Here is a 239,438-nt window from a genome sequence, read left to right as displayed (position 1 = left end):
AAAACAGCCCAATCCTGTGACAGCAACGAAGATAACAACAATGACAGCAATTTCAGGTGCTTAGATCGCTGGAGTGTCAGAAGGAAGTGAATTTGACGCTTCTGGTCATTCCTTCATCCCCTGCCCGCCCTCCTTGGTCGGTTGAAGGTGAAGTCAGGTCTGGAACTCAGAGTTTCAGGACTCTAAAAGGGCTCATTTTAAGCCACCACAGTTGAAAGCAGACTAGGGGAGAGAAGCGTACAGAAAGGGCCTTGCAAATTCAGGAAAGAAAGAGTGAGGCTGGTACTAGGTCAGCAGGGCTAACCATAAGTTATATACACTGTGTGCTCTATAGTGTTTCCCTTTATGCCCTGGGAAGGGCCATGGGGGAGAATCCATCACCCCCATTCAATCTTCATATATCTCAAATGCACAAACTCTACTGTAGAAGGTTGGAGATGCATTCCAACAGCCCACTCCATGCTGAGGAAGGCCCGTTCTCTGCCGTCTAAGAGCCCTGGGTCTAGATGGGGAGACAGCATGTCTGGTTAAACTTAACTCTGTAAACAACTAACAGGCTTTCTGGACTTTATAGCCAAAGGGGGGAAAATGAAGAAGGGGGTTAAAATCACCCTAGAGGCCTCTCGAGGTCAAGCCTCCCTGCTTCCCCAAGACTCCTAGGCACTTAACAAGGTTTTTAATCAAACAGACAGTGTTAGAGATGGAAGAAACTAAGAAATCATCTCCCCTCCTGAAAAGCTGGCGGTAGCTGCCCACTGACAACAAAATCAACTCCATAAGCCTTCACCTAGCTTCCACGGCCCTCCCTGATCTTGTTCCAGCCTCCTTCCCATCCACGTCCCTCACAAAGCCTCTGTTCTTACCAAACCAGCCCTCTCACCATTCCTTGGACAAGACAAGCGCTTTCTTGACTGCTCCTTCAGCATTTTCTATGCCCTTCTGGGCTTGTTGAAATCCCACTCAACCATTACTCAAGCAGGTTCTTACATGCCACTTTCCCTGACCCCCACTCCCTCCCCATGGAAGTTGCTCCTCAGGGGTTTTCCCCACCATACTGAGCTTAGCCCTTTATTAAGCACTTCTATACTCTGCCTATCTGTCTCTCCAACTAGATTTCCACTTCCTTGGATGAAGGGACCCAGTATTTCTCAATTGTGTACCACAGCCTCCTTTCTCTCCCCCAACATCCCCTACCATGGCATGGAGTAGACCTTCTACAAGTATTTGTTAAGTGAATGAATGAATGGATGATTTAATCTAATCCTCTTATTTCATAGAGGGGAAACTGAGGTCCAGACCTGGCTTCCCTTCTTGCCCATTGAAGACTCAATTTTAAGTTTTAGCCTCCTTTAGTCTTTCTCTTTCCATTTAGTGCTTACACACAGTCTCTAAAGTTAGACAGACATGGTTTGAATCCTAGCTCTGCCACTTCCTAACGATATCACCTTAGACCCTTAATTTCTGTCTGAGCCTCAGTTTTCTCTTATGAAATGAGTGCTAATAAATACTTCCTGCAAATGTTATAAAGATGAGTTCTTGGATGTTAAGCACTTAGAACAGTGCTTAGCACCTAATAGATACCCCATAGTGGTTGTTCTTTTTTAAGCATGAGGACTTTTTGTATTTATTTATTTATTTATTTATTTATTTATTTATTTATTATTTTTTTGAAAGATTTTATTTATTTATTTGACAGAGATAGAGACAGCCAGTGAGAGAGGGAACACAAGCAGGGGGAGTGGGAGAGGAAGAAGCAGGCTCATAGCGGAGGAGCCTGATGTGGGGCTCGATCCCATAACGCCAGGATCACGCCCTGAGCCGAAGGCAGACGCTTAACGACTGTGCCACCCAGGCACCCCGTGTTTTTTATTTATTTTTTAATTTTTATTTTAAGTAGGCTCCACACCCAACGTGGGGCTCGAACTCACCACCCTGAGATAAAAGTCGCATGTTCTACCAACTCAGCCAGCCAGGTGCCCCAAGCATGAGGAGTTTTTAGAGTTCAGAACTTGGGAGCACCTGCTTAATTCAAGCCTGGGGATAAAAGCACAACCCAAACATAAAGAAAAAGAAAGTGGATTTTTGGCAAGGGGAGTGGAATAAAATTTAGCAAGACCTTTCAACAAAACTATTCTCTCTTCCCCCAAAGAGGCTAAAGAATATTGAGAATAGCACCCACTGAAGGGGGCCACATTCAGTGGGTGCTCACCCAATTCCACTTCCTCTGCCTGTGGTGGTGATTCTGTGTAGGCTCAGAAATGTTGGCATGGGACCGAGATACCCTCCTGAACTTACACATCTCTATGCTCACTCCTATCCACATGCCTACACTTGAGTTCCTTTCCACCTGGCCAAATCCTTCAAGCCCCACTTCCACGGAGCTGTATCTGAATGCTTTTGCCTCTGAATTCTTGGCCCCGTAAGTAAGTACTTCTTAGCACTTAGTGATTTTCTGTGCTCTGTGACTTCGTTCTACCTCTCCATCTGAGGGCAGGCACTTTGCCGTAGAAAGCAGCATCCCCCACAGTGCCTGGCAGTGTCCGAGCAGACAGCACTCCATGATTAGTTGGGGATTGATTGATAGTAGGCATTCAATGGGGGCATGGGTCCCCTCAAGTACTGCTCAGCATGCAGTTCCCCAAACTCCCATTCCCCACATGCACACCACTTCTCAAATCCACCACTCACATGATGCCCAGCCTTTTCAGGAACCATCTTGTCTCGTAGAACTTGTCAGCATCTGGAAGGCAAGGGCTACGTTTTACTGTGTCCTCCACACAGCCCAGCACAGCACTTCCAACATTCACTGAATGGAGGAAGCACATAGTTTCGCCGCTATAGATAACTTGGTAAATATACCATTCTTATTTCGGGTGTGTGTGTTTATATGTATTCTTGTGTGTCTGTTCTTGTTCATTAAATTGCAAGGGGCTCTAGAGGAAGAATTGGGAAGAAAGTCACAAGATGATCAAACAATAAGTTGAGACCTGGGATTTCAATTTTTTTTTTAAATCCAAAGAACAACGTTCTGCCTTCCACATACATTCAGCCTAAACTCTCACAGAAAATTCTCTCAAACTTTAATATACATAAGAATCACTGGAGGGAGCTTGTTAAAATTCAAATTCCAAGGCACCCTCCCAACCAGGGTCTTCCTGAATAGGTCTGGGGTGGTGCCTCATACTCTGAATTTCCAACAATGTCTACTGGGAATTAGAAACCGGAGGTCTCTTGGACTACACACTGAAATACATGGAGTACTTTTCCACTTTCATCTTCACCAGAGATTCCCAAACTTGTTACTACCAAGGGTCTGATTATGTCTTTCCCCTTGTGGATCCCATTAAACACAGTTATACATTGCTTGGTATGTACCAGACACTGTTCTGAGGATTTTACAAACAGTAATGCATTTAATACTCATAACAATCTTATAAGCTAAGTACTATTATTTCCCTCTTTTATGGATGAAGAAATCGAGGTACACAGAGGTTCAGTGACTTGCCCAAAGCTGTCCAGTGACTACGTTTTCTTTTTTTTAATTGAGGTCAGATTCACTCACGTAATATAAATTAAAAACTACCATTTTAAAGTGTAAGATTCACTGTCATTTAGTACATTCACAACTCGGTGCAACTACCACCTCTACCTAGTCCCAAAATGTTTTCATCACCCCAAAATAAAACTTCATACCTGTTAAGCAGTTACTCCTCTTTCCTCCCTACCCCCAGCCTCTGGCAACCTCCTATCTGCTTTCTATTTCTATGGATTTATCTATTCCAGATATTTCATTTGGGTGAAATCGTATGATCTGTGGCTTTTTGTTTTTGGCTTCTTTCATTTAGCATATTTTTTTTTCAGTAGGCTCCACACTCAACACAGAACTTGAGTTCATGACCCTGAGATCAAGTGTCACATGCTTTACCCACTGAGTCAGCCAGGCGCTCCAGCATAATGTTTTTGAGGTTTAGCCACAGTGTAACATGTATCAGCACTTCATTCTTTTTTATGGCTGAATAATATTCCATTGTATGGATATACCACAGTTTGTTTAGCCATTCCTAGCTAATAAGTTTTGAAGTTGGGATGTGAATCCGGGAAGTCTGGTTCCAGAGCCTGGGCTCTTAACCCTGTGTGTTCAAAATATGTATCTACTTAAACAGGATGTATTTTTTTTTAAGATTTTATTTATTTATTTGACACAGAGAGACAGCCAGCGAGAGAGGGAACACAAGCAGGGGGAGTGGGAGAGGAAGAAGCAGGCTCCCAGAGGAAGAGCCTGATGTGGGGCTCGATCCTAGAACTCCAGGATCACGCCCTGAGCTGAAGGCAGACGCTTAACCGCTGTGCCACCCAGGCGCCCCAAAACAGGATGCATTTTCAAGTAATAATTTGCCATTTAAAAATGTATCAGATATGGAGTGCCTGGCTGGCTCAGTCAGAAAAGCGTGGGGCTCTTGATCTCGGGGTCATGAGTTCAAGCCCCACATTGGGTATAGAGATTACTTAAAGAAATGAAAAACTTCTAAAAAATAAAAAAACAAAAATGTATCAGATACAAATAAAGCTATGTCAGAACTTCTGATCATCCCAAAATAGTCACACCGAGGTCATTGAATTCCAGCTAAAGCCAACAACACTTGATGCTGTAGTTAACCTCTGCAGCATTGCGCAGGTATGTTTCACTGGACGGTATGAAATACAGACATACATCAGGGACTCTCTCCCAGGCTTTTATGGGTTTGGAGACCCTGAGTTGGGATCCACTGATGACAAATCCCTGCAAGGTGCCCAGTCAGCAAAGAGAGGTTGCATCACGTTGCTCGGAGGACTCCCCGGACAACTTAGAAAGTGGGCTCGTGCATGTTAGAAAGATTTTCCACACCAAGCAGCTAAACAAGAAAGGAGCTGGAGGTTAACCTTCACTAAACTAGAAAATCCCAAAATCCAGGAAGTCATTCTGCCTGAATGTTCTAGCTAACTAACCAGAGTTCTTCCACCAAGGATCCACATGGCCATATACTGAGGACCAATAAGACAGCCCTTTAACTGTGCCCTGAAAGGTGACAGCCTAAGTTGGACTTACCAGAGAGGACTTCCAGATACAAAACATCTGCTCTGACAGAACCTGAGGTGAGAATGCTGTTCCAACACAACACTGATCGCATGATTTTTCTCCTGACTTTTCAAGTGTGTGGACAAAAAAATAAAAAAAAAATAGGCTGCCTCTTCTGCAGTTTGTAACACCTGTGCTCCATGTCTGAGAGCCCCATTTGATGTTCTGAGCACTTCTCTCTCCAAAGGGATCCTTCATCGCCCCATCAGAGATTGAACAACCAGACTAGATTCAAAACTGTTAGCCCTGGCTTCACTCTAGCAGAATAAAATGAACATCGAGGTGAGTCTTGAAGGGGAAAAGATACCACAAAACATGTTGCTTGAGAGGTGAGAGAGGAATGGTGAGCAATGAAGGCTTCTTCATTTTTATAGCCCCAGGGCCTAGCAGAAGTCCTGGCACAGATGAGAAAGCACTCAAAACATGTTTGTTGATTGAATGACTGAAAGAGAACCTTCTTCTTGGTCTGGAGGTCATTATAGAGGCATTGTAGAGCTGCTCTGTGGGGACAGAGAATGGAGTAAAGTTGGCATGTGCCTGGAGTGCCCTGCCAGGACCTACACAGACCATGTTTTTCTCTGCCTGAAAATTTCTCCCAGGCAAAGTTCTCAGAGCTGCAAGTCTCAAAAGTAGATTCCTCTGAGCTCACTGTGTGCTTTATTCTACTGAACTCAAGTCAGAGGGACTTAACAGTGACATAGTGTTGTAGGGAGAATCTGATGAAAGCACCTATATTAAAAGCATGCCGAAAAAGATAGAGAGCCAGGGATTTCTTGCTAACTTAGCCATACTGGCTTTGCGTGGTCTAAATGACTCTTTGTGCCATTTGGCCAGGTAGCTTTGTATCTATGGGTCTTATCACTGAACACAAACATGTGTAGACATCCCCCCCCACAACACACACATTTTATAATGCAGTAAACTCCTGTTTGCCAAAATCCAAATAACCACAACTCTCAGAGAATCAGAATGTTCCTTTTGCAATACAGTGCGATAATCCCTTACATTTGCATGGGGTTTTGCTTGTCATAAAGTGCTTCCCCAACCATGGCCCCGTTTTTTTGTTGATTGATATTCAGAATGGTCCCGAGGCTTTGCGAGAGTCTGGAAGGCCTTGTGAAGAATCAAATAGTAATGAGACGTGTGGTGTGAGTGGCCTCGGCCGTGTGCTGGGCCTCTGAACACCAGCCTTCTTGTGACAGAGACATCAGGGGTACAATGACTTGCTGCTACAGACTCGCAAGGATGTACCTGCACTTGGGGGACTGGGTTGGGGGGACAGGACTCCTGCAACTAAAAGGAGCTGAGATGCAGTGATCAGAACTGTAGTGGCAGCAAAGAAGGCAGAAGGCTTGGAGCACCCCTCCCTCAGTTCCTTCCATCAGTCATTAAATGAGCAGTCTGGATGCTTGAGCTCCTTTCCCCAGCTAGTTCTGGCTATTGAGGGTACAGAGACAAACAAGCCTTGTCTCCTAGACCTCTCTGGCCACATGATTCATGAGGTCTCCCCTTCAAGTCTCTTCTTGTTCATTATAGCCCTTTTTGCCAGGGGACAAATGTTGAGGGAGAGGTTCCATCTAACCACTCCCTCCCATTTCCTTTTCTCTCTGTCTCTCTGTCTCTCTGTCTCCGTCTCTGTGTTTCTCTCTCACACAAGCTGCGTACACTTGTGATGCTTCACTCAGGGCCTCAAACGTCCCAAGGCTAACCTGTCTGTGTCATGTACCTCTATTAAGGAGAGTATTGAACAAACCAGATCCATGGGAGCAAAATGAAAATTTGTAATGCAGAGTAATAATAATGGTAATTCCTCACTCACATCTGTATAGAACTTAATCATTTACAAAACACTTCCATTCCTATTCCTTTATTTGATCCTGTGTCCTGTCATCATCTCATACTCAAAGAGTCTTCCAGGGGCGTCTGGGTGGCTCAGTCGGTTGAGTGTCTGCCTTTGGCTCAGGTCATGATCCTGGGGTCCTAGGATCTGATCGAGCCCCATGGGGGGCCAGGGCTCTCTACTCAGTGGGGGGCCTGCTTCTCCCTCTCCCTCTGCCGGCCACTCCCCATGCTTGTGCGCTCTCTCTCTGTCAAATAAATAAACAGAATCTTTAAAACAGCAACAACAAAACCAAAGACAATCTTCTGATTGTGATCTCCATCCGTGAATGAAGCAAGACAAAGGCAGGGCTAAGAGTCCTGACCCTGGTTCATTTTTTGCACTTTTTTCTTTCTCTCATCCCTCTTTCTCTTGATGTGCTGTCTGTGGAAGTTGCCTATGACTTCCCAGACTCCTGGGAAGCTGGAACCCCAGGGAAAAGTGCTGCCGATCAGTAGCCCCCCAAGCTGGCCTACAAAGCCCTTGGCTTCCGCCAGAATCAGTACCATGGGGAGAAGACTTTCCTCTTTCGACAGCCCCAAAGTGAGCACCAACCCACCTCAGCAGATTAGGCAGGCCCCGGAGAAGGGGAGAGTTTCAATAGAACAAGGAAAGGAGTGTGCCATGAAGCTTTTAGTAGGTTTTGAAACAGGGCTTTGAAGCTGTGGAGGCAGCCACTAAGTGCAGGCTTTGCAGGGTGCAGACATACCAAAAGAACCTGGGCTTGCAAGAGAAGATCCTAGTGAAGGGCAAAGAGGAGCCCCTAGTGTATCCACTGGGTTTGTAGACCCTTTTTTAAAAAAACCTATTTCATTCATCCCCATTACCTCCTCTACTTCCCCATCTTCTTCATTCCTCCAGTCTCTTCACTGAGCCCTCTTCTACCTCATTCCTCTAATGTAGCCACAATTTTCTGAGCTAAAGATGCTTTCAATGAAAGGGCACTCCAGAGAGTTCTCAAGCCATCCCAGCTAAACGTTCTCAAACTCCCCTAGCCCTCTCTCTACAAGGTTCTTAGCCCATAGCGATGGCCACACCAGTCACACCCTCCACCTAGCCCAGAGCTGGCCCCACATGGGAATGCCTGAGAAACTAGGGAGTAATAGGGGGTATAAAGCCACTGTTCTCTGGTAAGGTTTGCAGCAGAAGATCAAAGCCTGTCCTCCTTGGTAGGAGGGGTCAGGGCTGTCCTGGCACAGGGGCCAAACAGCAGGGGAAAGCTGCTTTTAGCCAGTGGCCAGGTTAAAAAGAGATGGTGGTGCAGAGTGGCTGCCACCCTGGGTTGGGGATGAAGACCCACGACCCCCTCCCTTTATCCCTGGTTGTGACCGGCAGACAGCTGAGGCTTTCAGCCTCCCCCAGGCTTGGAAACTCCCTTCCATCAGGGAAGGAGCTTCATTCCAGCCCAGGAGCCCCTGGCTGAGCCCTCTTCCAACCCCTACCCTGACGTCTGGTGCCAGCCGAGTTAGTATTGTCGCTCAGGCAGTGGCAGCCAGTGCGGGGTCGGGAGTGTGTAATTGCAACCACTTCCTGCCCCAGCTCGCCCTAGGGCTGGCCCCGCCCCTGAGGACAGTCGGGGCGGGGCCCAGGTACCATGAGGGAGTCCGATTGGTGGTGGGGGGGCTGCGGAGCAGAGCGGCTCTCAAGGGAAATCAGCTGAGACTCATAAAGGGAGGGGGTGCCCTCGGTTCGAGCCAGCCTGCACGAAAGGGCCGGGGCCTCGGGGCATTCTATTGGCACAATACGTCCCTGCAAAGAAGGATCCAGAGAACAGTCCCTCTTCGACCGGTATACGACCAGTTCCAATATTAGCTTTATTCATGAGATCTGAACACTCCAAAGCCCCAAAGGAGAGGGGGAGGGGAGAGCTGGGGTCCACACCCATAGGGATGATCTCCACTCTGGCTTTGGCACTGCTTTCTCTGAGCAAGTGAGGAGAGAGAGAAGACATTAGGGGTGGGGGCTGCTGAAAAGACCCTGGTGGTACACAACACCAGAGTGTGCAAATGCCTCTCTCTTCCTGGAGATCCCAGGATTTGCTGTTTGTATCATCGGTCTGTCTACCCAGGCCTTGGAATGCCCATTGTGTACAGAGCCAGTCCTACAGCGGGTGGCCTGGAGGTACAAAAGAAGTAGAAAGGCGGCTCTCTCCCTTTGGCGAGCCAGACATCAACTGGGCACTAGAGTGGCGAGTGGGTAAAGTGTGCACTCTGTAGTCAAAGATGGAGATTGTGGTATTAGCTGTGTGACCTTGGGCGGCTTGCTTATCTTCTCTGAGCTTCAGTCTCCTGGTGTGTAAAATGAAGGTACTAATACTTGACTTACAAGATTGTGGTAGCAGTAAAGTCAGACACATAGGGGAAAGCGCTTTGAAAGCTATAAAGCACTCTACAAAGGCAAAGAAGGGATGCTCATGTTAAGTGGGGTGGAGGTGGGAGGGAGGACCCTGATGGGGGAAAATGAGTGGGCACCAACAACTAGGGTGCAAACTATCCACAAGAGTGTTAAAGGAGCACTCTGTAATGGGCCGGCCAGAGGCAGGTGGGGGTTTAAGTCTGCATAGGCTTCCAGTTAGAGGTGGGTCTGAGAGAGGAGATCCCCCCAGGGAAAGGCGGGCAGGCGAGGTGGAGAAAAAGCCGTAACTTCTCTCCTTTTGAGAAGGACTTGAACGGTCCTGGTTGCCTTAATCATGCCCATGTGAAGAGAGACCAGCAGTGGGTAATGCGTTTTGTTTGGGGGGAGGGGGTTGACTGTCAGCCCTCTGAAGTGTAAGGCAGCAGCTGGAAGCGCGCCGCTTACTTACATACCACGCCTGCAGCGTGCACACGGCTCCCTGGAATGAGCCCGGAATGTCTCCTCTCCTCGCCCTCTGCAGACGGAGAAGAGACGAGGGGAGCTGGGCGAGCCGAGCACATTAAATGACAGCTGCAAACCTGTAGGCTTCTCTGTCCCTTTCTGGCTCTGGGAAAGGCTGTCCAGGCCCAGGGTGACCCCTGCCCTCCCTTCCCAGATCAGCAGCCACATGGGGGGGGGCATCCTCATTTGCTAGGTGGATGTTGGGGGAGGGTGTGCCCGGGTGTAGTGGTGGCACGTGTTTCAAGGATGCACCCACGTCTATGCATGTTAGCAGCCACTTGTGCAGATCCAGGCAGTTGTCTGCATACACACATGTGTCATACATGTGCATGCTCCAAGCGGTGAGAAGGCGGAACTGACATTTCTGCTGCTGCGTGACTTTGGACCTTCTCATCTGTAAAATGAAGAGCATTTGTTGTACCAGAGCATCTCAGAGGGCCCTCTCAGCCCGAATGTTCACTATTTCTACATGTAGGGCTATGGCTGCTTAAAAAGTCAGGGCAGTGGGAAAAAAAAATCAGCCGAACCAGTTGTGATGTTGGCTGTCGACACTTTAGATGTTTAGGTTTGGAGATTCAGTTTTCAAAAGGCCAGTACTTGGCATCATGTAACATCTGTTCATTTTCCAAGGAGTGGTCTCACACTGACACCAGGACTGCGACATGATTGTGTTTGTCTCTTTGCTCTGTTTGTGTGTTTACACATGTGTGAGTGCATCTCTGGGTGCATGTTTAAATTGCATCGCAGAATATTAGAGCTGAACGAGATCCTGGAGGTCATCAAAGTGAATCTCTTCCATTTTTAGTTCATTTATTCAACACCCCTTTTGTGAGCTAGGATCTGTGCAGGGAGCTGCAGAGATAAATAAGGTATAGTGTTTTCCCTCCAGGAGCTCTCCATCTAGCAAGGGGGAGAAACATGTAAACAAATAATTACAATACAATGTGATAATAGAGGTATAAATCCTACTATGCTATGGGAGCATAGAAGAAAGACTAATTCTGCCTGGGGGTGAAACTGTCTGGGACAGTCTCTCAAGCACTCCACAGCTAGTGAGTTTTTACCTTCACCTTCCTACTTCCAAACTATTCGTCCTTTTCTCCTCACACCCTTTCTCTCAGGAAGTCTAGGGAGATGTCTTCAGCACCTGAAAAGGATTGGCCAAGTGGCATACTAAGATCCACATGGCCCACTGGGATCCACCCTGACCTATACCCCTCTCAGCTACGGCCAAGAGAGGCTCAAAAGTGTGGCTAGCCGAGGTTGCCTGTGGCACCTCTCAGCTACGGCCAAGAGAGGCTCAAAAGTGTGGCTAGCCGAGGTTGCCTGTGGCACTGATGTAGCTCATTCTGGCGTGGAGATGGAAACAGAGAGGGAGGCCAAGAGAACTGAGAACCCAGTCCTTCCTGCCTGGCCAAAGGGGTGTGCAGAGAGGAACAAGATCACCTCCAACAGGGCATGCCCTTTGCGTTTTCTGCTGCCGGACTGGAGCGCATTAGGCATCCCCTCTCCCTTGCCCCGTGCCCCTGGTGAACAGCAGTGCCCGTTAATGAGATGGTTGCTGAGGATAATGGGGCAGCCTTAGTGTGGAGGGCAGATTAGAGCGAAGCTATCCAGCAGAGGGAGGGGAGACAATAATTCTAGACTCAGCACCAGGTTCCACCCTCTGCCCTACCTGCCCAAGAGATGGCTGTGGGAGGCTAAGCTCCCGCCTCCACCTCCACCCCATCTAGCGTCTTTCTCCCTCTCCGCGGGCACAAGGCAAACCACCCTCGGGGCCTACCACCCCACCAGGGCGGGAGCACTCCCTCCCCCCTCCCACCCCTCGATCCATAAAGCTCGGAGATGCTACGGCGAAGGGAACCCTGGGAGTGTGCCTTGAATGACCCCCAAACACATCTGGATTTTTGGAGTTAAGGCCAGCCCCCGAAACGGACCCCAGGGAAGGGCGCCAGAAAGAGGGGGCGGGGGAAGGGGGAGGCAGCTCGGAGTTAAGGGCCTGCCTTTTAGGACTCCCGGCCCCACGACTAGGACCGTCCCAAACTTCCTGTTTCTTCCGGCCGCCCTGACCCCGGGGCTGCAGCTCCGAGATAGCTCGGGGCCTGGAAGTGCATGCTGGGTAAGCGCAGACGGACGGAGTAGGCGAGCAGCTCGCTGTCGCCGCGGCGCAGGGCCGGTGTGGGCGCGCGCTCGGCTTCCTTCCCCGGCGGTCACGCTTTGCATGTGGGATGGGCAGCGGGCAGGTGGCAGGGAGGCCCCCACGCCGAGGGCTCGGGGCGGAGTCTTCGCCGGGGCGGGGGCGGAGGGGGAAGGGGGAGGAGGCGGCCCGAGGGGCGGGGGTGTGGGCCGGGAGTTTCTGCATTTTCAAGGGAAGCCGAGTTGCCTTGGTCGGAGGCCGAAGTTCGAGCAGACCTCGCCGCGCGGAGTGCAGGAAATCCTGGAGGGGCAGCGCAGCCGGCTCGGCCCAGGCCGGCCCTGAGCTCTCGCGCCCCCATGAAAGCCCTAAGGGGGTCGTTTAGGCTGAGTAGAAGGAAGCCCTTCTTTGCTCAGCGGGGAGAAAACTTAACGGAACTGGTGACCCACATCCCAAAGGCGGGCCACATTGAAGATTAAAAAAAAAAAAAGTGCGGGCAAATGCTTGGCTCCAGAGAGAAACTAAGGCGATCTCATCATTGAAGGGTGGAGGTCGGGACGGACAACCGATCCCTCAATGCCTCCGTCCTCAAGATGGACTGCGTGGGGCGGGAGGGGCTGAAGCAGGCGACACCTGACTGCTATTCCTGAGGGGCCTTCCCCCCAGCAAGCCGCTTTCTTCCCCCAGTGCTGCTCCCGCTTCACGACGGTGAGGAAGAAGAGGGGCTGTGGAAAGACAGATACATAAAGATGGTTACCTCAGAACAGAGGGTTAACCCCCACCTCTACCCATACCTTCCTTTCGGCCCGCACCCCTTGTGCGCAACGTGCATCTCCCACTCCCACCACCTCTCTCGATATTCCCCACTCTCCCCAGCTCTGCCAGATGTCTGCATGCAGGTGAGGAAGCAGTTATGAGCTCACTCTGGGGTCGATGTTTGATATAGGACCAGGCAAGGTGGGAAGTAGGGCACACAGGACACACAGGGGCCCACTTCACAAATTATGGCTCCCATTTTGAAGATGAAGAAACCGAGGCAGCTCAGAGAGCTTCAACATTTGCTGAGCTCACACAGGGAGTTAGTAATAGAGGTTAAAACATAGCTTGGAGATGGTGGTGGTGGTGGGGTTGAAGCTTAAGACTCATTAAGCAATCACACCCCCCCCCAAGTCTCTCCAGACTTCCTTCCCACTCTTCCTTCACCACCTAAGGGAGGTGAGTGCCACCTTAGCAGTCTTCTCTTATCCTCCCTCTGATGGCACACCAATCCAGAGTTGTTTGATTATGCTTCTGTCACCCATGCTCAATTATGAGTACCTTAATGATGGAGACAGGGTCTTAATACTCACTATGTTATCTCAGTGCCTGGTAAGGTGCCTGGCACATAGAAGACACTCAGTAAGCATTTCTTTACTGAACAATAGAAAGCAGGAGTCCAGACTCAGGCCCTTTTCAAGTCAAAATGCTCCTTACCCACTGATCCGCTTACACACCTGGCATAGAAGTACCCCTTTAGGGACAAGATCTTTCTATTGCTACATGTGGCTGGTGCTTCATTCTGCACGTAGAGGAGCTTTCAAAAGTATGCACAGAAGGTGAAGGGCCATCTTGGGCTGGCTGGTTAGTTCACCTAGCCAGGGACAGGCTCAAGCTGCACAGTTACAAATCTGTTATGTATGTTATATTCTGTGCCCTGGTGCCCTTCTCCCAAACCAAAATATAGCAGGCAGTGCAAACATTTATGCAAATGAGCCAAGAGCCCTGCTGCTTTAAAAAATAAATGATGGAGCCCGTATCAGTAGTTGCAGTGTGTCTTGGCAGGGTTTGGAACGGGCCCTGCCCGCCCCTTGCTAGTTCTCTCTCAGGATGCCTGGCACAGTGAGAAGCAGTGTCCCCTACCCTTGTCATTCCCCCCTCCCTTCCAAAACTACAAACAGCCACAAACCACATGGCCCACAAGCAACAGAGATTTGTGGCCTTTGGAACCTCCCAGGGCAGGGGTCAGTCAGGAGGTCAACGGGGGTGTAGGCATCACACAGTCCAGAGTCATTACTCTAATGCCCTCTGGGAGAGTTTCGAATCAATGGGCCTATTTGTCCTCCCTCCAGGGAGGACTGGGGGTAGGGCAGTGGGGGTCCATTATCAAGCCCACCCCCACCCCCCATAAGACTGCCTCTAAGAAGCTCACTCTCAGCCTGGCATCCTGCAAATCTCACCATTACCCAAGAAAGACAGAAACCGGAAGTGGGATGATTTCTGTGGGGATGGACAGATAGGACAGGTCCTTTGGATTCTGTTAGAAATCTAGGATCTAGACTTTTATTTGGGAGGCTGTGGCACTTATGAAGCAAGCAGGATGACTTTGGGCTCCCGTTGACCCACATTTTGGTAAGTAGCCAGTTTCAGCAAGGTTGTACCCTGGCCCGTGATTGTCCTTGTTCCTTCTGGGAGAGTTTTAGAATCACTCCCTGTGGGAAAGAGGTGGGATAGCCTAGCAGTTAAGGGCCTGGACTTGTGCGTTGTCCAGATCTGGATTCCAAACCCAGCTCTGCCACTAACCAGGTGTGTGATCTCTTCAAGTTACCTTCTCTGAGCCTTAGTTTCCTTATCTGTTAAAATGAGATAATTATAGTGACTACCACATGAGACTGTTATTGGGATTAAATATGATGCATACTATGTACTTGGCACTTTGTAGGTACTCAATAAATTGTAGCTGTGGTGACCATTCTTACTAGGTTTTATTGCAAGCAAGTACTGTTCTTGGTACCAGTCAAGCCTGGGGCATTTCTCAGCTCAAGTCCCTCCCTAAAATCCTGGAAAGATGAGATTCCATCTGGCACCCATCCTCTCCCAGCATTTGGATAATTTGTTATTGGGGTTGGCCTGGGATATGCCTAAGGTACAGCAGGTGTGGCTCTGGCCATAGGCAATATGCCCCGAGAGGATTTAGTTTTACTGACTAAAATGGTTTTAGGTGGTCAGCTGGGGGGCTCAGGGCAACTGTCCCTCCATAGGGTCTAAAATGCACACTCAGGGTATCTAGGGCCTGGCTAGTACCCTGGCTCTTGCCACTAGCTAAGTGTGCATTTACAACGAGGCAGCTTTGAAAATATCTTGTCTGATTTACTCGAAAACTTCCATCTTAAATGGCCTTTGTTTAAAATTTTAGCCTGGTGTGGGATGAGAGAGAGAGTTCACGTTTAATTCCAAATTTTGGCTGTGGGAGCTGGTAGGATGGGGAGCAGCAGTGCTGGGCTAAGTACTAAGTGCTGAGCAAGGTGGGCAGGGAAGCACAATCTAGTTCTGCCAGAAGTTCAGGAAGATGTAGGTCCAGCTCTGCTTTTGCATAGCACTTTCATCACACTTTTAGATTCGTCCTTTTTATTGAGTTTGTACTGCAAAGAGTTTGTCTCTCCCACGAAACTCAAGCTCCCTTAGGTTGCAGTTCTCATCACCCCCACAGACCAGGAACCTTCCGACGGCGGGGCCCGAGTCCCGTCCCCCACCCCCGCCCCCGCTTAGTCTGTCCGTTCCCCAGCCTGGGAACTGAGAGAGCTGCCTCCGTCCTCTGAGCGTCTCCCCCACCCGCGACCGGTGCATTCCTTGGTATTCGAGACGCCCGGAGGCTCAGCACCCGCGGCGGAGCGATTGGCGCGAACAAGGCTGGGAAAGGATGGTGCGGGTGTGGGGGGGTGAGGGGGGCGAACTCCCCCGGACCTCTGGCTGGAGAAAGGAAGGGGGAGCTGCACCCGCGCCCGGAGGAAGGGGGCCACGTGGTGGGGAGCGGCAGTAGGGTGCCCCCGAGTCTGTCCGGGCCCTTTTGTCTGTCCCCCGCGCCGAAGCCCCCTCCCCAAAGAGGGCTGGCAGCGGGGGAGGAGGGAGGCCGGGCGCGGGGGGGGGGGGGAGAGGGAGCGAGCACTATGGGGGCTGGGAGAGGCTGGAGGGGTGGAGGGCCAGAGGCCGAGTCGAAAGGAGCGGCCGAGCTGCCCGAGTAGGCCAGGAGGAAAAAGCGGAGGAAGGAAACCCATCCTGCCCCCAACACCCGAGTGTCTCCTGTTACCAACCGAAAGGTGCAGCCTCAGGAAGAGGTGATCGGAGCCGTTGAGAGCAGGCAGTCACGTGAACCGAGGAGGGAGCGAGCGAGCGAGAGAGAGAAAGAGAGCTCCAGAGAGCCAGCGAGAGAGAAAGCCGACAGACAGACCGACCGACAGACAAAGAGCCCGAGAGGGAGGCCGGCGGGGACCACAAGAGAAAAGAGGAGCGGGAGGGAGGAGGACGGCGCGCCTAGTCCTCCCCCTTCCTTTCCCTCTCCTCCCCAGCCTCAACTCTCTGGTCACACACTTGGGGGGCCCAGTGACTGAATGGGGACCGGAGAACCTGTCCTCCTGCCAAAGGGGCCCCCTGTTGCTCCGCTGTCTTACTGCCCATGCAGATAGGTTTGAGGCTTCCTCACTCCAGGAAAGACAAAATCAGCTATCATTAGGCCTGGTAAATACTCCTTTCTAGCTTGCAAAAGGACAACTCCCTGTTATCCGCAGGGGCTCCCTCAGGGTCCTGGGAATCCTGGGAATCCGGAATCTCCCAGAAGGTAGAGATCCCCCAACCTCCAAGTCCCGTGAGTCCATTCCACTGGGCAAGAACAAATGAGGCAAAGGCTAGGAGCCCACTGTGTCCGGCACTGTGCTAGGTCCAGGGGGCTGCTGAGATGGACAACACAGCGGAAAGGCTGTGGCCTCCCTTCAGGTGCTTCAGCTTTCCAGGGAGAGGAGGTCACAGATAGAAATGGCCAACTGTGATGGGGCGCCTGGGTGGCGCAGTCGTTAAGCGTCTGCCTTCGGCTCAGGGCGTGATCTTGGCGTTCCGGCGTTCCGGGATCGAGTCCCACATCGGGCTCCTCCGCTGGGAGCCTGCTTCTTCCTCTCCCACTCCCCCCTGCTGTGTTCCCTCTCTCGCTGGCTGTCTCTCTGTCAAATAAATAAATAAAATCTTTAATTGAAAAAATGGCCAACTGTGAAAGGGGCTCTACCCACCCAATGCTAAGAAAGTGCTAGAGGGAGTATGGAAGAAAGAGAAAGGACTGAAGAACTCCAAGGCCTCTTGGAGGAAGTAGGATTTGAAGGAAGCCTTGAGGGCTGAGGAGAGCTCTGGATTTGGGGGGATATGAGTGCAGATGGAGGTCTTTTTCTGAGCAGAAGGACTGGAGCACCGGCCAGTTCCTTCTAGCAGGAACCTGCACTGGCTCATAATTATAAAGGTAAATCTGTTGTTTTAAAACAAATTGAATTGTAAACATCACTATTTTCCTTTATCTAATTACAGACCCTACTACTGGCCCCTTGTTGGTGCTGATTACTGGGAATTGGCTATAATTTTCCAAAGTGTTACCAGTTCAATGAAAACTTTCCTCGGTCCACTTTTTCCATTGGGGAAGCTCAGGCCAGGAGGAAATGAAATCATTATCCTGTCCCCTGTCCTCCTGCCCCACAGGGATAGGAGGTGACCACCCACTTGGTAAGTAGAGAACAGGGACACCCAGAGGTTTGCCTTAGCCCTGCCCTTCCCTCTCATCACACACTTGGCCTCACCAGTGGAGTCACTGAGCAGGGATTCTAAATCCAGATTCCAAGTCCCTGTAAGCAGGTCAGGTGTTCTTTGGCCATCCTGGTCCTTTCTTCTTGACATATTAATCATGTGAATTCCTTTATCTGTTATCCTTTTTAGCTTACAAAACACAGTCAACTTCCTGTTATCTACAGGGGTTTCCAGGGTGCTCTAAGATTTCCAGCATCTCCCTGACCTTAAACCTCTTTCCCCTCCAGCGTGCTAGGAGCTGGGGCCTGAAAAACAAAGGGGTATTTCAGTGTGGGGAGGGACCTGGTAGCAATAAGTCTTGGATGGCAGGCCCAGTACGTGGAGTTCCCAAGGCTAGGAATATCCCTTGACATACGGCTGGCTGGCCACCGAGTTGCCCAAGGCAAGGGACCCAAACCTCATAGGAAACCTTTAGACCTAATGGTACCCTTCTCAACATTCTAGTGAAAAGGCTGAACCCCCCCCCCAAGCACCCTGTATATACAAGGCATTAACATCATCACAGTTAACTTGGTCATGACCGTTACTCATGTATTCCTTCAGTCCGTCTTTTATTCTACAGACATCTGTTCAGCACCACTGTGTACTCCTCTATATTCGGGACTGGGGACTTGGTGCCTCCTACCAGGAGCCCCTGCTCTGCTGAGAAAGAGATCACAGATTCTCTGGAGCAGGATAGAATGCTACCCTTTGTTCCTAACCCAGGAAGGATTAATTAGATGAAGAAAGAGACAGTTCGGAAAAGGTAGAGGGCACGTGTTCATTGGCAAAATTTTGGAAAATAGAGAATAGCAGAAGCATAATTTTTAATCAATAATTTTTAATGATGCCACTTCTGAGCCATGTGGATTTTAGCAAGTTGGCCTCTTGGAGCTTCAGTTTTCCCTCCTGTAAATTGCCACCTGGGGTTGTTGTGCAAAGGCATGTGATAATTCAAGTATATTAAATGCCAAGATAGAACGTGTTACATAAGAGGTTCTTCATATTTTGTAGGTATCTAGTAGCGTTACACAGCTAACACTCCCTAACAATCAAATGCTGCTAACATTTGGGGTGCATTTCCCTCCAGTTTTTTTTAAATGCGTATTTTTTTATGCAGTTTGTGATTCAACTCAGTATACCATTTTACAGCTTGCCTCTTTAGTTTTACTTAAAGTTATAACAAGAATTTCTTCATGTTATCAAAGAAGGTCCCTGAAAACATCATCTTAGTTGTCACGTAATAGTCCATTGTGTAGATTCCTGTCCCTTTCTAAAAGCTCCCAGGTTATATGTCAGTTATATGTCAATAAAGCTGGAAAACAAAGAATGAGAGCTTTCCAGCCTACTGTCTCCTTTATCCTTTACTCATCACCTCCGTAGCCATACCAGGTCTTTACTGACAACAGTCATGGAACCATCTGTTTCCCACCCCCACCCCCATTCAGATCCAAGTATATCTTGAGACACTGATTGGGATTGGTCCTTTCATTTGGGCATTTTTGTCCTAGCATACACTTCTTGGCAGCCAAGACATTCTCAGACCTTGTGGTCCCCTGTTGTAACTCGATACAACCACTACCTCTGAGGACTCCTCCTCTCTCCCTTCAGCATCGTTGCCTCTCCCCACTCCCTAGCCTGCCCCCTAAGCCTGGGCTGGAGGTTCCTCAAAGACTCTCTGGATTCCAGTCCTGTTTCAACCTTTGCAGCCAGAGATGGCACATCCACTGCCCTACAAATTCAGTTTTGATGTCACCAAGAAAGTAGGCCAGAAGGCAAATACTGAAGCCACTGGCAGGCCTCTGGAGGGCCAGATCAAGCTCCTGTGTCAGGAGAAAGGTTAATAAGTCCCCTTTTCGCCTCAGTCTTGCCCCAGGTGAGAATGAGAGTTACAGAATAGGGAGCCAGGGAGGGGGTGGGCTGAAAATGGGTGTTTGTCTTGGGCCATTTCTTTTTCTCATTAGGTAAATCCCTGTAACCCTTTTGAGTTTCTCCAAAGTGGAACAGAACTTGTCAAATAGATGGCATGGCTTGCTGCAGGGCAACCCAAAGCCAGCAGACATGTCTCCCAATACAGTCCTCCAGCTTTTAAGACAGGGAAATCCTTACATGTACAGAGGGTTCAGTATCAAGCAGGCAACCTGGGGTCCTAGAACATGACACTTTTCTTGGAGAGAAGAGAATAGAAAACCCTCTGGGGTTCTAGGAGAGGTGTGGGATTCTAGTCAATAGGACAGTCCCAAGGGCGAGAGCTCATTCAATAGAAAATGTCACCCATTTCAAATCAGTGGGGAAAGAATGGATTATTTAATGAATGATCTGTGGATATCTGATTATTTGGGGTGTGGTGGGGGAAGTTAGCACCTCATGCCACCCACCAAAGTAAATTCCAGAGTTAAATCATGGTAACCTGATCAGTCAGGTTCTTGGTTGCAAACCACAGAATCCAATTGTAATGAAGCAGGAAAGGAGTTTGTTGGAAGGCTATTGGGGATTTCACTGTGAGTGCAGACACAAAGAACCAGCCTCAGGAAAAGGGTAGGAACTAAGGGAAGCAGCCTTGCTCAGGATGCCGTAAGTGTGTGGTCCCCTCCAGAGACTTGCTTCTGCCCTCCCGGTGGCCTGGCTGCTGAGACCTTCAGGAATAATTGCTGCTCTCCCCTGCAGTGCTGTATGCTGAAGTACCAAAGTCCAAAGGGAGAGATAGCATCTGACTGGCAGACCCTGAGCCACATCCCCACTACCTTAGCTGCCAGTGGAGTGGGAGGAGGAATATCTATCTACCTTCCTTGTCTCTCAAGATTTGCTTCAAATCATCAGGGTGTTTGGATACTGAGCAACCAAAACCAAAAATGTCCAATTACAGTTGCTAGTGTTTCTTGAACACTAGCTATGTTAGGTGTTGGGCCGATTGCCTTACATATATTATTTCATTTAATCCTGAAAACAGCCCTGCAGGTTGGAAACTATTATTTATCTCCACCTTATAGAGGAGGAATCTGAAGATGCCCTTGGTCACACAGCTAGTAAGTAAGGGATGGAGCTGAAGTATGGTCTCAGGGTAGGAACTTCTGTTTATCCACTATGCTCCAGATTGGTCAAGAATGACACACACACACACACACACACACACACACACACAAAAGAAAGAAAAAGAAAAAGAAAAAAAAAAAGACAAACAAGACCATAAGCAACCTAGAACCAAATAGGTGAATGAGGGGTGCCTGGGTGGCTCAGTCGTTAAGCATCTGCCTTCGGCTCAGGGCGTGATCCTGGCGTTCTGGGATTGAGCCCCACATCAGGCTTCTCCGCTGGGAGCACTTCTTCCTCTCCCACTTCCCCTGCTTGTGTTCCCTCTCTCGCTGGCTTTCTCTCTCTCTGTCAAATAAATAAATAAAATCTTTAAAAAAAATAGGTGAATGAATATTCCTTTGATCTTGAGAGTTGGGAAAGTCTTTCTAGGCATGGAGATAAACCAAGAAACAATAAAGGATACAAAAATATAGTTTTGGCTATGTAAAAATGTAACACTTCTACATTTTAATCCCCTTCACCCATTTCTTCTACCCCTCACCCCCCACACCTCTGGCAATCACCTATCTGTTCTCCATATCTATGAGCTTGTTTTGTTTTGTTTTTAGATTCAAAGTGTAAGAGAGATCATTTGACATTTGTCTTTCTCTGTTTGACTTAAGAAAAACAAAACTTCTGTATTTTAAAATGATAATGCCACAAGGAAAATTAGAAAGCTTAAAGGCAAGGAGTACTTACAATATAGGACAAAGTTGTAGTAGCTTTGAGATAAAAAGAAGACTTACAAATCCACAAGAAAAAGACCAACATCTCATTGGAAAACCAGGCAAAGCACAGGAATTGGCAATTCACAAAACAAGAAATACTAATGGTCACTGAACTAGGAAAAATATTCAATATTACTAAAGAAGCACAAATCACATATTGAGATCATATTGAGATGCATTTTTTAAAAAAATAATCTCTACACCCCACGTGGAGCTCAAACTCAGGACCCTGAGATTAAGAGTGGCGTGCCCTACTGGCTGAGCCAGCCAGGTGCCCCTCAACATACAGCAAGGTGGCAAATACATATGTATACATTTATTAATTTTAATACTATTTATTTATTTAAATAATATTCTGTCAGTTTTGGGAATCAGCTTTATTGAGGGGATATTTAGCTACATCCATTTAAATGATACAATTTAATGAGTTTTTAAAAAAGATTTTATTTATTTGACAGAGAGAGAGAGAGCACAAACAGGGGGAGAGACAGGCAGAGGGAAAATCAGGCTCCCCACTGAGCAGGGAGCCCAATGCGGGGGGGGGGGGGGGGCGCGGGGAGGAGCTCCATCCCAGGACCCTGGGATCATGATCTGAGCCAAAGGCAGACACTCAACCGACTGAGCCACCCAGGCGACCCCAATTTAATGAGTTTTGACATATGTATATCCCCCCATGAAAGCACTACCACAATCAAGATACAGAACATTTTCATCACCCCAAAACTAGGCTCATTCCCCTGTACAGTCCGTGTCTTCTTCCACCTCTGTCCCCAGGTAACCATTGATCTGCTTTCTGTTATTACAGTTTCATTTGTAATTCCTGGGAGTTTATATCCTAGTGTTATGCGCTGCATAATACTTTGGTCTGTTTTCTCTCACTAAGCATCATGTTGTTGAGTTGCATGTATCAGTAGTTTGCTCCTTTCTATAACCGAGCGGTTTTCTGTTGTAATAAATATACCATGTTTAAAAATTCACTCACCTGGTGATAGTCATTTGGGTAGTTTTCCACTTCGTGGTGACTGGTATATTGTGAATAAAGCTGGTGTGAATATTCTGGTGGGAGTGTAAACTAGCGAGATTTTTGATAGGTCAGTTCAGTACCGTGTGTCAAAATATTTAAAATACATATATTAAAATTACATGATGTTCAGGGTTTGCTTCAAAAATAATCCATTGGTAGGAAGAAATGGGTAAGGGTGTAGGTGAGACAAGATTAACCATTATTTGATAATTATTGAAACTAGGAGATGAGTATATGGGAGTTTGTTATACTAATTTATTTTTGTATATGTTTGAAAGATTTCATCATAAAATTTTAATATGTATACGTCTTGATCCAGTTGTTCCTAAAATCAGATATGTACAAAGAATGTTTACAAGGAATTGTATTTATAATAATGGAAAAAGGGTAAACAATCTAAACACCCAACAAAAGATAGGGTAAATAAATTATGACACATTTGTTGGATGGAATAATAGTACGGAGTCTCTAAAAATCATGTTTTCAAAAAATAGTTACTGACATTAAAAAATGCAATGTACATTTTATATGAAAAATGCAGGTTGTGGATGAGTTATACACAGCATGCTTCCATTTTTATTTAAAATATATAATAAATATAAATAAAATACTGGAACGTTAATGATGGTAAATTATGTGGTGGAATTACAAATGATTTTTATGATCTTTATAATTTCCTGTATTTTCCAAATTTCTACAACGAGCATGGGATACTTTGATAATATTTTTAATGGAGGAAAAGCATTATTTCATTTCTTTTTGTTACTTTGCATGTTTTCAGATTCTTTTCCCTTACATTGTCTTATTTTTAACACTACAAGATCAATAGAACAGCTTTTTAAAAATTCCCACAGACCCAAAGTATTACATTCTCAGAACTAGATGGAACCTTGGAGATTAAAACTGATTCCTCGATGGTTTAGATGAAGCAGTTGAGGATCAAAGAGGGGAAGTGACTTGCTTGACACCAGGCCCACTCTAGGGACCTTTCACTGCCTCTCAGAACAAGGGATCCCAGTTAAACCCAGTTCCTGACAGGGACTGGACATTCTTGAATAGGATGCCTCAAAGATGAGACAACTGCCCTGACTTCTAATATTGGTTTTAACCCTGACCACAGGCTGAACCCTCTCCTGGTTAATCCAGGCCCCCACTGATGCCCTAACTCCACACACAGACCAATCTCCTCAACCCTGGCCAAAGCCGGAATTCTGATCTGTGTTGTACAATGAGCCTTTTCTCCACCCCATCCCCCCACCCACCATCATACAAATCTGTGTGTTCCAAAGGGGGACGGGCGAAATATGTGTGAATCAGTACAACCTCCTCGTCTGAAGGGTCAAGGGAGGCACTTTCTTATAGGCAGGCATGTGCAGGCACCTTTTAACTAGAAAGGCAAGGGCAAGTCCATGACTCCAAAGGAGGTTGCTCAGAGCTAGTGTTCTGACTTGGGAAGAGTCTGGCTTCTCTTGAGAACAGCTCTCTCACTAGTCCATGAGGCTATCTGGGGCTCTCAACCAGTTGGATCAAAAGGGCAAGGCCCAGAGCCTTTCCCTGGGTACCCAAGTTAGCCCAGGGGTGGTAGTGGCCCGGCATTGGGCGGTTCTTGAAAGGCCTTTGGGAAACAGGGGCGGGGCGCAGGGGCGGGGAGTGTTGAGAGCTGCTGGAGGAGCGCCAGAAAAGATTGAGGGAAAAGAAGATGCGACCCGTGACGCCTGGTTAAAGGAACTGGAGTGACAGAAAGGAATGGACTATCGCCTCTTCACCTCCATTTCCAGAAGCTCTGTCAAAACTCTTCAAAGCTGGGAACCCTAGCAGAGGTGACAGGTACTCCCCCAGGGATAAAGAGGTCGCCAAAGCTAGAAAGAAATTTCCCTTCCTGCGAGATAATTGGACCAGTCATGTCTCCCTCAGTGCCTCAATCCCCCACCCCCAGCCATCTGTACAATGGGGCAGCATAACCTTGGGATATATGAGAATGCACAGGACAGAATTGGGTACAACGTTCTTGCAGCATCTCTAGTTCCAGGCTCAGCAGGGAGGGAAGTAGAGGTAACTATAAGAGAGTTACAGGGGCGCCTGGGTGGCACAGCGGTTAAGCGTCTGCCTTCGGCTCAGGGCGTGATCCCGGCTCAGGGCGTGATCCCGGCGTTATGGGATCGAGCCCCACATCGGGCTCCTCTACTATGAGCCTGCTTCTTCCTCTCCCACTCCCCCTGCTTGTGTTCCCTCTCTCGCTGGCTGTCTCTCTCTGTCAAATGAATAAATAAAATCTTTAAAAAAAAGAGAGAGAGAGAGTTACAATCATTTTTGGTGCCTTTACTGACAGGCACTGGAAGGCTGGGCATTTAGCCTAGACATTTTCAAGGGCCAGGGCACTGCTCACCACCACCCCAACTTAAATTGGGGGGAAGGGAGCTCAACCTTTGCCTCTCTATCCTCCCTGGCCTGGCAGGGGAGACCTATCCCAACTGTTACTGCTCAAAGATTAAGGTGAGCCCTCATGTCCGGCAATTTGCTAAGAGGACAGAATTCCTTGGGTGGCATGAGGTGGCCCCATCTCAGGGTCTGTAGGACATTGTCCTCCAACACTTCCCTTCTCAGAGCTCCTGATATGTGGAAAGCGGGCTGTGTCTTTCTAGCCGTAGTTGTGTGTGTGGCAGAGGTTGTTTTTGTTTTGTTTGTGGGTTGTTTTTTTTTTTTTCAGGAACGAGGTAAGGAAATGGAGCTGGGGGAGGTGAAGTAGATATAGGGGAGGGAAGTGGGAGGTAGTGTTGCAGGCATTAACATGCCCAATAGATTTTGCTTTCCTTCCCACAATTGCTTAGGAAAAAAGACCTGCGAAGCTAGAGAGTGGCTTCAGGGTGAATTTTCTGTGGTTTAAGGATTTCAGACCCCAGTTAGCCTTCTACCCAACTGAGCAAATGAAAAACAAGAAGGAAAAAAAAGAGAGAGAGATCAAGGTAAACACGTGAATCTCCTTTTTACCTCGTGATCTTTGTAGAGAAGATGCCAGTGGCAGCAAAGTTGGAAATCCAAGCGACAACATGGAGGAAGCAAGAGGACCATAGGAAGAAAAAGGAAGCCGACCACATGTCTTTCTTGAAAGACTTTCCTTTATTTTTCTGTAGCTGAAACTGCGAGCTCAGAGGGCTTAAATTGTGGTCAAGGAAACAGCTTACAAGAAACAACTGGAGAACAAGGCTGGAGAGCAGAACATCGAGATTCAGGTAAAAAAAAAAAAAATCAGACCAGATGAAAAAGTTGATGAGAGGTGTTCAGAATCAGGGAAGGCTTCTGGGAGGAGGTGAGTATTGAACCTTGACTTGGAGAATTTCGGTTTGGAGAATGGTGGGGCGGGGGTGATCCAGGCTGGAGGAACACCATGAAGCCATCTCTGTGGGGTGGGGGGTTGTGCAAAAGAACAAAGGCTGCAAAGAGCAATGTTTGTTGAGGGAGGCAGCCTGGCTGTAGAGGAGGGTGCTGGTTACAAGGTCATTGTGGAGATCTAAAGAGAATGTACTGTACTGGTGGGAGCGAGGAAAGAGACTTTGTTTCCCTTTTGAGAAGGACCACCCCGGGAGACCGAAACTGTGGGGGAGGCTTCCCCAATTCCCTCAACCCCTGGGCGACAAACACACACACACACACACACACACACACACACACACACACACACAGAGCTCAGCCCTCTGCCCCCTTGCACTTCCCCCTCCATGCTTTCAGGGCTAAACGGTGACTTCTAAAATGAGCTGACTGATCCCACAGATAAAACTCAGTGTATTATTTTACAATCCTACCGCGAACATGCGGCTCGCTGCGTGGGTGTGCGTGCGTGTGTGCACGCACACTACTCTGTAAGGGCACACACAAAGCATGTCTTGTACTCTGTAAAACTGAAGCAGAGCAGGTGCCAGCCCGTTTGGCACCCTTTGAGGGAGGCTGCATGGCCCAGGGAGAATGGCATAGGACTTGGATTCAAATCCCAGCTCTGCCCTGCCCATCTGGGGGACCCTTCACCTCGCTGAGCCTCATTCCTCATCTGTACCATGGGCATCACAGTACCAACCCGATAAGGTTGTGGTGAGGGTGAAACGAGATACACTGTAAAGCGCCCAGCTCATAATAGGGACATACTTCTTGTAGGAGTTGCCCACTTCCCCAGCCCATGTCATCCCCAGGAGCCTGCCCTGTGAGCCTGAATTACCCACGTTTGCCTCCTTTGTTGAAAGTACTGTTCAAGGCAGTGGGAGGCACTGTGGTTGTGGGAGGGGGACACAAACATGAAGCAGAAACAAATGTGGCAAAACCTTGACAGTTGTGGAATCCAGGTGCGGGAGTTCATTGCATGATCCATTTCTTTGTGTAGCTTGGAAATCGAAACAAACTATAAAAGAAAGCGAAGCACTTCTTGTCCAGGAGAAGGTTACATTTATTTCATAGAAGAGAAACAAGCCAGCAACTAATTTTTATGTCAGGCAGAACAGGCAAGGATGCCCTCAAAGAGGACTAGGAGATGCTGCGCACCCTTGCTGGAGGGAAAGGTGACCTCACCTGCAGCAGGGGTAGGCCACTTCCTGGAGGCAGGGGCACGGTTCAGCCCATCCTTTGAGAAAGATAATTTGATTTGCAGAGAATGGGGGGGGGGGTTGGTTATAGTGGTCCAGGCTCAGAGAACAAACAGGTGCCAGCCGCACAGACTTTGGAACAGAATGTGACTGGTGTGCTTTGAGAACTGCAGTCCAGTTGGGCGTGGCAGGAGGGAGAATATATTTTAACCCTTTAGCACTCAGTTAGCAGGTGTGGAGAGGGCTTCATCAATCAAGTTAACCGGCTCTCTGCTGCTTAAGTGCAGAGCCACGAAGGGGCCTGTTTCAGGGCTCAGCTGGGAGATGTGGATGGTGGAGAATGGAGCTTGAGAACTAACCTCGTTGCCGGGGGGGGGGGGGGCACTCCAGGTGCAGAACTGCAGAGGGGAGGGCCTGGTGGGGTCTGGTTAGTCTGCTCAGGGGCCTGAGTTCAAGGCAGAGCATACAAGCAGGCAAAGCAGCACGATGGACAATGAAGGGTGGAAGTTTTCCCCACCCGAGCCACCTCAGGCCTGTGGAAGGCCCAGAAAGCCCCGTGGTGTGGTCTGTTTTCATAATTTTCTAGCCACCTTGAGGATTTTTTTTTTAAGTTAAAGAGTCCACTATGCAGCTACAAGACCAGGGAAGGAGGTGGCATGTTAAGTCACTGTTAACTTAACTCTTTACCTGTGCAGAAAGGTTTATCTAAACTAGGACTTGCCAGTCTTCCAGGTGGAGAGCAAGACTCTCTGAACTGGAAGGGATGAGGGGAGAGTGGAGCGTCAGTGAGGGAGAACAGGGCTGGCAAGCAAAGAGGGAGACTCCATTTGGCTGAGGACCGACCTTGGTAGGTGATGGGGAAGACAATGGGCTTCAAAAAGAGAGGATGGGGCAAGGAAGCGAAGACCAACCACTTTGTCCAGGTCACAGTTCTCTCTCTTGGGGGTCCTGTGTACCCCTCTCTGCCCTCCCTCCTCCTCACTCTGGCCCCTCTCAATACTGTGATTCCCACCTGTCTCTACACACAACAGGAAAGAGGCAGTCAAGAAAAGCCCAGAATACTCTTTATAGGACAGGTCTGGCAGGCTGGGGAAGGATGCCCAGGATGCTGCCAGGCTGCCCTTCCCCTGCCAGGGCCAGCTTAACACAAGCTTCTTAGGAGGGAAGGCCCCAGAACCCAGCAACCCTGGCACAGGACAGTGATCCTTAAGGGGTGGGGCTAATCTCTGGTTAAAGTGATGGCTTTATGAAGTTGGAATTAACCAACCAAAAGCATCCCTTTGCCAGTTGTGTTTGGGAGGGTGTGGGGACACCAGGGTCCCACTAGGGGTCCACGTTCACCTTTTATGGCTCATATCTAGCAACCATAAGTCATTTCTTTTTCATCTTTATTGCTGACATTTTTTTGAATGTCTACCATTTACTACGTACTTTATTGTTACCAATAACAGCTAACAGGCATTAAACGCTCAGTAGCAAGAACTTGTAGTATCTCGGTTCATCCCCACAACAGCCCTGCGATGTAGGTACTGCTAGTGTCCCCATTATACAGAGTGAGAAACAGAAGGCCACACAGCTAACAATTGGTAGAGACAGGATTCAAACTCAGGTCTTACTGGCTCCCAAACCCACTTACCGGGTGTTGCAGCTGCCTACTCCACAGTCTCTAGCGTGCTTTGCTGCCTTGCTCCTCACCAGCTCACAATTAGTAGATTAGTCATGTGTTGACACTTCTAGTCTCAGTCTAATGGCTTGTTTATTTAACTGATGGATGCTGCTCCCCATTTGAGGCCATTAGCATTTAAACAAAACAAAACAAAACAAAACAAAACAAAACTGTTGAGCCTGGCAAAGTGACACTGTGTTTACTGTTTTTCTCCCGGTGTTGTGAGCATTTTCCAAATATGTATTTTGATGTGCTAACGGTCCCTAAAGAGAACCACCCAGATATTAGTAATCCTCTCATGCAGCTCTAGTCCCACTCCCCTTAATCTCCTTGGTGAGGGGGACAAATGGCCCAGGGAGCCAACCTTGGCTAGGATGAGGAAAAGGAATGGTGACAGTCCTATTCTGAATAACGAGGAGGCAGAGAGGCTGGGCTGGGCTGGCAATTCTGTTCTTGGGGGCTAAGCCCTGGAGCACCCCTGCTTCCACGCTTGGGGAGGGAATTTCCTATTTCTTTCCAGGACAATAAGAACATCTGTGCCAAGGCAGAGGAGGGGGTCGGGCGCTCCGAGGCATCTCTGCCCGAGTCTCTTGACACTGTCCAATTGTTACTGTTTCAGTTTCTGCTTGGATCACTGACCATGTCCATTTAGAGCAGGCTGGCTTGGGTGAAGACAGTGTAGGGCTGAGTAAAGACAGAGAGGACCTGTCTGCCTGGGAGGGAGCTGGGCAGGGAGCTGGAATGACTCTCAAAGTGACCAGGTTACAAACGAGCTGCTGCAAAGTACAGGGTGAATCTTGGATCCATAAATGGGAGGAAGGGGCACTTCCACTGTCCCTCCACCCCTGGAGTTAACTGCCGTTGACGGTGTCTAGTTGTTTGTAGCCTCCTGCCTTGACAGATTGGGGTTTAGCTTGGCCTTGGGGGAAATGGATGAGGGAACTACAGGTTTGATCCTTATATGGGACAGTTTGCTTCACACAGAAAAAACTGGCTACTTCCTTCCTCCCAGATCCAGTTGCAAACTGATGGGAGTTACAGTGGAGAGTGTATGGCTCCCTGCAAACCCATTCCCAGTACTAGAAAGTCACATCATGCCATGTGTCTTGATAGTGAGTGCGACGGGATCTGGCCCCAGCATATCAGTCTTGGATTGGGAGTGAGCTAAGGCAGCTCCTTAGTTTCTTTCTCACGACAACCAGCTCTGGAACTGGGAGTTCTGGGGACCAGGAGGAGGTAAGCATCTGCCTCCTGCATAATTAGCTCCATCAGTCAAAAAACATTCATGGCCCATCTCTTTGGGCATCATGCTGTGCCTGGCACGAGCTAATAATCCCTACCCAGTCCTGGCCCTCCCAAGTTTACAACCTTAAGGCACACAATAATGACACAGATCCCAGAGGCAGGCGGTTAACAAACACAGACACTTGTCCGCCAGTCACAAGGGATCCATTGATTGAACCACAGCGACTAACAGGGCCCCCTTCAAAGAGCTTCTAGTCTGGTGAGTAAATACGTAAGACTTAGTGAGGGCCCAGAAGAGGTTCAGCAGAGGAAACATGGTCAACTTGGGCATCACCGAACAGACATTTCTTTAAAGTGCCCATTGGCACATGGCTGAGTTTTCCGTCCACCTGAGTGGTGTCCCCAACCCCGGATTGAGGGTTTATGCCAGTCCTCCACGCGGGTCAGTACAAAGGGCCAGAGGCAACATCGCTCTGTTCGGCGTGGTGGGGAGACTCGGGCCAGGTGGCGAGGGCCGAGGCGCTCGGCGTGGGCTCGCCTTTTCTGCCTGGGTGGCCGGGCGTGTCACTGGCCCTCGCCCCGCCGGGCCTCGCGGTCCGCAGCTGAGGTCCCTTGAGGAATTTTCGGGACAGTCCCCCCCACCCCACCCCGTCCCTCCAGTCTCAAGTCCCAGGTACGCGCATTGCGCCTTGGTGACACAGGTTTGGGGAGGGAGCCGGGAGGAGGCTCGTGTAAAACCTTCCCAGGCGGTCGGGTCGCGGCGTCTCCCCGGGCGCTCCAGCCAGGCCTGGGCTGCGGGAGGCGCCGCGGCCGGCCCATCGCCCAAACACTTCCGACGGGCGGCTTCCGCGGGCCAGGCTGGGCTGGGCAGGGGCGACCCGGCCCGGGTTCGCGCTCCCAGGTCGTGCACCCGCCGGCGAGGTGCGGGGAGCCAAGGCTCCCCCGAGGGCGGGCTGCTTGCAGCTCCGGGCCGGGCCGCTGCAGGGCCTGGGCGAGCGAGCGAGGCGGGGCGGGGGGAGCGCGTGTGCGGGGGAAGAGCGCGGGAGCGAGAGCCGCCGGCCCGGGAAGGGTGGGTTGGGGAGAGGCGGCGGCGGCGGCGGCGGCAGGAGGAGCGAGCCGGGAACCTGGAGGTCGGCCCGGCTGGCGGGCCGGAGCCGCGGGGGGGAGGGCGGAGCGCGGAGGGCGGAGATGGGGCCGCGGGAGGGAGGGGGCTGGCGGGGCGCGGCCAGGGGGCGGGGCGCTGGGACCTGGGGAAGATAAGAGTGTGCTCGCAGGGAGCGAGGGCGGGAGTGAGGGAGGGGCGGGGGACTTAGAGACCAAAGAGGAGACAAAAGGACGGGGTGGGTGGGAGGGGCATAGACAAGCGGGGATAGGGGAGGGGCGCCGGGGGACGCCTCGGAAGGAGGGGTATGAGTGTAGGGGGGGTCACGGTGTGGGAGGGACTTAGAGAGGGACGTGAAGGGACAACATAAGAAGGGAGCGCGGGGGTACGGAGAAAGGGGGGGGTCGGCCGGGAGTGCTCCACCACATTGGCCACGAAGGGGAGGGGAGGCCACGAAGGGGAGGGGAGGCCACGAAGGGGAGGCCGTTGGGAGGAATGGCCACACGCAGGGAGGGGGATTCTGGGGATGGACAGTCCTCGAGGAAGGGGGGCGGGGGCTTAGGCAGGCTCGGGAGGGGAAGGGTGAGCAGATACGGGGAAAGGGAGTGCTGCAAGAACCGGAGGGTGGAGGCGGATGGGCGTGTGTGGAGCGCCGAGGGCAGGAATTTAACACTGCTGATCGGGATGACCAAAAGACCACGGTGGGGACCCGCACAGACGGGACGGGGCTCCCATGGCAGGAAGAAAACTGCCCAGGGGAAAGTGGGACCTATGAAGGCTGGAGAAGGGTGGCGGGGGCGGCCTCAGGCTCGGCAGGAAGGCGCCACCACCGCCCTCTGCCCGTCCCCAGCGTGCCCCGCCCCGTCCGGGGGCCCTAAGGGCAGCGGCCTGGGCCGTGGGGGAGCCGAGCCAGGGCGGTACCATTCGGAACAGAGAGGGGGGCTTGGGGGGGGAAGGGAGGAGCCAGGGGTCAGAACCCTGTTGGGGGCGGGGGGGGGGCGCCACACCCTGGGAAAAAGGCTTGGGCACATCCAGAATGGACCAATCAGCTAGCAAGGCCAGGGTGGCGTCAAGGGGCAGCTTTGGCCAATGGGAAGGGAGAACACTTCGGAGGTTCGGAGGAAGAAAAGAAAAAAAAAAAAGCTCCACGGAACAACAATCGAATCCGTTTGGGGGCTTGAAAGGCTGGGAGTGGGCGTCGTTTATAGCACGTTCCAGCCCCTGCCCTCCCCTTTGAAGGATGGGGTCGCTTGCATCACTCCTGGGCCGCGGGGAGCACACGGAGCTGAGGAGGGTCCCGGGAAAGTAGATGAGGATTGGCCGTTTACTGGGGGCACTTGATTGGGCGCTTCAGTTTTGGGGGTGGGTGGAACAGAGGTGGCAGCTTTGTGCGCAAAAGAGTGAAGATAAGGTTATAGTCTCTTAAACAGAGACAGGAGTGGGCACAGGTCTCCCCCCCCCCCAGCTACTTAAGTGTCACCCAGCAAGTTGATCGAGGATAATCTCAAACCAATGAAAAACTTAAAAATACATCCTGGGCTCTAAACACGATCAACATACTCATTTCCCTTTCCAGCCCCGGGCTGCCTCTTGAGAAAATACGCAATGGTGTTAAGGGCCCGCAGCTACCATCGGGAGTTTCATAGAAATTTATGGTGTGGCTTTTGGCTTAGGCATTAGTCTGGGTTCTTAGCGCCTACGCTAGTCATTAATGTGTAGCGCTGGATATATCACTCTACTCTGCATTCTTTCACCTATAAAATAAAGGTATCAGGACTAGTTACCTTTGAGGTCTAAACATTTTGGAACGGATTTGAAGAGTGGTGTGCTTGGAAACCAGGGCCATATCCATTTGGGGAAGGATTGCGAAAGAAAACTCGGTGGAGTTGCAGAGCTTTTGGCCCAGGGATTCTAAATGTCTGTAAAGTTCCTCGAACTGTGTGTAAAATCGTGTACATGTTTGTGCATTTTTCTGGGGAGGGTTCATAACTTCCATCAAATTCTCAGAAGGCTCTGTAGACACACAAAAATGAACCCACATCTTGGACTTAAAGGGCCAGGGAATGTAGCACAGTAGTGGTTATGTCCTTTTGGAATCTTAGTAAGTTTCTCCAATTCCTTGTTAGAAATCCCGGGTACAGGGGCTCCTTCCATATATATATTTGTCAACCAAAGACAGGCAAGTTCTTCAGAGCTGAGAAGCGCCGGTGAACTGCCATACAGCAGTTGGAGAGAGAGGCTGGTACTGAGTTAGGAAGGAAAGGGAACAGAACTTTACTTTTGGAAGCTCATCTACCTCATATTTAAGGTAAAGGTAAAAATTGTCTTAAGAATGAGAAAAGAAGTGCCAACTACTTTAGACAACAACCCCTGCAAGCTCGGAGGCTCCCACATGAAAACAACAGTAGTGGCTGGACTAAAGCTAAGGCCAGCTTTAGCACCACTGGAGGACCAGCCCAGGGCCCAATCCAATTGCATGGTTCATGCATGCTGCTTTTAAGGTTCAGAGGTTAAGAGTATACGGTATTTAGTCATTATTCCTGACTCAAGTGTGTTTTAGGGGATCATGTCTGATATGTATTTAAGATCACAGGCTCTGGTAACTTCTCTCTACTTTAATATAGGACTAACTACATAATCCTTGGTGAGAAAGTGAGGTTTCCTGACAAGTGTGACTGCAGAAATGCCATGGTGAGCACCGAAAGGTGTCCTGACTTGTGACGACATAGAATACATTCCAGTTAAATAGATAAAAATGCATTTATTTCTAAAATGTGGCTTAACTACACTAAGAGTGTGCTAAGCCAGTCTGGGAATTGATCCTGCAGCTGGGAGTCAAATCCGGCCAATGGAAGAGCAGTAGGAGGCTCCTAGTTCTGGGCACCAAGACGTCACTCCTCCAGAAATTCAATCTACAGAGTTTTTCTTCAGCTGTTTTTTGTGACGTATGGAGAGTTGTTTTGGATTCCTCTGTACAACAGAGAGGTCCGACCTTGAGGAAGATCGGTAGCCCACATCCTCTGCTTTTATAGGCTTAATGATGTGACCTGGCTTGGTGACAACCTTGGGCATAGTCAGCTTTTGGAAGGCCCTCTGCGTGTTCCATGTAGATCCTATAGGGGTCTGGATGGTCCTTTCAAACTGCTGATGGTGGGTGAATGGATATGGAAGCACCCGCACCTGGAAAGGAAGGAAGAGTGACTTGTCACGAGCCAGGCCTGGGGTGCAGTTGGAAAACTCTAATGGCAACTGGTTGGTAGTTTAGTGCCCAGGCCATAGTTCTATGTGGCTGCGGTAAGTGAAGCTACTGAGACGTCAAGGCACCCCAAATGCCCCCAGTCTAACCTTAGACGTTCCAATCTGCTTGAGGACATCTGGGAATGGAGGGGACAAATTCGGATTAGACACCCCCCCCGGCTTACCCAACAATCTAGGAATTGAAAAACCACCCTGACACTGCCCCTGTAGTGTAGGAACACTACAGTAGCTCTAGGTCTGCTGTCCCTTAGTGGGTCTTCCTATACAGTACTGTGACTGCAACACAGGTCTGGGCATTTGTGGGTCCCTGTGAATGTTGTGATCCTCCTACCCTCTTCGAGCTCTTAATCCCTTGCTTTCTTCTCCTTGATACACAGGACTGACGTTTTAAGGAACCCAGAGGTTGACCCTGAATCCTGAACTGCACCAGGCTGTGATGCTTAGTTAGCCTCATCCTCTTTTGGCATCACAGAATGTCAGAGCTGGAAGGCCCTAGCTAATGGCAAAGGTCATCTCCCTTGGCCCCAGAATTTGGCTTGGAGAGGGGAAGTGATTTACCCAAGTAAATTATGAGCAGTGAGAGAGAATAGAACCCAGGGCTCCTTTCCTTGTCTAGTACTCTTCTCCACTCCAAACAATGCTACCTTTAGATATTTAAATAATAATCTTTAAAAAACTTCCCCTGAAGTCCAAAGAAGAGGAAAAAAAAAAACATAAGCAGAAAAATCAAGAAGTTAAAATCAGTAGTAGTCTTTGGAGAATATTCAGTGGAACACTTGAGAAGCTGAGTACTGTTGGGTGGTCCTGGTGGTAGTGAAGGATGCAGATTTTCTTTAGGTTAAGGGAATGTCTATGCCTTAGTGGGATTGCTGCCTAGATCTGTGCCTGTCACGTAAAGTAAGAGAAAAAAAAAACACCTGGGCAAAATATTCAGTCTTAGGAGGCTTTTCTTTTTTCCTTCTGCTTGAAGTACACTTTATTCTACTGCATGCTGGGACCTGCAGTCTATAGCTTATTAAAAAGATGAGGAAAATCAGGGAGATTCTTGGAAAACTGTCAGTTTACTGTGACTGTATTTTTTTTTTTTTAAAGGCAAGACTCCTGATTTTACTGAGGTCCACACTGCCCTTCCTGTCCTGGTGAAGCACTCTTTTAACACGTTTTCTCTCTCTTTTATCGTGTAACTGCCTGATCATTGCCTATTTTGTGGTTATAGATCTCCAACTGGGATTACAGTGGTTACAATTCAGTTTCCACAGGGACTGGTTCACAGAATAAGATCAGTAGAGTATCAATGAAATGATGATTTCTTACTTCTCTTTTGTATTAAACAGATCCCCCTCTTTTTCAGAAGAAAAACTACAACTCATTTAAATATTATACTGGCTGGGGACAGGTCTCAGGGTCAACAGACTTTCAGAATTTAAGGGAACATAAAAATCACTGAGTCCAGTCTCATTCCGGAGTTCCCCTCTACACACGCTCATATCCCTAGGGCAACCCATTCTCCCTGTGGACCAGTGGAATGTTTTTTTTTTTTTTTCAAGTAGGCTCCACGCCCAGTGTGGGGCTTGAACTCATGACCCTGAGATCAAGAGCCACAAGCTCTACCGAATGAGCCAGCCAGGTGTCCCCAAAAGTTTCTCCTCGAACTGAACTCCCTGCTTTCCCCCTAACTGCTACTTTATGTGACTGCACTCCACATGACAGCCTTCAATATACTCGAAGACCACAATCATGCTCCAGTTTGCTTCTCTTGGGTAAACGTCCCTGGCTTGTCATTGGACACAATTTTAATTCCACTCACTGTCCTGAACGAGTACCGGTTGGTCTTCATTTTTCTTAAGATGCAGCTCAAACCTACGGCCTCTCAAAATTATCTTGACTACAAATACAAGCCTGAGAAATGGTAATTCTTAGCTTGGTGAGACCTGTCTGCATTGGAATTATCTGGGGTGCTAGCTAAAAACTCAAATTTGGGGGCTTCACCATTGCTGCCAAGATTTTCCTTTAAGCCTCAACCTCTTCTCAGTTAGAAATTAAAACGCCAGAATTGATCTGGAATTATTCATCTCAGAGCCAGTCAGTGAAAAAGAGAACAGCTTTGATTCTGTGGTCAAGATCACATATCCCTCTTGACCACAGAGCACTAGAATATTCTTCTCAAGCAAGAGAGCTAGGCAGCAAAGGGTTTCTCTCTCCCTCACCTGATGAGCTGCTGCATGGACATTTCGCTTCTCATTGATAATCACATTTGGCAAATTCTTGTCTTTTCTTGGAGGACCCTCAGGGGTTTTAATGAGAAACCTGGAAAGCAGAACGGCAGGACGTCTGACTAAGAGCATTAAGGACTCAGTCAAAAGGGCAGGGAGGATGCATGAGGGTGAAGTGGGAGAACCTGGTGCACTTCTGACAGGCTTTCTTCCCTGTTCTTACCGGCGTCTCTTCTTGGCACTGGGCTTTAGGCCCATACCACCCCACTCGCCCCAGCCAGGCAGAGTCAGGTCCACGTCCTTTGGCTTACTCGCCTCCACGGCTTCCCTCTTCTCTTTCAAGAAGTCTCTGATGACATCATCCCCGGCAAAAGCTTCCTTTATCATCCGCTTTTGATCTCTCTCCTCTTCATCTTCCTGGGAAGAAACAAGAGTGAGAGCTACAGCTTGCCTGGAGAGCTGTGGAAGAGCTGCAGTGGTTCCTGGCAAGATCGCTTGAATTTTGGGTTGTGACATTTTAGCGCCCCCTAGGGGGAAAGCGCTGAACAATGATGGTCTTGCAATATAAATGGATGGGTAGCCAATCATGCTCCAATTTTCTTCTCTCCAGGGTAAATATCCCTAACTCATTATCATATGACACAATTTTAAACTTTCAGTAAGGAAGCTGCAGCATGGAGGAAGGAATGGTCTGTGTTAGGAGGGGGAGCTCCAAGTGGCCTGCCCAGAACGTGGGTGTCCTCTGGCTTACATCTCTGAAAAGATAGGCGCCAGGGCTCTGCACTCGAGCAATTTCAGTTACTTAATCGGGCAGTCTTGGACCATTTCATATCCCAGTAAACAGAGCACAACCTTGGCAATAGCTCAATGACTCACCTTTGAGTTGTCCTGCCTGGGATCTGGTCAGAGCATTGAGGGCCTCCCTCTTTCCTTTGAGGGCAGTTTTAGAATTGCCTCAGGGAGGGTTTGGTGGCTCAGGATTTAAGATGTGGGAGTCTCGGCAGCACTCACATACTGGCATCTATTGAACGGTCACTGGGACCACCCTGGCCCCATACTATTCTGGACCTTTCAACTACTGACATGTGCCCCCAGCCCAACAAAACTTCACTGATTTCTGCACCAGCTCTGATCCCCCACAATGGTCCATGCCCCTGGCTCTACTCACCAACTCCTCTACTGTCGTGGGAACTGCCAAAGACTTCACAGAAGGAGATTTTGTGGTCAGGAGGTTCTGTAGGTCAATCATTTCCTCCTTCCTTTTCTTTTCCTTGGGAGTACCAGGCTGATTATTTGGGTTCCTCTCCGACTGCTGCCCTTCCCCCATAGGCTTGGGGACTTCCTTATTTTGAAAACGTTCTTCTTTGCCCAGCTCTTCTAGCTCCTCCACGGTGTGTGCTCTCTCTGGCCTCTGCAGCAACAGGGGCTCCTCTTCTACCTCGGCAGGTTCCTCCCTCTGGACTGCCGGAACTGTCCTCGTGGAACTCATGTTCTGCTTCCCACACTGCTGGTTTTCCCTGTTGAGTTTCTGAGACAGTGCCCGCAGTTCAGACAGCACCTCCTTGCTGCTAGAATCTGAGGGAAGAAAGGAAAGCTGTCAGAAAAGGAGGCTGGAAATTGCCTTGTCAATGAACATTTACTGAACACTCAACAACGAGCATTTAGGTGCTCCCATTCATGGGGCTCGGTACCACAGGCAAGAGAGGATTCCATTCGCTAGATCTCTTGCAGAGTTCACTAATCATTGCCTATTAAATAGCAGGCAATAGAGTTTAGTAGTTAAAAGCAGCATGTTGGGAAGCAGATGTCCTGGGTCCTAATCCCAGCTATGCCAGTGACTCAATGTGTAACTGGAACTGTGGCTTAATTTTCCCCTGCAGTAAACCCCACTTGGAGAGAAGGCCCCAAGTTCCAAATTTTAAAAAAGCCATTTTAACTGGTAGCCTCTGAATGCACTGTCACCGTAATTACTTGTAATTTATAAAAATGTGATTTAATATTTATAATTTACAATGTCATTTCCTATTCGTCCCAACCAAATCCAGCACTGTCTTATCTGAAAGCAGCATTTCATAATCTGCTGTGGCCAAGTCAGGTTGCTTGGCATTTTCCAGTCACCGGCAACATCTGAGCAAATACCACTAGGCCCTGAGAGCCCTGAGGGAAATATGGCAGCGACACACTTCTAAACTCTTCTTGGCTTGACTTGAGCTGCCTCCATTTCCAAGTTCATCCTGCTCCCTAGCTTTGGCTGGAAGCCTCTGAGAAGCTACTTAAATCTTCCCTTTGGACACATGTATGTTTATTCCGCAAGGACCAAGGTCCTTGGCTCACTTTATTCGGGGGTCCACAAATTCCTGCTCTTTTAGGACACTATTTGCCTGAAGATCTGGGAACATTCTACTAATTTATCATCCAAGGAAATCCAAATCCACCTTTTCATACCAGAACCAACTACTCTATACATTTAGCAAGAGGACCAGCTTTTGAGGAAGTGCAGGACAATACGGCTGGTGTCCCGGGGTTGTATAAAGACTGCCCCCATGATCTCAGCCTGCAGTGCCGCTTTCCAAAAGCCTCCTGGTAACTATTAATCCCAGAAGTCTCCAGCTGAGAACCCCAAGTAAAGGTCCTATAATACATTCTAAATGACAGTTCTTTCAAAATATTGTTTTTCATGGAAAACCAGATTCTTGCCATCATCTGAACGCATTATTTTTATAGGAAATAAAATTAGACCCAAGAATCTGCCCAGATAGCCAGATGATTTCTGAATGTAGTTTCCTAAGCAGACTTTCTCCTCAGAATGGGAGCTTTCTAACCTGTCTCAAGGGTGCTAAGGTTGTTAATATAAAAATCTCTTGAAGATAACACAAAATATAATATACGATCGAGTCTGAGTGTGGGGTGACAATTCTAATTTGCCACGTAGCCTCTGGAGTCCTTCATTCCTGCTAAGAAAGTCTCACCCTACGTTGGCACATATCAACCGACATCATGAAGTGCTAAAAATGCCACTCTTACTTTACAAACAAAGCCGAAAACTGCAGCAGTAATTCGAAGAAATTTCGTAATGCCTCAAAATCTGCCTGTGTCTGTGGGTACGAACGGACTTTTGGACTTGCTGTGCTACCACATGCAGCTGGGTCTGGTCTGTGGGCACCAGTCACGTTAGCTCCTGCCCTTACTTCAAGGATGGAGTGGTTCTGTCTTTCTGATGACCGCAGGCCCTTAAGAGCAGAAAACATGTCCAAATACACCTTGTATAGCCATGCAAATGACTGTGTATTAAATGCCTTTGAAGGAAAACGGTTATTATGAATCTGTCTTCTCTTCAGGGGCCCACGGCATTCTCTGGCAAGTCCCTAGAGCCTAATCACTCTGTAGCACGTGTGCGTGGACAGTTTTCCTCTCGATCCATCCACAGCACTAGCACTGGGCTGTTCTCCATTTTTGTCTACCACAACTCACCTTTTGGCTCTTGTCTGCTCACCGGCTCGGTGTCCTGGTTGAGCGCAGACTTTTTCCGAAGTGATCGCCTTTCCTCAAATTCATTCAACAAAATTTCTTCTTCTGCCCCTGGTCTTTCTTCTTCCTCACTTTCAGAAGCCTCATGGGCCACAGGCTCTGGAAGTTTCTCGGGGTCCCGGACTTTGGCCTCTCCTGTGCCTCTCAAGGGATTCCTGAGCATCCAAGGGTTCGGTCCATTGGCATCCATCTGGATCTCATTCACTGCATCAGGGACAAGTTCACCCTCTTCCTCTGCACCTTCCTCCTCTTCCTCACTGTCAGAGGCCACCTGCAGCTTCTGCGTCAGTTCTTTGTTCCTGGCCAATTGTTCCTGCATAGCCTGGCGAGCCTGGAGGAAGAGGTCACAGCACGAGCGCCTTGTCATTAGTAACTACAACGACACCTTTCCCGGTTCATTTTGTAAAGCTCCCTCCTCTCAATTTGACTTAAGTATTTCTTACTGGTGCCTACTGTTTAAACTGCACATATACCACTGTGTTAACAGCTACGGAATAAAACGGGAGACAAACTCTTTGTCCTCAAGGAAATCAACACGTGAAACAAGGTTAAAAAAAAAGCTCCTCTCCCCTTTAACTGGACTTGCCTTCAATGCTGTTTCCCTTTCATCTTTCCTTTTCCACCTTGTTCCTGGTTCTTTTCCTCTCTGCCTTAGAGATTTTCTGATGCCTTTTTAGAATCCTGGTTTTCCATTCTTCCTCAGGGCTCTTCCCCAACTCTGCTTCTGCTAGCATCCTTAGGGACTGATTTTCCTTTCTGTCCTCCAATTCCATCTCTTCTCTCACCCCAATGATCTCTTACCTCCAGGTCATATTTGGCCATAATTGCCTTTGACTTGGCCCATTTCCCACTGTTCTGGTGCTTAAGGCTCATTCGCTCCTGAAAAGAAAGGGCACAGTGAGATCCTTACCACTTTCTGGGGGAAAGCCGGTTCAAGGGGTGGGGGCGAGAGGCAGCCTCACCATCATTCTGGCCTTTTCGATTTTTTCCAGTTCTTCCAATGCTGCAGTAGGATTGGCCTTCTGCAGCTTCTCAAACTCTCTGAGGGCTTTCCTGGCCTTTCCTTTCTTCAGAACCTTGTGATACCTACAGGGTGAGAGGGCAGGGATTTAGCTGAAACACTGATGCCACACACAAAAGTGTCCCCGCTCCCCAAGGAGTTTCCCTATGCAGGGGCTAGAATGGACATCACAGAGCTGGCTGACTATAGGGAACCAGTTTGGGACCTGAGAGGACTGGCAAGCCTCTCCGTCCCCTGTAGCCCCCAGGGGCACACCTCTGCAGAGCAAAGAGTCCCCTCTGCTTCTAGAGCGCAAGGCAAGAGTAGAAGAAGTTCCAAAGAGGCAAAAAGGCAGGAAGGAAGCCCTACTGGCCTCAACAGCTGTAGAATTCAGAGCTCATTCTGCAGAACCACTCCGTGATGTCCTGGAAGGGAGAGAAAGTAATTGAACAGTCCTCTTTTTAGCAAACCAAGATTGAAAGCCAAAGCCAGAGGAGAGGGCACTACCGAAGCAGGCAAAACTATGAGGTTGGTCTGAGAAAAAAAATGCTAGTCACTCCTATTTGGGACCTCTTCCACATGACCCCAGTTGCTATGTCGAAGGCTCTTTCCTATGGACTCATGATTAGCCACATCACTTTCTTCCAGGGCACCCACGACCACTTCAATAGGGGCCTCCTTACTTTTTGCTCTTGATTTTCTTTTCTCTTCGAGCCCTGGCCTCATAGTAGGACTGCAGGGCCCGGGCCCTCTGAAGCTCTGCTCGGCGCATCTTAGCCTACAATGAATGACATTCACAGTGACTCCTGGACTTGAGGGCAAATACTGGGAGGAACAGAGCACATCTGGATGTATCAAAGGGCCTGTTACACTTACCTCTTCCAGGCTCATGGCTTTGAGAGAAGCCTTTTCCACAGGAGTCAGTAAAGGGTCTGTCACCGGCTGCTTGTTCTTATGGAGGAGGTTAAAAACTTCCTGCTCCAGGGGAGTTCTTGCCTTAAGGAGGTAACAGAACATTCTCAGTCTTAAGCCATGCTCCTAGCTTCCCTGTTTACAATCCTAGGACCATTTACTTTTATAATACTGGAATGGGAATCACAAACTGGAAAGGATTGGCTGTTACAGCAAGAGAAAGGGTTCCAGTCTTGCTGTTCAGCGGTATAGATAAAACCTAATTTTCTTCTGATTTACGACAACTTCAGCAAGGGATTCCAAAGCTTCTCTTTAATATTACTGAGGGGATCACTCTGTTCAGATTACCAAAATATGTAAAACAAAATACCATTCTCTTAAATATCAAAGCAGGATGCCCTTAAGGTAAATGCTGGCAGGATGGAGGAACAACAGTACCAAACTGTCAGTTTTGATAGTGGCAAAACAAAATGGTCCCTGTGTTACGTATATTTGAAGTACGTATGTGTATTACTGTATAATTAGGAATTGAAGACTCATATAAGCCTCCTTTAAAGAATATTTCTAGAAGAAAAGGGAGGTTAGGTCTTAGCTTCCTGACAGTTCAAATTTAACTAGTCATTTTCTAATTTTGGTTCCAATCCCTTAGTTTCCAGTTAACTTTGCATGCTAAGCAGTCTATATATATGAAATGAATGGACTGAACCAGTTACTTCGCATGTCAACAAAAGATGCTGTTTACTGCTTGACTAATACTGTGTAGATGGTTAAAATAATCAGGCTGATCACGCCATGGTCCACCTTGGCAAGGCACAAAGATAGCCCTAGGCAACAGAGCCAGTTTCAAACCTCACACATGTATTATATACGGTTTTCTTCAACAGCCATATACATCATGGTAGGTATTAAACTTACAAATATCTGGACAAATGCATAAACGCAGATCACCACATGTTACACGGCACTATTGATTTAACCATAAACCTATTCTACTGAATGGTAAAGGTGCATGTTCTTCCATTTTTAGTATTTGCAGTAGTGATCAATCACAGGCTACAAAATGATTTATATTACAATGTTGTAATCTCCCTCCAATTCAATTTACAAACATTTATTGACTGCAGCTACATTCCAGGCACTTGTGCAGGGTGCTAGGAATACACAATTGATTAAGATTGTTCCTGTCCTCATAGAGCTCATAGCCTTTCAGAGACACATGTACCAGTGGCAACATAATGGGTCACAGGAGCAATCACGAAGGAAGTGAACAGTAACTTTGATTAGGGGGTGGGTTAGGCTTGGGAAGGACTTTCAAATTAGGCTTTGAGGCATTAAGTACAATTCTGTAAGGGCGGGGAGGGGGACAAATGGAGATTAGTGTAAATAAAAACAAATATATGGAGAGATATGTAAGGGAAAATGTTTTGTTCAGTGTAGCTAAAACACCAGGTGCTTCTGTCTTGTTCTATGAGTAGAGAGCCTTTTGAAGGATTTTAAGCAGGAGAGTGACAATCAGTTTTGTGTTTCCAAAAGAAAGTCCTGACGATCATGTAAGAGTTTATATGTAAAGTGCCGAATGACAGGTGAAAATGAGAAGAGGAACTGGGGATCTAAGAGGCATTACGGAGAAAGTTTACAGGAGGAGCCCACTATGTGGGCTGGAGAGGGGTGGCAGTTAAGGGGGGAGGAGGGGGAGGCAAAGGAGGGGGAGAAGGAAGAAGAATAATCAGATGGCTGAGGTTTCCAACCTAAGGGACCGGGGTAGGGAGTTATGCTGTTGACTAAGTTACAGAATGAAGGAAAATGCCAAGCTTACTTTGTTCTGTGTGAGGTTTAAGGTACGTATGGGAGACCCAGGCAAGGCCTACTGGTCGTATGGAATATGGGACTGGAGCTCAGAAGAAGGCATCTAGAGTGATCTATAGTATATATGGGTGAAAGCCAAGAGCCATGGAATTTACAGAGCAATAATAAAAAGAACTAAGGAAAAGTCAGATAGATAAAAAAAATCAGACAATGTTATCACAGAAGCCAAGGGAGGAGAGTTTTTTGTTTGTTGGTTTTTTTTAACCAATGTGATGTGTCAATAGCGTCCAATAGGCTGAAGCCTCAGAGGGCTTGGGATTTAGCGATTCAGAGGCCTCTCACTAATGCCCTCTGAGAGAAGATTCAGTAGGGTAGTAGGGAAAGAAGGTAAGAGTACAGAAGCAGCAGTGGAGACAGCTCTTCCTGAAGCAAGTTCCTCATCAGCTAACAAGATTTACTTTATTTTCTTAAGGTTTAAAATTAAATTTATTTGATTTTCGTTTGTACACTCTGGGTTAGAGTAAGTCAAAGAGGTTTCTTTACTGTCTTCTCATAGCCTTTAAAATGCTAGTGTATATCATGAACTGCTGATTTCCAGCAGGGGCACGCAACATTTTCTAGCAACAGAACCCCGCCTTTTTGAGGGCATATTGAGAAACTAAGGTTTTGAGGAGAACATTTGGTTAACACTAGTGTAGGCTGCTAGGGGCTGGGAAGGTACCTTACAACATTTCTAGCACTTTACAGTTTACAAATGCTTTCTCACGCATCATCCCATTTAAATCTTCTCGGAGTGAAACGGAATTTTAGGAAGCTGGGCCAAAACTATAGTTCAGACTTCTTGGATTCTTAATCTCCAGAGTCCTTGTTACTTTGCATTCTAAGTTGTAAGAAGAGAACTCAGTTGCTAACCAGAAAGCATGCCCTGACCTAAGCATTTCCTTACTGCTCTGTGCCATACTGTCCTAATTTCTCAAAAATGAATCTTAAAGGGTGCCTGGGTGGCTCAGTTGGTTAAGCATCTGCCTTTGGCTCAGGTCATAATCCCAGGGTCCTGGGATCGAGTCACACATTGGGCTTCCTGCTCAGTGGGGAGTCAGCTTCTCCCTCTGCCCCTCCCCCTGCTCATGCGCGTGTTCGTGCGCATGTGCTCTCTCTCTCTCTTGCAAAAATAAATGAAATCTTTAAAAAAATGAATCTTAGAATAAATGGTATGGTAGATTCATGTATAGCGTTTGGCGGGGGGGGGGGGGGGGGCTCCACTCTGTCTTGCACAGGGAATTCCCGGAGAGCAGAGGTTGGACCATTCTTAATGCAACCTACTCTTCCACTGTCTCATGTTTAATAACCAACTAGGCATTTTCCAGCTAACTCCAAGATAATGCTGTCATTTGGGAAAAGCAAGGTGCAGAAGAATGTGTAGTGCGTCTTTTGATTAAAAAAACATGGTAAACGCAAATATAGCAATGAAACTCTTAGGGTACCAACAACAAAAAAATTACAAAAGTGGTTATTTCCAAGTGAGTATGGGGGTAAAAATAAGCAGATGGGGGGCAGGGGTGGGGTCAGCCTTTTCACAATATTATATTCTATACTTTTTATTTTTGAATCCTACAAATTGTATTACCTCTCAATTTTTTTTTCCTAAAGTCTCCCTTCCATCCTGCAACCATGCTTTAAACCTTATCTCTTTCTCATGTGGAAAAGGAAGCATCCTAGAAAGAGAATGGTAGTGACTTCAACAATAATATCTGAAACAGAGCTTATCCCCATAGTAAGCAATGACTTGCTCAATGTCTAGCTATGGCAGCAAGCCATGTTTACTTTGATTAGCGTTAATTAGCTCAACTTCCTGACACACAGAACACTATTATTTCTGGATTCTTAGAATGCAGAGAAGAAGCATAAACAGGGCGCCCATCCATAGTCTGGGCATTGCTGTTTTTGACTATTCCTACTTAAGACAGAATATCCCATTATAGATTCCATAAGCAATGCGTATTGGAAAAGGAAGTCTAATTGTCTGGAAGTTGTTCACAGACTAAAAATTGAGGCTTTGGGGACCAACACAGGATTACCAACAATGGCATAACTACTGTTCCACCCCCAGTGCCATTATTTACTACTGCCATCATCTCATAAAAGAAAAGCTATTTCAATGCTATTAAAATGGAAAGCATAACCTCATAGTAAAGAAGAGCTGGTAACCTTACATCTGCCATACTCACAATTATTCTTGTTAGTTCAGATGAATAAAAAATTTGCCAGGGATTAGTGTTTGGACAACCCAGCTCTAAGATAACTTTTTTATTTTCTGCAGCTCAGAGTCATAATGAGTTACTTGCTAAACTTCTGATCATGACCCATGATACGTTATATGTTCATGTGGTAGTCCTTTACAAGCAACCATTGGTTCTGCTGCTCATATGTAGTCCTACTAAGGCTCAGTAATGTTGCTGAGTTCCTGATTTTCCCCAGATCAGAATGTGGCTTTAAAAGCTTTTTAAAAACTGGGGTGTGAAAAAGAAAACACGACTCTGTTCCCTCTCTACTGGCAATCAGATGCTTTCACACTAAAACATGGAGATAACCATGTGCTATGTGCTACCAATGGATGAAGGGCGAATACAGAGAAATTCTGGCTATTGCATGACTGACCATGAGTCTTGCTACCCCCCTCTCCCTTCCTTGACTGCTAAATGGAAGACTGCACCTGGGGTTTTGGTTTACCAGGTCCAATCACATCAATCTCACCTGCCAAGGTGCAGTTTCCTGGTGTGGCACTCACCTTCCAGCCACTGAGCACATGTTCGATGGGAGCAAAGGCTGACTGCTCCTTCCTCAGGGGAAAAACCAGCTGCTCTGCTTGCCGGTTCTTCAGGATGATGGGATCCCATTTGGAGAGGGCTTGTGAGGTTTTATTGAATGCCACTTCTCTGTGGATCTGAAGCAGGAGAAGTACATGAAGGGAAAGAGCCATGAAATTAAGCACTGAACTCAAAGGACCAGCAGGGAATCAGAAGCCAATGTTCCTCAGCCCAAGAAAGAGTCAGTATGCTAGAGAGTAGCTCTTGCTTACTTCTCAGGATGCATTCCCTCCGAGGTACATTTTCATCTTCTCCATGGCAATCACAATTTCTCCCTCCCCCCATGTTTGAGGCTTCCCCCCACCTTCCCTTCTTACCCTATTTTTCCTTGTCAGTCCGATTTCTTCCCCTTAATAGACCACCTTCTCTATAACTCACCCGCTCAACCTCTTCTTTGTTAAGGGGTAACTCCACAGTCTTCTTTGATTTGACTCTATTCAGTTGCTTTTTCACAGTGGCCAATGAGGATGAAGTTTTAACAGGCCCAAGTAGATCTGAAAGGACTAGCTTTTCTCCTGATCCTGCAGAAAGGCCAAACTTTCTGGTCAGACTGAGAAGTGAGGCAAAAATCTCAATATAACACAGGGAGACATGTCAGTAGAAAATGCTGGTAGACAGGCCAATGTGTAGGGAAGTAGGAATAATTCTCTTACTTTAACCGCCAGCCATAGTGACACCATCGCTTTCCTACATTGCCAAATGTGTTGAAGGGTGGAAGAAAGGAGAAAATTATTTTAAAAAGTCATCTGCTTTTTTCTTGGTCTTTCTGCTTCTACTTTTGCCTCACTGCACTTCATTCTTCACACAGCAGCCAAAGTGCTCTTTTGAAACTGTAAATCACAGCATGTCAGGATCCTGCTGAAAATCCTCCAATGGTTCCCCTTTATACTTGGGATCGCATCATTCTAAAGGACACAGCCCAGCCAAACTAAAGCAGCCACTTAGTCACTTTACTGTATCACCATGTTTTAATCCTTATTATTTCCCCCCTTGATCTTCCTTTAGGATGTTAGACCCCATGAAGCATTTCTCCCATCTTATTCTTCATTGTAGCCCCAGTATCTAAACTGTCCTGAAACTGATACATAGTAGAAATATGGTAAGTATCTGTTGAATGAATAAGCTTGAAGAATACATTGTTATTTGTTCTGAGGGGTTACATTAGTGGTTACTAGAAGCCTATAACTCATTGGAGCTGCCTAAATTGTGAATATGGTGAAAAAGATTTGGCATCTAAACTTTGTATCAGGTTAAAATCCCAACTCTGCAATTTACTAGATCATGTATTTGCATTAGGGGAGAAATCACTTGCCCACCCAAGGGATGAAAATTGGTTCTGGAGGTGGGGGAGTGGTGAAAAAAATCTTAGATATTCCCAACTTCTGTGTTCCTCCAAAGCTCAACCCTATCCAACAAAAATCTTATTCCTTGTTATCTGATTTCCTGGCTATGGGGGTGGGAGTGGGGTGGGGGAGAGGCAATGAAAAAAAAAGTCTAAAAAGGCTTCTCAGGGAACAATAAAGAAAAGAGGTTGAGAAACATTGTACTAGGGGAAGGCCCTTGAGTAACTTGACTTCTCTGAGCTCCAGCAGATTATCTGCCTGTCCAAACTCAAGGCACTGTAAGAACTGAAATAAAAATAAAATCATGAATGTGATTAAGCTAGTGAGAGGAAGCTGCCTTCATTCATGTCTCTATACCCTAGAAGTAGCTCATCAGTGGGAGACCTTGACTGTGTAAGGCTTTCTTCTAGAAATGGAAGAAACTCAAGGGCATCTGACTATCTTTCTTCACCCACTCACAAGTGTTTATGGTATGATCCATTAGCCATATCAAAAACAGCTCCAGGGGGGTGGGGGTAAAGTGACCATTTTGCTTTTAACTCCACAAGCTCCACGAATAGATTGCTTCCTTTGTTAACTTACCTTCAGAAGTGACATTGAACTCTGACACCTTCAGACTAGCTTCAGATCTCTCAGCCAATTTCCACCTGAAATTAGGCAAAGCAGAATATAGTACACTTCCCCACATTTTTGCTGGGGAAAGCACTTCTCTCTTCAAACAGGCTTTGGTTTCATGTATTTCTCTTCTAGAATCACGTTTTGTCATAAAGAAACCAGGAAATCTGTTCCTAACCTGGACTTGGTTGTCTAACCATCTCTTAATGTAGACTCAGCCACTCAAAAACACAATACTAGTTAACGCTTCAAAAGACTATAAGTATGGATTAAGAACTCAAATGCACAAAGGCCTAACACAATAATTGCTAACCATTACATAATGCATATTATACGCTGGGCATTGGTTTAAGATCTTTACACTTATTAACTCATTTAAATGTCATGATGACCCTCTGAAGTAAGTAATGTTATTAATCTTACTTTCTAGTTGAAGAAATTTAGGTGCAGAGAGGATAAAAATTTGCCTACACAGTCTGTCTCTAAAGTAAAGTATGTGCTCTTAATAATGATGCTGAGACTTGTGTCTTCATTGTCTTAGGCACTCCATAAATGTTTTCTTAAAGACTTTATTTACTTAAAGAATTTTATTTATTTATTTGAGAGAGAGAGAGTGCGTGTGGCAGGAGCACAGTGAGCGGGGGAGGAGTAGAGGGGGAGGGAGAGGGACAAGCAGACTCTGCCGAGTGCAGAGCCCAATTTGGGCTTGATCCCAGGACCCTGAGATCATGACCTGAGCTGAAACCAAGAGTCAGACGCTCAAGTTCAAACGACTGAGTCGGCCAGGAGACCCAGAACTCAATAAATGTTAGTTGCAGATCTGTCTCATGGAATCAGCTAGTTATAACCTGTCCAAACGGATGGGGATGTTACCTATTCTTTCCATCAAGGGAACTGATTGCTTCCAGAAGCTTTTGATGCTTTCTCTCTCCATCAATGTCCCCCTAGACACAGAAAAGGAAAAACCATCAGAACGATAAGGGAAAGGAAAAGACAGCATGGAAAACTCTTGTTCTTTTGGTCAGTGGAGGACTAGGGAAATCAGATGAGGTCTAGTGTGCAGGCATTCAAGCTCAAAGAACTGCTTCAAAAGCCGAACTCCCTCATTATAAGGACCACAGTGCCTAGTGATCTGTAGCTAATGTCATGCCTGTCTTAATCAGTCTTGAGAAGAAAAGTGCTATGAGAATGTTTCTGTATAGAATATATAGCATGATCTGACACACAAACACTCACATGGAAAAAACCCCCACAATTTAAGCAGTTTTGTCAAGAGAATAAAGAGTTGGAATTCTTATAGCATTTGTTGGAGAGCCGGCTTAATTACGTATATGGGTATTTCAGTCAGACACAGATAGTCCATTACTTATGATGGTTTGACTTACAATTTTTTGACTTTATGATGGTGAGAAAGTGACATGTTTAGTAGAAACTGTATTTCAAATGTGAATTTTGATCTTTTCCCAGGCTAGCAACATGGATATGATTCTTGTGATGCTGGCCAGTGGCAGTGAGCTGCAGCTCCTTGTCAACCACAGGATCATAAGGGTAAATAACTGATACACTTAGAACCATTCTACACCCACACAACCATTCTATTTTTTTATTTTCAGTACAGTAGTCAATATATTACATGAGATATTCACAACTTTATTATAAAATAGACATCGCGTTAGATGATTTTGCCCAATTGTAGGCTAATGTAGGTGTTCAGAGCAAGTTTAAGGTGGGCTAGGCTAAGCTATGATGTTCAGTAGTTAGGTACATTAAATGCATTTTCAACTTACAATATTTTCAACTTATGATGGGTTTATCAGGATGTAATGCCATCTTAAGTTGAAGAAGATTTGTAATCAAATACCTCTACAAAAATCCAAACTTGGGTAATAGGGAAATCATATAATGAAGACCATGTGTTTTGGTCTTAAATACTCAACTATACTTAGGCAACTTGAAAACAGTGTATCTTATATAGTCTTCAAATTTCCATAGCACTTAATACAGTATCTTGTACATGAAACACTAAATAACTATTTGTAATTTATTTGCAAGACCTGAAAAAACATAAACAATGTTGCCACCATTTTTCTGTCTAGTAATGTGCTGTCTACCCTAATTGTGAGGCAGAAGGGGAACCAGTGAAGGCAGTTTAGCAGCTGTCACCCACCTCATCTTCACTGGGGCTCAAGGGGTAGTCTTTGGGCAAATCCTCTAGTTCTTCCTGTTGGCTTAAAGCCAGAAGGCTGTTAAAGGAGATAAAAGAAAAATATTATCAATTGAAATAACTTCTACTACTACAATCTCTAAAACATAACTTCAGTATTTAAGCACAAAATGGCCCTATCCCCTGAAAGAGGTACAAACCAAGCAACATCGGCATTTCAGAAATTTGTCAAGACATTAAATTTAGAATGAAGTCAGGCATCACCCCCATGGGGTGAGCAGTGGGTGGTGACACCCCTGTAGAACTGCATGGAATGAAAAAGAGCTAACCCTTTTCAGTGATTGGTACCGCATTTTCCACTGACCTCCGGGAGGCTGTAAAAATGTCAGACTCTAGGTAAGGTGACAGAAGGCACTGTTGCTGGCCCTTAAGGCAAGGCAGTTTCCCATTAATATTTCTAAGCATCCTCCAAACGGAAGACACCTTTATAGGTGCAGCTTACTCAAAAGTGACATGCTGGTCACTTGTTCCCAGGAATGGGGAAAGTGGGAACTGGACGAAGGCAGCTGAGTTAACAGTTTTTCCTGGGGCTTCCTCGGCAAAGTACTTAACTAAGGAGACTGGTACCCTGAACCAAATTATAGACTCTATTACCTAACAGTATGTACCAATCTTTACAAGGCAACCATTACTGAACGGATACATTTAGTTCCCCTATCAGGGCGCGGGGATGAAACATCAGAGGAGAAAATGTCACGAACGACTCCAGTCAGCGAAGGTTCCAAGATAAGGGGAATTTATAATGCAGGCACTCTCAGCACGGAGAGTCGAAACCGCGCCTCGGCAGTAGCCAAAAAAGGAGTCACGTGATGAGGAAAGTGCAACAAATTAGCTGGAGGGGGAGAGGCCGCATCAGGACCAACAGGGATGAGGCTAAAAAGCTGGGGAGCGGAGGGAGTGAATTAAATTAAATCAGAAGGACTTTTCAAGGATGTTATCGCTGAAATTGTAATGAATGGTGAGGTCTTGGAAGAGGAACTACTGTCGTCTGTTAAAAGTCAGCTTCCACGTCTCAAAAGCCGGGGGACCCGGCCCCAACGACACCCACACCCCCTGCTCTGGTCTTTATCCCTCACCTTTCCGCAGCCCGGGCCACGCTCATCTCAGCAGTCTGTCTCTCACATGGGCCAGGAGCGGAAGCCGAAAGGAAAGCAATTTCCGTGCCGGCCGCAAAGCAATTTCTGCTTCCGCCAATCACACGCTGCGTGTCGCGTCACTTCCGCTCCGCCCCAAGGCGTGCTAGAAGCTGGAGACGCTTTGGGAGGGGCCAGCCGGAGCCCGGGACACTGGAGTTTAAAGTCCGTCAGTGGGCGGAGCTTTGCTTCTCTCCCCATCCCTCCCCGTCGTCTCTGGAGAGCGCAGATGTCCGCGCTCCGGGCTGATGGTTTCCTCGTGGCCCAAGGTGGGTGAGCTTAGGGCGAGGGCGCTGGGCTGTCGGGGACTGGCCGAGCGTTGATTGTCGCTGCCAGATCTGAAAGGAAAGGCTCCCGCGCAGGTCCGTGTTCCACAGCGTCCTGCGAGCCCGGCACCAGCCAGCTCGAGGCTTTCTCGAACGCTGGTGAAGTGGCTAGCATTGTGCTAGGCCCCCGACATTCGGCGGTGAATGAAGCAAGTTTCCTCCCCTCCTAAGGAAAAATACCCTTTCTTCTTGTGCCCCCTTGTAATTGCAGCTCCAGGTCCCGCCTACTCTACGTAACAGAGGTTCTTCCAAGAATGGGCTGTGTTGGTGGCTGCATCTTCCTCACCTCCCATCAACTGTTAAGACATTTTTTAAAAATTAAAAAGCAGAAAAGTAACATATGAAAGTGTTCTTGCCATCTATTTTAAGCCACTTCCATTTTGCTTTTGTCCCACTATTCCACTGAAACTGCTCTGAACAAGATCCTCAGTGACACCCTAGGTTGCTAAATAAAATGGACACCTCTTACTCAGTCTTTGTCTTCCCAGAACTTTGTGTGGTATTTGATACTGTTGGTTTGTTTTCTTATTCATATTCAGGAAATGTTTTTGACCATTTACTATGTGCCAGGCCTCTAGGCACGGGGGCACACTGGTGCACAAAACAGACATGTTCCAAGGCTTCATAGGACTGACTTTCTAGTGGGATTACAGATAATTTTGTTGTTATTGACACTCCATCCTGGGCTTGCATGACACCACTCTCTTCCCTCATCTTAGCTTCATGGCCATCTTCCTCAGCCTTCACTGCTGGATACTTTTTCTGTACTTACTCCCTAAATGATGATGTTCCCCAGGCTCTGTTCTCAGCCTGTTTGTCTAGTCCACATGCTTTTTTTTTTTTTTTTTTTAGTAATCTCTACATGTAACGTGGGGCTTGAACTCACCACCCCGAGATCAAGAGTCACATTCTCCACTGACTGAACCAGCCAGGTGCCCCTCCACATGCTCTTCTTAAGCTTTTAACACTTGTATGAGAACTCCAAAATCTATATGTCTAGCTCAGATCTTTTTCTTGAGTTCCAGACTAGTATCTCTGATGGCCTCCTGGCAGTCCTTTTTGTCCCACAGACACATCAAACATGAAATGTCTAATAACTTCTGTCTTTTCCACCAGAGTTCCGTACTTTCCATCTCTGTGACTGGCACTATCGACTACTGGTTGGTCGAATCAGAAGTCTTGAGAGTCATCCTTGATTCCTCTCTACCTTATGCTTCACAGTTGCTCCTCACATTGTGGGTTTTTAAAAAAAAAAGGTTTGTTTATTTATTTTAGAGCACACAAGCAGGGGGAGGGGTAGCGGGAGAAGGAGAGAGAATCTTAAGCTAACTCCCCGCCAAGTGTGGAGCTGGACCAGGGGCTCGATCTCACAATCCTGAGATCGTGACCTGAACTGAAATCCAGAGTCCAAGAGTCAGCCTCTTAACTGACTGAGCCACCCAGGCGCCCCTGCTCCCCACATCATTGGTTTTACTTCCTGAATCTCTTTCGAATATCTCCCCACCTTTCTATCATCATCCATCAGACCCTTGCAATTTCAAGCCTGTGGTACTGCTAAAAACTGTTATATTGAAGGGGAGCATTATAGCATATTGAAGAGCATGAGTTGTGAACTGGACTCTTATCTCTGCCACTTACTAGCTTTGTCATTTTTGTGTAAATCACTTCTCCATGCCTTTGTTTCCTCACCTTTAAAATAGGTATGATAGTACCTTGGGTAATTGTGAGAACTAAATGAGTTAATATACATAAAGCACTTGAATAAATGAAAGCCCCTAGAATAATACCTGTCACACATTAAATGCTTAATAATTGTTAGCTCTAATAATTATATTGTACTGACTTATTAGTCTTTAGTCTGTCCTCATTCAATCCTGTAAGTCTGATCATGTCACACCCCTACCGAAAAGATACAAATAGACCCTCATCACCCTCAAGATAAAATTTAAAAAATCTCTTTAGTCCTTGTCTACCCCTCCAACCTCTTTGGAATTTCTTGCTGCTTTCCCCAAGGCACTCCAAATTATATTTTTATGGATGGATGATGTTCTCTTAATCTTATAGAAAGTATGAATAAAAGCATTTTAAGAAAACATTGACATTTTTTATTGATCTATACTTAATCTAAGTAAAGACAGTGTGTTTGCTATGCAAATACAGCTTTGAGGCAAGTTCCCTAGGTACTCCCCTTCTCCAGCTCTAACCAGATTGCTGCCCCATTTCCCTCTTATGCAGAATTATGAAACAGCAATGCAGTGTTTCAGCTGAGACCTAAAGGAAGAGAAGGAACCAGCACTGTGGAGAACAGGGAAGAGTGTTCTGGGCAACAGAAACAACGTATACTCTGGTCCTCTGGGCTGGGAAGAGCTTGCTATATTTTAGCAACTGAAAGGCCAGTGTGGCCGAATGGTGGTGAACAAGAAGGTAAATATAACAGAGAGGGATGGAGAGATGGGCAGGATTCAGGTCTTGTAGGGACTTGTAGGCCATGGTAGAATTTGGATTTTACTCTACATAAAATGGGCCACAACTTATTTGTTGTGTAGAGGTTTTGTAGGAGGAGAGTGATGTAATGTGAATTTTACTAAAAACACTTAGGCTGTTGTGCAGAGAGTGCATTGGCTCGGGTGGGGTGGGGCACAAGTGGAAGCAGGGAGACCAGTCGGGAAGCTACTATTGTGTAGTACAGCAGAAGATGGTGATGGCTTGCAGTAGGAGATGGAGTCACTGATGGACCCACCAGAGGAATGTGGGAGGTAAGGGAAAGAGAAAGATTATGCTTACATTACTGGCATGAACAAGTGCAGTAGACTATTTGTGAAGATGTAGAAGACTAATGATGGAGGGAACAGATTTGGGCAGTGAGACCACAAATTCACATTAGTACTTTTGAGGTTTGAATACAAGGTACCTAAGTGGAAATATCAAGTATGTAGTTGGCTATAGGAGTTGTGAAAGATAATTAGTTAAGAGCCTTTGATCTCAACGATAGCTATTAGTGATTATCAGTAAATAAAATAATGTTTTTTCCCTACAAGTACGTTTATGTGTTAACTGACTTAAATTTCACAAAAAAGACCCAGGCTCAGCCAAAGCTTGCAACATGGCAACAATAGTGATTTTACTATAGATTCATGATGTTGTATGCCCTGCAGCATACAACCTAGTCCTTGAACAATAATAAGGGACTCAATAAGTATTTTTTTGAATTAATGATTGAGTAAAGCCATAATAGTTCCACGCTATTCATTCTCATAAAAGATGCATAGTAGTAACTATTTGTACAGGCAGAGATATTGCCTTAACAAAGAATAATAATGAAAAAGTTTGAAATATTGCCCTGAATTTCCAAAATGTGACACAGAGATACCAAGTGAACAAATGCTATTGGAAAAATGGTGTCGACAGACTTGCTCAACACAGAGATGTCTCAAACTTTCAATTTGTATAAAACATGATACCTTCCCAAGTACAATAAAGTGAAACACAATAAAAACAAAGTATGCCTGTATATAATTTTAGAGTTTGCAGGGTGCTTGCTAAGGTGTGAATTCGTATGTTGAAATTCCGATCCCTGAGGTGATGGTATTAAGAGGTGGGGCAGTGTGGAGGTAAGTAGGTCTTGGGGGTGGAGCTTTCATGAATGAGATTAACGACTTTATAGCCCTCAGAGAGTTCCTTTGCCCCTTCTGCAGTGTGGGGACACAGCAAGAAGGCTATGAATCAGGAAGCGGGCTCTCACCCAGCCAGGCTGGCATCTTGATCTGGGACTACCAGCCTCCAGAACTGTGAGAAATATATTTCTGTTGTTTATAAACCATCTAATCTATGGTATTTCGTTATAGCGGCCTGAACAGACTTAGTGCTTTTACATCCATTGTGCCATTTTAATTAAACATTTTATTAACTTTTATTTTGAGATAATTGTAGATTCACATACAAGTTGTAAGAAAAAATACAGAGATGCTGTGTATCTTTTACTTAGTGTACCCTAATGGTAACATCTTGCAAAACTCTAATACAATATTACAACCAGGATATTGATACTGAGATACAGTCAAGACACAGAAAAATTCCATCAGGGCAAGGATCGGTTATGTTGCCCTTTTATAGTGCACCCACTTCCCTCCCACCACTGCCTCCTTAACCCCTGGCAACCACTAACCTCTCCATTTCTATAATTCTGTCATTTCAAGAATGTTACATAAATAGAATCATACAGGATGCAACTTCTTGGAATTGGATTTTCTCACTGGAGATTCATTCAGATTATTGTGTATATCAATATTTTCTTCTTTTTTTGTTTTTTAAGTGTACAATTCAGTGGTTCTTAGTGTATTCACAGTATATTCACACAGTTGTGCCACCACAACCACAATAAATTTTAGAAGTTTCATCATCCCAAGAACAAACCTTGTACCCTCTTTAGCCATCTTCCCCTGTGATATCATAGGAAATATATTCGGTCTGGATCCTGGCAAAACTCCCAACACCCTTGGAATTTTTTGAGTGATAGGAGTGTTTTTCATCATTCTTAAGGAGCCCTTTTCATCACACCTGAGTTTATATTAATGAGGTGACTTCTTGAAAGCCCCTAAGTACCCTCAGGGTGGGGACTATTTGCCAGGGAACCAACCATGATTAATGGGTTGGAACTCGCAGGCCCCTGCCCTTCTAGGGAGGGGAGAGGGGCTGGAGTTAGAAGTTCATTGATTGGAAATCTTTCTTCTTTTCTCATATAGACTTTTAGTGCTATAAATCCCCTTCAAGTGCTGCCTTCTCAGCATCTCACAACTTTTCATATACTGTTTAAAAATTTTCTTTCAGTTAAAAAATTTTTATAATTTTCCATTTGATTTCTTCTTTCATTTCCTGAGTTATTTAGCAATATGCTATTTTGTTTCCAAATATTCTTTCTGTTATTGGTTTCTAGTTTAATTGTGATTAGAAAACATACTTTTTATAATGTAAATCCTTTACAATACATTGAGATTTGTTTTATGGCTCAAAATATGGTATATACAGGTAAATGTTCTATGTGCATTTGAAATATGTATTCTGCTATTGTTGGTTGGAGTGTTGTATAAATGTCGATTTGATTTAGTTGGTTGATAGTCAAATTGGTATGACTCTCAGTCATATGGCCACAAGGAAATAAACCCCATAGTCACAAAGACTTTTTTCTGTGTTTACTTCTAGAAGTTTTATAGTTTTAGCTTTTACTTTAGCTCTGATCCATTTCAAGTCCATTTTTTAAAGATTTTATTTGTTTATTAGAGAGAGTGGGGGGGTGGAGCAGAGGGAGAGGGACAAGCAGACTCTGTGCTGAGTGCAGAGCCCAATGTGGGGCTCAATCCCAGAATCCTGAGATCATGACCTGAGCTGAAATCGAGAGTTGGATGATCAACCAACTGAGCCACCCAGGCACCCCTCGAGTTCATTTATTGTGTGTGGTGTGAGATAAAGGTCTAAATGTATCTTTTTGCTTATGGATATGCAACTGTCCTAGCAACATTTGTTGAAAGGACTGTCATTCCTACATTGAATTGCCTTGGCACTTTGTCAGAAATCGTTGACCATAATGTAAGGTTCATTTTGGACTCCTCATTCTGTTCCATTGATCTATATTTCTATCTTCATGTTAGTATAACAGTCTTGATAACTGACTTTATAATAAGTTTTGAAATATGGAGGCAAAAATTCTCCCATTGACTCTCTTTCAAAGTCATGTTTCTTATTCTGGATCCTTTGCATTTCCATATACATTTAGGATCAGCTGGTTAATTTCTTTTTTTTTTCAGCTTGTTAATTTCTGCAAAAGAAAAAAAAGCCTGCTGGAATTTTTATAGGGATTTCATTTAATTTATAGATCAGTTTGGTGAGAATTGTCATCTTAACAATACTGAGTCAATTCATGACATGGAATTTCTCTCCATTTATATAGATCTTTAATTTCCCTCAGCAATGTTTTTATAGTTTTTTGGTATATGTTTTGCACCTTTTTGTTAAATATATTTTTAAGTATTTTATTTTCTTTGATGCTATTGTGACTAGAATTATCTTAATTTCATTTTCAGTTTTTCCATTGCTAGTATATAGAAATACAATTTATTTTTATATTTATCTTTTATCTCACATTCTTGCTAAACTCATTAGTCTAGTAGTTTGTGTGTGTGTATGTGTGGATTTCATCTGAGTTTATATTGGCAATTGTCATCTCTCAAAAAAGCCAGTTTTACTTCCTCCTTCCCAATCTGTATGCATTTTATTTCTTTTCCTTTCCTAATTGCACTGGCTTAGTAATGTCCGGTTCAGTGCTTAATTCAAGTGGCAAGAGTGGGCATCCTTGACTTGTTTCCAGTCAAAGTGGGAGAGCGTTCACTCTTTCACCATTGATACTATGATGATGTTATGATGTGAGCTATAGACTTTTCTCATGTCCATTTTCAGTTTGAGAAATTTACCTTCTATTCTGATTTTGCTGAGAATTTGGTTTTAATTGTGGTAAAATATACATAACATAAAATTTACCATTTTAGCCATTTTTAAGTGTACATTTCACTGGCATAATGTACATTTACATTGTTGCACAATCATTACCACCATCTACCTCCTGAACTGTATCATCTTCCCAAACTGAAACACTACCCATTAAGCAATAACTCCGTGCTTTTCCTCCTCCCAGCCCCTTGACAACCACTATTGTAGTTGCTGTCTCTATAACTCTGACTACTCTTGGTACCTCATATAAGGAGAATCATATATTTGTCCTTTTGTGACTGGCTTGTTTCCACTTAGCATGTCGTCAAGGTTTATCCCAATTGTGCCATGTGTCAGAATTTCCTTCTTTATAAGACTGAATAATGTTCCATTGTATATATATACCATATTTTGTTTATCCGTTTATGTGTCTTTGGACACTTGGATTGCTGCCACCTGTCAGTCCATTTGGACTGCTGTAACAAAATACCACAGACTAGGTAGCCTATAAACAGCAGAAATTTATTTCTCACAATTCTAGATGCTAGAAATCCAAGATCAAGATGCCAGTATGGTCAGATTAAAGCCCTCTTCCTGGTTCATAGCCAGTGCCTTTTCTCTGGGTTCTCACAGGGCAGAAGGGGCTAGGGAGCACTGTGGGATCTCTTTTATACAAACACTGATCCCAAAAAAATGAAATGGGATGGAACCAGAGAAGGAGACAAACCATAAGAGACTCTTAATCTCAGGAAACAAAGTGAGGGTTGCTGGAGGGGAGGAGGGTGGGAGGGATGGGGTGGCTGGGTGATAGACATTGGGGAGGGTATGTGCTATGGTGAGTGCTGTGAATTGTGTAAGACGGGTGAATCGCAGACCTGTACCTCTGAAACAAATAATATATGTTAATTAAAGACATGTCTGGTACTTTTACAAATTAATTAAACCTTTTTGGAATAACAACAACAACAACAACAACAACAAAAAACACTGATCCCATTCATAAGAGCTCCACCCTCATAAATGAATCATCTCCTGAAGACCCCACCTACCAACGTGGGTGGAGCCCATCACCTTTGGGAATGTGGATTACAACATAGGAATTTTGTGGGACACATTCAGACCACTGTGCCACTTTTTGACCTTTGTGAATAATGCTGCTGTGAACATGGGTATACAAATATCTGTTGGAGTCCCTGCTTTCAATTCTTTTTGGCATACACACAGAAGTGGAATTGCTGAATTATACAGTAATTCTTTCTTTAATTTTTTATTTTTTGAGGAATTGCCATATCATTTTCTATGGTGGCTGCACCAGTTTACATTCTCAGCAGTAGTGCACGAGCATTCCAATTTCTCCACATCCTTGCTATTACTCTTTGCTCCCTCTTTCTTTCTTTTTTTAAAGAATAGCCATCCTAATGGGTGTGAAGGTGCTCTGTGCCCGGGTCTTAATTTATAAAGGTTACTGAGTGGCAACATGGAGAGATCAATGCCAGTGAAAGAACATTTTTTTTAATGATTTTTTATTATATTATGTTAGTCACCATGCAGTACATCCCCGGTTTCCGATGTAAGGCTCGATGATTCATTAGTTGCGTATAACACCCAGTGCACCATGCAATACGTGCCCTCCTTACTACCCGTCACCGGTCTATCCCATTCCCCCACCCCCTCCCCTCTGAGGCCTTCAGTTGTGAAAGAACATTTTAATGTTACTTACAGTTCCTCTAGAAACAAGAGGCAATATTCTTTTGCCTTAATCATCCCAGGGCCAGGTACCAGGCACCAGGCAACTAGAGAATATTCCTGTAGTTTAGAGCCTGCCAAAATTATTCAAACTAGCCAATCTTAAACTATTTATGCTGCCTGTCTCGCCTTTCCCACAGAAATCCCTGTTAAGTCAGTGGCCTATACCTATCCCTCCTTTATCCCACAGTCACCTTTATAAATTAAGAACTGGGCATAGAACAGTTGGCACAGTGAGCTAGATGACTCAGGGTTCAATGGAGGGGGCTTGCTTCTAGACTGCTCTTGGCTTACTGACTGGCATTGCCAAATAGCAAGTGCTACCAGGGAAGGCGTGGCTGGCTGTTGGCATGCTGGCACTCTGGATGCCACTGGTTCATGATATATCTGCTGAATACTGCCATGATCTTCCAGCTAAATCAAGGAGGACCTCAAAGGCATGAGCCTCCATGGCGCTTCTCATTTAGTGTCAGATGCTAAATTTTTGGTTGGTGGTTGCCAATTCACTAGTTACCAACTTACTTTGGACAGCTTGGTCCACAGGGCCAAATCTGATTTCCCTGGTTTGACACACCCAGGTTCCAAAAGAAAAAAAGGGGAGGGAGTTTAGCTACCTAGAAATACAGACCATTTTAAAAGGAAAAAAAAAAAAAAGCTTAAATGGGGACAGGGATGGTACCAATGAGAGGTTGCTTAGAGGCATGAGGTCCCTTTTCTCTCCCCTCTTTCCCTCTTATCAGCTGGAGACAAAAACTAAAGACTGTGGGTTCAGGTAGCTATAAGCCTAAAACAGAGGGGGGAAAAAGGAAAAAAAAAAAGACTACGGTTTTAGGCAGAAACAAGCCCAAGGGGAGAAAAGGGGAACTTAAAACCTTATGTACTGAGCAAATGCAGGTCTAACAAACATAATGCTAGCCCTAGATTACTTATTGATTTTATTTTTTTAAAGATTTTTGTTTATTTGAGAGAGAGAGAGAGAGGGCACAAGCAGGGAGGAGGGGCAGAGGGAGAGGTAGAAGCAGACTCCCCAAGGAGCAGGGAACCCAATGCAGGACTTGATCCCAGGACCCCAGGATCATGACCTGAGCCCAAGGCAGATGCTTAACCGACTGAGCCACCCAGTCATCCTTATTGATTTTATTTTATTTTTAAAATATTTATTTATTTGAGAGAGAGGTGGGGGAGGGGCAGAGGGAGAGGGAGAGAGAGAATCTCGAGCAGACTCCACACCTAGCATGGAGCCTGATGTGGGACTTGATCTCACAATCCTGAGATCATGACCTGAGCCAAAATAGAGAGTCAGAGGATTAACTGACTTGAGCCACCCAGACGCCCCAGCCCTAGATTACTTATTGATTTTATTTTATTTTTAAATATTTTATTTATTTATTTGACAGAGAGCAAGACAACCAGCGAGAGAGGGAACACAAGCAGGGGGAGTGGGAGAGGAAGCAGGCTCCCAGCGGAGCCTGATGTGGGACTCGATCCCAGGACCCTGGGATCATGCCCTGAGCTGAAGGCAGATGCTCAACAACTGAGCCACCCAGGCACCCCTACTTATTGATTTTAAAGATTTTATTTCATTTATTTGTCAGAGAGAGAAAACACAAGCAGGGGGAGGGGGATGGGCAGAGGAAGGAGCAAATTCCCCGCTGAGCAAGGAGCCCAATGCAGAACTCGATCCCCAAACCCTGGGATCATGACCTGAGCCGAAAGCAGATTCTTATCCGACTGAGCCACCCAGGCATCCCAACTTAATGATTTTTATTATTATTATTATTATTATTATTTTTTTTTTTTTAAAGATTTTATTTATCTATTTGACAGAGAGAGAGAGGCAGCCAGCGAGAGAGGGAACACAAGCAGGGGGAGTGGGAGAGGAAGAAGCAGGCTCCCAGTGGGGGAGCGTGATGTGGGGCTCGATCCCAGGACTCCGGGATCACGCCCTGAGCCAAAGGCACACGCTTAATGACTGAGCCACCCAGGTGCCCCATCAACTTAATGATTTTAAAACAAACTTCTAGATACAGGGGGAGAAAATAAAATGTAATTAAGTATGTGTGTGTATATATATATATATATATATTTTTTAATATAAATATATAATAGATGAATTGTATATATATGCATATATGTGATATATATATCTAAATTAAAACAAAGCCCCAAATTTGATCCAGTTCAAAGTCCAAAATTGATATTCTAAAGATTTTTTTAAAGATTTTATTTATTTATTAGAGAGAGAGAAAGAGAGAGAGCACAAGCAAGGGGAGTGGAGGAAGGAGAAGCAGGCTCCCCGCTGAACAGGGAGCCTGATGCAGGACTTGATTCCAGGACCCCAAGATCATGACCTGAGCCAAAGGCTGTCGCTTAACCAACTGAGCCACCCAGGCACCCCTATACTAAAGAATTTATATAACTGAATGATAAAAGACTGCTGATTGGCTATTGTGCCTCTACAACCTTTGTTCTAAATTAACATTTGCTGAAATACATCAATTGATAAGACCTTTTGGACTTGATCAAGATGGGGCTCAAATTATAGTTGTATCTGGGAATCCCCCTGAACTTCAGGATCGTGTCCCCTATAATCTTAAGAAGGTAACTGAACATAAAGTGAAGAAAAAAATTGGTTTGCCTCACTCTAATTATAGCCTTGCCTTAGTTTCCAAAATTATAATATCCATTGACCTAAAATATTCCATTTGGACATACATGGTCTGACACAATAAATAGTAAATTAAAATTAAAGTAGGTCTTTGGGACTTACAAATTGGCTTAATGAAATGGAACCCCATTGCCCCCCAGTTAAAATAGTTAACCTGGCCCAATATAAGTTAAAACGGGGATCAAGGATTAAAACTCACCATATAAAATCTAATTAATAAAGGGGTGATTACCTTCTCTGCCTCTTCTTTGACAGCCCAATTTTGCCTGTTCCTAAATCTAAAGAAAATTTAAAAGTTGTGTGTGGGCAGGTATTCCTCATGTTAGATCATTACTATCTTTATGCTGTGGTCCCATCCATCAGGGCCCCCACAGCAGACATCCAATATTATTAACATTACTGATTCTGTTCAGTGAACAACTGGCAAATATTTTGCTCTTACAGATTTGACTACCATTTTCTGTTCAGTATCTATTTCAGCAGCCCCTCAGCTGCAGTTTGCTTTTACCTCTGAAGGGACACAATACACCTCCAGGCTACTCATGGGGCACCTCAACAGATGTGCTATCACACACAATCATTACAGATAAGATCTTAACTACATCCACCTTCCTATAGGAGCACAGGTATGACATTACATTGATAACCCTCCTCCAAGGAGATTCATTAAACACACTTATTAAGGACATACCATCCAACATCTTTTAGTCCATCTTGGGTTCTGATGACAACATATTCCTCATTTACAAATTTTATTCCCAAATTAAAATTGACAGGCACTCTTGTCCGTCACCCCCTCCCCCTGCCAAGCTCCTTCACCAAAGACACTTTGGCAATGTCTTCTCGTACCTGCTGGAGTCTGGGCCGCTTCTGGTGGCCATAAGCTCACCAAGGGCTTCAGGTGCAAGAAACCGTCCCCCCAATCTTATACCATACACCATTAAAATAAAAAAAATGACTGGCTACCTACCAGGCTTTCCTAAAAATAGAGGCTTTCATAGACCTGAGCATGTGATCCTACATACTCTACTGCCCAGTATGCTTTGAGTCATGGAAACAGCATCCCACAAACTTGGCACAGCTGCAGAGGCCTTCTTAAAACAGGACGCAACCACACCTGGGCCCTCTGACATACTCTACTTTCAGGAGGGGGTGGCCTTCCCTGTCCTCAGTCCCTTGCCAGATGCCGAGGTGCTAGAAGAAGTCACCCCTCCCCCAGACACTTGGGTACCTCGGAAACCCCCTGGGATTAACTGAGTAAACAACAATAGAGTACATAGACCATGCCAATGGCACTGCTGACTGTCATACGTGATGGAGCTAAGGGAAATGTTGCTGCTTCCCATCCTTTAGCCAGGATATCCCCTATAAAGGATGGGACCCAAAAAACAACATTCTTAGCCAAACTTCAGGCAGTCATCTTAACACTGGATGCCCCAGCCAAGGAATGGTACTATCTTTACATTTATTGTAAACTGATGGGCATTGCCTTAAAATGGTCTCTTTCAGGTTAAAGAACTCTGGGAATCTCTTGCCTCATGGATACCCAAAATATAAAAGGACTCATGTCCCCCAGGTATAAGGCCTTGCCAAGACATTCATTACCTTTGGGGTTAGAAACTAATAATAACCAAGGTACACATTTCATTTCTTAAAATATACAATTCCTGGCTCTTGGAAAAGATGCTCAATAGAACTTCTATGTCCCTGGTAGGTCCCAAATAGTCTGTTTAAGAGACATAATCGTTTCCTCAAACAATTCCTTTTCAAATTTCAGTCTCTATAAGTCTCTATCTTACCCCAGGCCTTAACCAGTCTTTAGAAATTTTTGATCTTGCTCCATCCCATAAGGGCTGGAGGCCAGATCCAGGGTGCATATTCTCCTAGGACCTGCTGACCATAGATTGTCCCATAGGCAGGACAGCTGCTCATCTGATATATGACCCATTTGAACCTAAACTTCTACCCCAAATAAAGAGCCTGCTAAGTGCAGCTGAACACCATGCTGGTGATTGTAGTCTTATTACTACAGGTCTAGATACATTCATTGGTTTATAATCTGGAGGCCCAGCTCTCCAAGTAAGCCATTGTTTCAACCAAACATGGCAAATGCTAAGACCCACATCAACCTGAGTGGGTATCCCCTTAAAAAGGATACCCCAAGTCCCTAGGTAACATTGCCCTGGTCTGGGAACTTACCACTGGAGATGACATCACTTCAGACAACATCACCTCAACCCAAGACCTCACCATTGGAGATGATTTCACTCCCTGTGCTGGAGACAACTTCACCCTAGGCACTAAGACCTCCAAACAAACAGTGCTCATGAACTGCCTCTCCTAAGGCACAAAATGGACACAGGACAATTTTGCTTTTCTTCCTTTGTTATTAGGGATCCTATTATGCTCCTGAGCTCACCGTCTGCAGAGCTCATGATCCTGCTATACTCCTTGCCCTTTGCTAAAATGTACACTCCTATACTCCCACACCTAAAGGGAAATCTGGGAGAGGTTACTACTATCTGTGTCATTCTAAAAAGTAATGGAGATTATTGCTTTCCCCAGGAGACACCTGCCTCTTATCAGTCAACCCCTTGACCTCCTGGGGAGAGGACCACTCACTCCCAAGTGCCTTCTACTTCTCTCCTCCAGCTATCCACCAAAATCTCCTGCCTTGCATCTCTGACCATGACCACCACAACCACTCCTTCCTTTTAGCTACACACAAATACCACTAATCTTTACATAGACTTACCAGTTCATACCCTCCAACAACACAACTGCCAGGTCCGCTACTTTAACGTGAGCATATTTCTAACAAACCAACATATTGTTAGAGACCTCCGAAGTTTCAAATCCACTTCCTTAGCTAATGCCATATAAATAAGAAACCTACTTATGGGCTGGCCTACAAGGATTCATACCTTTACTTGTGTTCTTCCTTATTACTCCCATAATAAAATGTCTATGCTTGTTTGGGACAACTTAAGCCCTACTACTGAAAACCTCTATTATCAGCACCCCAAAGTTTTCTTTTCTTTTCTTTCTTCCTTTTAAAAGATTTTATTTATTAATTCGAGGCAGAAAGATACACAGAGCATGATCAGGGAGAGAGGCAGAGGGAGAGGGAGAAGCAGACTCCCTGCTGAGCCAGGAGCCCAATGCGGGGCTCAATCCCAGGACCTGGAGATCATGACCTTAACCATCAGCCACCCAAGCGCCCCACATCCCAAAGTGTTCTTAATATGATTTCTTTTTTAAAGAAGATTTATTTATTTATTTTAGACAGACAGAGAGGGGGGAAGGGGCAGAGGGAGAGGGAGAGAGAAGCTCCAGCAGACTCCCCGCTGAGTGAGAAGCGGACACAGGGCTCAGTCCCACGACCCTAAGATCATGGCCTGAGCCGAAATCAAGACTTGGACACTTAGCTGACTGAGCTACCCAGGCGCCTTGCCCATCTCATTTTAAAATCTAGTCTGATCACCTATTTTTTATTGTAGTGCTTATATCATTTACATTTAATATAATTATTAATTGTAATATAATATATTTATAACTGCTGTTTTGCTATTTTATGTCTCATGTATTTTTTCTCTTGTATTTCTTCTTTACTATTTACATTTGCACGAAGTTGATATTTTGCAATTTCTATTATTTCCATCTTATGTTTGCTGTTGGCTCAGTTTGCTCTACTTTCTCTAGATTCTTAAGCAAATCTTAGGTTATTGATTTGAGATCTTTCTTCTTTTCTCCTATAATTTCAAGCTATGATTTTCCCTCCAAGCACTGTTTTAGCTCTACCTCATACATTTTAACACATTGTGATTTGGTTTTTATTCAGTTCAAATTTCTTTCTAATTACCCTTGTGATTTCTTTTTTATCTATGGGTTATTAGAAATATGTTGTTTAATTTGCAAATATTTCTGGATTTCCTAAATTTCCTTCTGTTGTTGATTTCTAATGCCATTGTGGTCAGATACATACATTGTATGATTTCAATTATTTTTAAAAATTTCAATCCTTTTAGGGGCACCTGGGTGGCTCAGTTGGTTAGCGTCTGCCTTCGGCTCAGGTCATGATCTCAGAGTCCTGGGATCAAGTCCCACGTTAGGCTCTGTGCTCAGCAGGGGGTCTGCTTCTCCTTCTCACTCTCCCTCTGTGTTCTCCCTTTCTCTCTCAAATAAATAAATAAAATCTTAAAAAATACCCTCTAGTTCCATCCACGTCATTGCGAATGGTAAGATTTCATTTTTTGATGGCTGAGTAATATTCCATTTTGTGTGTGTGTGTGTGTGTGTGTGTGTGTGTGTGTATGTGAGTATTTGTATCATTTATGTTGGGGCTTTGTTATGTGTGTATTTATAATTGTTATGTCTTCCTGATGAATTGACTCTTTATCACTGTTAAATGTCATTTTTTTCTCTAGTAACACTGTGTTAAAGTCTATTTTATCTGATATTAGTTGTGGTAGGCAGTATTCTAAGGATGGCTCTACAGGATTCTTGTTCCCTTCTTATTCATTCAGATACTAATCTGGATACTGCTATGATCAATTTTCCAGATGTAATTAAAGCCCTAAGTCAGAGGCACCTGGCTGGCTCAGTCAGTAGAGCATGTGACTCTTGATCTGGGGTAGTGAGTTCAAGCCCCACATTAGGCATAAAGCTTACTTAAAACACAAAAAAAAATTTTTTTAAAAAGGCCCAAGTCAGTTAATCTTATACAAAGATTGTCTTGGTGGGCCTGACCTAATCAGGTGAACCCTTTAAATCCAAAGTTTTTTCTCTGGCTGGTGCTAAATTAGGTTGGCAAAGATTCAATGCACAAGAAGGATTTAAAGCTCTATTGCTTGCTTGAAGATATTAGGGACTATGTGTCAAGGAAATGGGGACCTCAGTTTTATGGCTGGCAGGAATGCAATTTCTGCCAACAACCTGAACTTGGAAGCAGATTCTTTGAACTTGGGAGCAGATGCGTTTTTTGTTTGTTTAGAAGCAGATTATTCCCTAGAACTTCCAGATAAGAAGCCAGCCTGTCCAACACCTTGATTTTTGCTTTTTGAGTCCCTAAGCAGAGAACCTGCCTGGTCTTATGACCTGCAGAACTGTGAACTAATAAATGGTTATTGTTTCAAGCTGCTAAATTTGTGGTCCTTTGTTACACAGCAATAGAAAACTAATGCCTTGGGACAGCTGCTCCAGCTCTCTTATGGTTACTTATGGTTTGCACACAGTATATCATTTTCCATCCTTTCAACATATCTGTGCTTTGAATCTAAAGTGTCTGTTCTAGACAGCATACAGTTAGATCCTCTTTTTTTAAGTAGGGTCCCCCCCCCAGCATGGAGCCCAACATGGGGCTTGAACTCATGACCCTGAGATCAAGACCTGAGCTGAAATCAAGAGTTGAATGCTTAACTGACACTGAGCCACCCAGGTGCCCCAGATCCCGTTTTTAAATCTAGTCTGATCTTCTATTTTTATTTTAATGCGTATTTCATTTACATTTAATGTAATAATTGATTATAACATAAATGTAATTATTTATAACTACCATTTTGCTATTTTCTATGTCTCGTGTATTTTTTCTCCTCTATTTTTCTTCTTACTGCCTACTTTTGCACTAAATAGATGTTTTCTAGTGTGCCATCTTAATTCTCTTTATTTACTGTATTTTGAATTATTTTCTTAGTGGTAGGTCTGAGGATTATAATATACATCTTAACCAAAAACAATATACTTCACATTAATCCTAACTTATTTCTGGTAGTGTACAGAAATGCTTTAATATTGCTTCCTTTCCTCTCCCTTCATTTGTGCTATTATCGTATTCATTACATCTTTATATATTCCAAATATACCAATATTTTAATAATTATTGTTTTATGCAGATTCTTTTAAATAAGTTGTGAGAAGGAAAGAAAAATATGTTTACATTGTATTTTAAGTTTTCCTATGTGATTACCTTTACTGGTGCTCTATTTCTTTGTGTGGGTTTGAGTTATAATTTCTCTTCAGCCTGATGAACTTCCTTTTTTAAAAATTTCTTATAAGGCAGGTGTGATAGCAATTAGTTCTCCTGGGGCTTCCCCCCCCCTGGGGAATGTCTTTTTATTGTGGGGCCTTCATTTTTTGAGGATTATTTTGGTGGGTATAAGATTATTTTTTAATAACAGCATTATTAAGATATAAATTATATAACATATGATTAACTCACTTAAAGTGTTCAATGGTTTTTAGTATATTAACAGAGTTGTGCAGCCATCACCACCATCAATTTTAGAACATTTTCATCACCCCCCAAAGAAACCCTGTACCCTTTTCAGTCACTCCCCATCACCTACCCTCCCTCTGGCCCCACCAGCCCCAGGCAACTACTAATCTACTTTCTGTCTCTATGGATTTGCCTGTTCTGGATATTTTATATAAATGGAATTATGCCATATGTGGTATTTTGTGACCGCCTTCTTTCAATTATTATTTTCAAGATTCATCCATGTTGTAGCATATATCAGTGTTGTAGCACTTCATTTCTTTTTATTGCTGAATAATATTCCATTGTTTGGATATACTACACTTTGTTTATCCATTTATCAGTTGATAGACATTTGGGTTGCTTCCACTTTTTGGCTATTATGAATAATGTTGCTATGATCTTTCATGTACAGGTTTTTGTGTGGACATAGGATTTATTTTTTTTAAAGATTTTATTTATTTGTTTGGGGGGGGAAGCATAGAGGGAGACAGAGAGGGAGAAGCAGACTCCATGCTGAGCAGAGAGCCCAACATGGAGCTCGATCCCAGGTCTCCGAGATCATGACCTGAGCCAAAGGCAGACACCCAACTGACTGAGCCACCCAGGTGCCCCTGGACATAGGCTTTAATTTCTCTTGGGTATATATGTAGGAGTGAAATTGCTGAGTCATATGATAACTCTATGTTTAACTTTTTGAGGAACTACCAAACTGTCTTTCAAGGTGGCTGCACCATTGTACATCCCCACTGGCAGTGTATGAGGGATCCGATTTCTCCACATCCTCGCCAATACTTGTTATTATCTGTCTTTTTGATTATAGTAACATCTGTGTTTATAAATGATATTTCTTGATATTTTGTAATACATTTAAAAATTTGGAATATACTAAATATTGTTTTACTGATTTTTTGCTTTATGAATTCTAAACTTAAAAATACTGTTATTAATACATATTTCAATTTTAAACAAAGAAGGATCCCAAATTCTTGTTTTTGCTCTGGTTATTGCAATAAACAATTGCACTTTCTTATAAAACCTCATATTATCTTCAGAGCTTAGAACTAGGAAACGAGGGAAAACTTTTTCACTACTTGTGTATTCCATCTACAAAACTAATGAGAGGTATGTAGCTCATTCCTTCTTTGTGCTGCCTGTTAGAAAGCTTAAAGCTGGAGTTTTTCTTAGTCACAAATTCTTACAAAACTGTTTAACTTTTATTTTCACCTTCTATGTTGTGGTTGTTGCTTTTATACCTCTAAATTTAGTTGCACCCTTTCAGAGGGAAATAAGGCATAAAGAAGTAAATAAATAAATGTTTAGTAAGTACCCTTGATGTGCGCAGCAATCCCAAGGCAGTGGTTAGGGTAGATATTCCCAGCTCTATATATAAGGAAAGTGAGGCAATGAAAAGCGATTTACTTGTAGTCAGAAGCTTAGAAATGGCGAAACTGTTATCAGAACACAGATCTTCAAAAGTCTTCCAATTCAGTTCTTTACACTACCCCATCAACATTCCATTACCGTGTTTAAGACATTTTCTTTTTTTTTTTTTTTTAAGATTTTATTTATTTGACAGAGAGACAGCCAGCGAGCGAGAGAGGGAACACAGGCAGGGGGAGTGGGAGAGGAAGAAGCAGGCTCCCAGCGAAGGAGCCTGATATGGGGCTCGATCCCAGAACACTGGGATCACGCCCTGAGCCGAAGGCAGATGCTTAACAACCGAGCCACCCAGGCGCCCCTAAGACATTTTCTGATATCTGGATAGTATTCTAAAGAAGCTCCTGCAGAACTAACACTTAAATGTGATAGATCCCTGTGGTAAGATGTTCAATTAATAGACCATCACAATGATTGAGATAATTTTAAATGTTGTTTAATTCCATCCCTACAATGGCCTACCTCTGTATGATAGAAAAAAACCTTTTTTATTCTTCAGTGATGATCTGATTCTATTTATTACTAATATTAAGATTATCAATTTGTTGCTAATGCTAAGAAAGATGGTATAAAACATAAAAATGTAGTATTTGTTTGATAATATGGGCCATGGTATCCGATATCTGTAGTTAGCTTAATTAAGAATAGGAGAAAATATTTCCAAACACCTACAATGTAGAGTAATTTATAGGAAGTGACTTTATATTTCACTGCATTGTCTTTTACAGTCATATAAAAGAATTAGTTGGCTATATGGAATTTATGCATTCTCCTTAAAGTGAGTAACTATAGAGATAGTTATAGAAATGCATTTGGTATTCATTACTGGTGAGGCTGAATAGAATTTAGGTTTTTAGTGCCAGATACAAGGTGAGAACACCATTAGCTAAAAACTATACTGACCATTGGGTGATTTCTGGGAATTTAAATTCACTTATGAAGTTGAGCAAATAAATTATATGTGTATTGCAGACCTATGTGACAATTACAAAAACAGTCTAAACGTGAATAGAATTTAATAAATTTTCTAAAAGAACTCTCTCCCATCCTCATTCTATCTCCACTTCTAGACTTGAGTATTGTTGACACTTGCCAAGTTTGGTCCAAAAAATAAGGTCATTACTATGAATTAATAAACATCACAAACATGACTTAATTCACTACGTGCTACGTGGTAGGACCCTGTAGTTGAATACGTATTGGTTTTCTAGAATGGTAAGAAGCCTTAGAAGTTGCAGAGTTTGCCTGTCATTTTACAGGTTGCAGGAAATAAAGATGAGGTAAAGGGACTTTCACAAAATCTCATAAATTCATGGCAGAGTGGAGACTATAACCAAGCTGATTCCTGTTTGAAGGCTATTTCCTCAATACCGTACTTCAAGCCAAAGTTTAAAATGCAGTTGATTTGCAGCCTTGTTTAAGCTTTGGGCTGAAAAAAATGAGCATGATATAGCCTAAAATAGCAAAACGTTTTGGTGAACTCAGATTTTTAAAAATTTTATTTATTTATTTTTTTAAGTAGGCTCCATGCCAGGCTTTAACTCACAACACTGAGATCAAGGCCTGAGCTGAGATCAAGAGTCGGATGCCTAACTGACTGAGCCACGTAGGTACCCCGAGCTCACATTTTTAGATTACAGCTGACTAGAAACCAAATACAACAGCAGTGTTACTTATCGAAGCATATCATGGAGAGATTATTAAAAGCAAGTATAATGATGTAAACTTCAGGTTCTCTAGGACTTTTTAAGAACCACAAAGTGCTATTAGATATATTAGAGTCACTAAAATTACATTCTAGAGTAATTTTTGAAACTAAATAAATTACTAAAAACATTACTTTCACGCGGATAAAGGAACAAACATCTGGAAGAGGAGCTAAAGAAGTTTTAATAGCTCTTTTTTAAAATCTATTTCATTCCCTGAAAAATGCACTGAAATCTGACTTCACAAGTTGAATATTACATATGAAGAAAGGGAAGAAATAGAAGTCCATCCAGTTCTGGAATCATGGATTGAGTTTTGGCAGATGGTTTGGTTTTGTAATCTTTTTTGCTGGCCCTTTCTTGGCATTTACTATCTTCTGATTAGCAGGATTATGTCTCCCTGCTTTCACATGATTCTCTTTAATTCTATGAAGTTGATCCATCTGTTGCCTTTTAGAAACTTGGTGTGAGCCAGAGATCTGAGACATTTCAGCCAGGTAGGCGCGGCGTTCATCATTGGTCTTATGGTAAGCCTTTGACTCTTGTTCCAGTCTAAGTGCACAGTTTTTCACTTGATTTTCAAGACTCCTCTTTTCCTTTTCTAGCTGTTTAAGTAATGTATTTAAGGATTCCACTGGCATTCGCTCATAGACACGAATAGAAGCGAGTCTATCTGAAGGATTTCCACGGATTTTTTCCATTTTCTCTTTGAGAGTAACAATTTGCTTTTCTAGTTGATCATTCAATTCAAGTTGTGCTTCATAACGGGTTTTCCATTCGCCACCTTCATTGTCAGTATTGAGTTTGGCTTCCAGTTCCACTATGTTGTGTCTTATTTCAAGTATTGAGAGCTGCACTAAGTCTTTCATATGGATTTCTTCCAGTAACTCCAGTTTAAGGCGGTCAATGCTCATACCTTCGAAGTTGTCCCCTCTACCGTCCCCCATGGTGTCGGGTCAGAGACCTCCCACGTCCTTCTCCTCAGCACAGCTTACAGCAGAAGGCCTGAAGGGACACCCAGTAGTTGGGGAGGAGAAAGTGTTGTCATGAGCTGTTGCCATGGTGACCTGACTCCTAGAATTCTTGGTTGAGTTTTCTCCCCCAGCACTTTGAATATGTCATAATACTACCTTATTTTCTCCATTGTTTCTGATGAGAAGTCAGCTGTTAATCTCACTGTGGTTCCTTTGTATATCACATGTGATTTTCCTCTTGCTATTTTCAAATTTTCTCTTTGGCTTTCAAAAGTTTGATTATGACCTCTCTAGCTATAAATATCTGAATTTGTTCTACTCAGAATTCATTAAACTTGGATGTAGATTGGATATAGAAGAGTTGATTCAGATGTGTGATTAATGTTTTTCATCAAATTTATGAAGTTTTCACTCATTATTTCTTCATATACTTATACCCCCTTTTCCTCCTCTTCTCTTCCAGAACTTCCATTTGCATATGTGGTGTGTTTGATGGTGTCTCTCAGGCCTTTGAGGTTCTTCAGTTTTCTTCATTCTTTTTACATGTTGTTCTTTAGACTGAATAGTCTCTATTGATCTGCCTTTCAGTTTGCTGATTCTTTCTTCTATCAGCTCAAATCTGCTGTTGAGCCCCTTGAGTGAATTTTTCACTTCAGTTGTTGTACCTTTTAACTCTAGAATTTTTATTCATTTCTTTTTTATAATTCATATCTCTTTATTATTAATGTTCTCTATGTGATGAGCCATTGTCATCACACGTTCCTTTAATTCTTTAAATGTGCTTTCTTTTAGTTCGTTGAACGTATTTATAATAGCTAATTTGAAGTCTTTTTTAAAAAGATTTTATTTATTTATTTGACAGAGAGAGAGACAGTGAGAGAGGGAACACAAGCAGGGGCAGAGGGAGAGGGAGAAGCAGGCTTCCCGCTGAGCAGGGAGCCTGATGCAGGGCTCGATCCCAGGCCCCTGGGATCATGACCTGAGCTGAAGGCAGACGCTTAACAACTGAGCCACCCAGGTGCCCCTTATTTGAAGTCTTTCTGCACTAAATCTGTCATGGAGGCCTTCCTGCAGATAATTTATATAAGCTGCTTTTTCCCCTGTGTATGGGCTACACCTTGTTTCTTTGTTTCTATTTATTTATTTATTTGTTTGTTTATTTCTAGAGAACTTTTTATTACTTTTATGTACAGAAAATTCAGCAGCGTCCACTCAGCCCAGTTTGGTGGCCAGTTCTTTAGCCTTTGCCTTTTCTAACTTGGCAATGAGAGTCATCAACTTTGGACCCAAGACGTTGCCTCCCCAGTGACAGTGGATCTCATCATATCTGTCATTGTAATTGGTCCTGATGGCTTCCACCAGCTTAACCAGAGCTCCTTTGTCTTCTGAGTTAACCTGTGTGAAGGTGACAGTAATTCAGGTCTTCCTGTGGACCAGACGCCCCAGCCTGGCCTTCCCCTTGATAATGCAGTAGGGAACCCCCAACTTATGACACAGGGCAGACAGGAAGACAGCCAGCTCGGTGGGATCCACATCATGTGCAATCAGTATCAGCTGAGCCTTCCTGTTTCCCATCAAGGTGGTGACAATACTAACCCCAGGTCAAAGGACAGGCGGCCTCTTGGTGGGGACATCCCATTTGCCAGCAGCTGTCTTCTCAGACTGGGCCTATAATCTCTGCTTCTACTGCTTTGTCTCTGGTCTGTATTTATAGGCCAGCTTAAGCCATTGAGTGGCTATTTGAAGGTTCAAAGCCTGGGTGAACTGGTTAATTGCGGGAGGCACTTTCAGATGTTTATAGAGAATAGCCCTTTGCCACTGCAGCCAGATGTGGTAGGGCCACTTGACAAAGTGGGTGAGGTCCCTTTTGGGCTGGATGTCCTGTCCGATGACAAAATTCTCAGGCCTTTTCTCAAACAGGGGATTGACCACCTTCTTGGCCTCTGCTTCCTCACAACAGCAAGGGTTGGTGTCACCTTCTTCCTCTTAGCCTTTCCTTCCAGCATCTTGGGTGGCTGGAGGAGAGCTATTTTTATTTTTTATATCACGCTATGTTCCTTTGTTTTTGCTTAGTGATATGCTTGGACTAATTAGGTAGTGTCCATCTCTTCTGTAGTATGTGACAACTGGAATCTTTGCTCAGGTTTTTAAAAAATCCTTGTTCTTATTTTTAAGCCTATCCCCCTAGGGTGAGATCTAGCTTAGCGGTCAGTCAATTATTTGTCAAAGATTTTGCTTAAACACTTTGAGCCAGCAAGGTTTCCACCATTTTCCTAGGGCATCTGTGCATGTATTGTTGGTACACTCATTCTAAGTTCAGGCAGTTTACAAGTCTTCTCTGATTTTTACCTTCTGCTTGTATAAGGCCTAAGGTCAGCCATCTCTGATCTCCCCTGAGCATATATGGAGCCCTTTGTATGCACACAGCCTTCCAGATACTCCAGAATATAAAGTCTATTCTGTCTAATATTCATATAGCTGTCCTGACATATTTTAAAAAGATTTTTATGTATTTATGAGAGAGGGAGCACATGCACAAGCAGGGAGAAGGGCAGAGGGAGAAGAAGCAGGCTGCCCGCTAAGCGGGGAGCCTGACACAGGGCTTGATCCCAGGACTCTGAGATCATGACCTGAGCCAAAGGCAGATGCTTAACTGCCTGAGCCATCCAGGTGCTCTTATCCTGATATATTTTTGTTATTGTTTGCATGGTGTATTGTTTTGCCACGTGTTTATTTTTAACCATTTTTAAAGATTTTATTTATTTGAGAGAGAGAGCAAGAGAGTGTATAAGTGGGGGGAGGGGCAGAGGGAGAGGGAGAAGCAGACTCCCCAATGAGCAGGGAGCCTGACATGGGGCTCAAACCCAGGACCCTGAGATCATGACCTGAGCTGAAGGCAGACACTTAATTGACTGAGACACCCAGGCATCCCGATTTTTAACCATTTTGTACTCTTACATTTAAAATATATCTCTTGCAAGCAGCATATGGTTAATTTTTTTCATATAGTTAAACTGTGTCTTTCTTTTTTTCTTTTTTTTTTTTAAGTGAACTCTGTACCAAATGTGGGGCTTGAACTCACAACCTGGAGATCAAGAGTTGCATGCTCTACTGACAGAGGCAGCCAGGCGCCCCTGGACCATTTCTTTAATTGGAATATTAATCTAATAATATTTAACATTAATTATTGACATGTTTAGATTTATATCTGTAATCTTTCTGTTTGTTTCCTATGTATTATACCTGTTCTTTTCTCATATCCTTTCTTGTCTACTTTTGGATTCATGAGTTTGTTTTAGATAAACTTTTTATTTTGGAATACTTTTTGATTTACAGAAAAATTGCAAAGATAATACAGAAAGTTCCTGTAAACCCCTCACCCAGGTTCAATTTCCCCTAATTTCAATTTCCTGAATGTTCTCACTTGTTGTAATTAGGAAACAAACATTTCTACATCATTATTAACTAACCTTCACATTTTATTTGGATTTTAATAGTCCAAATAGCCTGCTTCAGGATCCAATCTATAATACCACATTGCATTTAGATGTTACACGCCTTTCGTCTCCCCTGATTTCTGATGGTTTCTTAGTCTTTGTATTTCATGACCTTGACAGTTTTGAATTTGTCAGGCATTTTGTAGAACGTCCTTCACTTTGGGTTTGTCTCATGATTAAATTAGGTTATTGGGTTTTGAGAGAGTGTACCACAGAGATGAAGTGCATTTCTCATCACATCATATCAGAGGGTGCCTGCTAACAACATGACACTGGTCATTATCAACCGTGATTAAGATGGTGTCTGCCAGGTTACTTCACTGTCAAGTTATTATGTTTTCCCCTTCCCATACTCCGTTCTTTAGAAGTGAGCCACTAAGTATGATGTGTTTTTTATTATTCTATTTCCATCTTTTGGTTTACTAGTAATACATTCTTTTATTATTCTTTTGGTTGTTAACCTAAAAATTACAACATGTATTTTTGACTAGAACCTACCTGCAATTACTACTTTTTTTAAAAAGATTTTATTTATTTATTTGACAGAGAGAGAGAGACAGCCAGTGAGACAGGGAACACAAGCAGGGGGAGTGGGAGAGGAAGAAGCAGGCTCCCAGCAGAGGACCCTGGTGTGGGGCTCGATCCCAGAATGCTGGGATCACGCCCCAAGCCAAAGGCAGATGCCTAACGACTGGGCCACCCAGGCGCCCCTGCAATTACTACTTTTACCACTGCTTAATGTGAGGACCTTTCAATTCTTTAACTCAGTTTATTCCCTTATAAATTGAGTTGTTGTTGTGTGTTCTTAATGTCATGAATTTTCATTCATCGTTTTTTTAAACATCATAAGACACAAAATATTTTGAAACAATCTCAAACCTACAGAAAAGTTTTAAGCACAGTACAAAGAAATTTTTGCCTGAACCTTTTTTTTTAAAAAAATATTTATTTATTTGTCAGAAAGAGAGAGAGACAGAGAGAGAACACAAGCAGGGGGAGAGGCAAGTAGAGGGGGAAGCAGGCTCCCTGCTGAGCAAGAAGCCTGATGCAGAACTTGATCCCAGGACCCTGGGATCATGATCTGAGCTGAAGGCAGCTGCTTAACCAACTGAGCCACCCAGGCATCCCAGTTGCCTGAAACTTTTATGAGTAAGTAATTGACCCAATGCTCTTATCATTTCAAAATAGTTCCATGTGTATTTCCTAAAAAACAAAGGTCATTCTCTTAAAAAACTGCAACATAACCATCAAATCAGAAAATTAACATTGATATATCACTATTATCCAATACGCAGATACCCATTCAAGTTTTGCCAACTTGCCAATAATATCATTTATAGCCAAAGAATCTAATTCAGAATGAGGCATTGCATTTGGTTGTCATGTCTATTTAATCCCGAAATCTACAATAGTTACTCTGTCTTTCCTTAACTTCCATTACCTTGACACTTAAAGATTACAGTCCAGTTATTTTGTAAAATGCCCCACAACTTGTGTTTATCTGATGTTTCCTCATGATTATATTTGGTTTATAAGTTTTTGGCAAGAATACCACAGAAGTGATGCTTTGTTCTTTCATTGAATTAAGTTGGTGTTTTCCAGGCTTCTCCACTATATAGGGTGATTCTTTTTTCCTTTGCAGATAATAAGTATTTTGGGTACAGGTACGTTGAAACTGTATATCTACATGTCTGTATATGTATATCTATCCCCAGTTCCTCATCGAAATTTTCATTCATTCATTCATATCAGTATGGACTCATGACTTCCTACTTTATTCAATGGGTTTTAATCTATTACTATCATTATTTACTATGATGCTCAACTTTAGCCAATGGGAGCCCTTTTAGGTTGGCTTCTGTGTCCTTTTGATATTTCCCCCATTATTCTTTGAGCACTTCTTTACTTTTATGGACAAAAAGAAGGGTAAAACTCCTCTTATACTTTCCGTGCCCCAGTCCTAGGATTAATCTTTTCTCCAAGGATCCCTGGTTCCTTTTAATGGAGAATGGTATTTAGAAACCAAGATCTGGGCCCTGGGTGTGCTCATTGTCGTTAGGGTTGTTATGGACTGAATATATCCCCACAAAATTCATATGTTGAAGCCCTAATTGCCAATGTGATGGTATTTGGAGATGAGGGCCTTAGGAGATAATTCGGTTTAGACAAGGTCATGAGAATGGAAGATCAGTGCCCTTATAGGAAAAGGGAGATACCAGAGCTCTTTCCAGCATATGAGGGTACCATGAGAAGGTGGTTATCTGCAAACCAGGAAGAGGCTTCTCACCAGAACTTGATCATGCTGGTGCTCTGATCATAGATTCCGAGCCTTCAGAACTGTGAGGACCATGCTGGTGCTCTGATCACAGATTCCCAGCTTTCAGAACTGTGAGAAATAACTCTGTTCTTTAAGCCCCCTGGTCTATGGCATTTTGTTATAGTAATCAGAGCTGACTAAGACAACGGTGCTGCTGCTCCCAGGCCCTCTCAGTAGATTAGAAGGGGGAAACCTGGCTCCCAATTTTTCCTAATGTAATTCTTCTATAGGCAATTAGTCTTCTATAGCTGTAATTCTCTATTCTGTCATTTAATTTCATGAATATATTTATTACAATTATTTTAAAGTCTATGTCTGAGAACTCTAATATCTGGATCTTCTGTGGCCCTGTATCTATTGTCTATTTTTCTCCTGATTTGCTTTTCTTTTTTTTTTCCAGTAGCCCCCCCCCCAATGTGGGGCTTGAACTCACGACCCTAAGATCAAGACCTGAGCTGAGATCAAGAGTTGGACACTTAACTGACTAAGCCACCCAGGTGTCCTGTCCCTATTTTCTCTTGATTTTCAGTCACTGTTTATCTTTTTGTATGCTTCATGATTATTGATTGAATGTTGGACACCATATAAAAAGTTGAAGAAATAATTTGAGGTGCTGGCTCATACTATCTTCCTCCAGAGGGGATTTATATTTTACTCTGGCAAGCACCCAGGGTAGGGATAGATCACCTTAATCTGATTAGAGATTGGGATTATGAGGGTTGATCTTTTTCCCATTCTCTCATACTCCTGGGTTGTGGCCCTTTGGGGGATTCAGCTGAAATTTTGTGGTATTTACTAGGGCTTCTCCTTCATGGACACTCAACATCATTTTCCTTTTCTCAGTTTCATTAGACTTCTGAAAGCTTTTCTCAGCTTCTCAGACTCTCAGGCAGTATTTTCCGCATTGTTTTTTTGCTAAGGTTCTTAGCTTCTCATTCCACAGATTTCAAATGGCCAAATGGCTTAAAAGCAAAAATGCAGCCAGATACCTAGCTCACATCTCTCCCCCTCCCTCTCTCTCCTCCATAATCTTGGTCTGTCTCAATTTCTTGCTGCCTTGATGGCCCTTCAATGTGACTAAAAATGTTTTTATGTGTTCAGCTTTTAGAGTTGCTCTCAATGGGATGGTTAGTCTGAAACAAGTTAGTCTGTCATTGACAAAAGCAGAAATTGATTTAAACTCATAAACGATCACTCTGGCTGTTGTGTGAAGAGTTAAGAGGGGGCTGAGAATGGAAACAGGGAGACCAAATAGGAGGTTTGATAAGATGATTGCACGGATAAATGTAAAAACAGAGATATGGAGAAACAGACATAAGTTGGGAGGTAGGGGTGAGAAGAGGGAGAGGGAATTATAGAACACTCATGTCTTCATCTTACAAAGTGGGCAGTTAGGAGAAACTGCCTATGGTTGATAAAACAGGAAATGTAAGTTTATGCATATTATTTAAAGTGAAAAAGAGGGGTGCCTGGGTGGCTCAGTCGGTTGAGTGTCTGACTCTTGATTTCGGCTCAGATTATGATCTCAGGGTCGTGGGAGTGGGCTCCATGCTCAGCACAGTCTGCTTAAGATTCTCTCTCCCTCCGCCCCTCCCCCTGCTCCCTCTCTCGCAAATAAATAAATAAATAAATAAATAAATAAATAAATAAAATCTTTTTGAAAAGATACCCATTTGAGGAAATAAAAATAATGTTAAAACTATATTGGAAGGCATGGTTGGGAGGTGTGAGTGGTGGGAGTGAGCTTAATCCTTATCTCTCATAGCATTATTTAGTAGATGATGTCAAGAAATATAGAGGAGGGGAGAAATTTGAAGGGTTTTTAGGAGGTAAAATTTGTAAGGCTTGGTGTTTGATCCAATTTAATGAATAAGGGAGAGGGAGGAGGCAAAGCTGATTTGCAGATTTTCTGGCTTGAGTGATTGAGTGGATGTGGCATTACAACTGAGGTAAAGAATACGGAGGAGCATCTAGTTCAGGAGAGAAGATGATACATTCAGTTTTAGTTGTATGCAGCGCATTGTGGTCAAGATGTATAGTAGGTACCCACACATGGGCAAAGGTTCTTACCACAATAAAGTTAAAAATGAGAAATTAACAGGAAAACCACAGCAAAAAAAAAAAAATCTGGTCACTTTGAAATTTAAAATGACTAGCCTAAAAACTCTTGGGTTAAAGTGGAAATGACACAAATAAACCATTTATAAATAAATGATAATTACAGCAAAAAGAGAAAAGAACCTGTGCTGATGTTGTTATGGGTAAATGTATTTACTTAGTAGACCTCTGCTATAGATGGAATGTTTTTGTCCCCCACAGATTCATATGTTGAAACTTAACCCCCCAGGTGATGATATTAGCAGGTGGGGACTTTAGGAGGTTCTTAGGCCATGAAGTTAGAGACCTCATGAATAAGGTTAGTGCTCTTATAAGAGACCCCAGAGAGCTCCTTTGCCCCTTCACCATGTGAGGACACAGTGAGAAGATGTTGACTGTCTAGGAAGCAGTTTCTCACCAGACATCAAATATGCTGGGGCTGTGAGTTTGAACTTCCCAGCCTTCAGAACTGTGAAAAATAAATGTTTGTTGTTTAGAAGGCTGCCCCCACCCCCACCTCGTTATGGTGTTTTGTTATAGCAGCGAGAACAGACTAAGACAATTTCATTGATAACTCCAGTCAGGATTCTGATACATAGAGTGGGCAGATAAGATGAGCCTTACCAATTTTGTGGTGCTAAGTGGGGCTTGTGTTTATGTGGCAGTGCCATACATTTCATTTTGTTTTGCATTCATTTATAACTCTGAGTGAGAACTCTCTCCTCCAATACCACAGTATAAATTGGCTTCATATTCTAATAGAATTTGGGAATGCTGATATGCTCAAACTATGGTATCCCAATGTTTCCATAGTAACTAATGCACACCCGGGGGGAAAAGATTGAGAATAGCATTTTAACAAAATAAGTGAGGGGCGAAGAGCCTTTAGACATGTGATTACCTCTTATTTAGGAATATGAAGATATTCATCTCTTTAATAATGGGGTTATAAAAGTTGTTACAGTGAAACTTGTCAGTAGCCATTTATATCCCATTTTTCTCCGCAATCATCACCATCAAAAGCATTTAAATGCTTCTTTGCCCAGCAGTACTGTAGAGAGTGAGTTAAAGGGACATAGTTGCCATTCTCCTGTGAGCTTGAAATCAGGATGGGACAGGTTAGGCCAATGTTCATATTCCAGCCTGCCTGGCAGGGCTTTGCCTTAGTGAATGTTAGGAGGAGTGGGGATTCAAAGCATCCTGTTCAAGTCTATGGAATTTGTTTGCTTTGGTGCAAGACTTTACTAAAAACTTAACACTCTTCCTGGTTAGAGACTGCTCATATGGAGTTCTCCTGTTCCTCCTTTCCAATACTACCAGCTGATTTTTTCCATTCCTCCCTAACACCCTTCTTCCTCCTCCCCCAAATGCATTCTATGCGCCATCCCCACTAATTCCAAAGCAACCTGTTTGCCTTGCCTCTTGGCTAGTTCTAACTGTTTGTATATATGTGGGTAGATATATCTCCTGCATATATCTTTGATAACCTGCTCGTTTACTAAAATATTAAACAGTCCATTACTGTGAATTCAGTTGTTAGGGACTGAATTCCCTTCACTCCATTCATATGTTGAAGCCTTAACCCCCAATGTGACTGTATTGGAGATAGAGCCTATAAGGAGATAATAAAGGTTAAGTGAGGTCATAAGGGTGGAAAAGAGCCCTCACCAGGAACTGAACTGGCTGGCACCCTGATCTGGGACTTCTAGCCTCCAGAACTGTGAGAAAATAAATTTCTGTGTTTAAGCTACTCAGTCTATATATTTTGTTATGGGAGCCTTAGCAGACAAATATATCAGTGTACACTCACAACCAATAAAGCTGTTATCAGATAGAAACAGACTTTGTAAGGGTGAAGAGATGACTTTTTTATTTTAGAATAACAGAGATTAAATTTCCAATGATAAATATGATAACCAATGGGATGTCTATTTAACCCAGAACAGAAACACACAGAGAGGGATGCCGAGTATCTCCAGGTCGGTGGATTGCCTGGGTTAGCTGATTCAGCTTCGCCTGCCTGATTCCTTCTTCATTTAGAGGAGTGGTTAAGAAGCACATTTGAAAAACATATTTATGTCACCTTTTGAAAATTAGTCTCCAGCTCAGCTGCTGTGCAAATTCAGAGATTAGAAGCAAAATGTGCTGGGAGGTGTCAGTAGGGTGAAGTTCATCAATGGGAACTAAAGTCAATTTCCTGGAGTGGCCAGGGGGAGATATACCAGAATGATGACCCTTTACCTTGGATGGCCAGAGGTCTGGTAGACATTCTCAAATTCAGAAGGGCTTTACAGGTCAGATGAAAAAGCAGTATATCTTCATAGGAGAGGCTCAGTCTGAACTAGGGACATTTCCATGTTTTTATTTTGTTTTAAACTTGTGACATTTGATATTACAGTCACTGGGGAAATGAGAAAAATTTGAGGAAATGGAGTTCTCAATAAAACATTTTTTCATCCCGAGGGATTTGGTATTCATCATTATTGCACCCAAACTAAAACAAGGCAGAGAACTATTTATTCCCGGATAAAATGGTCTTCTCTTGTCATCTAGAACACAGAGTGCTTAAAGCTCCTGGTCAATCAATTATATATTATATTAAAATGTAAATAAAATTTTGTCATTGCATTTTTTTCAGCCCTCCAATTATTTTTAAAAGTGTTGCTTTAGGGATGTATATAAACATTATAGTTTAGGTCAATTTTCTTCTGCCTATTTCCATGCAATTTAAAGACAATCAGATCAATAAGGAACATATCTTTGCAGACAATTTCTTTTTAGTCTTTTTCTCAGTGTGGGATTCAGAGTCTAACAGATTGCCAGGATATATATTTAATACCTCAGTTTTCAATATAAAAAACATGATATTTTTACATCCATTTGTAGCTGGGTAGAAGTTTGGCTTGAGATACAAATATTGTAGTTTTATACAGTATACTGACATAATTAATATTTTTGTGTAGCTAATATGTGCACATGGAGCAAAATTCCAAAGTTATAAAAGGGTATACACTGAAAATTAGGTCTCTCTCCCACCTTTATCTCTAAGGTCTCTAGTTTCCACTTCTGAGGGCAACCACTGTTACCAGTCTCTTGTGTTTCCTTCTATAGATATTCCAAAGTACGTTGATTCTGGAACAGGGTCTTTCCCCTTCCTTAGCAGGCTCTCAGTACCTGGCAGCATGAAAATGTTGCTCATTGAGGTCAAAACTAATGTTCTGAGCAATAGCATGGAACAGTGACTGCCCTTGATTCTTCTCACACCCCTCCTGGGAAACCATATTCCCAAAGCAGATCACCAGACATTTGTCTACACCACCTCTAACTGGACATAACACTAGCACAGACACATTTATCATGAATACACAAAAATCAAAACACCTAATAGATCCATACATTAGATATTTACTTAATGGCGTGTGTGAAAAAGTAGGTGATTTTGGTCGGTTGTTGAGCAAGGAAGGGGTTCTGTTTTTTTGCAAGATGGAACCAGTGAGAAATTATTCCCTCTTTTCCAGGGAATGGAGATTTCACGAAAGAGGTAAAAGAAGAAAGAAATCCTGGCTGAAGCTGCAGGAAAAGCATTCCAGCATGAGTTGTGGTCTAGGAGAAATCTTGGATTTGGGGTTTGGGATAAAAGAAAGAAGGGAGTATTGAGTGTTGATTGGCAGAGAGCAGAGGGGATGAATTAGACTGGCAGGAAGAGGCAATGAGGCGAGAGTGAGGTAATGTGGGATGAATGGCCATTTGCATTTGTGTATATTGATGGTTTGTATAAAAATCTATGGACAGAAGTCAGTTAGTCCTTTTGTATTTACTGTGCCTCTCATGTTCCTAGCACTGCCATCAGAACTATCATTCAGTCCAGAATTTTTCTCTAACAAAGGCATGAAAGAATGGATTGTAGCATAGTATGGTAGTTTTCCTACATTAAGTTCTTCTCGGAGGTTAATTCTATTAACTAAATAGCCATAACTTTCCTTAATAACTTGTTATGGCATTATCATCCACACAATTATGTAAAAGGATTTCTTGATCTCACCACTATTGACATTTTGTGGGGTGCTGTACTGTGCACTGTAAGATATTTAGCAGTATCCCCGGCCTTGACCCACCTGATGCCTGTAGCACTCTCTGCAAATTTGAGAACCAAGAACGTCTAGACATTGCCAAATGCTCTTGGAGGGCAAAATTGCCCTGGATGGAGAAGCAGTAATATAAAGCCTCATGAACCTATATTCTTTTGTTCTGTAACACCCCTTTCTAAAAATTAACATTTAAGAATATTTGCTGAAATAATACATTCATGTAGATAAAAATTAAATAGTGCCAAAGGGCTTACAATAAAAAGCAACCATCTCCTGCCCCACTCCTCCTCACCTGTATTCCCATCCCTGAGGTCTACCACTTTAAACTGTTTCTGGATTGAGTTTTTCTCATGTTCCTGCCATATCCATCTACCTGTTTATCCATTCATTCGAAGCACATAATTCATTGAGCACTCTGTTTGCTAGGGCTACCATAACAAAATTGCACAGCCTGGGAGTCTTAAACAGCAGGAATTTATTCTTTCACAGTTCTGGAGGCTGGAGGTCCAAGATGAAGATTCTGGCAGGCTTGGTTTCCTCTGAAGACCATCTGGGAAGGATCTGTTCCAGTCCTTTCTCCTTGACTTGCAGATGGCCACCTTCTTGCTGCCTCTTTATGTGATTGTCCCTCTGTGTATTTGTACCCCTGGTGTCTCTTCCTCATGTTATAAGGATACCAGTCATACTGGATTAGAGCCCCATCCAAATGGCCTCATTTCAACTCAATCACCTCTTAAAAAAAAAAAGATTTTATTTACTTATTTGAGAAAGAGAGAGCATGAGAGCAGGGTGAGGGAAGAGGGAGAAGCAGACTCCTCCCTGAGCAGGGAGCCCAATGTGGGACTCAATCCCCGGACCCCAGGATCATGACCTGAGCTGAAGGCAGACACTTAACACACTGAGCCACCCAGGCGCCCTCAATCACCTCTTTATAGAACTTATCTCCAGGGGCATCTGGGTGGCTCAGTGGGTTAAGCATCTGCATTCATCTCATTGTAGTGATCCCGGGGTTCTGGGGTGGAGCCCCGCATTGGGCTCCCTGCTTGGTGGGGAGCCTGCTTCTCTCTCTCCCCTGCTTGTGCATGCACTCTCTCTCTCTAATAAATAAATAAAATCTTAAAAAAAAACTTACCTCCAAATACAGTTACATTCTGAGATACTGGGTATTGGGCCTTCAATACATGAATTTGGGGGGATGCAATTTAGCCCCTTTTTAAAAAATTATTTATTTATTTGCAAGAGATAGTGCATGAGTGGGGGGAGGGGCAGAGGGAGAGGGAGAAGCAGACTCCCCACTGAACAGGGAACCCCGACACAGGGCTCAATCCCAGGATGCTGGGATCATTACCTGAGCTGAAGGCAGACGCTTAACTGACTGAGCCACCAGGCACCCCTGCAATTTAGCCCTTAATAAGCACCTACTATGTGCCAGTCACTGTTCTCAGCACTGGGGATAAGCTGGTGAACAAAACAGGAAAGCCCCTGCTCTTCTTAAGTTTACATTCTAGTGGGGGAGAGCAACAATACACTATAAATACATAGTTAAAATATATAGTATGTTAAAGACACTAAGTGCTATGGGAGAAAAATAAAGCAGAGGTTTTCCTGGACTACACTATTTGAAATTGCAGCACCCCCCCCCCACCAAATCGCACCTTCCTGGCATATGGATGTTTTCACCAACCAGGATGCTCTCCGAATCCCATACTCTTGTGATTTTTATGGAGGCTTCATTGCGGAGGCATGATCAATCATTAACTCCATTTCCAGCTCTTTTCCCTTCTCCTCTTGATGGAGGTGGGGCTGAAAATTCCAGGCTTCCAATCATGGCTTGATCTTTCTGGTGACCAGACCGCATCCAGGAACCATCCAAGAGCCCACCCAGAGTTGCCTCATTAGAACAAAGGATGCTTCTATCACCCAGGAAATTATAAGGGTTTCAGGAGCCCTGTGTCAGGAACCAGGGTCAAAGACCAAACATTAGAACAAGAGATGCTCATAGCACTCTTACCACTTGGGAATTTACAAGGGTTTTAGCTCTGTGCCAAACTGGGGGGCAGAGACTAGTATATATATTTTTTCTATTATTTCACAGATGGAAAGCCATTGGACAAGCTGTGGGTGGCAAGATCTGAGTTAACGTTTAAAAGAATCTCTCTAGGGGCACCTGGATTGCTCAGTCAGGTAAACATCTGACTCTTGGTTTCCGCTCAGGTTGTTATCTCAGGGTTGTGGGATCCAGCCCTGCATTGGGCTCCATGCTCAGCACAGAGTCTGCTTAAAACTCTCTCTCTCTCTCCCTCTGTAGCCCCCCCCTTCTAAAATCAATCAATCAATCAATCAATCAATCTTAAAAAACCAAACAAACAAACCAGAATCTCTCTAGCTGCTGTGTTAATAATAGACCAAAAGGGACCAAGGGTGGATGTAGGGAGACCAGTAAGGGGAGTATTTCTAAATGATATGTATGTACTGCCCATCGTTGGTTTACCAGCTCTAAACAACATCTAGTGACTTGCTCTAATAGGTGGGGTTTAGCTCACTTACACAGTAGCACCACCCCTCTCTTTCTCCAAATATATCACTCTTATCTCTTTAGTTCCTCTAAAGTTCTCTTTTGTTCCTCTACTTAGTACACCTCTCCAGAGACAACCATTCTAATTTATATCTTTTTGTTTGTATGTCTTCTTGGTTATCTTTGTGTCTTTATATAAGACACATAAATCTCTCTTTTTTTTTTTGGTTCCATCATCTACAGATAGTATCTCTTGATTCTGCACTTTCTAAAATTGGAATATTAGTGCCTCTACACAATTTTCCACCTCCCCTAATTTTGTCTACTTTCCAATTTCTGTGTGCTATGCTTTTACAATAAGTTTGTTAACATTTACTTTATACTTTGTAATCACAATTAGGTTGTCTGTGATTTGTCTCTAGGTTGGATTTCAAAAGTTGAAAACCAGTAAGGATAGTGTTTACATTATTGTGACTGTATAAATATGTATCTGTGTAAAGCCAAGGGATGGGCCTTGATTACATTTTCTTCTTTGTAGTTCCAATGTTACAACCTCCATTGGTTGCTCTATATGATTCTATGTCCTGGTTGCCTTAATTATTGGAAAAAGACATTTTTAAACAGTTTTGTATTTTCCTTGAATTTCTTTTTTTTTTTTTTAAATGGTAGACCTGATTTTTTTTTTTTTAAGATTTTATTTATTTATTTGACAGAGAGAGACAGCCAGCGAGAGAGGGAACACAAGCAGGGGGAGTGGGAGAGGAAGAAGCAGGCTCCCAGTGGAGAAGCCTGATGCGGGGCTCGATCCCAGGACCCCGGGATCACGCCCTGAGCCGAAGGCAGACGCCCAACGACGGAGCCACCCAGGCGCCCCTTTCCTTGAATTTCTGATTGCCATTCATTCATTTATGAATGAGTGTGTGTATGTATGTTATATGTATTTATGCTGTGGGTAGACTAAACATAGGCCTTCTTTACTGTATCTCTGCTATTTTCCAGTTTCTTTTTTATTTTGTTTATTGCTTAAAATAAATCCTATACTTCTTTAGGCCCATTTCCTGTGTTAATTCGAACCATTTCTTCACGTTTGATCCATGGATTTCTTGTATAACTTTTGTTTTCCCTGGGATTTCTTTATTGCCCCTTTTTGGTTTATTTCTGGCATTCTGTGCCTTTACTGTATCCTTAACTTTCCTAGCTCTTTTTAAAATTTTTTTGTTTTTTTAAGTAATCTCTACACCCAACGTGGGGCTCGGACTCATGACCCCGAGATCAAGAGTTGCACGCTCTACTGACTGAGCCAGCCAGGTGCCCCAGTTTTCCTAGCTCTTAACCACGTCCTCTCTTTTGCTGATTTCCCTTTTTCCTGGAGTCCTCCTATGTTCTGTATGGCATTTTTCTGGGCTGGTCGGCTCCAAAAATCGGCCTTGGTTCTGCGTATTCTGTCAACACCCTTCACTCCATTTTTTATCTTCCAGATGACATATATTATCATCTGATGTCCCTTTTCTTTGTTGTGGACTTATACCTTTTAAATCCCTCTGCTATAATTCTAATGGTGTCTTAGGAGGGAGAACAGATTAATGCATGTGGTCATTCTGCCATATTGAACAAATACACAGCCTTACAATACTTTTTTAAAATTTTGATTTTTAAGTTTTAAAATCAATAATATTTCTTGTAATTAATTCAGACACTAAAGAAGTGTATAAAATAAAACTTAAAAGTTTGTTCACCACCCTCACTCCCCAGAGGTGACACTATTTGGTAAATATCCTTCCAGACTTCTAAAATATGCATATACAAAATCGTATACATATACACATACACAAAATAAGTTTTTTTGTTTGATAGAAGTTGGATTTTATAAACATTTAGATACTGGGTTTTTAAACTTAACATATTGGGCATACCTGCATATCAACACATAGATACTTTATTTTTTTGAGATGGAGGGGGCAGAGAGAGAATCTCAAGCAGGCTCCACGTTCAGCATGGAGTCCTACATGGGGCTCGATCCCACAACCCTGAGATCATGACCTGAGCTGAAATCACGAATTGAAGGCGTAACTGACTGAGCCACCCAGGTACCACAATACTTAAATTTTAATGTAAAATTTTTATTGAAATATATACACATATAGAAAGGCCATGGTCTGCTCTTTCTGCATATATGCTATATCTCATTATTTTTATAGCTGCATAATACTCCTATCCAATAAAGATTTTTTTGTTTGATAACTTTCACAATTATAAACAATGCTATAGTAAATATCTTGGAACATATATCTTTGAACTTTTGTGTTAGTATTTCTTGATAGAAGTAGGTCTGTTGGGTCAATGGCTATGAAATGTAAAAACATTAAGAGATACTATTGAATAGCCCTGCTGAAAAAAATTTGCCAATTTATTTTTCTACTAACAGTATTTGAGAGGGTACAAACTTTTGAGGCAAACTCTCCTTAAAAGTATGGAGACTCTGCTGTGCATAGTTGAGAACTGGTCTCTGTACTGTTTTTTATTTATATTTAATGACTTCACATGAGCTGGTCTTTTCTGTCTTTGAATATTTCAAGTTCCTTAGTGGCTGGGATCATGTTGTATACTTCTTTGGTATTTCCTATAGTGCTCAGTACAGGCTGGGCAAACTGTGGGTGTTCAGTACATATTTAATGATTGACTGATAAACCAGTTTATATTTTTAGCTACACAATCCCTTGAGGTCAGCTCCTGGAATGAGAAGGCTGGGCAGAGTTAGAGACTAGGGCTGTGCCGGGTCAGTATCAGATGCTTTCACTTGGTATCAAGTTTAGACCATAATCTAAGAACCTCATTTACATAAAGCACCTAACTTAATCCCTGGCTCAGAGGAGGTTCTTAATAGGTGGTCTTTATTGGTGAGAGAGTAGTCTTAGGGATAGTGTTGAGGGTTCAAGCACAGCACCTAAAACCATTTAGGCTGGAGTCAGAAATCCACAGTCTAGAGATGAAACAAAATTCAGAACCAGCAGGAGGGGACAGGTATCAGAAGCAGAAACAGAGGCTCGTTTTGAGTTCAGTTGCATTGTAATATTACCTTCCCTGCCACACCAGGCATTTTTTATTGGGCTTTCTGTATGTTTGGCTTTGCACAGTGGCATCTTAAAGGTGCATTTCAGTCTCTGGCAGGAGCCAACAATCCCAGCACAGTGCTGTAAATACGGGAGGTGTGTAATGAAAGAGATTGATCTCTTGCCTGTCCAAGCGGATAACGTGGCAACAGTGTTGGGGATTCACTTGAGACGATGGTGCTAGAGAACAGCCATTTGGCTAGAACGAGATTATTGCCCAAGTTTTCCTAATGAGGGAGTGCGGTGCCCCTGGGATTGGGAAACCCAGAGGTCAGGCAAATAAGGATTAACTTCAGTGATAAATTTAGAGGCTCTGAAAACATGGGGGCACATGGATGACACGGGTTCAACAAAGTGAAGAATGGGTTTCCTTCTTCTTACCTTTCTGCCGCTAGTCAGCAGCATAGATAAAGGAGGGATGTGGGCCAGGTTTGTTACATATAGACGTTCATCATAACATACAGCATTTATTGTGTTTCTCCTATATGCCAGTCATTCCCTGCACATTATCTCTAATCTCCCTTATAACTCTATGAAGTAGGTATTAGATCTATTTTACGGAAGTTTATACAAGCTACTGAGAGCCAGGATTTGAATCCAGGTCTATCTGGCCATAAAGCTTTTGTGCTTTTTGCTATACACAGCATTCTGCCTCTTCTATGTCAGTCATAGCAGCCCAGGCCTCAGGGAAGTAGCTGCTGCCTAAGAACTAGTTGGTTATGTGTGGTCAGGGTGTCCCGTGGTTCCTTCCTTTGCTCATCAATTCATTATACAAATATATATTTATTTATAGCCAGAGAGTTGGGAGAGCAGTACAGGTCAGGTAAGTAGGGTGGGAAGGGACACATGTGTGTGTGTGGGGGGGGAGGGCAAGGGGACATAGAGGGGTTGAAACTTGAGAAGACAGGGCAAAAGAAAAGGGTCATCATGAGCTGGAAAGCAGGATGGGGGCTGATTTTGGGGGTCTGTTCTTGCATGCAGTACTAAATGGGTCTTTTGGTGTTTGCAGAAGAAATAGCTAGAGCAACACTAACAGGCAAGCTGCAGCCCACTGGCATCCCACAGGCCCGCACTTTATACGACAAACACACACTCACACGGGAGCCATAAATATGGAGACAGATATCTTTAAACAGGGACACCAAAATGTATACCACACAATGGAAGCCGATTGCAGTGGTGTTCCTAGTGCTCATTGTGTAGACTGTTAACTCCCCTTCAAGGGAACCGATGCTCATTTGGATATGTAAAGTCTGGGAGGTTTGTTGAGAGGAGAAGGAAAGAGAAGAGAAAAAAGAAACAATCTCATCTTATAGTCACAATTTAGTTGTGTGTGTACATTAAGACTTTCAGGATTATATGAAATGATGTAATTACAGGGAAGGAAGTGCTATGGAATGTTTGTCCATATAAATCTTCCTTATGTTTCTTTTAGTGGTAAACACAAGTAATAACAGTAATAAAACAAGCCTGACCTACACAGCCACTTAATCCCAGAGAGATGTGACCCAGAGCAGGGAGGGGCAGAGCCCAGGAATGCGTTGCTGTGACACATTGATTCCAGGCCTCCCTGGGCTTCACCTGAGCCTGAGATATGGACAAAGTATGTTTGGAAGCTGCAGAGATTTATTTGTGACTGCTCCACAGTCAGGGGGATGGCAGCTAGGGTAAACATGCTATTCCTAAGGGCATCTAGTGTACACAGGCTTGAGAATCCAGGGGTCTGATGGGGCTGAGGGAAGTTCCTCTCCCTTCCATACCAAGGGTGTGCAATACCAGAACCCTCCAGGATTCAAAGGGGGAGAACTGGAGACAATGATACCGATCATACAGTTTATAGGGAATAAAGCAAGGATTATAATCAGCATGAGTGCTAAGGAACAATAGAAGCTTTATAAAGACATACTTTACCTTACAAATTAATTATAACACATCTCTCTCATAAGAGAATTACCTAGTGATTTTTTAATCCTTTAAAATTTTTGATTGAAGGGTGGCGTCAAATGTAATTATCATTAGATAGCTTTTTTCTTCATGTCAGGTGAGACCCAAATACTGTAAAGGAGAAATAGTTCCTGACCATGTACATGGTCCTTCAACTAACACACACAAAAACTGCCTTGGGAAGAGCTTTGGCAGTCTCCTCTGTATTAATTGCAAATACTCTCACCCTAGAGAAACTTTATTCAAGCTCAGGAAAATGCTAGCAACCTAGGCACTGTCCCCAACAATGTGACGGGTAAGGAGAGGCCACCTTCAGCCCTTTCTCATATTTCCCCTTACATCTGGAAGCCAAGAGCCATACTGGTGGAAAAAGACCTAATACCTTTTAAAGTCCGCTGTATAATATTAATGCTCTGGTTCTCAACTGTTTTTCCCACTCCAATCTCTAACTTCTTGTAAAGGATGCGGTTCACTTGCATCAGTAGCAGTGGCTCATTGTGGCAGTAGCTGCAGAGGGGGGAGGCAGAAGGAAAGAATCAGTGTAGTTGGTGGGTGGGGATTCTGCCTTGGATCCCCGCCCCCTCCAATTATCATAAGCTCTCTGAAGCGAATAGTAATTTACAACCTTCTTGGCAATCTTCATTACCTACCTGGAAGAATTTAAGTCCTGTCGGTAGAGTTTCTCTAACTTCATTACAATTACTGGTTTTCGGTACTGCAAAATGATTCTACGTTCCTGGGGACAGCTATCTCTTTCAAGTTCCTTTTTATGTTTGTTTGTTTTGTTCCGGAAGCCTTAGAGATGCAGGCTAGGGTGATTGGGACAGAGGCGAGGTCCCTAACTACTGAATGGGACTTGGGAGGCAGAGGACTTGTTTTTATGCTGATAAAGAGTAAAATCCGGAGTCGCGGTTGATTTCAAGAACGTAGGGCCGAAGAGGCCCTGGGCGGACGTAGTATGGGGTGAGCTCCCGGATCTGTGAGCCAGTATTGCTTCAGCGTCTCACCCTGTGTGTGAGGGGAGGCTGGTAGCCCGTCCCTCCTTGTCCCATCAGCACTACCTTTCACCTCTGTCTCTGCATAACTATATCTCACATCGGCGCTCAGACCCCAAAGGGAGGCTGGCAGTGGCTTGGCAGGTGGGAACGAAGCCGGGAGATGGGTGGGGGAGTGGGGTGGAGGCAGCATCGAGTGGCGTTCAGGGTAGCCAATGGTACTTCAGGGCAGGGGAGGCAGGGGCGGAGGCGCCGAGGCCGAGCAGCCAATGGCGAGCGAGCAACTACTGGAACGACCTGGTGACGTGAGGAGCGTTCCATTCGGCCAGCGGTGGGCGGTTGCCACAGCTGGTTTAGGGCCCCGACCATTGGGGCCCCTTGTCAGGAGGAGGCAGCCTCCGGGCTGGGGAGGAGAAGTCTCTGCCACCTCTGGCAGCTGACGCGGTCCCCTGGGACGGTGCACTTCCTGCCCTCAGTTCCCTGTCGAGTTCGGTCTCCCGGGTTCAGGTAACGAGGGGTGGGGGTTGGGGTCTCCTGGGCTCGGCCGCATGGTGGGCTACAAACCCCTCCGCCGCGCCGGGCCGAGCGGACACAGGCAACTGCCCTTCTCAGCTGGGCAGCCGCCGAGCCCCTGGCCGCGGGTGACTACACGTGGCGGGGCGTGTGTGAGTGTGTACGAGCGTGTGGAGGTGGCGCGCGTCCCAACCTGCCTGGGGCGGTGGTCCGCTGCGTGGCCGAGGCAGGGCTGGCCTCCGGAGGCCGCGCCCGCAGCCCGCCCCGGACTCGGGCCTCCGGTCCCCGGCTGGTGGGCCGGTCACTGGCTCTCGACGGATTTTGATCTTTGTTCTCCCAGGGCCCGGCTCCCCTTCCTGGTCTCTCTTCTCCCGCTGGGCGGGTTTATCTGGAGGAGATTGTTTTCCAGGTTAGTTTTACACAAAGGAAGTGTTCTCTGCACCTCTGGTGCTCCCTCCCCTTGGCCAAGCCTTCTTGTTTTCTCATTTCCCTGCTCATCTCCTGGTATCTATTTGGACCCTTGCCCTCTCCAGCCCGGAATGATTTTGGGTTGGTTGTTTCTCATCAGTCAGGCGGGGTGCGGGCTTCCACCTCATTCTCGCCAGCGTGGGGCATGTGGTATCAGTAAATAGAGGCCACAGCACCACACCTGAGAGGAGAAGGGTGGCAGTGGCTGAGAAAGACTGGGCCTGGGGGTTCGGAATGCCAAGTAGAGATGGCACGTATGGAATGTCCCAGAAAGCAAGCCCCTTTATGACTTTTCTTAGCTGCTGCCATGTCTACCCACCCCCACCCCCAACCATTCCAGAACCTCTACTCCCTAAGTCAGCCTTTCACCTACAGGTCTGTGATATGGTTTCATTAAGATTCCCACAAATGTTTGGCTAGACTGGCAAGGTGGGTTCATTTCCCGAACTCGGGAAGTTACAGAGGGTTTGATTAGGGGAAATCTGTTTTGAGTAAATACAACCTGGGTATGTGTACAGAGTGTCCAGAACCTCCTAGCCCTGCCAGAGGCTGACTTATTCCCGGGTGTGATTCATATTTGAGTGGCTAATTGGAGAAAGAAGGTGAAGTGGAGGAGGGGAGGGAACGGCCCCTTAGGGACAGAAACTCTACTATTGTTTTTAGAGTCCTCTTACTGATGATTATAGAGCAGTGTGGTATAGTGGAAGGTGCCCTGGATTGGAAGTCAGCAGACGTGTTTTCTTGGCTTAGGTTTGCGGCTGTGTGACCCTGGATAAGTTATTTCCTCTCTTCGGTCTTAACTTTACTCATTTCCGAAACTAGGTAATTGGGGTTATCACCCATAAAATCCCTTCTGGTTCCAAGGTTCTATGATGATCAAATCATCAGTATTATATTGGAAGCATAGGGATTTATTTAAGAAGATATGCTAGCCCCCTTCTTTTTTTTGAGAACCTTTAACCTTTTCTCCTTTTAGAGGACAAACACAGATTGGAAATAAACTTTTCCCGCTTACCTACCCCTACCCCTTCAGGCAGTGCTCATCTTTCCACCTCTGGGAAAGGAGGATTGAACTGCATTTTCTTGTTCCTGCCTCATTTTTTTTCCTTTTGTGCTTTTTCTTAGGGCTAGAAATTGGACTTTTGATGATGTTTGACCCCGCGGCAGCAATAGCAGGCATCGTGATTTCAAAGCTGGGCTCAGCTTCTGTTTCTTCCCTCTTGTAATCACAAAGCCCATTTTGGACCGGGAATTCCAATCATGTCTGTGATGGTGGTGAGAAAGAAGGTGACACGGAAATGGGAGAAACTCCCAGGCAGGAACACCTTCTGCTGTGATGGGCGAGTCATGATGGCCCGGCAAAAGGGCATCTTCTATTTGACCCTCTTCCTCATCCTGGGGACATGTACACTCTTCTTCGCCTTCGAGTGAGTTTCCATTGAGTAGAATTACCTGATTATGGTTACTTTGGGTCCAGAGGAAGAACCTTCTTTCTGGGAAGTTTGTGAATGGTCCTTGGATGGCACTGTCCTCTTGAGCAATGTCCTTAGATCACGCCAACCGAATTCATTTCTTTGTGCTTATAGCAGAATACCTGCTTCCTAAAAAGGCCAAGACCTTTGACCCCAATTTTATAGCACTGATTTGGGGTTACCCCTGGCACACTTGGGAAATAAAGGAATTTGTCTTTGTTATTCACCTCTCCTTTTCAGTGGTCTCCTTAGGTGCTTAGTGACAGACTTCCTCTTCCCCACCCATTTTGGGCCTAGGGGCAGCCCTCGTGGTCATAACTCAATACCACAAAACTCAACTATTCTGTTATTCTGGGCCTCATTTCCTCAGGGCTCAGCTCTCCGCTAGCTATTAAATTGAAAAGCCATGTGAATTGGGGACCTGAAGATTGGTTTCAGTCTCAACTGTGCCACAAACTAGCCGCATGTGTGGTACATATGTGTTTATTAAATGTGAGTTTCACTCAAGATCCTTCAACATAAACAACTCTGTATTCTGTGTGTGCCTGATACCAGCCTTGGAGTTATTTTTTTTCTGCGATGTAACAACTAGTACTAGAGCCACTGTTTGAATCCTGTATAGGCCACTGCTCTAGGGAGGTGGTCAGTTGGATTCTAGGGTACTATGGCATGACTCCTGGGTGTGCTGAGAATGCTATATACTCTAGGGTTGGGAGCAATGCTAATTGGTGTGGGACTATTATGAGGAGGGCCCTGAGGAGCCAAGAGGTGTGTGTGTAGACTGTGAGCCACACCTGATATGAGCCTGCTATAGTTCATATACTAGAGTGACGTGAAAATGGAGCTCCCATGCTGGGGCGTGGCTGTGGGAGGGAGGAGGGGGCTTCTCAGCCAGCCTTTAGTGGGTAATTAAAATGAGCTCTGGTCTCTTGGAGCTCATTTTTGCCCTTCTTCTGTAAGGGCTCCAGGCTTTCCCAGTGCATCAAGAATGATTTTTCAGGCTGCTTTGCCAGACTTTTTGATGGTTGCAGCTGGCTTGAATAACAGCGTTGGGGGGGGCAGTTTATAACAGGGCTAGGAAAGGAAGGTCAGAGAGGCTCTTTGTCAAAGGCACTTTTGCTGCTGCTGTTGCTGCTGACTTTGTGAAGTATTTGGCAAAGTCAGGTTGATGATGGCTTCTTAGCTGCTTTCCAGTCTGAGGTTTATGGTGGAACGTGTGTATGTGTGTACTTGTGTGTGGTACAAGTGAGCATGTGTGGCCAGGCAGGCGTATGTGTAACATTAAAAAAAATGTTTCCCCTCTCACCCTTCTCTCCAAGTTTTGTTTTTTGTTTTTTGGGGTTTTTTTTTTTGTTTTGTTTTGTTTGTTTTTTGCTTTATTCCTGCCTTGCTTCTTTTTGAAAGTACAGAGCCAAACTCTGCTCTCTATCATTCTCCCTCTTTCAGTCCTTCCCTGCTGAATCACTAGCTCTTTTTGCCACCACACCCTTCCATCTTTGAGTTAAATTTTTGTGGTTGGAACCATTTGAAACAGAGATGAGATTTGTTTCCAGGCCCAGAGTAAGCTGGTAATTCTGGGCCCAGGAAACCTCTGGTTTGGCTGTCCAGGGGAACTTGAAATTTGGAGCTATTGGCATTTGGCCCTTTTTGTATCTGGGAGCCAGACAGAGTCTGATTTGTATCTGTCCCACTTAGGCCCCAGAAGCCTCTGAACAAAACTGCCTGTGGGATGAAGCTTATAATTAGCCAAGTTACTGTTTGACCGAGGTAGGTTGAGTTTTCTACCAAGATGACCTTTTTTCCCCAAGTTATTTCTTGTGCTTTGCCCTCAGATATGAAGGGTGAGGTTGTTTGTGTACTGCCTTGAGTTCCAACTGTCCGTGTGATAGAGTAAATATTTTTTAAAGATTTTATTTATTTATTTATTTGAGAGAGAGAGAGAGAGAGAGCAAGCTGGGGTAGGAGCAGAGGGAGAGGGACAAGCAGACTCTGTGCTGAGCGAGGAGCCCAGTGCAGGGCTCCGTCCCACAAGCCTGAGATCATGACCTGAGCTGAAATCAAGAGTCCAACACTTAACCAACTGAGCCACCCAGATAGAGTAAATATGTTTGAGGGTAGGGCTGGGAGAGGGAGAAGGGGAGGAGAAGGAGAAAGAAGTTAATGTGTGAGCGAAGGAGTGGAATGGGAAAGCATAAAGCTGACCAAAGGGGAGAGGACCCTGTGATGAATCCTTTTTACTGAGAGTGGTGGAATCTGTTTGTGCACATGCACATGTGTTTGTGTGTTTGTGTTCGTGTGTGTCTGTCACGTATAGACACACAGACAGACACTCTAGGTGGTGGCTGCCTTATGCCTAGCCAATGACAGGCTGTACAAAGGACAGCAGCATGCTTCTGAGGCATGAAATCTCTTCCTGGTCGACCTTTTCCTTTGGAATATATAATTCACTACCAATCACACGGTGGGGGATAGGATTTGGGGGGCAAATATGGGCCCCTTTGTTAGCATTAGAATTTAGGGAGACCTCAGGAAATCAGCTGATCTAGTCCCCTGCCTTCAGGCAGGAGAGGGCGTCTGAACCACCAGTGACAGAGGGCTGTCTATTTTCATCCTCAAATTGTCTAGGAGTGTAGATTCCACATCCTCTGGCTGCTGCATTTTTGCCTTGGGGAAGTCTAGATCTTGCCGCACATCTGGACCTGCATTTTCGTAATAGGGTCTTGCCTGCAGCAGGTGCTTAGGAACAAGTGCAAGTTGATTATAGCTGCCCATGGCACAGCCCTGGGTCAGCCAGATGGCTTGAGAAATCTGGTCAGGCATGTGGGCACCCCTTGATGAAAAGCATGCAGTATTAGTAGTGCCAGTAGATATCTTTTTATTTTTGGATTTTGCCTTTACACCTTTAGACTTTTCAAAGGAGGGACCTGTAAGTTTCAGTGGACAGACAGTAGGTTGAATACATAAAATGAAAGAAGGTTGTTCATCTAGGAGTTAGCTCTGTATTAGAAGTGTTTCCAAAGATACTGGGTGGCCATCTCTCAGGGCTGCTGTCACAAAGTGGATTCCTGCCCAGGATGGGAAATCAGGCTAGATTATCACTAAGCCTCTTGCAACTCTTGAGAGTCTGAAATTCTGTATAACTGTTGTGTTTGTCTGGAAGATTCAAATATACACACTGAAAAGGAAAGGCTAGATTACCGGTAGGTAGCTGTATTTAAATATATTTCACATTTAAATATAATTGTATCTATGGTAAATGTATTGACTTTAAAAGCAGAGTGAAAATTGTGCAGTGCTTAAAAAAAGGATTTCCTAATTTATTTTTAGGGTGAGATATTTAGGAAATGTGAGTGGATATGCCAGTTTCAGCTTTGACCACATGAACCATTCTCAGTCTTCTGCCCAAACCCCGTCCAGCTTATGTGAACATGTAGCCACCAGCTTGGCCAGTAATGTCGGGACATTATAGCGGAATGACATTGACAACTGTGAGGTGTCCAGCTACTCAAAGACTATTGTGGTGTTTAGTCAAATTCAACTTCCTGATAAAGCTTGGGGAAAGGACCAAGTGCACTGTCTTCTGGAATTGGCTTCCTAGCTGTCTCTTTTAACTTTATGACCAGATTACAGGTGGGGTCAAGGTACCCAGACTTCTCTTGTGACAAGAATGACTGTGTGACTCTTGACCCCTGAAGTAGAAGTAGTTTGCTTACATGATTAGTGCTTATGCCTCATTGTGCTGTATGTAGAGGAAATTGTATCAAAGCACTATCAAACCCTGTTGGACTGACCCTTGCAGGTACTTTTGATGTGCAGAGGAGTCATTGAATTGGATGAACTGAAAAAAGCTTTGTTTTTTTGTGTTTTTTTTCTAAAGATTTTATTTATTTATTTGACAGAGAGAAAGACAGCCAGTGAGAGAGGGAACGCAAGCAGGGGGAGTGGGAGAGGAAGAGGCAGGCTCCCAGCAGAGGAGCCTGATGCGGGGCTTGATCCCAGGACCCTGGGATCATGCCCTGAGCTGAAGGCAGATGCTTAATGACTGAGCCACCCAGGCGCCCCTGAAAAAAGCTTTGTAATGCTGCTTTGTAATTGACCCACTTCTAGCCTATCCAAATTCTACCTCACTTTCAAGTCCCTTCTTGAATCTTCCTTCATGAAACCTTTCCAGGAATTTCTGCATTTGTAGGACTGATTGTACATACTGTTCATTTAACACATCATCATATGACATTTCTTGGATTTCTAAATTCTATGATTATTACCCTTCGAGCCCTTTCAATGTGAGGGACTATCTTATATGTCTGTGTAGCCCCCACAGTGCCTTCCACCAGACCTTACTTAGAGTAGGTGGTCAATAAATGTTACTGAATTAAAACATTCTGGATACACTTAAAATGTAACAGTCTTGACTCACAGAATCATAGAATGGTAGAACTGGAAGGGGCATTGGAGACTATCTCCATCCTTTTGCAGGTGAGGAAACCAGGACCACAGAAGATAGGTCCCTTTATCAAGATCAGTCAGCCAGCCAATGCCTCTATATGACACTACCTTTCATCTCATTGTTACCTTTTTAATATGGAATCCTGAAGACATTCAGATTTACTAAAGCGTGCATAGTGCCAAATGCTAGACTAGCATATTCTGGGTTCTTGCTAGCTAGTGATTGTGTTACCTAGTGGCATCTAGGTTATTTGGGTCTCCTAGCTCATGCTCCTAGGAAATGAAGGTGTCTTTGTAGAAAACTAATAGCATTCTGGCATAGCATTCTGGTAGCCTACAGGAACAGAGAAGCCCATCTTTAAGTGTGAACCTAGGAAGGAAGCTTTGTGAGTTAGGAGGGATCATCACCTCTGTGGCTACTCATAGTCCTTGCTGCTCGAATGAGGATGGCTTGGAGAAAAATTAAGCAATGTGTGCTCCCTACCATGTGGGTGATCCTGATGAGAGGGGCATGTCCCTGCAGAGAAATGGAAGAAAAAAGGCAATATGACAGCACAAAGTTACCAGGTTGAGGAAACACAGAGCTATGTAGACCAAAGCCAAACTGACATGGCAGAATATTTGTGTCTATAGTTCCAAAGTCCAGGTTCCTGAAGTTACTTAGATGAGATTAAGAAGAGGAAAAAGTGACTTTATCGTGATCTCTAACCAAGAGAACATTCTCTGGAAGATTTTTCTGTGGAGGTTCTGTCTTGTGCTTTACCTAGTCCAAGATTCTGTCTAAGACTTGGCCAACCAAATCGCAGTTCTAGAAAGTCATAGTTGCCTCTCTGATGTCAGTCTGTTAAAGTACGTAGCTAAGTTCAACTTCCTGATAAAGCATGTTCCCTGGAGAAGGGTTGGGTTATGTCTCCTGAACAGTATGCTTTCCTTTCTTTGCAGTTCCGTCATTCACAATTTATCCGTATATTTTCAGCCTCTACTACTTTTTATGGTAATGACTTTCACACTGTCAATCTCTACTGAAATCATCTCCCATCTTTTTTTAAAGATTTATTTATTTATTTATTTGAGAGAGAGAGAAAGAGGGAATGAGTGGGAGGGGCAGAGGGAGAGGGAGAGAGAATCTCAAGCAGACTCCATGCTGAGTGCAGAGACCGATGTGGGGCTCCATCCCAGGACCCTAAGATCATGATCTGAGCTGAAACCAAGAGTTGGACACTTAACCGACTGCACCACCAGGCGCCCCTCCCATCTTTTGAGAATGAGTCTTAATTGAGTATAGTGATTTTCTATTTTGGGAAAAGCGAGCACAGAGAACAGGGATATCCCCCAGCATGCTGACATCCGTTGAGATGTTTATTGAGGGAAAGAAGAGACCTCCTAAATCTTCTTTCTCAGAGACACCGGAGCTGGTATTGTGTTTAAGAACAAAGGAGGCACCTTATGCCTTTTGCAATAGCAAGAAGCTAGTGAATTCAGGGTAATTAGGGGGATATTTCTGGAATGGAGCAATGAGAAGGCAAGAATCTTAGGTTGATGATTAGATAAGGCCAGTTACTGTAGCGCCTTGGAATACTGGCTGTGGGGTTTGGGGATTAATATAAAAAGCAGCAGGGAATTGTTCTAAGTTTTTGAGCAGGAGTATATTATAATTGAAATTTGTTACTTGTTATATTTGAAATTTGTTATTTTTGTTATAATCGAAATGTGAAATTTGCTGTTATCACTGTGATTTAGTAACTACTTAGCAGGTTTACCTGGCTAGAGATTTTGGCCCTCTTCAGTAAGAAGATGGCTCATTGCCTCTGAATTGAAAATGTCCCTGTTTGGTTAATTTTCCCCATTGCTACTGGAGCAAAACAGGCTTATGCGTCTTCTTCTGACCTTCACATAGCAGTCAGTCTGGAGGCTGATTTTAAATTATGTTTTTAGTGTCCAAGGAAACTTTTTCCCTATCAGCAGACTCTTGAGTGTCATCAGAAGACCCTTGAGCCAGTCTTATAGGTGATTCTACATGCTTACTATGCTTTAGAAGTAGGTAGTGTGTAAGAGAACAGACAACTGTCCATATCAGTGAGGACTTATAGCAAAGGCTTATTACTATTATGTGGGACAAGGGCCATCTTGGGAGTCTAACCTTGGGCCCTTTCTGCTGTTCCAAGCACAGCTCTTCCTTAAAGCCACCCTTAACAGCTGCTATGGGAGCGGTTTTAAGCAGTCGCCAGCTTCCCAAGAAAGCTCTTCTCTGACCACTTATAGTCCTTAGAGTCTGAATCACCATCCTAACACTTGATTATTGGTCTTATCTTATTCTTCAGCTGTTTCATATGTTGCTTATATTTTTCCCAACAAAATTAACTCCCGTTTTCTCTTGTTCTTTATTTGTTAGACCCATAAACACTTGTTGGCTGATTGATTGCACTGAGCTATTAGGGAGACTTAGAGGTAGAGTACTGTATAGAACACCAATTCGTGCTCCCAGTCTGTGAGGCAGAGCCTGCTATGGAATCTCTCTGGTTTCTTACCAACGCCACTCATGAATCTCTTTTGAATTTTTTCATGTCAGTTGAAGTCTGTGTCATTATCATTGTCCCTCCAATGAACTAGCATGCTAGGGATGGGGGATGGGACATGACACACCAGCCCAGCCTGGCACTGCTGGTTACTGCTAGACAGTACCACCATGTGGCCCATGGGACATATGGAAGTCCAGTCATGTAGCCCAGCTATGGAAGCCTGAGGCCAATCAACAGGTTGGTAGAAGGTGGCTTAAAGTAATGATATCTCTTCAGGTGGCATGAAGGAAGACTTAGTGGGGACATGGTTGCATTTATAAAATTCACAATGGAGAAAAGCAACTTCTAAACCCTTTGGAAGGGGGAAAGCCTCTTGGTGCTGTGGAGACAAAAGAGGGTTCTGTTTCAAGAAGTGTATGGATATCATTATTCCAAGAAGTGATATAAATGGAAAATCCTAGGAGATTTCAAAAACACTTAGCTTTTATTCATGGATGACAGATCCAGTCTTCCAGTAAGATGAATTAGGGATTTAGGATACTCCTGACTTTTCAGGTTGATATTGGGAATTGCCACTAAATTTTCACATACCCTATTCCTGTCAGAGACAGATCTCTAGCTTACTGCAATTATGGGATTAACCCAAGGGGTATTTTTAAAAAAGATTTTATTAAGTTATTTGAGGGATAGCGAGCGAGAGCAGGAGCAGTGGGGAGAGGGTGAAGCAGGCTCCCCGCCACTGAGCAAGGAGCTGGACATGGGGCTCAGTCCCAGAACCCTGGAATCATGACCTGAGCCGAAGGCAGATTAACCAACTGAGCCACCCAGGCACCCCCTAAGGGGGTATTTTGGATCATAACTATTAAAGACAGACACGATAGGCTGTAGTTAACAGCAGTCTTAGCTACTGGCTCTCTAAGTTTCCTCTTACTTGGAGTGGAAAGGCCTGCTGGTCCCACATCTGCCTTCCCAGCCACACCCACTTGCTAGTGACAACTGGCTGCCAATAGCCTCATCTCTGGAGAACAATACAATCGGCTATTGTGTACTTGTTGACATACAGAGTGGATTGTTTTAGCAGGTGCAGAAGATAGTCCGTGTGGAGATTACAGAGACCTTTATCCTTGATGGCATAGCGCAATTCAAATCTAAGTTGTCCTTTGTCTGGTTAGCAAGCAGGTGTTGGAATGGGATTTAGTTAATCTCTTCGGGTCCTTCGTGCATGGGGGCAACATTGATTGTGTGTGTGTGTGAGAGAGAGCGAGAGAAAGAGAGAGAGAGAGAGATCTATTTTCTCTATATCTTTTTTCTATAATAAAATGATTTAAAATCCCTTTGGTGGCCAATCAGATAGCCCTGATTTTTCTATTTATTGGAGACTGTACACCCAGAGTATTTTGAGTCCTAGAGAAATTACTTGTTTGTTTTCAAGAGTGATCTTAGAAATGGGCAGTAACTAGAAAGATGGCTGTTTTCTGTTAGCGTGGTAATTTTACTTGGCTTGCTCGTGAAACAGAGTCTTAGGTTTCTCCTGTGTCCTTTGGGTCCCTGATAGGTGGAGGTGACTTTTGTTTCCGAATTCACTTCTTGATTATCTGTACTACTGAAGGTAGAACAATGGAAAAGAAGGTAATCCACAAGCTAGTGATCTGCAAGGACCTTAATTACCCTGTATGTACTCAGATCCTTCAGTTCTTCAAATTTTATCTCTACCCTTAGCTTTTAGGGGAAGGAAGTAAATCATACAAAATCAGGCTATGACCGAGGATTTTGTTAAAAACAAACAAGCAGGCAAGGAAACAAAATGCCACAAAATCATTTTGCAAGTTCACTACATATGTTCACCTTCTGCTGACAAACTGCTCAGCCTAATATTATAGTTGGTTCGCACCTCCCCCCTGCAGTCGTGTGTGTGTGTGTGTGTGTGTGTGTGTGTGTGTGTGTGTGTCAGGGAGGCAGGGGGAGGATCTCATGCGGATTGTTCCAAAACTACAGTGAATGTACAACCTGGGGTTAAATGTTTGCTCTGAGTGGACAGCAGCTTGCCTAATCCCCGTGCCGATGAGGTAAGCCTTTTTCCTTAGCTTACTTTCTCCGCTCTCCCTCTGGTCCTTACTCATCCACTTATAGTGTGCCTCCAAGAGAAGATCTCTGTATTGAAGGAAAAAATGTGCCTCGGGAGGAAGAGAATAAAAATAGGTCAGTGATAACTCTCATCACATATTCCTGTTTATTTGGTTTGAAATTCAGTTAAATGCAACAAGTATTTGTTAATAGCTTCTTTGTCCCCATACTTGTATTAAGTTCTGGGAGATATAGAACCATGATGGTAATGTTAAGAGCTGACGTTTACTTAATGTTTACTATGTGTCAGGTGCAGTTCTAAGCACTTTATTTTATATTCATGCATTTGATCCACACAATGACCCTATGTAGTACTATAATTATCCTCATTTCACAGCTAAGGAGACTGAAGTTAATTAAGTCACCCAAGTAGGAGCTAGTAGAGCCAGAATTCAAACCCAAAGATCCCCTCTCCAAAAAGACAAGATTCTTGGTCTTATGAAGTCCAGCTGGGGAAGATGAAGTCAACATAGTGAAAAACAACTAGGAAACAATACAAGGCTCTGGCAGTGAGGACGACAGCAGAAGAGAAAGGAGAGATTAATGCAGCTTAGGATAGGCAAGACTCAAAAGAGGCAAGACTTCTCTAAATCCCAGATTCTTCAGCTATCAAATGGGTATAATAGACTCTACCTCACAGATTTACTGTGAGAATTGAATGAGAGAATGCATATAAAGGACTTAGTGCAGAGCCTGGCATATGCTGAGTGTTCAGTAAATTGTGATAATGACAATGATGGCATTGATGTCTCTGGGACCTGAAAAATGAGTAGAGTTGGGATAACCAAAGAGGAAGAAGGGTGGCCTTCCAGGTGAATTATGAAGAAAGAGGGGGAACAAACATGATGTTGGGAAGGGGTGCTAAGGAGATACAATTTTCTTATTCTTTGCCTAAGGTCACTAAGTACCTACTAGCAGAGCTAATTGAGGAGAGAAGAGGATGGATGTTGCAAAGTCAGTCGGCAGCCCTGAAGCTTTTCATTGGCCTTGAAGCATGTCAGACGTACCCCTTGTCTGACGCTGGGACCCTGCTTCAGGAAGGGTTCTCATCTTTTCTTCCTCCTCCTTGAGCTCAGGCCTAATGCCAGATGACTGGTTATGAAAAGCTCTAGACATTCCCAGAATGAGAGCAACCTGTGGTACTTACAAGTCCAGGCTTCCCTGACCTTAGTAGGTGTGAGCCTTTCCCAAGGCACAGAGGAAATGTGGTTCTCAGCAGGCTGACAGGAGGGACTGGACTTAGTGATAGGGGAGGTCCCTTGAGGCTATATTCTGTAGGTTATAGGTCGCATCAGTCATATAAGTGTTGAGCTCCTTCTATGGGCAGAACCATATATTAGGAATTATGGGTAGTTCAAGAGAAGAAAAAAACATGGTCCCTTCCCTCAAGGTACTGCTAATTTTATTGAGGAGACCAGAGCGACATGCTGGTGACAGTTTGAGTCAATATAGGGTAGGTATAACTAAATGTTCAATCACCTGCTTTCTTCAGATGTCGCTACCTGGCTGTCCAGCTGTCTCCTGCCATCCCTGTGTTTGCTGCCATGCTCTTCCTTTTCTCCATGGCTACACTGTTGAGGACCAGCTTCAGTGACCCTGGAGTGATCCCTCGGGCCCTACCAGATGAAGCAGCTTTCATAGAAATGGAGATAGGTGAGTGTTCTAACCAGCTGTCAAGATGCTGTACAGTGGTTGACTTTAATCACTAAGGGAATGGAATCATAGTGGTTGCAGATTAAGAATCATTTCTAGCCTTTTCCCTGTAAGATCCTGAATCTGAGATCATGGCCACCCTATGATTTTGGTAAGGCAGGTTTAGCAAGATTTGAAAGCCATATGCTTCATTCTTCCTTGTGTTGGGTTGCGTTTCAGGAGGGGTTTGTTACCAAGGTCTTGCTGCACTGTTCCCAAGAGGATAGGATTTTTTTTACTTTTGGGGTGTCATGAACTCATTTGATTTTTTTTTGATGAAAGCTATAAGCCTTCTTTTCAGAAAAATAGTCTTACATGTTTGTAAGTCTTACATGTATATATACACATAATTTGGGATGAATTTCAGGGACTCATAGATCTTTTGAAGCACATTCATGGGCCCCACCAAGAATTCCTGCTTTAAGGCAATACACAAGGTGAGAGGAGATAGCCATGGTGCCAGGAACTGTTGAGAATTCTAGGAAGGTAAAGGAAGGTAAAGGAATCAGTTACAAGCTCATTACAGTGCAGTTTTCAGCTCAGGGTAGGTCTCTTTGGGACAGAGATAAACTGCTACACTAGCCAGGAGCCAGGGTGACTCCACAAATGGAAGTAGAAGATCCCAGGGCTAGAGGAAGGAATATCCTAGGAGCTCACACTGGGAAAGAAGATCATGATTCCAGTACTAGCAGGGACTGGGAGCCCCCCAGACCCCACAGCAGTGCCTGCCTAAATTGTTTGCAAGTCTAGTACCCAAGTAGCTTGAGTCAGCATCCAAGCCAGATAAATTAGAAGAAAGAGACCCAGAATTTATAAGACTAAAAGCTATGCCCATGGACCACCAACCTATGGTTAGCCTTTAGATTGTTAGGGTGTTTGTTTGCTTTTTAAATATAATATTATTTTATTTAATTAAAAACATGCAAACATTAAAGTTATAATAGGTATTATATTTATATTTTTTGAGAGAATTTACATTTGTATAATATTATCTACCTATCCAAGAAAATGCTGTGTCTTTATTTTCAGATTGAATTTTATGCCCTTGAATAAAATTTTTATAGTTTTAAAATCTGATTTCTATATTTCTCATATTGAGTTTATTCCTAATGTTTATATGCATGCTATCATCAATGAAATATTTTCCCCCATTTCCATTTGATGTTTTTTCCTCCAGTTTTATCAAGATACAATTGACACAACATTGTATAAGTTTAAAGTATACAATGTGTTGATTTGATACTCCTTTAGAGTGGTTTCAAAGCTTCCAAGCTTTTGTATTTCTTTTGTTTATTTTAGCTGCATTTCCCTCTAGCTTCTCAGTGAAACTTCTTTTTGAAGAATTTCAGCCTGTTTTAGTTGAGCTAAGGGGACATAGGTTTGTGCACATCTGAGCTTGAACTACTTAGGGATGGGGTGAGAGTGGGAATAGTGGGGAGAAAGCAGAGGCTGGGTGTGTTGGTGCAGCTGGAGTTCAGGGGAGACCTGCTAAAGCAGGTGTAGTTAGGAACAAAATAGGAGGTAGAGTTGTGTGTGCCATATTTTCTCCATCTGGATTATTCTTTTATCATCCTCTTTCCATTCACATATGGAGAAAATGAAGGTCAACACAGTGCCTTGACTTGTCTCTTACATCTCGCAGCAGGTGTTAGCATGGTTAGTTCTGTTTTGCCAGATCACTGGGCCTGAAGCCCAGGCTTGAGCTGTCACATTGTGACCTCTCCTTTTAGCATGTTTCTCTCCATAGAAGAATGCATTCTTGTGTTCATTTGTACGTTTATGTTATCAAGTTTTTGTCAACTTACATTCATCCCTGTGCTGGGTATGCTGTGTGTGTGGGGGGTGCTGGAGGACAGGCAGAAGATGACTCCCCCCTGCCCCATGGGGAGGATGAACCATGAACTCTGTCTCACAGGTGCCCTCATGTAAAGCCCATGCAAAGGAATATTAAGGTGGCATGCTGATACTTCTATCATTCTCTAATGAATAGCTATCCCTATCCTTTTAAGACTTGTGGCACACTGTTATTGTTTGATTTCACAGCATCCGCCCCACTCTGCAAAAAAAGGAAAAAAAGTTCCATATGGCAGATATTTTTAAAATCAAAGTGAATTGAAAAATTATTCTGTTTTTAGAATTATCCTGCACATCTAGGGTACAACGAGACAGGCATTCTCATATGCTGCAGATGGATGGGCGTGCAAATTGATGCAATCTGTCTGGGAAGCATTTTGGCAATAAGCAATATGAGCTTTAAGGATTCATACTCTTTGACCCAGTAATTCCACTTTGCTTAGAGTTTAGTTAAAGGAAATAATCAGAGTTATACAAATTACTGTAGAAGGATTTTCAGCATGTCATTTTTTTCTTTTTAACATGGGCCTAGTTATTTTAATGCCAGCAACTTCATATATTACTGCTCAGAAACATGCTTTTCTTTTTTCTTTCTGTTTTAGAAATTAATTTTAAAGCATTTATATAGTCTTTTTAAAATCTTTAAAATTTATTTATTATTTATTTATTGTTATTTTTAAAGCTTTTATTTATTTATTTGACAGAGAGAGACAGCCAGTGAGAGAGGGAACACAAGCAAGGGGAGTGGGAGAGGAAGAAGCAGACTCCCAGCAGAGGAGGGAGCCCGATGCGGGGCTTGATCCCAGGACCCTGGGATCATGCCCTGAGCCGAAGGCAGACGCCTAACAACTGAGCCACCCAGGCGCCCCTAGTCTTTTTTTTTTTTTTAAGATTTTATTTATTTGAGAGAAACAGGGACAGAGAGTGGGGGTGGGGTGGAGCAGAGGGAGAGGGAAAGAATCTCAAGCAGACTCCCAGGTGAGCCTGGAGCCCAGCTCAGGGCTCAGTCTCACTACCCTGAGATCATGACCTGAGTTGACACCAAGAGTTGGACGCTCAACCTACTGAGCCACCCAGGTGCCCCAACACATGTATATATTCTTGAGGAGGGGAGGTGGATTGGGGTGGTGATCAGAGGGGATTTAAGCTTTGTCTGTAATATTTTAAGTTCTTTCATGCAACATCATTTGAATAGTAAAAACCCAGAGGCCTCTTAAATGCCCTACAATATGGAATGTTAAATTACAGTATGTGCATATGATGGAATATTATATTGCCAATAATATTATTTTTGGAAGAGAAATTAACAACCATGGAAAAATGTGCACCATATAATGTTAAGTGAAAAATACCAGGTACAAGATTATATTTATAATGTGATCTCAAATTTTTAAAAATCACGCATGTTTATTTACCTGTTAAGGAAATACACCAACATGCATGGATATCCCTAAGTTGAGAGACTGTCAATGATTTTTACTTTTTCTTATATATATCTTCTGTTTTTTCCCAACTTTTTTTTTTAAGATTTTATTTATTCATTTGAGAGAGAGAGAGACAGCCAGTGAGAGAGGGAACACAAGCAGGGGTAGTAGGAGAGGAAGAAGCAGGCTCCCAGCAGAAGAGCCCGATGTGGGGCTCGATCCCAGAACACCGGGATCACGCCCTGAGCCAAAGGCAGACGCTTAATGACTGAGCCACCCAGGCGCCCCCAAACTTTTTATAATAAGCATGCATTACTCTTATTTTTAAATGATTATTTTTCTAAGTATTACCAGTCTTTTTCATGCAAATATTTTATTTTTGTAAGCTGATATCCTTTTATGCATGTTGCTTTCTAATGTACATTTTCATTTTGCAGTATATTGTCAATATTGTCCTGTGTCTTCATTCACTTGTCTACATCATTTCAAATAGTTGCATAATATTCCATCCTATGCATGCATCATAATTTACTTGACCAACCCCCTATTGTGACAGAGGTTATTTTCAGGTTTTCACTATTAAAAGGGACTCTGTGACAAATATCCTTGCATCAACATCTTTTGTGTATGTCTTTGTAATTTTGTTAAATTCCTAGAAATAGAATTGCTGAGTCAAAAAATATATGCCTTTAACATTTTGGGAGCCACTGCTTTATTGCTTACTGATAATGTATAAAAATACCTTCTCCCCATCCTTGCCAACACTGGGTATTTTTATTCTTTTTAATATTTGTTAATATAGTAGTAGGTAACAGTATCTTTGTGTTGATTTTTATGTCTTTGTTAGTGAATTTGAATGTTTTCATTTCATAATTTTTAGCCATTTTTACTTACTTTATGAATGATTTTCTTTGTAATCTGCCAAAAAACGTGAAGAAACCTCTTTTTCACATGTGCACAAAAGGATCACATGGCATTCAGTGGAATTTGGCGGGACACTCTGTGATGTTAGAGTGTCCTCAGGCAATGCTAGTCTGGAGAAGACAGTAGGCCTAGGGAACTGGTGATTGCTCCCACTGCTTTTGGAGAAGTGGTGAGACTTTGGGGCTCAAATAATGGCTGGCAGTGATATTAACTGTCTTTACCGATCTACAGAAGCTACCAATGGTGCAGTGCCCCAGGGCCAGCGACCACCTCCTCGTATCAAGAATTTCCAGATCAACAACCAGATTGTGAAGCTGAAATACTGTTATACATGCAAGATCTTCCGGCCTCCCCGGGCCTCCCATTGCAGCATCTGTGACAACTGTGTGGGTGAGTAAAACCAAAGGGGCTTTGTCTGGGGGAAAGGCTGAGCTGAAGGAGAGGGTCAGGGTTATTTTTCTAGGGAAAAATCAGTAGGGGTGGGAAGATAGATTTACATAGGAAATAAGCTAGATTTAGTTAGGAAACTTTAGATAGGAAACAAGCTTCTGAACAACTGTAGATCAACTGTACTTCTGTAGATCAAATCATAATTTAAATATCCTTTAGTCTAAAATTTATTTAAAAAAAAACCTTTTTGGTAAATGGGGAAGTAAACTTTACCTATTTTCAAATCTGGATTTGTTTCAAGTGGAACCCACCTTTGGTAGGGGGAGGAGAACTCTAGTCCACTGGAGGGCAGCATCGGGGAAGGAAGGGATCTGTAAGAAGTAGTGTTCCCAAGAAGAAAGTTGCTAGCATTTATTGAGTTCACCCAAGAAGAAAGTTGCTAGCATTTATTGAGTTCCTACTATATCCCAGGCACTGTGCTAAGTGCTTTCCCTTTCTCTCATTTAAGACTCATAAGAACCCCATGCTTTGGGTATTATCCCCTTTTTGCAGATGAGGAGCTAGGTGAAGCACCTTTGTGCAGGTTCATATAATTAACATGAGATGAAACTGGAGCAGGTCTGATTCCAAAACTGTCATTTCATCTTTCTCTGCCGAGGCTGCAAGGGTGGCGGGTATGCATAATACATGAGTCTGTGCTTCTATCTGCATATATGTGGCTTAGTTGTAATCACTGCCTAGTGTGTGCTGATCCCTGGGAAAACTCAGCAACAGGCAGTAAATATGTCTGTTGATAGGCATATATGTGCCACTACTTTCCTTACCAATAAGCATACTTCTTTTTTTAAAATGTTTTTTATTATATTATGTTAGTCACCATACAGTACATCCCTGGTTTCTTTTTTTTTTTTTAATGATTTTTTATTATATTATGTTAGTCACCATACAGTACATCCCTGGTTTCTGATGTAAAGTTCGATGATTCATTAGTTGCGTATAACACCCAGTGCACCATGCAATACGTGCCCTCCTTACTACCCATCACCAGTCTATCCCATTCCCACACCCCCTCCCATCTGAAGCCCTCAGTTTGTTTCTCAGAGTCCTACTTCTTTTTTTTAAAGATTTTATTTTTTTATTTGAGAGAGAGAGAGTATGTGCACATGCCTGCAGGGCAGGGGGATGAGGGGAGGGGCAGAGGGGAGGGAGAGGGGTAAACAGACTCTGCACTGAGCGCAGAGCCCAACACAGGGCTTGGGGCTTGATCCCAGGACCCTGAGATCATGACCTGAGCCAAAACCAAGAGTCAGACACTTAACTGACTGAGCCACCCGGGCGCCCCAAGCATACTTCTAGCACTCTTTGTATATGCCATGGAACATGCCTGAGTGAGTACACTGCTTTCTTCTTATTAGCCAATTCTTTAGGCAAATGTTGGGAAGATAAAGCTTACTTTATATGGTAAAAATCTGTATGTAGATAGGACTTTCATATATTGAAACTTGTTTTAAATTAGCTAGGAAACTTGATATTTCAAGAAGGTCTTATGCGAAGGTTTTCATAAAGAATTCCCTCTCCTTATTAATATTGATTTTTAAAAAGAAGCACTAACATTCCAGTAGAAATATGGACAGTTCATAAAACAGGAAATGTCATTAACTAGTTAACATGAAAAAGGGTCATCCCTACTAAAAATCAAAAAAATAAAAATTAAAACAGGATCTTTTAAAATCTAGAACATTAGCAAATAAAACCTGATAATGCTTAGACCTACCCTGACAGGAGTGTAAATTGCAACAAACTTTTTGGAAGAGAACCTAGTGAGATTCATAAAAGCTTTAAAACATGTATACCCTTTTTAAAAAAAAGATTTTATTTATTTATTTGACAGAGAGAGAGACAGCCAGTGAGAGAGGGAACACAAGCAGGGGGAGTGGGAGAGGAAGAAGCAGGCTCCCAGCGGAGAAGCCTGATGTGGGGCTCGATCCCAGAATGCCGGGATCACGCCCTGAGCCGAAGGCAGACGCTTAACGACTGAGCCACCCAGGTGCCCCTAAAACATGTATACCCTTTGATGTGAGTGATTCCCTTTCTAGGGATCTATCCTAAGAAAATAATCAGGGATGTGGTAAAAGATTTAGGTATGGAAATATTTACCTCAGGATTATTATATTGATGAAAAATTGGATAAACCTAATTGTCTGCCTGTGGATAAGTGGTCAAATAAATTGTGGGACCTTCATGCAACAGACTTATGGGAAAAGCTCAAATCAGAAAGCTAAATGAAATAAAATAGGATCTAGGCTACATTTATAGTGTGATCTCAGTTACACATTTGAAAAAAATTTAAGTATATGTAAAGATATACACAAGGAAATACACCAGAATGCTTATGCTTGTGATTTATTATCTATAGGTTGTGGAATTATGTGTGATTTTGTTTCCTTCATTTTTCTTTTTTCTTTTTTTCAAGTTTTCTATGATGAGCATGTATTAATTATATTATCAGGAAAAATACGATTTAAAATACAGTAGGGGAACGTGGGTGGCTCAGTCAGTTAAGCGTCCAACTCTTGATTTCAGTTCAGGTCATGATCTCAGGGTCGTGAGGTCAAGCCCTCTGTTGGGCTCCACACTCAGCATGGAGTCTGCTTGAGATTCTCTCTCTTCCTCTCCCTCTGCCCCTCTCTCCGCTCACTCTCTCTCTCTCTCTAAAGTGAATACATAAAATCTTTAAAAAATACAGTAAAAATATATTTGTATAAATCTACAGTTTCCAGTGTTTGAATATGGCACATTTGCTTAAAGTGAGGCCGTATCTGTAATTCTTGATCCAGATATTACCCTAACCACTTGGACGTGTCTTCTCTACATCTTCTTTTCCTTTGCTGAAAAGATATATTGTAGCCATTTAACCAGGAGATGTACCATTCTTACAGTCTTAATTTTGACCAGTACATAGCTCATTTTTTTTAAATGGTGTATTTTATTCTTTGTGCTTTTTTATTCATTAAAATAATACATGTTCATTGTAGAAAATACGGGAAGTACAGAAAGTATAAATAAAACTTAATCCCAAATTTGCTCTCCATTTTGCTGTATCTCCTTTCACTGTCACTTTTTTGTGAAATTAGATCACACGTGATAGAGTTTTTAATCCTGCCTTTGTTACTTAACATTATATCCTAAGTATTTTACTACATTTTTTTTAAAGATTTTATTTATTTATTCAACAGAGATAGAGACAGCCAGCGAGAGAGGGAACACAAGCAGGGGGAGTGGGAGAGGAAGAAGCAGGCTCCTAGCGGAGGAGCCTGACGTGGGGCTCGATCCCGTAACGCCGGGATCACGCCCTGAGCCGAAGGCAGACGCTTAACCGCTGTGCCACCCAGGCGCCCCATATTTTACTACATTTTTAATAAATGTTTTTTGAATATATTATTTTAATGACTGCATAGTCCATCATATGGCTATATTCTAGTTTATTTAGGCATTTTCCTATAATTAAATATTATTTACCATTCCATTTTATTCATTATTATTACACTGCAATCAAGATGATTAAATTTAAGGATGTGGAGAAATTGGAACCTTCATATACTGCTGGTGGGAATATAAAATGGTGCAGCCACTGTGGAAAACAGTTTGGCAGTTCCTCAAAAAGTTAAATGTGGAATTATAATATGACCTAGCAATTCCACTCCTGGGTGTTTATGTGTGTGTGTGTGTGTGTGTGTGTGTGTGTGCGCGCGTGCGCGCGTGCGTACGCATGTGTACCTAAAGTAGTCTGCTCAGGCTACTATAACAAAATACCACAGACTGGGGAGCTTAAACAAAAGAAATACATTTTTTTAAACAGTTCTGGAGGTTAGAAGTCCAAGATCAGGGTGTTGGCAGGATTCTGGTGAGGTCTCTGTCTCTGGCTTGCAGGTGGCCACCTTCTTGCTATGTTCATATGGCCTGTTTTCTGTGCTCATGCACTCCTGGTGTCTCATCTTCTTCCTATAAGGATACCAGTCTGACAGGTTTAGGACCCTGCCCTTATGACCTCATTTAACTTTAGTTACCTCCTTAGAAGCCATGTCTCCAAATACAGTCACATTGGGGGTTAGAGCTTCAAAATATAAATTGGGGGGGGGACACAGTTCTGTCCATAACAATATCAAAAAATTGAATAATAGATACTCAAACACTTTTGTACATCAGTAATCCAAGTGTCCATCAACAGATGAATGGATAAACAAATATGGTATATCTGTACAATGGAATGTTACTCAGCCATAAAGAGGAATGAAGTGCTGATATATGCTACAATTGGATGAATCTTGAAAACATTATGCTAAGTGAAAGAAGCCAGGCAGAAAAGGTCAAATATTGTACGATTCCACTTATATGAAATATCTAGAATAGGCATAGAGACAGAAAAATTAGAGGTTGTCAGGGTCTGGGGGAAGGGAAAAATGGAGAGTTACTGTTTAATAGGTACAGAGCTTCTCTTTGGGGGTGTTGAAAATTTTTGGAAATAGTTAAGTGGTGATGGTTGCACAACATTGTGAATGCAATTAATGCCACAAAATTGTACACTTAAAATGAATAAATTGGCAAATTGCATGTTATATATTTTGCCACAATAAAAAATCTAATAAAAAATTACTGAACTTAAATTTCTGTACACATCTCTATTTCCTTATGAGAAATTACTGAAAATGGATTTATTTTGCCAAAGGGATGTGAGCCTTATTATGGCTGTTGATACACACTGCCAAATTGCTTTTCAGAAAGGCTCTCTCAATTTATACTTCCACAAAGAGTGTATTAAGTGTCCATTTTATGCTATTCTCACCAGCTCTGGATATCATTTTTTTATATTCTTATTTTGATAGGCAAAAATTGTCTTATTTTGTACTGGTATTGCACTGAATTATTAGTGAATCTGAAAACATTTAAATATATGTTTATGTGGAATTTGTTAACTGTTTTTGCCCTTTGAGTATTTTCTTGAAGGAGTATTTATATTTTGTTATTGATTTGTAAGGATTTCTCATATACTAAGGTACAAAGTTTATATATATTTCCATCGTTTTTTTCCTGTTTAATATTCTTTTATAGTATTTTTAACATATATAAAATATTTTTTAAGGTTTATGGAGTCAAATATATTTTTCTTTAACATCTGTGTTTTCTTCCATTACTTTTATGCTTACTTAGAAAATCCTTGTCTATACAGTGGATAATTGTTCATCATTTTTTAAGACTTATTCATTTATTTATTTTAGAGAGAGGTAGAGAGCAGGAGCAGGAGGGGCAGAGGGAGGGAATCTCAAGCAGACTCCATGCTGAGTGCGGAACCTGACTTGAGGCTCGACCTCAGGACCCTGAGATTATGACCTGAGCTAAAAGCAAGAGTTGGCTGCTCAACTGGCTGTGCCACGCAAGTGCCCCTCATCTATTCTCTATAGTTATTTTATGGTTACATTTTGGTTTTACATTTATTTTTTAATTTTTTTAGAGAGGTAGAGAGAAGGGAGGAAGAGGGGCAGAGGGAGAGGGAGAGAGAAAATCTTAAGCAGGCTCCACACCCAGCTCAGAGCCCAATGTGGGACTGGATTTCACAATCCTGAGATCATGACCTGAGTGGAAATCAAGAGTCAGGCACTTAACTGACTGAGCCACCTAGGGTCTCCTGTAGTTTTATCATTTTTTAAAAAAAACTAGAGGTTAAGAAAAACCACACTGCTCATTTTTCAAAATTTCCTTGGCTATTTTCATCTACTTATTCTTCCTAAACTTAGTAAGTCCACCTAAGATTTTTCTTCAGAAAAGCAAAGTCTCTGTTGTCAACTGGCAATGAGGCAGCTCACTTGAGCCCTCAGTGCCTTAGCTTCTTCAACTGTAATGTGAGGAAAAGAATATCTTCTTTTGCTTGACTTCCAGGTCAATTGTGGGGATCAAATGAGATGACTGAAAACATTGAAAAAGTGAAAAATAGAAACCAGTGTTTTTTACAGTTGAAATCGGCAGTGATCCTGGGGGTCTCTAAATTAGGTACTATGTGGATGGCATGTTGTGCTTTGTTTTGGAGGCTTTGGCACTAGACTCTCTTTTTCTCCCACAGAGCGCTTCGACCATCACTGCCCCTGGGTGGGGAACTGTGTTGGAAAGAGGAACTACCGCTACTTCTACCTCTTTATCCTATCTCTCTCCCTCCTCACGATCTATGTCTTCGCCTTCAACATTGTCTATGTGGCTCTCAGTGAGTATGCAGGGCAGTGTCTGTTGGTGAAGGGTGGGAGAAGACTTAAGGAAAGCTGAGGGTAGTGGTCAGGTTTCTTGGTGGGACGTCACCATTGCAAAGACACCCCAGGACCAATTAGAAATGAATACTACTCTCTGCTCTCAAGCAGAACTCCAAACCTCAGCTCACATCAATCCGTATTACTGAGCATGTTGGCCTTATCATTGGTCTTCTGCTGAAGACTGAGGCTCTGATTACTGCTCTGTACCCACAGTAGTGGGCATTTCTGAGGTGATTCCAAAGATTGAGGATGTATTTTGGCTCTGCATCCTTTCTTCTTCTGCCTTGTAAGACCTGCTGTGTGCCAGGTGGTAGAAGGGGTTACACTAGAGAGATGCCTTTCAGTAGCTTATGGTCTACTTTGGGAGACAGAAAATATACACCCACATGTGTGATTGTGTGTGTGCACACAGACACACAGGTGCACACACACATACACCCCAAATCACCCTAATGGCAGTTGGGGTGTGGCATTAAATGAGGCTTCTTGATCAAGAGATGAGTTCTCAGCTGGGTTTTGAACAAGGGAGGGACATGGATTTGTGAGGAGAGAGGGTTTTTCTTGGATATTGCTGATTTCTTTCATCTATGAATGAATATTCCCCATCCATGCCCATAGTTGGGGGCTTAGGAAAAGGGAGGGGAGCAGGAAGCTTGGCTCCTGCCAGACTCTGTAGTCCAGTGCCAGGTCCCACAGTGAAAATGTAAACTCTTAAATGAGGATACTACCAGCTTGTAGGTGAGAGTCCCTTGTCTGAGTGAGGGCTTAATCTCTTGCCAACTTGTGACAAGGGATAGGGAGGGAAGGAAATGAGTGGGTACTAGGATAAGTGTGCATTTTTTACTAAAGTCATTGATTTTTCTTTCTACTTGTCCTCCCAATTTAACAGAATCCTTGAAAATTGGCTTCCTGGAGACGTTGAAAGAAACTCCTGGAACATATCCTCCCCTGGCAGTATGTCCCTGTGACGCCCTCTTAAACTAGTTTTGAGTAGGCTTTCTCTCTGCATTTCTCCCACCATCTCATTTTTTAGATGTTAGAGAGTGCCAAAATCTAAAATTAAAAAAAAATGTAGTTTTAATGGTAGCAACCAGAATGGAAGATGGCCAGGGCTTAAAGGGAAGTCTTTCCCTCACCCCTTTCTCCACTGCCTCCCTCCCAAGTCCTTCTGATCCCGGGCTCAGCCTTGCCTCCTCTAGTGGACTGTGTTTGTTTCAGTACACCTCTTATGTCACTTGACCAAAGTCCTCCCTTTCTGTTACAGCTCAGGCTTATTTTGTACAATAGTTGCATTTCTGAAAAGGAGGTTCAGATGGGATTTCTGTAAGTCACGTTCTGTTTTTCCCATCAATTTTTCATTTATAAAGTTTATTTTTTGATGGATTTTCCACTGGCAGTGATGGCCAACATTATTTAGCTTTGGCCCTCTTCTAAACGTTCCCTTCAAAGAGCTAATGATGAATAAACAAACACTTAAAAACACCAGAAATGTTAGAGAGATACTCATGGTGAATAAATAGGAGTCTTTTACCTTTCATATATCCAACGAGTTTAGAATTCATCTGTTGTTATATATGGATACTTGTCCATTTGTGATATATGTTCTGAGAGGTAAAGATGATGTGATTGGTGTCTTGAGTATGGGCTGAGGCATTGAGTCCCCTGGTGTAGCTTCTTCAGTATTCCTTAGCATCACCTCACTGTTCTAGAAGTGCTCATTTGCTTCTTCACACTCTGGTCCGTTGTGGGACTGACTGGATTTCACACTTTCCTCGTGGCTCTCAACCAGACAACCAATGAAGACGTGAGTCAATTTTCCCTTTTCCTCGTCACATATTCTTCCTCTCTCCAAAGCCTGTTCTCTCATTACCTGCTCAAGAACTGAGTTTCCAGGTCTTGGGAGGTCGAGGCAGACAGAAACCTGGTGTGGGAGATTGTTCAATCCAATGTGTGGAAGCGAAAGCACACTGCTTTGTTTGGAGCTGAGTGCCTGTCAAGAATTGGGAAGAAGAGGTTCAGTGGTTGAGTGGGTACAAGGTCTTCAGCTGTTCGTAGGTCCTTAAAGGCTAGTTAGTGCCTCTGGATTTGGAATGGAGAGGGACAGTTGCACTGAATAAATCCCTGCTTTTTAAAACTTACCAATGAATCCATGTTCATTGTAGAAAATCAGAAAATAGTGATGAGTAAAACATAGCAAATAAGTCCCTGTAACTTTACCTCCTGGATGTCACCATGGTTGTTTTTTTTTTTTTAAGTTTTTATCCAAGTTCACCATTGTTAATGGTATGATTTGTAGTCTTCCAGACTTATTCTCCTGTTTAGATGAATATTTATTTTGTATTTTATTTTTATTTATTTTTACTTTTTTATTTTTTAGATTTTATTTTATTTATTTATTTGTCAGAGAGCGCACACAAGCAGGGGGAGCTGCAGAGGCAGAGGGAGAAGCAGGCTCTCTGCTGAGCAAGGACCACCCCCCCCAATGCGGGACTCGATCCCAGGATCCTGGGATCATGACCTGAGCCGAAGGCAGATGCTTAACCAACTGAGCCACCCAGGCGCCTCTATATTCTGTATTTTTAATTTAAAATAATACATACTGTTCAGCTTCTGATTTTTCACTCGATTGTGAACATTTTTCTGTGGCTATGCGGGTATTTCTTTTTTCCCTGTTGTGGTAAAATATACATAATATAAAATGTACTGTCTTAGCCATGTTTAAATGTAGAATTCAGTGGCAGGAAGTACATTCATGTTGTTGTGCTACTGTCACCACCATCCATCTGCAGAGCTTTTCATCTTTCCATGCTGCAGGTATTTCTGCAACATAATTTCTACTATAAGCCTTGGCTTTTATCTTGCAGATCAAAGGCTCATGGACAGGGAAGAATCGTGTCCAGAATCCCTATAGCCATGGCAACATTGTAAAGAACTGCTGTGAAGTGCTGTGTGGCCCGTTGCCCCCCAGGTACTCAGAGGACTAGAAGATTCTGGGATTCTTCAAACTGATCCTATTACCTGGCCTGATGCATTCTTTTTTTTTATTATTAGAGAGAGAGAGAGTGCCAACAAGAGTGGCGTGGGAGAGGGGCAGAGGGAGAGGTAGAGAGAGAGAATCCTGAAGCAGATTCCCCGCTGAGTGGGGAGCCTGACATGGGGCTTGATCCCAGGACCCTGAGATCATGACCTGAGCTGAAATCAAGAGTCAGACGATGCTTAACCAACTGAGCCACCCAGGCACCTGTTGCATTCTTCTGTATGTGGCTTTTTGGAGTCAAATGGGTTTTCCTGGGGATTATCCCTTGGTGCCATATCTACATGGACCACAGATCACAGGCTAGTTGTTTTGAAGGGAGGACCTTTCATTCTTATTTCATTTGTTTGTTCCCTGCTTAATGTGGTATTCCTTGGTCTGTGGAAGAAGAAACTGAATGGAAGTTAGAGGCATGTGCTAGGAAACACTAGGCTGCTAAAGGGCAGGTTTATGTTTTCTTGTACACACAGTGAGGTTTTAGGGGGTGGGTGGGTGCAGGGGTGAATACAAAGTGCTTTATTAACAGTCTTCCCTTCTTCAGTGTGCTGGACCGAAGGGGTATTTTGCCACTAGAGGAAAGTGGAAGTCGACCTCCCAGTACTCAAGAGACCAGTAGCAGCCTTTTGCCACAGAGCCCAGTAAGTATACCTGACGTAATGGCTGAGTCAGTGATAGAAGTTGTAGGCTAAATTTACACCATTGAGATATAATTAGGCAATTTCATGTCCAGTTTCTGCTCTGACATTGTCTTTGGATCTTTGTGCCCTTGAGGTAGATTAAGAGCTAGTCATTCTTTGACATTCTGTGCCAGTCAGTGTGCTAGGTGCTAGGGATATATATGCTGGTAAACAAGGTGACCAATGTCCCTGCTTTCAAGAAGCTCATTGTCTAGTGGGGATGAGAGACAAGAAAACAGGCCATTGCTCAATGTTGTGAAAGTGCCTTGAGAAGGGAAGCATAAAATGCTATCAGAGCAAAGATAGGGGTCAGGGCAGTGGGCTAGAGTTAATGGAGTGGTTACTGTGGTGGAAGGGGGCTTCCTCCTTGGCACATGCAGATGTTGTGGAAAATCTCCCAGCTGTTTTGCTCAAGGATATACTTTATAAAGTATGTTCCTAAAAAGTTACTATTTGACATTTCTTTTTTTTAAAGATTTTATTTATTTATTTATTTATTTATTTATTTATTTATTTATTAGAGAGAGAGCACAAGCAGGGGGGAGGAGGAGAGGGAGAAGCAGACTCCCCACCGAGCAGGGAGCCTGACATGGGGCTTGATCCCAGGACCCTGAGATCATGACCTGAGCCGAAAGCAGATGCTTATCCGACTGAGCCACCCAGGCACCCCTTGCCATTTTTTTTATAATAGCTTTATTGAGCTGTAATTCACATATTGTAAAATCCCTATTTAAAATGTACGGGTCACTGGTTTGTAGTATGTTCACAGAGTTGTGCAATCATCACAACAATCAAGTTTAAAACATTTTTATGATCCCTCACCCCTGCACCCATCAGCAGTTACTCTTTCCTCCAAGTTCCAAGTTTCCCCCTAGGTCCCCCAATCCCATCCCTAGGCAACTATTAATCTACTTTCTTTTGCTATAGATTTTCCTCTTCTGTACATACCATATAAATGGAATCATATCATGTGTGGTCATTTATGACTGGCTTCTTTCATTTGACATGATATTTTCAAGGTTCATCCATGTTGTCTCATGTAGCAGTACTTCATTCCTTTATATGGCTGAATAATATTCCCTTATATGGATAACACCACATTTTATGTATACATTCCTCAATGGATAGCCATTTGGGTTCTTTGCATCTTTTGGTTATTATGAATAATGCAGCGATGAACTTACTGTGCAAGTTTTTGCGTAGACATATATGTATTCATTTGTCTTGGCTGTATACCCAGGAGTGAAATCACTGGGTCATATAATAACTCTATGTTTAACCTTTTGAGTATCTGGTGGACCATTTTCCAAAGTGGCTGCACCCATTTACATCCCCCACCAGGAGTGTATGAGGGTGTCAGTTTCTCCATATTCTTGGCAACACTTGTCATTATTATTTGACAGTCTGGTTCTAGCCATCCTAGTGGGCGTGAAGTGGTATCTCATTATGGTTACGATTTGCATTTCCCTAATGATGTTGAGCATCTTGTCATGAGCTTATTGGCCATTTGTATATCTTCTTTGGAGAAGTGTCTCCTCAGATCCTTTATCCATTTTTAAACTGGGCATTTTTTTTATTGTTGAGTACTAAGAGTTCTTTATATATTCTCTATGTTAGTCCCTTATCAGAGATATGATTTACAAATATTTTCTCTCATTCTGTGGGTTGTCTTTTCACTTTCTTGATGGTGTCCTTTAATTACAAAAGTTTAAATTTTGATGTAGTCCACTGTATATACTTTTTAATTTTGTTTCTTGGGCTTTTGTTGTCAGATCTAAGAAACCATTGTTTAATCCAAGGTCATGAAGACTTATGCCTCTGTTTTTTTCTAAGAGTTTTATAGTTTTAGCTCTTACGTTCAGATCTTTGATCCATTTTGAGCTAATTTGTATATATGGTGTGAGGTAGGGGGTTTAAATTCTTTCTTTTGCATGTGGATATCCAGTTGTCTCTGTACCCTTTGTTGAAAAGACTATTTTTCCTCCATTGAATTGTCTTGGCACCCTTGTCAAAAATCAATTGACTGTAAATGCAAGATTTGTTTCTGACTCTCAATCCTATTTCATTGATCAATAGATCTGTTCTTGTGCCAGTATCACACCATCTTGGTTATTATAGTCTTGTAGTAAGTTTTGAAATTAGGAAGTTTGAGTCGTACAAATTTATTCTTTATTTATTCAGTTGTTTTGGGTGTTCTGGGTCCCTTGAATTTCCATATGCGTCTTAGGATCAGCTTGTCAGTTTGCAAAGAAGCCAACTGGAATTTTGATGGGGATTGCATTGAATCTAAAGATCAATTTTTGGAGTATTGTCTTAACAAGATTAAATCTTCCGAACCATTAACATGGGCTGTCTTCACTTGTTTAGGTCTTCTTTAATTTCTTTCAACATGTTGTATTCTTCAGAGTATAAGTTTTTTAAAATTTTATTTATTTATTTAGAGCATGCACATGTGAGTGGGGGGAGGGGCAGAGGACAGGGAGAGAGAATCTGAAGCAGACTCTATGCTGAGACAGAGCTGGATGCAGGGCTTCATCTCACAACCCTGAGATCATGACCTGAGCTGAAATTGGGAGTCAGATGCTTAACCAGCTGAACACCCAGGTGCCCCTAGTATAAGATTTTTTTTTAAGTTTTATTTATTTAAGTAATCTCTATACCCATCGTGGGGCTCAGACTCATGACTGCAGATCAGGAGTCACATGCTTCTCCAACTGAGCCATCCAGGTGCCCCCAGAGTGTAAGTTTTATACTTCTTTTGTTACATTTATTCATAAGTATTTTATTCTTTTTGATGTTATTGCAAATGAAATTATTATTATTATTATTATTATTATTATTATTATTTTCCTAATTACATTTTGGATTGTACATTGGGAGTATATAGAAATTCAATTGATTTTTGTATATTGATCTTGTATCTTGAAACCTTGCTGAACTTGTTTATTCTAATAGATTTTTAGTAGAGTTGCTTTCTTTTCAAATAGAATCCTACTTTTAAAAAGTGAATGATTTCTGCAAAGTAGATAATTGTTCTCTACTTTGCCTTTCCTAAATTTTGAAGTGTAGCAAACTCTTGTTTATATATTATCATCATTTTGAATGTCATTTTTCTGATGAATCTGATCTTAAGTCATAACAGTCTAGGTTAGTGATGCTAAGTTGAACGTAGGGAAGGGTAGTATTTTAGAATCATTCAGGGGGCATTTTCCAACCACATATACCATCTGAAGATTTTGCCACCCCTCCCTGTTTGGTTTAGAATCACTGTTCTAGTGAGCTGTGTGTTAGGGGAACAAAAGATTGAGAACCACTGGGTCAGGCCTTGTTAGACAAGTATGTTATAGCATTCTGTGTAATTATTTGTGGTCCCTTTTATTATTATCGTGAATAATAATGGAAACATCTATCCACAACAGCAAAGATTAGAACTCAAACTTCAGTTTCATTCTGTTAAGAAAACTATGGTTCAGTCTTGGTTCTGAGTTTGATGTTGGTGGCTGCATGACTGTAGCATCAGTGTGGTTGATGGGTTCATAGGAAGAGTTCAGTGTCTGTGTATTATCTCCATTTGGGTTTTAAGGGAGAGCTTTGTATTGAATTTGATATGTTTCCCTTCTCAGGCCCCAACAGAACATCTGAGCCCAAATGAGATGCCGGAGGACACCAGCACTCCTGAGGAGATGCCACCCCCAGAGCCCCCAGAGCCCCCACAGGAGGTGACTGGAGCTGAGAAGTAGCCTATCTACGGAAGAGACTTTTGTTTGTGTTTAATTAGGGCTGTGAGAGATTTAAGGGGAGAAGATAAACCTGAGACAGAGAGCAAGTGAGCTGTCCCTTTTACTGTTTTCCTTGGTCTTTATTCACCCAATTGCACACTGGCATTTTCTTGCTGCAAGCTTTTTTTTAAATTTCTGGACTCAAGGCAGTCACAGAAGATGTCAGTCACCTCTGGTAACTGGACAAATGGGTCTCTTGGGCCCCAGCACTGGCTTTCCATGGCCTCAGCCACGGAGTCTCCTTGGACTCCCTTCTCTTTCCTCCAGATCCCAGCTCCCCTGCTTGGGGTCATTGGTCCAATTCTGGGGTTAAAGATTTTTGAGACTGGCTCAAATCCTCTCAAGCTACTGCATGTCATGAGTCCAGAGGCAGTCACAGAGAACCCTGGCCAGGGAATCCTAACTGGATTCTTGGGGCCTTCAGAATTGAAGAGGCTAGAAGATGCTTGGAGGATTCTCTTGGCTACAAAGTGCCAACATTGCCAGCAAATCCTTTCAGGAGCGGGGCAGGTAACTTCCACTTGTATTTATTCTTGGAGCTTCTCCTTTGTCCCCTGCCCACTCTCTAACTAAGCCCCACTCTTTTCCAGTTAGATATATGTAAGTAGTTACTGTAGCGATAACAATTCACATTTCTTGTAGACTGTCTGGAAACTTTTTAATACCTGTGCCATTCTTAGTAAGAATTTATGAGATGCCAATGGCATGGCCCCTTGCACTCTTTGTCTCATCTCTCCTCCTTTCTCGTTAGCCCCTTTTGTTTTCCTTTTGACTCCTGCTCCCACTAGGAGCGGGAATGGCAGTAATAAAAGTCTGCACTTCAGTGGTTCCTTTTCCTCAGAGGAAGCCTGAGTGCTCACTTAAACACTACCCCCTCAGACTCCCTGTGTGAGGCCTGTAGAGGCCCTGAATGCACAAATGGGGAAACCAAGGCACAGAGAGGCTCTCCTCTCCTCTCCTCTCCCCCTCTGTCCCCTCAAAAAAGAAAAAAGAAAAAAAAAAGAATAATCAGTACTTCCATTAGGCCTCGGCTGAGTGAGGAGGGAAAGCCCAGCACTGCTGCCCTCCCGGGTAAACCTACTCCAAGGCCTTGGCCCACCTCGGGCTTGGTAACCACACGGGGGCTTCCTCCAAGCCCCGCTCTTCCAGCACTTCCACCGGCAGAGTCCCAGAGCCGCTTCACCCTGGGGGTGGGCTGTGGCCCTCAGTCAGCTCTGCTCAGGACCTGCTCTATTTCAGGGAAGAAGATTTATGTATTATATGTGGCTATATTTCCTAAAGCACCTGTGTTTTTCTCTTTCTAAGCCAGGGTCCTGTCTGGATGACTTACGGGGAGGGGGGGAAGTGTAAACCAGAACTTTTAATCTATTTGAAGGTGATTAAACTGTGTCTAATGCAAACTGCCTGCCTCCTCCTTCCCCCTTCCATTTCAAGAACCACCATGAGGTTGTGAATGTCTTTGTGTGGGGGATGGGGGTGGGGGTTGAAGGGGTTGCTTGTTACTACCCATACTTCCATTTTCTAGGGGGCCCTTGAGTTGGAGAGATAAAGCTCCCAAACTCTTCACTGATCTATACCACATTCTGGGCTGAAGTTTACCTTATTCTGGGCTATTAGAAAAGGGCTTTCAAGGCAATATACAGTGTTAGCAAGATTGGGAGAGTCGGAGAGGGTTATATTTACTTAAGAGAACATGTTCTTTATTAGGATATTGTTTTTATGCAGAGGGATGCTGTTAATTGCAAATGAGTCTTGGTTATTAAAGCAGGCTCATCAGGGCCTCCTCTTGGAAATATTTTGTTAGTGATCTTTTACAAGCAATGGTATATATTTCTTTTTAAATGATCTAAAGTCAAGATTCCTGACCAATGCCTGTCTCACCCTTCCCAGTTAATTAAAATTAACGAAATTTGGGTGCTTCCAGATTTTCCTGTATGTCTTCCTATTTTCTTTGTAGCAGGGTTTGAATGTAGCAATCCTTAGGGGGAGTGGGGAGACTGGCTCTGACTGACTCAGATTCCTCTCCTATCTGCCTCTACTTTCCCATTCTTTTTCTGGATCTCTCAGGTTTGTCCTTCTAGTTAGATTTTAGTTCAAAATAAGGCCAAGCCTTGAGAGTTTGGAAGTTACTAGGTTTTTCCAGTTAACCTGACACTCAGATGCACCCCTTTTTAGTCAGTTCTCAACCTACCCTGTCTCAGCCCATCTTTTCTCTTGGGTTAGGACAGATTTCTCTCCTCACTTAACTTAACCTCAGCCACTCTTCTGCTGACCCTGAGGTCTGTCAGAGAAGCTTTCTCTTTCTGAGGTGAAGGGTAAACCTGGAAATCCCTTATCTCTAGCATGAAATGAGTTTTTTTTTTTTTTAATTTCTGCTTGTTTTCATACTCCCTTCCCTCTTTCTTTTTCTTTATAAATCATCTCTATTTAAGGCCTTGGCCTGAAGATCTGTCCCGTTCATACCATGCACCGGCTGGGACTATCCCTAGTCTGAGTTACAGATCAGAGAGGAGATTGAAGAATTGGTCTTTCCCGGGGGAATAGGCCTTAAATTGTTCACTCTTTTCAATGCCTGACATTCTTTCCACCTCTCCCCTTCCTCTCCATCCCTTAAGTTTCCTATGCACCCCACTTCCCCAGGCCAGGGTGGCTGGCACGGATCCAAAACCCCTGAGGGGTGGCGGGATTTGGCTATTTGAGATTACATCTTCATGTCCATTTGGCTGCAGGGACCCTCTTTGCCCTAGTGGAGAGCATCATCTCACCCTTTGCTTTTTTTCCCAGTGGTAGATGTGGGTTCTAATTCTATAGCAGCTAAATTCCATTCTTCCTGCCCTGCCCTTCCTGCCTTTACCCCTAAGGCCCCTTTTCCTACTGACTGAATCTCTTTACCTTGTTGGGGAAAAAAAGTATTTTGTTTTTAAGTCTATTTTCTAACTTAAATGCAATTTAATATGTAAATCTCTGCACTTTTGTGTGAGCCTACAAATGTGTATGTGTGGTAGGTTTTCACTCTCTGGTATTTCTTAATAAAGAAATCTTTCTTTTTGAGGTGAAGCCAATTAATGAAGGAGACTTGAATGATTTTAGAAATACAGGGATGTCTGTTTCTTTGTGCTTCTGCCTCACTTCTTTACTTGTGCCTAGTGTGAGGGACCAGCCCCTCCCCCACCTTTTGACCCCCTTCCTTTGAGAGAGCCCTCAACCTAGTGGGGCAGGGAGAGGGACCTGTCCTGTGTCTGGTACTCCTTCTGGGACTGCTTAGATCGGCTCAAGTGGTAACCTAGCAACCTAGCCCCCTCTCTCTCCCTATGGCCTAGCCCTGTTCGTGCTTTTCTTCCAGCTCTGTTCATTTTATACTCCTGAGGATGGGGCCAGGCTAGGGAAAATCACCAAAGGATCACGGTAAATGGTTCTAAAAAACTGGTAATTTGCCCTTGTGCTTGGTGCTAATAAAGAAGAGCAGTGCTTTTAATAATTCCAAAAGCATCTGTGTCAGTTTTAAGAATACATTCTAGGGGCGCCTGGGTGGCTTAGTCAATTGAGCATCCAACTCTTGGTTTTGGCTCAGGTCATGATCTCAGGGTCATGGGATTGAGCCCCGAGTTGGGCTGTGAGCTTGCAAGAGGTCTGCTTGAGATTCTCTTTCTCCCTCTATCCCCCCTCCAAAGCGCGCTCTCTCTCTCAAATAAATAAATAAATCTTTAAAAAAAAGAATACATTTTAGGAATCACTTGGTATTCTTAGGCAATAGGTTTTAGAAATAGTATCAAAAGCTAAAACTGTGAATATCATGAGTTTTAAAGGATGCTAGCCCAACTCACAAAAAAGGGAGTCATTGTGAATTTCGTGTTTTGGATAAATATGAAGTGGGAATGGGAACTAGAAATCTGTATCTGTAAATTTTCAAATATCCTACAGGACATCAATGTAAGTGGGAAAACCTAGTATAATTAGTTTGGCCTAATTATTTTACAAATCAACACAAAATATGTTTTTACAATTTTATTTATTTTTTAAAAGATTTATTTATTTCAGAGAGCGAGAGCGAGAGCAAGCAGGGGGAGGGACAGCGGGAGAGGGAGAGAATCTCAAGCAGACTCCCCGCAGAGTGGGGGGCTCAGTCTCACTATCCTAAGATCATGACCTGAGCCGAAATCAAGGGTTCGATGGTTAACCTACTGAGCCACTGAGGTGTCCCTGTTTGTACAATTTCAATATATACACTGAGTTTCCAGGAATGCAACAACTGTGTAAATTGAGGGAAGATGGTATTTTATTTGGTTCAGAACTTTACCAAGAGTTGAGATTTTTGAAAATCATGTCACCAATGCAGTGCCATTCATGGATTTTTAAGTTGCCAGTGCAATGTACCTGTATTTGTCTTTCTTTGTAGCAATTGCATTCACAGTGGATCTGCATATATAAGTGGAAGCCTTTGACTGTTTTATTATATCTTTTAGTATAGTCTTACCCAGGCATTTGCATATTGAAATATATATTATCTCATAAATTTCCTTTTTTCCTCCTTTATATCATAATTAGTGTATTATATTACTATTCTGGAAATTATGTGTATAAGCAGGTTATATTACCTATGAAAGTCATTTCAGGGTGCAAAGGGCACATCACAAAATATTGTATCTACCGCGGGAGGACTGGGGCTGATAGGGTTGAAAACCACTATATTATATCAAAGGTCCCTTTCTTTTTTTTTTTTTAAGATTTTATTTATTTATTTGACAGAGAGAGACAGCAAGAGAGGGAACACAAGCAAGGGGAGTGGGAGAGGGAAAAGCAGGCCTCCCGCTGAGCAGGGAGCCTGGGATCATGACCTGAGCTGCAGGCAGATGCTTAACAGCTGAGCCACCCAGGCACCCCCCCAAAGGTCCCTTTCTACCTCTAAATATTTGGAAAACTCAGAAAATAAACAAACATCCCCCTCCCCTCACACCCTTCATGTGCTTTTTAATTTTAAAAACAACACATGCTCATTGTTGAAAATTGGGAAAGTATAGGAAAGTAAGATGATTTTAAAAATTACCCATAACTCATCACCAAGATATAATAACTGTGAATGTTCTGGTGTATTTCTTTCTAGTCTTTTATATATATATATATATAGATATATCTATATATCTATATATATATATATCTATATATATATCTTAAGTAAACTCTACCCCCAACACGGGGCTTGAACTCACAACTGTGAGATCAAGTCACATGCTCTATTGACTGAGCCAGCCAGGTGCCCCAGTGTGCACTGTATATTTTTAAACGTGACTGGAATTTGACTATAGAGTTTGTAATCCTGCTTTTTGTTTTCCTTAGCATTTTCCATATCATTAGAAATCATTTGAAAATACTTAATGATTCCATAACATATACATAACCCCCTATTGTCAGCCATGTAGGAGTTTCATTTTTCATTATTATAAATCATGTTGTGATGAACTTCTTTATATATAGGTAAATATATATCCTTTATATATAGGTATATCTGTGATTATTTCTAGGATAGATTTCCAGAAGTGGAATCATTAGAGTCAAATGGAGTGCTCTTTTAAAGGCTCTCAATAAATATGGCCAAATCGCTTTACCGAAAGCCTGTCACTGTTAGTCCTGCCAGCAGTGTATCAGAGAGCCTGCTTCAACACATCTCATTTAAACATTTGGTAATTTGATAGTTGTAAACTGGTATCTCGGTGTCACTTCATTTCTATTTCTTTTGTTAATAATGAGGTCAAACATTTTTTGCACCTCCCCTCTGCCTTATGTTTCTTGCCATTTGTGTTCTGTGAATTGGCTGTCCGAGCCCTTTCTTTTTCTTCTGGTGTTGGGGGGTTTTCTACTTAATTTGTAAACGAGAGCTTGGTGTTCACACTCTACTACAGGCCAGGAAATGAGGGGGCCTTGATTTAGAAGTGGTTTTACAACGTTGGGAACATGGTAGAATTACCTCCTTAACATTCTATGCCCCTTCATTTTCTTCAGGCCCCCCTCTCATTGCCCTTTCTGCTAGCCACTGCCCATCTTCAGCTACCTGGTTGTTCCAATGTGGCTAAAGGGTTATAGTTTTGTACCAAATTAGAGACAGGGTGATTGTCTCTGTTAAATGACATTGCTGGAAGGAACATGCTTGTATTTACTCTTGCTCTCTCACCAAATTAAATACTGTGACTTACCTGAGGTCACACAGACAATTACTGGTAGAACTGAGACCAGAACCCAGATGTCCTGACTCCCAGTCCAGAGAGCTTTCTGGGACAACTCAGACACAGACAGATAAAGAGGTTTGAATAACTCCAAGTATCTACTTGAGAGCCTATTTATTTATTTGACATTCAACAAGTACTTGTTGAAAACTGACTGTGTGCTAGGGTTAACTTCAGGAGAAATTGCATTGCTGACGCCATTCTCTTGTGAGTTAAGAACGAGCAATGATTTTAGGATTTTTTCTTTTACCATTTTGGATTAAGTTTACCAATGATCTCTCCATTTTAGGCATACAGAGAGCTGACTATATATAGTCAGTCTGATATGGGGGTGGTTGTTGGGTTTTTGTTTTAAACTTAAATCTCTTAAATATTTCCCCAGATCCCTGCACTTAGATTGAACTGATGGTGGGGTTTCTTTAGCACAGAAAGTCAGGAAGTTGCCTTGCCTGGTTCCCACAGTCAAGTTGGCTGTCCCTTTGTGAGGGCCATTGCCCTGGGCTCCTTCTGACGCTATCCCTGGCAGGTCCCACAGGCAATGGTATACAAATGCTATATTGGTAACTGAAGTTATAGGAAAAGGTGAAGCCTACATATCAAGTGCTATAGAATTCCATTTATTTAGGGCCTTCCTGGAGGAGGAGTCTTGGCTGAGTCTAGAAGGGAGGCAGTTCCTTCCCACTTGATTGTGTTGTTGGCTGAATAATATAGAATGTGGCCGACGTTGTGTGAGAAGCTAAGGTAGCCTCTATTGTGAAGGAGAGGTGGGAGAGCCACTTCTTTTCCCCAGCTGGGAAACCTCATACCTCATCCTGAATTTCCTGACTTAGGTGGGGGGAAGGTGTTGGACCTCACTGAGACTACAGTGATCAGTGCCCTTTTTTTCCTTTTAAAACCCTGTTTTTGCTTTTGTTTTAATGCCCTTGGTCTCTACTGGCCCCAACATGGCCTCCACTTATGTTAAAGACCTGGGTATGGGGGGTCTTTATGAGTGAGAGTTGGAAGCCACGGCTGGGGCTGGTGACGAACCACACTGCTGTTAGGGTGCTGTAGGGTTTGGTGGGTAGGAGAGAGAATTTGTGGAGTTGACAGCCTTCATTGGGGGGTTTTAGGGGAGCTGATCAGAACTTACCTGGGGAAGTGTAAGGAAAGCTTGTGAGAAATAGGAAGAGCAAGTTCATTCGATTGGGATGTGCTGATTCCCCCAGTTGCTTCCCTGATGGGCCAGGGAGGAGGAAGTTGCTCCTAATCTTGAATTGGGGAGGAGCTGGCTGGGCTCTTACTCTTTCTTCTTGAATCTGGCCTGTATCCTCTTCCTTCTGGTAGCCCATGGATGTCCAAGGGAATTGCCCGAAGTAAGTCTAACATTCAGGGCTGATCATCCTCTTGTGAATGGGGCAGATCCAGAGCTTCCCCCCACTCCTCAGGTGGGCTTTCTCTCCATCAACAGCCTCCCTGGGCACCAGAGCTGGCACCTTCTTCCCTGAATCTCAGCACCCTCTGGGAGCTTGGATATCAATTTGTCTCTAGGCTCTAGCATTTAGTCTGCAGACAAGCACATTTGGACACATGGCCTTTGTGCCTATTCTTGAGCTCAGTACCCTGGAGGTTACAAGAAAGTCAGAAGGCCACCATTTATTGTTACCTTGGGCCAGGAACTTTATATGCATGATCTCATTTGTATCTCTAGTGACCTAAAGAGGAAGGTATTATTAGATCATTTTTCTTTTTTAAATTTAATTTTTATTTTTTAATTAGTTTTTTATTGAGATATTATTAATATATAACATTGTGTACTTTTAGGGTGTGCAGTGTGTTGGCTTGATACATTTATATATTGCAGTATAGACTATTACTCTTATTTTACAGGAAAGAAATGTGTATGTATGTAATTACCCGAAGTCATGCAATTAGTAAGTGGTGGAGCCAGGATTTGAAGACACTTTAGTTTAACTCCAAAGCCTTTGCTTTTGGTCCCTACACAAACTAGGGGTTCAAGGTGAGATGGGCCTTGAAGGGAGTGAAATGGAGGGAGCAAGGTGATGTGGAGTTAGGGGATCAGGCACATTATTATTCATTAAGCATTAATTTTGTGCTGGACACTCTGCTAAGTATTTTACATGCACTAGTTCATTCGATCTTTGTAACAACTGCATGGGGCTAGTACTATTATCCCCACCTTATTGATTTGGAAAGTGAGGCTCGAGGAGGTTAAGTGACTTGTCCAGGATGACCCAGCTAAGGGACAAAGCCAAGACTTGAACTCAGGTGGGCCCTGACTCTTAACTGCTAGGCTTTGCCTACCCAAGAGGGGCTGCCACCTGCTGTCCCCAGGACCTGGAGGGGCCCAAGGTCAGAGGAAGAGCCCCATTGCCCTCTTGGAAGTGCCCACTTCCACCCTTCCAAGGGGAGCTAGAGGCTACAGCTGCCTGGGCCTCTGACGTACTAGGCTAGGGGTGGGAGTACAGGGTCTCCAGCTGGGAAGACTCAGCCTCTTGGACTGCAGCCCTCGGTTTGCTGGGCTTAGGGGACCTCTTGGCATCTTCTAGATGTCCATGGGCTGGAGAAGAGGTTCCCGGCGGTCCTGCCTGGAGGAGGAGCTTCAGGCCATGGGCTGTAGCCTCAGCTGGCACTGCCTTTCTCATCCCTCAGGTCTTGGCCTGTAGAGTATATTTCCTTGTTGCCCCTCCTCACCTGCCCCTACCAAAGTCCTGTGGTCACTGGAGTCTTCAAGACTACCTACTTCAAGCCTATATCCAGCCTATAGACCCAACTGGGGCCCGATAGTTCTGAGACGCTCCCGCCCTCCTCCCTAGGCTGGGAGGGGAGTTCAAATCACTTTCTCAGTCTGACTTTTCTTTCTCTGATATTTTCCTTTCCCCAGCTAAGACCTAATAGATAGATATTACCCAAGGATTTTGAAAGGTTTAGGAATCTCCTCTGATAAGGTCTCCTTGCAGTATGTGAATTTTAAGTACTTTGGGCATTATTCACCCCCCACTCCCCACCTTTCCAGAAGACTGTGCCAAAAGACAGCAGGATAATGACTTCGCTACTGCCCCAGATTGGGGGCCAGCGGTTTGGGCCTATTTATTTATTTGGCTTTATTTTTTTTCAAAAGTTAAAATGTTGTTCCTTTTTTTTTTTTTTAAGATTTTATTTATTTATTTAACGGAGAGAGACAGCCAGCGAGAGAGGGAACACAGGCAGGGGGAGTGGGAGAGGAAGAAGCAGGCTTCCCAGTGGAGAAGCCTGTTGTGGGGCTTGATCCCATGACTCTGGGATCACGCCCTGAGCCGAAGGCAGATGCTTAACGACTGAGCCACCCAGGCGCCCCAAAATGTTGTTCCTTTTTAAATAGATATAGAATAATAGATACTTTTGCACTTCAAACAAAAGAAGAATATAGAAAGTGAGACCTTCTCTCCCTCACTCCCCCAGTGCCACCCCACTTGTCTCAGTGATAACCATTTGGTGCAGATCTTTCCAGTCTTTATTCTGTATGTTTTCCTTTTCTTAAATAAAAATGGAATCACCCTATAAATAATGTTTTAGTATTAGTTTTTCCCCCTTGATATAGCACAGACTTCTTTTACAACAAAAATGTTTGTACATTCTTTGTATAATTTTAAAATTTTTAATTAAACAATAAAAAATGATGAAGATTTTCCCTGTGTCATTAGATATTTTTCTACATCATGATTAATGGCTGCCTAGTATTGTGTGAATGAACTATCATGTATCTAACTAATTTCCCATTTGTGTTGTTTCCAATTTCTTAATCTTACAGACAAAGCTGTTGTATCTTTGTGCATGTATCTATGTGCACTTGTGTGACTCTTCCTGCGTTTCAAATCCTGGGAGGGGAATGGTGGGGTCAAAGGGCGTCCAAGGCATGTTATGGAGGGTCAGATTGCCCGCGGAGGGCCGGGGGCCTCTGAAAGCTTGTTGGACTCCCTACTCAACTCCTTCAACCTGTCTGAGCTACAGTTTCCTCCTCTGTAAAATGGGAAGATGATGGTAGGTACCTCGGCGGGGTACTGTGAAGATTGAGAGCATAAATGCAAAGTGCTTGGTCTCTCAGTACCAGTGTTGGTGCCCACGAAGTGACAACAGTCAGTACCATTGGGACTTTGAGGATGGGCTTCTCCTTGTTTCTTTGGTGAGGATAGTGCTTGCCGTTTCCTGCTGCCCACAGCCACTAAGGGCGATGGGATGACTGCAGCTGAGAACAAAGCCTGGAAGCAGAGTGGCCTTGTCTTTGCTCTGGGGGCAGCTCTCACTCCAGTTTGCCCTCCCTAGTGCAGTTAATGCCGGCAGAAACAAAGGAAGCCAGGGCTCTTTGTCACTGTCCCGCCTCCCCGGGCAGATGGTGTAGCTTCGGTGGGCACGAGGTGGGGCCCAAGAGGAGGTGGCCTCAGAGGGAAGGCCGCCGAATCCAAATCTCTCCCTTTTGGACCCTGGACAGCCCCAAGTGCTGGCTGTTCCACACTGCGGAGGTCCTTAAGGCTCTTATTAAGTAATCATTCTAGGAAGAGACCACTCTCAGACCCCAGCAAGGCCTGTGGCCCTGGGATCCTGTACTCTGAGGAGAACTGGTTAGTGGGAAGAGCAGAGACCATTAGCACTTCAAATTGGAGCTTTAGGTTGGCAGGATCAAGGGCAGTGGGCATCTTCAGGGAAGGGACAGATGTCCCTGAAAGGACAATGGAGGTCATTTTGCTGAGTCTGGCTTTGAAGGATACTGGTCTGACCTTCCCCCAACCCTCTCTCCTAGGAAAGATAACTGGAGACTTTAATTAGTTCTACCTATGTTTATTGCTGCGAACTTAGCCCCCTCCATCCCCTCATATTTACACCCAAATCCTTCCCCAAGCTAGCTTTTACCAAAGTTCCTCATAGTAGGTCCAGAAGTGTGTTTACTAAGCAGGCAGTCCTAGATGTAGTGGGCACTGTCCCCAGGCCATTTGGGCCCTGGGGAAGGGTCACTCTGCGAATTCAGGGCACAGACTTGGTACTGAGGTCAAGGGAGGCTCCCACCAACAGAGACGCTTCCTCCCCTTCTGGAGTCCAAGGTACATCAAAACATTTGCAAAGCCAAGTTGGAGTGGCGGACTCCCCAGTGTCAAGCTTCGTGCTTTCTTTGCTTGTAAGAACCCATACAGGTGGCCAAGTCTGAGCTCAGACTTGCATGTGACTTTCGTGGGGGCAGTTCTGTCCTTGGAAGCCAGATCTGACCATCTGCCATCAGCCTTCAGGGGAAGTGTCATTGGATGGGGCCAGGAGTGGAAGGGGAGAGTGCGAGTTGCATGAGGTCTGGGCATTGTTTTAAGCTGGGGGAAGCTGCAGCTTGCCTTGAGTTCTGTGGGGAGGTATGGAATGAATGAGTGGCAGGAGCCCCCTCAGCTCCCTCAGTAAACCCCACTGGTGTCCTGGGCCACAGGTAACAGGAGAGCAGACATTTAATGTCCCAGAATGTCAGAGCTGGCAAGGCCCCCAGCAGCATCCATTCTAATCACCACCAATTAGTGGCCAAACCTCCAAAAAAGTTAAGGAGAAGGAATGTGGGAAAGGTACATGTGGCTTTCTTCAAGCCTTGTTTGGGGAAATCTGTATCTACCCATGATCAGTTAGGGTCCTTTTAAAGGGCCAGCTTCCCTAGGGTTTTGAAACTGACCCGAAACACTGACTTGGCCCCCTTTTCAGGAGCAGCGTGACAGGGGAAAGTGGTGTGGGGGTGAGGAGGGTTTGGGGGCCTCGGTGGTGAGAGGCATGGGTAGGGTGTCCCCTCAGTGTCCCACTTGCTGTGGCTGGGAGCAGGTGGTGCCTGGAAGTTCTGTGCTGTCAGTAGCTGGGGGAGGGAGGGGGCTGGGCGGGTGGGATGTGCCCTTGGGTGGCTCCTCATCCACTCCAGCCAAGCCCATGGGGCCCTGGCTGGCCCCTGCAGCCCTGGGCGCTCCTAGGGGAGCGGGGCCAGGCTCAGCACCAGTCCTCCAGGGTCTGGGCCACCGTGGGAGGCCGGGTCCATCCCTGCAGTCTTTGCTGCTGGGGCCCAGCCTCGGCCTGTGCCGCCACCTCTGCCTCAAGGTGCTTCGGCCAGGGAGAGGCCGTGCAGCTGCTCCTCAGCGCCTGCCAGCTCTGCCTCATCTCGTCCGCTCTCCGAGCCCTCGAAGCAGCCCGAGTCTCGAGGAATGTCCACTTTGGGTTCAGACACTGTGTTTGCCACCGGCTCCTGGCTGCTTTCAGCGCCCTCTTCCACCTCCTCGCTGCCGGCTGCCGGGGCAAAGAAGGAGATGGACTATGGGAGGAGGGGGCTTGGGCCTTATGTGGGAGGGTGTTCGGAAGCCGCAGGGAGCCCCTGTGTGTGTGAGGGGGTAGGGACTCTGGGAAGTCCACTGTAGGCAGTCTCTCCCTCTGGACACAAACCACCACCCCCGCGCCTCTCACCCTTTTGGGCTTAGAAACAAGTGGGAGCGGTTTCCAAGCCAGCAACCCCGCCCAGGAGCTCAAACTTCTTCAGCACCTAGCTAGGAGCAGGGAAACCTGCGCTGGATTACTGGCTCTACTATTACCTGGCTTGGAGGCCGTGAGTACCTTACCTTCTCTGGCCTTAAGTCTCCTCTTTGATCCCAAAGGGAGTTGGACCCGATCATCCCCAAGGCCCCTCTGTCTGCAAACTTTGCCTGAGACTGGAATTTGAGTGTGGAAAGTGCTTTTCCACTACAGAGGGGCGCTGGGGCTGAGTGTGGTCAGGGGGCTGGGCCGGGACAGGCCTCCCCTCCCTGGAATACCTGCAGGCACCACCCCACTCAGCTCCTAAACCCACTCACTGTCGTAGTCCAGCAGTAGCTCAGCGGCCGTGAGCAGCTTGGCCCGGTGCTGTGGGTCCATGATGTTCAGCTCATTGAGGTGTGTTTCTCGCAGCTCTTTGAAGTCCTCCAGTGTCTGATAGCCATTGAGCAGCAGCGTGGACGTATGCTCCTGCGGGCAGAGGCAGACCACCAGTGTGGCCACTTACAAGCCACCCCAGCTTGGAATCCCTCCCTTCCCACATAGCTGGCCGGGCCCCAGCCGCCATCCCTGGGGCAAGTGTGCCTCCCTGGATCTTATACACCACTGCAGGTCCCGGCTCAAACCTCCAGGCCTATGCGCTCCAGCAGCTCATGCAGAGTCTTGGGCTTGGGCCTCTTGCCCTTGCTCTGTCGGCGACTGGGACGGGCGGGCCCCGCAGCCTCCTCAGGCAGCACATCCACATAGATGAACTTGAAAGATCCCAGCCTGCCATTGAGCAGGCCCAGCCACGTGCCCACAGGTGGCTTTTCAATGATCTGGATCACATCCCCTTTCTGTGGGAGGACAGAAGAGCAGAGTGGAGCAGGGGAGAGGAGAAGGGTATTCCCTTGGCTTCCATGGACTCCGTCCTACCTTGGCTCAGTACAGCCTCCTTTACGGGCACAGCTTGCCAGGCTCAGGAGAGGCCTAGACGCCAACCTTACCTGCAGTTTCAGCGAGTCATGGTCGTAGGGACTGGGAGTGAAGTCGGTGTGGACTCGTGCTCTGCCACAGAAGGGCCCTGTGTACTGGGGGGCAGGTGGTTCCTCTCCAAAGCTGCCGGAGCCTGGGCTGGGGCTGCAGAGCTCACTGCCTGCAGGAGAGGGGCAGGGAGGAGGGTCACCTTTGTCCCAAGACAGCTGGGACAGTAGCCAGCAGGTACCTTCCATTGGCTGTGGCTAGAAATCCCAGGGCCACCCTGCAGGAGCACAGCTTCACCTTTGGGGCCTCAGACATGAAAACAGTTGACCATGGAAGGAGAAGTGGCTCACAGACTAAAGAATGAGCAAACTGGGAGGACCTCTAGAGACCAACTGGGTCCAATGAACAGATAAGGAAAACTGAAGCCAGAGAGGGCAACGAGAGTCTTAGACCTCTCACCTTATAACTGGTAACACTGGGGCCACTTGACTCGAGGTCTCCTGACTCCCAGTCCAGTGCTCTTGGAAGCCACCTTCCACCCGGGAAACCACACCCTAAGCTAGTATTTTACTTTCCGTACATAGTAAGACTCAGCATCCAGTTACAACATCACATGGAAACTTAGAAGAGCTCTTTCTCTATGGGAAAGGCAGGATGAAGGGCATTATAAGTGGCTAGCAGTGGGGGCAGAGAGGTGTCTATGGAGCCAGAGAAAGAGCAGGGAACTTAGAACTAGCCTGAGGAGTGAGAAGGCCAGTGCCTCTGTGGGTCTACAGGTCAGAGCATACAGCCTCTCCTGGATGAGAGGCTGCTGGAACCTGTCCAACCCCATAGGCATCTAGAAGATGCCAAGTGGTGCCCTGAGCCCAGCAAACCAAGGGCTGCAGTCTAAGAGGCTGAGACTTCCCAGCTGGAGACCCTCTACCCCCACCCCTAGCCTGGGATGTCAGAGGCCTAGGTGACTGTAGCCTCTAGCTTCCCTTGGAAGGGCAGGGGTGGGCTACTCCAAGAGCACAGTGGGGCTCATCGTCTCCCTTGGGCCCCTCCAGGGCCTGGGGACAGCAAGTGGCGGCTCCTTCAGGGTAGACCTAAGTTCAAGGCTGGGTCATCTTGGGCAAGTGAAAATGTCCCTGAGCCTCAGTTTTCACGTCAATAAAGTGGGGGTAATAGTGCCAGCACCATGAAGTTACTGTGAAAATGTAACAGGAAGAGGGCTGGGAAAGTTCCCAAAAGGCAAACTGTAAAGGTTCATTTCTCTTACCTCCCTACCAGACAGCCACCTGCATGGCCCTAAGCCAGTCCTTTTCTCCAGACTCAGCAGATGTCCCCTTCCGTCCACTACTCACCTGTGGATGCCTGGCGGCTAAGTGCCGGGAGCTCACGCTCCTCCTGCTCAGAAAAGGCTAGTGCCATCTTCTCAGGGCTGGGGCTGTCCAGGCTGCAGTCCGGAGATGTCGGGGAGGCTGAGCCCTCCTCCAGAGTGTCTCCCTACAGAGGAGGGGAGGCAGGGAGCCCTGAGCAGCCTTGGCTGGGATGCCCATGGGGCAGCGCTGGGTGCAGAGGAAATGGACCTGGGCTCTCTGGAGGACTGGGGCCCGCCTCGAGCCCCAGCTCTGCCGCTCCTAGGCTGCACCTCACTGTCTGAGCCCAAGTTCCCGCTTCTGTGAAGTGGGAATGACCGTCCTCACCCCGCCGACCTCAGGTAGCGAGGCTCAATCGGGGTGCTGTGTGAATGTGCTCTGTGGGTGTAACGTACTGACGTCTGCGCAGAAAGGCTGCCGTGCCAGAGCCAGTGCTCCGAGCTGCTGCCAGGGCCCAGGCCAGCACGCAGGGGCACGGGCAAGGAACTGCCTTCCGCCGTACTCCTTCGGCCAGGCATGCCTGCCAGTTCATTGCATCCTTGCAGTGACCCTTGAAGGTAAGTGCTATGATCACCCCAAGTTAACAGAGCAGAAGTCATGGAGGAACATTCCCAAGGCCACACAGAAACCCACAACCGAGCTGGCCTGACTCCAGAGCTCCTCCGCCTCACCACACACCTCAGGGCGGTGGTAACCCTTTCACAATAGGCTCTCTAGGAATCAGAGCCCCGATTCCTAGCAGCTGCCAATTCCTGTGCTGTAAATACCCCCCCCTCGGTCGCTGACTGAGCAGCACCCCGTGGGGGCTGATTCCACCACACAGAGACTATAGAGGCAAATGACCTCAAGAGCACAGAAAGCAGTGAAAGGTAGTGTAAGAATCAGGAAATTGTGAGTTTTGAAGCTTGCCCATAGTCTCTTTATTTTCAATAGAATTTATTTAATTCTAAGCTTATAGAATGTAATTTTCAGTAATGGTTGGGTTTCACACCTGGCTCACAAAATTCCTGAAAGTTTGACCAATTGCTGTCCTCAGCGGGTAGGAGCTGGTACAAGCTGGCTCGGGCACCTTCCACAGGAGCCAGGAGCACAGGCGACTGGCTGTGTGACGTCAGCTACTTGCGCGGGCCTGCCCCACAGCTGTCTGTCCCACCCTCTCTCCCTGGGCCCAAGCCAGCCTTCTCTTTTCTCTCACCTCTTCCAATCCCGTCTTCCCAATCTCAGACGCTAGCTCCAAGCAAAACTTTGAGGTGGATGAATTTGCTTCAGGCAATTGCATCTCCCCTTCAAGCTCCACCCTCCCCCCACCACCAGGCCTGCCTTCCTAGGAAGCTTCTGTTACCTAGACTTTCATCCCTCCTCAGACCCCACCCCTGCTCCCTCAGGACTATGCCTTGCTGCCAGGTCCATGGCTGAGCCAGCTCTCCTGCCATATGACCTTCCTTCTGATATTGAATCAGGCCCTCAGGCCCAGTACCTGAGCTATGGCCGTCAAGGTGGACATGCTCACACCCAGCCAGAGCACCGCCTGTCCTCCCTGTCCCCCACCCCTCCCCTAGACCGCAGGCCTCACCATCTCTTCTGACAGCACCTTCACCATCATCTTGCCCATCTTCCTGTTCATGGTTCGGGAAATCACGGCCCTCCACTTTTTCCCCAGCTTTTTGCCACTCTTCCCAGCATCTTCTGCGGTAGGGACACCTGAGTCATCTTCTGGAATCTGTGACAACAAAGGAGGAGGTCCAGGATTTAGGGGCAGAAAGAGGCCTTCAGGTCCTGGCAGAGGATGAGGGGTGGGAATGAGAGGCCCCCATCCCCTTCCCTCCTAGCCCCAGTCCCACACTCAGCCCTATTAATTTGTAATTAATTTGACAATTACAGTTGACCCTTGAACAACGTGCGAGTTAGGGGCGCCAACTGCCTCCACCCCGAGCAGATGAAAATCCACCTATAACATTTGACTCCCCCAAAACTTAACTATTACTAGCCTACTGTTGACCAGCAGGCTTACTGATAACAGTGCATTAATACGTATTTTGTGTGTATACATACTATATTCTGTATTCTTACTATAAATAAGGTAGAGAAAAGAAAACGTTAAGAAAACTATAAGGAGGAGAAAATACATTTACAGTCCTGTACTGTATTTATTGAAAATAATCCGCATGTAAGTGGACCCGTGCTGTTCAAACCCATGTTGTTCAAGGGTCAACTGTAATCCATAATTGAAAACAATGTGGGTGATTTCTTGGGGCCCAGAATTTTGGCGGGTGGGAGGGTTGGCCTTCTGTATGTAAGCAGGCTTTCCTCCACAATCCCCAGATCTCCTCTTCCCCCACCCGGGGCCTGCAGCCAGATCCCCCTGGGAGGCTCTGCCACTCACATTATCATCCAGATTAAATTCCTTCTCGCTCACCACGGGGGAGCTGGGTTTGGATTTGGCAAAATCCTTGAAGCTGCTGGAGCGCTGAAGTGAGAGCTGGAAGAGGCAGAGGTGAGGCCGTCAGTAGCCAGGAAAATGGCTGGCGGAGTAAGGAGAGGGAGCGGTCCGCGCTCCTGGCACGTGCACCGCCCAAGGGACAAGGCAGCGCCACAGGTGGAGCATCAAGGTGTCCTTGGAACTACCAGGCTTCCTGCTCTTTTTCCGCTGAGAGGAGCCCCGACTGCGGGCTCCAGAGCAAGCTCTGGACCTCAGGAGTCTCCAACCTCAGCTGGGCCTCAGACAAAGACCACATGTCCACCAGCACCTGCAGTTTGATCCCCAGAATTCTGGAGGCAAGGACTAAATGAGTCTGAGCAAAAGCCTAGCTCCTACTAGAGACGTACCTCAGCACGACGATAGCTTCACCTTTAACGTAACAGAGCAGACCTTCCCCAACCCGCAGCCGCCTCTCTGCTCTGAACCTGAGGCAAACAAGGGGTCCCTGTCAGGCGATAGTGGTAAACACATTGAGGTCTCCAGTCTGATCTGTGTGTCCCCAGAAGAGCAAGGCAATTCCCCCAGGAGTCGGCAAGACTTGGCATTCTGCTTTCTGGAAACCCCCAGTAGAAGCCTATTAAGAGAAGGTGCCAACAGGTTTGGGACATAAATGATTGGAGCTCATTTAGTAAAAGAAAGTTGCTGTTTTTTCTTTCTTCATCTCGGCTTTTAACCTTAGCCACTAACGTGATGAGCTGGCTACTGCCGATGACGACGTGTGCCAGTGTTTGGACTTTTAAACCCGGCCGACTGTTTGCACTGATGAGACTGTTTTCAGGAAATGAGCTTTCTTAACTGTGTATGTGTGCGCATGGCAAGATAGCAGCCAGAAGCCAGGCCCGGGCAGGTAAGGGGTCAGGCTCTACACAAAAGAAGTAAGGCTGAGCCTGAATCTAGATCAACAGTCAAGACCAGAGACACACACAGGAACCAGGGTTCACAGATGGCCATACGGATAGAGCGGGATAGACTGCAGACACCAGAGATAAGGGCTTGAGGAACTGAAGCCCCAAACCCACACAAAGCTGAAAGTTTCACATCCTCTTTCCTATGAAGGGGGGTCCTGTGACAACCCCCCAGGGTCGGGGCAATATCACCTGCCCCCCAACACACACACAATTGTCCCCAACTCCTGGAGACTACAGTGGGGACTCCTGGGGACTTTAGTTCTCTTGGTGGGTCTTGACCAAGGCAAGTCAGGAATCAGGGTCAGGGGCCACACCTTCTTAGAGTTTGCGGCAAGCTAGCAGACCAGCAACTAGGTCAGCAGTCAGGCCAAGCAGACACTACCACCACGAGTGCCTCCTGGACTGGACACCTACGGCCTCAGTCAGAAAGCCTCTTTTGTGCTGCACTGAGAAGCTAAAGAAGGGGAGGCCATGAGTGGGCATAGGCAGGGGAGAGCATGACCGTGGGGCAAACGCTCTGGTTCCCGTGCATCTCTTCCGTCCTCCTTCCTTGGTTTTCCCCGCCCACTATTCTTTCCTCTTTTTCCCCTTTTCTTTCCCCGTCTCTCCTCCACCTTTTGTTTATTTCCTCCTCTTGAATGGCTAGGATGCAGCTGCCTGGATAACTTCCTCCTCTTATTGCCTGGAAAGGAGGGAACAGAGAGAGGGTGGGCACCAGGCTGGCCTGGGCCCAAGGAGGGCAGGCTGAGCTGCTATTTATAGACTGACGGGACCTATTATGGCCTTTTCTTCACCGCCCCTCAGCTTGGTCTGCTGACTGGGAGGCTAAGAGTCGCCCCAGAAGCCCCAGGGACTGCAAACCTGGAAAGCATGCAGGAGGGTAGGCTCAGCAACGGAAGTGGGCTTTGTTGGGGAGAGTAAACTCACCACCAGGCCGTAGTTCTTTCCTTTTCCTGTCATTAATCTGCAGGCTGGGGGCCGGGAGGGAGGCCTTTGGCCCCACGGAGACCTTATGTCAGGGCCCCTGTGTCCCAGCTTTAGGTCAAAGTGGGAGGAAACAATCCAAAAGTACTGTGGGGGTGGTCCTGGGACTTGGGCCTTGCTGGCCACTCCTCAGCCCAAGGACATGGAAAGGACTAAACACGTGCTTCAGGTGACTAAGTGTGGGGACCAGCCAGCGTGGCCTTTTGCCCAGCCTACCTCCAACCTCGGGGTCAACCCCAAATATCCTGAAAGCCTTTGATGGCCCTGAAATGGTCCCCCTCCCAGGTATGAGGTGAAATCCTTGAGTCCCCTTGGATTTTCCATCTGGTTTCCCTTTGGGGCGAGGCCATCCTGGGGGTCCTGTGCAGGGCAGGAGGTAGTACCCTACACTGTCAGCCCCTTTTCCATGTCCAAGGGAAGTATGTGGGCCTCTTGGAAAGAGCTACTTTTCTGGCATCAGACATTGGTGAGTTCAACTCTGGGATGTGTGACTTTCGGGGAGTTATTTAACCTCCCGAGCCCTCAGTGTCTGTGAGCTGGCCGGTGGTCACATCTTGGTTCTGCCATTGACCAGCTGTGTAAAGCGGGGAGAGTTCCTCAACTTCTCTGGGCTTCCATTTCCTCATGGCTAAAATGAGGACAAGGGCACCTACCTGGTTGGTTGCTGTGAGGATAGAAGGTGCTACTGCTAACACAGCAACCCCTCAGGGAATGTCCACGTGGGCTTAGCCTTTCCTCTCACCCCTCCAGACTCTTACCCAGGGCGTGCCCCACCTGGAACACTCCACCCTTCTCTGTCAACCATAGTTTCTCCCTTCCTTCAAAATCCAATGGAACTGGAAACAGCCCACATGCCTACCAACAGTAGAATGGATACAGGAATTGCAGCAGTCATTGAAGGGAATAGTACATAGCAATGAACTTGGTACAGCTCTCCCTAACAATATGGACAAATCTCACAGATACACTGTCGAGCAGATGGGGCCAGCCACCAGAGTACATTATATGGTTCTTTGTACAGAAAGTTCAAAATCCGGCAAAACTAAGCTATGCCGTTGGAAGTCAGGATAGTGGTTACCCTTAGGAAAAGAGAACATGTAGTGACCAGCAGGGGCATGAAAGAAGCTTCTGGAGTGTTGGAAGTGCTTTTTTTTTTTTTTTTAAGTAAGCTCTATGCCCAACGTGGGGTTTGAACTCATGACCCTGAGATCAAGAGTTGCATGCTCTACTGACTAAACCAGCCAGGCGCCCCAAAAGTGCTTTGTTTCTTGATCTGGGTGTTGCCTATGAGGGAATGTTCACCTTATGGAAATTCACTGGGTAGAACACTTGTGATTTATGTACTTCTTTGGACAGATATTATATGTCCATAGAAAGACTTTCCAAATCCAGTTTCAAAGGTGCTGCCCCCTGTAGGAAGCCTCCCCTGATCACCCCCTCAGAGCCTCACGCTGGCCCCACATTGGCATCTTCTTCCCCTGCTTCCTAAGCAAGCTTGGCTTTTGCCAGGTGTCTCTGCAACTAGCCCCTCAGCCCCTTCAGCATACCAGTCATCTACCCGGCACCCTATGGGCTCCAGGCACTGGCCTGTGCATGTTTGGGAATCTGGTAAGAAAGGGGTTGAACACCTCTCATGTGCCCGGCACCCTGTCCACAGCTTCATGTGTGCCAGCTCACTCCAGCTCCACCACAGCCCCGTCTTAACATCCCTACCACCCAGCTGAGGAGCCTGAGACTCAGAAATGAAATGTCTGAGGCAGAGTTACACAGCGGGCAGCAGCAAGAGCAGGGGTTTGAACCCAGGTCTGTGACTCTGGAAGCCTGTGCGTGTTGCTATGCTCAGAGCTCACTAAGTTACCTCCCAGTATAGAAATGCATTGAGTGTAATGGAAACTGTGGGTGGTGTTTGGAGGGAGCTTCCAGGAGAGTGAGTGGGAGCATGGAGGAGGAAGGGCTCAAGAGGGCTTCAAGGAGGAGGAGGCACATTTAAGCTGGGCCATGCAAGGCAGCCAGGATTTCTCCAAGAGGAGCTGGGAAGGGTTTAAACAAGAATGAGAGTTAGAAACATTCTGAGCATAGTTGGTGTGTTGGGTGGAGCAGAAAAGTCCGTGGAAGGCCCTGGCCAGCCATGCCTAGGAACTTGGGCATTGGCCTGTGGGCAACGAGAAGCCACTGGAAATGCAATGTGTATGCTGGTGGGGGTGTCGTGTAGAGGGGTGCTTTCCTACTCATGGGTTGAGTCTCTTATGCTCATCAGATTCTTCTAGTGCTTCTGGGATCAGTAGGGGGACAGGAGAGTAGAGAGGGAGAAGGGGTTAAGACTCTGGAGACTGACAAGCCTTGGATCTGCAGCTTACTAGCTGTGTGAACTTGGGTAAGTCACTTCACCTCTCTGAGACTTGGGCATAAAACAGAGATAGAGGCAATATCTGCCCCTGCTTCACAAGGTTCTCATGAGGAGCCAACGAGCTAAGATAAGGGTAGAGTGCATGGCACCTGGCGGGACGAGTCCTCCCTTAGCACAGGCTCTTAGTGCCTTTAAGTCTCATTTCCTCCCCTTCAGGGCTGGGACTGAGGCTTGGTCTTCTTTGCAGCTCTCCCCGCGCCCGCCCACGCCTGCAGCATGCACTCTCGGGTGCACAGCATGCCCGCGACAGAGCACTTTCCTGTTTGTTTCAGGCCATCTACACAACCTCCTGAGATGGGCAGATCAAGAGCTAGCCTCCAAGATGAAGGAACCAAGGCCCCAAGAAGGTCAATGAACTGTCCAAGGTCCTACAGCTAGAACCTGTAGGATTTCAGCTCCACTTTCTTGCCCTCTGCCCAGCACATTCCCTTCTGGCAGGCCTGGGAGGAGGAGCAGGGGCAGGAGAGAGAGGCCTCACTTGCCTTTGTGCTTTCCCCTCCAGCACATCACCTCAGCCACTGAGAAGAAGGGACTCGCCTAAGGTCACGGTGCTGGAGCTGGGCTGCTGCCTCTGGTCCTGGGGAAGATGCTATCTCTACCTTCTGGAAGCTTGGCTTCTTCAAGGCCATTTCCATGGTATTGGGACTTGGAGAGTGGCTCTTGAGGCTGACCCAGGCCCAGGCAGGGGTGGGGCAGGGTTTGCCTGGATGATCTTCCCTAGAGGGACATGGACCTCAGAGTGCCACACAGGCCTTGCTTCTCCTGGGAGAAGCCTGGGGGGAGAATCCCAGAGGCCTAGCCACCAAATACAGAATCCGGATAATAGAAGTCAGGGAAAAAGACAGGGACTTCCGGCTTCTGTGTGCCCCTGGGCACCTCCATCTGAAATGGCACAGGGTCCCAGTGTCAAAGCATCAGCTCTTTCTGAGGCTCTTTCCCACAGCTCAGCTCCCCTGTGGTTTGGGGCCCAGCAATGTCTACAGCAGTCTCTGCTTCCCACCCCCATCAGCCAGAGAGCAAGGGGAAGTGGGACCTGCTCACCCAGGAGCAGCAGCCAATGGTAAGTCTGATGGGCCTAGCGCCAAGCAGGGCTTGGATGGGGGTGACGGAGAGTGTGTGAAGACTCGTGAATCTCTACCTTACTCTGCCCACCTCCCCTGCAACTTGGAGAAGCACCTGGGGTGGCGAGAGTACAGCCGGAAGTGGCAGCCACCCCAGGACCTGAGATGGGGCAGGATGTACACTCCAGTGCCCAGGGGCTCAGCCTTTCAGCTGGCTTGGCCTCCAATTGGGAGCTGCTCCCCTGACAAGGGGGCTCCCCTATAGGGCACCTGGGCTGAGCTCCTGGGGAAAACAGCAGGGCACAGTGAGGGACTGGAGGCCCCCCGAGTGTGGCTTGAGGCTAGGCCTAGGTCTCTTGAACCTGGTTCAGGCCTGCTTGGGGATGGTCCTAGGATCCCATTGGATGTGTGGAGTATAATTGCTGGTCGCTTGGGAGAGTTCTATAATCAAGTCAAACAATAAGTTTAGAAATCCTCAAATCCAACTGGAGAAACCTAGATCTGGCAGTCTTCAAGGAATCTTCTGGTCTGGCCTCTGCTCCAGGAAGAGGAATATTTCAACTGTCCATGACAGCTGCTTTTCCTCTTGGCCTTTAGAATCCCTCCACTAAACTTTTCCTCCTCAGCCCCTACTTCACATCTCACCAGCTTCATTTCTCATTCTTTACAAATAATTTCTCCCCACCTGGGAAGAACCTGTATGTTCCCTGCATCCCACTGCAGGTTTGGAGAGCTTTTTCCTGAGTCTAGAAATTACCTCGGGCCCCCTCTCCAGGTTGGCCACCTCTTCTGTGGGCCTGGAGAGCTGCAGCAGAGCTAAAGCAAATGGGCAGAGTCTGGCTATGGCCAGAGGGCAAGGGCCCCAGGAGCATCATGGCGCTTATCTGGGTGACCCAGCAGGGCCCTTTGAGTGAGATGGCTCCTGAGAGGCCGTGTTTGGGCAGAAGCAGTGGCAGGACCAGCGTAGGGGAGAGAGAATTAAGTACAGTCTTAGGATGCAATTCAAGAAGTGTATTTTGTGATTCTTGACTTCCAGTCTAGGATTCTAGCCCCTGATTTTAGATCTCTATCCCGTCATTATAGGGTTGAATTCTGTAACTCTAGATTTCTAAGGGTCTGTAACCCCAATTCTCTAGATTTTAAAAGTCTCTTCTGTACTTTTGTTACTCTAGTAACCTTTGGGCCCCTGTCCCATTGCCCTTGGGAGAATGGCTCTTGCCCACAGATCAAACGTCCGGCCTTTGGCTCTTCCCACTTCTAAGAGTCCCGGAGGGGGTGGGTTGAGAGAGCAGAGGGAAGGAAGAAGTGAGTTCCCAGAGATGCTCCTCACCTTTCTCTTCTGAGTAGGCTCCTTATCACTGGCGTTGGAGGGTTTGCGGCGCAACATGGTCCTCTACACGGGTGACGCTCTGTCCCTGCAATCCTAGGTGTCGAGATGTCGAGGCCTCTTGCTCAGCCTCACCAGCACTGTCCAGGGGGCACGGCATGGACCGAGCCTCTAGCTGCCACTCTGAGTGCTGTAGTGGCAGCTTGGGGGTGCGGGCCATGGACACCCGGCGGCGGCAGCATACAGGAAGCCCTGCCACGTGACCTGCTCTTACAGCAATCGCAGCCCCTGCCGGCCCCTAGGGAGGAAGGAAGTCCCAACTTCAGTCTCCAGAGATTCTGATACAGACGGCTCTTAGGTTGAACAAGCAGAGAAAAGTCCCTACCCTGCCGTGTCATGTCAATCATCACCTGTCCTGCTCCGTCTCCTTGGAGGTGGCCGATCGGCTTGACATGATATGGCCTACTCAAGCCTCTTATCCTGCTGACCAGAAGCCAGAAGCCAGAAGCCAGAAGCTGGGCCATCTCTCCCTGCCCGTTAGGCCAATGCTCCTGGTCACCTTGCATCACCAAGCTCATCATGACCACCACTAACACCCCTCCAACCGTGACCCTGCAGTCATCCCCACCGTCATCAGCACACCTACAGCCATCATCACTCTAGCAAGCACCCTACAGCCAGCATCCTTGGCCGTCACCCCCATAGTCATCATCATTGCTGCTAGCACCCTCACAATCCGCCTCATGGTTGTCACCGTTATTCCAGCTAGTCACTCCCACAGTGATCTGACCCCTACAACCATCATCCCTACAGTCATCACCCTAACAGCCATCACGACATCCCTGCAGGGGTCACTAGGGCAGTCATCCCCAGTGCCATCACCACCACTTGCTAGAGCAGCCACCCCTCCAGTCAACACCCCTCAGCCATCCGCCTCTATCTGCCCACCACTGCTGTCATCGTCATGGCCATCTCGCTACAGCTATCATCCCCTCTGCCGCCAGCATGCCCATAGCCAGCCTTGCCAGAGCACTCATGCCTGGAGTGAAAACCCCTTGGTGCCCCCCCCCCGCCTGTAGCCTGTATATTTATCATCACGACAGCCATCACCATGAAAAAGACAGGCTTTCGCAAGCAACTTCATACCACCAGCAAATGTCCCAGGCAAGAGGCATTTCTTAAACACGTGTGTGTTTTAGAATGTTCACTTCGTGGGTTATCTGTGGCAGATATTTTATTATTTTCAATGATCTTCTTATTATAGAAACAATTCATATTCATCACATATAATTTAGCAAACACAAATACACAAAAGAAGAAAATTTAAAAATTCTCCATTATTATACTATTTGGATAAATATCTTTTTCTATTTTTGAGCATTTAACTACTTCTCTCTCTCTCTCTCTCTCTCTATTTTACAAAAATCATACTGCATAGAAAGCAGATCCGTGGTTTGATGGGATGGGGGGGAGAGGTCAGAAAGGGCACAAAGACCTTTTTGGGGGTGGTAAATATGTTTGCTATCTTGGTTGCCATGATGGTTTCATGGATGTATACATATGTTGAAACAAATCATACATTTTAAAAAATGTGCAGTTTCTTGTGGGCCACTTGTACCTAAACAGAGCCATTTTAAAACTTTTAACAATTAAAAAAAGTCACACTTCACAAACTGTATTGATATCTGCTTGTCAAACTGAATACAGTATCATTGAGATTTTCTCATGCTATGAGATATTCTTCAACTATGCCATTCGTAATGGCTACCAAGCAGCCCATTGCATGAATGTACCATGATTATTTGAACAGGCCCCCACCGATGAACTTAGGTTGGCTTCATTTTTTTTTTACTCTTTGTGGTACATCCTTAAGGTAAATATTCACATCGATAATTTGTTCCTTTGGATAGATTTCCAGAAGGGGAATCCTGGGGTAAAAGGTGTGCATCTTTTTAAGGCTTTTCATTCTGTGGCACTTGTGAAATCCTGGGCTGGCCCTCCCCTGTTCCCAAGATGTTCTTGTGACTTCCTCCCCGCTGTCCCCCAGTCTGCCCCACGCCCTTTGACCATCCATCCGTCGGGGTGAGCTCAGGGAAGACAAGGTCCTTCTCCCCCAAGCTGAAACCATACTTCTTTGGCTCTGTCCTCCTCGACTGGCCAGGCCGGGGGCGCCAGCACCCCAGTTCACTCCTCCACGGGCCATGCTCCCCTCGCCGGCAACCGGGGGTGTGTGGGGGGGGTGGGGGGGCAGGGCTCCCACTGCCCGGGCTTGGAGGCCTGGGAAAGAGTCCGCCCCGGTGGGGGACCCGGGGGGAGCAGCGGCGGGAGGGCGACCTCGCGGGGCGAGGGGAGGGCACAGGGCTGCAGGGGCTCAGGGCACTCGGGGCTCGGGCAGCGGGGGCAGTCGGAGCCGGAGCCCCCGCAGAACCTTCCGGGCCTGCGCCGCGACAGTGCGTCCGCGGGGCGGCGTGCAGGATGTGCACCGCTTCCTGTTTGCTCAGCCCCGGCCGCGAGCTGAGCTCACACAGTAACCGCAGAGCCTTCAAAGGCAGCCAGCTAACCAGGGTGCTGGGCGGCCGCCTCGCCTAGGCCTGGGAAAAGGCGGCAGGGGTGAAGGGGAACCCCTAGTGAAGTACAGCCACCTCCCCACCCAGGACAGAAGGGAGCGAGTGTGTTCAGCGCTGCCCTTCTGTCTCCATTTCAGATGTGCCTCCTCTGGTCAGCAGCTCCTCCCCACCCCCACTCTGGGGGTCCAGGGCTCCCCCATTTGGACTCGCCTTCCTCCAACTTTTCCCTCTCAGCGCATTGCCCTGGCCTGAGTCCCGTGAAGTCAGGCCCCAGCTGGTTAATGGGCCCTAAGCACCTTTTAAACAAGTTTCCCTTCTGGGCAACACATTAACATTTTATAGGTCACTGCCCAGGTACACAGAGCCCTCAGCTAAAGAGGTGGTCCAGATCAGCAGTGCAGCGAACAAGGCCACCTCAAACTTGATAACGGGCTGGCAGGCAGGACCTAGGAGGTAGCTCTGGGCAGAGCCTGTGCTAAGCACTTTGAAGAGACCCAAAATAAGTAGTTGTCAAAGTCCCTTGCACCTGGGAGCTTCTGTCTAGGCAGGCAGGCAAGCTTACGTTTGCCCAGCACATGTTCTTTGCCAAGCACTATGTTAATCCCAACACCACCCCCTAAGGGAAGTAGTTTAAACTGGGATCATTATCGCAAAGATGTGCCCAGTATTAATGTGGGGCGGGAAAGCCTTGATTTAGCAGCAGTATTGCTATTGTGTGTTTTGGGGTAGGAGGTGCCACAGATAAGTGAGATCCGTCTGAAAGTTCAGAGGGTAGACAATAGGGCTGCCAGAGACACAAGGGTTATCGGTTATCGTAGGCTGCATTCGCATAGAGCAGCCCCCCACACGCGCTCCTGAAGAGACTCTAATTTTGTAGAAGATCACGGGTGGGATATTTGGGGCAGTTGCGACCCAGATATGTATGAAAGTGTCCCTAACTCTCCGAAGGGGTACAATCCTGATTTGAGAGAGTAAGAGTTTGGGTATCAAGGGTTATCTGTATTTGTATAAACCTCCCAAATGGTTCTTACTCTCACCTCTCCCAGCCACACGTGCACATCCCATGGAAAATAATACTCTGTTGCAGGTGGTGGGAGTGAAGAGAAAGGAGAGGGCACCTGGAAGTCTGATCCCATGCACAAAAGCTGAATAGCTAGGTGTGTGTGTGTGTGTGTGTGTGTGTGTGTGTGTGCGCGCGCGCAAGCGCGCGCTCACGCAGGGATCTATAGGGGAGCCCAATCAACTTGGGGAATACTCAACACCTGTAATATTTGGCTTAGAAGGTTGGGGTGGGGACGCAAGTTGACTTTGAACAGCTGCCATGTAGAGGAAGGGATGTATTCTGGGTGGCCAGGAGTGATGGGAAACAAAAACGGAAGGTTTGGGTTCCTTCCCAGGGAAGACATTTTCGAGATATATATATATATATATATATATATATATGTGTGTGTGTGTGTGTGTGTGTGTGTGTGTGTATATTTTTTTGAGGAAGATAAAGAGACAGAGAGTGAGGGGGAGGGGCAAAGGTAGGGAGAGAGAATCTTAAGCAGGCTCCACACTGGCTCAGGGCTCGAGGTGGGGCTTGATCTCACAATCCTGAGATCGTGACCTGAGCCAGTAGCAAGAGTCGGAGGCTTAACTGACCGAGCCACCCAGGCGCCTGGACATTTTTGATATTTAGATGGTACTTGTTCAGCCCTGGTTAAGTAGCAGAGCTTCCCGTCTCTGGAAATGTTCAAGCAGAGACTACACAGTCGCTTGGAAATACTTGGGCATTTCCGAGGTGAAGTCCAGTTTGGAAAGCCCAGTCCAGTAGCAGATTTCATGGTGATAATCTTAGGCAGGGAGGGTGAGAAGAGTAAAAGCGCAGTAGGAGAAAGGCAGAGGAGGGCGAAAACCTGGGCAGGAAGCACCCGTTCCTCAGGCACACAGTACATGCAGAGCGTTCAGCTCTAGGAGCACTGGGGAGTCCCTGGCAGCAGGGGCTGATGGGAGGGAAAGTCATCTCCGAATCTCTGAATCTCTGAACCCGTGATAAGGTCTTCGTTTAAAAACAAAGAACACCTGCAGGCAGCTGTGGCAATGACCGCAAAGAAGAGGCTGGGCTTTTGTGCTCAGATAAAAACGCACTCACTACTCACTGCAGGGCCTTTCTATGGGAGACTGGGAGCAGCAGGCTGCTCAGCCTAAGACTGTGTCTCGGGGTTACAGGGACAAAGGTCTCTGAGCAGTCTGGGGGACAATTGTCTAGGGAAGAGGAAGAGCCGGGAGACACCTCCCAGAAATGGGGTCAGGTAGAACTGCATTCAAATCACCATATATCACTTACAGGCTGCGCGACCTTGGGCAATGAGCTCTTGTGGAGACAGTGATAAAGTGGGGAGCGTGTGTGTGTGTGTGTGTGTGTGTGTGTGTGTAAGTAACCGGAGTTGCCCAGGTGACATGTTAGAGAGAATGCTGTCAGTCCCGTGCACAGCTCATGCAAAATGCTTGGAACCTGGTGGGGGGGCTCTATCAGTTCACTCCAGGCTCCACCTACATTGTCTTCTCTTGCCTTGGCACCTGCTTCTCCGTCTCATCTGAACCCCATCTGCATCTCTGCTACATGACTCTGGCCCATATCCTGTGTGTGTCCACCTTGCCAAGGGCAGGGTCCCTCAGTCCAAGCTATTCTAGAACATAGAAGGTGTGACAAGCAAGAGAATCTAGAACTACTCGGGACCAATGGGAGGGAAATTAGCTTTTCAGCTTCATGGCCTTGCTATGGACCACTGAGGTTTTCTCAACCACCCATCCTACCCTACTGGAGCTGCTTGCTCAGTTCCTGTTTCACAAAGAATCGAGGAAGTAAGGAGGTGGGCCAGCCTGAGGGCAAGGGCTGGCTGGGCGTGGTTGGGGAGCGCCTCCCACTTCCAGCTGAGAGAGCCTTGGAGGGCAGGGATGGACCCAGAGGAAACAGTTGCTATAGATTCTTTCATATTTCCATATATTTTTTGGCACCAGGAGCGCCCAACCACTGATTTGAGGAAGTGCGCAGTGAGTTGGTGAAATTCACTGCTGACGTGGTTTAGCTGGGTGAAGGCGGTGAGCTCCACCCCTTCCGTGGTCCCACCTCATGAAGCACTGGAGCCAGCTGGCTGGCAAATGAGAGGGGACCAGCTTAGTTATAATTTTAAAAATGAACCATTTAGACTGTGTAGATACACGTAAGTAAGTGTGTATGTATGATCTCACCCAGGCTCTTTCCTATTCCAAAAAAGATTTAAAGCATCGAAAAATGTAACTCAATCCCATCATTACCACTGTTCCCACGGCTGTGAGACTGGCAACAGGTCTCCTTCGGCTTCAGTCGGCTTCTTAGAGGCAGTAGGAAGTGACAGAAGAACACGCTGAAAGCAAGAGAGGAGCCAGCACAGTTGAGTCAGGATGCTGGGGATTTAATCCTCGCTTTGGCCCCAAGGGCTGTGTGACCCTGGGCAAGTCCCTTCTTCTTCTGGGCTGTTGTTGCATTTCCCCATCCGTACATCAAAGGGAGGAAACCCGCTTTTTCTTAGTTTTGTTTGTTTTGTTTTGTTTTGGTTTTGGTTTTGGTCATGGAGGTCCTAGTCCAGGCTGGCTATGGGATTTGTGGGACCTGGTACAAAGTGAAAATGTACGGCCCCTTGTTCAAAAATTTTTTAAAATTTCAAGGTGGTGACAGTGGAACACAGGGCTCTTCTTTTTTTTAAGATTTTATTTATTTATTTATTTGAGAGAGAGCGAGCATGAGCAGGGTGGGGAGAAGTGCAGAGAAAGAGGGACAAGCAGACTCCCCACTGAGCAGGGAGCCTGACGCCATGTGGGGCTCGATCAGAAGGCAGCCACTTAACTGACTGCGCCACCCAGGCACCCCTGTACAGGACAGGGCTCTTCTAAGCACAAGGCCCTGCGTGACTGCACAGGTCGATCACCCAGAAGCTGGCCCTGCAACTACTTTCAATGCAATTTTATGGGAAGCCCATGCAGCCTGCTTTTGGCTGGAGCTCTGCTTTTCATGGTAGTCTTTGTGGCATTTCTAAGGAACCTCGGGCTCTTAGGAAGCATAGCTGAAAAAACACAAATTAGATACTTGGTCAAAAGCCTGTCTAGTTTAGATGTATATATAAAATTTGGATCCCCAGTTTTTTCCTTACCTCCCTCCTAAGGTGAGGCAAGAGTTGAACTCGTGCTGAGCGAACAATAGCAGTCTCATCTCCTGTCTGCGTGGCTTCCTGGCTCACAGAGTGCTGTCACATCCGGAGCCTCTCACTGTAACCTCATGGGGAAGGTGGTATAGGTCGTTTACAGAAGACAGAACTGAAGACCAGAGAGGTGAAGTGACTTGCCTCTAGACACACAACTGGCCCAGCTGGAACCAGAACCCTAGACTCTGAACTCCTAGGAAAAGGGGCTTTTCCAAGTGGGCATTTATTTCTCTTCAGCTCCTAATGATGTCTCAAGTGCTCCTGTGTGGGTTAGCCTTGCTGTGTATGCTTGAATGTTGCCCTGCCTGAAGCAGAGGGAAGCCCTTCAAGCAGGCTGCTCAGTGTGCTGACGATCGGGTCCCCAAGGAGGGAGGAGCTGGGGTGGCAGCAGCAGCCCCTAGCCCCCGCAGCCATGCTTCTGATGCAACCCCACCTCATGCCGGTGGATTGGAAGGGGTAGTTAAGGGAAGCGATGAGGCAGAGCCCTGGGTCTTACACTGAAGGGAGGAAAGGGGAGCACAAGAACTATCCTGGGCCAAGAGGCCTGTGAGCAGGGCCTGGTCAGGTTTCCCAGGCCTGCCTGCTGCCTGTGGTGTGCCAGAACCCCAGCAGCAAGCGTCAGGGATCAAAGGGAAAGATCTGGGTAGGCAGGCCCTGGGGGAGCAGGATGGTGTGGAGAACAACAGTCGGGTCTGAGTCCCAACTCACCAGCTGTGTGATCCTGGCCGAGCCTCAGTTTTCTGAGGTATGTGAGAGCCATACCACCTGCCCTTTTCTGAGAGAGTGGTTTCTGGAATCATCTGACTGGTGTGAGACCTGCTTTTATCATTTCCTTGAGGAGTGACCTTGAACGAGTTGGTTAATCTCTATGAGCCTTACTCATTTTCTTCACTTGTAAAGCGGGAACGGTAAAAGTACCTTCCCAGAGGTTGTGGAGATTAAGTGGGAAAATGCAATAGTGTATTGCACACTTAATATATGAGAGGATAGATCTCGTGTTTACCATTCTTATCACAATAAAATAAAAAATATTTTTAAAGTGCATATAAAGCACAGTGCCTCAAATACACGAAACACTCAGTGAATGGTATCGTTGATGATGGTCATGATGATGATGGTAGTGATGACTTTATCATTAGTAGCTGTCTTTGTGGGGTGCCCAGGTGAGAGAGTAAATGAATCAGCAAGCTGAGGCCCACTGTCGGGTGCTATAGGCTTGCAGTGGGGATGGCTCAGAGCTGGGGCCTTTGGATGCAAGCCTCAGTGATGATAACTGCCACAGGTCACCCTCACTCAGCCAGCTAGGCCTGGTGATCCCAGGCGCGGGGGACTCCTGTGCCTGGCCCCTTCACCCAGCACTCTGCCCCGGAGACTTGGTTCTCTCCTCCCCCTGACCCTGCTCAGCAGAACACAAGTGCTGCTTCCAACTTTCCTGGACTACACTCACAAGTCCCACAGCATGGGGCTCCCTTCCATCCTCTCCAGAGGCTGTGACCTTTAGCACAGGTGGTGGTTGGTTGGGCGTGGCATGCATGCGGATACGTGAATGTTCACACGCGTACAAGCACGCATGCTCACATGCCCGTTCTCAAGCACATGTGCTCCACCACTGAGCTTCTGGGAGCCTCACATCCTCCCCCCACCTCACCTCCTCCCCTTCCTCTCCCACCACAAAAGCCACAGGTAACAGCAGTCCCCAGCAACACAGAAGACACAATGCAAAACCCAGAGGCAGGCTTTGTTGCCATGCTGTTTTAAGCATCTAGCAGGATGTGAGCCCAGGTGGCTAACGGCAGGGCTGACCAAAGAAAACTCCCTCCCTCCCCTCCACCCTGCCCCCAACAGTGGGCTCAGTGAACTTGGAAGGGGCTGGGAAGTATGCTAAGGGATTTTACATGGTGCCAAAGGGCAAAATAGCTGGACTGCTGGCCCATTCTGGCCCCGCCATGTCCCAACACTGTGTGTCCTTGGAGAGGTCCCCCCTATCTGGAGCTCAATTTTCCTATCTGTAAAATGGGGAAAGCAGAGTCACACATTTAAAGACCATCTGAGGATGCTGGAGGATTCGACAGCATTGTCACTGTAGCTGCATTTTGGAAAGTTAAAATGGCTACTCATGTGCTGGGAAGTCTGGGATAGTGATTGGGCACTGCTGCTGAGGTTGTTCCTACTTTGGGAAGGGTCATATTCCAGAATGCTCCCCACATTCCCTCCTACCCCCCCGGCCAAATTCCTATGGCTTAACTCCCTGTCCTGTCCATTGGCATGGAACCCACCAGAGTTTGGAAGTGATGAGCTCAAATGTGGGGCAGGTTGTGTACGTGCCTCTTTCTGGCTGGCCTTCCTGGTTGCAGAAGACTCAGCCACCTTCCCTTCCTCTCCCTCCACAGGCACAGCAGGGAGCCTAGAGGCAGCCCTCGTTCCTTCAGCCTGTGGGCTGCAACCAGGAGTGCATTGTAGGGCCAGGGGCAGGTTGGGGTGGTCAGAAGCAGCTTCAAGGGTGTGGAAAGACCAGCAAGTCAGGAGCCAGTGGGGGTGGGAAGAGCTCTGACTATATCCAGCAGGTGGCGATAGGGTGGGGCTTTCCGGGGAGGGGGGGGCATGGAGCTCCTGGGGGTAGGATACTGCCTTATATCGGTCATTTGGGGGGGGCTGTCAGTGGTAGGAGGCTCTGCCAGGTAATAGGTTAGGCCTACTGGGCTCACAGGAGGAAAGGGACTAGCCGGCTCTCCTATTCCAGGGCTAGGGGTCGGGAGCCCAGGATGAGGCGTACAGGCCCAGAGGGGGCCTGCCTGGGGCCAAGAAGCCCTGTGTCCCTGGGACTTCGTTCTGGCGAAGGAAGCTGAAGGCAATGGTTTCCGGGCAATGTGCTGGCAGGGGCTCTGGGGACGGGGGTGGTGCAGGGTGAGGGGAACTGGGCTAGAGGGCTGGCCAGGGAGTGTGGGCCTCTAGACATTCCAGCCAAGGATGGTAAGAGAGGAGACTGCCAACAGAGAGGCCAAGGAGGCAGTGCGTGGGGCCCTTGCGGACAGGGACTCCGTGTGCTGCTGCAGCCACTTGAACTCCTCCAGCAGCTGGCGCTGCTGCAGCTCCGGGCCCACCTTCTCACGGATGGTCTGGTAATAGTGGTTCAGGTACTGGAGCTGCAAAGGGAAGGAGGGCTGAGGGCCTCCCCAGGCCAAGCTGCCTCGAGGTGAGGTCTTGGAGCCAGCCAGTCCCCTGCGATGGTACTCCGGCTGCCCACCCTGACCCAGGTGCCCAGAGGTACCCCACAGATACCCCCAGCTCCCCAGCCATTATCAGGCCACAGGCATTCTCTGGGGCTTTTCAGAGGCACTTCACCGCAGTGGCCGTTTAGCATCACAGTGACTTTCTTGGGGTGGGTGGGGGATGGGAGCGGAATGAAAGTTGGGCAAGCATTATTATCCCCATTTTACAGAAGAAGGGACTGAGGCTGATATTAGAACTTGTGGTGGCAGAGTCCAGAGACTCAGTCTCAGACTCCCCAGGAGTTCGCTACCTGAGGTTGGGCAGGTTGGTCTGACCAGAGAGTTCTAGAAGCTTTGGAGTCTCTGGTGAGGTCGGGGAGGGATGCCTCAGTGTGTGCCTTCAAGCTAACAGTGTGGACCGTCCCAGGGGTAGGGGAAGTGGCAGAGGGTCTTGGGGTAGGGGGAGCAGAGGCAAGAGAGGCCCAGGGTTGGGGAGAAGGCAGTCAGTGGTTTATGGGCCGAAAGATGGACAGGGCTATAGGTCACTTACGTGTTCGGGAGACAGCAGGCTGACATCAATGAGGTTCCGGTCATAGGGCACCAAGGACACCACTTCAAAGGTCAGGTAGGACCCTGGGTACTGGGATGCCACAGGGAGGGCAGGAAAGCAGGAGAATGAGTGGGTAGAAGGGGGCTTTGCTGAAGGGAGGGATGGAGGACTCCACTCAGAAGCCATGGGCACAGGGAACTGACCGTTGTCAAGCCTGAGGCTCAAGTAGGCTGAACACCCTACAGCCCCCTTGTCCACCCCCACACCCCAATCTGCCACTCAGCACCTCGCCTTTCATGCTTATTAGGTCTGTATTTGTCCAGCACCGTGGGGGCTTGTTAAATATGTACATTCCCAGGTCCACCCCCCAGACCACTGGAGTGAGAACTTCTAGCACAGGGTTGGGAACCTACATTTAAATAATTTTAAGATAAGTTATTAGGTTTTTATGTCTGACTATCTAATCTATATCTTTATACATTTCTATCTCTATCCAAATCTCTTTGTATCTATCGATTGACCTACCTATAGAAATAAGTATAAAGAAGACAAAATAGTCCATAATTCCCATTTCCCAGAGATCCTTTGCATGGTTGTGCTTAGGAAATACAAACTACAAAAAGATACACAATAAAAATGGAAAGTCTCCTCCCTGCCCAGTTGCCTTCCTGAAAACATTGAAGACAAATACAGTAAGGAATCCATTATAATTATTTTAATCCACACAAAATGGATCCTACCACATGTTTTTCTGCACCTTTCTCTCCACCCTGTTAATAGTAAACATAGGAGAGCGCTGCATATTAGCACAAGGATATCTACCTCACTCTTTTTTAAGGGCTGTGTAAGGGTCCACAGCATGCACGATGATTTATTTAATCAGTGATGGATACGTAGGCTGTTTCCACTTCTTTTTTTTTTTTTTTTTTTTTTTTTTTTTTACTGTAACTATCGATGCTACAATCCACCTCAATGTGTAAAATGTCGTGGTGACGTTTTGGGACTAGATCCAGAAGAGACATATCTGGCAGAGGGATTGCTGAGACAAAAGGTATAGGCATTTTATGTTATGTAATGTTATGTTATGTTATTTTTTAAAGATTTTATTGATTTATTTGAGAGAGAGAGAGAGAGTGTGTGTGTGTGTGAGAGAGAGAGAGAGAGAGAGAAAGAGCAGAGGGAGGGGCAGAGGGAGAAGGAGAAGCAGACTCCCTGCTAAGCAGGGAGCCCAGATGTGGGGCTCGTGGCTCAATCCCCAGACTCCAGGATCATGACCTGAGCCAAAGGCAGATGGCTTAACCACCCAGGAGCCCCAAGGCATTTTAAGTAGATATTTTGATTGATATTTTCAAACTGTCCTCTAGAAAGATTGTATCAATTTGTGCTTCCTCCAGCAGTGTGTGAGAGGGCTCATTTCATCATAGATTCTCCAGTACTGGGTATCATTAAAATCTCTCATCGTTTGCCAATCAGATAGGTGATACATGGTAATCTATTGTTGTTTTGATTCGTGTTTCTTTAAGATTAAAGTCGAGCATCTTTGCATGCTTATGGATCATTTGTGTTGATCCTAGAGAGTTGCCCCTTCATGTCCTTTGCTGTTTTCCCTATTTTTGTCTTATTGATTTGTAAAAAGCTCATGGCAAAAGAAGGAAATGCATGCTTTCCCTGTGGTACATGCTCTAGTTGCCATACATCTTTTGACTTTGTTTATGGTATTGTTTCCATATAGACGGGTTTGGTTTTTTTTAAGATTTTACTTATTTGAGAAAGAGAAAGAGAGAGAGGGAGGGAGAGAAAGCACGATCAGGGCAAAGGGCAGAGGGAGAGGGAGAAGCAGACTTCCCGTTGAGCAGGGAGTCTAAAGTAGGGCTCATTCCCAGGACCCTGGAATCATGACCTGAGCTGAAGGCCGACATTTAACTGACTGAGCCACCCAGGTGCCTGTCCATATAGACAGTTTTACATTTAATTTATCAATCTTTTTCTTCATGGCTTCTGGGCCGTGCATAGAAAGGCCCATTTCCACCCTGGGATTATAAATGAATTTATATAGATTTTCTTCCAGATCTTTTATGGTTTTACCTTTAAATCTCGATCCATTCAGAATTTTATTTTGGGGTAACAGTAAGGTTCTTCACTTTAATAGCCCCCCAAAATAATTAGCCATTTGTCCCCACTGCCCATTTATTAAATCTCTCTTGTCTTTACTCTTTTGAAACACCAGCTTTATTATAAATTAAATTCCCATTTTGTTTATAGAAATTAGAGGGGCGCCTGGGTGGCTCAGTCGGTTAAGCATCTGACTCTTGATTTTGGCTCAGGTTGTGATCTCAGGATCATGAAATTGAGCCCCACGTCAGGTTCCACCCTCAGCGTGGAGCCTGCTTAAGATTCTGTCTCTCTCTCTCCCCCCTTATCCCTCTGCCCCTCCTGCCCAAGAAAAAAGGAAATTAGAGGGTGTATTTCTGGATTAGCTGTTCTGTTCCACTGTGACATCTGTCTCTCCTATCTGTGGTGTTATACTGTTTTCGTTACAGTAGCTTCATTGTATGTGCTAATATCTGAAAAGCCTAGTTTCCCTTATTGCTCTTCTTTTCCAGAATTTTCCTAGCTACCTAGCTATTTTTGCATGTTTGTTTTTACAAACTTTACTATCATTTTGTGAAGTTACAAAAGCATCCAGTTAGTACTGAAATTGAGGTTGTCTTGAATTTATAGATTAATTTCTGGAAAAATGACATCTCTATAATATTGAAGCTTCTTTCCAGAAAGCACCATTTACTTAAATCTTTCTTATGTCCCTCAGTGGAGATTTTCTCCCTATAAATAAGTCTTTTTAAGTTTTTATGTAGGTATTTTATCCTGTTGGTTGCTCTTCTAGGGAATCTTTGTATCTAACAAGCTCCCCTAGTGATTATTATGGGCATCGGAGACCAATGATTTAGGGCAGGGATACCAATTCTTTTGGTCTAGGGTGGGACCTGGGCACTGGCATTAAAACCAAAAAGATCTTCTGAGAATGCTGATATTCTAACGTGCAAACAGACTTGAGAAACTCTGAGTTATGGAGTTTTTCTGGAGCGGAGGAAAACTCCAAATTAGTTCACGTCCACCTATTAAATTCCCTTCTGCTTGGAGCTTCCTTATACCCCATGCAGCCCAAAGTCACTGCCATGCTGTCTACAGCTCTAGACCGTCACAGCAGCACTTTACCTTGGTCTTTGCTTCTACCACGAGGGCCACATCTTCAAGACGTATCCCAAATTCTCCATCCTGATAGTAACCAGGTTCTAGGAGACACAGAGATGCTGGTGGTATTAAGCAGGAGGAGGACCCAAGCCAGTATTTCCTGTACCAATTGAGGAGTGGCTGGACAGCCCAACTGCCTGGCTGCCCCAGGCTTGGGCAGACCCACCACTGACCATGGGGGAGGCTAGGCCTCGTGGCCCAGCAGGGAAGGCTTCAGAGCTCACTTGGATCCTGGAGGCACTCCCATCTCCTGGTGTGCTATGTCCCAAGGGCAAAATGAGGGTTTGAGCTGAAGGGTTTTAGGATTAGGATGGGACGATGCATTTGGGGCTGGAGTGCTGGAGCCCAGGGGGCCTGTGTCTGGCATGCTCCCTGAAGGCTGGTGCTACCTAGACTGCAGTCCTGGGCTGATCTTAGGGTGGGGAGGGGATGGGAGAGCCCAAGAGCCATACCGATGGAAGTGAACATGCCCTTGGCCATGGGGATGTTGCCAGACTGGAATCCCACTGGCCCTGGAAAAGAAGATGTAGGCATGGTGTCAACTCTCCCGTACTCACCGGCTTGGAAACTAGCAGGCTCTGGGGAGGAGCAGGTCGCTGGGGAACCCTGGGGCATCTCTAGCGGCACTTGTCCACGGCATCTCTATCTACCTGGGGCTGGTATGGAGACCAGATCAGCTCTGCTTTTATTACTCTGACGTCTATGCCAGCCAGCGCTAGGCATTGACCCACCACTCTTCTCTGCGAGGCCCTCCCCGATGCCAAGCAGGCAGCAGGAAGGGCCAGTTGCTACCATTTCTCACTTACCTTGTGGAGCATCACCTCCCACCAGCTGGGTAACGCTGGGTGGCTCACTGCATCTCTGTGGGTCTTAGTCATTTCCATACCTGTGACATGTTCTACCTCCTTCATAAGAGGGGGAAGCCCAGGGAAGTGTAGAAGAGACACCTACACTCATGCACACACAGGAAGTTGCCAATGCCATGGCCTGTCCCATGACCATAATTGAGCCCAACATCCCACAAGGCTCTGCGGGCAAAGATCTCCATCATTCGCCCTGGAAGAGAGATGGCCCCAATCAATCAGCTGGACCCCAGACTGTCAGCTTTGCCTCTTCCTGCTCTCTTGTTCCAGAACCAACACCAAGACGGGACCTGTGGCAAGTCGCTCCTGAGAGGCAGGTTAGCATGCACTTTTTCCAGCACATCCTACATCGTACCAGCATTACCTGCACTGATGACTCTACTATAGTTTCTCCCCATCTATCAAGATAACTGCTTCCTCCAGGAAACCTCCCATGACTGCTCTAACCCACAGTGACCTCCCCCTCCCCACTGAGTTGGAGTAGTAGATTAGGAGGCAGGAGGCCTGGGTTCAAGGCTTGGCTCTCCCCTCTGTGTGACCTTGGACAAGTTGCTTTCACTCTCTGGGCTGCATTTTCTCATCTATACAATGGAGGGGATGATGATATAATCCCTGCCCCACTAGCCTCCCAGGGTAGCAGTCTGGATCCAGTGAAATCAGAGCCTGAGTCTCTGGGTCCAGCCTGGTTTCCAAAACCCACCTGATGTACTAGCAGGAAAGACGAGTCTGGACAGATCGATATTTCCTATCAACACGCGGGTATATGCCTCCTGATGGCGAGAGGGAGAGGTAATGTGCTGCATAAGAGGAGGATTTTAGAAGTTTCCAGCTGCTTGGCCTGTGCCCACACAGGTGTGTGGGCCCAGGCCTACAGGAGGGCTGTGTAGGGGGGTAGGTGCGTGCTCATGTGTGGTCATCCAGGTTCTGGGAAATGGCCAGAAGCATCTGAGGGAGACCTGTCAAAAGCTGGAGCGTGGTCCATGGGGTTCTCTTTGGCTGTGCACAAGGAACGCTTATAGATGGTGGTGGGCTGAGGCCTGACGGTAGGGAGTTGGGAGGCAAACTCCCTGAGCTAGAATCCTGAATTGGCCACTCACAAACTTGGAGACCTTGGGCGAGCAACTTTAACCGCTCCATGCCTCAGTTTCCTCGTTTGTAATGGAATGATCACAGTACCAGCTCATAAGGCTGTTGGGAGGAGTAGGTAGACTAATGCACATTAATGTTTTAAACAGAGTAAGTGTTCAAGTAGAGGTCGGCTCCCTTGTTACTGTTAGGATCATCCTTCAGTTTTCTTAAGGCCTTATGTTTGAGTTAGGGCCTCATAATCTGGCAGGTCAGCCTCTCTTGGTTGGGCTGGTTCACCTTGTGGATAAAGGGAAGGTGGTGGGCTGACAGCAACCTCTTCACTCCTTGTGGCAATGTGGTAAGTTCCTTTCATCACACACACACACACACACACATACACGCACACACACACACGTCATCTTGTTCAGGACAACCTGGGGACTTAACCCACTAAACTGTGAGCTCCTCGAGGCCTGGCCGGCTTTTGTTTTTTCTCTCTTTCTAGTGCCATGTCTGAGCCACAGTCTACTTGCTGAATGCACGAATGCCACCCCCTGCTCCCCACCCATCCAGAGGCCCCCGGTGCACACAGAAGATGCCCCAGCCTCTGCTCCAGGTAGACTGGCTCTCGCTGCTTTCTGAAAACCTCCAGCTCCTTTCCACCTCCACCTCTGAGACTGCCTGTGCTGTTTGTCTCTGCCTGGAATGCCTTTTCCCCTGCTTTCTGCTGCGCACAAGGCTAGAGACACAGACAGCACTAAGTAAACATTTGTTCACTGATTTACTGAAATGGGATGATGAAGAGCTTCAGCTGAGGCCCTATTAGAGGCCTGAAATACCTCTGGGGAAGCCAGGAGCATTGGGTTTTCTGGTTCTAACTTGCTGTGTGACCCCAGGCAAACTACTTAACCTTTCTGGGCCTCAGTTTTAGCCTCTGTAAAATGAAGGGCTCTTGCTGGAGTGATTGCTTGGATGTCCCTTGGGTAAAGGTGGGTAGGGGAATTCTGGGTCCAATGCTTACCTTTTGGAAAGCAGTGGGCGTGCCCCAGTGGACTGTTCTGGTGATGTCTGTGGTTCCATCCCTGTGGGCCAGGAAAATCAACATATACAGCTCTGCCGAATCTTTGGGGGTAGGGATCGTGGCTGTGTGCTGCCTGTGTGCTTTCCACGGGGGTTCGAGTGGCAGGAGCGGGGTGGGGGTGAGGTGGGTTAGGGGTAACGAAAGAACACAGATGCTATCATCAAGTTCCCATCTTCAGCATCTTTGCATAAAGGGACTCTAAAGCTATTAAGTTCAAAATTGCTATGTTGTCTGACAGTCCTGATCCCCCACATACATACTCCGCCCCCATACCCCCTAGTTTGGCTGTTTTATAAATCTGGGTTTCTTGGGTCAGCCTGGCTTTCAAAGCAAAGTTTCTTCCAGGCTTTCAGGGAGGCAGGAGGGAGCGGAACGTCCCATTTTTACCAGTGGAGAAACAGGTTCAGAAAGATCATCGCACTCTTACACATTCACATAGTTGTTTACCATTTCTAGAACACTTTTGCAGCTCCCTGGGAAGGGTAGCAGGAGAGGCCACATTATCCTCATTTCCCAGATGAGGCAATTGAGGCCATGAGCCATCTCCCTTTCTAAGCCTCAGTGAAGCCAGGCCTGGAGCAAATGCTGACTCGACACAGTCCGCTCCTTGTAAACATGGATCTAACCCAAGGACTTGCTCAGAGTCCCAGGGAACTGAAGCCAGAAGCCGAAAAGTCTGACTCCCAACCGCCAGCAGCAGCTGTGCCCCCAGATGGCCCCTGTGGCCACTACCAGGGAGGGGGTGGGGAGTAAATGTCCCAGGGCCCTGGGGATTCCTCCTTGGGAGCAGGTTACAGAGCGTGACAGACTTCTTCAAGAAGGAGAGAAGAGGAAGTGAGGTGACCATTTCCCCGGCCTCACCCTGCTCTGAGCATGCCCCAATCCAGCAACGCCCCACAAATCCACTTCCTCTTTGCACATTGGCCATCTCAAGTACACAGAACACACAACGCCAGACTGGGAACAAGCAAAGGCTGCTAGGCTAAGCTCTTGTGTTAGCTCCCAGAGCTGCACTCGCAGCAAGCGAAGAGCCGTTTTCGTTAGCACGTTCACCGTTTCCACAGGATAGAGGATGGGAAATGGTTTGAAACGACTCCTTGCTCCTCCATCAGTTCAGCACACCCCTTCCTCCCCTCACCAACCCCGCCCAAGCTTTCCACAAGCCCATGAGAAGAGAAGAAAAAAATCTACTGGCTCATCTCATCTCAACTTCTGTGTGAATGATTGGTCACACATTTGGAAAAATTGGGGTTAGCCTATTCTGCATGGCTGTTCTATCTAAGTGTTCAGATTGTGCACTGTACAAGGGTAACACTTCTAAAGGGGGTACCAGGCACTTCATAGTTATATAGGCATGTTAATGAGCGCACGCGCTGGTGGACACACAGATCATGGAGTCTCAGAGCAGGGGGAGAGGGCCCTCCTACGTAACCCGACGTGGCCATGCACACATTCACGCATATCTACTCACAGACACATACCCGTGCTGATACGTGTGCCCTGTTCCAACTGTGCTCCAGGCACCCCCCCTGAACACGGTCACCTGGTCTGTGCCGTGCGGGGAGAATGGATGCTGCTGCTGGTGTGGGGACCATGTCCAGGGTGCTCATGAGTAGGTGAGAATGTGGGTACGGTGTCTGTGCTGCCAGACAGGGCTGCCAAGCATGGCTGCTCAGACTGTGTCATGATATGCGGCTTCAAGAACATTTTACTTGAGCAAGGAGAGATGTTTCCCGATTCTCACAGAGGTGCCGCAGGCGCAGCCCCACTGTTTTGGCTTCTGTGTGTTTCCCACTGCACGGGGGTCCCCAAGTGCACAAATGGGAACGATGCTCAGGCTCATTCCGTCCAGGGCTCTCCTTTCTCAGACAGAGGATTCCCACCCAGGAAGGGAGAGCTGTGGCGGCTCTTCAGAAGCCCTGGATGTCTGAGCTGAGGCAGTTGGCCAGGGCAGGGTGGGGAATACATACCAGTATTGTCCCCCAGAATCCAGCAGGTACATCTCATCTGAAGACAGCTTCCGGTGCTGCTCCTTGGTCGGACTAGGAAGGGGAGAGCCACTGAGAAGGGAGTAGCCTAAGCCTGCCCTGGGTGGGGTGGGGGGTCCTGAGAGGAAGCAGGGGAACCCCTCACCCCTTATTTCCCCAAGGGCCCTGGGGGAGCACTCGGTTGATGCTGCTAATGTCCTCAGTGTATATCTGTTGATCCTGCGCCTCACCAAGCAAGGCTCCCAGCAAGGGGAGAAAGGAGGGAGCCGGAATGCGGGAGCCTTGAGAGCCTCAGAGAGCACCCAGGGCCAGCATCTCGTGCTACATAAGGAGACGCAGGCCTGCAGAGGCTCGGGGCTTGTAGGAGGCTGTGTGGTAAAGCTGGGAAGGAGCTGGGCCTGGACCCAGATGCCCAGTCCAGCGCTCTCTAACTTTCTGTGGCCTCTGAGAACACAGGGCCCTGAGAAGCCAAGACACAGGAAGGGGGGGGGAGGTCCTCAAGGATGGGGCTGGAGAGCAAGAGTTGATAGGGCCAAGGAGTTCCTCCCCTGCTACTCTCTAGGGGGGAGAAGGGGCTGGGCCGAGGCAGCTGCCTTGGTGCGGGATGCCATGGGAGGGAACTCTGGGAGGGAGACTCCAGGGGAGGGAATTGTGGGATAGGCCAGGCTGGCCAATGGAGGTCATCTGATCTCCTGCTGCTGTGCCCGTGCCAGGCTGAGGCATTCTGGTCAGCGTGGGCCCCCAGATTCTATCAGACAGGCCTGCAGGTGTTTGTTTTCTATGAAGCCAAACATCTGTTTAGCCCACCTCTGGGCCCACCTTTGTTGGCTCAAGCTGAGTAAACAGGCCTTTCTCCCTGTGTATTCGAGAGCTTTAAGAATTAGCTAATATAAATAACTCACAGGAAGCCAAGGAAAAACATCCAACAGCAGCCCCGCCTCTCTTCCAGATCCCTCAGCCCCGTGTGCTCACAAAGTCTCAACCTTTTGTGGTAGAAAACCGCTTGGGCCTTTTAATTTCATGAAGACTCCCGAGCCCTGACTGAGCTCCACTGCCCACCTGTAGCCCCCACAGTGCTAAAGGCCTCAATCCTTAAATGTGGGCTTGGGTCCCAGACCATTCCCTCCTTCACATCCCCTCCCCCACGCACATACACCAGGATCCCGCCCCACAGGGCCCTAGAAAATTCCTTCTCCTGAAGTACCTGTAGTGGGCCAAGGCAGCATTCAGGCCACTAGCAGAGATGGTTTCGAAACTGGGTCCAGAGGAGAACTCTTCCTCTCTAGAAAGTACATGGCAGGAATGGTCAACAGACAGGCTCAGAGAATAGGCTGGGCCCAGGATATCTAACCAGGGCAAATGGAGGTCATGGCTGCCTCTACCTCAGCCAGACTCCATTTGGCACTCTCAGCCCCACCTCCTGGTGCCATCTTCCCAGGCTCCAGTCTGTCAGTTATAGAGCATTCAAGGTCTGAGAAGGAGTGACTGTAGACACCAATTATTCCCCCTCCACCTCCATTTTACAGATGGGGAAACCAAGGCCCATTGTCCCACAGTGAGTTCGTGGTAAAGCAAGAATAAGGAAACCTAGCTCCTTGTGTCTGAAAGCTTCCCCAGCCCCAGAGCGGCATCCTGCCCCTCAAACCCACACTATGCTTACCGCCTGAGCCAAGCGTGCCCTCAGGGAACGTCACTCCCCAACTTGATATTTTCAAGTGGTCCGGGAGCCCCACCTGGCCTGACCCAGCCACCCCATCCCTCCCCCGCCCCCCCCCCTCCCGCCGGAGAGAGGGTCTGTGCCTGAAGCGGACACTAGGGGGCACTGATGGGTTGTGGCCCTTCAAGTTGTCTGGCTTTCAGCCTGGGGCCGGGGACTGTCATGGAACACACCCTGCCCAGCTCCCCGACTATCCAAGCACCTGTTACTTCTTGCTCCAGAGAGGCCCCCAAATACAAGGAGGGCCTTCCTTCCCGTCGAAGTAAGGAAGCTAAATCCCCCTCCCCGCCCCCACGCCCGCACTTAGAGACAGTCCGTCCCAAATTCGGCGGTGGGGCTTCACCCGCGGAACTGGTCCAGCAGCTCTGCCCCTGAGAACTCATCCACGGTGCCTTTGGGCACGTTCTTCTCCAGCCAGACCAAGTAGCGGATCACAGCCACGGCGTCGCGCACCTGGAGCGGGCGAGCAGAGCCGAGGGGCGGGCTGAAGAGCGCTCGCCAGCCAGGGCTCTTCGATCAAGGAGATCAGGTGGCTGCCCCGCGAGCGGGAGCGGAGCTCTAACACTCCAGGGTTGCCGCGACTGTTTGAGGATATTAAGGGATTCTTGTTCAAGTTTATATATGATCATAGTGTGGTTATGTTTTGAAAAGAGTTCTTATCTTTCAGCGATACTTACTGAAGTGCTATCTTTTAGAGATACTAAAGTGTTGCCAGAAAAAACCGTATGATAGCTGGGATTTGCTTCAAAACCAACCAGCGGCAGAGGGTTGGGTGTGTGGGCAAGGGATGTGGCCTTGTAGACCAAAGGGCCACAAAGTGGTGAAGCCGAGGGAGGGCGCGGGCGATCATTAGGCTAGTTTCTCTGCTTTTGTATATGTTTAAACTTTTCTATAAGAAAAAGTTTTGTAAAATGCGGCGAGTTCTTCTCGTTTCAACAGGAACATCTGAAAGAGCAAGCCAGCCCCTTGCCAGGGTGGGGAAATCAGGACAGCAAACACTTACTTAACACTTGGAATGTGCCAGGCAGTGATCAAAGCAATATATATATTATTCAGTACAATTATACTTATATAATTATATAATTCTGTTTATATGTATATAATTACATATTTATAAACTCATTATATATTTATATAAGTACATATTTCTATTTATATGTATATACTTATTGTATGTATGTAAATATATATGTACACACATTTATATATGATTGTACATGATATATTACAATTAAAATGTTAATTAAATATTACTTATATATTTTAGAGATATTATGTATTATATAACATATATGTTTATTTATATATTTAATCCTCACCACAACCCTATGCTGTAGATTCCTGTTGATGATACTCATTTCACAGATGAAGTAACTGAGGCCCAGAGAAGTGAAGCAAGGAGCTGGAATTTGCATTCAGACACTCTAGCTCCAGGGCCCAGGCTCTAGACTGCAGTACCAGGCTAAGAATAAGGGGGTGAAGCCCAGGAGTCTGGTGCCCACTTCTCTGTTTCACTGAGCTTCTTCAGGTTCCTTGGCTGGGTCTCCTTTCTAACTCATCAGACCAGAAGTTCCCAACAGGCTAGTCTGCCTTCCCGTGACTTACGTGGCTGGCCCTGAGGAGGGCCTGTTCCTTGTTGTTTTTCACTGCCTTGGTCACCATCACTGGGGAGTAGGTGTCTTCTATGAGTTTCTCCTGTCATGGGCATAGAGGAGGAGGTCGGGGGGAGGATCTCCAGGGCACAGTGGGGTTTGAAAAGGATTGGCAGGAGGGCCCAGCTAAGGCGAGACTTGTCATTCCCTACAGTGGTGAAGACCATTCCTTCTTGTGCTTTCTGGCTGCCCAGGTCTTTCCCTGTCTTCCACGTCCAGCTGAATTTTACCTCCCTCCCTCCCTCCCTCCCTGCCGCTGGATCCCAGCAGCGCTCTGGGATAGATCAGAACCTAGCCCCTGCCACTTAATGGGCTATTCTAACAATGTGAGTTTCCTGCCCATATCATATCATAACAGATAACATTCACTGAGTGCCTGCTGTGTGCCAGGCACTGGGCTTTACATGTACTATCTCCTCTAATCTCTTCAGAGCAAGGCCTCTGAGGTCAGGGCTCTTACTGCCATTTTGCAGGTGAGGAAACAGAGGTCCAGACTGGCTAAGTCACTTGTCCAAGGTCATTACGCAGTCAGTTCAGGGCAGAACCAGGACTCAGTCTCAGGTTTGGCGACCTCAGAGCCTCTGCTCTACCAGGCTGTACTCCCTCTAGTCTCCTTGACAACCTCTGAGCTCTCTGTGGATAGACATCTGCTTCCTCTTTTTCCATGTTTTCCCTGGGAAGCCTAGAAGGGGAGTGACCAACTGCCTGAATGGCTCAGGGCCTGTGGCCCCACTTTAGGTTGAGACTTATCAGGGCTGGAGCGGGGGAGGGGGGTGATGCCTGGCCCAGGTGGGGGCCCGACAAACCTACCATAGGCATCACTTCATAGAGCCCATATGTAGTATAGCTGGTCCCGATCCAGATCTTCACATCTCCGGAGGCGTAGGTCTGGACGTTGTCACGGACCTGGCTGTAATCTTCGAGCTGCACACACATGGGGCCCATGCAGCTGGAATTCAGGTACTTCAGGGTCTCAGAGTCAAGGCAACTCTTGTTTACAAATAACCTGGGTGGGGAGGGAAGACCAGGAGGGTCCTGAGGGTCTCCCAGGACGATGCAAAGGACAGGAATCCCTTCGTTCCCGGAGGTCAGAGGAACCCCACCAAGGAGCCAAGCAGACCAGATTGGGAGTAGGTGGGAACAGAGGTCAAGGGGTCAGGAAAAGCCAACTGGAGGCTTCCTAGAGGATCCCGTTGGGGGCAGGCTGCAGGCTCCTGGGAAGGCTGCATATTAGGGCAGGGTAAGTGGTGGGGCAGGTGAGGGGCAGAAGTTGGAAGAAGTCCCAGAGAGCAAGCCAAGGAAAAGCCATACCTGATAGAGGAGTCTGTGAGCAGTGTGTAGGAATAGAAGAAGGGGTTATAAGGGATGTCACTGCCTCGAAGGTTGAAGAGCCCTGGAAGAGAATTGATGGGGACTTTTTGAGGCTGGTCTGCCTGAGGCAAGTCCATGTCCCCCCTTTGCCCCACCGTTTGCTTTGGACCCCCAAAGATTCCCAGCAGTATGCCTGAACATCTGCCTCTGAATGTTTCTCAGGTGTTTTTTGGAGGAGGGGGTCTTTGAGGCACTGATGAGAGCTATGGACCCTTTCTCCCAGAAAAACGAAGATACGCAGCCAGTAGTCAGCATAGTTTCAGTGGGTGCCCAGCAAATCTGAAGCCCAGAGCTGGGGTCAGGTAAGAAGCCCTGAGCCACGATGGGACAGAATCGGTTGGGGGGGGCACTGGGTGTTAAAGCTGGGAGTATGAATGCCCCAGGCTGGTGGCCAGGCTGATGGCAGGTGTTAGCTAGGCCCCCTTCCCTTCATGAGACAGCCGTTGCCGCTGTGGTCAGCCCATTCCTCCGATGGCCTGTGGGCTGGCTCCAGCTTGCTCTGGACCTCCTGGTTTTCTTTTTCAGCAGACATGATCTCCTGCCCCCTAGCTTTCTCAGTTCCCACAGGCCATGGCCATGGAGTTCGAGGAACCCGTGGTTATGTGGTGATTAGGGAAGGAGTCCTATGCTGCAGGGCCCAGGAGGCATGGGGGTTGGGGGGACCCAGGTGCCCACCCTGTGTCTACAAGTCCATACTCACAGGCTGTCTCATCGAGTGCCGACAGCAGGACGGCTGTTGGGCCCTTGCGATGCTTCTGCATCTGGCTGCGGATGTCAGCTACCTTCTCCTGCCAGGTGCCCCCTGGAAGCAAAGGAGCCCAAAGAAAGCATAAGTGGCATACTTTCCCTTTGGCATGCTGCTCTTGAGAGCACTCCCCTAGGGCAATCGTTTTCCATGTCTTTCAAAGCAGTAGAAACCTTTCTCCAAACAAACTCTGACTTGTATTGTTGGTAAGGACATGTACTCTCTGGACCGACTATCTGTGTTCAAATTCTGGCCCTGCCATTACTAGCTATGTGAACTTGGACAAATTACTTAACCCCTCTGTGTCTTATTTTGCATACCTGTGAAACGAGGATGGATTATTATGATAGTATCTAGTCAATAGGGTTGTTATGGGGATCAAATGAATTAATATTTGTAACGCACACAGAACGGTGTCTTGGTGTATGGTAAGCCTGGTGTAACTTTCTGATCAATAAATAAGCTTTCAGAACAAAGATCAAGAGAGCAGCCTTAGTTGAAGGGTGAAGGGATCAGTCTAGGTCATGTTCAAGCCTCTTTTCTGAAATAACCTGGTGCCTAATTAGCCATGGGTCCTTGAACATTGTTTTAATCCCTCTTTGACCCATTTTACAGATATTGAGACTTCAGGGAGAAAAAGTGACTTGTCTAGGGTTTCATAGCTAGCAAGGGGGTAGCGCTGAGATTTCCACGTGGGTCTGTTTAACTACATGCCCACCCTCTTACTTTATAGGAACACTGGACTATCTTGCTAACATTGTCAGTCCCCAGACTTGCCCTTAAACTCTGTGTCACAGAGCTGTCCTTTCTAGGATGCTTGTACCCTGGTTCTAGTTTTCATCTTTTATCCCTACCCTTTGCAATGCAGATGAAGAGTTTGCCCCTAGGCAGGGCTGAGAATTTGCTGGCAGAATGTCGTAAACATTAAGAGTCCCAGTTGGGCTCAAAGATTAGGCATAAGTAACTTAATGCCATTTAAAAAAACTTTAGGCAAACAGGTAAAAATTATTTAACAAGAGCCAGAGCTTTGGGTATGATACTTTTTAAGGATTATTTTATTTTATTGTGGTAAAATACACATACCATAAAATGTATCATTTTAGCCATTTTAAAGTGCACAATTCAGTGGCTTTAAGAACATTCACGATTGTGCAACCACCATCACTATCTAATTCCAGAACATTTTTATCATCTGGAAAGGAAACCCTGTAGCCGTAAGGCAGTCATTCCCCATTCCCTTCCCCCCTCAGCCCCTGGAAACCATTCATCAGCTTTCCTAAACTGGATATTTCATACAAATGGAATCATACACTATGGGGCCTTCTCTGGCTTCTTTTGCTCAGAATCGTGTTATCAAGTTTCATGAATGTGCGACAGCAAACGAAGGCAAATTAACCTTTCGTGGTCTCTTTGTCCTTTGCCCCCTTTAAAGCCTAGCAGTTGCTGGAGAGAAAGTCTCGCTTGTCTTTGTAAGCTTAGAGACTCAAGAACTCTACGCTCAGGCTTCCAGGCCCAGTTCTGGCTCTGGATGGCTTTTCCTTGAAGGCCAGCAGCCTATGAAGGCTCAGCATTTTGTCACTTGTGGGCAGTGACAAATCCCGCATGAATTCTCCCTCAGTCCCTGAAAGGCTTCCCCCCTTTATCCCCTCCCCTTCCCGACCTAACTGCGCCCTTCTTTATCTGAAAGGGATGAGTTTTATTTATGATTACACAGTCTTGGATAGCAAGTTTCTTTAAAAACTTTTTCGAGATGCAGAATGATTCTGCAAGTTATATCAGAACGGATAAAGAAAATTGGGCACAATTTTAGCTTGTTTCATCATCCTTGCTATTTTGAAATTTCCCTCCTGCTTTCTTGACTCCTTTTCAAATAAGAAATGTGCACGGACCTGTGTGTGGAAAGGGGCCTCTCAGATTGCCCAATATTCCTAGGAATCCATGTCCATTGGCTCTTTTGGAATTCCTGGGGAGGTCGGGGGTGGTGGTGGCCAAGACAGTGATTCATTGTCAGTAGCCTGGTCCTGGTCAGGATTTTAGTTACTGCTTACTAGAATCATAGAGGACGCTGTTCTTTTATGACGTATTTAGATGGTATCAATGACGTCAAGATGAAGATCATCAATGTTAGAATTTGTGGGGGGTCAGTTAACTTTCCTTTGTGGTCTGGTCAAAACCTGAACCCTAATTTGTGCCATGGATTGACCCTGAGCTTAGTTACATACTTCCTTTGTCAGCCGGCCCACCTGATCCTAGTCATCTTCCTATAGGAGGGCCAGAAGTCTAGGTTTGAATGAATCAATACAAACCGGTCTCCACTATCAGATAAGCAATTCCTATCATGTTGTTTTTCTCTCTTCAAAGGGGTAGGGTTCTTTTTTTTTAATCTTTTTTTTTTTAATCTTGCTCTGACTCCCTTGTTTCCTCCCTTCCTGTTCCCTCTTGCTTCAAATCCTAACACTATTTATTCCAGCATTTTCTATATATGGTCTGAGGACCTTTTGATTCAGACTCTTTGAGATGAGGGGGCCCAGACATCTGCTTTTTAAATAAGCATCCCAGGCAATTCAGGTGCACAGGAAGATTTGAGAACCGTTGCTTTGGTAATTCCCAGGACAACATTTTCAGCCAAAGGAGCAGCAGTGGGGACCCATGTTGCTTCAAGCTGGGGAGAAAGAGCATAGAGAATCACCTGTGAATGCCTCCTGCAGGGCATAAATGGGTTGGCTTGGAACCAGAGGCTTCTCTGACCCCCATGCCAGGTCCACAAGGTTGGCTGGGATGGACACGAGTTGTATGTTAGAGTCTTTGAGGGCCATGTCATAACTCTCCCAGGAACCTGCAGAGACAGGAAGCCGTCACTGGTCCCCTGTTTACACCTCAAGAAAAACTGTGACTCAGGCAAAATTAGTCCTTGTCTGTTCTGCCTCCCACTCCACTCCTGCCGCCTCAGCTGCCCAGAACAGGTCCAAGCAGTCTGTTCCTCCTGGAGTGTGTCCTCTCAGCCTCCTCTTCTGCTTTCAAAGCCTAATTGCCTGGGGCCCACCCCAGCACTGCCCTCAGCCAACTGGCTAGGCTTATCTTCTTAAGCGCCAATGGCTGTGAGGCCCTCTTCTCAGTGCTATCCATTTTAACTGAGCATCAGTGCCACAGCCTGAAGGAGTGGTGATGGTCACGTCACCGGAAAGCTGGCAAAGAAGCCAGTTCTGAAGGGGGAGCCTTTAGGTACATATTCATGAAGACTCCACCCTTGGGTCAGGCTGGCCAGCTGGCTGGGGCCCCAAAGCTCAGGGAGCTGTATTACTGGGGGGTGGAGACTATGCTTCTTTGCTCAGAAACCCGCTGAACTCCTTTGACCTTCCAAGCTACCTTCCAGAAGAGGGCTACCAAACGATTCTAATGTCATAATTGGTAGAGTTCCAGAGCACAGAGGATGGTTCTGGGTTCAAGAACATCCTGGCGTATTGTCTGCTAGATCTTAATGATTCCCCGAGTCTTCTAGGTTGGGTCTCTGTATGCATGGCTTTAAAAAAAAAAAAACTGCATTCTTTCTTTTAAATATATTTTCATCTCACAATCCATGAATAAATCTTTCTTGCAAAATATTCTGCAACTACAGCTTCAGACACTCTATCTTTAGAGTCATCCTGTCCCTCCTTCTACCAAGGTATGCTTCTTTACGTCCCAGAGGGGCTGAGTCACCCTTGTTGGTGTGGACAAATGCAGGAATGAGGGAAGAACATACCAATGGAGAAGAGAAAGGGGTCAAAGCCCACACTCCCTCCAGCAGGAACCTCAGTGAGGAGCCAGGTGACGATGGAAGTTATGTCAACTGAGAGGAAGACAAGAAAGAATGTAGAGTCACCTCCAGGGCTGGCCCCAGGCCTTCCAGTCAGACTTCTGTCTGTGACAGTCCTGCCACATCCATCCTCCCTGAGGTTAGCCTCAAAGGTTAGGGACGGTTTCAGATTCCCAGAGTCTCCGCAGAGGCCCATCATGGCTTTGCATGCGTCCTCTTACCTGTGCCTTCTTGAACCTAGTCCAGGTTTCAAAGTTTGGGGGACACGTGACCCTTTTACCTTCTTTATGTAACTCCCAGTTGCAGTCCATCTGCCGCTCAGCCTGGGTCCAGTAGCGACTGTCGGTCCAGAGACCTGCCTTCCGCATGGTCACCACTGCAGTTCCTGGGGCAGAACAGAGAACCTTGGAGGTGAGGATGAAGGTGAGGAAGGTGGCCTTAGGTAGTGCATGGGCACTATGGTGCTGGCTCTGAGAATGTCACAGGGGGCCTCCGGAAAGAACTTTGCTCCTCTGTTGCAAGGAAGTGATGCAGGAGACATTAAGGAGAGCATTGGGGGAAGCCAGCCTGGGCATCTCTGCTTTGTGTCAAGGGCCTCTCCTAAGGAGGGACGAGAGGGGTCTGCTTCTGCCAGTCCCAAAGACTCAATACTGCAGGTAGGTGCTCTCAGGAAAGATGGTGTGGTAGTTCATATCAAGACTCAGTGGCTGATGGGGACGCTAAGCCAGGGGCTTAGCTGAAGTCAGGCAGAGAAGTCAAACCCAGTGATTTTGGCGAGGATGGGTAAGGCAGTGGAGCTTGAAGTCCAGGGGAGGAATGTTTAAGGATCAGCAAGGGAAGCTTAGATTTCATTCAGGGGGCCAGGATCGGGGTGGGAGGCCCCTTCAGAAACCGGGGCCCCATAAAGGGCTTCTATGTTTGAGTCTCTTTTGGCTACGTGAGGTGTTGTCCGAAAAACCACCGGCTAAGTAAAACTCTGTCCCCAAGTGAGCCATGTGTGAAGAGAATCCGCGAGCCCCTAGTGGCTGCATGTAGAAGTAGCAGCTGTTCCAGAAATGGAGCCCATGGTGTGCTGAGGCAGGGGCAGTAAGCACAGGAACAGAGCCAGGAGGGCCATCTGCCTCAGGCAGAAGTGTGACTGGTGGGCTATGATGCGCCTTTTCAAGTGGTGGAGAGGAGGCTGAGCGTCTGGACACTAGGTCCTGGGGTCCTGGCTTCTGAGAACTGGCCGTATCAGAGCCTCTGTGACCACGGCTGGGTCTACCAACAGAAGCAATAAGGGCTGAATAATGCTCTCACCTGCAGACCCTGTAAAGCCGGTAATCCACGCACGCCTCTTGTCACGATTGCCAATGTACTCACTCTAGGAAATAAATAACACCATCGTTAGCTTTTTTCATGGAGTTAGACCCCCCCCCCGCCCCCAATGGAAGGCCCCCCCACCCCCAGCAACATCCCAGTTCTTTCTGTCTGGTCGGATTCAACCAGTCCTACAAGCCCAGGCACGCTGGGCACTTCTTCCAGGAAGTCCTCTGTCACTCCTCCAGATCTCAGGATCTTCCCTTCCTTTGGACAGCTGTATTTCTTGGAGTCTAAATCTCACAGTCCAGCACTGGGCAGAACAGCCAAAGACTCTTATCTCCCCGGCCAGAATGCAAATTCTGTGCAGTCTGGGATCATGTTTTTTGGTTCTTCTGGGTTCTCCCCTCCAGCTGTCCTGCCCCTCCCCAGTCTAGTACAGTACACTGGGTACATGATCAAGAACTTTGGCAGAGGGCTTCACACATTATTGTATTTTGATTGTCATCATCCTTCAAGACATATCTCAATATTTCCATTTTGCAGAACAGGAAACTGAGTCTCAGAGAAGTTGAGACACTCACCGAAGGTGGGAAAACAAATTCAAGCAATCTTATGAAAATGCCTTCTCCGGACAGGCTAGTGCTGGGAAGCTGGATGGGACAGAGGTGGAGCCAGTGGTGGGGAAAGGGTGGGCTGGGTGGGCAGGGGTGCTGCTTTGGGAACAGCAGTTCTTATTCAGACAATCTTGTTTCCTGGGAGCTACACCCCACACTCATGTAGCCTGGGCCTCTGGGTCATTCCAGTGCTCCGTCCATCAGGTTATGAGAAGGTTAGAATTCCTCCAGTCCAATTGCTAGCCCACACTCTAACCTACTAGGGCTAGAGTATCCTAAACATTCATTCTGGATCTGCCATCTAAGAATTGATCAAAATCGATTCTGAACTTGTTGACAGTTATATTGCCCAAAGTCAAGGAGATTTGGCAGTGTCTTCTCTCCTATGTAAAGGAATACATTCTCTCTGTTGCCCTAGAACTCCCATGTCCAAGCCCCCTACTTCCTTCCCTTTGCCTTTTGAATCCTTTCTCTGCCTTCATCTTCTGAGCCTTAATGGCCTCCAGTTTGTGACCTGTTCTCATTGGTGGTCGACCCAGGATCGCAGAGGGCAAGGGTCGGGGAGGAGATATCCCTCACCATGTGAGCGTCCGTTTCAGGGATGATGTAGGCATAAAGATTCTGGGTGTGCATCTGCTGGCGGAGGGCTATGAGCTGAGCCGTGGTATTGACCGCAGTAACTGGAAGGTACTGACAGGTGACAGGAAGACACCAAGACGCACACAGAGACACACATTGTTTAGAGAGAATAACACCTGGGCCCCAGCCTCTGGAGGTGCCCCCACCCTCCCTTTAGGCAGGTGTTGGGGGTGGGTAGGCTGGGCCAGCCTGGAGCGGAACGGGGTGGCAGCTGATGTGGCGGGTTAGTCTAGATTAAGGGGCCTGAGCTGAGTGGAGATGGAGGTGGTGAAGAACTTGGAGAGGAACTCATTGTGACAACGGGACCTGAGTCTGGGATGGGGGCATGGGTGAGAACTGTGGGAATCTGAGCCCTGACACTGGACTAGGCTGGAGGGATGGTGTTTCTCAGGATAACTTGGAGGCAGAGTTGCCAATTTAGGAAATCAAAATACACGCTATCCATCCATCATATTTGAATTTCAGATAAGCAACATATAATGTTTCAGTATAAGGATGTCCCATGCGCTATTTGGGGCATACTTATACTGAAACAAATACTCATGATTTGACATTGAGATGTAACTGGGCGCCCTGTATTTCATCTGGCAATCCTACCTTGGGGACTTTTTGAGTTTGCACTCACTGGTCCCGAATGGCAGCGGGGAATGAATGAGTACCCCCAGCAGTTTGCAGCGTTATCCAAAAAGATCCCCTCTAAGCCAGACATTTCTTTAAAGGCTGTTTTATCTTTAAAATGAAAAGTGTGGGTTTTTTGTTTTGTTTTACCATCTGCTCAATGACATATCCGTGTTTGTTTTCATATAAAAGGCTACCCACCTGCCTGCCCCAGTGGTCTCATAAAGTTGACAGGGCAAGCAGATGTACCCCATTGGCCCTGAGGCTTACAGAACTGCTGGCAGGCCACCAGCTTTCACCTCTGGCCTGCCTCTGCCTGAGGAAGCTCTTCCGCCCTACTCTGGTTGTGGAAAGAATCTTCTGGTCTCCAGGTAGGAAGCTACTGACCTTTCAGCTCCAATATGCTGGACCTTCTCCCCAGTCACACCCTAGGCCTCTCTCCTCCTTCTGTTGATGTTTCTAGTTCTCTGTCTTCCTTTCTCCACCCTTCTGTGCCGCCCTCTGTGCTATTCCTTTAGAACTTTTGTTTTCTTTCCTCCCATCCTCTTCCTTGCCTCTGCTTAGCCTCAGCCAAAGGCTAGCTAGGGACCTCCACCCTCCTTCCTGCCCTCCCCTCTCTAGTGGGGTGGCCCAGGCAAGAACGGAAGTAGATAACCTGCTGTGGGATGGGTGGGTGAGAGGGAGGGATGGGGAGGTGTCAGACACCTGAGAATGTGCTGCCCGCCCTGACGGATGTTAATCAGAAACAGGGGCCCCAGAGTCTGGAAGTCGGGGGAAAGTCTGGTAGAGGGAAAGGCTAGCAACAGAGCCAATGGGGGATGGGGAGGGGATGGGAGCTGAGGGGCGGGGCCGGGCCAGGGCGGGGCCTTACCGGAGGGCTGATGGAGCAGTTTCTCATATCCTCTCCTGTCAGGTCCAATGGTTTTGGGTGGCCCCAGGCACCCAAAGCTAGAAAACGGGGGGGGGGGGGAATCCAGGGTCACTTGAAGACCATTTAGCTTCTAGAGAGCACAGGGACATGTTCTCCCAAATCACACGCCCTGTCCCCACTGGGCCTCCATCCTTTGAAACAAGCAGTGCTGTCCAACTCCAGGATAAAAATAATCACATTTCACAGGAAATTAGGCCAAATGGGATGGCACCCTGGGTCACAATCAAAGAAACCTGTTTCATCGACAAGTGATTGCCACTTTTGCAGGGGTTTTAGTGCTCATTAAATCAATTTTGCTCTTCTAATCTAATTGGGTCTTTTCAGGGTTTACCGAACTGTTGTGTGTAAATTAAATTTTTGTAATCAAATTTTCTTTGAAATGCTCTAGAGGATCTCACTAAATAATAACCCCACCTTCATTTTACCCTTCTATAAATCTAATTTTATATATATTGGGTTTACTTAAATTCAAGGCCCACTTGTGCCATTTATTACAATCCGAATCTCTGGCTCTCCTTCCAGGACCATTTTGAATACATAAAACAGTCAATCCCAGTCTGACATCGTCGCCTGGTGGGGAAAAATTGGTTAGCATTTAAAGATCTTCTACTATGTGCCAGACACTGAGCTCAGTAATTTATCTATAGTATCTTATTCTATACTTGTAACAAGACTGTGAGGGGGGTATTACTGTCTATTTTCTATAGAAGAGGAAGCTGAAGCCCAGATAGGTTTGGTAACTCGCCCATGTCTTGCTACAGTGAGTCAGTGGTAAAGTAGGGATTTGAACCCGGGCCATCTGAGTACAAAAAGTCAACCATAGAAGGGTGGTGCCACAGAAAGGATGGAGTATATGAAAACTTAGTTTCCAATTTGGACTCTGCCCCAAATTTGGTGTGACCCAAGGAGAGTCACCCAGTATTCACTGGGCAAACATTTACTCAGTACCTATGGTGTGTCAGATACTTGGCTAAGTCCTACAGGCTTGGGGCCTTCCAGCCCTGAAAGTCCTGTGGTCTCTGATAGTCCTTTCCTCCAGCCCCCACCTTTAGGGGAGATCTCCTTAGACAGTAATGGGGACCTGGGTATGGGGAGACACTATACTTTTACCTTCTGAGTGGGTTGAGCTACAGACAGGTGGGTGGCTGGCATTAACACCAGAAATGCCCTGCCTGGCTGTCTTGGTCTCATAAACTCAAGGGGGAGATGAGACCCATACTGTTGATCTAAGAAAATGATCCCATTTCTGTAGGAACAGATCGTTGGCAAAATGGTGATGCTGAGATGCCAACATAAGAAGCAAGACTCAGCCAACCTGCGTCCCTCTGGACAGCCAGATTGCTGTTTTCTGAGGCCGTGGCTGAGTCTCTCTGTGTTTCCTGACACAGGGCCTGGCACTGGGGAGGTGCTCAGGAATTGGGTGCTGACTGAATTAGCGGGGTCCTACTGACAGAGAGGGAAGTGAAGGGAGGCTTCCTTAAGGCTGGGGATGGAGTGGGTGTGGAGGGCATTGAATGGAGCATCTAGTTGTGACCAAAGAGGAAAACAGGGCACCAGAGGACTGACAAAGACCTAACTTTAGTTAGGCTCTGTCGAGCCTCTTCTTTACTTGGATTTGACTTTGTCCATATCTATCCTGTCCTTGCTGGGCCTGCATCACCCAGTCCTCAATAAGAATCTTGCTAAGCCAGTTTAGAGACAATCCCCCACCCTTAATAACTGATCACCTTTGCTATCTGATCAAATTCCTCATCCTTCACCCTTCATATCTGTTCAACTTGGCTTGCCTCCAGCAGGAATCCTATTAAGTTGGCTCAGCAAGAACCCCCCACCCCTGATGTCGCCTCTTAGTAATTTTCCATCCACTGTCCCCCTCACTCTCTTCGCTGGCTCTAAGTCCTCAGCCATCTTTGCTGTATTCAGAGTTGAGCCCGATCTTTCTCCCCTATTACAATGCCCTTATTGCAATAGTTTTGAATAAAGTCTTCCTTACTCTTAACAAGTGCCAGAATCATCTTTTCTTTAACAGATGGGAATGGAAAGGTGTCAAGCCAGACTTGACCTGAGTCTGGAGGGCCCCAAGGACTGGCCCCGGGGTTCCTCTTTTTTAAGACAGAGAGGAGGACCAAGAGAGAAAGAGACAACCTGGGCCCCAGCCCTTACTCTAACCCTTTCTGAGCCCAGAGGGGAGAGGCCAGAGCTGCTCTCCAGCTGGACCTGCCCTTCCAGCGTGGGAGGGAGGGACCAGGATGCACATACCACAGAGGAGGACAAGCCAGGGGCAGCAGCCCCAGCGAGCCCAGGCCATGGGGTCTCCAGATGCTGGTGCTGGGAGGATGGAGGGATGGGGGAGAAGGGGCAGGGCTGTTTCCCTGGCCTCTTCCTCCAGACCTTCCCAGGGCAGGAGCAGCCAGGGGGTTGGGGCTGGCGATGGGGAGGAGGCGTCCGGCCGGTAGATGGAGAGTCCCCCTCTGGTCTCTTGTATCTGAAGGCTCCGGGAGTCCGGAGTCGGGAGTCCCGGTGGGTGGGGAAGCTTGGGCTCTCTGAGCCCGCCCCGTGCAGAGTCCAAAGATCTCCAGGGCAGAGGAGCAGCAGCTGGTCTCAATCAGCCTGCTGCTCCCCACCCCCCTTTCAGCAGCCCGCCTCAGTCATTCCTGAATTCTGTCCCCCTCCTTCCAGCAAGCTGTTTCCCATTAGCTCCCCCACCCCAGGCTCTGGCTCCGAGATGAATGTTTATCCTTCCTTCTCCTCTGAGCTGGCCTGTCTCAGAAAAAGCCAGTGTCCTCTCTCCCTAGTGTTTGGGAAGCTCCATTGCACCCTTTGGGAAAGTTGGTTACAGCTGGAGAGCTACTTTCTTCAGTTGGGGTGAGTCCCCTCAGGAGAGTCCCCTCTGTAAAAGTGCCGCCAGCCACTGGCAGAAAGGAAGACTGCCCTTCTCTTGGGACGTCTGGAATGGCGGAGTCCCACTCAGCTGTTGGAACCATTCCTATGTGAGAGGGAATGAAGGCCCCATTTGGAGGGATCAGGGGTTGCCACTGAAGAGGGAAAAAGACTCAAAAAGGGAAGTTTGGGGGCTCCCAGAAGACACAGTTGATGAACTGGACATGCCCTTTCTGCCATAGCTTCTAGAACAAGGCTTTGGTTCCCCAGAAGTATGGATCACTGCTACCCAGCATGAGTCCCTACAGGGGAAGTGGGGAATACAGGCCCAGCCTTGTCTCCACAGCCACAGCATCAGCAGGCAGCTCACTGCACCAGCGCCTAGACAGCTCCCAGTAAATGCCCTCTAGAATGCTTGGCCAGAAAGCAATACTTCCAAGAGACCAACAGACCCAATGGGCAGGTACTTACCTAGCCTGGAGGGCCCCAGAGGTAAAGTTTTGATTTTATTTTTAATGTACTGACACTCTGCTTACATACAAAAGTTTAAGTTTAAGGTGGCTTTCAAATAATCCATCCAAATACAATAAAATAGACCCATTTGGAAGAGGGAAAGAGGGTCTTCATGGGACTCCCTGAAGGAGGGGAATTAAACTAAGTGAGGAGGTTCAGTGAACTCTACCTCCAGGAGTAAAGGCAGAGGGCAGAGCCCACAGCCTCAGAGGATAGACCAGGGATGAGGACTGTGAGAACCCTGCGTGGCTCTGGGACTGCTGACCCTCCCACTGTCTTTTCCTTGTTTTCCTCACCCCCATTCCAGGACTGGGAACGACATGATTCCCAGAGACCAGAGGACTGGAGAAATGCCCCCGCGAAGGCCCTTTCCTCCCCTGTGCACCTCACTAGCCATCCTGAAGGGCAAGCAGGTAGACTTGATGGGGCCCTGCAGAGGAGGGACCCCGAAGACAGCCTTTTAGGACAGACAACCCCACTTTCCCCAGTGGAGCTAGACTGCCAGGCTTTCAGTCCCATCTCTGTCACCCACTGGCTCTGTGGTCTCAGGCAAGTGACTTCATTTCTTTGAGCCCACAGTTTCCTCACCTGTGAAATGCGGTAATAATAGGACAAATTTCTTAGCGAGGTGACCAGGACTAAATGAGTTCACGTTTGTAAAGCTCTCAGAATGTACTCACTATAAAGAGTCAATGCGATATGAGTGTTTGTGAAGTCAAATACGCAACTACAACTAGAACCCGTGTTGTCTGTACCTTGTTCTCTCTGCCCCTGGCATCCAGCACTGCTGAAGTGGCAGTTAATATTATAGCAAAGATCAGCTGGGCTGAAGTGTCAACCCTGGAAGCAAATAAACCAAGCAGGCACCCCTCCCCCATCTTCTGGACTCTGCCCAGGGACGGTCTTGGTGGTTACCAAGGCCGCACACAGTACTCAGCCCTGCGGTCCTTGTCTTGGTCCCGGTGGCAGTGATGACCTCACCTGCTTTCACCCTCAGCTTATCTCCTTATCTCAAAAGCAATGTCTTTACTCATCAGTTTGGGGCACTTGAACCCAAGTTGGCAAACAACCTGGAAGTGGGAAGAAACAATTGAGGGTGGGGAGGGTGAATGGCCAAGAGTCCTTGTATGGCAGTGGTTTAGAAGCGCCGTAAGTCACTGGAGCTTTGCTGTGGCCTGCACGGGCAGCCCGCCGTGGCCCGTCTCACTCTGCGGCCCAGGCCTCACCAAAAGCCCAAGTTCTGAAGTCGGAGATGTTGTTCTTCACTCTCCCTCCTGTCCACGCCTCTCTGCACCCTGAGCCCACCTCAGGCTGGTCACTCTGTCTTCCGACCTGGGTCTGTCCTCCCTGGGCAACGGCACCTACCTAACTTCCATCAGAACGCGCCTACCCGACCTGTGTGTTTTCCCGCTTGGTGACAGAAATTGTCCTGAGTCAAGGGCAGATCACAGTAATGACACGTTTCCTGCATGTGGCAGAAAATACATGGAAAGGGACCGGCGTGCAAGGAGCTCTAGTGCCAGGGCCATGAGCAGCTCTGCTGTGGTTCCCTCTGAAAGAGCGGAACCGGAGGAAGGCCTGGGAAGGAAGCTGAGAGCCAGCAGGCCAGAGGAGCAGAGGACATCCTGGCAGTCTCAGGGAGTAGCAGCGGGGCAACCATTGGCAGGAGAGGCACAGAAATGGCACTGCAGGCAGCAGTCACGGGCTGTGTCAGGGAGCAGGGAGCGGATTGGTGGTAACGACATCAACAGCAGCTTGAGAGAGCTTAGAGCAGCCCCACGACAGCAGGAAAGTCAGAGACCCATGGGGGGGCCTCTGAGCATGGCCAAGCACCCTGCTGGGGATGTCCCAAGATACTACTGAGGATGAAAGCTTCAAAGGGGACCTGAGATCCCGCAGTTATGCAGGTGGGAAGGGGAGTTCACACCTAACTGTTGCTGTGACCTTGGAGGCTGGGAGACTGGGTGCCCTTGGCCAGGTGGGCATAGCCCCTTCCCAGCCTTCCATCAGGTTTGCCAGCGATGCTGAGAGACAAGTGGGGTCCTCGCTTGCAGAAGAGGAGACCAGCTGGAGAATAGTGGCTTAGACCAGGTTCTGGCTGATCTGTGGCAGAGTTAGGACTCTAACCTGGGTCTGGGGGACATTAGAGCCTTTGCTCCCTCCACTGGGCCTCACAGCTGCCCCCAACTGAAGTTCTTCCATGGCTCCCAGTCCTCAGGACAGAATTCAATCTCTCCAGTTCATTGGCCATGGCCTTCCTCCATGAAACGTCCCATTGCCCATCTCTCCTCGGCCACATTCTTTCCACCCATCAGAGTCGAGTTCAAAAGTCACCTCATTCACTACACCCTGACCTCCATCTCGAATTCCTCCCTCCATAGTGGGGGCTTCCATAACATTTTGTTTGAGCCTCTATTTAAAAAGCTTTGTGTTGGGGCACCTGGGTGGCTCAGTCTGTTGAGCATCTGCCTTCGGTTCAGGTTATGATCCTGGGGTCCTGGGATCAAGTCCAGCATCGGGGCTCCTTGCTCAGCGGGGAATCCGCTTCTCCCGCTCCCTCTGCCCCTCCCCCCACTCGTGTGCAGGCTCCTGCGCTCTCTCTCTCTCAAATAAATAAATAAAATCTTAAGAAAAAAAAAAAAAAGCTTTGTGTTAACCCTTTGTTTTCTTGATTGTCCCCTCCCAGATCACCCATCCCTGAGGGGCAGGAGCCAGCTTTTATAAATTACTGGAGGTACGGAAGAATCCAGGACAGAGTCCGGCAAAGAGTGGGCTCAATACAAGTTTGGTGAGTTGATGCCAAAAAATAAACCCCAACAATGTATGGTCTAGCCTCCCATCCTGAACCTGGAAGGAATGCCCTTGATGGAAGCAATTCTCTAGCCCCCAGAAGGCTGCCACGGTGCTGTTGGGTGGCCCTTCTATCACACACACCCTGTTTTGACAAAAAGCCAGCCCTGCCTGGGTTGTGTGTGTGTGTGTGTGTGTGCGTGTGTGTGTATAAATACAGGGGTGGTCACGGGGGATGGAGACATGAGTCAGTTTCATAGAAGCTGGTCTTTGCTGTGATGACACCCAGAGCCTCACCCCGCAGCTGGCCAGGCAGCAGGAAGGGGATTTATCCCCTCAAAGCGAGGGTCGGGCTTCCCTTTGCTGTGATTACAGGACGTAGTGGGCAGTTCTCATCCAGCAGGAGGCTCCTTCTCCTCATGAAACAAGATGGTGGTTCCCGTCCAGGAACTTTGTTAGCAAGGCACAGTGCGCCTGGCTGGAGCCCCTTGTGAACCAGTTAGCTTGGTTCGGTTCTGTGGGCACACACTGAGTCAGACCCTGAGCCTTGGCTGAGTGCTAAGCTCGGTAAGTCATGGTACAAACCTATGCTGCCCCCTCAGAGGCCTTGTGCTACATGTGGTTAGAGTACCACTGTGGCTCACCAAGGTTCCAGTCAATTCCACTTAAGCCTCTATTAAGTGGTCCTTGGCCACTCTCCCAACCATCTGTCTTTGGTAGCTTGATCCCTTTTTATTTCTCTGTCAGCTTATGCCTCTCTCCTCACTGTGTCCGTGCCAACTGCATGGTCCTTCTGTCAGTCTTGTATACTCGTCATGCCCCATCTAGCCACAGGGCCTTGGCTTGTTCTTTTTTCTCCACCTGGAATGCCCTTCCTTCCTCTCTTGCCCTGTGAGTTCCTTCTCCTTCAAGTCTCAACTCAAGTGTCACTTCATCTGGGAAGCTTGCCCTTACCCCCTTGCTAGGTTGAATTTCCTTATTAGTCTTCTTACTGCCTTTGTCACAGTTCCCACCATCTGCCTCCCAAACTTCCCCAGTCATGGAGAAGATCATGGCTCATGGCTGCCTCTCCCCTTCACGTGTGCTGTTACCCTGGGTGATATCAAGGTTCCTTTCAACAATCTACCTGATATCCTAGTTCTTCAAGTTCAAGCCCCTCAATTCAAAGACTTTCTCCTCCACTTCTCCTCAACTTCCCACACCAAAAGCATCATCTTGGGCTTTGCCATTGCTTGGGATTGACATCCTCCGATAGAGTGAACTCCAGCTTCGCATTCTCTGGCCACATCCTCTTATCCTTCTGTCAATAGTCCTCTCTCCCTTACTCCTATTATACCCGCTTTTTTACTTTCTAAAATTTCCTGTCACTTACCATATCCTACCTACCACTTACCTCACCCTATCCATTTATCAGCATCCCCAGTCTCATTTCCCTCCCTATTTGGTCCAGGTAACATAACCCATCACCCCAACTTCCCTTTTATTAGCACATTTAACTTTTCTGTACCTCTGTCCTTCCACTACATCCATCCTGCCGATCTCCATCTTCAAGTAAAGCACACTCCTACCCCAGGGCCTTTTCACACACTGTTCCCACTAATAAGAATGCTCTTTTTCCAGATATCAACATGGCTCACTCTACTTCCTTCAGACCTCTATTAAAATGTTACCTCTACAGAAAGACTGTCCCTGATCTTATTTGAACAGTGCCTCTATCATTCTTTATCCTCTTATTCTGCTTTATTTACCTTCAGAGCATTTACCTGACAATATATTATTATCTGTTTGCCTATTTTTGTCCATCTCTCTCACTAGTATGCAAGCTCCATGAAAGTAGGAACTGTTTATTTTGTTCACTGCTGTATCCCAGAGCCTAGAAACACTGCCTGGCACTTAGCAGGCACTTGTAAATATTTGTTGAATGAATGAATAAACCATGGAGCATTTGAACTCTCTGTCTTCTTCATAGGAGAAAATATCACACCTCTGTGGGTTGGAGTCAATCCAGATTCATGGTGCCCCATGTCAGTAGACCTCTTGATGGTACCTGGCATTCCTTTTACTTGTCCTGGGTCAGCTCCCTTTCCTGCTGCCCTCATAGGCAATTCCAGACTTTTACCCTGGTCCTCAGACCCCTAACCTGCCTGCATTCCATGACCGATGGACCTTCTAGTTGTTTCTGACTTTGCATTATTTCAAACAAGTGCACTGAAAATCTTTGCGCACATAGAAAGATTTCTCTAGGAGCCATGTCTAGAAGTAGAAAGTATGTATTTCTCTTGTTGGTAGATTCTGCCAATCTGCCATTCAAGAAAAGCTATACCAGGTCACACTCATACTAACAGGGTACGAACGCAACTGTTTCCACAACCTAATCAACACGGATATCATCAATTTAAAAAAATCTTTTTAAAATTGATGGGTGAAAATTGGTTTCTTGTTTTATTTGTATTTACCCTATTGCTACTAAAGTTTGACTATGTTTCTGTATGTTTTATTTGTCTTTTATTTTTTCATCTCTGAATACCTGTTCCTTTCCTTAGCCCATTTTCCTGTTGGGTTGTTTGTCTTTCTTATGATTTAAAATGATCTTCATATATTTTACATATTCCTCCATTATATGTTTGACATATTACAAATATTTATATACCACAAATATTTTCTCTTTTAGCTTTGTCTTTTAAAGACTTAGTTTTTTGTAACAAATCTATCAAGATATTTTATTATTTCTAGGATTTGTGATCTACTTGAAAAGGAAATATTATCCCATGTTTTCTTAGATTTTTTGATTTGTGTGTGTGTGTGTGAGAGAGAGAGAGAGAGAGAGTGCATGTATATTTAGCCCATTATCTCATCTGGAATTTATATTTGGATATGGTAAGAGGTACAGATCCAATGGTATTTTGGGTTTCTTTTTCTAATTTGGACAACTAATTGTCCCAACATCATTTATTGACTGGTATAGCTTTCTCATTGATTTACAATGTTTACACGGGGCTATTTTGTTCAATGGATCTGTTTGTGCCAATATCACACTGTTTTAATTATGATAGTCTATGTTTTGTTTTGAGAGCTGGTAGTGCAAGCCTTCCTTCCCCTTTACAAGTACTTCTTTGTCAGGGTGGCTGAGTGGCTCAGTCAGTTGAGCATCCAACTCTTGGTTTTGGCTCGGGTCATGGTCTCAGGATCATGAGATCGAGCCTCACCTTGGGCTCTGTGCAGATCACGGAGCCTGCTTAAAGATTCTCTCTCTCCCTTTCCCCCCGCCCCTCCCTGCTCTCTATCTTTAAAAAAAAATAGTCCTCGTCATATTCTAGAAATAAACAAATGGTAAACAAACAAACAAACGAACAAACAAACCCAAAACCAAAAACAAACAAAAACCCAAATATTTCTTTGTCAGTTTCTTTGCAGTTTCTTCTTTAGGTGATCTCAAGATCAGCTCCTCAAGCCTGACAAAATTCTGTTATTGATTCAAGTTGAGATTGCATTAAATGTATGAATTAATCTGGAGAGAATGTCTAACTTTCTAAGACTGGGCCTTTTTATTCTGGAGCATACCATGTCTCTTCATTGGTTCAGGTATTTTATGCCCTTGTGCCAAGTTTTCCATCCTCATACTCACCCACTGTGGCCTGATTTCAGCCCCTACGACTCCAACACAGGTGCTCTTGTTAGAGGCAGTAATGACCTTTGAGGTGTTCTCCCCTTGAGAGTGGGGGACTATGTCTACTCCCTTTGAAGCTGGGTGGATTTTTGTGACTGTTTTGACCAATAACATATGGTGAAAGTGACACCATGTGGCTTCTGAGGCTAGATCAGAAAAGTCGGTACAGCTCCTGCCTTGCTTGCTGAAATACTCCTTTTTCTTAAAAAAAAAAAAAAAAGCGGTGAAATTTACGTAACATGAAATCAACCATTTTAAAGTGAACAATTCAGTGGCATTTAGTATATTCACAATGTTGTGCAATCACCACCCCCGTGTAGTTTGAAAACATTTCCATCACTCCACAATGAAACCCCATACTCGTTTCCTCTGCCTTCTCCCTGCCCCTGGCAGCTACTAACCTACCTTCTTTCTCTGTAGAATTACCTATTCTGGACATTTCAGAATAAGTAGAATCATAAACTATGTGACCTTTCATTTCTGGCTTCTTTCCCCTGGTGTAAAGCCTTTAAGATTCATCCATGTTTCAGTACTTCATTCTTTTTATGGTTGAATCATATGCCATTGTATGGATATATCACAATTTGTTCATTCATTCATCCACTGATGGAAATTTGGGCTTTTTCCACCCATTGGCCATTGTGAAGAGTGCTGCTGTGGACATTCATGTATGAGTTTTTGTTTTAACACCTGTTTTCAATTCTTTGGAGTCTATACCTAGAAGTGGAATTGCTGGGTCATAGGGTAATTCTAGGTTTAACTTTTTGAAGAATCACTGAACTATTTTCCACACTGTTTTACATTCCTACCAGCAATGTACAAGGGCTTCAATTTCTCCACAGCCTTGCTAATGCTTGCTATTTTCCTTTTTTTCAAAACAATAGCCATACTAATAGATACAAAGTGGTATCTCATGGTTATGATGTGCATTTTCCTAAAGACTAATACTGCTGAGCATCTTTTCATGCCCCTTTTGGCCATTTGTATATCTTCTTTGGAGAAATGTTTATTCAAGTCCCTTGCCCATTTTAAAATTGGTTTGATTGTTGTTGATTTGTGAGTTATTTATATATCCTGGACACTAGGCCCTTATCAGAGACATGGTTTGCAAATATCTTCTCCAATTCTATAGGTTATCTTTTCACTTTCTTGATAATGCCCTTTGATGAACAAAAGTTTATCATTTTGATGAAATCTAGTTTACCTATTTTTTGTTCTTTTGCTGCTTGGCTTTTGGTGTCATATCTAAGAATCCTTTGCCAAATCCAAGGTCATGAAGATTTACCTCCATGCTTTCTTCTAAGGGTTTTATAATTTTTTTTTCTCTTATATTTAGGTCATTGGTTCATTTTGAGTTAATTTTTGTATAATGACCTGAGCACTCTTGTCAGAAATCAATCGGCCATAAGTGTTAGGGTTTATTTCTGGACTCTCTGTTCTATTCTATTGGATTTTCTGTCTGTCTTTATTCCAGTACCACACTCTTTTGGATACTGCAGCTTTGTAGTAAGTTTTTGAAACCAGAAAGTGTGAGTCCTACAGCTTTATTCTTCTTTTTCGGGATTGTTTTGGCCATCGAGCCCCTTTGTAAAGCCACATGAATTTGATGCTCAGCCTCCTCTTCTGCACAAAAAGGCCATTGGAATTTTGATAGGGGTTGCACTGAATTTTTAGCTTACTTTGGGCAATACTGCCATCTTCGCAATATTAAGTCTTCCAGTCCATGAGTAAAGGATGTCTTTCCAAGGCCTTCTTTCATTTGTTTTGGTACTTTTCACTATACAAGGCTTTCACTTCCTTGGTTATATATTTATTGATAGAGATCTTATTCTTTTGCATGTTATTATAAATGAAATTGTTTTCTTAAGTTCTTCGTGGCTTGTTTATTGTTGGTGTATGGAAACATGAGATCCTCACTTTCAAAGCCTTCGGCTGCCATGTAAGCAGTCCATGTACTCTGAGACCTCCAGGCTACGAGGAAGCTCAAAGTAATCCATTCGAGAGGCATTTTGGAGAGGTCCTGAGACCATATGAAGAGATTGAGAGAGAGAAAAGGGGGGGATATGCTCAGGCAGCTCCCAGTTGCTCCAGCCACCTCTCTCCCAATAGTGTTCCAGCTTTGGCCACTCTGACTTACGACTGTATGAGAGACCCTGAGCCAGACTGCCTAGTCCCCCAAATTCTTAACCCATAGAAACCATGAGAGATAAAAGGAAAATACACTGATTTTTGTTGTTTGAAGCCATTAAGTTTTAAGGTGACCTTTTTTTTAAACACAGCAATAGATAAACAGAATAGTCTTCTAATGCAAAATCTAGACGACCATTTTGAAGGCATTGACCTCTCTGTCATAGATTATCTGGTAGAACTGTTCCCTCTTTGAAACTTTCTCTTTCATTGACTTCCCTGACAGTTTTTCCTGGTTTTCTTCCTCTGTCCATGGCTGCTGCTTCTTAGTCCCCTACCTACACTCCTTTTATTCTACCTTCCCCTCAAATATTGATGCTCTGGCCTCAGCCCTCTTTTTTTCTCTTGCATCTCACTCTCCCTGGAAAATCTCCCATCTAGAAGGAGATGCCAGCCCAGACCTCTTTCCTGAGCTCTCAACTTATAAAACCAATTGCTCACTGATCATCTTCACCTGGCTATCTCACACTCACGATGGCCAAAATGGATCTCTTCCATTCCCCCACAGCTCACATTTCTCATCCAATCACCTCCAATGTTCCTATCTCAATGAATGACATCTCTATCCACCCAGTTGTCCAAGCCAGAATCCTGAGAGTTATTTCAGACCCTTCCTTCTCTCCTGCCTTCACAATATGGCAACTGATCGCCATATTTATCATATCTACCTCCTAAGTACATCTAAAGATCATTGTGAGTGTCTTCCACATCTGCGTTCTCCCCTATAGATGCAAATGCACACACAGTCTTTCCTATACAGACCCACTGTACCCGAGCCATAGCTGGTGTGGTCGTGAGTTTAGAGCTGTTGGCTTCGCTGAAGAAGGCGAGCTGCTCAAGCCAGCCAGATCTCTCTAACTCCAAAGTCTACATCTTCACCACTGGCCACGGTGCGGGGGCTAGTTTTGTAAGAGGAGAATGGAGGCAGACAAACCAACCAGGGTCTGTGACAAGTACCACATCTCTGCCACTCACTAACTCTGTGACCTTAGGCAAGGCATTCACTTCTCTGAGTCTCAGTTCATCTGTAAAATGGGGATAATAATAATTTTCCCTACTTGCAAGGTCGTTGCCAGGATTCAGTAAGATAATGCACGTGTTAACACTTTGCATAGTGCCCTGCACACAGCAAATGCTCAATAAATGATTGGGGAATGTTTAAGAAGGAGACTTAGCGACTGGCTGGCTCTAGCAGCTCACTTTGCTGAAGGCGACAGCTCTACCCTCACGGACCACACCAGCTGTGGCTTCGGTATGTTGGGTCTGAAGAGGGACGGCTGTGTGTGTATTTGTGTGGATTAGGGGAGAGTGTGGGTGGTGCTGAAGACACCGCCTTTTATCCCCAGGTCAGGGAGGCAGGTAGGGGCTGGAGAAACGGGTAAGTACAGGGAAGCCGGCTTAACCTAACTGGAGCCAGCATATCTGCATCCAGACAGCAGAGGGCAGCAGAGGTCGATGTGCTTACAGTTCCCCGGGGTTGGGGTGGGGGTGGGGGTGGGGAAGAGAAACCTAAAGGAAGAACTTGGGGTCCTAATTCAAATGCAGGGTGGGCTGGGGAAGCTGTCCAGAGAAGAGGTGTACTCTTGGGCTTCCTCTCCCTTGGGGCCTGGGATGAAGATAATTAAGGAAGTAGGGCAGCTTGGGAAGGGTAGGAGGGGCTAGAATTTAGGGGTGATAGCTGAGTGAGTTGCACTATTTACAAAGTATATTAAAGAAAACACATCTATCCTAGTCTTGTGTGTGTTTGGGCCTTCTCTCTTTTCTCGGAGTCCCAATGGTCCTTCTAAAGGCAGAGTTATCAACTGGGGACCCTAGAGGGTGGATACCCTTATGTGTGTTAGATGATGAATTTGTAGTACAGGTAAGGAACATGTCCCTAAGGTCCAAATGAAAAAAAGGTTCAGGCTCAGGAGGAATCTAAGGCCCAGGGGAGGAGAAATGACTCGCCTAAGGTCATATAGTTAGGATTCAAAGTAAAAGTCAACACTTACCGAAACCTTACGGGTACTGCTGAACACATTACATACATCACCCCACTTAGTCCTCACAATAACCTTATGAGGCAGAATCGGATGTTGTATCATCACATTTTACAAACAAGGAAATGGCAGCTCAGAAAGGCTAAGCCACTTTTCCAAGGTGCACAAGGATGTGAACCCAGCCTGACTCCAGTACCTATGCTATTAACTACCATATTCTCGGCTACTAGTAAGCCTAGACCCAAGATTAGGTCTCCAGACTCCCAAATCACTTTTTTTAAAAATCATTACTGCATGTTGCATTGGATGAAAACACAGTTTTCAGTAAGTCAAATCCTGGTCCCAAATTATGTATAAAGGCAAGGCAGTTTGCTACTTCAAATGGATTCTCAGTTAAGTCTCTTGTAAGGTAAATACCCCCATTAAAAAAAAACCTCCTCTCATCCATAATTTACCTGTTCTGTGGTGTTCCTGTATTGTGTGAACTATCTGGGGGATGTGTGATTGGTGAGCTTCTTACAGAGCATTCATGCCTATCTGTGTTCTGCTTTAGGGGTCATCTCTCCCAGCCTGCTCTGGCTCTTTTCTGGGCTGCCTTCCTACACCAGACTATCAGTGTAAGTCCAGGGACAGTGAAAGAAAGCTAAGGCAGTGAGATTTTGGGGCCAATCTTCTATTTTGTTTTCCTTGTACTATTGCTTATTGTTGACCAAGCAACCACTCTTATTCTTATTCAGTGTTTGTCTGCATGGAGGGATGTATGAATACATTCATTCAGCACTTCCTGAGCGCCTACTATGTGCCAAACACTATGCTAAATCCTGGTGGACACGGGGATGAACAAGGTATGCACAGTTTGAGTCTAGAAGGAAAGTGTGTCAATTGCAAATCATTGCCTCTCAGGTGTCCCTTCGTGCAGTCCTGTCTTCTCCATCCCTGTTGCTTGAGCTCGAGCTCTCACCAGCTGTCCCTTTCTTGGGTCACTGCAGCTGGTCTGCCAGTCTGTGCCTCCTCCCAAACCCCCACCCCAGCCTACACATAGCAGACAGCAGCAGACAGACTCCACCTTTGAAAACATCCCTTTCAACATGTCACATCCTTCCCCTGCTCAACCTGCTCAAAATCCTTCAATGACTCTCCATTTCCTGTCAAATGCGGTCCAAATTCCTTCACCATCTGGCTATAGCCAAGCAATTCCGTGAGCCCATCCTGCACTATCTTCCCCTCCCTACCCTTACTTCCTACCTGTCCCTCTGCTCTAGTAGGGAGGGTCTTCTTACTGTTCCTATACACTGCCATCTCATTCCTAATCTGTACTCCAGTTCCATCTCCTCCAGTCCTACCTGTCCTTCAGAAGATCCAACCAGAATACCACCTCCTGGAAGCTTTCCAGTAAAGACTGCCCCCTTCCTCCGCTCTTCCTTCCCCATAATCATGGGCCCAAATCCTGGGTGGTGCAAGGATCAAACAAGATGCCATCGTGGGCAAATGTTTTGTATCACATAACGAGGTGGTCTTCATATAGATTCTCATACCTACCATTTACTGCCATATCTGCCGTTACTACCTCTGCCAGATAGTGGCAATCAATGGTTTACAGACACTGAATCCTCATAACACTCCATGGAGTAGATAATATCTGTTATTAAGTCATTCAGATGAGGACCTGAGGCTCAGAGAAGTTAGATATCTGGCCTGAGATCGCACTTATACATACATAGGTCCATCTGGGGAGCCTATGCTCTTTCAGGAGATGGTCCATCCAACTGAGCTTGGTTGAATCTCAATTCTGCTTTTGTTTTTTTGTTCTTTGTTTTTTGTTTTTAGCTTCCTGTGGTTCACCTCTATATGGCCTTTGAGGCTTTTTTACGCTGGGTTTTTAAAAGTTCTACTGACATTTCTCCTGGTCGTGACTCTCTGTTTTTATCATTTTTTATTGTCGTAAGCCACTTCCAAGCTTTTGGGAGACAAGGCAAAAGTAATTAAATACATGCAGATAAAATGCACTTCTATTTTCCCTCTGAGTGTCCAAGAGAGAAGTGGGCTGGTGTGCTGGGCAAGCATCACCTAACCCTGAGCTCTGTGAGGCCTTGAGGAAAAAGGCAATCCAAGTCAGAAGCCAAAGGCCAATTCCTTCTGTGAAATAAAAGAGCACAGAGTCTGTGCCAGGTCCTCTAGAAAAATGCCAAACTGTGGCATGGACTCTATTTCCTTCCATAGTTTTATTTTTATTTTTAAGGAGCCATCAGGTGGTAACGGATGATTCATGCTTTACTTACTCTTCTTGTTTATTTCCCTTCCGCGACCTTCAGATTTTTTTCCCCTAAATGTTTGTTCCGGATTTTGACAAAACACTCAGGTACTAGACTTGCTCTTGGTAACTTTTTTTTTTATCTAATGTCTTCTTAGGGAAAAAAATGAAAGGAAGTGACAATATTCCAAAACCATCTTTTATTCCATCAGTAGATGGATTGCACCTGCTACATCGAAGGTCACTCACTGATCGTTTCCTTTTTCAGTAAAACCTCATTTAGAAGAGACTCCATGAGTACCATGAGTAGGCTTAGGCCCTACCTGACCCTACTTTGCCCACTCTTGGCAGAAAGAGCCATCTGAATAAATGGACTCCCGGCACTGTATTTCCATTTTCTAGGCAGCAAATTTTGTCACTCCTTTGGAAGCACCATTTGCATACAAATGATTGATGCTGGGGATCCATTTTTTTTTTCCATTGGCAAGTCTCGATTAGGCTACAATTTGTTAGCCTACTTAGAGTAACTGTGAATTATTCAAAGCAATAAAGCTTCATTTCTTTACAAGTAACCTACAATACAAATGATTCACTAATTTGAAGGGCTACCTCCATTAGTTTGAGTAAGTGAGGTTGGACTACATTCAATAACAATTTATTGATTTCCTTCATCATTCAAATCATTCCCCCTAGGCAAGAATTCTTTTTAACAGCCTCAGAACTCTAGGAAGACTGGAACAGTGGGCTCTCCCTTGGAGACAAAAATGTGCTGTCCACTCACCTGTCCTCGAGTTGGAACCTTAGTCTTAGGGATCCCTTTGCACTGATACATCCACAGGCTTGCAGTCTGTCCTCTGTGGCTAAAAAACATGGGCTGAAGGTTCATGGTCAGGATATGGCTGGACTGGAGGATTGCTTCTGTGTGATGCAGCCAAGTTGCTTTATCTCTCTAGGTTTGAGTTACCTCATCCTGCAATCGTATACTAAGCCCGTGAAAAAGATTAAGGACAGTCAGAGGCCAGGGTCAGGGCTCTGACTGGGAATGAAGATCTAAGTGAAGGGGATTTTCTTTTCTAATCCTGACTGCCTTGCCTGCTTACAGGTAGCCCTGTGCTGTACCCACTGAGCTAAAGACACAAGACTCTAGACAACTAGAGAAGACTAGAATTATAGGACAAAGACATTGAAGAAGGTGGGGAAAGATACTGGATAATTCATATTCCCCGCCCAGTGCTTACACACTTTCTGTAAAGAAGACAAGAAGGAGACGCTCGCTTCCACAGTTACTGGTGTAGCAAGGTGTTCTCGGATTCCGAATAGATGTTTGAAATGGGTGTCTTTCTTTGTTGGGAATTTTTCTCTAGGAGACTCTGGCCATGGCACGCTGCTGAGTATGCTTCAGTGGAGTGTCTCTTCTTTCCCTATACTAAGGGTGGGGAGGAAAGGAGATGGGCTGGGCCACCTTGGCCATGTTTTGAGTTACCAAACGACAATAGAATTCCTGCTTAGAATGCTAGGGAAATGGGTTTCTCTGATCTCCTGGGAGGAATTGTAATCACAAGTTTTGAAAAGCCTAGGGAATCTGTAACTGAAGGCTGTCTTTCATTTGGGACAGGAAGAGACAGACACGGAGGGTGAGACTGATAAGTGCAAGGGCGTGAAGCACCACTTCCCCCTGCAGGATGCTGGAGCTGGCTTAGAGAAAGGGTGGTGGTGGTGGGGCTGGGGGAATCTACCCTATTTGACCTAAAGGCTTGCAAGCACCCTATGAGGTCATTACCACTATTATCCCTGTGCTACAGGTCAGGAAACTGAGGCACAGAGAGAAAGAGAGGTCACACGGCTAGTGAACTGCAGAGCTGCAATTTGAACCGCAGATTGTCTGACTCCAGAGCCTCCAGTTATGGTTATTTGGAAATACGCCTGGAATAGCAGAGAGAGATGGAGAAGAAGAGGTGGAAGGGGTTATGGTAACATGGCCCCTCAAGGGCCCTGAGGTGACCTCAATGCCAAGAGGTAGCTTACTGTAGTGGTTAAGACCATACATTAGGGGTCCAACAGTGTAAGTCAACAGTCTGGGTTAAAATCCCAGATCTACCACTTCCTGACTGTGAGACCTTGGGCGAGTTACTTGACCTCTTCATGCCTCAGCTTCTTCATCTGTGAAGTAGGGAAATAGGGGTAATCATTGTACTCACTTCATAGAGTTCTTGTGAAGATTGAATGAATCAATGCAAGAGGATGTTTAGGTACCACTCGACACTCAGTGAATGCTACTTACTTACTTAACCTCTAACGTAGCGACAAAGTGCGCGAGTGGTAGGTCTGTGGTCAGCTGGGAGCTCTGTGAGCCTCAGTTCCTCCCTGAAACCTGAGGGTTCCCATGAGACGTTGAGGTGATGCAGGAGAAGAACGCACAGTGAGTACTTGATTCCCAAAGCCGTTTTGCATTATTACATCAGCCCCATGCAACTAACCCTAGGGTAGAGTCCACATTCTCCTGTTGGCCTAGGATTTGGGAGTTCAGACATTAAATAAGTGGGCAGTTGGCAAGGGATGGGGAACACCTTGAGTTATGCAAGGAATTGCATTTTTAATGCAAGTGACCTTATGTCCTGCTGACAGAGAGTGAAGAGGGAAAGAGGCCATGGCCTCAGATATCACTGGGCCCAGATTGAGAGCCTCGAGAATCCAAGCCCTGTAATGTGGTAGAGCTGAAGAGGAGAACTCAGCCTCCAGAGCCAGACCTGCCTAGGTTCAATCCCAGCTCTAGCACATATGGTGCGAGTCGCTTTGTCTTTCCGTGCCTTTGTCTTTCTGTGCCTCAGTTTCCCCACATGGGAATTGGAGATCATAGTTGTACCTTCCTCACAGTGGTGTTATCAGGATTAAGTGTGTGAACACGTGTAGAGAGCTTAGAGTAGTGCCTGGCGCGTAGGATGATTATTGTTGATTTATTTCCAGAGAAACGAGGAAGACGAATGAAAAAATGAAGGAAAACTGTGGCACTCCTCTCCACCCTCTCCCCTTCCCCACCGGCTGGAAGACGCTCCTGTCCAAATGGGAAATTGTAGCTAAAATAGCACAATAAAAGAAAGGAAGCAGATGGGCTCCCACTTGCTGTCCTGAGGAATGTGCTGACTGTTCAGGACCAGGACTTTGGCAGTCACTTAACACAATCACGAAGCAAAAGGAAATGATCAAGTCTGTCATCAGGGTCAGTGCCAATTTATTTAAGAAAGTGGCAAGGGTGAAAAGGAGGATGTGGGGAATGGGAGGTCCCATACATTCCTGGAGCTAGTTCACAAAACCCCCGGGGGCAGCAATGCCAGGTGAATATGGCTGGAGAAGCCGCCCCCTCCCCCACTGCCATTCATCCTTTCCAACTTTCCCAAGCTAAGAGCCCTGACCAGAGGCTGGGACTGGGGACCTTGAGCCAGGCACGGTAGGAGAACTGGTGGCCTGCCTGGGGTGGGTCCAGTTGGGGCTCTAGTGCTTCCTTTATTGGATTGGACAAACTTGTAACATGTGCCTTCTCTGCCAGGCAGTGGGCTAGGAGCCATGGGGGGTGCTGGGAAGAAGGGTACAGGTAAGATCTTTGCCTGGAAGAACTCAAAGAGGATAGAAACACTGAGGGGTCAGGGACCAAACTGCTACCCCTTTCCCAGGGAGTTTACATGGAAAAAAAGAGAACGTCTGGAAAGGATAATGCTTAGCATGAAATAACCTCTTTTGGTGGAATTAGCGGGGATGTTATTTCCTGGGGGGTAGAGGGGCCTGACAGACTGTAAATTCATTAAAGGATAGGCTTATGCTTCTGTCTGTCCCTTGACCAGTCACTAGCTTGGCTTTACACTTAAAGAGACTTACAGGCCGGGCATTTAGAATTAGATCCCACCAGCTCTGACTGAGTGACTCCTCTGTGCCAGGCACAATGCCAGGTGCTCTCCCATGCTTGAATATCAGAAAATATATCTGAGGTAGACTAATGTAAATATTGAGTGGTTTCGTATGAATCATAGAAAGGCCTGTAGCTGTAATATGGCGCAGTGTTCCTCACAGTGTGGTCTCTGGACAAATAACATCAACATCACCTGGGAACTTGTTAGAAATGCAAATTCTCAGCCCCATCCCGTATGCACAAAATCAGAAACCCCGGGTGTCGGCCCAACAATCTGGCCTTCCAGGGCATGCTGGTGCAGACTCAAGACAGGACCACTGCCCTAACCCGGTGATCTTTAAAACCCTTTAAGACGGAATCAGAGACGGAGGCAAACCATAAGAGACCCGTAACTCTGGGAAACAAACTGAGGGTTGCTGGAGGGGTGGGGGATGGGGGGATGGGGTAACTGGGTGATGGTCATAGCACGTGCTGTCAAGAGCACTGGGTGTGATATGCAACTGATGGATCACTGACCTCTACCTCTGAAACTAGTAATACACTGTATGTTAATTACTTGAATTTAAATGTAAAAAAAAACCTTAACCCAGCTATCTGAGGTGCCCTAAATGTTCTAGGGAAACCCCTGGGGAGGGGAGGGGGCTTGAGCAGCTCTGTTTTCATCTGCCTCACGTGTTCAGCTGCCACATAAGATCTTGTTTCAAGAAAGTGCTCCAAACGGAAAAAGTTTGAAAACTGTAACTTCACTCTACCTATCCTGCCTCATCACTGATACAGATGGGGACACTGAAGCCCAGAAAGGGGAAGGCTCCAGGAAGCAAGGATGGGACTAGAATGCAGGCCTCCTACCTTTTGGCCCAGGATGCTTTGAGGCATCTCGAGCAGCCCCCAGTGAGAGAGGAAACAGGAAGACAAGCCTTTGAGCTATGTTTTATTAAGATCCTGGGGGCAGTCTGCTTCTCTTTCTAGTTACACCAGGAAAGGCCAGAGGCTTCTTAGGTTCTTGGAGGTAGCCCTTCTGGTTTCCTCTCTCTCCCTGTGGCCCAGGGTTTGTAGTCCCAGACCCAGCCAGCCTGACTCCCACCACCAACCACCCTTTCATCTCAAGGTAGAACATCATGAGGGGTCTGCCTGAACTCCCAGCCTCTGTCTCCGTTCTCCAGCCTGGCCTCTCATGTCCACCTGATGTCTGAGGCTCTGCCCAAGTCTATAATGCCCTGTCTCCACTCTTTACCCAACTGCACCCCAGGCAATGCTCTGTCATTGCTATCACACCAGGACCTGGAATCATCGTCAGCATCTCTTGAAGGGGGGGTATCCTTGTCTTCTGTACCAGGGCTCATCCCTTCCCAGCCCACAACATTGCCAAGCCTATGGCTCCAGAAGGTGCCGCCTCACAAGGCTCAGCAAGTGAGCAGGGGAGATGTTGGTGGGATTGAGGTCTGTACCACCCACGGCCAATTCTGCCCAAGGCCCAAAGTCTCAGCTGGTCCAACTTCCCCGGCTGCTGCCTAAGATTTTCAGATGCCGGGTATCACCTTTGACGTCAGACTTGAGCTGCTGCCAACCTCTTGTGGCTGTTTTCCCCAGGGCAACAGCACTTAGTCCAGCCATCTCCATGTGGAGGGAAAAATGCAGTGGCTTCTCTGGGTGCCAAATGAGAGTGCTGAGGCTAGTGGGGGGTCTCCAGAGGCTGAGCCTACGTGAACACAGTCAGGGCAACTGTGGTGTGGTGTGTGAGTCAGCTGCTTGGCTCTTTACTTGAGAGAGATGGGGAGGAGGAGGGAGGAGACAGGGAGAAAGACAGGGAGACAGGGAGAGAGAGAGAGAGAGAGAGCGCCCATGCACACACAGTGGAGGAAATGGATTCTGGAGGACGGAACGAATGAAAAGAAATTGAAAATATGACCACTGAAAGGCTAACATTTGCAGGCCAAGCCAGCTCATCCCTCCTGCCAAAGAGTGTATGAAACCCTGGCCAGGTCCCCCCGTCTGACATCTTGGCCTCTGTGGATTGACAAAGAAGGAATTTCACAGCTGATGGAAGGGAGCAGTGTGAGGGCAATAGCCGGGCCTCTGGAGTCAGATGCATGGACATTCAACTCTGGGCTCAGCCGCTCACTAGATTAACCAAACATATGTGAGGGACTTCACCCTGAACCTTGGTTTCCTTAGCTCCAAAAAAGGAATGGTAATATCAGGTTGAACCATACACAAATGCTATTTTGTAAGTTAAGAAAGATTGAATATTGCCAATTTCATGTTGGTTCAACCCAATAGCATCTTTTTCCCAGGGGTCCTATGCAGATTAAATGAGGTAATATAAAAAAGTGTTAGCACCTGACACATAACAAGGACCCACTGAAGGACAGATGATGACGGCGGTGATGACAGTGGGTACCTAACAAACGCTGCCTGTCTCACAAATACAGGTCCTGGACCACCTGAAAAACATCACTGACATCATCGGAGGGGTTAAAATGGACCCTTGGCTAAATCTCTGGAATGGGTCCTCTCTGGATTAGGTCAGCTCTTAAAATGTCTTGCTTTAGGTCACTCTTTGTGGCGAAGATACTGTCTAACAAAGCCTCCCATTAAAGAGTCACAAAAGGGAACAGATTCAATCATTGGTCTTTGATCCACTCACTCCTTCAGCAGTTTGTATTGAGAGTCTACTGCGTGAGAGGCACTGTGCTAGGTGCTGCGTTGAAGAAGGTATGGTCTCTGCCCTGGAGGAATTTACAATTTGGTGTGGGAAAAACCCCAAGACAGGTGCTGAAAGTCCATTGTTGACAAGTGTCATAGTCATAAAAACTGTGTCCCAAGACTCATGGGGGTACTCGGAGGGATTATCCAGCTCTGTTTGGGGGTTAGGGAAGGCTACACACAAAAGAAGTGACATGCCAGATGGACCTTGAAAGAATTTCTTGGGTGGAGAAGATGTGGCTCTAGAAGAACATTTCAAGCAGGGAAAATCTAATATGTAAGGTCACAAAATTGCAAAGGAGAGAGATTGGGAGTGGTTCAAAGTTCAGTGATAGGGACTAGTTTGAAGTTCAGTGTGTCTGGAGTATGGGGCAGGAGGAGAAGTATCAGGAGCTGAGGCTGATGGGTAGGTCAGGATTGAGTTAGGAAGTGCATTGTTTGCCAAACCCAAGGGGCTTGGACGTGATCCTATAGGAAAATGAGAACCAACAGATAAAGGTTTCCCAGAGTATCCAGAAAAAAAACAACCTGATTTCTATCTGAAGTGGGTCCTGGGAATCTGAGATAGAGGGTTTTTTTTTATTGTTAGTAATTATTCTCAGCTTTATGGAGGTATAATTTACATACAATAAAGCGAACCCATTGTAAATCTACAGTTCAATGAGTTTTGACAAATACATATACTTAGGTAATCAGTACCACCTTAGGCCTGGGCAAATGGAGCTCCTGCCCTGTGGCCTGCATCTCGGCATTGTGGGGGGGTGTCCGGTACTTTGTAACACCTTCCTTAAAATTTTCAAAGTTCCTTTTTAGTTCCTGGGAGCAGACAGGGCTAGCCAGACCATCAGGGTGGGCTGTCCATAGTGCAGAGTGGGTCCCAGGTTGACATGAGGACATGATCCATGTTTCTTCCCTTCAAGGCAGTCTTTGAACCTCTGGACTCCTCCCCCACCATGCTTGGGGCCCACCAGGTGTTCCAAATAACTCCAGGACTCTCACCTGTGGGAATCCTTGTTGGTACTTAGTTCCCAGAGGGCAGTGTGGCAATGCAGTATTTCTTTAACACAATTGCATCAAATTGGGTCACCAGAATGATACTGACACACTGATTTTTGATGATTCAAATTGTGTCTATAGACAGGGGCCACCTAAAATACATTTTCAGAGGTTCTGAGCCCTACAAGTGCAGTCAAGATTTACACCATGTTCATCATGGGCAAAAGTTACTTTGAAGGTTCTTGCAGCCAATTTTACTCCCACTCCCCACCCTTGACTACTACCGTCTTGCTTTCTTTCACTATTAGGTTAGTTTTACCTATTCTAGAATTTTAAATAAATAGAATATTACAGTATCTAGCCTTTTGTGTCTCTTTTCTTTCAATTGGCATAATGCTTTTGAGGTTCTCCATGTTGTAGCAGGTATCAGTAGTTTGTTCCTGTTTATTGTAACATATAGTATATGTTGCATATTGATACAAACTATATTGTATATTGATATACTATTGTATTAATATACCATTGGTCCATTACATGGATATACCACAATTTATCTATTCACCCATTGCTGGACACTGGGGCTATTTCTATTTTGGGGTTTTTATAAATAAAACTGCTCTGAATATTTTTGTACAAAGCTTTTTGTGGGCATATGTTTTCATTTCTCTTGGGTAAAAATACCTAGGAGTGGAATTACTGGGCCAAAACTTTGGCTTATATTTTATTTTATGAGACTATGGCCTGATTTGCACAATGGTTGTATCATTTTATACTCCCATCAGCAATGTAAGAGAGTTCCTGTTGCTTCACATCTACTTGGTATTGTTATTTTTTAAAATTTCGGCTATTCTTGTGGTTGTGTACTAGTATCTCATGATAGTTTTGATTTGCATGTTACCGTTGACTAATGCTGTTGAGCATCTTTTCATGTGTTTAGTGGCCATTCGTATGTCATCCTTTGTGAAGTGTCCATTCTTTGGGTATGATTTACAGACAATAAAATGCACCCATTAAAAGTGTGTGATTCAATGAATTTAGTCTTTTCGAAGCACCAGCTTTTGGTTTTTTGGTTTCACTGATTTTCTCTCTTTCTCTCTCTCTCTCTTTCTGCTATTTCATTGATTTCTGCTCTTACCTTTATTATTCCCTTCCTTCTACTTACTTTGGGCTTAATTTGCTCTTTTTTTTCTAGCTTCTTAAATTTGAACCTGAGTCGTTTATCTGAGACCATTCTTTTTTTTTAAGATTTATTTTTTAATTTTTGTTTATTTGACAGAGAGAGAGAGAGAGAGAGAGACAGCCAGCAAGAGAGGGAACACAAGCAGGGGGAGTGGGAGAGGAAGAAGCAGGCCCCCAGCGGAGAAGCCCGTTGTGGGGCTCGATCCCATAATGCCGGGATCACGCCCTGAGCCGAAGGCAGACGCTTAACAACTGAGCCACCCAGGCGCCCCCGAGACCATTCTTTTCTAATACAGATACTGAGTGCTATAAGCTTGCCCCTAAGTACTGCTCTAGAGGTGTCCCACAAATGTTGACATGTTGTTTTTGTTTTCTCTCATTTAAAAATACTTACCAAATCCTTTTAAAAAATATTTTATTTATTCATCTGAGAGAGAGAGAGAAAGAGCGAGCAAGTGCAACCACTCGAATGGAAGGAGGGGTAGAGGAAGAAGCAGACCCCCCGCTGAGCAGGAAGCTGGAAGTGGGGCTCTATCCTAAGGTCCCAGGATCACGAACTGAGCCAAAGTCAGACGCTTAACCAACAGAGCCATCCAGATGCTCCTTTCCAATTCCCTTTTGATTTATTCTTTGACCCATGGATTCTTTAGAAGTGTGTCATTTCATTTCCAAATATTTAAGGATTTTCCAACATCTTTTTGTTATTGATTTTTAGTTTAAGTCTGTTGAGGTCAGAGAACATATTCTCTATGATTTCAGTCCTTTAAAATTTACTGTATGGTGACTAACATAATATAATAAAAAATCATTAAAAAAATCCAAAACAACAAAACTGAAAAAAAAATATTTCTGAAATGACTGAATAAATGGTCCTCCCACCCTTCTGAAAATAAAATAAAATAAAATTTACTGAACCTCATTTTATGGCCCAGCATATGGTCTCTGCTGGTGAATATTCCACGTGTGCTTAAGAAGAATATGTTTTCTGCAGATATTGGGTGTAATGTTCTATTCATGTCAATTAGGTCAAGTTGATTGATAGTACTATTCAAGTCTCCTATTTCTTATTGATTTTCTGTTTACTTGTTTTATCAGTTACTGAGAGAGGACTGTTGAACTCTTTGACTATAGTTGTGACTTTGTCTATTTCCTCTTTTAGTTCTGTCAGTTTTGGCTTTATGTATTTTGAAGCTTGTTTTTAGGTACATACACATTTAAGATTGTTATAGTGTTCTGATGAAGTGACCCTTTTATCATTATAAATGCCTTTACTCTTGGTAATATTCTGTGCCTTGAAGCTTATTTTGAAATTAATATAACCATCCCTGGTGTATCTTTTTTTTTTTTTTTAGTTAGTTTGTTTGTTTATAGTAATCTCTACCCCCAGTGTGGGGCTTGAACACATGACCCTGAGATCAAGAGTCACATGCTCTTCCAACTGAGCTGGCAGGGCACCCTTTTCCCTGGGACATCATTACCCATCATTTTAGTTTTAAACTATCTGTCTTTATACTTAAAAAATGTTTCTTATAGAGAGCAAAATATATTTGAAGCCGATTTTGTTTTTCATACTTTAGGATAATCTCTGACTTTTAATTGCACTGTTTAGAGTACTTTTACATTTAATGTAGTTATTGATGTGGTTGAGTTTATGTCATCCATTTCTCTATTTGTTTTCGATTCTTCCCATCTATACGTCACCAACTTTTCTTTTTCCGCCCTCTTTTGCATTGAGTATTTCCTTTAGAAACTTTTTATTTTGAAATAATTTTAGATTTACAGAAGAGTTACAAAGATAGTGCTCCCATATACTTTTTATCTAATTTTCTTTAATGTTAACATCTTACATAAATGTATCAAAACTAAGAAATTCACATTGTTATAGTATGATTAGTGACTTCATTTGGATTTTCCCATTAATACCTTTTTCTGTTCCAGGGTCTCATCCAGGTTACTACATTTCAATTAGTCATCATTTCTCCTTAGGTTTCCCCTAGCTGTGAAAGTTTCTCAGATGTTTCTGGTTTTTGATGACCAGAGAGTTTTGAGGAATACCAGTCAGTGTTTTGTAGACTGTCCCAATTTATGTTTGCCTGGTGTTTTCTCTTGATTAGTCTGTGGTTGTGGATTTCGGAAACGGATACCACTGAGGTGATGTGCCCTTGTTATCCCATCATATCAGGGGGGTATGTGACATCAACATGACTTACTGGTGATTTTAACCTTGATTACTTGGTCAAGGTGGTGTCTGTCAGATTTCTCCACTGTAAACTCCTGTTTTTACCTTTTCAGATTGTATTTGTTATATGCAAGTGACTAAATTCAGCCAACACTCAATGGGAGGAGAATTAAGCTCCACTTCCTAGGGGGACAAGTATCAAGAGATAATTGAAATCTTGTAATATTCTATCTCCAACATTAGCTGTTTAGCTATAGCTAGTTTGTTTTTTGTTTGTTTGCAGTTGCTCTCAGGTTTTAAAAAAGCCTTTTTAACATATCACAATCTACCTTCAAATACAATTATGTGACTTCATATACAAGAACCTTAAAACAGCATACTATGATTTCTACCCTCCTGTCCTTTGTTGTATTGTTGTAATACATTTTGCTTCTACATATATTATAAACCCTCAAATACATTATTGTTATTTTTGCTTTAAATGGTCATTTATATTTTTTTGAAATAATTTATTACAGTGAAATTCACAGAACATAAAATTAACCATTTTAAAGTGAACAATTCAGTGGCATCTAGTAGTCAATTATTTTTGTTTTTTTTTTAATATTTTATTTTTAAGTAATCTCTATACCAATGTGGGGCTTGAACTCACAATCTCAACAAGAGTCACAAATTCCACTGACTGAGCCAGCCAGGTGCCCTAGTAGTCAACTATCTTTTATAGAAAAGTTTTTAAATGGAGAAGAAGTTTTTAAATATTTATCCACATGTTTACCATTTCTGGTGCCCACCATTGCTTTTTGTACATTCTGAGTTTCCATCCAGGATCATTTCCCTTCAACTTGAAGAACTTCCTTTAACATTTCTTGTAGTGTAGATCTTCGAATACTTTAAAGACACCCTCTATTCTCTTCTGGTTTGCAGCATTTTGGTTGAGAAGTCTGTGATAATCTTTAGCTTGGCGTCCCCATGTATAATGCACCTTTTTTCTAGGGCTGGTGTTGGCATTTTCTAATCGTCTGTGGTTTTTGGCAGCTTTCTCATTATGTGCCTCTGTTTGGTTTTCTTCATTTTTACCCTTCTTGAGGTTTGTTGAGCTTCTTGGATCTGTAATTAATAGTTTTCATCAGATCTGTCAAAATTTTAGTCATTATTTATTCAAATATTTTTTTTTCTGCTTCCAGCTCCTCCTGGAACTCTAATGATACATATGTTTATACTGTGTGATATTGAATCACAGGTCACCGAGGCTCTGTTAAATTTTTTAAATAACAGTTTTATTGAGCTGTAATTCATATGCCATACCATTTAAAGAGCACAATTCATTGGCTTTTAGTATTTTCATAGATATGTGCAATCAAACCACAGTCAATTCTAGAATATTTTCATCACCTCCAAAGAAACCCCACCCCCTTTAACTGTTGCCCCACCCTTAAGCAACCATTAATCTACCTTCTGTCTCTACAGTTTTGCCTATTCTGGAAATTTCACTTAAGTGGAATCATATACATTCTGGTCTTCTGTGTCTGGCTTCTTTCACTTAGCATACTGTTTCCAGGTTCATCCATGGGGTGGCATGGGTCAGTGCTTCATTCCTTTTTATGGACAAATAATATTCCATCGTATGGGTGTACCACTCTTCACTTACCTATTCATTTTGTTAACTTTTTAGCAGCCTTTCTCCCCCAGTGAGCCATTTTGAATATAGCTTCTTTTGCTATTTCTTCTAACTCACTGACCTTTTCTTCTACATTGTCTAATGTGCAGTTACACCTATCTCGTGAACTGATGATTTCAAATATTATATTTTCCACCTCTAAAAATTCTATTTAGTGTGTATATAAACCTAGGTGTATATTAATTTCTTTCCTCACTATATTCCTATTTTCTTTAAATCCATCAGCGTATTTATAATAGCTGTTTTAAGAGTCATGTTTGCTAATTTTTTCATCTCTGTCATTTCTGTCTGCTTCTATTGATCGATTTCCCCCCCTTTCTGGCTATGGAAGAGCACATTTTCTTGCTTCCTTACATGTTTAATAATTTTTTGTTGAATCCTAGATATTTTGAATGTTTCATTGTCAAGTGTCCAGATTTTCTGTATTCCTTTAACTATGTTCTAGAAGGCAGTTAAGTTACTTGCATTTCACCAGGAGCCTTTCTAGACTTGTTTTTTAAGGTTCATCAGAACATGTTTAGAGTGACATTTATACTAGGGATGGTTTACCCTTACTGCTAAGATATGAGTTTTCTTTGGGCTTCTAACTGAACGCCTTGGGTTTTCTTTTTTCTTTTCTTTTTTTTAAAGATTTATTTATTTATTTGGGAGGGGGGGGTGTGAGCATGAGGAGGGGAGAAGTGCAGAGGAAGAGGGAGAAGCAGACTCCCCACTAGGCAGGGAGCCCGATGTGGGGCTTGATCCCAGGGCTGTGGAATCATGACCTGAGCCAAAGGCAGACACTCAACTGACTGAGCCACCCAGATGTCCCTACCCTGGGTTTTCATAAAGTTTCTCTGGTTCTTGGGAAATTGAATGTCTCTCAAACCTGTGAGAGCTCTGGGAACTTCAGCTTACAGTTTTTTGGTAGTTCTTGCCTGTTTTGTGGAGTTTCACCCTACATATGCATAGCTTAGTATCCAGCAATCTAATCAAGAGGATCCCTATATAGATTTCTGGAATGCTTTTTCTGTGTTGTTCTCTCTTTTCCAGAACTCTGTCTTGCAAATTCAAGGCACCTCAGTCCCCTAAACTCCAATGTCTTTCTCTTTAACTCAAGGAGAACACTATGCTTTTCTGGAGTTGCCCTGTGCCATACCATGGTCTGAAAAGTGTCTTCAGGCAGAATCCAAGGGCTATCATAGACTTCACCTCATTTGTTTCTCTTTTCTCATGGATCACAGTCCTGTACTGACTTGTTCAATGTCTAAAAACAGCTCTTTCATTTATTTTTTTCAATTTTCCAGTTTTTTTAGTGGCAGGAGACAAAGTCTGATACAAGTTACTCCAACGTGATTGGAAGCAGAAGTCACAGTAGAGATTTTTCAAACAGGGGAGAGACATGATCATACTTGTTTTTAAGGAAAAGCTGGTGGCCACCTGCTGGTCCCTTGGATGCACAAGAGGTAAATACTGAGGTAGAAAAACAAATTTGAAGGTTATTTTAAGTTGTCTCTAAATAAGATGATAGTGGTTATAACTAAAAGAGGGGCAGTGAGACTGGAGAGATGTGAAAACATTTGAGGGCTGTTTAGGAGGTAGGGTTGATGAGACTTGATGACAGATTGGATGTGGGTAGTGGGTGAAGTAAAGGGCGGAGTTCGGGATGACCCCCAGTTCTCTGGCTTGAACAACTAGAAGGATGCTAGTGCCATTCACTGAGACTGGAGCAGGAAAGATTTTTTTCTTTTTCTGGAGGGGTGTGTTGTTTATTTGGTGGTTGGGTGGAGTGGAGATGGTGAGTTCAGTTGTAGACATGTGGAATTGGAGGTGCCTGTGAGCCACCCAAATGGAGAGGGTATTGAATATGTATATCTGGGATTCAGAGGGGAGCTGGGGACTGGAGAAATAAATTTGGAGTTAATGACATATCCATGATAACTGCACCATGGGAATGGGTGAGACTGTCCGGGAAGAGGATGCCTAATGAGAGCAGAAGGTTGTTCAGGACAGAGTCAATGGCCACAGAGAGCTAGATGCTAAGAGAAGGGGCCACAGTCTAGGGAAGTTGTGATGGGGGAGAAAATAGGATAGAGTAAGAGCCTTGTTGGTCTTCATCCATGGAGAATAAGCCCTGGGAGAGCCTGGGGAGGAGGCACAGACCCCTGGGATGGGAAGACAAGTTGCTGGAAGAGAAGGTACAGGGCCCCAGGGCACATTTTGCTGCCTTCACTGTTCTTTTGGCTCTTGCCTGCCTTCCTTGTCTCACCTCCAGGCATAACCATTAACATTATTACAAAGAAAAAGAAAACTAGGACAAACAAAGACATAATAGAAATGGAAATAGTTTCTAAATCCCTAAGTAAGAGAAAACCTCAACTGGTATTTTGGAGGCAGCAGCAGCAGTTGCCACTCTGTCTCTGCTCTGCCAGGCCAGCATTGTCAACTTGGCCCCGTGCCCTGCAGCTGGGCCCTGCGGACTGGCCACGCTCCAACCAGCCCACACATCTTCACCCCCACCTCTGGCACTGGGAACCCTGCCAGGGCCTCCCTGGGCAGGCAACCATGTGGCCAGGCCCAGGGAGCAGAGTGAGAGGAGCCTGGAGCAACTGGGATAGACGGAGAGAGGCAGGAAGGGGACAACCCGGTATGGTGGTGGTAGGGAGGCCTGGAGCCCTGTCTCTGGTGCCCACCTTCAGTGTCCTCCCAGACCCTTCTTGCCGAAATTCACTCCCGCTTCTCTGAACTAGTGAACTAGCAATGGTATCACCACACAGATATGACTCAAATTCATCCTTTGTGGCCTATTGTTCTCCATTTGGATGCTGTCTCTCTCCCTGGTGGGCTGGGAGCTCCCCAAGGCCAGAGACCTGCTGCAATTACTGTTTGCTCGACTTCTTGATAGGATACCCACCTTGGAAAAATGCCTTGGGGCAGGTCAAAGGGGACCCTTCTTCATCAGCTTTACTGTCAACTTTGCTGTCAGCTCAGCCATGTGGCGTACTGACAGACTTCAATGGACTGCAGAGTTCTTTTTTAATGGTGAGCCTCCTGGAGCATGGACAATAGGATCTGGTTCCCCCAAATTTAATTTGCTCTCAACTTCTCAAGGACACAGTTCTTGGGTAAAGCGAGGTACATCTGGATTTCTTTTTTGAATTCAAATTAAAAAATAATTCAACATGTTGGGGACGAGTTTTCCAAGACTTCTACTTGAGGAAATTGGAGGACTCCCAGCAGAGAGGGAGAGCTGGTGCAGGTTATTCTCAGCAAGACAGAGCTGTATGACTCCTTCTAGGCCATCAGAAAAGAGCCCATGCTCCTCTTCCTACCTCAGATTTGGGAAAACAGTGCTCTCCTGCTAGCAGGTACTGGACTTTCTGGGCTGCAGGGGGCATATGTATCTATGAGGCTACTTGTCTCCACCAACAGGATCTTTGCCTTCTGTCAGTGTGGGTCCTCTGAGAGTCAGATGTCAAGATGGGGTTAAATGTGCAAGCGACTTCTGAGGGGGAACACCTGTGAAGGATACAGGGGCAGAATCAGGGGTAGGCAGGGAGAGCCTTCCTACCACCAAGCAGGACTGACACTTGAGAAAAGAGAGGGACCAGGAAGGAGGCCTGGGTAGGAAGAGTCTCGGACTGCAGCACAGTTCTGTGAACATCTTGGCCGGATTGCTGGGAAATCCCTGAGCAAGTTTTGTCTCAGGAATGGGCTGAGACTGACATCCCTGCCAGACTTAGCTATTGGCTGGGAGCAGCCCGGGGGAAACATGGCCTTATGTGAACACCACCACAGATACAAAAGCATAGCAGCTGGGCCTGTCAGTGAACTCTACTCCCTGTGGCTGACTCTCAGAGGGCAATCTGAACAGTGCATCTTCGTGCCCACTACACCAGCCCCGGGGCCTCCTGGGATCTCTACCTTGTCCCCTTGCTTCCTTGTCTGGGACCAGTCCTCACTGGTTTGTTCCCAAGGCAACTGTTTCTTCCCTTTCAGCCAAATTCCAGGCCCGACAATCTGCCTGGGCCTCCTCAAGCTCCAGAGTAGGGTGCTGGCTCCCAGAACCCCCTCTTGATGGAGTGTCTGCTTAGAGCAGGCAGGTTGTGGGGGGGCACTGGGGAGGGGCTGTGGGCTTTGATTCACCCACCCATCAGGTGGTCAGTGCAGGTGGAGAGACATCAACAATACCCCAAATAGAAGGCTACTGCTGCTTCTCTCCCTGCTCTGTTCCCTTTGCTCAGAGGTGGGCCTGGAAATTAACTTCTCCTCCCCCTTGGCCTTCAAGGAAATGCTAAGTCTGGTTTCTTGTAGATGTATGGGTGAATGGCTCCCTGTGAGCTCTCAGCTGACCTGTGCTGCTGGTGGTGGGGAGAAGGGTGAAGGAGTAGGGTGGTGGGTAGTGGGTAGCCGAACAGGGCCAGTGGAGCCAACTTCAGCCAGGATCCCAGGAGAAAACATTCTCTCTGAAGGGTGGCCACAACACTCACCTGGCTGCTGGGCTCTGGCCAGCTACCAGGTCTGCTTTGCTATTGTGCCTCTACGACCTAGTCTAAACCCTGAGGCACAGTGGGTGTCCAATACCTGTTGGTTGAACAAATGCCTTCTCCTGGTTTCCCCTCCCAGTGATCCCCTTTACCCTCCACTAGAATGTCAGGTTCATGAGGACTGGAACTTTGTTTTGTTTACTGCAACACCCTAGTTCAGAGCCTAGTACTCAACAAAGAGTATCTGGTGGGTGCACAAAGAGGAGGAAAGTGTAGACCCTGCCCATAAGAGCTCCCAGCCTGAGGGTGAGACACAGTTCCTTAGGCAGCAGATGGGGAGCCACCATGAGACTCTGAAATAGTTAGACATAGGACCTCATTTAAAAGAAGTTATGAGCAAGAATGTAGCTGGCTGCAGCTGGCTGGAGAAGACTTTGACACTGAGGGGGACATTGGAATAACTGAGGTGACAAGTGCTGGCTGGAGGCAGCTGTTCCACATTTCATTTCCAGGCTTCTTATTTATGGGGAACACATGTTCTGACCCAGAACTCTGGACACATGGTCTGACCAAGGGCTTGCATATTAGAAAGTGGGACTGGCCTGGGAAATCCAATAGGACACTTCCTAGCCTCATGCTGGAACTGCTCATGGTAATGGAGAGCCCAGATGGAGGCCAAGTCTCTCTCCCTGGGCTGGGCCAAGTTCCCAGGCAGTGGGTACTACCAGCAGGCCTACCTCGGCTGTCTTGTTGGAGGTTGGCATAACCCGAGTGCATTGAGAAAGGAGAAAGACTTCATGGATGTATAAGAAAGCAGCAACAGGGGCACATGGGTGGCTCAGATGGTTGAGCATCTGACTCGTGATTTTGACTCTGGTTATGGTCTCAGGGTCGTGAGCTAGAGCCCCGTGTCAGGTTGGGCGTGGAGCCATGCTTGGGATTCTTTCTCTTTCTCTTCCTCTCCCCCGTCCCTCCTCCCACATGAGCTATAAATAAATAAATAAATAAATAAATAAATAAATAATAGCACAAGCAGCAACATACTTTCTACACCCAGCTCAGCCCGGGCACCCCCCACAGGATCATCCTCACTGCAGCATCACACCCCTCCAGGTCCTTGAGTCTTGATCCAACAAGAGAGAACACCTTATCCATTAATGGATTCCCTTTGCACTCCTAGCTGTTATGACCAGCTTGAGACTACAAGTGCCCAGAGGGAAGGTTCTATCATCCTTTGGGGAAGATTATTCTGTGCAACTTCAGATTCAGCAAGGGCTCATAAATGGGAAAGAACAAACCAATAAGCAGGTGCCTTTCCCATGAGATGTCTTTAGGTTGTTTTTCCAACACTGGGGATGGTTTTGGAAAAACCATCCTTTCTCATACTCCATCTGAAGCAGGCAGACAAAAGTTGGAAGCTCAGATTAAGGCCAGGGTTAGGGTTCAATTAGGGCTTAGTCCATGGCTAGGGCTAGAATGAAAGAAAGTGGTCCACACTGAGAAGGAATCCACAGACTTGGTCCTCACTGGGCCACATCAACCGAAGTTAATAAGACCAGACATTTAGATATTGTCTGCTACTCACAAGTGACACACTAGGACTTGTTATATGAATCTTTGAGGAAAAACTCAAAGTTCAAAATTTGAGTGCTAGCTAAAGGTCTGGTGGACTCCATGAATGCAGTGGTTATGAATGAAGTAAGAGATTCAACTATGATCAGCCATGAATGTGACAGTGTCCTTTCTTCCAGCAACTGAGGCTTGGCAGAGAGCAGTGTTTGGAGGGGGCAGCTTTCTTCAAGCTGAGGAGAGAACGGGTTGGTCTGCAGCCCCAGAGGGGACAGGCTGTCAGTGGAAAAAATATGGAAGGACACCATGGTGAGGGCTCTAGCAACACAGTCTTTGGTTTCCTCCACCTCCTCTTCTTGGCCGACCCTGTGTCCTAAGACCTGTGTTTATCACTTCACAAGCATTATCTTTCTTTCTTTTTTTAGGGGGGGGCAGAGGAAGAGAGAGAATCTTAAGCAGGTTCCATGCCCAGCACAGAGCCCATCCTGGGGCTCGATCTCATGACCCTGAGATCATGACCTGATCTGAAAACAAGAGTCAGACACTGCAACTGACTGAGCCACCCAGGCGCCCCCACAAGCATTATCTTAATTTGTCCTCAGGAACCCCTATGAGGAAGGTCAAATATCATCCCATTTTACAGATGAAACAGAAGCTGAAGGAAGTTAGATAACTAGTCTCCAAGTTCAGCACAGGGCTAGGAGTGGGACCCAGGTCTGTCTGACTCTAGAGGCTTTATCACTGCCTTCTTCTGCTGACTTAAGTTCTTCCTGGAGTCTAGGCTGGCTGTGGGGCTCCCCAGGGGACAGGCGGGCACCAGAGATTTTGGTATTCCTGATATAAAACTATCCCAAGCATGAGTCACCCAAAAGATCCTTCCTGCCCAGCACCCCTAAAGCTCTGCTCCTCCTGGAGCCCCTTGGTTGACCTGGACATCCTCAGAATCCCTTCTGCCCCTATGGGCAGGAGCCTGCTCCCTGCTACATGTGCTGTCTCTACAGATTTACCCCCAAATGACTGGGCTGGGGCCACCTACCCCTAACCCCTGCCTTCTGTATCCCTGAGCCCTGCTGCTCTCCACACCCTCCTGCCTTCTGATAGCTGTGGGAGATTCTGGCAGTGTGCACACAAGGTTAGTTGGCTCCTGTCCAGGCCAAATTTCACTGGGTTATTTCCTCACTATATTTCTAACCTCTCAGGCCCTCTGGAGATTCAATCTCAGTCTTGGCTGATTCTGAACAGTCCAGTTTTAGTTCATCTGTGGATTTCATTAGTGTGCTGTTTACTGGCATCTTACAAAGTTTTAAATGAAGCTGTTCCTGGAGATTGAGCCTGGGGTTGGTCACTCTGGTCGGTCAGAGCTTGGTGTTAATGAAGCTGAGCATGTGGGCCCAGGCAGCCTGGCCTCGGAGATGGGGCCTGTGCTGGGCTGCCAGCCACAGACTAGGCTGACCCAAGACTGTTGCAGATTAAGCCTGAATCCTATCCACAGGCCAACTCCAGGACCCCGAACTACAGGATGGCAGTGGGCATGGAAAGTCATACTAATAAACAAGCCACAGCACTTGCAAAGACACTGTTTTAGAAGCTTCTCCCCAGTGTTTGCTCCCTCTCTCACTTGCTTGTTATCCCCGTCACAGGCTTTGATGCCGACCCGTGGCCTTCCTGCTTTGTAAAGATGGGGTAGTGATTGTGTGCGGAAGGGTGCTGGGTCCTGACCCCTCTTTCCATCTCTGCACTGGTCTCTGGCCCTGGCCACAATGCCATGGCGTCTCTCTTGGGGGGGTGTCTTTCCTGCCAGGCCTCCATTGTGGCTCTCCTCTCAGCTCTTCCTCCTTATCCCAGCTGAACCGACCCCAACCAGCCCCTAGAGGAATCCAGATGGCTGACCTGTGGTATTTATGGTGCCTCTGGTTGGGAGGCGTCACATTTACCTCACTTCCAAGATAGCACAGAAAGGTGGGACTAAAACATGGTGACTGTGTTGCCCTGTATGCCCAGATTTCTGCTCTAGTGGTGGAAATGGCTGGGCTGGCACTGAGCTGTCACAGGCTGTCCCCTGTGCTTATTTGCAAAGCCCTGAAGAGTAAAGCCTGTGGCTGGAAAACAGTGGAAAGCACACTGGCTGGGTCCACACTGGGTCCACAGCTTTGCCCTCATTAGCCTGGACTTCTCCCCTAACCAATCAAAGGGACCCAGAGTTCTGGAGTGTTCTATTTATTTTGCAGGCTCTGCAAGCATGTAGACTATATCTTCTATTCTGTTCATGATCTTTCTATTATTATTTTCTTCTGCCTCTTCCCTCGGCACAGAACAGGGGTTGAGACAGACAGCAGAAGCTGAAGGGCACTCCAATGGCCGGTCAGCCTCATCCCTCTGCTGCTCTGTGGTGCTAGGCTGCTGTGTGGCACAGTTCTGGGGTGGGGGGGGCCTTGCCTATATGCAACACGGTGGGTGCTATGGACCGCATGTTTGTATCTCTCCTGCAATTCATATGTTAAAACTCTAGTCCTCAATGTGATGATATTGGGAGATGGGGCCTTCGGGAGGTGATTAGGTCATGAGGGTGGCCCCATCATGATAGGCTTAGTGCCCTTAAAGAAGAGACAGGAGAGAGTTTGTTTCTTGTCTCCCTCGTCCTGCTCTCTGCCATGTGGTGATACAGTGAGAAGGCCTGAACTGCTGGCACCTTGATCTTGGACTTCCCAGCCCCAGAACTCTGGAAATAAATGTTTGTTACCCACTCGTCTATGGTATTTTTGTCATAGCAGCTTGAACTAAGACAATGGGGATCCTCAACCCAGTGGGCTTTGCAGCAGCCAAACTGTGGCTGGTCCCGGTTTTGAAAATGGGCTCCTCTGGAGTTTAGGTTTTCAATCAGAGCCTGAGAAAGGGGGTGGAGGCAGAGCACTGGTCTCCATTATAGACTCTTCTCTAATATGCCATTTGGTAAAATGTCTCTCAGAACCTCTTGGTCTGTCACAGTTAGCAAAGCCCACCAGCTGGTCATGCTTCCCAGCTCCCTCTCTACCAAGGGTGACTGTCTAATGGAGCTGAAGGTCCTATTTTCAGTTTGATTTGATTCTGTGAGATTCGACATTTACTGAAGGAGCTACTGCTCCAGGTCCAGCCCTGTGGCACTATGGAGTACAAAGATAAGTCTTGGCTCCTGTCCTCAGGGGGCTTGCAGTTGAGTTGGAGAGCTAGATGGGGAGGCATAGAGACCATTTCAGCCCAGTGTTAGGGGACACTGATAGAACTTGGTGCTGGGAACTCGGAAGGGGAGGTAAGTAACCTCACTGGGAGGTGAGGGTAGAAAGGGAGCTCAGGGAAGTCATTATGGACCGAAGGTTTGTGTTCTCTCTAAATTCATAATTTGAAATCATAACCCCTCATGTGAAGGTATTAGGAAGTAAAGCCTTTGGGAGGTGATGTGTTCACAAGAATGGAGCCCTCACGAGGGGATTAGCATCCTTACAAGAAGAGACAAGAGAGAGCTTGCTTACTGTCTCTCCCTCCTCTCTGCCATGTGAGGATGCAACAACAAGATGGCCACCTGCAAACTGGGGACAGAGTCCTCAAGACTTGGCCCACGATGGTACCCTGACCTCAGACTTCTGGCCTCCGGAGCTATGAGGAACAGTTTGTTGTTTAAGCCACGAAGCCTCTGGTATTCTGTTAGAGCGGCCTGAACTCAGATGGCAGTCTTCACAGAGGAGTTGATTCCTGGCCAGGTGTTTGAAAGGTATAGAGTTTTCCAGATGGATAAAATGAGGCCGGCGACACCTGGGGATGGAACAGCACAAGCAATGGTGCAAAAGCAAGGGTAAGTGGTCGGGGTTGGGGAACCTAAAGCCATCTCCGTATGGCTGTTTGACTTTGGCCTCCCAGGGCCTGGCACGGTGCTCAGATGTTGGGTGAATGACTGCACCTCCTCGATCCTGGGGTATCGGAAGCATCTGTAGGCGTTCTGGCCCTGTGTCCCCTGCCACACTGCAAGCTGGTGGAGGTTGGGGCTGCAACAGAGGAGTGAATACGCAGGGTGACACAGAGGATTAGGCGATGAACTGGGCTAGAAACCAGGTCTTCTGACTCCCAGCCCAGTGCTCTTTTCATGCTGTCTACTTTGTCTCAGCCCACACCTATCTCTTGGTTCCCCGGAGCCCCTCCCGCATTTCCGTCAGAGCCTCCCACTCTTGCACTGTTCTTCAGCTCTCTTGTAGTGTACATGAATTCTTTCCAGTGTGTTCCACTTGTCTCTGTAACTTGACTGTCCACTCCTTCAAGACAGAGTGGGACCTCTTCTTTTCTGTGTTCTCTGCAGTGAGTGATCAAGTGTGAAAAAAAAGAAAGAAGTCAGAATTGAAAAAATGCAGAAAAGCTCACATTTCCTGCCCCACATTCTCTCTTTTCCTTCTGCAAGGGCTTATGGGCTCATTTTCCAAGGGCTGACTTACCCAAACTCAGGGGTTCAAAACCTCTGCATGTTCATATCTGTGGCCCTGTCCATGTGATGTGCAAGGAAATCAATGCGGGGAAGAATCTCCACCATCCCCACTCTCAGGGAGTTTGCTGCCTGGAAAGGGAGGGAAAATGGCCCCAAACATGCAGGAGGATGGAGCGCTCTTATTTTGTAATAAGTGTAGTCCTAAAATGTGTGTGGGAGTAGAATCCTGTATTTGAGGCACTGTGAAAAACCACTGGTTGAGGAAATTCTATGGTCAAAAATTTTAAACTAGTGATGTTGAATCATTGAATATTTATTTCATTTCTCCATGGCATCTTTTGCTTATTAGGGTCTGGATCTATTCGTTTACCAATTACCTAAGAAGAATGCATCTATTCCAGTGAATACCAACACAGAGGAAAGTAAATAGATGATGATTTATAAAAGGGAATAAATGTATGTTACTTGCAGTAACTTATTTTTCAAAATGAAGAGTCACACCCTAATGGACCCATTGGATTATACTAAGATTTAGACGTTGTGTAGAGGGCGCCTGGGTGGCTCAGTCGGTGAAGGATTTGCCTTTGGCTCAGGTCATGATCCTGAGGTCCTGGGATGGAGCCCCACATGTGGCTCCCTGCTCAGCAGGAAGTCTGCTTCTGTCTCTGCCCCTTCCCCGGCTCATTCTCTCTCGCTCGCTAGCTCTCTCTCTTTCGCAAAAATAAAAAAATAAAATCTTAAAAAGTTGTGTACAAATAAAAGTGATTCTTTTCCCTATTCTCATTGGACAGATTGTTATGGAAGTGTACTTTACATTTACATTGAAATCTCACTGGGGCCTGCTACCTAGTTTCACCTATGGAAGAATCCACAGAGCACAGTGAATCAGAGAGACTGTATTTGGATCCCACTTCTGCCGCTTACTGAGTGACCTTGAGCAAGTGACTTCGCTTTTCTGGCCTTCAGTTTCCTTGGCTATAAAATGAAGGCAATCATAGCAACTAGCTTGTAGGGTTGTGGCGTGCGTGAAATGTGACACTGAATGTCAAGGGGGGGGATTGATTGGATTACGTGAAGGTAGGGGACTGTGAGAGGGGGAAGTATTCCCTTCTTAAGGTGACTCTGAAGCATAATTCCACTACCTCAGGGGTGAGTTCTCCCCACCACATACCCACAGGGTAAAGGATTTTACCCACGCAAAAGCAGAGTGCGGGAGGGGAGGGGAGGCCCATGTGGGTTTCGGCAGGCCATCAACAGATTCTTCCATGACACCCTTGTGGGCAAGGTGTCCACTGGGGCTGGATGACAGTCATAATCTTAACTGTGAGAGCTCACTTGGGTAGCTCATGCACTCAAAATAGAACAGGAGAGACACAAATGACACGCAAACCTGGAAGGCTTCTGGAGCAGGTGATGATGATCCTACCCCCCCCCACCCCAGGCCTAGCTGAGGTCACCTGCAGCTGCAGGAGAAGGCTGTTTCCTGCATGTCCCAGCATCCGACCTCCGGTGCCTGCAGCCTAGGGAGCTTGCCCAGGAACCCGACCCTCGGGGCCACCCAGGGGAAAGGGAATCACTGGGAAAATGCCCTAGGGCCCCTACCCCATTCCAGCCATCCTGCCAGCCAATTCTGAAGAGCGTCTCCACCGTTTTTCAGCCAGTCCCATCGGGATGGGGCCCTAGTTGTCCACAGGACCATGTGCTATTTAGCTCCCTCTTCACTGGCTTCTCTTCCTTTCCTTTTCCCCTACTTCCAAACGTGTGCTTCACATGACCACCTCCCCCACAAAACCACCTAAACGCAAGTCCTTGTTTCTAAGTCTGCTTTTGGCGGGGGGAGAGGGGGAAGCCCAAATGAAAACTTATTTTCTATCTTCTACAGTTTGCAGGACAGCCAGGTGGGTGGGGAAACCGGAGCTTCAGAAAAGCTCATTACAAAAGAAATGGATAAGCCTACAGACAGCTGTTTTTAAAGCACTTCGTTTCACCTACATCCTTGTTATTCAAAGTGCGGAGGAGCAGCAAGGGCATCACCTGGGAGCTTGTCAGAAATGCAGACCCACCCCAGGCTGGCAGAATCCGAGTCCGTACTTTAACAAGATCTCCAGGTCCTTCAGTGAGCTTTACTGTTTGAGAAGCCCTGCCCCACGTTGCCTTCCTGGGCTCTCACAAAGGGGTCAGGAGAAAGTATTTCTACCTATAGTGGGCTGAACAGTGTTGTCCCCCCCCCCCCCGAATTCCTGTCCATCCAGAACTTCAGAATGTGGCCTTATTTGGACATGGGGTCCTTGTAGATGTAATTAGTTAAAAATGAAGTCATCCTGGAGCAGGGTGGGCCCTAAATTCAACGACTGATATCATTATAAAAAGAGGAGAGGACACGGGGATACATACAGAGGTTGGGGTTATGCCACCACAAGCCAAGGAGCCACCAGGAGCTAGAAGAGGCAAGGAAGGATCCTCCACAAGACTTCGGGGGCAGTGTGCCCTGCTGACACCTTGGTTTTGGACTTCTAGCCTCCAGAACTGTGTGAGCAGAAATGTCTGTTGTTCCAAGCCACCAAGTTTGTGGTATTTCATTACAGTGGCCCTAAGAAACGAATATACTGTTATTCCCCATTTCATAGCCACAAAAGCGGTAAAGCCAAAACTTGACCTAAGCACTTTTTGTTGCTAATTCAACACTCTGCAATGGGTGTCAGGCCTCGGGGGTCTCTGGCAGTATTTCCAGGGCCCTGTGCTTAGCTCTGCCCTTCTCTGCATTGTCATCAGACTTGGAGGCAGGCACAGGAATGCATCGTTCAGGGGCGCAGCTGACATGGGGCTGAGAGGGCTGGTTAACATGGTAGATGGCTGAATGGGGTTGAGGAAGGGTTAGATGGGTTAGAACAAGGACCCCAATGCCAGACGATGGAACTCCACAGGGATGAGAAGAAAGTTCAACATTTAGGTGACAAGGAGCAACCAGACAGAAACAGGAAGGAGAAAACTAGCTTGACAGATGTTCTGATGAAAACAACTATTGGGGCGTGCAGGTGGGCAGTCCGCGTGGCCTCAACCTCAGTGGAGAGTGTACTGCGGTTGGTGATAAAGGAACACAGGTTTCAGCAGCATTATTAGAAGTGGGATGCCCCCTGTAAGTAGGGACAGCATATTCAGCTTCTATTTTGTGATGCTTTCGCCGCCTGGAGGACTAGGTCACAGCAGGGGCACCACGTTTTAAAGAGGACTGCAAACTAGAGAGTGTTTGCCGGGTGACCAGAGTGGTGAGGATTCAGAAATAAAACAGTGAAAAATGCTGCTATTTACTGAGTGCTTCCTATGTGCCAGACACTGGCGAGGTAAGATAAGACAGACATTGTCCCTGCCCTTAGGAAGCTTATAGCCTGCTGGGCAAAGACAGGCAATACATCCCAAGGTAGATAAACACAGGTATTTGCTTTAAAACCCATAAATGCTGCAGAGGTGTGCAGTGTGCTCTGAAAGCAGTTGCCCAGACAACCTGATCCAGACCAGGAATCAGGGCAGGCTGCCTGGAGGAAATGGCATTTTCATCTCCGAGCCAGTTAATAAAGACTAGCTAAATGTTACCCAGGGAACCATGGCAACTTTTAAACAAACAGGGCAGCAAGTTCCAAGGTCCTGGGGGACATTTGAACACCAGGGAGAAGAGTTGTATTAAGAGACGTGGTTTGGTTAGATAAGGGTCTTGGAAACATCATTTTTGGCTGCATCGTAAGGAACGGATTGGAGCGAAGCAGGAGTTGGTACTGTCAGGCAGACCAGTCAGGAGGGTGTCACAGCCATCCCGTGTTAGTTTCCTATTGCCATTCTAACAAAATACCACAAACTTAGTGGCTTAAAACAACACAGATGTGTCCTCTTACAGCTCTGGAGGTCAGAAGTCCAAAATGGGTCTCACTGGTCTAAAACCAAGGTGTCAGCAGGGCTGTGTTCCTTCTGGAGGCTCTAGGGAAGAACCCATTTTCACGTCTACTCTGGCTTCTAGAGGCTGCCCACATTCCTTGGCTCATGATGCCTTTCCATCTTCAAAGCCAGCATTGGCTGATTGAAACTTTCTCATGTCTCATCAACTCTGAATCTGAGCCTCCTGCCTCCCTCTTTCACTTATAAGGACCGTCACAATTATATTGAGGCCATCAGCACAAACTGGGCCAACTTCCTAATCTCCCCTATAAAGTCACCTGATTAGCTGCCCTAATACCCCCTTGCCATGTAGCCTAACACATTCACAGGTTGTGGGGATTAGGATGTGGACATCTTTGGAGCCATTATTCTGCCAACCACACATCCTAATTTACATACATTACCTCATTTACTCCCATATCTCCTCCCTTCCGAGTTGGTACTATTAATCCCTTTATACAGAGAGGATGCTGAAGCTCTGGGAAGTGGCAAAATCCCGAGTCAGACTCCAGGACGCCTGACCGCAGATCCTGTGATCTTAGTTCCTGCCCCATGCTGTCTCTCCATGTGCTATGAAGATAATGTGCAGGGCACGGGAGCCGACTTCTGGCGTGTGATGGGCTGGCTACTACTGTCTCACGGGGCCAAGTTCTGGGTGACTCCAGAAAGCAGAACTGGGTCAATAGTCACAAGGAGGCAAATTCCAATTTCTAACAACTCAAATGTTAGAGGCAGAGGGGACCCAAGAGGTCATCTAGTCCATTTGCTTCTAAGGAAACCATGGTCCAGAGAGGGGAAGTAATCCACCCAAGGCCACACAACTAATCAGTAACTTCACACAGAACTTTCTATTATAGTTGGTGTGGGCTGCAGTATTAAGTGAGGGGTTCCTCGTCACTGAACGAGGCTGGTCATCTGATGGAGACCCCAGCGTGGGCATTGCTGGCGATTGTGAAGAGCGTTGAGGGTAAGTTTTGATTAACCACAAAATGTAAGAGTTTGTTAATGATTTACTTGTGTTAGTAAGTTAGAGCCGTTCTTCCTACAATAGTATCACTCCCAGACATCTATCATCTGGTGTGAGGTTTTTATAAAAATTGGGTTTTTAGGCATAATTTACATACATTAAAATTCATCCTTTCACATGTACAGTTCAATAAGTTTTAACAAATGTGTAGTCATGTAACTACTACCACCCTGTTCAAGAAACATTTCCATCACCTCAAAAAATTCAAAAAGATCTCTGTGCCTCTCTTTTCTTGCTTATTTTCAAATAATTATAGATTCACAAGTTGCAAAAACAGTACAGAGAGGCCCCATGTACCCTTCACACAGCTGTCCCCAGTGATAACATCTCACATAACTATAGCACAATACCAGATCCAGTGAAGTTCAAGGATGTTGGTACAATATCAGTAGCTGGACTACAGACTTTACTCAGATTTCATGAGGTTTCTCATGCCCTCCTGTGTGTGCATGTTTGTGTGCGTGTTCTGTGCAATTTTATCACATGTCTAGTTTTGCATAACCACCACCATAAAAGAGCTCCCTGGTGGGACTCCTGAGTTGCACCCACCCCTCCCTCCTGCCATCCTTAACCCCTGGGGACCACTAATCTGTTTCTGTGTCCCTTTTCATATGCTTTATTGTTAAATTGCATTCTTTTGAGATATTATTTTTAAGAAATCTCCACACCCAATGTGGGGCTCGAGCTCACCACCCCCAAGATCAAGAGTCACGTGCTCTACTGACTGAGCCAGCCAGGTGTCCCAAAATTGCATTTTTAATTAGAGAATAAATTGATGAATAAATTCATGATGGAAAAATCCAAACTATTCAGGTATTTTAGAAGAACTCCTTGAACTTCCTTTCTCGTCCTGGTCCCTTTTCTGAAGGTAATCACCGTTAAGGGTTTTGGGTATCCTAAGCTTTTGTCTATGTACTTGCCTACTGTGATAATTAATTGTATATGTCAACTTGGCCAGGCCATGGGGTGCCTAAATTAAACATCATTTCTGGGTGTGTTTGTGAGGATGTTTCCAGATGAGATTGGTATTTTAATTGGTGGACTCAGCAAAGTAAATCGCCCTCCTCAATGTGAGCGGGTATCATCCTGAATAAACCCGAATAAAATAAAAAGTGGAGAAAGGGCCAATTCGTTCCCTTTCTGCCTGCCTGCTTGAGCTGGCACATTGGTCTTCTCTTGCCCTGGGACTTGGACTTAGACCCTCAATGGGCTACCCCGGTTGTCCGGCCTTTGGACTCAGACTGGAATTATACTACTGGCTCTCTTGGGTCTCTAGCTTGCAGATGGCAATTCGTGGAACTTCTCAGCTTCCATAATTTCGTGAAACAATTCTTCATAACAAATCTCTCTATCTCTGTCTCTCTATCTCTATATTCTATTGGTTCTGCTTTTCTAGAGGACTCTAATATATACACAGTACATACATTACAGGTATATGAACCTACTTGTAAAAATAGATAGTTGCAAGGCCCCTGGGTGGTATAGTCGGTTGAGTGTCTGATTTTGGCTCAGGTCATGATCTCGGGGTCCTGGGATCGCCCCCTCATCGGGCTCCCTGCTCAGCTCAGAGTCTGCTTCTCCGTCTCCCTCTGCCTGCCCTGTGTACTCTCTCTCTCAAATAAATTTTTTTTTAAATCTTAAAAAACTAAGATAGTTGCGTGTAATGTATCTATTGTGTCATACACCAAAGTATTCCACAGCTTTTTTCCCCATTTAACTACATGTCATGGGTAATTTCCTATATCCACACATTTATGCCTACTGCATTTAAAAAAATCTCTGCATAACATTCCATACTATGGCTGCCCTGTAATTTATTTAACTGATTCCGCGCTGGTGGGTATTTAGGTGGCTTTGAGTTTTCCCCTGTTACAAACGATGCTGTGCCAACCAGCCTTTGTGCACTTGCACCAGTCTCATAAATGAGAGAAGAGGTATGCTTTCTAGAGTGGGAGGAAGAGAGATGAAGTTTCAGCTGACAGAGAACTGCCCCAAACCTGGGAGTGACGGTGGGTCTGCCATGTGAACGTCGTCAGGGAAGTTCATTCTGGAGGCTGACAATGGCTCTGATGGAAGATTTTGGTAGGCACCTTCTAGCTCCAAGGATTTGAAATTGTCTGATTTAGCCAGGGTCACATCACATGACCAGAACTGCCTCTCTGGTCTGCTAACTCCTGGGCCCACACTCTGCTTCAGCTTGCTGTCTTAGGTCCCACGAGGTGAAGGAGCCTGGGGTGGGGCTTTTATTTGGGGGACACCGTGTATTGTTTTGATGAAGACTGTTCTGACTTAATGCTTTCCAGCTCGAGAGAGACCACATGCCACCCCTGCACAATAGATATGATGAAGCCAAGAAAGAAACTCTTCTCTAGCAGCAGGGGTGGTGATGAGACCATTGTTTTCTAAGGAAATGAAGGCTCAGAGAGGGGAAGGAATTCACCCAAGGCTACACAGCTAATTAGTAGCTTCACTTTCTAACTGGGGGTAGAGGCAGCACATTTTTCCAGATGTGGCCTGTTCCCTGGGAGTGTGAATAGGCTGGGGGGTTTTGGAGCAGGACAGGGTGAAATTGTTAGCTCTGTATTGAGCCCTTTGCTCAGCCTCAGCTCCTGCCCAGGATGAGCCCTTCAGAGACTGGAGAATGGTCATATCGCAAAACCCCACCCTCCTAAATCCTACCGTGTGTGTCTAGGGAAGGGCTGTTGACCAACACCAGTTTCAGAACCATTCGCCCACCAACTCATCCACTTCCTGGGGTCTCCATGCTGGTGAAGAAGGAAGTGGTAGTTGAGAGAAGAAACAAATACAAGAATCATGAGCATTTAAAAGCATTTTCTGCTCTCAAGGGGCCTTCCCACCTTTTATCTGCTCATCACAATGTAGGAAGGGCAAGCTCTAGGTTTCATATTAGAGAAATGAGGACACTGAAGCCTACTGAGAGATCGAGGGGTTTGCCTCAGGTCATGTGTGCATCTAATTGGCCAGAATGCTGGTGTACAGACCCTGGTTCCCTGATTCCCAGCCAAAGGCTTTCGCCAACACATTTGATTGCCACTGCTCCCCAGACTGCCAGGGCCTTGCAATCAGCATCTGGTGCACTCCTGTGCCCACCTCGGAAGAGACACTGCACTGTGTTCCCCTCTCTATCTGGCCTTTATTGTATGTATGAACCTGACAGTCTGTGACCCTGGAAGAATGAGGAGGACAGTTTGGCCAACAGAATCCAGATGGTTAGGGCCCAGAGGTGGAAACCCATAGTCAGCAGTCAGACTGGCCCCAACTGAGTGTGGAGCAACTCTTTTGGCCTATTAAACACACCAGTGTCTGTAGCCTTGAATGGGTGAAACTGCAGCTTGTGATGCTCAAGGGGGTCTTTAGGGAAAAAAACAAGATAGCAGAAGGCTTGTCTGAAGGGACTGAAGGAGCCCGGCTGGCTGAAGCAGAAGGTTCGTCTGAGGGAAAAGTGGGAAGGAAGCCTGGGGTGGCAGGTAGTATTTTTCCAAGATGGCTGCAACAAGATCTCTCATCCCACAGGCACGTCTTACAATGTGACTTTGACACCGCCCCCATTGAGATACAGGGCTATGGTCCTTCCCCTCAAACCTGGGTAACTCGTGATTATGGCCAAAATGGGGCTAAGTGACTTTGGAGGCGAGGTCATAAAAAGGGTTATAGCTTCCACCTTGTTTACTGCAATGCTCACTCCTGAAGCTGTGAGCCACTGTGTGATTCACTGGACTGCCACCATGCTGGGAGGAAGCCCAAACTAACTCCCATGGAGAGATCACAGGAAGAGCCTCTGAGACTGCATGGAGAGAGAGATGCCTGGTTGTTCCTAGCTGCCCCAGCCCCATCCTCCCCACCCCCTACTCTTCCATCTCCAGGCACTCTCCTAGCGCAGCCTTCTGAGGGACTCTGACCCTGAACTGCCCAGCTGAGCCCTTCCCTCATTTCTAACCCCCCCAGAAACCATGAGACTAATAAAATGAGTGCTGTCGTCTCAAGTCACTAAGGTTTGGCTTTGTGACAAATGAGGTTGATGAAAGCAGAATACTGTTGTGCAAAGAACACTGGCTTGGGAGTCGGGAAAGCTGGGTTCCTGGGTCTGGCCCTGCCAACAGCTTGCTGTGAGACCCTGGGCAGGAAACTTGGCTTTGAGCCCCAGTTTCATTATTTGTAAAGACAAGATATTAGGATGAAATGATTTAGAAAGACCCTTCCAGTTCTAAAAATTCCTTTGTAGTTATATGCCTCGGAAAAATTGGAACTTATCTTTAAGTAAAGGTGGAATGATTGAGCGGAAGACATGCTGAAAGAAGGTTCTAGAGAGAAAAATGTGTGAATGAAGACAGAGCTGGGGAATCCTTCCTCTTTCTCAGCCAAGTGGAAGGTGAGCACTGAGGTGGTGAGAAGCCCCAGGGAGGCACCTGACAAAGGGAGAAGATAGGAGGGGGAGGTGGGCAAGTCAGAGGCAGGCAGTCTACTGGCCAGGTTCAGAGCCCAAAGCTCCAAAGTCCCAAACAGGCCCCCCCCTTTGGAGAAAGGGCCCCTCTGGCCCTTTCCACCTCAGACCCATCCACCTCCATGTACCTGAAAGACCAGCTATTTATCAAATCTCTGCTCTATCCTCCTGGTGGGATATTTCCTGCTTTCTGCCCTCTGGAATAAACAAACAAGGCTCAGGACTTTGCTCGAATGGAGCGGAGATTAGACTAGCCTCCTGGCCATTGCTCAGATGTCAGGGCCTTGAGCAGTCATCAGCACAGGTAGCCGAGTGCAGGAGAAGAGCCAGGCCAAATGCTTCCAGTGACTGCCTTTGGGCCCTTTATGTGTCTGCCCAGGACACCTAACCCCGGGGCCCGTTCGAATCTTTAGCTGTGGAGAATTTGGGCTACGTGATACTCCCACTGCAAAGGCAGCTCCGGGCTGCCATTTCTGTAAGACAGAGGTAGCCCTGGCTCTTGGCTTGGGATGGTCTCTTAGGAAAACAATGGGCAGGCTGGTGCCAGTGGGGATGGAGTAGGTTTGCTTCTTAGCAACAAAGGGAGCATTTGAGTAGAAAAGAAGCCTGCAGGCCCTCTGGGACTGTCTCAGTTGGTTATTTCTCTCTGCTCCTACACAACTTCAGGCAGCTCAGGGACCTGGACTCCCTTCGCCTGTAGCCTGTGGCTGGCACCTCCCTTGGAGTGAAAGGGGGCTGTGTTTCTGCAGTCCTCGAGTGGAGGAGTTGGCCTTTTCCACACCAACCCTGGCAAAGGCTCACACGCTATTCAGAGAGTTGCAAAAACTGGAAGGCTACAACCGAGGAGGAATAGGAAGACAGTGTTGGGAGGGCCGAGCTCATTGAAATGGGCTCTGCTGTTGGGCCAGGGCTGAATACTGCCTTCTCTGGAGGGAGGTCAAGGATACAGCTGAAGCCTGTTTACAGCTACCTCCCACGTGTGTCCCTGTGATAATAGCTCCTTCCTATTGAACCCTTGGTGTGCGCCGGGCACTGTTCTCAACCTTTTCCATGGATTATCTCATTTAATCCTTCACAACTGCTCAATGAGGTAGGTCTATTATTATCCCTATTTTAGAGATTAAATATTAATAATTTTTTAAACCCCCAAGACACATAGAGTTTAAGTAAGCTAGTAAGTGGCTCAACCAGGATTATGAATCGGGACAGTTTGGCTCAAGAGGGCAACACCTAACCGTGAGGCTTACTGCCTGTCACATGACTGCCCAGCTACCTTGACCCAGCCTCTGGGACTCCCTTCTGAAATGTCCCTTCAAGCCTGGACCTCCTGGGGCCTACATCATGCTTTGAATATAACAGCCACCACCTTACTGAGCGCTCACTATGCACCCAGACTGTGTTAAACACCGCACATGGCTTATTTAGTAAGCCCTAAGGAAGAGGTATCAAATAGGTATCGTTGCTCTCTCCATTCTACAGCTGAGGAAGCTGGGGCTCCCGGCGGTTTAATAACATGTTCAAGGTCAAGCTAGTAAGTAGCAGAACCAGGATTTAAATCTGAACCAAAGTCTGTCTGATTCCAGAGCTCTAAAAACACATTTTATTCATGCATTCATTCATTCACTCAACCAAACAAATTGTTCTAGACCATCCGCCATATGGCAGGCACTGTGCTCTGCACAGCTGGATATGCACAGTGGTGATGTCTCTGTACGTCTGACTCTCTCTAGCTTGTACTGCTCTCTAGAACTGCAGGTTCCTGAATCCCACTGCCTGTTTGACATTACTATCTCAGGCGAACATGTTCAAAACAGAACTCTTGACACTTCCTCCAAAGTCACTTCCCCCAAAGTCACTTCCCCAAAGCCTTCCTCTGTTCTGCAAATGGCATCACCATCCACGCAGCTGCTCCAACTGGAGCTCGAAAAGCTCGAGGCCGTCTTTGAATCCACACTTTTCCTCACGCCCTACATTCACTGTATCAGCCTGCCTGCTTGACTTTATCTCCAAACACATCCTAAATCTTTTCACTTTTCTCCATCCCCTGCTTTCCTCACCTATGCGTTCTCTATAGAGAAGTCAGCATGATCTGAAAATACGAACCACCCTGTGTCCTTCCCCCTACTTCAGTCCCTCCAGTGGACTCCCGTGTGCTCCTGACCCACAAGGCCCTGCCCAAGCTGGGCCCTGTGCGGCTGCTCTGGCCTCTATCACCCCCTGTCTTCCTGTCTTCTGTTCCTCTACCATGCCAAGCTCCTTCCCACCTTTGCCTTTGCTCAGTACCTCCCTCTGTCTGGAATGTTCTCTCCCAGATCTCAGTTTAAATGTCACCTCCTTAGAGAGGCCATTTCCACCCACCTTCTATAAAGTAGTCACTCTGTCCTCTCTGCATGGCTCTTATTACTAAAGAATACTTTCTTTTTTTATATTCCTATGCACCTGTCTCCCCCCCCCACTAGAATAAAAAGCTCCAAGACAGCAAGGAGCTGACTTTTCTTATTCGTCATTTTCGTCTCAGCATCTAAAACAGTGCCTGGCACATAGCAGGTGCTCAGTAAAGGGGCGTTGGTGGATAAAGTTGGTGGACAGCAAGGAGAAGGGTATACAGAGTGGTACGATCCTTGGGAAATGACAAAGGAACAATAGTCTGGAATCAGCAGAAGGAAGTAAAAAACATGCTGACCCTTCTCTGAGCCTGGGGCCAAGGGAGGAGGAGAAGGTGTGAGGCCTCCAAGTTTCCACTCTGTCACTCACCAGTCAAGGTACATAGCTTTCCTGAGCTGTATGCCCCATTTGAAAATGGAAATAATGCTACTAGCACTTAGCAGTGTTGCTTGGGCAGGGTGCTCCATTCGAAACCTCCCACTTCCCCTCTGCCCTCATCTGCTACTAAACCTCTGCTCGCTTCTCTCCTCCAGCCCCACAGGACTTCTCTGCATTCCGGCCTTGGGGTCTTGGCAAAGCTTTTCTCCCAGCCCAGAATGCTCTTCCTCCAAATGCCTGCAAAACCTCACCCCTCACTTGCTTCAGGTCTGGTCTCAAATGTCCACCTCCTTCTTCACTGAGACCTTCCATGGTTACCCTGTTTGACACTGTACCCACCTTTCCTGAGAGGTACTCCCTCTCCCCTTCTCTGCTTTGCTTTTCCCCGAAGCAATTCCCACAAGCTGGTACATGCTGTGTCATTTACCTATTTACTCTCTATAGCCATTTGTCTTCCTGCTAGAGTATAAGCTTCGTGAGAGCTGGGAGTTTAGCTGTCTTGTTCACTGCCATCCCCACAGCCCTAGAACAGTGCCTGGTACAGAGCAGGCACGCAATAAATCTTTACTGAATCAGGTGTCCGCACGGGACCTGGCATATAAAAAGGGTTTGGTAAGTGGTAGGTGTTATTACTAATAACTCTCTCTCTCTCTCTCTGTGGCCCCTGTTCCAGCAGCAGAGGCAAAGCACAGAGCCCTCCTCTCAACAGATGTGCAGTTGACACGTGTGGAAAGAGGAACCCTACTGGAGATGGAAAGTCCTCTACCTGCCACAAGAGAAAACCAGATGATGCAGGCTCTGAGTGTACAGGAGACAAGGCAGGATGGCAGCTCCGCCCCTGCCCCTCAACAACAAGAGCTCCAGTGAGGGCACTTGAAGCAGAGGGCAATCCCCACAGACGGGCATCAGGAAGGCTACATGGGTCCTTAACTTGGGTCCCCGGTCTTCCGAGGGGTCTGTGGCTAGAATTCAGAGGTTTCATGAACTTCGATAGGGAACATTGCCTGTTTACCTCTGCTCTCTTGGTAACTACATTTTAGCACTTCCTTCGATCATGAATGCGGGCAACGGTCCCCAAGAACACCCGAGGACCTGTGACTTGGCCCCCAACAGAAATCACACGTATTTTGAAGTAGATCTCTTTTTCAAATATCAATATGTTCATCACTATTTTGAAATGGTTCTAAGACTTACTGCTAGATCACTCTTTTTTTAAGTTTTATGTATTTAATCAATCTGTACACCCAACATAGGACTCAAACTCATAATCCCAAGATCAAGAGTCACATGCTCTTCCAGCTGAGCCAGCCAGGCGCCCCACTGCTAGATGTTGTTATTTCATGTGCTAATAATGAGGCACCTATGCTACAAATTTTAAAAATATGTTGATAGCTGTATTTCAGTATAATTGGTTCCCATTATAACCCTTTATGTTTTATTTAATGCATTGAAAAACATTATTCTGGGAAGAGGCCTGTAGGCATGACCAGATGGCTAAGGGGTCCATGACACACAAAATGAGGCCACAAGCCCTGTGAAGCCGTACACACAGTCTGGTTGCAATGGGTGCCAGCACTCCTAGGTGACTCCTTCCAAAGGGGGCCTACACATTTGCATGTTTGAGCCTGAGTCTGACAGAGCAGACCCCTTCTAGTCACTCTTGGATGGGGACACCCCCCTTCCCAACAGTCTTACCTTCTAACACTATGATGTGTTTATGAATTGGTTTGTTAAACGAGCAGTAGGACCAGTGGGATCAGAACAGTCAGTGGGGCCTCAAACTCCTTCCTGAATGCCCCTACCAGCCAGACTCGATGGCTCGCCATCCCCTGGGAGTGCTACACCTATCCTACCTTCCTGCCTTTACTTTGCCTCTGCCGTTCCTTCCGGCTAGAATGCTGGTTCAGCTCCAGCCCCAGCCCCGAGGTCCTACTACTCAAACATCAGCTCTTCCAACCGTCCAGGCTCGTGTCATGTTTTCACACTCCAAGGCCCATTATTCTGGAAGTTCATCCGCATACTTGCTCGAACACTTGAGCTGATGCACAGCTATTTCTTAAAGCAACGTATCGATGGCTTGAGGTGTGCGGCTGCCTTCCACCTATGAAAGGCACGCATGTCCATTTTGAAAACAAAATCCCGGCTCCTCTACCTGTGTTACCAGTCTTGGTACCCAGAGCACCCAGATCTGAGTTTGAGTCTGCAGCACAGACGCCTACCCTCTGCACGCTCGCTGAAGAGCTCAGCCTTGACCCCTCCTACCCAGGGTCTGTTGGGTGCACACTCTTATCCCGGATCAGTAAAGCTGAACCTCAGGCTTGGAACCTAAGCATGGGCCTATATTTTTTAAAATTCCCTGGGGATTTTAATTTTCTGGGAACCTTGGACCTATATAGGTATCTCTCTACCTGTCAAGCTCCCTCTTGCCCCATGACAACCCTGGCTGCATTCAGTGTCTCTGCCTAGCACAGCCCCCTTCCTTCCAATCCAGCCCCTTTCACCTCCTAGTGACAATTCATCCTTCAGATTGCAGGTAATTAATTGTGATTTTCCTGCCCTACTCTCCCCATGTATATGTTAAATCAGATTCTTTCCTTCCTAGTGCTCATTCAATTGTACATCTGCGTTTATTTTGGCGATTATTTGATGACTGTCATATACGCCACCAGACTGTCAGCTGCACATCAATCTTACCACTGCCCCATCCTTAGTAGCCAGCACCGTGCCCAGCACGGTCTAATGCCTCAATGAATATTTGACAATTGAATGAATGTGAGGTAAAACGAAGCATTTGAAACCATATGGACCAAATATGTTCACTAACTGAATTCCTAATCTTGGTCATAACCCTACAGTATTGAATCAATGTCCCTGGCTACAGCCTATGTCCCTCCTCACAGCTGCTTGGGTGAGTGGTTCTCAATCCTGGCTGCCCATAAAAATCACCTGAAAAGCTTACTTTAAAATAAAAAATGTCCCGTTTTACCCCAGACCAATTAAATCAAAATATTTGGGAGTGGGGGAGCCGGCCTAATTAGTTTCCCCCCCAGCTTTATTGTAGTACCATTGACAAATAAAAATGGTATATATTTACGTTGTACAATGTGATGTTTTTAAAGGTGTACACTGATGATCTGATACAGGTATATACTGCGAAATGATAATACTATTGAGTTAACATATCCATCACCTCACACAGGCACCTTTTTTGTGGTAAGAACACGTAAGATTTATGCTCTTAGTGAAGTTCAAGTGTTTCAAGCTCCCCAGGTGATTTTAATACGCAGCTGCAGTGAAGAGCAATGTCTACCCATTGCTCCTCCAACTGAGGTCCGGGCAGCAGCTGTGTCCCTTGGGAGCTCCTGAAGAATGCGAATGTCAGGCCCTACCAAGATCTTCTAAATCAGCATCTGTATTTTAATAAGGACCCCAAGTGACTCGTGCAAGTAACAGTGTTTGAAAAGCACCGCCAAGGAGTCAGGCAGGAGAGTGTGAACTTCGGTCGTGCTTCCAACTTCAGCAAGTGTGCGGCTGCTTGGGTACGAGCTTATCTCCGTCCCTCCACTCTTCCACACGTCCCAACCTAACGGCTGGCTCCGCGCTTTGCCAGTCTGGTAGACACTGTAAATAAGGTCTTAGCAATGGGCAAAAAACGCCGTCCTGAAGAGCGACAGCAAAGCAGACGTCTCCAGGTCAGCGGAAAAGCTGGGACTAGCAGAACATGTTTGCTAGGAGCCCTTTCTGACCAGTGGGAACAATAGAATAAAGAACCAGCCCTCACGGTCCTGTCACGTCCCTGCACCCATCGAACGGCAGGGCTGGGCCTAGTGATGATCACTCGCATTGCAAGCTCTGAGCTGGCACAGAGGGACCGCTCGCGAATGCGTGCCTCCCGGCAAGTCTCTCCACCCCCCGCCCCGCTCCCGCCCCAAATCCGTCCAGCTCCCCCACCCCGGCAGAAAAGAGCGTTCAAATGTGTTCCAATTCTATTATGGGTTTGGTTTCTAAAGGTGGACCCTGTTTTGACCAGGAGCCCTGGTGCTTCGGGCTGGGCCGGGCGCGCGGGGCCGGGACCGCCTTCCCCGCCCCGCCCCGAGCGCGGGGGAGGGCGGCTGGGGCGCACGGTGCCCCGGTGCCCGGCGCGTGCTGTCCGGCGGGGGGCGCGGCGAGGAGGGTGGATCCGAGGCCCGGGCACCGAGGGGCGGCTGCGGGCCCGGGTGCGCGGGCGGGCGCTGCACTGCCCCCCTGGGGCGGACGGAGGCCGTCGCTTCCCGGGCGGCTGGCACGGCCCTGCGCCGCCGCCGCCCCTGTCTGTCCGGCTTCCCCGCCAGGAAATGTCTTCTTACTGGAAAGACAGCTGCTGTCTGCTGCCGCGGGTGGTCGAGTCTGAAACCAATTCGACGAGCCCCGGGCGACAGAAAACTTTGTGTTCGTCTTGGGGGGTGTTCTCTCTGAACGAGCGTTTGAAAAAAGCCACCTGTCAGGTCCCAGCTCCTAAGTGAGCACACACCCCCACCCGGGGGAGTGTTGGGGGTTGAAGGAAGCATTTTCCTGGGCGAGGCTGACATGTCACTGGAGCTGCCAGTTCGCAGCGCCCAGGACGCTGCCCCTCTGGAGCCAGCTGTTTGCTGTGTAACTGAGAGCTGAGTCCTCCGAGGACACTCGGGCCATTGGGTAAACACTCTCCTTGCTCCTGCAGGTGGGTATGGACCACAGCCACCTTTGGGGAAGCAAGGGCACCCAGCTGTTGCCCAGCCAAAGAGCCATCCTGCCTCCCTCCGAAAGCCCAGGCGCCAGGTCCATTCCTAAAGGACACATAACTTCTGAGAAAAGCACATACTGGTCCCTTTGGGGGAGATTGTTATGTATATATACACGTACATGTATGTAAAATCTTGTGCCTGGATGCTCAGCCCTGGCCCTGGGGTCTGTACCCATCCACCTCCATCTTGGCAGTGGCTTCCGTGGCATGGGCATGGTCTCCACAGAAAAACTGGATCCCTCATGAGCTCATGCCCATTCTCTGTCTTCTTTCTCCTGCTTCCTTAATTTTTCTTGTTCTTCTCTTGTTGTCTCTAGCTTTCTTACTTTATCTTCTCTCCCCATTCATTCCATCCCTTCCTCTTCTGTTGCATTCTTTCTCATTCGTTCAAAAATGCATTGATCATGTATTAAGCAGTGTAGTAGTCAGCCTGGCTGCCATAACAAAATACCATGGTCTGGGTGGCTTAAACAACAGAAATTTATTTTATCACAGTCTGGATGCTGGAAGTCCAAGGTCAGGGTGCCAGCATGATCAAATTTTGGTGAACTTCTCTTCCTGGCCTGCAGACAGCCACTTTCCCACTTTGTCCTCACATATCTTTTCCTCTTATAGGACACAGTCCTAAAGGTTTAGGGCCCATCCGTATGACATTCTTTAACCTTAATTACCTTCTAAGGACCCTATCTCCAGACACAGTCACATCGGGGGTTAGAGATTCATCATATGAATTTGGGGGACGGACACAATTCCACCCATAGCAGGCACCTGCGGGATTAGTAGATTCCTAGGGGGAATCCAGTGGAGGAGATAGACAGCAGTGTAAACAGATGTGATCAGCACTGTGAACAAAGTGTGAACAGAACACAGTAGGAGAACAGAGGAGCAGGAATGAATAAATGACTCAAGGAGGGCTTGACAGAAAGAGGTAACTTTTGAGCTGGCTCTTGAAGGATGAGAAGAAGTTTTCAGGCCAAAGAAGAGAGGAACTATATTTCAGGCAGAGAATAGCACGTACGATAGCACAGAGCTGTGAAAGGGCCTGGCCTGCGTGATCAGGAGTAATGATTTCTG

At 46.0% G+C, this 239,438-nt stretch overlaps 5 protein-coding genes, 1 long non-coding RNA gene and 1 pseudogene across 13 annotated transcripts; 2 read left to right on the top strand and 5 right to left on the bottom strand.

Moving 5' to 3' along the window:
• Nucleotides 1-33,705: 33,705 nt before the first annotated feature.
• UTP14A (UTP14A small subunit processome component) lies at nt 33,706-51,942 on the bottom strand. 5 transcript variants are annotated; one of them, XM_026520567.4, is made up of 15 exons: nt 51,807-51,942; nt 50,674-50,749; nt 49,380-49,450; nt 48,474-48,538; nt 46,927-47,069; nt 46,470-46,625; nt 41,840-41,959; nt 41,647-41,741; nt 40,926-41,049; nt 40,765-40,842; nt 39,907-40,294; nt 37,604-38,010; nt 36,659-36,852; nt 36,430-36,529; nt 33,706-34,144 (listed from the first exon to the last, which is right to left on the bottom strand). In XM_026520567.4, the coding sequence occupies exons 1-15, from the start codon at nt 51,830-51,832 to the stop codon at nt 33,872-33,874; spliced, it is 2,316 nt and encodes a 771-aa protein (XP_026376352.1). In that variant the 5' UTR covers nt 51,833-51,942; the 3' UTR covers nt 33,706-33,871. The 5 variants fall into 5 exon arrangements, with proteins under 5 accessions (XP_026376352.1, XP_026376353.1, XP_044247579.1 ...); XM_026520569.4 differs by having other exon boundaries at nt 34,038-34,144; nt 36,747-36,852; nt 51,807-51,914; XM_026520568.4 differs by lacking the exon at nt 36,430-36,529 and having other exon boundaries at nt 51,807-51,914.
• LOC125281216 (uncharacterized) lies at nt 51,908-56,042 on the top strand. The gene is made up of 3 exons (XR_007188349.2): nt 51,908-52,132; nt 54,425-54,613; nt 55,885-56,042. It is a non-coding gene; the product is annotated as an uncharacterized LOC125281216 (long non-coding RNA).
• Nucleotides 56,043-72,784: 16,742 nt separating this feature from the next.
• Nucleotides 72,785-73,429, bottom strand: LOC113271022 (coiled-coil domain-containing protein 169). Its single transcript, XM_026520677.2, has one exon. The coding sequence runs from the start codon at nt 73,427-73,429 to the stop codon at nt 72,785-72,787; it is 645 nt and encodes a 214-aa protein (XP_026376462.1).
• A 1,197-nt stretch (nt 73,430-74,626) lies between these two features.
• On the bottom strand, nt 74,627-75,530 carry LOC113271021 (60S ribosomal protein L7a-like; annotated as a pseudogene).
• An 18,769-nt stretch (nt 75,531-94,299) lies between these two features.
• ZDHHC9 (zinc finger DHHC-type palmitoyltransferase 9) lies at nt 94,300-135,517 on the top strand. 3 transcript variants are annotated; one of them, XM_044391629.3, is made up of 11 exons: nt 94,311-94,526; nt 94,873-94,941; nt 96,126-96,427; nt 107,054-107,214; nt 111,687-111,845; nt 117,961-118,098; nt 119,031-119,079; nt 119,843-119,945; nt 121,006-121,109; nt 121,717-121,813; nt 125,476-135,517. In XM_044391629.3, the coding sequence occupies exons 3-11, from the start codon at nt 96,261-96,263 to the stop codon at nt 125,590-125,592; spliced, it is 1,095 nt and encodes a 364-aa protein (XP_044247564.1). In that variant the 5' UTR covers nt 94,311-94,526; nt 94,873-94,941; nt 96,126-96,260; the 3' UTR covers nt 125,593-135,517. The 3 variants fall into 3 exon arrangements, with proteins under 3 accessions (XP_026376351.1, XP_044247564.1, XP_057170345.1); XM_026520566.4 differs by lacking the exon at nt 94,873-94,941 and having other exon boundaries at nt 94,300-94,526; XM_057314362.1 differs by lacking the exons at nt 94,873-94,941; nt 119,843-119,945 and having other exon boundaries at nt 94,323-94,526; nt 119,031-119,095.
• A 1,131-nt stretch (nt 135,518-136,648) lies between these two features.
• On the bottom strand, nt 136,649-150,088 carry SASH3 (SAM and SH3 domain containing 3). The gene is made up of 8 exons (XM_026520562.4): nt 149,853-150,088; nt 143,067-143,162; nt 142,257-142,403; nt 140,669-140,810; nt 139,346-139,494; nt 138,986-139,195; nt 138,680-138,830; nt 136,649-138,122 (listed from the first exon to the last, which is right to left on the bottom strand). Exons 1-8 carry the CDS (start codon nt 149,907-149,909, stop codon nt 137,932-137,934), a joined length of 1,143 nt encoding a protein of 380 aa, XP_026376347.1. The 5' UTR covers nt 149,910-150,088; the 3' UTR covers nt 136,649-137,931.
• Nucleotides 150,089-156,134: 6,046 nt separating this feature from the next.
• Nucleotides 156,135-184,608, bottom strand: XPNPEP2 (X-prolyl aminopeptidase 2). 2 transcript variants are annotated; one of them, XR_006411839.3, is made up of 22 exons: nt 184,295-184,608; nt 181,976-182,052; nt 180,427-180,537; nt 179,231-179,294; nt 178,212-178,316; nt 177,878-177,964; nt 176,825-176,971; nt 174,091-174,192; nt 173,331-173,412; nt 172,830-173,025; nt 171,973-172,062; nt 170,711-170,820; nt 169,855-169,932; nt 168,633-168,704; nt 166,603-166,663; nt 165,214-165,283; nt 164,602-164,706; nt 164,103-164,162; nt 163,615-163,691; nt 160,399-160,488; nt 156,589-159,782; nt 156,135-156,501 (listed from the first exon to the last, which is right to left on the bottom strand). XR_006411839.3 is itself a non-coding variant. In XM_026520561.4 (21 exons), the coding sequence occupies exons 1-21, from the start codon at nt 184,341-184,343 to the stop codon at nt 159,588-159,590; spliced, it is 2,028 nt and encodes a 675-aa protein (XP_026376346.1). In that variant the 5' UTR covers nt 184,344-184,608; the 3' UTR covers nt 156,135-159,587. The 2 variants fall into 2 exon arrangements, 1 of the variants encoding a protein (XP_026376346.1); XM_026520561.4 differs by having other exon boundaries at nt 156,135-159,782.
• Between the last annotated feature and the right edge of the window lie 54,830 nt (nt 184,609-239,438).

The sequence above is a fragment of the Ursus arctos genome, chromosome X (assembly GCF_023065955.2).
Source record: "Ursus arctos isolate Adak ecotype North America chromosome X, UrsArc2.0, whole genome shotgun sequence".
NCBI lineage: Eukaryota > Metazoa > Chordata > Mammalia > Carnivora > Ursidae > Ursus > Ursus arctos.
The sequence above is the reverse complement of the archived record's forward strand: the minus strand, read 5'-3'. Positions and strand labels throughout refer to the sequence as shown.

What these genes read in the sequence shown, in the direction of transcription:
- UTP14A (XM_026520567.4), bottom strand. Translation starts at nt 51,832, where the DNA reads ATGAGCGTGGCCCGGGCTGCGGAAAG. An exon ending in GTTCAATGTCACTTCTGAAG is followed by an intron (nt 47,070 to 48,473) that starts GTAAGTTAACAA and finishes GCCTTTCTGCAG; the next exon opens with GATCAGGAGAAAAGCTAGTC. An exon ending in AGTGCCAAGAAGAGACGCCG is followed by an intron (nt 36,530 to 36,658) that starts GTAAGAACAGGG and finishes TCTGCTTTCCAG; the next exon opens with GTTTCTCATTAAAACCCCTG.
- ZDHHC9 (XM_026520566.4), top strand. Translation starts at nt 96,261, where the DNA reads ATGTCTGTGATGGTGGTGAGAAAGAAGGTGACACGGAAATGGGAGAAA. An exon ending in TTTCATAGAAATGGAGATAG is followed by an intron (nt 107,215 to 111,686) that starts GTGAGTGTTCTA and finishes ACCGATCTACAG; the next exon opens with AAGCTACCAATGGTGCAGTG. An exon ending in CATCTGTGACAACTGTGTGG is followed by an intron (nt 111,846 to 117,960) that starts GTGAGTAAAACC and finishes TTTCTCCCACAG; the next exon opens with AGCGCTTCGACCATCACTGC.
- LOC113271022 (XM_026520677.2), bottom strand. Translation starts at nt 73,429, where the DNA reads ATGGGGGACGGTAGAGGGGACAACTTCGAAGGTATGAGCATTGACCGC.
- XPNPEP2 (XM_026520561.4), bottom strand. Translation starts at nt 184,343, where the DNA reads ATGGCCTGGGCTCGCTGGGGCTGCTGCCCCTGGCTTGTCCTCCTCTGT. An exon ending in GGCACTCGATGAGACAGCCT is followed by an intron (nt 173,413 to 174,090) that starts GTGAGTATGGAC and finishes ATTCTCTTCCAG; the next exon opens with GGCTCTTCAACCTTCGAGGC. An exon ending in CTCACAGACTCCTCTATCAG is followed by an intron (nt 173,026 to 173,330) that starts GTATGGCTTTTC and finishes CTCCCCACCCAG; the next exon opens with GTTATTTGTAAACAAGAGTT.
- SASH3 (XM_026520562.4), bottom strand. Translation starts at nt 149,909, where the DNA reads ATGTTGCGCCGCAAACCCTCCAACGCCAGTGATAAGGAGCCTACTCAG. An exon ending in AATTTAATCTGGATGATAAT is followed by an intron (nt 142,404 to 143,066) that starts GTGAGTGGCAGA and finishes TTGTTGTCACAG; the next exon opens with ATTCCAGAAGATGACTCAGG. An exon ending in GCTACTGCTGGACTACGACA is followed by an intron (nt 138,123 to 138,679) that starts GTGAGTGGGTTT and finishes TTGCCCCGGCAG; the next exon opens with CCGGCAGCGAGGAGGTGGAA.